The sequence below is a fragment of the Peromyscus leucopus genome, chromosome 8a (genome assembly GCF_004664715.2).
Source record: "Peromyscus leucopus breed LL Stock chromosome 8a, UCI_PerLeu_2.1, whole genome shotgun sequence".
Taxonomy (NCBI): Eukaryota; Metazoa; Chordata; class Mammalia; order Rodentia; family Cricetidae; genus Peromyscus; species Peromyscus leucopus.
This window is the reverse complement of record NC_051085.1, coordinates 4,588,195-4,876,552: the sequence shown is the minus strand read 5'-3', so window position 1 is coordinate 4,876,552 and position 288,358 is coordinate 4,588,195. Positions and strand designations below refer to the sequence as shown.

At 42.7% G+C, this 288,358-nt stretch overlaps 3 protein-coding genes, 1 long non-coding RNA gene and 1 pseudogene across 10 annotated transcripts; 4 read left to right on the top strand and 1 right to left on the bottom strand.

Annotated features, from left to right (window-relative positions):
* Window positions 1-25,871: 25,871 nt before the first annotated feature.
* On the top strand, window positions 25,872-26,163 carry LOC114684400 (annotated as a pseudogene).
* A 1,237-nt stretch (window positions 26,164-27,400) lies between these two features.
* Window positions 27,401-30,338, top strand: LOC114684398 (protein O-GlcNAcase-like; the record flags this gene model as incomplete). Its single annotated transcript, XM_037200519.1, has 2 exons — window positions 27,401-27,742; window positions 29,304-30,338. Coding segments are annotated over 2 exons (1,176 nt in total), but the record flags the coding sequence as incomplete, so codon positions are not given.
* Window positions 30,339-52,322: 21,984 nt separating this feature from the next.
* Window positions 52,323-161,145, top strand: Atg5 (autophagy related 5). 4 transcript variants are annotated; one of them, XM_028858967.2, is made up of 8 exons: window positions 52,323-52,494; window positions 66,242-66,407; window positions 69,662-69,789; window positions 73,429-73,507; window positions 82,264-82,426; window positions 117,757-117,851; window positions 143,784-143,901; window positions 159,789-161,145. In XM_028858967.2, exons 2-8 carry the CDS (start codon window positions 66,300-66,302, stop codon window positions 159,923-159,925), a joined length of 828 nt encoding a protein of 275 aa, XP_028714800.1. In that variant the 5' UTR covers window positions 52,323-52,494; window positions 66,242-66,299; the 3' UTR covers window positions 159,926-161,145. The 4 variants fall into 4 exon arrangements, with proteins under 4 accessions (XP_028714800.1, XP_028714799.1, XP_037056336.1 ...); XM_028858966.2 differs by having other exon boundaries at window positions 52,323-52,567; XM_028858968.2 differs by lacking the exon at window positions 52,323-52,494 and adding an exon at window positions 52,686-52,777.
* Window positions 161,146-171,030: 9,885 nt separating this feature from the next.
* Window positions 171,031-180,890, top strand: LOC119086851. 3 transcript variants are annotated; one of them, XR_005090218.1, is made up of 4 exons: window positions 171,031-176,916; window positions 177,018-177,108; window positions 177,188-177,426; window positions 179,519-180,890. It is a non-coding gene; the product is annotated as an uncharacterized LOC119086851 (long non-coding RNA). The 3 variants fall into 3 exon arrangements; XR_005090219.1 differs by having other exon boundaries at window positions 171,032-176,084; XR_005090217.1 differs by having other exon boundaries at window positions 171,033-177,108.
* Window positions 180,891-233,327: 52,437 nt separating this feature from the next.
* On the bottom strand, window positions 233,328-254,953 carry Prdm1 (PR/SET domain 1). 2 transcript variants are annotated; one of them, XM_028858965.2, is made up of 8 exons: window positions 254,643-254,704; window positions 253,154-253,232; window positions 252,793-253,041; window positions 246,241-246,360; window positions 242,876-243,128; window positions 237,131-238,209; window positions 236,770-236,898; window positions 233,328-236,391 (listed from the first exon to the last, which is right to left on the bottom strand). In XM_028858965.2, the coding sequence occupies exons 1-8, from the start codon at window positions 254,702-254,704 to the stop codon at window positions 235,816-235,818; spliced, it is 2,547 nt and encodes an 848-aa protein (XP_028714798.1). In that variant the 3' UTR covers window positions 233,328-235,815. The 2 variants fall into 2 exon arrangements, with proteins under 2 accessions (XP_028714798.1, XP_028714796.1); XM_028858963.2 differs by lacking the exon at window positions 253,154-253,232 and having other exon boundaries at window positions 254,643-254,953.
* Between the last annotated feature and the right edge of the window lie 33,405 nt (window positions 254,954-288,358).

Below are 288,358 nucleotides of genomic sequence, written 5' to 3'. Positions count from 1 at the left end.
TTTTTATAGCATTCTTTCCATTTTTTGTTTGTCTTTTCCTCAATTTTCTTTTTGATTTCTTCTAATATAAGGCGTTAGCATGAAGAATAACATCTTCATGATGTTATTCATAAGGTTGCTTTCTTCTGCTTCTTCCATTTTGTGATGTTCAAGCCTAGCTGTTGGAGGAGGGCTAGGTTCTGGTGATGCTGTATGGCTCCTCATTTTGTTGTATGTACTTTGCCTTGACATCTGCCCATCTGCTTGTGGATTTGTTCTTGGTCTTATCAGAGCTCTTGGTCCAGACAGAGCTGACAGATTCAGGAAGCCTCTCTTTCTTGTCCAGATCGGAGGTCCAGGGCAGGATGGGAGCTGGGGGCTGGTCTCTAAGTCTCAGGAAGTGGCTGGGGTCTTGGGCAGATGGGTGTAGAGGCAGGGCCAGAACCTGGGGCCAAGTTGGGCAGGTCTTCCCCAGAATGGCTGGTGCCCAGGGATGGGACCTAAGGGCAGTCCTCTCTGGGTATCCTAATTTCTAAACTCACACCCAGCAAACAAATCATTTAGCAGTAAATTTCTTTAGCTGAGTTTGTTTTGTACCATGTTTACACTTGGGATTTAGCAGTAGTCCATCCCATTTTCTGTGGTTAACTTGTCAGAAAAATCTTGTTCAGATATAAAAAAAATCTTGTGCATAATATAATATTATGAACAGTTTTAATTAATCCATGATGAAAAATATCAAAAGAATTGTATTTACTTTTAGCCCCTGAAGACTTAAAATAATGTGACAAATATGTAATGCCAGGGAAGTTATAATATGCTTGGTTTTCCCATATAAGAAGAAATATAATGTGTGCCAAGGGATTATTTGGATAAGTGAATTTCAGTGTATATTTTTATAAAAATTGGTAACTCATTTTTCATAAGTCACATGCTGTATTATATATTATCCATATGCAATTAGTAATAATCTCCCAGTAGGTCAGTATATATAACCAGATTTGGATTTTGAACTTAGTTTTTTTTTTTAATCTTGAAAATAAGCTTTTACATATAATACCAACTAATGAATGACTCCCCTTGGGTCCTTGAAAACATACCTAACATGGCTACAAATTTGATTTTAATATTGGCTAACTACTAACCTGCATTTCTTTATTATGCTAAATAGTTTGTAATAATAGCTTTTAAGGACTGGAAATTTGTATTACATTGTTAAATGAGTTGCACAGGTATAATACCTTAAACAAGAGTAGAAATGTATGCATGGTATGTTCCGCCATCATGACCTTGACTACACTGGCTAATACAATCACTGTTCCCTCTCTTCAACAGAACTCCTGGAGCTTGGCCCAGTGCTTGGCTGTATACCTATGTATCTGCTTCCATCAGTTACTGGATTAAGGCTTTCTGATGACAGGGTAGTCACCAATCTGATTATTGGAGATGGCCAGTTCAGGCGCCTTCTCCACTGTTGCTGTGAGGCTTAGCTGGGGTCCTGCTTGTGGATTCCTGGGAGTTTCCCTGGCACCAATATGTCTCCCCAATCTCAAAGTGCCCCCCAACATCTCTTTCATTACTCTTCTCCCTCTGGCCCAACCTCAACCTGCTCAACCCAACCCCTCTTGTTCCCATCCCCCTCTGCCCCATTTACCCAGGAGATCTCTGTTATTTCCCTTTCCCAGGGAAATCCATGTGTCCCTCTTTGGTACCTCCTTGTTATCTACCCTCTCTGAGGCTGTGGACTGTAGCCTGGTTATCCTTTACTTTTCAATAAATATCCAATTATACTTTGATTACATAAGCTGAAGAAGGATAACAACAATAGATGTGCAGTTGTGGACAGAGGAAAGACCACGAGACCTCAGCCCTAAGTAAAGAAACACTGGCAACTGAAGGGTGATGAGAGTGAGAGAAATACTTCCCCAGGGAAGGGAGAACACAAGAGTAGGTTATCCATTACCATCAGCCATGACAACATACATGTAAGGAACAGACTGATCAGGTTATATTAAGGAGTACACATGCATATACATACATTCATGTAATAACAATAAAAAGGTCATGAATTGATAGAGAACAAAGAGCACTATATTCAACATTTATCAGGGAGTAGTAAGAAAGCAGAAGTGATTAAATTTTATTGTAATCTCAAAAATAATAGAAAAATGAATTTAATTAATTAATATAATGAAGAAACAAAAAGAGCAAAGCATTTTGCCTTGAAATTGTATACACAAGCAACAGCAAATGGACTCAGCAGGTTATATTAATATATTTTCATGTTTATGTATGTATTTTACATATGTATATGTTACAATAATAATGAACTTCAAAGATGTGATCAATCCGAGAGGGAGTAGAGTGCCATGGCATGGGTTAGAGAGGCAGTAGACAAGCTCAGAGGTGTAAGAGAAATGATCTATTTATACCTTATTGAAGAAATAAAATGAAGGTCAAAAAGTCTATAACTTCAGAGTTAGAGAGAAGATTCAGTGCTTGAGTGTGCTTATTCCTCTTTCAGAGAACTCATTCACTTCCTAGAACACACATCAGGTGGCTTACAACTGCCTGTTAGTCCTGCTCCAGGGCAGCTGACAACTTGTTCTAATCACTTCACATACCTACATACATGTAACATATGGAAGCACACACACATATACATGAAAAATTAAATTTAGAATAATAAGTAAAAAGCTATTGCTTCCAAGAGGACATAAATAAACAGCAGGATGTAGAAGGACAATAGCACAGAATTTGAATGGGAAAGAATGTGAAAGTACTGAAGTCTTCTATATGACAAGAACTCCTTATACATTAGATGTAAAAATTCAGTAGAAGGCATCACCAATAAAGGAAACCAAGCAGAAAATTCACAGAGGTGGAAATCAAGGTAGGTGTTTTTTTTTTATTACATTTAGACAATCATAAATTAAAAGTGATGACCATATCCTACAAGATCTCTGGGATGCTGTTCAGAGGCTAATTGGATAATTTCCTGTTTCTGTGATAAAACACCATGGTCAGAAGCTCTTAAGGAAGGAAGAGTGCATTTGGCTCCCAGTTCCCAGGGTATATAGGCATGTCTTGGTGGGGAGGCAGAGCAGCAAGTGGCAAGCATGGTTGCAGGAAAAGGTGGCTCAGAGATCCCATCTCAAGCAGAGGTGGCAGAAAGCAAAAAAAATATAGGAAGAAGGCAGATTATATGCACTCAAATAAAGTCCTCATTTCCCACAGCTTCCAAAACCACCCTATCAACACCATCACCTAGTGAGCAAGTATTCAAATCCCTGTGCCTGTGGGTGACATTCTTGTTAAAAGCATCACAATGTGGAGAAACTTGGGGTATGAAAACCATATAATGTGAAAAGTAGTAGAAAATTTCCACAGATTATGGGGGCAAATATGAGCATGAGCAGCCTTTTTGCAGAAGCACCTAGTATCAATACAATCATGACTGGAAAAGAAATTCTTAACATCAACTAATGATCAAAGGAGTCTCACTTTTTCTTCTTGGGACAGGGTCTCACTAGAGATTTCCCTTTGGCCTTGAACTCACTATGCAGACCAGGCCAGCCTCAAACTCAAAGGTAAGCCTGCCTCTGCTTCCTGCCTAGTGTCAGGATTAAATACTTGTACCAGCAAACCTGACCACACAGTAAGTATAAGTTCAATGCCTTGAACTACAGTGAAAATGTCAGGAACACAGAACTAAAGCACCACAGACAGAAAGAAACTCCAAGAGAGAAGTACTATATTTCCATAAAGGCAAAGCCCATACAAATAAGATAACTTTCAGTGAAAACCTTAAATACAAAATTTTAGAAAGATGAATTTCATACTCCCAAACAAAACAAATGCCAATTAGAATTGCTGTAAAGTAAAGTTATTCTTCAAATTTGAAGAAGGCAAGGCCTTGGAAGGTAAGAGTAAACTAAAGCCAAGCAAGACCACCAGGCCAGCCCTGAACCTGTGTACTGACTTGGTTTGTACAGAGCTCTTGGTGATCTCAGGCGAATGGGCATGCCAGTGTTGCTTTGCAGCAATTATTACATAGCCATTTGGATGTGTGCTTGACTGGTGAAATGTAAGGTCACAACTATTAAACTGATAGATCAGTTATTAATTAGGTTCATATGGGCTAAAGAATTTCATTGAGAGTGAAAGTAGACCAGAGCAATGTTTTGTACGCTGAGAATACTCTTGTGTTTTAAGAAAAAGCAGAAAAGCCCCTGGGAGTTTTGTGATGTGTTTAGCAGTGGGAGAGGTAATTTATCATGTTTGGGTGGTAATAACAGGGATAGGCACAGCCGACCCTACAATCCTGGCAATAAATTCCACATTGAGATGTGTAAGGAAAGAATCAAATAAGTGTTGAGCTTGCACTGTATGAAAAAGTATTACATGACACAGATAAAAATGGTAATAGGGCTTGGAAGTTAATGATGGGGAGGGTCATGAGAAAAGTGGGTGAAGGGAGAAGCTGACCTTTCCCAGCTCCCTTGTGTTAACCGGTAGGGAGAGCCTAGCTATGTTTTCTACAAGGCTAGCTCTTCGACACCTGTGACCTTAGAGGGGCTGAGTGTCCAGGTCATAGTCTCGAGCAGCAGCATAATACCAAAGCTCCAGCAGGTTTCCTATCATCTTGTAACTCTCACTGAAGTATTTTATCAATAAAATAGTGTTATATAAAATAATTGGGACTTTATTTTAATGGACAGAATAGAAACATAATTGTGCACACTCTAGAAAGTGCACAATCTAAGAAATGCTCCCCATAATGTATCCATTTCTGATCTAAAAATTATCCAAATATAATTCAATATTATTTTTATATCAGCATGCCTCCACTTATACTACTTCTTTTAAAATTAATATTTTATTTTTATCATTGCTTAGCTGCATGTGTGCCTGTGAACATGGTGCCTGAGGAGACCAGCAGAGGCTGTGAGGTCCCTCTATGTGCTATCAGGGAGCTGGGGACCGATGCTGTGTCCTCAACTAAGCAATACAACAGAGACAATGCTGTGGGCAGAGGTGTGAATGAGACGGCCCTGAAGCTGTGATCATGGAAGAGCTATCCCTATAACTCATCTGTCCTGTGGTGGCATGGGGAGAGGTAAATTGTCCTCCTCCCCACACTCCTTCCATGAATGCCTGAGGCAGATGGGAGACCTGGCCATATGGTCATAAGAGTGGAAAGCTGTTCCTAACTCACCGCTGCAATACTTGGGAGAACAGGCCCTAAACAGCCTGGACAGCACGAGAGAGCCAGCCCTATAGGTGGAGAATGGGTGAGCCAGCCTTGGAGTTGTGAGCATGGGAGAACTGTCCTTATTACTCATCTGTCCTGTGGCAGCCTGGCAGGCAGAGATTTGCCCTCCACAAACCCCATGCCCATCAACACCTGAGACAGTTGGAGAACTGGCCGTGAGGTCACAAGAACAGGAAAGCGGTCTCTGACTCCCATCAGCCGCAACACTTGGCAGGGCAGGCCCTACACTTCATTTGGCCACAAATAGTCAATCCCGTTGGTGGAGGTGTGTGGTTAGCCATCCATGAAGGAGTGATCATGGAAGACCTAGCCCTGCCCCTTATCTGCCATATGGCAGCATTATCTGGGAAGAGATGCCCTTCCCTCCATACCTATCAATATGTGAAGCAGGTGGGAGTGCTAACCCTGTGGTCATAAGAGTGGCAAATTGTCCCTGTCCCCCACCAGCTGCAACATTTGGGAGAGCAGGCCCTGCTCCTCATTAGGGCAGCACAGAGCCAACCTTGTTGGGAGAGGTGTGGGTGAATCAGCCCCCAAGTTGTGTGCATGGGAGTGCTTCCCTTATTACCCATGGTGACATGGGCAGGGGAGAAATGACCTCCCACTCCTGCCCATCATTACCTTGTGGGAGAATTGGCCTTGTGGTCATAAGAACGAGAGAGCTGTCCCTGACTCCCACCAGCTACAACGCTTGGGAAAGAAGGCCCTAAACCTTGCCTGGGCAATACAATGGAGCCAATCGTGTTGTTAAAGGTGTGGATGAGCCAGCTCCAAAGTAGTGAGAAGGGGAGAGCTCTCCCCATCATGTGTCTGTATTGTGGTGCCATGGATGGGGAGAGTTGCCTTCCTCCTACCTCCAGCCCATCAATGCTTGAGGCAGGTGAGAGAGCTGACCATGTGGTCATAAGAGTGGGGGAGTTGTCCCTGACCCCCACCAGCTACAACATCTGCAAGAGCAGGGCCTGGACATAGCCTGGGCAGCACAATAGAGGTGACCCTGTTGGCAGAGGTATGGGTGAGCATGCCTCAAAGTCGTGAGCATGACAGAGCTGTCATCATTACTTCTATGTCTTGTGGTAACATGGGTAGGGGAAAATGACCTCCTCTTCCTGCCCATTTAACACCGGAGGCAGATAGGAGACTGTCCCTGTGGTCTTAAGTATGGGAGAGCTGTCCCTGATCCTCAACAAATGCAACACATGGGAAAGCATGCCCTGAACCTTGCCTGGACAATACAATGGCACCACCCTGTTGAAGGATGTGTGAGTGAGCCAGCCTCGAAGTAATGAGCAAGGAAAAGTTGTCCCCATCATCCATCTGTCTTGTGGAGGTAAGGGTGAAGGAGAGTTTTCCTCCTATCACCCCTGCCTATCAACACCTGAGGCAGGTGTAAGAACTGGCCCTGAGGTCACAAGAGTAGGAGTGACCTCCCGCCAGCTGCAACACTTAGAAGAGTGGCCTCTGTACCTCACCTGGGCAACAGAATAGATCTGGACCTGATGGTGTAGTTATCATGGGAGAGCCAACCCTGGGAGCACGAAAGCAGAAGAATTGGCCTCACCTCTCCCTCATAGCTGCAAGAGGCTGGGGCAATGCTGAAGAGCTCACCCTGGTGGTAAGCACATGGGAGAACTGGCTGGCAGATCAACCCTGCTGCTGCCCAAGCCCAGAACCAGGGTTATGACTTGATCCACCCCATCTATGATCTGCTGTAGCACATGAAGGGACCAGTCCTACAGACCCCAAAACTGCAGGATCTCCACAACACAAGGCAACAACAGAATATCCATAAAGAGTCCTAGTGAGGGCCCAGTGTCGATAGTGTAGAAGAAGCCAAAGGCCTCTTTGAAATGAACACTTGCAAGTACAGATATATAAACAAATGGGTTTACTGTGTGACTCACTGTGTCACAATGCAGCTTCCATGACAAGGCTTAATTTTTTTCCTTCTTGTTTTTCTTTTTCTCTTAAATTTTGTTTTATTTGGGGTGGGGTGCATGAGTGGAGGGCAGGTTCTAAGGGATGGGGAAATGAATGGGATTGAGACACATGAGGTAAAAGATACATATAATAAATAAAGAGAAGAAAGAATGTTCCTCGTTCTCATAGAACTGTACTAATTTTGGAGGTTTTTATGAACATCTGGATCTGGGTAATTTCTGTATATGTAATTGCCAGATAAATGCTCTTGATGATCAGAAGTTCACACCATTAATGAAAGCATTTAAAAGACTTCAATTTCAGTAATGAATTTGAACATGTCTCAAATACAAATCATATTGAACGTTGTGGAAAACCTATGTTGAATTCTTTGAATTGGCAATGTTTTACTTGTTGCAATATCAACAGGGTGTAGGAGCTGGGAGACAAAGATTATTTCTGTTTTCCTTGAGCATGGATCAGATCCCAACATTAAAGACTGCAATGGAGAAACAGCATGACATCATGCAGTATATGTTGACAACTCAGAGATCATTGTCACTCTTCTGGTCTTTGGGGGAGACACTGAAGAAACCACAAAGGTAAAGTTTTTCTAAACTGAATTCCAAAGTATTTGAAACAATGTGCTTTAAAAGCACCAAGTGAATGATATTGGATAACTCCATTTTCTATATGCAGCTTGACAAATATTTGTCAAAACATTTAATGTCTTCAAAGGTTTATTTGACTTATACTCAAAGTTAATGTCCACTATTGGGAAAGTCACTGAGGCAGCTGTTCACATCACATCAGCCTTCTAGAGCAGAGTGTAATAAATGAATCCAAGCTGCCTGTTTGCTTAGAGCTCAGCTACCCTCTCAATTCTTACACAGCCCAGTTTCCCACACCAGGCTATGGTGTCACCTACACAGGACTGGGTCCCCCTCACCAATTATCAATCAAGATAATGACACACAGACAGGCCCACAGGCTTATCTTGCTAGATAATTCATCAGCTGAAACTTTTCTTATGTGATTCTAGATGGAGTCAAGAATTATTTATATTTTGGGGTCCATCTCAGTTACTTTTCTCATTACTGTGACAAAATTGCTGGCAGAAACAACAGAAGGGAAGAAACATTTGCTCTGGCTCAGAGGATAGCGTCTGAGTTGAGAAAGCACAGCATCTGGTTCCATCTTGGTTCATGGTATCAGGAATTTATAACTTCTCATATTTCTTACTGTCTTGGAAGGATAGAAATCTGAAGAAAATGTAACCATGTATAACTCAACATTGCCAACATGGCAATAGTTCAGCTAGTTAAGGATCTATGTCAAAAAGATTCCACAACCTCCCCCAAACACATGACCTCCTAGATATTTTTGTCAGTCAATTGAGCCTGTGGGTAATATTCCATATTCAAATTATTACTAAGGACTGATTTATTGTGAATAAAACATAAATGATTGGGCTACCAAAACTTGCTTTGCTCATATCCATTAGTTTGGAGGCTAAGAGAAACTCTGTCCTAGAACAAGGAGGCTTAGGACTCTTTCTATTATCAGGGCACTTTCCATTTCAAAATCATCTAGATGGTTTGAACTGGACTGCATTTGGCTCAACACCATTTCACTTTATTATTTTCTTCTTTCATGAGAAATTCTGTAAATCATTTTTTTTTTTGCAGAATTCCTCTGTACTTGGCAGAAAGATTTTTTTAAAGGTCCCCTTCCCCATCCTCTCCTTCCAATCCCTCCCTCAATTTACCCCCCAATTCCCTAAAACTGTTATTTTTGAGTATGAGGCTGCTTTAATTGCAAGATGCTGGATCATGCTAGGAAAATCTTCTTGCACATTTGTGGTCCATCCTCTCCTTGAATAAGAATGGATGGAGAAAGTGTAAGTGTCACAGCTCTGAAGGGAAAAGTATCTTTGCAGTCAAGAGCCAAGGAATACCTGCAGCTCTGAAGGGAAAGTTTTCCTAGCAAAAGTGTTACAGCTGTGTTCCTGTTGAGGAGGTTTTCCTCAGAAAAGTGTTACAGCCCTTGCTCCATGAAAAGTTTTCCTAATGCAAGTGTAACAACTGTGCTCAGGCTGGGGAGACTTTGCCCAGCAAAAGTGTTACAGCCCTGCTCTCCTCTGCTCTGCTCTGGGGAAAAAGTCCTTACAGCTCTGCTCTGCTCTGGGAAAGTCGTTACAACTCATCTCTGATCTGGGGAACATGTTACAGCTCTGCTCTGCTCTGGAGACTTATTGGGAATGAAGAATCCAGGAGGGTGGCTACCTCAGGGGGAAAACAACAAAATGAACAGGGTACAGACCTTATATAGTATTTCTTGGGAGGGGGCGGAGCTTTCCAGGGTGGCATGGGGTTGGTGGATTTTGTGGTCTGATTCTGGGGCAAACTCAGGGATTGGTGGCATTTCAAGCCCAGGGACTGGTAGCATTTTGAGTTCAGGGATCTCAGGGATTGGTGGGATCCTGTAGCCTGGGGAAAGCTCAGGGATTGGTGCAATTTCAACCCCTGGTCCTGGGGTGAAGGAATAATGGTCAGGACGTTTTCTTTAGTCCAGGTCTCATGTCTAGTCAGGGGCAGGTTGTTTTTCCTTGGCGCTTTTCACCCTACAGTTACAACGCTGCTCTTCTCTAGTGAACTTACAGCTCTGCTCCCCTAAGAGAATGTTCCCCTGTCAGAAGTGTTATAGCTCTGCCTAGGAGTGGCGAAACTACTCAGAGTTGTGCTCTTGTGAAAGTGCTCATAACAAAACTTAAGAGATTTATTGGGAGGGGAAAATCCAGGAGGGTGGCTTGGCTGCCTCTGCTAGTGTGAGAAGCAGCAGCAACCTGAACAGGATACAGGGCTAATAAAGGGTTTCTTGGAGATGGAGCGTTCCACTGTGGAGATTTCCAGGGTGGGGATTGGTGGAATCTCAAATTCTGAGCTTGAGACAACCCCAGAAATTGGTGGGATTTCAAGTCCTGAGCTTGGTGGGATTCTGTGGACAGATTCTGAGCCAAACTCGGGGATTGGTTGAATTTTGTGCTCAGAAATTGGTTGAATTTCATGTTTAGGGATTGTGTCCTAATTGTGTGGTAAACTTAGGGATTGGTGGGATTTCAAGGCTTGGTTAGGGGCAGGATGTGTTTGGCCTACGCTCTGGTCTCAGGGCCCCAGTATTCTCTCACTGGCCCTTTTTACCCTACAGTGAGAACATGTGGATGTTCAAAGAGCAGTTTAAATGTTTTTATATAACCCATTATTAATTAAAATATAATTACATCACGTATCCTTTCCACTTTATTCTCTCCAGCCCTTCTCTGTCCCTCTACATTTCTAAAAACCATTGTCTGTTTTGCTCAGGATTATTCAAGAAATTAATTGTATTAAACAGTATTATGTAAAAGTTAATATGTTTGCACTAGAAAACATATTTTCAATTATAAAAGATGAATAAATTATCATGTTTGGGTAACAGGCTTCATTCAGTTCCTCTCCCTCCCACTATATCTTTTAATGTACTGAACACTATTTTCTTCCTAAAGAACTTTACACGTTGAATATTTCCTCAGTCGCAGTACTGAACATTGAACTGTTTAACTTTTTATATTTGTATGAGTAATTTTCCAGCCTGTATATTCATGACTGATGCTCATGTAAATGAGAAGGACACATTGTATCCCCTGAAACTGGAGTTATAGATGGTTGTGAATCAACATGTGGGTGGTAAGAACTGGACCCAGGTCCTCCGTGAAAGCAAAGCATTCTTAACTGCTAAGTCATCTCTACAGCCCCTGACATGTACTCTTTTAAAAAACACATTTTGATTTCACATTTACAATAATTGGATTGCAATAAGGGAATATAAATATTATTATGGATGTCACTGAAAACCTGATTTCTAGCAATATAAGATACACTATTCAACCATTTCATGGTATCCTTTTCTAAGTAATTTTCTTTTTGTATTTCAAAGTCTTCCTTTTGGACGTCCATACTACATAGGGTATCAGGATCTTTATTTCTCTGTTCTTCATGAACTGTCACATTAACAACCAGGAATTCCAAGGACTGCCTCTCTTGGTGCAAGTAGAGTCCCACTGAATACAGAAGTAACTCAGATCTAGTGGGATTGGCCCAGAACTAGGAGGGCCAGAACACATGAGTTGCCTAGGGTCACTGGGACTGCGGTGAGCTCCAGGCGCCGCGGGTCAGGATCGCGCTGGTTCCGAGGGCGGAAGTGCGCGCAGGGCTGGGCTCTGACCCTGGTGGCGGCGCTCTGTGCTGCTGTGCGGGCTCTGGGACTTGTGCTCCTTCGCCTCTGCAGAACAGTGTAAGTCAGGCAGGCAGAGCTCGACAGAGAGTCTTCCCCACTGTGGGAAGCCGGAGCAGGGCTGGCACTTCGGGTAGGGCTCCTGTGTGTCCCGGGCGCGGAAGTGAGGGGCGGGGGGTGGCCGGGCCAGGGCTGCTGGCAAGCGGCTGGCAGAAGGAGCGCACCCGGGGTGATGGCAGGCGGGGAGGTGCCAGTATGTGGAGGGGGTGTTGACTAGACACTGCCCCAGAGCCCTTGGACCAGCCTAGTCTTCCCGTTTGGAGTATGTCAGTTCCTTACTAAGGTAGGAAACGTACCACAGAGCCGGAAACTCAAGTTAATAACTTGTGTTTTTCATGAGAGGTGTTTAAATTGTAATTATTTCGGCATGTGTCGATCGTATCTATAATCTTTTCTCCAGGATAAATACCTTCGATGCCATTCTTTCAATCTCAATTTAATAATAGTACTTAATACTTACAAAGACATTTCCTGTTAGTAGAACACTTTCATTTATTTAGTTACTTTTTTTTGGCTTGCTCTCAAAGCATACTCATACTTGAGGAACCTAAGAAGTTGGGAGGCTTGTAGGTTTTTTTCCACAAGCATGTAGCATTTTTTTTCTGAGGAAGCATAGCCATGCCTTCACTAATCAGAACTCTGGAAAATTGTGAAACAGCAGTTAACTATGCAAAGCCGTATAGAATTTACCTGGTAAGTCTCTTGGGCCCTTGATACTGAATACTTGTGTCTGATGGAAATATTCTGATTTCATTAGACTTATTGTTTGAATTTGAGAACAAGGATGTTGACCTTATGGTAGTAGTTGTGAGAGGTGAAAATGTTACACTAAGTTTAAATGTACTTTGAGCCCAGTGTTGTGGCCCACAACTTTAATAACAGCATTGGGGTGGTGGAGGAAGGAGAATCAAGAGTTTACATCCTAATGTAGCGCTCAGCCCTCATCAAAGCAGCTTCTTTTTGCCCCAGATGGAGACTATTGCAGAGATCCACAACTGGTCAAAATGCAGAAAATAAATGACCATGGTTTGCCTAGATCTAATGAGTACATCTATAGTAAAACAAATCAGGGAACATTGTGGAAGAGGAGTCAGAAAGACTGTGAGGGCCAGAGGACCAGGATAACTGTTGCAAGAGTGTCACGTAGATATACCAGGGATGGTGTACACATGAAATCCCAGTAGGATATTATTGCCTAAACAAGACCTGAAAATGTCAAAATCAGTTTTGATTCTCCAACATTGATGGCAGAACTTCACAAGACCCTAAATGAAGAGCTGCAGGCAACCAATGATTGATAAGAAGAATATCAGTTTTCAGGCTGGAGAGATGGCTCAGAGGTTAAGAGCACTGCTTGTTCTTCCAAAGGTCCTGAGTTCAATTCCCAGCAACCACATGGTGGCTCACAACCATCTGTAATGAGATCTGGTGCCCTCTTCTGGCCTGCAGGGATATGTGCAGGTAGAACACTACATAATAAATAAATAAATCTTTAAAAAAAAAAAAAAGAATATCAGTTTTCTCTAGGGTCAACTCCCTGACAGGTTATCCACTGCAGGTGGCCAGCCATAAACCCATGCATAAATGAATAATACCAAGTGGAATTGACAGTTTGTACATATACACAATTTTGTTTGTGTGCATGCACATGAGTGTGTTTCTATGTGTAAAACAATATAAAAGAAAAGGTTGTGAATTTGAGAGGGATAAGGGTGTACAGAAGGTGTGTGAGGAGTGACTCAGGGACAGAAATTATTTAAATGCAGTACTTATATATAAAATTATCAAACACAAGCATACTTTAAAAAAATATCTATTGGTCTTTCTAAAGAAGATGACAGCTCTCATCTTATAATAGGAAATAATCCATTTCAACGTAAGCAATCAACATTGTTGGAGATATCTCCTGGAGTTGCCATCCTGCCCCTGAGAAACCCCACCACACAAGGTATTTAAGATCTGGCTCAAGACTTCGCCTCCTGGTTTTCCCTCATGGTTTCTCCTCTTCCCCTGGGACCACCCAGGAATGCTCTGCTCAGATTAAACCTGGACTTACTAATTTCACCTGATCTGACTTATTACATCGGTGGTGGTGTTACTACCAGGGCATTTAAACTTTTCAGCTGGTGTGTTGGCCAAGGTGAGTTGACTCTTCCTGTGACCACCTGGTGTGACTGTGGAAAGCCAATAACTCCCCCTTGGCCCCCTACTATGCTGGATTGTCTTGCCCGTTTGGACGCTGTTCCTTGGAATTCCCCTGTCCAGAAGATGTTCCTTTCAGGGACAATTCCCCACTGTTTTATAGTCGCTTCCTTGAAATTCTCATAGAATTCTGCACTGAAACCATCTGGCCTTGGGATTTTTTTTTGGGCGGGGGAGACTTTTAATGACTGCTTCTATTTCCTAAGGAGAAATAGGTCTATTTAAATTGTTTACCTCATCTTGATTTAATTCGGGTATGTGATATCTGTCCATTTCTAATAATGCTCAATTGAATCATCACTGAGTCAAGGAAGAAATAAAGAAATTAAAGACTCCCTAGAATTCAATGAAAATGAATGTACAATATACCCAAACTTACAGTACGCTATGAAAGCACTACTAAGAGGAAAATTCATAGCACTAAATGCCTACATAAAGAAGTTGGAGAAATCTCACATGAGTGAATTAACAGCACACCTGAAAGCTCTAGAACAAAAACAAGCAAACTCACCCAGGAGGAATAGATGCCAGGAAATAATCAAATTGAGGGCTGAAATCAATAAAATAGAAACAACAATACAAAGAATCAATGAAATAAAGAATTAGTTCTTTGAGAAATTCAACAAGATAGACAAACCCTTTCCAAATTTACCAAAAGGCAGAGTGATAATATCCAAGTTAACAAAATCAGTAACAAAAAGGGGGACATAAAAAAGACAATAAGGAAATCCAGAGAATCATCACATCATACTGCAAAAATATGTACTTCACAACATTGGAAAAATCTAAAAGAAATGGATATTTTTCTGAATAGGTACCACATACCCAAATTAAAATCAAGACCAGATAAACAATTTAAATAGACCTATATCTCCTAACAAAAAAAAAGCTGTCATTAAAAGTGTCTCAACCAAAAAGAGCCCAAGGCCAGATGGTTTCAGTGCAGAATTCTACTGGAATTTCAAAGAAGAACTAATATCAATACTCATCAAATTGTTCCACATAATAGAAACAGAAGGAACACTGCCAAATTCTTTTCATGAGGCTACAGTTACCCTGGTACCCAAACCACAAAAAGATGTGACAAAGAAAGACAATTACAGTCCAATCTCCCTCGTGAATATTGAAGTAAAAATACTCAATAAAATACTGGCAAACAGAATCCAAGAACACATCAAAAAAGTCATCCACCATGCTCAAGTAGACTTCATCCCAGAGATGCAAGGATGGTTCAACATATGAAAATCTGTCAATGTAATCCAGCATATAAAACTGAAAGAAAAAAATCCACATGATCACCTCATTAGATGCTGAAAAAACCTTTGACAAAATCCAACACCTTTCATGATAAAGGTCTTGGAGAGATCAGGAATACAGAGAACATACCCAAATATAATAAAGGCAATTTACAGCAAGCCAACAGCTAACATCAAAGTAAATGGAGAGAAATTCAAAGTAATTCCACTAAAATCAGGAACAAGACAAGGCTGTCCACTCTCCCCAGTCTATTCAATATAGATAGAGCAATAAGACAAGAAAAGGAGATCAAGGGGATACAAATTGGAAAGAAAGAAGTCAAACTTGTTCTCTTTGCAGATGATATGATAGTATGCATAAGTGACACAAAAATTCTACCAGGGAACTCCTATAGCTGATAAACACATTCAGTAAAGTGGCAGGATACAAGATTAACTAAAAAAAATCAGTAACCCTCCTATACACAAATGACAAATGGGCTGAGAAAGAAACCAGAGAAGCATCACCCTTTACAATAGCCAGAAATAATACTCTAACTAAGATGTAACTCTAAGCAAGTAAAAGACCTGTATGATAAGAACTGAAAGTCTCTGAAGAAAGAAATTGAAGAAGATATCAGAAAATGGAAAGATCTCCCATGCTCATGGATAGGTAAGATCAACATAGTAAAGATGGCAATCTTAGCAAAAGCAATCTACAGATTCAATGCAATTCCCATTAAAATCCCAACACAATTCTTCACAGACCTGGAAAGAACAATACTCAACTCCATATGGGGAAAAAAATTAGGATAGCTAAAACAATCCTGTACAATAAAGCAACCTCTGGAGGCATCACCACGCCTGACTTCAAGCTCTACTATAGAGCTATAGTAATTAAAAAAAAGCTTAGTATTTGCATAAAAACAGATGTGAACCAATAGAATCGAAGACCCTGACATTAATCTACACACCTATAAACACCTGACACAAAGAAGCCAAAACTGTACAATGGAGAAAACAAAGCATTTTCAACAAATGGTGCTAGCATAACTGGATGTCAACATGTAGATTATAAATAGACCCCTATCTATCACCATGCACAAAACACAAATTTAAGTGGATCAAAGACCTTAACATAAATCCAGTTACACTGAACCCGATAGAAGAGAAAGTAGGAAGTAGACTTGAACTCATTAGCACAGAATATGACTTCCTAAATATAACACCAGAGTAGCACAGACACTGAGAGCAACAATTAATAAAGAAACTGAGCCAGGCGTTGGTGGCGCACGCCTTTAATCCCAGCACTCAGGAGGCAGAGCCAGGCAAATCTCTGTGAGTTCGAGGCCAGCCTGGGCTACCAAGTGAGCTCTAGGAAAGGTGCAAAGCTACACAGAGAAACCCTGTCTCGAAAAAACAAAAAACAAAAAAACAAAACAAACAAACAAAAAAAAAAGAAACTGAGAAGCTTCTGTAAGGCAAAGGACATGGTAAATCAGACAAAATGACAGCCCATAGAATGGTAAAAGATTTTCACCAACCCCACATCTGACAGCCAGCTGATATCTAAAATATATAAAGAACTTAAGAAACTAGACATCAAAATATCAAATATCCAATTAAAAAAATGAATGGGCTTCAGATCTGAACAGAATTCTCAACAGAAGATTCTCAAATGGCTGAAAAACATTTAAGGAATTGTTCAATATCCTTTGTCATCAGGGAAATGAAAATCAAAACAAATTTGAGATACCATCTTACACCTCTCAGAATGGCTAAGATCAAAAATACTGATGACAGCTTATGTTGGAGAGGATGTGGAACAAAAGGAACACCCCTCCACTGTTGGTAGGAGTACAAACTTGTACAGGCAAGTTGAAAATCAGTATGGTGACTTCTCAGAAAATTGGGGATCAATCTACCTTAAGACCCAATGATACCACTCTTAGTCATATATCCAAGAGATGCTCAATCATACCACAAGGATACTTGCTCAACTATGTTCATAGCAGCATTATTCATAATAACCAGGACCTGGAAACAACCTAGATGTCCCTGAACCAAAGAATGGAAAAAGAAAATGTGGTGTATATACAAAATTGAGTATTATTCAGCTGCAAAAAAACAATGGCATCATGAAATTTGTAAGCAAATGGATGAAACTAGAAAATACCATCTTGAGTAAGGTAGCCCAGACTCCAAAAAACAAACATGGTACTTACTCATAAGTAGATACTAGATGTAAAACAAAGATAAGAAGACTACAATCCATAGCTCCAGAGAAGCTGGAACAAGGACCCTAAGAGGGATGCAGTGCAGTGCCTTGGGAAAGGAAAACTGATGAGATCTACATGAGTAAACTAGGGACAAGGGGGAGCAATAGAGGGGAGGGAATGGGAGATGAGAACATGAGGAAACAGGATGGTCTAGCTGGGTGAGGGACTGAGTGGGAGAGCAATGAAAGAGATGTATTGATAGAGGGGGACATTATGGGGTTAGGGAGAAACCTGGTACTAGGGAAACTCCCAGGGATCCACAAGGACAACCCCAGCTTAGATGACTAGCAACAGTGGAGAGGGTGCCTGAACTGGCCTACCCTGGTAATCAGACTGGTGAACACCCTGTCATCACAGAGCCTCATCCAGCAACTGGTGGAAGCAGATGCAGAGATCCACAGCCAGGTGCCAGGCTGAGCCCCAGGAGTCCAGCTGAAAAGAGGGAAGAGGGATTCTATGAGCAAGGGAGGCCAAGATAATGATGGGGAAATCTAGAGATTAGTGAAGCAAACTTGTGGGCTATCATGAACTTTAGACTGACAGTTGTGGAGCCAGCATGGGACTGAACTAGGCCTTCTGCATATGTGAGACAATTGTGTAGCTTGGTTGATTTGAGAGGCCCTGGCAGTGGGATCAGGATCTATCCCTGGTGCATGAGCTGGCTTTCTGGAGCCCATTACCTGTGGGAGGATGCCTTGCTCAGCCTTGATTCAGGGGGGGTGGGGGGCTTGGTCAGCCTCAACTGAATGTACCAGGCTTTCCTGACTCCCCATGGGTGACCTTAAACTTTCAGAGGAGGGGATGGGGAGTGGGTCTTGGAGGTAGGAAGGCTAGGGGGGAGAGGGATGCGAGAGGAGAGGGGGATCTGTGGTTGGTATGTAAAAGGAATTATAAAAAAGCTTTAGTTCTGTTCTAGAATACTAATAATGACTTAAAACATATGTGAATGTATTAGTAAATATCAGCAAAACCATTCTAAAAAAACACTTCTATGAAATGACTCATACAAAAATTTATATATTATCATGTGTATGTCCCCTTGGATTACAACTGGTTTTTCTTGTTTAGAGTATCATTTTGATAGTAATATGATCTTACATGAGTTAAGAGGCTTCATATCAATTTTTATAAATTATGGAGTATTCGTTCAATTACTGATTCTCAGTGGAAGTATAAATCACTAATGTTTTTTTATATTTTAGTACATTCAGCATGAATAGAAGTTAAAGTCATAAGCTGTTACATGAGTCTCTTTAAATTGCCTTCCTTGAAGAATACTGAATTCCTTAAGTGACTACTACTCTTACCAGATGCTGTTCAGGTGATTTTCTGGGTTTTTTTCCCAATAATTTTTTAAATTTTATTTCTCATAAAAAAGAAAAAATTTTGACTAAACTTTAGTGAAGATGAATGACAGGTGAGTGACAGAGAAGCTTTAGAGTGACACCGATGGTGTAAGTTCTGAAGTTCACACTTTCTAGGTGTGCAACCTTATAAATATTATATAATAACATATATGCTTTTTAATAGCAGAGAAGGATGGTGGTAAATTTACTATTTATATAACACACACTTCAGTGCTGAACAAATGCCTATTAGTGCCAATAATTGAAACTTCTGGATTTTTTTAAACCAACAATATTATTTTATAAAAATCATTATTATCAATGTAGTCATACAAATAGCTATTTCTTACTTGACAGGAAGGATATGGAATCTTCTTCATTTAAACCTTTTCATACATCTACTAAATGTTATAAGCACACTAAATTCCCCACTAAAAGGGCATTAAATTAGGAATATATGTGCATATTTATAGACACACACACACATATATATACACACACTTGCGCTCTCAAGATACTTAAGAAGTGTGTATATATTAAAAAATATTTATTAATGGTCAGTTCTACACAAACAGGCAAGATATTTAAGTGCTAAAATGTTTCAATTAACTGTTTACAACAGTCATGTATGGAGTGAAATGGGATTCTGAAGTCACTGTGGACCTTCTTTGAAAACAGGGAATTGGTTACTACCTAAGAGACACATTTGTATGGAATGCATTGTGCTATGCTAGAGCATGAAAACAGGAAGTGTAAGTGTACACATTAAAATGCTAATGAGCACAACATTTAGGTACAGAATAATTACAGCTGTTGTAATTTATATCAGGTAAGAAGTCATTGTTTAAATACTTTTGGAATAAAATTGTTTGCCAAGGAACAAGCAACGGGAAAGATTCATGAGAAGTAGCAATGGTTGTAGGATAAATATCTTAGGATTGATTCATGGTGATGCTGGGAATCAATGCCAAGGACCCAAAAGTTTTAGGCTAGTGTTTGACCACTGAGTCGCATCCCTAGCTTGTCTTACTGAAGCTTTATGATCTATATTGCATGAGAAAGCCAGCACATTCCATTTACTTCCAAGAAGATCCCTCCCACATGCATGGATCCATGCATGTGATAGAATTGTTATCATGTTCCCACTTTCCTAAATATCTTTTTGAGTCTCAAAATATACAGTTCATAGAAACGTCTATTGATTTCCTCTTGGAAATGTGTCATCCATCCCACTCCTTAAGTACCCAGGAACTTAAGAGGTCCTCTAAGTCCAAAGAAGTCAAATGTCTTGCATATGTCAGATGGATGTGGCAGACATGAGGAAAACTAGTCATTATTTGTTCATGGTGATGTGGTGTCAGTAAGCCTTTCAGTCCAATGTTGATTAATTTTGACTATCAAGCTATATTTACAGATTATGATCTCTGAATGATTATCATAATAGTCCAAGGGCCTTGAAAGCCAAGTAGTCCACATGGCCATGTGTTCATTAAATCAAAACTGTTTTCATTATAATAGTACTGTGCTCTGTCAGCCAAGCCTCTAAGATTTCTCTACAGCTATTGCTAGGCATCAGAACCTTATCAGGTATTCAAAGCAGTCAAGCATCCTAGAAGACCATCACAGTTGATTACTTTGGAGGAGTCTCTCTTTCCTGCCATCAAATGGATTTGTGAAAATACTAAATTATCACATGGATCCAAACACTTGCAGAAAGAGGCCAGGGATGCTTCCCCTCTTTTAAAATAACCAGGAGACAAGGGTTCCTGTACATAATCCTCTGTAGCACCATCTGTGGTTGGGACAGATCTCTATCACCTTACTCAGGGAAGGTGTCAGGAAGTGATTGGCCTACCAAGTACTGTTTCCATATTAAGGAACATTTCCCAAGACACTTGAGTCTGTGCCTCAGAGTTCATGGTATTTTCCAGCTCTGCCTCAGCAGAAAGACATTGAATTTAATTTACATTAACTATAGTTAATAGCTAAATCCCATCCCATCTCACCAGTGTGCCTATGCTTCTTTTCCATGTCACTTGGTGATAAGCTGGCAGATCTAGGATCATCATGAAAAAATTCAACTAGATCAATGTCTCATTGCTGGGCAAAGGAAGAACAGCAATAGACCAACACATGCCTTAGAATTTATTAGTGCTGTCAACTGGGCTGACTCTTTAGTTCAGTAGTAACAATTTCTGATATCTGCAGCATTATAAAATAGCCCCATTGATGAATTACACAGTGGTTTTCCTTTGGGATTCTAATCATTTCAAGACTGAGAAGCAAATTGTACACTGTTTTACTCTTTCTGTCCAAATGTTAATTTCATGAAGTTTTCATAGGAACCTGGTGAACTAAAGTAGTAAAATCTTGAGGTTTGGAGTTTGGAACCTAAGAAAAATTCTGCCCTAGAACACAGAGACTTGGGACTCCTAACATCAGGGCACTTTTCCATCCTAGCATGATCTAGTATCTTGCAATTAATGCAGCCTCACAATCCAAAATAACATGCTTTCTGTCAGGTACAGATGAGTTCTGCAAAAAAAATTTTACAAAATTTCTTGTTGAAAAAGAAAAGAATAAAGTGAAATGGTGTTTAGCCAACAGAAACACAATTCAAACCATCTAGATTATTTTGACAGGATGGAAAGTGCCTAAGCATAACAACTCTGCACAGGCAGGACAGGGTTCTACTAGCAAAAATGTTACAGTTCTGCTCTGGGGAAAGTCATTACAGCTCTGCTCTGCTCCAATCCACTCTGCTCTGCTCTAGAGAAAGTTTTTACAGCTCTTCTCTGCTCTGCTCCGCTCTGGAGAAAGCTGTTACAGCTCTGCTCTGCTCTGCTCCCCTAATGGAAAGTTTCCCTGTCAGAAGTGTAATAGCTCTGCTCTGTGTAATGCAAATACCAATTGGTCTTAATGATTAAAAACCCAGAGTCAAATATCAGGGTAAATGCTGAAAGATCAGAGAAGCAAAGGAGTAGCCACAGTCACCTCTTACCTCTATGACTCCCCTGACTGAAAAGGGGCCGAACTCCTATCTCTGACTGCCTTATATTCTTCTCTCTGCCCAGCCACATCACTTCCTGTCTCCTGTCTCTACAGACTTACAGATCTCTGTGGTTAACTAATGGTAGTTCTACCCTCTGATCTTCAGGCAAGCTTTATTTTTTATAGCACAAACAAAATATCACCACATTTCCACCTTTTGTCTAAAATTAGAAAAGAAGTTAATAACCAATATAAGAAAAACTATATACAGTAAGTACAATAACCATAATATATACAGGCAGAAATTACATCCACAATGTCTAGTCCATTAACAATTGACAAATTCAGAGAAAATACTCCATTTTCTATCCTATTTTGGTGAGTCCAAAAGGTTGTACCTAATTCACTTTCTATTGTAATTTGTATTACCAAAACTTTTAATGTCTCTCAGCCCTATATACTTTACACCTCTTTAGTGAATTTTTTTTCTGAATCTGGTAAACAAGGAAACTATAACTATCTAGTCTTCAATTCCCTCAGAGACCCAAAGGAAATAATATTACCTGAGTAAGCAGGAAGTAAGCAAGCAACTTCCAAAAAATGTGAGAAATGACAGAAACAACTGGCTGCCTGGACAGTCACCCAACTATGGTGATATTTTATTTGTACTGAAATGTGATTTTATTCGAATGTTAATAAATAAAGTTGTCTGGGGTCAGAGCTAATAGCAAGCCATAGCATAAGTCTGGCAGTGGTAGCACATGCCCTTAACCCCAATCACATAACAGGCAGATCTCTGTGTGTTCAAGGATACCACCAGCATAGAGACACACGCCTTGAATCTCAATACCAACCATAGAAGATCTGGAGGTCTGTATAGATGGGAAGTGATGAGAAGGTCATGTGTTTGGGTTTACAACCAATGAGATGGCAGAACAGAAAGTCTATAAGAAGACAGAGACACAGGAAGGAGGTCTCTTGTGGAGGGAAGGACAGGAGCAGCAGTGAAGGGTAAGGTTTTTAGCTCTTAGCTATTACTCTGACCTCTTGGGCTTTGATCTCTGCATTGGCTCTGTGTTTCTTATTTAACAAGATGGTTACATCTACATCTGGCACCCAACATAGCAAGAATTCATTAAAAACTGTTTGGCTTGGCTTGGCGGGTCCAGTTTCCTACCTGGGTGGCTCAGCTACCTAGCTCAGGCCCAGCTCCCTAGCTCAGGCCCAGCTTGGCTTAAGTCTGAGGCCTGACTGACCATAGTTACAAGTGGTTACCCACAGCTGGAGCTACATGCTTAAAGCCGGTACTACGAACAACTGAGGCCTGTCCTGCTGTCTGTAAAGCCAGTGCACATGATCGGAGCTTAAGGAAGCCAGAGCCAAGCCTTGACTCAGCTCAAGCAGGAACATGTGGCTGGATTTAAGCTTTTAGCCAGGACTCATGGCTATGCTTTCTTGCTTGTTTGTTCTCTCTCTCTCTCTCTCTCTCTCTCTCTCTCTCTCTCTCTCTCTCTCTCTCTCTCTGGATTCCCACCCCAGACATTAGGTAGCTGTTTTGACATTCCCTCCCTCGGATTTCTACTGTTCTACACAGACTTGGTAAGTCAATTAAGATATCAGATATTTTAAAAGAAAAAACTATTTAAAAGAGAAATTTTTTCCATATTAAAAAAATGGGTTTTATGTGTACATTGGAAGAAAATTGGGCTTTGTTTGAAATTTTAGGCAGTCTGACAATGGAACAACTAACTATATGAGAAGATTAATGTTGATTGAATTATGCACATTATTACTTTTCTTATCCTTATTTTACTATTTAAAAAGATAGTTTTTAGATAAACTTTAGATAGTTTTAGAAAAACCTGTTAAAATGAATTATAGAGAAATTCAGGTTCAGACAGAAGAAATTAACAGTGAAGCTGTTTCAGGATTGGATTATAAGGTTACAGAAAGAAAGCCTATTTTCACACAATCACCCTTAATTTATCCGGCAACCATACAGCAGCTACCTGATCAAGTGAATACACAAAATATTTGGACTCCAATTGAAATGTTAGATTTACAAAGGTTTAAGGAGGCAATATTATCTTATGGCATGCATTCCCCATATATAAAGCAAATGTTAAACACGTGGTCAACTTATAAAATGATTATACCACAGGACTGGCGAGAGCTGGCACATGCTGTTCTGGAACCCGGACAACAGCTCCAGTGGCAAATGTGGTTCAAAGAGGAAGCAAAATACATAGCAAAACAGTGTAGGGATAAAGGTACACAAGTCTTCCAGGATCAGCTTGTTGGAGAAGGCCAATATTCTGCAGTACAAACACAATGTTTATATGATATCCAAACCTTAATTCTATGTCAAATGGCAGCCTTGAATGCATGGGACAGAACTGAGGAACCAGGAAAGAAAACTGAGTCATTTACAAAGGTTATACAGGGCCCAAAAGAATCTTTCACAGATTTCTTACAAAGACTGACTTCAGCAGTAAAGAGAATGGTCCTGAATTCAGAAGCCAGTCAGATAATAATCGAATCTTTGGCTTTTGAGAACGCAAATGCAGCATGCAAGAGAATAATCAGGCCATTAAAGGCAAGATCTGTACCCTTGGAAGATTGGATTAGAGACACAGTTAATGTTAAGGCTCATGACCAAGATGATATGTGGATAGCAGAAGCAATTTCAAGAGGTTTGAGGAACGTCAGATGTTTTGGATGTGGAAAGCAAGGACATTTGAAAAGGGACTCTATTCAGGGCATTCCTAGAAACAATGTATCTTCAAGGAACATTGGCAACAGAATGTCCCTTCCTTCTGGAGTATGCAGAAGGTGTGGTAAGGGAAAACACTGGACCAATGATTGTAGATCAACAAGGGACAGGCAAGGTAAACCTTTGCCTCAGTCTTCGGGGACACTCCCAGAGGGACCTCAGGCAGGTCCCCACAGCAAATCCAGTTCAGACCTTTCCTGCAGTCATAGAGGAAACCCCTACTCAGAGCAATTAAATAACCAAATGCCTATTGGGATAAACCAGGCTGGCTACTCAGGATGATGAAACAGAACAGAAAATTCATGAGAAAACATAAAGAAAAAATTTTGGCAAACTTCTATAAATGAACAAAGACCAAAATTAACAATAAGAATAAAAGGTGTTTTGTTGTCTGGTCTGGTAGACACGGTTGCTGACATGACCATAATTGCACCAGAATTTTGGCATCCAACTTGGCCTCTTCAGGAGGTAAACATTTAACTGTTAAAAATTGGAACATTATCTCAAGTGAAACAGAGTGCAAGATGGCTTGAATGTATAGATCCAGAAGGACAGAGAGGAAAATTAAAACCATATGTGGCTAACATAGCTATGAACCTGTGGGGTCAAGACCTGTTGCAACAATGGAATACTCAGATTAACATCCCTCCAACCTCAGAAACAAATCATAAACTAGCACATGTTTCTGAGAGAAATATTAGAAGGTATTATTCTAGTTAGTGGTCACCAGCCATCCATATTATGCAGGAACAGGGCACAACAACTAATAATGTTCCAAAGACACCAACAGCTCTACCTTTAAATTTTTTAACAGACAAGCCTGTATGGGTCCAGCAATGGCCTTTAACAACAGAGAAACTACAGGCTTTAGAAGAGCTGGTAGAAGAACAGTTAAATGCTCAGCATATTGAAGAATCAACCAGACCTTGGAATTCTCCTGTATTTGTTATTAAAAAGAAATCTGGTAAATGGAGAATGGTAACAGACCTTAGAGTAATTAACAAAGTAATTCAGCCAATGGACTCTCTACAATCTGGGATGCCTTTGCCTACTCTGTTACAAAAAGGATGGCCTCTCACAGTTATCGATTTAATAGACTGTTTCTTTTCAATACCCTTACAAGAAAAAGACAGAGAAAGATTTGCTTCCACGGTGCGTGCTTACAATAATTCTCAACCGGTTAAAAGATTTCAATGGAGGGTCCTCCCACAGGGAATGTTGAATAGCCCAACCCTGTGCCAATATTTTGTACAACAGCCATTGGAAGTGATACGTAAAAAAATTCCTAAATCTATAATTTATCATTATATGGATGATATTTTACTAGCTGACTCAAATGAAGATACTTTAGAAAGAATGTTTGAAGAAGTAAAGAAAATTTTGCCTTGCTGGGGATTACAAATTGCTCCTGAAAAGATACAAAGAGGGTCTCCCACCGCCCCCGCGGCAGGTCGCAGCAGTTCGTGCAGTGGCGGCTGAGGCAGTGTAGCTCCATGATGGGTTCGGCCTCAAACGTGCCTCCCACCCAGAGCCACCACTATGCCCAAGAGGAAAGTTGGAGCGGCGAAGGCGGAGCCCAAGAGGTACTCAGCAAGGCTTTCGGCCACGCCCACCCCTGCCAAGGTGGATGTGAAGCTGAAGAAGGCCACTGGAAAGGATAAACCATCAAACAAAAAAAGTGCAAACAAAAGGGAAGAGGGGAGCAAAGGGCAAACAGGCTGAGGTGGCTGACCAGCAAACCACAGATGTGCCTGCAGAACATGGAGAGGCTGAGAACCAGAGTCCAGCCTCTGAAGTCGAAAAGAAAGAAGCCAAGTCCGACTAACCATCCATCGTGTCTATCAGAGTCTCCACCTCCCTTCTTGTACAATCCAGAGGAATATTTTTATCAACTATGTTGTAAATGCGAGTTTTTTAGTAGCTCTAGAAACATTTTTAAAAGGTGGGAGGAAGTCCCGCCTCATCCCATTTTTTAAGTGTAAATGATTTTTTAAAGAGGTTAAATCACTTGCTGGTTGTTTATTTTTTGGTACACCCAGAAAATAGCAGGATACTGAATCAGGAGAGGCTGTGACTGTCTCGGGGGTCACCATAACAATCCGTAGAGGGGGCTAGCTTTATATCCTACAACACAAAGCATACTTGGAGTCTTGGTTGTTCATTTGTGTCTGGAATAGTTTCAGTTATTTCTGGTCTTGTGTTTCTAGTAGAACTGTATCCTAAAAAACCACTCCTCGGTCCTTGCCCTGTCAGAACTATCTCTGTTCATGGTAGTCCATTTTCCTAACAATTGTGATAATGTGCTGTGAAAGATTGAAATTTTGAATATGTACTATATGTGGCATAAAATTGTGAGTCGGTGGAATTAAGGATTATGAGGATTAATTAAGGATTAATTAAGGAATTAAGGATTGTTATGTGAGGTCTTAGGGAAAACTTGCCAAGTTTAGGATGGAACATCACTGGAATAAGTTCAAAGAGAAAAAATACATGGCTCTTTTGGGTACGTGAACACAATGTATGACTCTTAGAGTTTGGGTCCATGTTTTAAGAATTGAAATGTCTGTGTACTCAACCAATAAAGTCTCAGTTGTGAAAGAGTAAAAAAAAGATACAAAGAGGAGATTCTATTAATTATTTAGGATATAAAATAGAGCAACAAAAAATTAGACCTCAAAAGGTGCAAATTAGGAGAGATAGACTACAGACTCTTAATGACTTTCAAAGATTATTTGGAGTCATTTCTCATCTACGAACTATTGTTGAGGTAAAAAATGATGAACTGAATAATTTGTTCAAAACGTTAGAAAGTGACAAGGACTTAAATAGTCCAAGAGAATCATCACCCGAAGCTGAGAAAGAATTGGCCTTGGTAGAAAAGAAAGTACATGAAGGACACGTGGATTGAATTGATCTGAAGCTGGATTGCATTTTGGTTATTTTACCTTTTAGGCATTCTCCCACAGGAATATTAATGCAGAGGGAAGATATTAAATTGGAATCAATATTTTTACCAAATAAACCAATGAAAAATTAAAAACTTATGTGGAAAAAAATCTCTTACTTCCCCTATGCAGACTGATGACCAGACAAACAAGGAGCAGTTTGTGCCAGGTCCAAATGAGAAGCCTCTGTACACCGCAGAGCCCGTGACTCTGGAGGACCTGCAGTTGCTTGCTGATCTCTTCTATCTTCCCTATGAGCACAGACCCAAAGGAGCACAGATGTTACAGGAATTTCAGTGGCTTCGTGCCAACAGTAGTGTGGTCAGTGTCAACTGCAAAGGCAAAGACTCTGAAAAAATTGAAGAGTGGCGGTCCCGAGCAGCCAAGTTTGAAGAGATGTGTGCGCTGGTGATGGGGATGTTCACTTGGCTCTCCAATTGTGCCAACAGGACAATCCTTTATGACATGTATCGAGGACTATGGGGGTCCAGCCCCTCAATAGTCCCCTCCCAGGGTCCGCGGAAGGCTCTATCAACCAGCAGAGAATCTTTAGGGTCGGTAAATCAGTCTACGCACTCAGAGTTCATTGATCCATTCGCTTTAATTCCTCTGGCATAACATCCTTTATACACAGCCTCAGTTCTGTTCTCATGTCTAGCTCCTTTCTTGCCCAATTTCTCTCTATATTTATCTACTGTCCCCTCTATGTTCTATCTTAATTCCTTCATCTAGTTCTGTCCCTTCTAGGTTCTCATCTATCTAGTTCTTTCCCCTATCAGCTCCTCTCCTGTCTCCTTCTCTCTCATCTGGCTCTTCCTCATCTTGTTCTTCCCCATCTGGCTCTTCCTCATCTTCCATTTCGTTCCTCTAGTCCTCTCTTTTAGCTCTTCAATCTAGTTCTTCCCCATCTCAGCTCGTTCCTCTCAAGTTCTTACCCATCTCGTTCTTCCATTCTCTTCTCTCTTCTCTCCCCGTGTCCCCTGCTTTACAGTTATATATCTCCCCAAAATCACAATCCTCCCCTCCACCCAGGACACTCAGCCTGAACTTCCTCAGGCAGTGATTGTCCACTATCAGGATCAAATGGAGGGTTGATAAGAATTACAAAGAAGGGCACTAGTTGTTAATTACCATTTGTGACCCAAAGGGGAAGTGACTAATGAATCAACTAAAGGCTAAATATGGGTAATATCTAAGAAGAGGGGTCTTACGTGCACAACTATAACCTTAAATGTGTTTGGTAAAGGATGTTAAAAATCTATAAGTTGCTAGGTCAATGGGAGAAAATAAAACTGTCTTCTTTTTTCCTGTGGCTCCTATCTGTCCAAGCTGTCTGCCGTTTTTCTGCAGGGTGGGGGAAAGTGTGCTCAGTATCTAGGCAACCTGTGTACAGCTAGATGCCTCTGGTGATACAGGGAGGCTTGAACTGGGAGTTCTGGCTGAGCATAGCTGTTAGCACAGAAGTTTATCTAAATATTCCTAGAAGTGGTTAGGTAAGTAGTTAGAGGTCTATAAAGTTAGTAAGGCTGTAAGAAAGGAGGGGTCTGAGCTAAATTGTGTAAAGCTATTACTTAATGTCTACCTGACCTAGGCGGTGTCCCCTTGTGGAATTTACCTTAAGTCAGGAGACTTGCATGTGGGCTGTTATCATTGTTAGTCCACCTGGGACTAACAATGGGCGCCCACCTGGGTGGTGTTTCCTGTAGTCCTTGAAAGTGGCCAAGGGAGATAATCTGATTCCAGAGAAAGCCTTTCCTGAGGCTGTTCTCCAAATACCTGGAATGTGTATGTCCAGAGAGTGCTCAGTCTACACTGTTAATCCTTCTTAGGGAAAAGTCAATTGGGAAAGCTATGAAGGCACACATGATTTTCATAACAGAATACAGCTGATATATAACAAGCCAAGTAACACCAAAAACTCCTTGGGATTTGGCTTCCTCTGGAGGAATTCCATGATCCCTCCAGGTAGTGACTTTGCCATAACCAGCTGAGTTCTTATGATATATTTCTGCGGCCCGCAGCAGACATGTACTCCTATGTGTGGGATATCAAGAGTATAATGTCTATGGTGAAGTCTTTTGTACAGTGGTTAGGGTGTCGTAGTCATTCTTCAGCACAGTTCTTAATTGGAGACCAAGAACCCTGGGCCTTTAGAGGTGGTCTAGCAGGAGAGTTCCAGCGTTTGTTGCCAATTGATGGGGCAAATGATCTCTTTTTTCAACCACCCCCGCTGACTCCTACCTCCAAAGTATATACTATCAGACCTTATTTTCCTAAAGATGAGGCTTCCGTGTACAAGATTTGCAGAGAAATGTATGATGATGGAGTGGGCTTACCTTTTCAGAGTCAGCCGGACCTTATTGGAGACAAGTTAGTAGGAGGGCTGCTTTCCCTCAGCCTGGATTACTGTTTCGTCTTAGAAGATGAAGATGGCATTTGTGGTTATGCCTTGGGCACTGTAGATGTGACCCCCTTCATTAAAAAATGTAAAATTTCCTGGATTCCCTTCATGCAGGAGAAGTACACCAAGCCAAATGGTGACAAGGAGCTCTCAGAGGCTGAGAAAATAATGTTGAGTTTCCATGAAGAGCAAGAGGTTTTGCCAGAAACTTTCCTTGCCAACTTCCCTTCTCTGATAAAAATGGATATTCACAAGAAAGTCACTGACCCGAATGTTGCTAAAAGCATGATGGCTTGTCTCCTGTCTTCACTGAAGGCTAATGGATCCCGGGGGGCTTTCTGTGAAGTAAGACCAGATGATAAAAGGATTCTGGAATTTTACAGCAAGTTAGGCTGTTTTGAAATCTCGAAGATGGAAGGCTTTCCAAAGGATGTGGTCATACTTGATCGAAGCCTGTGACATTGGTTGGCACTGTCAACTGTCCAAAGTCTTAGCCCTACCTTGTGGTTGGTGGTGGAGATCTTCACACAGTTCAGTCTCTGCACGGGCAACAGATCAGCCGGTTGAATTGGAAACAAGATGACTGTAGAACTCACATCACATTTTCAGACCGCTCACTGGTTGGAAGAAGATAGTACTGCTGCAAAGCCTGTGTGGAACAGATATGGGGGGCCCCTCCTTTGGGTTAGGTATCAGGACCTCTTACGGAGTTCTTAAATAAATGTAGTCAGCACTATTTTCTGCAAAAAAAAAAAAATCTCTTACTTGATTTGGAAAGGAAAATTGAGACTTCGTCAATTAGCAGGAATAGACCCAGCAGAAATTGTTGTACCTTTAACTAAGGAGGATATTGAAATATTATGGACAGAAAGTGAACCTTGGCAAAGAGCTTGCAGTAATTTTTTGGGAGAAATTAACAGCAAATATCCCAAAAGCACTAGAATTGATCTTATAAAGAGAGCTGATTGGATTTTGCCTCAAACTGTAAGGGGAAAACCTATATCTAGAGTTCATACATTTTAAACAGATGCAAACAAACAAGGAAAGGCAGGTTACAAATCAGAAAATTTAAGTAAAGTGGTTCAAAGTCCTTATAATTCAGTTCAAAAATCAGAATGGTATGCTATTCTGTTGGTATTAATGAATTTTTCAGAACCTCTTAACATAGTTACTGACTCTCAGTATGCTTTACTGAGTGGTATTACATATTGAGACTGCAGAATTTATCCCTGATGCGTCAGAATTAACTTCACTATTTATTCAGTTACAAGGTACAATCAGGAAAAAGAGTCATCGTTTATATATAACTCACATCCAATCCCATACGGGTCTACCAGGCCCTCTAGCACAAGGTAATGATGAGATTGATAAATTATTGATAGTAAATGTGCTGGAAGTCTCTGAATTTCATTTAAAAATCATGTCAATAGTAAAGGTTTAAAAAATGATTTTTCCGGGGCTGGAGAGATGGCTCAGCGGTTAAGAGCACTGACTGTTCTTCCAGAGGTCCTGAGTTCAATTCCCAGCAACCACATGGTGGCTCACAACCATCCGTAATGAGATCTGGTGCCCTCTTCTGGCCTGCAAGCATGCATGTAGGCAGAACACTGTAGACATAATAAATAAATAAATAAATAAATAAATAAATAAATAAATAAATAAGGATTTTTTCATAACCTGGCAACAAGCCAAAGAAATAGTAAAGAAATGTCCTACTTGTTCCTTTTACAATCAGACATGATTGCCAGCAGGATGTAACCCAAAGGGTACTCAGAGGAATGAAATCTGGCAGATGGATGTGTTTCACTTTGCAGAATTTGGAAAATTGAAATATGTACACAATACCATTAATACTTATTCAGGGCTTCAATGGGCAACTACTTTGAGTTCTGTAATCACTCATTTGCTAGAAGTTATGGCCATCATAGGTATACCTGCACAAATTAAAACTGACAATGCTCCAGAATATGTCTCTGTTAAAATGAAAGAGTTTTTTGCTTATTACAGTATAAAGCATATCACAGGTATACCACATAATTCTACAGGCCAAGCAGTTATAGAAAGATCAAACAGAACTCTAAAGGATATGCTAAATAAACAGAAAAGGGTAACAAACCCCCAGAAATAGACTGCATAATGCTCCATTAACTTTGAATTTTCTCAATGCCAATGAGAAAGAACAACAGCTGCAGAGAGACATTGGATAATAGAAAAAAACTACAGAATTGAATCAGCCTAAATACTTTAAGGATGTGCTGACCTCAGAATGGAAACCAGGATATGTGTTACATTGGGGACAAGGTTTTGCTTTTGTTTCTACAGGAGAAGATAAGCTGTGGGTCCCATCAAAATTGATAAAGGTTCGATTTGAACAAGAGAGACCTCTTAATTAGAGGAGGTGATAGTTTATCAACCAGCATAACCATCCAATTTAAACTTACTTAGACCATTACAACATGCCTTTTCATTTAATCAGATAATAACTTGCCAAAAGACAACATCCACAAAATTAGTCTTGGGGAAAGGTTTTTGTTTTTGTCTTTTAGGAGAATGAAGGCTAAGGAATCTGAAGAACACTGGACAAATGAGACAACTGAAGAAAAAGGACAAATCATCTATCCCAGGAAACAGATTAAAATGGCCTATTGGTATATCACCTACAAAATTTTATAAGTCTTCCTAAATGTTTGTTTCTGCTCTTCTCTAAAGAAATTTAACACTATTGGTCTTCTTGTAGTCCCAGTTCAATTAAAATTTAAAGCTGACTTTGGAGTTGGAGAATGGCTCTCTCCTTCTTTAAACTCAAGCATGTTGTTAAAAGGAAAATGAAAATGCCCTGTATCATGCCAGAAGAAAAGAACCATCTTCTGCTATGGGACAGGAGAAAAAACAAATTAATTAAGGTACTATTCTATTACTTATCTCAATTCTTTGATTCTATTCTGATTCTTTAAACTTAAAGTATGAATTTTATATCAAATTTACAAGATTTATATATATATATATATATATATATATATATATACACATTTTAAACTTTGTTAAGATATGAATGGTCATATAGAGTACTAACTAATTCTAGAAAAAAAGGCTTCAATTAGCTGCATATACATGTCTTTGTGTTCAAATCTCTTACTAGTTTTCTGCAGGAAATCACCGCCAGGCCTAACATCAACTGAAGAATCCAGGAAGAAGATAGGGCCCCACAATAACAATTCCACGTGGACAATAATAACATCACTAAGCTGACAAACATCATCTACAGATCAGCTTTGGACTACAAAGTGCTCAGAGCAATTTTGAGATGGCTAGCTGAGATGATCTAGTTTCAAAGACTAATTGAATAAGGACTTGAGATAAACTCTGAATTTCGGCATTATGCTCAAACTGGACAATGAAAGATATAGTTACCTTTCCTAGAATTTGACAATTAACCTAAAATTTTTCTTTTCAGAATAAAGATCAAGATGAGGCCTCACAACAACAACAATTCCACGTGGACAATAATAATATCACTAAGCTGACAAATATCATCTACAGATCAGCTTTGGACTACAAAGTGCTCAGAGCAATTTTGAGAGGGATAGCTGAGATGATCCAGTTTCAAAGACTACTTGAATAAGGACTTGATCTTCCTTCACCCATACCCAGCAGGAAGCAATTTTAAGAATACGACGCCCACATTCTCAAAGAGGTGGTGTGGGGCAGGTGGTTTTTTTGGTCTTTTAATGGGTTTTGGGTCTGGGATAATTTTCATTGTTTAGGAGGGTTGGTTACAAGTTGTTGTCAAGGGTTAGGAAAAGGGCTAAGCAAAGGAGATTAGATTTAAGGTTCTTGTTTAAAAAAAAAGAAAGAAAGAAAAAGAAAAAGACAATTACTAGTTTAAAATACTTTACATTGGATTGGATTTTTTGTATACAAATTATATATATTGAGATTGATATTGTTAGAAAATGCCATACGTATATTTCTAATCTTGTTCAAGATATTGTACTTATACTGTTCATTTAACAATGTAATGCAAATGCTGATCCTTGAATGTTACTATTACCAACTGTTAGGATATATAGAAATGAAAGTTAGTAGTTAGACATTACAATCGAAGTTGTAATGTGTTTGAACATATTAGGTATGTTTTCAAGATCGAGCAGATATATTTTAAATAGACAGGTCATCTTCAAACCCTTCAGAGATCTACAGAATATGGCATTTAAAATGTTTTAATAACTTAGAAAATTTTTTCTTTTTTGTTATGACTATGAGACATGTCGACTCCTGGCAGTACCAATCTACTTCAGAGAAAATATGGGCATTGAAGAAACTACATATGGAGTTAACTTTCATTGTGGCAAAAGTTAGCCACTGGACAACAAAGTATCTTCCAATCAACTGCTGACAAACAGGACAGACAGGACATGAAACAAAGGACTACCAATTCTTGCCAAAACAAGTGTGGTTGTGGCTTTATCAAAAGGCATCTTCTGAGACCCGGACAATATGGCACCATCCTTGAAGTGGCCTTTGCAATCTGGAAAAGGTACAGTGCCCTTTTCTTCAAGGGCAGCTGAACAGGCAATAGGCCGATGGCTTCTGATGTGCAGTGGAACAGCAGCTGAACCAGTTACTCTTGAAGAGTAACTAAGCTCACACCTCTCAATAGTAGACTGGCATTTAATAGAGGGAGAATAGTGGAGAAGAATGGGACGCCAAGATGAAAACACATACACATAGCCAAGAAGAATGGACAGATGAATTAAAACAACAACAATTTCCAGAATTTAAAATCCTGAATCATGACATGACACTAGTGGAATTCAGGTGTTTCTGGTACATGGACTGCTCTCACCAAATATGAGGTCGAACTGTTGACCTTGTGTACCTCCTAGTTCACAAATGAGCCTGTCAGATAAGCTAAGCCTATAGGCTGAAGATGCTGCCCCAACATTGCGAAGAAACCTCAGGTGACTGCCCAGACAGCTGGCTGTTTCTGTCAACTCACATTTTTTTTTGGAAGTTGCTTGCATGCACTTCCTGTTTTTATTTTTGTTAGGTAATATTATTTCCTTCTTGCGTCTCTGAGGGGGTTGAAGATTAGTTAGTTACAGTTGAAGATTAGTTATTTATAGTTGAAGATTAGTTATAGTTTTCCTTGTTAAGAATTTCAGAAAAAAATCTCACTAAAGAGGTGTAAGTGTATAAATTTGAAAGATGTTTTAAGATAGTTCTGTTAGTAATATAAGTTAAGATAGAAAGTGAATCAGGTACCTTTTGGACTTACCAAAATAGAATAGATAATGGAATTATTTCCTCTGAATTTGTCAAATACAAATGGACTAGACATTTTTTTTAGGTATTTTTTCCTTGTATATATGGTATATAGTTATTGTGGTTTTGTATATAGTTTTTCTTATATTAGTTATAACTTTTTTCCTTTTTTCCTTTTATTAAAATAGAAAAGGGGAAGTATGGTGATATTTTATTTGCACTGAAATGTGATTTTATTTGTATGTTAATAAATAAAGTTGCCTGGGGGTCAGAGCTAATAGCAAGCCATAGCATAAGTCTGGCAGTGGTAGCACATGCCCTTAACCCCAATCACGTAACAGGCAGATCTCTGTGTGTTCAAGGATACCACCAGCATGGAGACACACACCTTGAATCTCAATACCAACCATAGAAGATCTGGAGGTCTGTATAGATGGGCAGTGATGAGGAGGTCATGTGGTTGGCTTTACAACCAATGAGATGGCAGAACAGAAAGTCTATAAGAAGACAGAGACACAGGAAGGAGGTCTCTTGGGGAAGGAAGGACAGGATCGGCAGTGAAGGGTAAGATTTTTAGTGCTTAGCTATTACTCTGGCCTCTTGGGCTTTGATCTCTGCATTGGCTCTGTGTTTCTTATTTAACAAGACAGTTACATCTACACCCAACATTCCTCTGCAATGTTGGGGCATCCATCTTCTGCCTACAGGTCTAGCATATCTGACAAACTTTTCTATGAAGCAGGATAATTGGAAGAGCTGTCCTACCTCCTCTTGGCAAAGTTCTGTAGTCAGTTTCTTTTGTGTCCTACTTGTCCAATGTGGACAGTGTACTGTCAGCAGTAGAGGCAAGGTCGCTTTCTTGCCCAGTAGCTAACATTTGCCACAAAGAACGTAAACTCCATAAGGAGTTTCTTCAATGTCCATCATCTTCTCTGAAATAGACTGGTGCTGCCAGGAGACAACATGTCTCATTTACATTAAAAAAAAAAACCCACAAACCTATGTTATTAAAACATCTTTAATTGCCATATTCTGTAGATCTCTGAAGTGTTTGAAGATGACCTATCTATCTGAAATATTTGTTTGACTTTGAAAACATAGCTAAAATGACAACAATTTTGATTGTAATAACTAACAACTAACTTGCATTTCTTTATATCCTAATTAGTTGGGAATAATTTTAAAGGATTAGAAATTTGTATTACATTGTTAATGAGTTATATAGGTATAATATCTTGAATAAGAGTAGAAATGTATGTACCATATGTTCTAACAAAAATAATCTCAAATTATATCAATATACAAAGATCCATATCAATATAAAATATGTAAAACATGTAATTGTTTTTAAAAAGTAGATTCAATAATCTTACCTTTTATCCTATCATTTCTATATCCCCCTTTTCTTTTTTTTTCAAAAGAAGAACCCTGCATCTAATCTCTTTTGTTCAGCTTTTTTCCCCTAAACATTACCAATACAACTTGTAATCAACCACCCTAAACAATGACAAATATCCATAATCCACTGAAAGACTAAAAACCACCCACTGCACCTCTTAGATATGTGGACTTTGTGTTTTTAAAATTACTTCCTGCTGTCTGGAGGTGATGGCATCTTTTGGGAATCTTCAAAAGAAAATTTTGGGTTATCAAATTCTGGGAGAGTTAGCTGTATCATTTGTCCAGTCTCTGCATAATGCAGAAGTGTGGGGCTTGTGTCAAGTCCTGGCTAGAGTAGTCTGTGAAGCTGGATCATCTCAGGTAGCCACTTTGAAATTGTCCTGAGCAGTTTGTAGTCCAAAGCCAATCTTTGGGTGGTGTTTGTCAGGTTAGTGGCATTTTCATAGTGCAGGTGAAATCGTTATTGTGTGGTCCCATCATCCTTTTGGTGACTTCAAAGATTGCTGTTAGGTATGGTCTTGGTTCATTGCAGAAAACATTTTAAATGTCATATGCAGCAGATCTCAAAAAGGTTAAAGGCCCATAATTTGTTATGTACATCCAGAGTACAAAAACTTAATTCCTAGTTACCTGATAGAGACTTAAACCTGAAATCATGTACAGGTAGCTAGATGAAGCCTTTTTCTAGAATTAGTTAGTACTCTATATGACCATTAATGTCATGAGAAACAGTTTAATATATGTATTAATCTTACAACTTTTGAGATAATATTTACACATAAAGAAAAATGTTAAAGAGTCTAAAACCAAATGGGTATGAGATTAGTGGCAAGAGAATAGTTCCTACTTTTTTTCTGTCACATATCAGGTGGCTATTCTGACATGAGACAGAGATTTTAGATTTTACTTTTAACAAGGACGCTTGAGTTAAGAGGAGAGAGCCACATTCCAACTCCAAAGCCAGCATTGATTTTTAATTGGATTGGGACTATAAAAAGACCATTTGCATTATATGTCTGTAGAGAACAGCAGAAAAAACATTTGGGAAGATTTAAGAAATTTTATCCTGTTGGAGATGTGATATACTAATAGGTCAATATACTCCTTTTGGTGGAATATTTTCTATGGATGATTCATCCTTTTTCTTCATATGTCTCATTTTTCCAGTGATCTTCAGATTCATTAGCCTTTATTTTCCTGAAAAGACAAAAACAAAACCCTGTCCCAGCCCTAATTTTGAGGAGGCTCCCTTTGGCAAGTTATATCTGATTAAATAACAAGCATTTGCTAGTCATATAAGTTAGTTTAGATTGAATGGTCATGCTGGTAGATGAACTATCACCTCTTCTAATTAAGAGGTCTCTCTTGTTCAAATCGAACCTTTATCAATTTTGATGGTACCCACAGCTTATCTTCTCCTGTAGAAACAAAAGGAAAACCTCGTCCCCAATGTAATACATACCCTGGTTTCCATTCTGAGGTCAGCACATCCTTAAAGTATATAGGCTGATACAATTCTGTAGTTTTTTCTATTATCCAATGTCTCTCTGCAGCTGTTGTTCCTTTCTCATTAGCATTGAGGAAATTCAAATAGAGCATTATGTAGTCTATTTCTGGGGGGTTTTGTTACCCCTTTCTGTTTATTTAGCATATCCTTTAGAGTTCTGTTTGATCTTTCTATAACTGCTTGGCCTGTAGAATTATGTGGTATAGCTGTAATATGCTTTATACTGTAATAAGCAAAAAACTGTTTCATTTTAACAGAGACATATGCTGGAGCACTGTCAATATTAATTTGTATAGGTATACCCATGAAGGCCATAACTTCTAGCAAATGAGTGATTACAGAATCAGCCTTTTCAGAACTCAAAGCAGTTGCCCATTGAAATCCTGAATACGTATCTATGGTATGGTGTACATATTTTAGTTTTCCAAATTCTGAAAAATTAAACACATCCATAGGCCAGATTTCATTTCTTTGAGTACTCCTTGGGTTACTTACTGCAGGTAGTGGGGTTTGATTGTATAAAGAACAAGTAGGACATTTCCTTATAATTTCCTCTGCTTTTTAAAAATTTATTTATTTATATCTTTTAAAATATTTTTATTTTATAATTAATTTAATTTTACATATCAGCCACAGATTCCTCTGCCCTCCCTCCTTCCACTCCCCAATTTTCTCCCCTAACCCACCACCCCTTTCCACCTTCTCCAGGGCAAGGTCTCCCCTGGGGAGTCAGCCCAGCCTGGTATATTCAGTTGAGGCAGGTCCAATCCCCTCCTCCCTACACCAAGGCCGAACAAAGTGTCTCAGCATAGGCTCTGATTTCCAAAACCCAGCTCATGCACCAAGGACAGGTCCCAGTTCCACTGCCTGGGGGGCTCCTACACAGTTCAAGCTAATCAACTGTCTCACTTATCCAAAGGGCCTGGTCCAGTTCCACGGGGCTCCTCAGCTATTGGTTCACAGTTCATGTGTTTCCACTAGTTTGGCTAGTTGTCCCTGTTCTTTTTCCAATCATCACCTCAATATATCTTGCTCATAAAATCCCTCCTCTCTCTCTCGCTGATTGGACTCCTGGAGTTCCACCTAGGGCTTGGCCGTGGATTTCTGCATCTGCTCCATCAGTCACAGGATGAGAGTTCTATCATGACAGCCAGGGTGTTTGCCATCAGATCACCAGAGTAAGTCAGTTCAGGCACTCTCTCGACCATTGCCAGTAGTCTACAGTGGAGGTATCTTTGTGGATTTCTGGGAACCTCTCTAGCACTCTGCTTCTTCCTGTTCCCATGGGGCCTTCATTTATCATGGTATCTCTTTCCTGTAGCAGGAATCTTAAAGAGTCTTTACTAATACAATCAAACCTGAGCCAGGTATTGGGGTGTACTGGAAAATCAGAAAACCAGAACAAGCCACAGCTACCTCATCTTGACAGATCCTCAGCTGGACTTGTTTCCTCAGACTGGAGGCCTCTGAGTCCTCATCCAGAATGGGTCTCAGATGAACTGCTGCTCAAAACCCTGAATGCTTAACTAGGCCAAATGCTTAACCAGGCCAAATGCTTCTAATTTCTGGTCCTCACGCCTTATATATCTTTCTGCCTTCTACCATCACTCCCTGGGATTAAAGGCTCACTTTCTGGGATTAAAGGCATGAGTCATCATGCTTGGCTTTATCCTTGAACACATGGATTTCTGACTAGCTCTGCCTCCCAAGTGCTGAGATTAAAGGCGTGTGCTACCACTGCCTATCCTCTATGTTTAATATTGTGGCTTTTCTGTCTTTGACTCCAGATAAGTTTATTAGGGTGCACAATTTTTCGGGGAACACAATACTACCACACTTTTCTTGTCTCCCATTCTGTTCCTGATCCAGCTGGGACCCCCAGTCCCCTAGGTTCTCTTTCCCTGACATTTTCCCTCCATTACTACCCCTCCACTCCCAGTTTGCTCATGTAGATCTCATCCATTTCTCTGTCTTTGGGTGATCCCTGTGTCTTTCTTAGGATCCTCTTTACTAGGTAGCCTCCCTGGAGTGGTGAGTTGCAGTCTGGTTATCCTTTGCTTTACATCTAGTATCCACTTATGAGTGAGTACATACCATGTTTTTCTTTCTGAGTCTGAGTTACCTCAGTCAGGATGATATTTTCTAGTTCATCCATTTGCCTGCAAACCTCATGATGCCATTGTTTTTCTCTGCTCACTAGTACTCCATTGTGTATATGTACCACATTTTATTTATCCATTCTTCAGTTGAAGGGCATCTAGGTTGTTTCCAGGTTCTGGCTATTACAAATAATGCTGCTATGAACATAGTTGAGCATGTGTCCTTGTGGTATGATTGAGCATTCCTTGGGTATATGCCCATGAGTGGTATAGCTGGGTCTTGAGGGAGGTTGATTCCCAATTTTCTAAGAAAGCGCCATATTGATTTTCAAAGTAGCTGTACAAGTTTGCATTCCCATCAACAGTGCAGGAGTGTTCTACTTGCTCCACATCCTCTCCAACATAAACTGTCTTCAGTGTTTTTGATCATAGCCATTCTGACAGGTGTAAGATGGTATCTTAGAGTCATTTTGATTTGCATTTCCCTGATGACTAAGGATGTTGAGCAATTTCTTAAATGTCTTTCAGTCATTTCAGATTCTTCTGTTGAGAATTCTCTGTTTAGCTCTATAGCCTCTCTCTCTCTCTCTCTCTCTCTCTCTCTCTCTCTCTCTCTCTCTCTCTCTCTCTCTGTGTGTGTGTGTGTGTGTGTGTGTGTGTGTGTGTGTGTGTGTGTGTGTATCCCAAATACTGTTGGGTATTTTTATGTCTAATTTCTTAAGTTGTTTATATGTTCTGAATATCAGCCCTCTTTTAGATGTGGGGTTGGTGAAGATCTTTTCCCATTCTGTAGGCTGTCACTTTGCCTTGTTGACTGTATCCTTTGCTCTACAAAAGCTTCTCAGTTTCAAGAGGTCCCATTGATTGATTGTTTCTCTCAGTGTCTGTGCTACTGGTGTTATATTTAGGAAGTTATATCCAGTGCCAATCCGTTCAAGACTACCTCCTGTTTTCTTTTCTATTAGGTTCAGAGTAACTGGATTTAAGTTGAGGTCTTTGATCCACTTGGACTTAAGTTTTGTGTATGGTGACAGATATGAATCTATTTGCAGTCTTCTACATGTTGACACCCAGTTATGTCAGCACCATTTGTTGAAGATGCTTTCTTTTTCCATGGTACATTTTTGGTTTCTTTGTCGAAAATCATATGTTCATAGCTGTGCAGATTAAAATCAGGGTCTTCAGTTAGGTTCCATTGGTCCACATGTCAGTTTCTATGCCAGTACCAAGCTGTTTTTATTACTATAGCTCTATAGGAGAGCTTGAAGTCAGGGATCATGATGCCTCCAGAGGTTGTTATATTATATAGGATTCTTTTGGCTATCCTGGGTCTTTTTGGTTTTCCATATGAAGTTGAGTATTGTTCTTTCCATGTATGTGAAGAATTGTGTTGGGATTTTGATGGAGATTGCATTGAATCTGTAGATTGCTTTTGGTAAGACTGTCATTTTTACTATGTTAATCCTACCTATCCATTAGCATGGGAGATCTTTCCATTTTTTTACTTCTTCAATTTCTTTCTTCAGGGACTTAAAAGTTCTTCTCATACAGGTCCTTTGCTTGTTTAGTTAGAGTTACCCCAAGGTATTTTATATTATTTGTGGCTATTGTAAAGGATGATGTATCTCTGATTTCTTTCTCAGCCTGTTTGTCATTTGTATATAGGAGGGCTACTGATTTGTTTTTGATAATCTTGTATCCTGCTATATTGCTGAAGGTGTTTATCACCTGTAGGAGCTCCTTGGTCGATTTTTTGCAGTCACTTATGTATACTATCATGTCATCTGAAAATAGTGAAAGGTTGACTTCTTCCTTTTCAATTTGTATCCCCTTGATCTCCTTATGTTGTCTTCGTGTTCTGGCTAGAACTTCAAGTACTACATTGAATAAGTATGGAGAGAGCAGACAGCCTTGTCTTGTTCCTGATTTTAGTGAAATCACTTTGAATTTCTCTCCATTTACTTTGATGTTGGCTGTTGGCTTGCTGTAAATTGCCTTTATTATGTTTAGGTATGTTCCCTGTATTCCTGATCTCTCCAAGACCTTTATTATGAAGGGGTGTTGGATTTCGTCAAAGGCCTTTTCAGCATCTAGTGAGATGATCATGTGGTTTTATTCTTTCTGTTTGTTTATATGGTGTATTACATTGAGAGACTTTCATATGTTGAACCAAACTTGCATCTCTGTAATGAAGCCTACTTGGTCATGGTGGATAATTGTTTTGATGTGCTCTTGGAGTCTGTTTGCCAATATTTTATTGAGTATTTTGAATCAATGTTCATGAGGGAAATTGGTCTGAAATTCTCTTTCTTTGTTGCATCTTTGTTTGGCTTGGGAATCAGTGTAATTGTAGCTTTATAGAAGGAGTTTGGTAATGTTCCTTCTTTTTCTATTGTGTGGAACAATTTAAAGAGTACTGGTATTAACCCTTCTTTGAAGATCTGGTAGAATTCTGCATTGAAACCATCTGGTCCTGGACTTTTTTTGACTTTTAATGACTGTTTCTATTTCTTTAGGGGTTATTGGTCTACTTAAATAGTTTATCTGGTCTTGATTTAACTTAGGTATGTGATACCTATCCAAAAAAAAATATTCATTTCTTTTAGATTTTCCAGTTTTGTGGAGTATAGGTTTTTGAAGTATGACCTGATGGTTCTCTAGATTTCCTCATTGTCAGTTGTTATGTCTCCCTTTTCATTTCTGATTTTGGTAATTTGGATATACTCTCTCTCTCTGCCTTTTGTTTAGTTTGGATAAGGGCTTGTCTATCTTGTTGATTTTCTCAAAGAGCCAACTCTTTGTTTCATTGATTTTTTTGTATTGTTCTCTTTGTTTCTACTTTATTGATTTCAGCTCTCAATTTGATTATTTCCTGGGATCTATTCCTCCTGGGTGAATTTGCTTCTTCTTGTTCTAGAGCTTTCAGGTGTGCTATTAAGTCATTAATGTGAGATTTCTCCAACTTCTTTATATGGGCATTTAGTGCTATGAATTTTCCTCCTAGCACTGCTTTCATAGCATCCCATAAGTTTGGGTATGTGGTATATTCATTTTCATTGATCTCTAGGAAGTCTTTCTTTCTTAATTTCTTTGTTGACCCACTGGTGATTCAGTTGAGCATTGTTCAGTTTCCATGAGATTGTAGGTTTTCTGTAATTTTTGTTGTTGTTGAAATCTAACTTTAAACCTTGATGGTCTGATAGAACACAGGAGGTTATTCCAAATTTTTTGTATGTGTTGAGATTTGCTTTGTGGCCCAGTATGTGGTTGGTTTTAGAGAAGGCTCCATGGGGTGATGAGAAGAAGGTATATTCTTTTTTGTTAGAGTGGAATGTTCTGTAAATATTGATTAAGTCCATTTGAGTCATAACATCAGTTAAGGCCCTTATTTCTCTGTTAAGTTTCAATTTGACAGATCTGTCCAGAGGTGAGAGTAGAGTGTTGAATTCTCCCACTATTAATGTAGGGGGTTTTATGTATTATTTAAGATTTAGTAATGTTTCTTTTACATATGTGGGTGCCCTTGTGTTTGGGGCATAAATGTTCAGAATTGGAACTTCATCTTGGTGGAGCTTTCCTGTGATGAGTATGTAATGTCCTTCTTGATCTCCTTTGATTGATTTTAGTTTGAAGTCTTTTTTGCTGGATATTAGGATGGATACACCAGCTTGCTTCTTAAGACCATTTGATTGGAAAGACTTTTCACAGGCTTTTATTCTAAGGTAGTGTCTGTCTTTGAATTTGAGATGTGTTTCTTGTATATAGCAGAAAGATGGATCCTGCTTTCATATTCATTCTGTTAGCCTGTGTCTTTTTAAAGGTGAATTAAGTCCATTGATATTAAGGAATATTAATGACCAGTGATTGTTAGTTCCTGTTATCTTTTGGTGGTAGTGTGTACTTCTCTTCTTTGGGGTTTACTGCTCTGACATTATCTCCTGCCTATGTTTTCTTGGGTGTATCTGATTTTTTTAGGTTGGAATTTTCCTTCTAGTGCTTTCTTTCTTTTTTTTTTTTTTTTTTTTTTTTTGAGCTGAGGATCGAACTCAGGGCCTTGTGCTTGCTAGGCAAGCGCTCTACCACTGAGCTAAATCCCCAACCCCCCTTCTAGTGCTTTCTGTAGGGCTGGATTTGTGGATAAGTATTGTTTAAATCTTTTTTTTTCAGGGTCTAGTCTGTTTGGTGTCCTATAGGCTTCTTGTATCTTCATAGGTATTTCCTTCTTTAAGTTGGGAAAGTTTTCTTCTATGATCTTGTTGAATGTATTTTCTGTGCCTTTGAGTTGGTATTCTTCTCATTCTTCTATCCCTATTATTCTTAGGTTTGGTCTTATCATGGTGTCCCAGATTTCTTGAACATTTTGTGTTATGACTCTTTTGGCTTTGGTATTTTCTTTGACTAACGAATCTATTTCCTCTATTGTATCATCTACACCAGAGATCCTCTCTTCTGTCTCTTATATTCTGTTGTTTATGCTTGCATCTGTGTTTCCTGTTCATTTCCTCGGGTTTTCTATTTCCAGCATTCCCTCTGTTTGTGTCTTCTTCATCGTTTCTGTTTCCCCTTTAAGGTCTGGAACTGTTTTCCTCACCTGTTTAATTGCTTTTTCATGGTGTTTTTTTAAGGGATTTATTACTTTCTTTTAATTTTTTTATTTGTCTTTTTTCTCTATTTCTTTATAGATTTCTTCCAAGGTTTTGTCTTTTTCTCAATTTCTTTATTGATTTCTTCCAATTTGTTTGTCTTTTCCTCATTTTCATTTTCATTTTTTTCTTGAAAGGCCTCTAGCATCTTCATGATGCTATTCTTAAGTTTGCTTTCTTTTGCTTCTTCTACCTTGTGATGTTCAGGTCTTGCTGTTGGAGGAGGGTGAGGTTTATGTGATGCTGTATTGCTCTTTATGTTGTTGTATGTACTTCTGCCTTGACATCTGCCCATCTCCTCATCCAATAGGTATAAGAGGTGCCTATGTCTGAGCGAGTTGCTTTTGGTCCACTCTGCTTGTTGTGTCTGTGTTTCATGGGGCCCTTCTGGGTCTAATCTTAGCTCTTGGTCTAATTGGAGCAGGCTGCTTCTGTGTCTCAGGGAGCTGCTCTTGGGTCAACCCAAGCTAGTTGATTCTGTGAGAAACGGATCCGTTCTTGGTCTTATCAGTGCTCTTGGTCCAGTCAGATTTGATTGATTCTGTGTTTCAGGAAGCCTCTCTTGGTCCAATGAGAGGTGGTAGATTCTACTTCTCAGAAAGCCACTCTTAGCCTAATGAGGGCTGGCAGATTCCCTGTCTACTGAGGTTACTCTTGGTCCAATGACAGTTCCTTGTCCAATGAGAGCTCTCTGTCTAGGCCAGATGAGAGCTGAGGGTTGGTTTTCACGCCTCAGGAAGAGGCTGGGGTCTTGGGTGGATGGGTATGGGGGCAGGACATGTAGATTGCAGGGTCCACTGAGGGCTTTGGTGAATGGGGAGCCTTTCTGCAGGAGCCCTGCCTGCTGACTGGCAACTGGGGCCCAGTTGGTGGGTGTTCCCTGGGAATGGCTGGGACCCAAGGATGGGTCCTAAGGGCTGGCCTCCCTGAGTATGAACAGAGTCATTCACCTCTAGATCTGAGTAGAGCTGGGGGTTGGTTTCCAAGCCTCATGAAGAGGCTGGGGTCTTGGGTGGATGGGTATGGGGGCAGGGCGTGCAGATTGCAGGGTACCCTGAGGGATCTTGGTGTAAGGGGAGCCTTCCTGCAGGAGCCCTGCCTTCTGGCCAGCAACTGGAGCATTTCCTCTGCTTTTTGCCAAATGATGGAAAAAGTCTTTTTTCAAACCCTTGCTATCAACATTGTGTTTTTGTGAAACTCTGAGGCCTCCAGCACATTTCCCATCAATAGTTGATGACTTTCATCATTACCTTACGCTAGAGGGCCTGGCAGACCTGTATGTTATATATAAGGGATGGTTCCTATTCCTGATTATTTCTTGTCATTGTATAAACAAGTTAATTCTGACTCATCAGGAATAAATTCAGTAGTTTGAACATGTAAAACAACTCTTTCTGCATATTGAGAGTCAGTACCTATATTAAGAGGTTCTGTAAAATCCATTAATACAATGAGAATAGCACATAATCCTGACTTTTGGACAGAATCATAAAGGCTTTGAGCCACTTTACTTAAGTTTCCTGATTTATAACCTGTCTCTCCTGATTATTTTGCATTAGTATAAAATGTAGGGGCTCCAGAAATTGGTGTTCCTCATACACTATGAGGAAGAATCCAGTCAGTTCTCTTTATGAATTGAATTCTCTTACTTTGGGGACATTTGTTGTTAATTTTCCCCAAAAATTACTTCAAGCTCTTTGCCAATGTTGATTTTCTGCCCATAATGAGTCAATTTCAGCATTAGTAAAAGGTACTACAATATCTGCTGGGTCTATACTTGCTAATTGGTGAAGTCTCAATATGTTTTTAGAATTAACTCAGAGTCCTTTTCCACAGAACTTTTTCATTTTTTACTCTGTTTATGTGGTGAAAACGTCCATTCTAAGATAATATCTTCCCTCTACATTAATATTCCTGGAGAAGAATGCATAAAGGGTAAAAAAAAAAGCCAGAATGCAATCAAGCTCTGGATCCAAATGATCCACATGTGCATTCTGTAATTTCTTTTCCACCAAAGCCAATTCTCTCTGAGCTTCATCTGATAAGTCTCTTGGACTATTTAAGACTTTGTCACCTTTTAAGGTTTGGAACAAATTACTCTCTTCTGGATTTATTACTCCAATAGTGGGCTGCTAATGGATAATATCTCCTAGCAATTTTGAGAGTCATTAAGAGTGCACAATTGATCTCTCCTAATTTGCACCTTTTGGGGTCAAATTTTTTGTAGAACTATTTTATACCCTAAGTAACTAATAGAATCTCCTCTTTGCATTTTTTCAGGAGCAATTTGTAATCCCTGACAAGGAAAAATTCTGTTTACTTCTTCAAACATTCTTTCTAAAGTATCTACAGTTGAATCAGCTAGTAAAATCTAGTCCATATAATGGTAAACTATAGATTGATGTAACTTCTTATATATCATTTCCAACAGCTGTCCTATAAAATATTGGCACAGGGTGGGGCTATTTAACATCCCCTATGTGAGAACTTTCCATTGATATCTCATTACAGGCTGAGAATTATTATAAGTAGGCACCATGAAGGAAAAATTTTCTCTGTCCTTTTCTTGTAAATGTATAGCGAAGAAACAGTGTTCTAAATCAATCACTATAATAGACCATCCTTTAGATAATAGAGAAGGCAAGGGAATTCCAGGTTGTATAGAGCCCATTGGCTGAATCGCCTTATTAACAGCTCTTAGATCTGTTACCATTCTCCATTTTCCAGATTTCTTTTCAATAACAAATACATGAGAATTCCAAGGTTTGCTCTATTCTTCAATAGGTTGAGCATTTAGCTGCTCCTATATCAGTTGTTCTAAGGCCTGTAATTTTTCTGATGTCAAAGGTCATTCATTGTTCCACTCAGACAGTGTTGTCAGTTTAAAGGTAGGGCTGTTGGTGCCTTTGAAAGATCAATAGCTTTTGTGCCTTGTTCTTGTACAATCTGAATGGTGAGTGACTGTTCTTTATAATACTTTCTAATATTTTTCCCAGAAATGTATGTTAATTTATGGTTTGTTTCTGAGATTGGAAGAATCTTACAGAGTATTCCATTGCTGGAAGAAATCACAACTTCATAAATTCATTGCTATGTTAGCCACTTATGGCTTTACTTTTCATCTCTGTCATTCTGGCCCTATACATTTAATCCATCTCTTGCTCTGTTTTACCTGAGATAATGATCCAGTCCCTAAAAAAGCTGAACATTTACCTACTGAAGAGGCCAATTTGCATGCCAAGATTCTGGTGCAATTATTGTTACATCTGTCATTTATTCATATTTTTAATTTTGGTCTTTGTTCATTTCTAGAAGTTTGCCAAAATATTTGCTTTACAGTTTCTCCTGAATTTCTGTTCTCTTTTCTATAGTTGTTCTATCTTCCAGAGCAGTATGTTTTTTCACAATAGGCATTAGGTTCATTAATTGCTCTGGGAAGGAGTTTTCCTCATGGTGACAGGAAAGGACTGAACTTAGTTTGACATGGGGGCCTTCGAGAGCTCCCTCCCAAGGTGTTTCCTAGTGGCAAAGGATTACCTTGGCTGTTCCTTGTTGATCTACATTTATTAGTCCAATGTCTACCTTTCCCACAACTTCTGCATAGTCCAGAAGTGAGGGGTGTTCGGTTGTTGGACCCCAAAGTTTAGGGTCTCAAGTGGGTGCCCCAAGAACCCAGACTCCAGTCCAGCTGATGCAATAGCAGGAGGATTTATTAAGCTTCTATATAGAAGGGCAAACTCTGCTCCTAAGAACAAGAGCCGCATCTTACTGCAGCCCCATAAGGGCTTATAAAGGAAAAACCCACAAGATTACAATTCCCATACAATTTCGCTTCATAAGATCATGGTCTGGGTACAGAGTGATCACAGAGGGGGTACAGTTATGTCAACAGGTACATTCTTCCTGAAACCTCAATGGGGAGGTATCAAGGCAGGAGTGGAGTTTATACAAAGGTCACAGTGGTCCTTCCTGGAACACCTGCAACTATCCCAGTCACAGTTGAGCACATCTCTTAACAGAAATCTCTTTACATTGTTATATGGCTGCAGGGGAGATTGAACAATGGCTAAGTCAGGTTGCCCTTGGAACTAGATTTTTAGTTTCTCATTTCCTGGTGCTTGAAGTTTCTCTTTTCCTGAGACTTGGGGGTGTAAGCCTGAAGGGCTAGGGTCTTTCACTGTTTGGATAACTCTCAGAAAAAAAAATTGTTTCTCAGAATGCCCTGTTTACAATCCCTTTTTAGGTGATCTTGTTTACTATAATTAAAACACCTGACATTTCAGTTTTTCTTCAAACCTCTGGAAATTACCTCTCCTATCCAAGCATCATCATGGTCATGAGATTCAATATTGATTTTTATCATAGATCCATTCCTTTAAGAGTGCTGATCTTGCCTTTAACACCCTAATTATCCTTTTGCATTGTGCATTAGCGTTCTCAAAAGCCAGAGATTCAATTATTATTTGTCTAGCTTCTGAATTTGGTATCATTCTATTTGCTGATGAAGTCAATCTTTCTAAGAAATCAGTGAAGGTTTCTTTTGGGCCCTGTATAACTTTGGTAAATGTGTGGTGATATATTATGTGCCTTAATAAACTTGCCTGGGGATCAGAGGACAGAGCCAGCCATTAATTAGACATAAAGGCCAGGCAGTGGTGGCACACACCCTTAATCCTATCACTCGGAAGGCAGAGGTCTGGATCTCTGTGAGTTCAAGGCCACACTGGAAATAGAGCCAGGCAGTGGTGGCACACACCTTTAATCCCAGTACTGGGAAGTACACTTGTCTTTAATCCCAGGAAGTGACAGCAGGATGGAGAAAGGTAAATAAGGTGTGAGGAAACAGGGACTAAAGCAGTTCATTTGAGACACTTTCAGATGAGGACTCAGAGGATTTCAGTTAAAGGATTTGTGGAGTTGGTGAGTTAAGAGGTGGTGGCTGGGGCTTGCTCTGTTTCTTTGATCTTTCAGCTTTCACCCCAATATCTGGCTCTGGGTTATTTATATAAGACCATCTAAGATTTGAACAACATAAATGACTCAGTTTTCTCTCCTACTTCTTCAATTCTGTCCCAAACATTCAAGGTTGCTGTGAGTCATAAAGCCAGGGTGTGGTCATCATAAAGAGATTGCCTTTGTAAATCAGCATAATCTCCCTCTCCAAGAAGTTTGTCCTTGGAGATTTCCATTCCTCTAGCCCTACTTCCTTGTTCAATGGTCTTAGCCTCATCTTTCCATCAGGTCCTCTACTGTAAGTGAGGACCAGGCTCCAAGACTGCTGTAACCAAGTCTCTCCGGTCTTGAGCAATAATTCTCTTACAAGTTGACCACGAGTTTATCATCTGCTTCACAAAAGGTGAGTGCATGCCATATGAGAACCTTGAATCTCCTTAAATCGACTGAGTCTCCTTAAATCTAACATTCCACAGGAGTCCATTCAGTGTTTACACAACCTTGGGGATATCTATCATTTGGAAATTCCTATGAGGTTACTGGATAAATTAAAGTTGGTTATTTGAAAACCTTAGGTTGTTCCTCTCTAACCTTCTAATGCAATGCTGAGATTGGTTCTCCTTTATATTCTTCTGTCTGGGGCTGAATATCTCTATGATCTGTTTTAATAAGTTCTTTCTAAAACTTGTTTTAGTACTCATATTAAAAAAAATTTAGTGATAAAACAAAAATGATAAAACTGATGTTTATAATTGACATTACATAAATATCATCTAAATTAATTATCCTCTCATTTAATTGTTCCATTTTTAAACTGTCCATACAGAGACCTCCACTGTAAGAGTGTTTCCCATTTTTTAATATGGGGAAAAAACTCTCTTTTAACTAATTCCTTCCTTTAAGAATTCCCAGTTGTCTCACCAAATCTGCCGAAAATGATAACTCAGATGACAGTGAAATGTGAAGCTGACTGCTGCATGTAGAACAGCAGAAGCCCAAGCAGGTTTCAAGGCAACTACTTCCTTTGGCAGCAGCATAAGAAGGGGATCCAGGGAAAGCCCACAACCCACTTGAAGAGAGAACCTACTGTCTGAAAAAATGCACACAGGATATCTTGGGGAAGATACACATGCAGCGGAAGCTGCCTAAAGGCAGAGCTGGCCAGTGGGCTAACTCGTGCAGTGTATTGAGACCACAGGCCTGTGGAGCTGCAACAAAACCTAGCTAGCTTGGCAGTGGCTCTGGCCGTGTGCAGCTCCAGACTGTGCCGCTGGCTGCAAAGCCACAGGCAAGCAGCTTTTTTTTTTTTTTTTTTTTTTTGGTGAAATTCGTGCCCCACAAATTGGACACCAGATGTAGCACGAATTCTAGTTGGTCTTGATAATAAAAACCTGGAGCCAGATATCGGGGTAAATGTTGAAAGATCAGAGACGTAAGGAAGCTAGCCAAAGTCACCTCTTAACTCCACTACTTCTTAGACCATAAAGGGGCCGAGCTCCAGTCTTCACTCTGCCTTATCACTTCCTCTCTCTGCCCAGTCATGTCTATACAGACCTCCAGACCTCTGTGATTAGCTAATGGCTAGCTCCACCCTTTGATATTCAAGCAAGGCTTATTTGTTAGAGCACAAAATATCACCACAATAGAATGCCTTGGTCACAGGACATAGAGAAATTATGCCAGAACAGAGCTGGAGGTTTCCATTCTGCTGGCTAGCTTTTATAGTACTGGAAGATGCTATACAGAATTGTAAACAATCTCAATCAGCTGTGGACCCTACCTGCAACACTACTGGTTAACAGTGACAAGTCTGTTATGGAGGTAACCAGTTGCTTTCTGGTTGGTCTTGAGGTACACTACACAGAAGGGAACCCACACCTTGTAATGTAAAAACCTAGACAAAAGTCCATGATTGGGTAGGTCATAGGTAAGGAAGCTACTTGTTTTGCTAAATGGTCATCATCTTTTTTTTTTTTTCTGAATAACTATACTTATGTGCACAATCACTGCTGACGACAGCTTAGGCTCAAGAACCTTCTTTTGCAATGGACAGTGGTTATTGCAGAGACTAATTATCAGGTCAGAGCTGTGAGAATAAATGGCTGTTGTAAACTCAGCCATAAGGGGGACATCATCTCCTCCAGGGCTTAGGGAACATCACAAAAGAAAGGTGGTGGGGTGAGGGGAGAAAGAAAAGAAATCCTCCAAATTCTTGGTAAGACCTTTGTATAGACCCAGCTGAAGTGCTCTTTGGGGGTAAGTGTATTGTTTATTTTCTAAGCAGGAAGAGTAGGATGGGTACTCTTAGAGGTAAGGGAGGGTTCAGTGCTTTTACCATCTCGAGTTAAATACAGCCACTAATGCCTACTGTGGTTCTACAAGAGGGAAGAGGATCTGCTGAGCAAATGGATGTGATTTACCTTGAAAGCCAGGCGTGGTAGCTCAGGCCTGCAGTTCTAGCACTTAGGCTGAGGAGCCTAAAATACCTAATAAATTCAAGACTCGCTGAAGCCACAGTTTGAGACCCCTATCCTGTCTCTACCCCAACAAAACCGCCCCAATCACCCTTAAAAGTAACCTTTTTACGAGACTGTTTTGTGAGGAAGAGGAAAACGCTGCTACCGAGGGAGCCGACGTCTCAGGATCCTTTACTTCTCTGTTCTCTGAAGTCAGGGGCTTGCTGAGTTTGCGCATGCCCAGAAGCGTCTCAGGCCTAGCGGGGTTGGGCCAACCTCGGAGGGCAGAGAGCGGGCCACGTGGGCTTCGTGACGTCATCTCCGAGCGCCGAGGGTCACTGGGACTGCTGTGAGCTCCAGGCGCTGCGGGTCAGGATCGCGCTGGTTCCGAGGGCGGAAGTGCGCGCAGGGCTGGGCTCTGACCCTGGTGGCGGCGCTCTGTGCGGCTGCGCGGGCTCTGGGACCTGTGCTCCTTCGCCTCTGCAGAACAGTGTGAGTCAGGCAGGCAGAGCTCGACAGAGAGTCTTCCCCACTGTGGGAAGCCGGAGCAGGGCTGGCACTTCGGGTAGGGCTCCTGTGTGTCCCGGGCGCGGAAGTGAGGGGCGGGGGGTGGCCGGGCCAGGGCTGCGGGCAAGCGGCTGGCAGAAGGAGCGCACCCGGGGTGATGGCAGGCGGGGAGGTGCCAGTATGTGGAGGGGGTGTTGACTAGACACTGCCCCAGAGCCCTTGGACCAGCCTAGTCTTCCCGTTTGGAGTATGTCAGTTCCTTACTAAGGTAGGAAACGTACCACAGAGCCGGAAACTCAAGTTAATAACTTGCGTTTTTCATGAGAGGTGTTTAAATCGTAATTGTGTCGGTGCATATCGATTCTATTCGAACGTGGTATTTACTTCAGGCTATTTAAGTACTATTATCAATTTAATAATAGTACTTAATACTAACAAAGACATTTTCTGTTAGTAGAACACTTTCATTTATTTAGTTACTTTCTTTGGCTTATTCTCAAAGCATACTCAAACTCGAGGAACCTAAGAAGCTGGGAGGCTTGTAGGTTTTTTTTCCAGAATTATGTAGCATTTTTTGAGGAGCATAGCATATCTTCACTAATCAGAATCCCAGGAACAGTTAACTATCCAAAGCCGAATAGAATTCACCTGGTAAGTCTCTTGAGACCTTGATACTGAATACTTGTGTCTGATGGGAATATTCTGATTTCATTAGACTTATTGTTTGAATTGAATTTGAGAACAAGGATGTTGACCTTATGGTAGTAGTTGTGAGAGGTGAAAATGTTACACTAAGTTTAAATGTATTTTGGGCCCAGTGTTGTGGCCCATAACTTTAATAACAGCACTGGGGAGGTGGAGGCAGGAGAATCAGGAGTTTAAGGCCTGGGCTATCCAGTGAGTTTGCTGCCATCCTGGAGGGCATTCGACTTTCAGACACACAGACACCACCCCTCCATAGCCCAAAACAACCTACCATGCACAAGGCCCTGCATTCTATCCTGAGCAGTACAAAACCAAATTAACTGTAAACAACAAAACCAGCTGTGGTGGCCCAAGCTCATTATCCTTATCCTTGGCAAGCTGAGGTAGGAATGTTGCCTTGAGTTGGAGGCCAGCCTGGGCTACAGAGGGAGACCCTGTCTCCAAAAAGAAGACACGCACCCACACCACACGGAGTGCTCATCTTTAATCCCAGTACTCAGGATGCTAGTCTGGTCTACATAGTGAGTTCCAGATCAGCCAGGGTGGCACAGTGAGCTCCTGTCTCAGGGGAGAAAAAGTATATTCCAGGTGATGGAAAGTTCTAGGGAAAGGAAAATCCAATGAAATGGAATGGGTAGGGTTGTTGGTGTACATGGGAGGTCATAGTGGTGGCCACAGAAAAGATAATTGAGTGAAGCCGAAAGTGATGAAAGGGCCACATGGAAAGGCCCATGGGGCACAGTAGCTAGTTCCATTGGGAAAGAATGAGCAGGGGGAAGAAGAGTGCTCAGATAGAGATGAGGCAAGGTCCTGGTGGGACTATGTAAAAGCTCTATTTTTTTAAAAAAATGTGTTTGGGTGTTTTGCCTGCATAAATATGTATGTCCATCATATTTGTGCCTAGAACTGGAATTATTAGAGGCTGTCAGCCATTGTGTCGGACCAGGTCCTCTGCAAGAGCAGCCAGTGTTCCTAACCACTGAGCTGTCTCTCCAGATCCTGCTCTTTTCTTCTTCCTCTTCCTCTTCTTCTTTTTTTTTTTTTTTTTTTTTTTTTTTTTTTTAATGACAGGCTCTATCTGTAGCCCTGAATGGCATGGAACTCTCCAGTCCATGGGTTGGAGATTGGGCTTGACTTGAACTCACAGAGATGCCTCTGAGGGCTGGGATTAAAGGTTCTAATTTTCTTCCTTCCCTCCCTCCCTCCTTCCCTCCTTCTTTCATTCCTTCCTTCCTATACAGGGTTTTTTTGTGTAGCCCTAGCTGTTCTGGGACTTTCTCTGTAGAGCAAGCTGGCCTTGAACTCAGAAATCTACTTCTGCCTCCCAAGGTCTGGGATTAAATGTGTTTGCCAACATCACTTGGCTCTAATTTTTACTTTTAAGGAAGTAAGTTTGAGTCAGGGGCATATTGATCCAAGTTGAGTTTTGAAATGATCTGATTGCCATGTTGACTGCAGAAATAAAGGTCAGAGTGACTTGGGTCTGGTGTGATTGGGAATGATTAGATTATAGGTTTGCTTCTAAACTAGAGTAGTTAGAATGGTTAGGGATGATTGTAAGTTGTGTGGGCAGAGCAACGGAAGAATGGAGTACTGTGATGGAGGAGACTGTTGGGGAGAAGGAAGGTCTGAGGTCATTTTCAGTTGCACACATGTTAATGCCAGTGTGTGGTAGAACACTTATGAAACAAGTTCAGAAGTCTGAGCTGAAAATATAAATTGAAGTTGTAAGAAGTGCACATGGTATTTAAAGTCCTTTGAAAGATGCCCGGGGCAGGGCGGGTGGGCGGGGTGGGGGGGCACTTTTCCTTTAGGAGGGAAAGAGGCACAGACAAGAGATAGAAGAGCACCACCTCTCCACGTACCAGGGTTGGACAGTTAAATAAATCCCCTGCTTAAAATGACCAAACCCCAGAATTTAAAGAGGAAACTAGAAATCATGGTCATGAGCTGAAGAAGAGGAAGGAGATTGGGAAATTTGGTGGGGAAGATATGGTTGAGTGATACAGGAAAGTGGATTGGAGGAATTTAGGGGCACCACACATTACTTAAGACTCATGTTTGAAGCTATTTGTAAATTTCAGGAGAGACTAGCTACTGTCTGTTATTGTCATTCTTTTCAGCCTCGGTAATAGAACCCAAGGCCTTTTATATCCTCCCCAAGTAAGTGCTCTTGTGGCATACTCTCCAGAGAAGACTGCTTAAACATGGGTTTAAGCTAACAGAAAGTCTTCATTAGCCAGCTGATGACGACACTAGGTGTTCGGGATCCCTGAAAGCTCAGAGCCTTTTTTAGGGTGAATTTTTAAGCACAAAAACCATGACCTGGGTTGAAATACTTCAGTCAACAAGAACAGTTAGCTAGAAGGGGAACTACAGAAGCTTAAAAGCAAGGTTAATACGTTTAGAGACTTTCTCATAACTATGGACTCCAATGGATTGATTATTTTGGCAAGTGGTGCTGTCTACATGCTGAGTTTGACAGCCTGAATAGTACTTCCATCATGGAGTCAGTTGTGCTAAGTCTCGGAGCCTGCTAAGGTCTGAGGCCCTGTTATACTCTACCACTGAGATATATCCCTTGCCCTCTTCTTAATTTTTATTTTGAGATAGGTCCCAGCCAAGTTGCTTAGGCTGGCCTTATAGCCTAGGCAAGATTTGAACTTGTGCTCTTCCTGCAATGCTTGGGATTATGGGCCTGCATTGCCAGACCTCAACAGCATATATTATTTTTCATTGTTCATAAACTTATTCTAGTAAATATTTTATATTTTAAATAATTTCTAGATAATTGGGACTTTGTCAGCAAAAATAGCTCCAAGTAATAGTGGATTAGCCTTTCCTGGTAGGTTGTGTTAAACTATTGATTGTGTATCTTGCTGTGTATTTGCTAAGTGACTAATTGATTAACATGTTGATTGGGGACTGTGTCTCAAGCACTGGACTCTGTAGAAATAGAATAGTCAACAGCTTCTGTCCCCCACATTCTGTGTAGAGCTGGAGAGATGGCTCATAGGAACACTTGCTGCATAATCATAAAGGCCAGAGTTCTGATCCCAGCACCCATATAACAAATGCCTATAACCCAGATCTGAGGGATCTGATGACTTCTTCGGGCCTCCATTTGTTGTGTGTATGCATGTCTTTGTATATGTTTCTGTATAGGTGCACACATTCACATGACAGTAGTCTGGAGTAGGTTCTCTCCTCCCGCCATGTGGGTCTCAGGAATTGAGCTCAAATAATCAGGCTTGGCTGTGAATACCTCTACCTGATGAGCTGTCTTAACAGCCTATAAAATGAAGTATTTTTTTAAATCTAAAAACAACACAAAACAAAAAACCAAACAAACAAACAAAATAAAGGAAATGGATTACAATAATCAGGCTTGGCTGTGAATACTTCTACCTGATGAGCTGTCTTAACAGCCTATAAAATGAAGTATTTTTTTAAAATCTAAAAACAAAACAAAACAAAAAACCAACCAAACAAACAAAATGAAGGAAATGGATTACTTCTAGAAGTTTTCATCATACCTTGGGATTTTTGTATCTTCAAAATTGGATTGACAGTGACTTAGCATATGCACACCTTAATCCCAGCAAGTGCTGTTACACAGAGAAACCCTGTCTTCAAAACACAAAACAAAACAAAAAAACAAAAAAAAAATTTTTTTTTTTAAATTTAGAGAAGCACTTAAATGGAAGAGTTCCTTTTTTCTTGTTTTGGTTTTATTGAGACCGTCTGATTTTGTACCCCTGCCTGTCCTGGAACTCGGTATGTAGACCAGACTGGCCCCTAACACAGAGGTCTGGCTGCCTCTGTCTCCTCCCCCAACACTGGTATTAAAGGCTGCACCACCACAACCACCTACTGGAAGACCTTCTTAAGTAGCTAGGTCCATTTGTTTCCCTCCTCATTTAACAAAATTTGCCAAATTTCACATGTGTTCATTATGCTAATTGGGGATAAGAAGGTAGACAGGATTTAATTCTTGTCTTTTCTGCCAAGGAACTCACAGTTCAGTGTAGAAAGAGGCAAGACACATAACTGAAGATTGAAATGCGTCCTTGTATGAGGTACTGAAGTAATTAGGCTGGAGATGTTTTGGGGGAATGCTTCCCAAAGAGCAGATATTAAGCTAACCTTTAAAATTATTAGAAGTTGTTTTAGAGAGAATTCTTAGCCCAAGTAGGGTGTGTTCAGCAGAGTGGCCATAGGAACATGAAGAAAATACTTATTAGGTATGTAGACTGGTCACCAAGTTGCTGGACATGCTAAACACCTATACCAGCATCTATCCTGTGAATACTGCAGTTACTTTCACTGTACAGATGGAAGATTCAGAGAGCAGGGGGTTTGGGTGGAAGTCCAGGTTCAAAATCACTTCTGTGATCTGAATCCCTTATCTACCTGTATTGCCTGCTGTCAGCATTTAAATGTTCCCTGCCCTTATTTTTTATTCCTCAGTCATTTTTCCCCATGGTTATTCTTCCTTAGGAAGGTATATGTCTGTCTTCTTTCAGCCCACTACAAACATTCTAGGTCCAAGCACTCATGTCTTTATGCTTCAGTTGCTAAATTGCCGCCCAGTTAATCTCTTTACCTCCAGGCTTGCCCTCTGTGCACAGCTCTGAGATTCTTGTCCCATTTCACCTTTCTCAAACTTCACAGGTTCTCTAGGGCTGCTGGATGGAATTGATACCTCCCTGCTTTTCATGTGACATGCTTCATGAGCTTGCACAGGTTTGACAGTAAAGGAGATGCTTGCATTCCCTAGCATTTACCACAGGTCTGTCACTGTATCAGATACCTTCTAGGTTTTCCCTCTGGCACAACCTTGTCACTTAAGTATTAATTTCATTCCACAGGAAAAGAGGATTAGGGCTTTTGAAGTGCCTGACTGGAGACATATGTGATACTGAAGCCCTTCCAATGTTAACTATCTCAGATTATCCCAGGCAGAAGTTTACTACAATGTTTCACTTGTTTCTGCATCCTCAACTTTATTGATGTGTTGTCTTCTGTTTGGAATCTACACAGTCCCTAGTGTGGCTCATCAGAGGTGGTTTCAGCTTGTGATGATGAGTCTGTGATAAGCAGAAACAAGGCATAGTTAGCAACCACCTGAAATGTTTTTGTCTTTTTGAAATAGGGTCTTGCCATGTATCCCAGGCTGGTCTTTTTCTCTTGTTTGTAGGGCATCTTTAGCTTCATCCTATTGTTGTGATAAAACACTGTGACTAAAAGCAACTCAAGGAGGAAATGAGGTATTTCAGCCCTGTGTCCTGAAATCGTAGTCTATCTTGAAGGGAAGTCAAGGCAGGAACCTGGAGTCAGGAACTGAAGCCAGAGGCCTTGGAGGAATGGTGCTTCCTGGCTTACTCCTTTGCTTGCTCAGCCTGCTTTCTTATATCACTCAGACACATCTGCCCAGGTGTGGCACTGCCTGTCCTAAGTAAAATGGGTCCTTTCATGTCAATCATTAAATCAAGAAAATGCCCTATAGACTTGCCTATAGGCCAGTCTTATGGAGACATTCTCTAAATTAAGATTCCGTCTTTCCAGATAGGTCTAGTTGACAAAAACCAGCACAGTAGCCTGGGTTGACCTCAAACTTGGGATCTTTCTGACTCAGCCTCTGAAGAAGTGAGTTTATTATATCTCACTGTTCCTGGCAAATAAAGTGATTTCCTCTTCCCCCTCCCTCTTTTCTTCAGTGCTGGGTATTGAACCCAGGACCTCATCCATGCTGTACAAGCACTCTGCTGCTATGCTTTACCCCATACTTGCTGTTTGGAATGCTGACCTTCAAGCCAGCTAGTGATGTTTGTTAAGATGTTTTTTTCTTGTGTCTGGCAGCTACAGTAGGTTATGCAGGTCCACAATGATAAATAGCCTACTCTACCTTTTCTGTGTGTCTCAGCTGTGATATGAATCAGATATTAAATCCACTTTTAACTTATATTATTTACTTTTGGATTTTTGAGACAGGGTCTCACGTAGCTCAAACTGGCTTTGAACTTGGTAGATAGCCAAAGCCAGCTGTGAATCCCCAGATCTCCTGCCTTTATCTCCCAAGCACTGGGATCACAGGCATTCACCACCACACCCAGCTTCCTTTGTGATATTTTCAACTTCAATTCTTTCTGAGGGGACAGGACCCACTGTAGTTGTAAAGGATGAGCTTTTCTTCTCCCTGTCCATTCTTTGCCCATCCTTTAAGTCCCACGTATATTTATTTTTATATTTCCTTATTTCTTGTGTGAGTGTGTGTTTGCATGCACATGTGTGTGGGGGAACATGAGTGTGTAGAGGTTAGGAGTAGCTATAGGGAGTCTTAGCTGCTCTCTCCCTTGTCTTTTGAGGTAGTCTGGCTGATGTGCCCCCATCCCTGCAGCACTGGGGTTATAGGTGAACCACACCTGACTGGGCATCTGAACTTGGGTCCTTACCCTTTCCCAGCAAGCACTTTACCAACAGCCTTTTCTCAACTCCACAGTTCTTAATATTTTAGAATTCTTTGAATACTACAGATCCACTAGTATTTAACTCCTCTTCCTCCTTACAAAAGCTCCTATACAGCCAGAGGTAGTTGACTTCTGCAGCAAAACAGTCTTTGCTGGACCCAGCAGAACCTTTGCATGCGTGGCCTTCCAGCTGCTGTGACTATATGCACAAGACCTGCACAAGAGCCAGCCAACACCCCACCACCGGGTGGAAAAGGGGCTCATGACGTTCCTGCATCTGAGGAGCTGTGGCTGCTGGGAGAGTGACAGTCAGTTCTCCTCAGGAATAAAGCTGTCCGGAGAGGCTGCTCATGCCCACTGGATTGTCCTACATCTGTGTACACATAGGTGGACTCTGAAAAAGAGCTCTCCTTCAATCCCAGCACTCGGGAGGCAGAGACAGGCAGATCTCTGTGAGTTCAAGGCCAGCCTGGGCTACATAACGAGTTCCAAGACAGGCAGGACTGTTCTATAGATAAACCTTGTCTCGGGGAAGAAAAGGAGCACACAGTGGGGAAGTAATTGTGGGGAGGTGAAGGGGGGTGGGTTTCATCGAAAGGAACTATAAGCATGTATGAAATTCTCAAAGGTTAAGAAAAGCTCTTACAAGATGACATTTAATGGAATATATTTACCATGCACAGAGAGTGTTTGGGTTGGAGGGCATGTTGGCAAACTGCAATAAAATGGAAAGAATGAGATTAGGAAATCTTGAGTGTGGCTTCTAGGTATTGACTCAGTTCTTTTTTAGCCACAGTATTTTAGAAAATAATTCAACCTTTCCCTCCCAGATTGATCATTTATATTATAAAATGAGAACTGTAGGCTTACGTATATCCAGGGTGAGGTGATATAAAATCTGTAGTATTCAAACTGTTGTCTGAGGCTGAGTGATGCGTGTTTGTAATCCTCACACTTGGGAAAGATGCAGGAGGATCAGAGATTCAAGTCAAGCCTATGCTACATAGTGAGTTTAAGTGTTCCCCCACCCCACTGGGGCAGCAGAGACCCTGTTTCAGCCTATCCTGATTCTTTCAGGGGGCTTATGTACCCTTTCAAAAATAACTGAAAATATCCAGGCAATATCTATGTGTACCTACTATGTTCCAGACAATGTTCCAAATGACAGAAGTAAAATCGTGTTTGAAATTCAATCCTTTTCCCCAAGGAAATGTATTACTTTCTACTGAAGGTGACCTCTACAGATAAACACCTTTAATGCAAGCTTGTCCGATCTGTGGAGGAGAAGTAAAGGTGCATCCGTGGGAGAAAAGGGATGATTTGTCCCAGTCACACCGAGGAGAGAACTGGGTCCTGAATGACGTGCCAAGCTGGAAGGCAAAGTAGGAGTGCTGCTTTACAGTGAGGGCACACCAGCGTACGCAGAGGGCACACCAGGGTACGCAGAGGGCACACCAGGGTACGCAGAGGGCACACCAGGGTACACAAAGGTGTGGAAGTGACATTAGAGAGCCTGACACATTCAGTAGGACTGGAGACAGTGAGTAGTGTTTTTGTTTTGTTTTCCTTTTCCTTTTTATGAGACAGAGTTTCTCTATATAACCTTGTCTGTCCTAGAACACTCTCTGAAGACCAGGCTGGCCTGGAACTCAGAGATCTGCCTGCCTTTCCTTCCCAATTGCTGGGATTAAAGATGTGTGCCACTATACCCTGCTAATGACTAAGGGGTTTTGTTGTTGTTCTTTTTTTGGGGGGGGGTATTGTTGGGGGTTTTATTGTTATTGTTATCATTGATGTTTTGTTTTTTGAGCCAAGGTTTCTCTGTAGTCCTGGCTGTCCTGGAAATCATGCTGTAGAACAGGCTGTCTCTGGAGTGCTGGGATTAAAGGCTTGTGCCTCCCTGCCCTGCCAATGACTTAAGGTTTTAACAACTGTTTTTTGTATTCACCTAGTATACACCACATAGCTTGGCCTATCAAAGGATCGGGATTTATTGACTATGTTTAATGTTTTCATTAAAACATTTTATTATCTTTTGTTATATATATGTGGGTATGAGTACAGGTACCCAAGGCCAGAAGTGACAGATCCCTGGGCTGGAGTTACAGGCAGTTGTCAGACACTTGATGTTGGTTCTGGGACTTGAACTTAGGTCCTCTAGAAGAGCAGTATGTGCCCCTAACTGCTGAGCCATCTCCTTAGCTTGACAGTATTGAATATCATTTTAGCAGTGTGTTTGAGGCAGTTTTTAGAAGTTCCTCTTCTTTGTTGTAATTCCTGTTTGTTTCTATAATGATTTTGATTAGTCTTAGTTCTTCAATCAGTGTCCTCATGAATACTAATCAGGTGTCCCATCGCTCAGCCACATCCCTAGTCCCTTCTGCTCCGCCCCCCCTTGCTTTTGAGGAATAGTTTTTGATGTAGCCCAGACTGACTTGAAACGTGCCCTCCTCCTCATTCCCCACATGCTGAAATCACAGGTGTGTGCTGTATATATTAATTTGCTCATGGCTAATGTGGTCGTGCTGTTTTCTATTTTACGAGTGAGAAAACAGACATGTTAAATAACTTAAGGTCAGTAGAAAATGTCATCACCAATTTTGCTTATACCCTTTAAGTATATTTACTAGACCAGAGACATAAAATTCATTATAGGTGAACCTTTTCCCTTTTATTATTAGCATGTGTATGTTTGCATGTGGGTATGTGTACCTGTGTTCCAGTGTCTGTGGAGGTCAGAGGTGTCAGATCTCTTGGAGCTGGAATTGCAGATAATTATGATCTGCCTGATATGGATGCCAGAACTGAACCTGGGTCCTCTGGAAGAGGCAGTGGTTTCAACTACTGAACCTTCTCACAGCCCCTAGACGAACATTTATTGATGTTGAATGCAAATTTTGAAGTAGTAAGTAGCCTTGCTTACATTCCACTAATCTGTGTGGCAGTTTGGTTTACAAAATGTATGTTCACAATGCCGTGCTCTACTGACCCGAGCTGCCTTGTCTCAGTTGCCTTCTTCCCCTGAAGTTCAAATACATGTATATATTGAACAGTAGCCACAAGCTTCAGAGAGATGGAAAGTTGGAGTCCGTCTGGGCTGTAGTTTGAAACCCTATCTCCAAAACTAAAAACACAAAGGAAGAATTGCAAATAGGATATGAGCTTTTATTTATTTATTGGTTTGTGTACCTACTGTAGAATGTTTTTAAACATGGCTGGCAGGATTACAAGATGTTAAAGCCCATGCTTCTTTGGGCATGGTGGTGCCTGCCCTAAACACTCTGGAGGCAGAGCTAGGGGAATTGCTGAGTTTGCTGGGTAGGCCGTCTTTTTTCCCAATGCATGTCTTTGCCTCCTTTTTCAAAAACTAAGTGGGGGGGGCATAACTTTGCCATTTTATTTCTGGGTCCTCGGTTCTGTTCCGTTGGTCTTCCTGTCTGTCCTCCTGCCCGTACCTGGCTGTCTTTATATAGCCCTATAGTATAACGTGAGGTCCAGTATTGTGTTGTGACTCCTTAGGGTTGCCTTGGCTATTTGCAATCTTTTGTTACCATATGAATTCTTGTATTGTTTCTTGTGCACTATGAAAATGGAATTTTGACAGGTAAATCTGTGAACTAATTTTAGCAATATAATATTTTACAGTGTTAATTCTGCCACCCAGGAGCATGGATTGTCTTGCATCATCTAGTATCTTCTGTGATCTCCTTTTTCAGGATCTTAAATTTTTCATTGAAGTCTTTTACCTCTTCAGTTAGGTATATTCCTAAACGCTTAACTTTTGGGGAGTTATTTTGAATGGAATATGTTTCCTAATTTCTTTCTCTGAGAATACACTGTTGTGTCTAAATTCTTTAATATTCATTTACTTAGTGTGTGCATGTGTGTACATATGTGCCATGTATGCATGTGGAAGTCAGGACAGCCTGTAGAGTCAGTTCTCTACTTCCACCCAGTAATCTAAGTTACTAGGCTCTGCAGTGCCTCTACCCACCGAGCCAGCTAACCAGTTCATAACCGACTAAATTTATGTAATTTTATTTACTTAAATTTTTTTGCTTTTTAACATTTATTTTACTTAGGTTTTTAGCATTTATGTGTTTATGTTCCACTGTGTGCCTGTGTGAATTTATAACTCACTCAACACTTGTGGGTTCTGAAAGAGGCCAGGACAGGGGATTGGATCTCTGGAACTGGACTTACAGGTGCTTGTGAGGAACCCAGTCTGGATGCTGGAAAGTGAGCTCAGGTCTTCAGGAAGAGCAGTAGGCACTCTGAACTGCTGAGCCATCTCTACAGCCTGGACATTGATTCTGAAGATCAGGCTCTTGGTCTAGTCAGGAAGTGGTGAGGAGCTTCCTATTTTCAGCAAGTTTGTTTGAGTGATCTGTACATTCAGAAATTTTTCTTAGGAGTGTAGAATTCAAGCATGCTTGGATTTGAAGTCTCACTGTGGTACTGAGTGAAATTTGCATATGTATATTACTTGCTTAAAACACTGGTATCTATTTAATAAAAGTCAAGGCACTACTAAGTACCAGAGTCCTTATTCTGAGTTGACTAGTGCTGATAGTTTGATGTTAGACCGATCTTTTCCCACCTTTTGCAGTGTGCTTGCTATGTGAGGGTGACCTGCATCTGATTGACATTTAAGTTTTCAATAGTTGTTGACAGTCCCAATGTATTTGTATTTGGCACTAGTGGGGAACAGAAGGATGAAAACAGCCTTCTTGATGTACCTTAGTGTTAATAATTGATATTGTGGCTGGACAGACAGCTCAGTGATAGGAACACTTACTTTTGCAGAGGACCTGGGTTCAATTCTTAGCACTCACATTGTGGCTCACAACTATTTGTAACTACAATTTCAGGGGATCTGACATCTTCTTCTAGACTCTTAAGGGCACCGGGAATACAGGTGGTACATGTAGCTGGAGCTTTCCTGGACCTGCCTGGCCCACAGTCAAGACAAATCTCTCTTACCTGCCAGTCCCACAGCTGCTCAGACCCAACCAAGTAAACACACAGAGACTTATATTACTTACAAACTGTATGGCCGCAGCAGGCTTCTTGTTATCTAGTTCTTATATCTTAAATTAACCCATTTCTATTAATCTATAAGTTGCCACATGGCTCGTGGATTACCAGTATCTTAACGTCTTCTCATGGTAGTGGCTGGCAGCATCTCTCTGACTCAGTCTTCCTGTTCTCTCAGTTCTCCTCTCTGCTAGTCCCGCCTATACTTCCTGCCTGGCTACTGGCCAATCAGTGTTTTATTTATCAATCAATCATCCACAGCACCTACACACACATACTTGTAGACAAAATATTCATAAACATAAAATAGTAAATCTGAAAAGTATTTTAAATTGATATCTGCCTAGACTTATAATTTTTGGGGGTACCATACAATTATTTAGGATTTTTCATTATATATTATACTAAGTTATGAATTAACTGCCCATGAAGATGGGGCAAAGGTATAATATTATTTTGGTAATATATTGAACCTTATATCCAGGTAGCACTTCTTGGGTTACTCTAATAATTATCAGCAGTATGTATCTCAGCATTTACGAAGGTGGCATAGAATATGAGCACTGGAAGAGGCTGGGCTATCACAGAGATCATGGGAATTGTCCTTCCCTGATACTGAAACTTTCCTCATGTGCAGGGTTAGTGCAAGCTTATGGAGAAGTATTTCACTGGGACAGAGGACTGTTAGTTCACGTGACAGAGTGGGTAAGACTTGGAGAAAAACCAGCATGCTCGGCTGTGGGGGTGGAAGCCCAGCAGCTAGATGTTCCAGGTCATAAAAAGGAGTATAATAATTATGACTAGAGATATTGGTGGGGTCAAGTTATGGATCCGATGAAATTTAGAAAGGGAATAGCTTCCTGAAGGTTTTTTGTTTTCCAGACAGGGGCTAGTGTGGCCCAGACTGACCCCGTGAGGCTCACAGGCATGCATAACCACCCCCAGTGTCTGATTATTCATGCCACCAGCTGAGCTCTACACAAATGTTTAGGCTTTCTTTCCAGGAAGAATAATAATATGAGGGGTAGGAGAGGTCAATATATTGGATGGGGCAAGTGTAACTGTGTTAATGATCTTTTGAAATTGGATTAAGATTATAGGGCATAGGTACAAGGCTCTCTTTAAGGTGAGTGATAAGACTACTGGGCTTGAAAGGGTAACAGTATAGTTTCTATTTTGATGTGACTTTCATTACATATTGCTTGAATGTGTAATATTGCACACACACACACATACATTGAGATTGTGTCTTACTGAATAGCTCAAACTTGATTCAAACTCTTCTTCCTCAGCTTCTCTAGAAATTACAGGCATATACTGACACTCTTGGCATTTATCCTTTGTTTTTTCTTCTTTCTGTCCTGGAGACCAGGCTGGCCTCCTGAGTGCTGGGATTAAAGGTGTACCACCTCCACTCCACCTTTTCTTTAAGTGAAATGTTTTGGAGTTCATTTTCTGTCTATGAAATCTTTGACTAACTCTTGTAAGAATCTGACTAATGCTATTTGTTTTGTTTCCAGTTTGGCTTTGGTTGAAGAAAGAACTTAGCATATATGTACTGCTTTACCCACTGGAAGAATGACAGATGACAAAGATGTGCTTCGAGATGTGTGGTTTGGACGAATTCCAACTTGCTTTACGCTGTATCAGGATGAGATAACTGAGAGGGAGGCAGAACCATACTATGTGAGTGTACTGTGGTCGCAAACGAGGCCTTTAACTTCTCTATGGCATATAAGGTTGTTAGAACCTGAAAGCTGTCACTCAGTATTTTGTATGCAACTGTTCCATGCTGTGGGAAAAATTAAACGGGGGTGATCACGAGTGATCAAGTGCTTAGCAGGCAAGTGTGAAGCTTGAGTCTGGCTCTTTAGGACCCACATAGAAACTGGATCTAATGTTATATATGACCTAATGACCTAATAACATATATGATCAGAATATGTTATAACTTGGCATGTTTAATAAAATATTGGGGCTTAGAGTGTAGCAGAGTGGTAGGTTATCTTCTTAGCATTTAGTGGAGTGGCCCTAGATTTGATCCCCAGCTCCCAAATACCCAAGTGGGAAAAAAAAAAAGCATACACACACACACACACACACACATACATCATAGACACCCCTCCACAGACACAGACACACCACAAATACACACACTGCAGACAAAAGCGTATGCCCACACACATACCGCAGTTATACGTGCATGCCCACACACGTATCTCTCTCTCTCTCTCTCTCTCTCTCTCTCTCTCTCTCTCTCTCTCTCTCTCTCTCACACACACACACACACACACACACACACACACACACACACACACACACACACCAGTCAGTCAATGTGTCGGTAAGATGAGTCAGCAGTTAGGAGTGCTTGCTGCTCTTCCAGAGGACCTCACTTCCATTTCTAGCACACATGTAAGATCGGTCACAACCATCTATGACTCCATCTCCCAGGGATTCCACACCCTCTTCTACTAGATTCTGGACACCTGCATACAAATGACACACCACATACATGTAAATACAAATAAAAAGAGTTAGTGACTGTGTGAAGGATTGTATTACAGGTTTTGAATTTGTAATGTTTTGCTTTGGCCTCCCTAGTGCTGGGAATAAAATGTATATATTCTTCGCCACTATGCCCAGTGCTGGAGTTCTTTTTCTAAATTTTTATTTCATTTTATTTTGTGTGCCTGAGTGTATGTATGTGCACCACTTGTGTGCAGGAGGCCTTGGAGGTCAGAAAATGTTGTCTCTACTCTGAAACTGGAGTTAACAGGCAGTTGTCAGCCACCATGTGGGTGTTGGGAACCAAACCCATGTCCTCTACAAGGGCAATAAAGCACGCTTAAGCATTGAGCCATTCTCTGCTCCTTGAGTAAAAAATCCTTTAAAAAGACACAAGGTCTCATGTAACCTAGTTGGCCTAGAACATGCTGTGTAGCAGAGGGTGATGATTCATGTAGCTTCCTGGTCGCCTTTACTTCCCAAGTGGTAGGCCTGAGCCCCACACCAGATGCTTTTCTTCTTTCTCTTTCTTTCTCCTTATCTTCTCTTTTTCTCTTTATTTCCTTGGAGATAAGATTTAACTGTAAAGCCTCAAGCTGGCTTTGAACTCAAAGAGATTCTCCTGCCTCTGCCTCCTGAGTGCTGCCATGCCTGGCCCATTGGTGAGTGGTTGAGCCAGCGTGAGCCTTAGATGATAGTGTGTGCTCTCCAGAGTCAGGAGCGGAGGCCCTTGCGCTCCGACTGGCGTCTGTCTGCCTTCTGCCGTCTCTGTAGGTTAGTTACTGTCTTCTGCAGAATAAACTCTTACTGTGTAGTAGTGAACAGTCATCTTAAATTGAAATCCACCCCCTCTATTTTTGAGACAGGGTTTCTCTATGTATAGTCTTGACTATCCTTGATCTTGCTGTGTAGACCTGGCTGGCCTCAAACTCAGAGATCTGTAGATGAACAGTCTTATTAAATAAGAAACACAGAGCCAATTGCAGAGTTAAAAGCCCAAGAGGTCAGAGCAGTAGCTGAGAGCTGAGACTTAAAACCGCCTTTCTTACCCTTTGCTGCCGCTGTTGTTCTTCCCCTCCGAAAAGAGGCCTACTTCCTGTGTGTCTGTCCTTTTATTGACTTTCTATTCTGCCTTCTCATTGGTTGTAAACCCAACCACATGACCTCCTCATCACTGCCTGTCTATACAGACCTCAAGGTCTTCTGTGGTTGGTATTGAGATTAAAGGAGTTTGTCTCCATGCTGGCTGTATCCTCGAACTCACAGAGCTCGCTTAGCTCTGCCTCCCAAGTGCTGGGATTAAAGGCGTGTGCCACCACCGCCCAGTTTCTGCTATGGCTTGCTATTAGCTCTGACCCCCAGGCAACTTTATTTATTAACATACAAATAAAATCACATTTCAGTACAAATAAAATATCACCATAAAGATCCACCTGTCTCTGCCTACTGAATGCTGGGACTAAAGGTGTGCACCACCACCACCTGTCCAAAATTCTAATTTTCCTTTGGTGAAATAAAATACCCTGACAAAAGCAACTTAGAGAAGAAAGGGTTTAATTTTAAATAAATAATTCACAATTATCTCTTTAATTCCGGGTTACAGTTCACTGTTGGTGGGAAGTCAAGGTGTCAGGAAGCTGAAGTATCTAGGTACACCACATCCACAGTTAAGAACAGACCAATAAAGGCATGCATGCTTACTCTCACCTCACCTTCCCCTCTCTTAGACAGTCCAGAGCCTAACCCCAGGGAATGGTGTCTGCCACGGGGATCTGGGTTGTCCCACATTGATTCACACAGTCAGGGCAAGAATCACCCATACCCTTCCCCACAGGCCGACTCTATGTAGACAATTCCACATTGAGACTTTGCTGCCAAGTGAGTCTAGATTGTGTCGAGTTGACAGTTAAAGCCAACCCTCACACAAATGGTTAGTTTACTGTACCTTTTAGATTTTTTATGTCCTTCAGTGTACCATGTTTATTGGCTCTGTAATTTTTTAAAGTCTAGTGTATCTTTGTCTTTATTAAAGTATTATAAATATAATATTTTCATATTTTAAACATTAAGTTCTGTGTAAAGGGGTGATAATACTAATGTGAATCATTTAATATTTAAGACAAATTTGATAGACTTACTTAATATGACATGTAGTTATGTATTATGTAAAGTGGTAAAGAAAATTTGTAGATTTGTGTTAATTATAAGCATATATGCCCTAAGCTCTACTTAGAAGCTGTAACCCAGTTAGAAATATTTACTATTTTTAACTCTAGCCTTTAATTTTCTATACAAAGCAAGATGGCTTTGGATTGAGGTAGTCAAAATAATGCAGATAACAACTCTTTTCCTTAAAATTATCAGGCTTAATATATCTTAAGTTTGGAACAATAATGAGTGAGTAAATACGGCTTTACAAATTTTCATTTCAGTTGCTTTTGCCAAGAGTCAGTTATCTGACGTTGGTAACTGATAAAGTGAAAAAGCACTTTCAGAAGGCTATGAGACAAGAAGACGTCAGTGAAATATGGTTTGAATATGAAGGCACACCCCTGAAATGGTGAGTGACTTTTTCTTCGTGGTTAAACAGTAAGTAGATGCTAGCTTTAAGAAAGTGTAGTGCCCTGGAATGGTTGTCAAAAGTTCTACAAAGAAAGAAGTGAAGTCAAGCATGGTAGCCCACAGCACTGGCTGTTCTTCCAGAGGTCCTGAGTTCAATTCCCAGCACCCACATGGTGGCTCAAAATTATCTATAGTGGGATCTGATGCCCTCTGCTGGCATAAAGTTGTACATGCAGCTAGAGCACTCATACATCAGATAGATAGATAGATAGATAGATAGATAGATAGATAGATAGATAGATAGATAGGTAAAAAGTTTTGAGGAAGAAAAAAAGAAAGAGATTTCGGAAATAAAAGGGAACTACTTAGTTGTAAATAACCTAATTGTGCAGCTGACTTAAATCTGAGGACAACTTAACTTGGAAGGAACGAACTTCTGGGACTTAGCTTATATTCTTTAAGATTAGTATGTTAATAAGATGTACCTACTAGATACGACATCAATAATGTTTGGACCAGTTTCTTCTTTACTGCAGATGAGTGATTTGTCTTAAATACACCATCTTCCTACATTTGGTATTTATCCTTTAAGAAAGCTCCTCCCCCCACCCCACCCTCCCACACATATCATTGGGGGTTGAACATTCTCATCTTGGGCTTTCTAGGCAACTTCTCTTCCATTAAACTTCATTCTCAGCCCTCTGGAAGGTCCCCCACCCCGACCCCCACCCTTCCGGCAGGTCTTTCTCTGTAGTCCAGGCCAGTGGGAGACTCAATCTGTATTCTGGGCTGTGTCAAATCCTGACTGTTTTCTCCTGTGACCTTTCAGCTGTTATGATAACAGGTACGCTCCAGAAAGCTTGGCAGGGCGTGGGCATTGAGAGCTTCAGTTCATGGCCTTTTGTGCCGTAACTGCTGATATTCTACTTAATATTTACCCCTATTCTGTTCTCGAATTTCCTAGTTGCTTATTTTAATTTGCCCAGATTATAATAAAAAGTTATTTAAGGAAAGTGGTAGACACACAGAATGCCCAATGAGTTATCAATACAAGCCCAGCATGGTGTTGTACACCTTTAATCCCAGCATTCAGGAGGCAGAGGAAGGTGGATCCCTGTGAGTTTGGGGGCAGCCTGGTTTACATGGTGAGTTCCAGGATAGCTAGAGCTCAGTAGAGAAACCCTGTCTCAAAAAGGAAAAAATGTTATTGATGCTCAGATAGCTCCTAAGACACAGTCTCTTGTAGGCTACAAATGCTTTATCATGGGGTCCTGCCTTTAGTGCATTATATTGCTAACTCTTAAAAGTTATCTGAGAAACAGAAGTGTTGATCCAGCTGAAACTCTTAAGACATTGGAATGATTTGATTAGACAGCAGAGGGTGCTCTAACACTGCCTTTTAAGGAGTGACGTTATTACTCCAACTGAAGTAGTCATTTATGTTTGATACTTCCATACTGTAACACTTCTAGATTCTCTAAAGATTACTTTGGCAGTAAACCCTGTTCATGTTTAAAATCTGGCTGTGTTTGTTGCTCAGTAGGAGAATTCTTGCCTAGCCTATAAAAAATGGTCCTGGATTTGATTCCCTGCCACTACAGACAAAGATGGTAGAGAGAAGAAAGAAAGTAAATTAGATCGTTGATCTTTGAGTACAAAATTAAGAATGGTCTTTTGTTTTGGTAAGATGAGTATCTCTAATGCGATTTGTAAATGTTATGTAAACTATTTTCAGAATGGACTATGGAAGTAAGAAGTTAAAACTGACTTCTGAATTGAAGAAAAAAAAAGAAACACTGCTGATCTTAAACTTAGATGAAATACAGTGACTGAGCATCACATGCAATTTAAGAAAACATTCCATCAAGATGCTCAGTGCAGACTTGCATAGTTCTCTTTAGAACATGGGATGCTCTTCCTTTTGTAAATACTTGTAGATTATTCTCTTATCTCCAGTCGTTTTTGTGGTTTTTATCTTTTCTATTCAGTTTTTGTAAGGGTGTGGATTTTTGGAATTTAAAAAATTTTTTGTAAAATGCCTTTTCAGGGACAGGGGTAGTACTGTACATCAGACTCAGGCTTTTGTAACTAAGCAAATGTGTTAAATTACTTGGGTTTGCAGTTGGAGTTGCCCTTGTTTTACTCAGTGAAAAATAACTTGTCAATCTTCAGTTTGGTGATTATCTGGGTAAGAAGATTTATTTCTGTGAAGTGTCCTGGGCAATAGTATTCCACTCCTTTTTAAAATGTTTTATTATTTCGTGTGTGTGTGTGTGTGTGTGTGTGTGTGTGTGTGTGTGTGTGTGTGTGTATCTGTGTATGTCTGTGTCTGTGTGTAGGGAATGTGCAATGGAGTGCTTGTAGAGGTTAGAGGTTGACTTTGTGGGAGTCTGTTCTTCTCAGTTTAGGATCAGGAGGTTGAATTAAGTAGGCAGGCTTGTTTGAACCACCTCTACAACCTTTTCTTTCATTCTTCTTATTTATTATTATTATTATTATTATTATTATTATTATTATTATTATTTACAGGGTTTCACATACCCAAGCTGGTGTCAAACTTGCTGTGTTGCTGAGGTTGACAATTGAATTCTGGATTCTGCCTCCACTTCCTAAATGCTGGGATTATAGACATGTGCAACCATGCCTAGAGGGTTTGATGCTTTTTGTAAAGGGTATTCTGAATCTGTATTAATATGACTTCATAGTTACAACGCTAGATATTTACATACATATGTAATGTTAAAAGAAATAATCATAAACCAGGGGATTTGCATACTCTTTAGGTGAGCGTCTTTACACTTAGAAATTTCTAAATTTTGATAATAAAAACAGGGGCTGGAGAGATGGCTTATTGGTTAAGAGCACTGGCTGCTCTTAGAGGACTTGTGTTCAATTCCCTGCATCCACATGGTGGCTCACAACCGTCTATAATTCAGTCCTAGGAGATCTGACATCCTGTTCTGGCCTCTGAGGACACTACATGCCTATGATCCACAGATATACTTGAAGATACAAATCCATACAACATAAAAATAAATGTTTATTTATTTTTAGTTAAAAAGGAAAAAGATAAAACAAACTGGCTTTAGCAACACAGCACTTGAACCAGGAGTTCAAGGCCAGCCTGGGCTACAAGAGATACTATCTCAAAAACAGTACAAAACAGTTGCTATAAAAAGCCAGATGTGCATCTGTAATCCCAGCATTTAGGAAGTAGAGGTAGGAGGATTGATTTTGCTATGTGTATTCTGGTTAAGATAGGTCAGCCACAGGTACATAGTGGGGTCCTCTCTCAAAAATAAACAAGATATTTTAGTGTTTAAATCAACCAACAAAGAAGAGTTTCCTCTTATAAGTACCAGGATGACAATTAACACTACACTAGAGCAGCTAATGAGAATCCCCTTGGGTGTATTTAGGCTCCTGTGGGAAATGAAAAGTTTAGAAGGAAAATACCTGGCAACTGGATGGAGCGCATGTATTAACCCAGGCATGCAGCTGTGGAAAGTTAGTTTTCTGTGATTAAACAGTAAAGCCTAGGACAGTGGGTAATAAAATGTGCTGGAAATTTGTTTGGGGTTTTAGTTATAAATTTATGTATTTTTTTCTCTTTTTAAGATATACCTTTCATTTTTAGGCATTATCCAATTGGTTTACTATTTGATCTTCTTGCATCAAGTTCAGCTCTTCCTTGGAACATCACAGTACATTTCAAGGTATAGTTTAAAAGCATTTCTTATTTGTTTCATTTGTGGTTCTTAAAAGCATAGAAATTTTTTCAAATATGTTATTTATTGTTTCTCCTATTTTGTTTGTTTTTAAGACATGGTCTCTAGCCCGTCCTGTCAAGGACCTTACTGTGTAGTCCAGGTTAGCCTCAAACTCTCCTGTTTAGCCGGCTTAGTGTGGAGATTGCAGGTGTGTGCTTGCACATCCGACTCATCGCTCTCGCCAGGAGAGTCATTGACTCCCTAGCTTTTCACTGAGGTTCTTTTTGCCCTGAGATATTCTTCAATTTCTTTTAAATTTTTGGCCAAACAATTCAATATATAAACATTTTTCTTTTTTAGGGCTGAGTAAACTATGTTCTAGAATTACAACAGGTTATAAAGCTTGTTATATATAACCTATATATAATATAGAGTGTTATATTTCTAAACTAATATAAAATAAAAATAAAATGCCCAGGTATAAATGTAGGCATGAAAGTAGAAATTAGAACGACCTAGTACTGTTGAGAAGTTCCGTAACTACTTTGACAGAAGTCAAAAGATTTGATGAGCCTCTGTTTTGAGACACATTCATTTCTGTAGTTTTTGAAGCCAGGTAAATTTAATATTGCCTGATTCTGTCTTAATAAGTTGTAAAATACTGGTTACAGCTAAGCATAGTGATGGATTGAGTGGCCTTGGTGCTCAGGAGGTAGAGAAAGAAAGGTTTGGAGTTCAAGCTCAGCTAGGGCTTGGGCTACATGAGGACTTTGAGTCCAACCTTGACTACATCATGAAACCCATCTTAAGAAATAAAATAAAAACTAACATACTGGTCTCCTCCTTCTTTACTAATGTAGTACCCCTCCTACTTTCCAATTCCTGAGCAGCATTATAGGATTCTGAGGTACATCTTGAGTTATCACTAGCAAGAGGCTCTCCAATGGCAGTGGGCAGTGGAGAGGCATAAAGAGCATGCAAGAGTCATCATGTATGGGATGCTTATTTATTATTTCTCTGTGCATCTATAGTAAGGAGCTTTGCAAAATAGTGTGTTACTGTAGATTTTAGTTATCAGAACTGTACAGGTACCGCCATGGTCCTAATGTGCATTCGTGTATGCCATGGTGTATGTGGAATGTGCTTCATGTCTGTGTAACAATTGCAGTTTACCGTGGCATGAAATTGAAACTACTTCAAAGAGACATAGAGGACGAGTATTGCCTAGCAAGCCTTTCCTTTTAGTTTTAGAAATAAAGAATAATTCTAATAATTAGATTAAATGTAACAGTTGGCCATAATTTATTTTGTTTAGTAATCTGGAAAGCTCATAGCTGCCCCCGTTCCAGTGCACACTTTGACGTGCATCTGGGCCATTGTGGGTTCAGTGCCGTTGTTAGCACAGCCTTATAAATTGGCCTGTACTTTTATATATCGCACGTATGATGGGTCTCCCTAAAATGAACTCATTTATTTATTTTTTAATTTTTAAAACTTTGTGTTTGTGTGTGTGTGTGTGTGTGTGTGTGTGTGTGTGTGTGTGTGTGTGTAGGTGCAGGTCACAAGGGAGTGTGGGTTCCTTAGAGCTAGAGTTGTAGGAGTTTGTGAGCTGTCTGGTGTGGCTGCTGAGATCTGATCTCTGGTCCTCAGAGCAGTAAGTGCTCCTAGCCGCTGAGCCATCCCTCCAGCCTCCAAGTTGTTTTCCGTCTCAGCAAACTGACCTGGGCTGCTCAACATGATATAACAGTTTGGCGCGCGCGCGCGCGGCACCAGCTTTCACAGCCATAGGTTTTTGTTGTTGTTCTTGTTTGTTTGCTTTCCATCCATTACGTTCTGATAAGTTTTATGTTGGCTCCACAGCCACCTCAGTCCCTGCTGTGGGGCCTTTGCCTTATTCCTCCCCTCCCACCCATCTACCTGTTCCCATGGCCTGTTCAGCCACTGAAAGAAAAGCCTTGGTGTCACGTAGGGTGTGTGTGTGTGTGTGTGTGTGTGTGTGTGTGTGTGAAAGCATTTTGAATTCTAGGTTAAAATATAACTATTAATGCAGTAAATACTGAGATCCTGCTGTGTGGTAGCCCAATACTGTTCTAGGAGTTTGGGATATATGGTTGAAGGACACAAAGACACTCAAACACTGAAGACATTTCCCAGCCTGTTTTACAACTGAGTAACTGACCCCAATGCTATTAAAGAAACTGAAAGTAAATTGCAGGTGAATATCTTTTCTGAACATAGATATAAAAGTCTTCAATAAAAAATTAGCAAATTGGACCTACCAGTACCTGTAAGAAGCACAGTGTAGAGTATGCTGAGTTTATCTCATGAATACAAGATTGATTCAGTGGTCATCAGTCAGGTAATTCATTATGTTGGCAAAATACAATAGAAAAGCCACACAACAAGATCAGTAGACACAGAAAAAAGTATGGGCAGAGTTCAATAACCAGTGTCATCAAAAGCCTTAGCAAGCTTAGGAATAAAAGAGAATTTACTCAGTATGAGCAAGGGCATAGCAAAAATTATCCTAACTGATGTTTTTTAAATGGCTAGGTTTATTTTATGTGTATGATTATTCTGCCCGATGAATGTATGTGTACCATATGTGTGCTTATTACCTGTGGAGGCCAGAAGAATTGTCATATCTTTTGGAACTAGATATACAGGTGGTTATAAGCTGCCATTTGGGTGCTGGGAACCTAACCTGGGTCCTCTTCAAGAGCAGCAAGTGCTCTTAACCACTGAGCCATCTCTCCAGACCCCTATATGATGGATTTGAATCAGGAAGAAAATAAGATGTCTGATCCTTCCATTCGTATAAGCAGTTCTGCTGCAATCCAACTGTTTTCCTTAAAACAAAACAAAACAAAACAACAACAACAACAGTGAAAACGCAGCTTTTTTAAGATTATGTAGTTAAAAACGACAGGATTTGTAGGGACAAGTTCAAAACCTTTGATGATATAAGAAGATAAGAATGCAGTAATCCACAGCACAGTTTTATGTGGACAAGTGGCTAAGAGGTATATAAATACTGCAGTAAGGATGGCATTTCAAGTTAAAAAAGACAAAGTTTGCTTGTGGAGATAGGTGGCGCATGCCATCTGTGAAGCTGTGGGAAGGTTATTTGGAATCAGAAAATGTACTGGCTGGTATTAGTGAGTGTGGCTGCTAACATCAAGCATTTCTAATGTGGGGGTTTTAGACTTTCTGCATTTCTACTCAGATCTGTTTAGCTGGTACAGAATTTGGTGTGCACCTGCTGCTTCTCGGGGACAATATTTGTATAAGTACACACAGAATTCACATTATGCTTAGCCTCTTACCTCATATGTCAGTTGCTTTGGAACAAATGCAAAAGATTTGAACAGAAAGTTTGCAGAACATATGAAATTACCAATAAATACATGAAAATGTATCTACCATGTTTAGTCATCAGGGAAATGTAAATGAAAACTAGAGAGAGATATTACTTTACACTCACTAGAATGACTAGAATGAAAACGACTGATAACAAGTTTGACATTGAGTACCCAGAACTGTGAAATGTCGCTGATGAGAGTTTAAAATTATACCATCACTTGAAGAAAATAGTTCACCGGTTTTTAGATGGCATTTGTTGCTGTTTGTAGCTGTGTATTTAGAAAGTTGAAAAGATGTCTACTATGACACTTGCATATTACTGTTCACAGTGGCTTTATTAACCAGGTAAAGGTTGGAAAGAACCATACTAGCAACAGGTTTTCTTAAACACATTACAACACATTCATTCACTGACAACTGAGTAACAAAAAGGAGTCAGTTATTGATGTGTGCAGTCACATGAGTAAATCTCAAGAGTATGCTAAGTCAGTGGTACACTATTTCATATATGATTTTATTTGTGAGATCTCATTATGGGCAAAGCTTCTGCAACAGATCATATCAGTGATTGGTGGAGGTAGGAAAAAGAGCCTGCTGCTCAGACACAAAGTAACTTGTAGTCAACTTTTGGTGGAGAATGAGGGTGGTGGTAGTGCTTGTGGTTAACTTTTGGTGAGGAACAAGGGGATGTGGTTATTTATGTGTTGTAATGTTCTCTATCTTATTTGGTTGATAGTTATTCAAAGTCAAAATTCATCTAAAACTTCCTCTGTTTCATTGTGTGTGAACCACATCTCAGTAATTTGGCTTATTTAAGAAAGATTTACTGAGAGTTGAGGTCATTGCCTCTTCCTTATGGACTTTCAGAGTACTCTTACCTGTGGATATCTTAATAGCCATTGTAATACTGGCCAGTATTACTAACTGCTACAGAATCCAGTGTGAATTTAACCTTGGCTTGGGAGAAAGGGAGAGTTTCCTGGAAAGAGTGCCATAGAAGCTGAACCTGAAGCTGAGGATTCTTTGGCCAGATGTATAAGTGATTAGGCAAGGAGAAAAGAATGTTCTAGGTAGAGGAAAGGGGTGCTCTAACAGTTGATGTGAAGACAGAAATGAGTGTGTTGCTGGAAGAACTGAAAGAATGTAGAAGATTGGAGCGACTCAGGAACTTGAAGCAGGGAGTGTTGTGTGTGCAGGGAAAAGGGTGGGGGCTTTAGGTGGGTAGGTTAGCAGACCCTGAGGTCCTTTGGAATCTTGATGGCTTTGACTGTGTCCTAAAGTAAGAGAAAGTTGGGGGGGAAGGTTAGGGCTTAGTGTTTAGAGGGTCACTGTGACTCCAAGTGCAAAAATGTCAAGGGTGTAAAATTATAGGTATGCACCCTTGTAGGCTTAAACTATCAATTTGACACAGTCTAGAGTCATCTGTGAGGAATTCTCAATTGAAGGATTGCCCAGGTGAGAATGGACTGTGCAACAGTATGTTGGGGATTACCTGGATTGTTAACTAACATCGGAGGGTTCAGCCCCCTGTGGGTGGCACCATAACTTGGGCAGGTAGTCCTGGACTGTATAAGAAAGCTGGCTGAGGATAAGCCTTCCAGTTAGTGAGCTAGCAAGCATCATTCCACCACCACGGCTTCAGCTTTAAGTTGCTTGAATTTCTGCCCTGACTTCCCTAGTTGATGGGTTGTTACCTGGAAGTGTGAGCAGATAAGTCCTTTCCTCCCTTAAAAGTTTCTTTTGGTCAGAGTGTTTTATCACAGTAACAGAACACACTGCATGGGTGCTTTTGCAAGGTTTCTCAGAACTGTGAGTAGTTTGGAGCCTGGCATGTTGAAAGTGGGGAAATTGCAGATCTATTTAGGATATAAAGTAGCGGACTAGGTTTGTTATGCGAAATGTGGAGGGGGTGGTTAGTTTATCTTTGGATTTGTTGAATTGCTTGTACCTCTGGGACACTTGCTAAATTGTGTGAGTCTGAAGGTTCTAAGTAGGATCCTGGTAGGAAACAATATTGATAATCTTTAGTTTATATATGGTGTGGAAGTATGTAATCTTATTCAAGGTGAGGGTATGGAATGAAAAAGAAAAGGGGTCCTAGGTTACATGCATTAAACAGAAAACATACCAATATTTAAGAGTAGCTTTGGAAAAGCAAATGAGGCAGAGAAAGATGAAAATGGGAAGTGTTGATAGCAGAAACTGTGTGTGAATTGAGAATAGTCACATGTATTAGACTTTGGGTGAGTGCTTAAGCCAGCCAGTTGAAAGGTGTTTCTGTTTCTGTGAAAGGTGTTTAGCTGATGGCAGTGAATTGATAAGAACTGAAAGGCTTGGGTGTGAATGTGGTGATAGATCTGGAGAGTTGAAGCCAAAGAGAAGCTGAGGTTGAGGCTTGTGTTTGGCTTTGGATAGGTGTTTTCAGTGGGAAGAATGTAGGTGAAGCAGTACTTCGAGGGGAAATGGGCAAAGCTACTCTTACGGGAGAATCTGAAGAGTCAACAAATACGACCAAGGAGATATGATGAGAGATAAATCCCCTATAGAGTGTAACAAGAAGGAGTGATGATTGCTTATAGCTAAGCTTGTAGGTTATACTTTGGTAGAAATAGAATTTTAAGAAAATTGAGAGATGTTAACATTATTTGGTGTCTGGTGCTCTTATTTTATCATTGGGTTTTTTAGCCTTTCCTTTCTTTTCTGTTGTATTTTAAGACAGGGTTTTGTAGCTTTGGCTGGTCTCCAAACTGCACATGATTTTGAATTCATGTCTTCATACTCTGAAAATTTGGGCATGTGCCACTGTGTTTGACATCTAACTTGTGTCAGCTTTGGGATTGGGGGGGGCACAGAGGAGGTAGTGGTGGACTCTGAGTCTTCATAACCCATGCAGGCCTCAAATTTGTATCCCTTTTGCCTCTACCTCCTGAATCTGGGATTATAACAGGCTTGGGGTTACTGTTTTTTATGTTCTTTATTTTATTGAAAAATAGTACATTAGAAAAAAATATTTGGGGAGGAAATGCCCTCCCTTCCCAACCTTTTGTCTGTGTACACCAAAGTAATCTTGGGAAAACTTTTTTTTAAGGATTTTTATTAATCCTAATTTTTATTTTTATTATAAAGTATGACTTTATGTTTTTCATTCTAAAGCTGAATCTAGTACTAGAGGTGAGTCTGTAATAAAACAGTGAGAGTTCATGTTTAATCAGATAATGATTCCTTATATATGACATGGAATGTATTTTGGAAAATGTAATTTTTGGATTTGCTTAATTGTCCTAATAAAGTACCATCAGTTTTATAGTATTACTAATAGATTGTTTTTTTTCCCACTTACTTGTAAGTAGTGTTTTGATTCAATGCCATTAAGTTACTTCAAATACATCTAAATACATTACAGGCAGTTGATGAATATTCTAATTAAATAACACAATTATAACTCTGGTGGGAGGTCTGAAGATTTAGCTCAGTGGTAGGACACAGAAAGTCCTGGGTTTGGTCCATAGAATGCGGTGGGGAGTGTGTGTGCAAAATGATAAAAAAAAAAAAAAAAAAAAAAAAAAGATTCTCCTACCCCCCAAGTAAATGGATATATAAAAGGAATTTTTCAGCGTACTCCTGTAAAAGTGAAATTTAGTTATGCTTCTGATTTGGAAGATAAATGATAGAGTAAACATTGTATCACACTCTTTGTCTTTGAGAATTTGTTTAGACCAGAAAGGTAGGCATATCTGCACAGTGGTTGATGCATTTTAGGAAAGACTAGAAGTGTAATGAATCAAGGATATTTTGTAATTTCATTGTGAGGTTTGAAAAAAAATCTTTTTACTCTCACTTGGGTAGATGTGAAAGAGATGGGCTCACAGGTGGGAGCCAGGGGCTGTGACAGGCATTTGTCACCCCTTGTGGTACTTCACTCAGCTGCTTTGGCTACTCAAGCTGTCTGTTTTCCTTTACTGCCCTCCCCTCCTGTTTTTCCTGAGTTCCTATCATGGGGGATTTCAGAGCCTCCCTAGATTGAGGTGGGCCCTCCTTTTTCTTTCTTTCTTTCTTTCTTTCTTTCTTTCTTTCTTTCTTTCTTTCTTTCTTTCTTTCTCTCTTTCTCTCTTTCTCTCTTTCTCTCTTTCTCTCTTTCTCTCTTTCTCTCTTTCTTTTCTCTTCTCTTTTTTTAAATTTATAGATCTTTACTTGCAAGTGTTCATTGCAGAGAATCATTGGGCTGGTTCGAGGCCTCTGGTTTCTGCTACACTATCAATGCTGGGCCTTCACTGGAACTCCTCTTGGATATCTTGTCACCCTGTGTTGTGGAGATCCTGGAGCTTTGGGTCCACAGAACTGGTACCTTCATGTGCTCCAGCGGATCGCAGATGGGGTGGATGTTGGGGTGGATCAAGTCATAACCCTGGTTCTAGGTCTGGGCAGTTGTAGAGTTGGTCTGCCTGCCAGTTCTCCCCAGTCCTCACCACCAGGGGGAGCTCTCCAGCATTGCCCTGGCCAGTTCTCCCCTAGCAGCAATGAGCAAGAGGCGGAGCCAGTTCTCCCCTTTCACATCCCCAGGTTCAGTCTCCCACACCTCCACCTTCAGGGCCCCCTCTACTGTATTGCCCAGGCATGGCACAGGGGCCACCCTCCCAAGTGCTGCAGCTGATGAGGGGCAGGGAGGGCTCTCCAGCTCTTACACCTCAGAGCCATCTCTCACCTGCCTCAGGTGTTGATGGGAGGGGAAGGGGACAATCTCTCCCCCACCCATGCTGCCACAAAGCAGATGACTATAATAGGGCCATCTCTCGCATGCTCTCAGCTTTGGGGCTGGCTCACCCACATCAACCAATGGGGTTGGCTTAATTGTCCTGCCCAGGTGAGCCGCAGGGCCTGCTCTCCCAAGTGTTGCAACTGGTGGGGAGCAGGGGCAGCTCTCCCTCTCCATGACCTCAGGGCCAGCTCTCCCACCCACCTCAGATGTTTATGCAGGGAGGGCATCTTTCCCCAGCCCATGCCGCCATATGGTAGATGAGGGGTGGGGCCAGGTCTTCCATGCTTACATTGCCTGGGCTGGCTTAAGGTGGGCCTTCCCTTGAAGACAGGTGTAGAGGAATGTCAGTACCCTCTTGTAGATCCCTCTCTGGCTCTAATGGCCACTCACTTGTGATTGTTGGTGTCGTTTGTAGGTTTTATGCTTAGGAAGCTGCAAAAGAAAACCTCACAGATGAGGATTATTTGGAAAGAGTACAAATTGTGTCAAATTGGTAATGCTTTTTAAGTTAATTTTTTAAAAGTATTTTGTAGTTATTGTGATAATAAAATATGGTGTGCTGTGAATATTGGCAAATGGGGGAAGTTCTCTTTAGAAGCTAATTTGTATCTGCATACTTGTTCTGTGTGTTTTCCTTTGATAGAGTTTTCCAGAAAAGGACCTTCTACACTGTCCATCCAAGGATGCAGTCGAAGCTCATTTTATGTCATGTATGAAAGAAGCTGATGCTTTAAAGCATAAAAGTCAAGTCATCAATGAAATGCAGAAAAAAGACCACAAGCAGCTCTGGATGGGACTGCAGAATGGTAACTACACAGCCCAACTTCTAAGTGCTGCGTGAAATAGCACAGAACCATAACCTGTGAGCAGTTTATGCATTAGCCATGGAAACTAGCTCTGACCTCCAGGCCCAAGTCTACAGAGTAGCTACTGTTAGTCATCTCTTCCATTTCTGCTTGCCAATATTGCTGTGTTCCTGGATCCTCTTGCAGGCCAGTCACTTAGCAAATTATTTGAGACAGCATAAACCTTTTTGTTCTACTTCTGAAGGAAGAGTATGATCGTCATTCCTTAGGCATGGCTCTTTCTGATCATAGCAGGAAACTGCATGCATCCTGGAGGGTTTCTCCTCAGACCAGGGGTGCTGCTCCAGCCTCTTTCCGACAGAAGTAGGTTTTCTTCTGTGTGGGTGCTCTCTCGCCTTGCTGTGATAGAGAGACTCCTCCTAAGGATGCAGTGTCGCTGTTAGAGTGCTTGACTAGCATTCAGAAGCCTTGGTTTATCCTCAGCACAAGCAGGCATGGTGGTGCATGCTCATAGGAGGTGAAGACAAGGGGATCAGAAGTTGGAGGTCATCAGCTGCACAGCAAGTTCTAAGGCGGCCTGGGGTGCATAAAGGGAGGGGGCCAGTGAGGTGAGTGGGGAGAGGGAGCAAATACTCTTGTTGGAAAATGAGTTGATGTGCTTTCTCATGGAGATCTGTGGGTTCTTACTCTTGAGTGCATTGACTGCCTTCTAATACACACAGAAAGTTGATTTTAGAGTCCTGGCTTCTTGTGGTCCAGTGTGTATAGCCAAGTACTCTCCATTACTTAATTCAGTTGCTCAAATTGTAGCCACTTTGGCATATTAACCATAAATAATTGTGTAAAATATAATTTTGTTGCTAGTTTTTTAAAAAGTATGCAGCACATGCCATATATGTACGTGCCACGTGTGTGTTTGTGGAGGCCAAAGGAAGGTGTCAGATCCTGGAGCTGAAGTTATCAGCAGTTGTGAACTGCTGTGAACTGAGTTGTGGGTGTTGAGGATGAGCTTGGGTCCTTTGGAAGATCTTTTAATCACTGGACCATCTCTCCAGCCTCTATTGCTAGCATTTTTGTGTGGACAACATTACATCTTAGTGTCTATTGATTAATCACTGTGCATTTGCCATTCTTGACACAAACTGCAAGGCATGTGGTGCTGTAGCTTCCTTGTGTACTTTTAATTGCTTGAGTCCACTTACTATTCACGGATGGGGATAAAAGGGAAAGATCCAGGAACTAAAAGTGCAGCAGTGATGTTGCTCTGAACAGAAGACAGTGAGGACCATTGACGTGCAGCAGGAGGAACCGTGTGCAGGTGAACTCATTAACATAGTGGAGATAGCAGACAAGGTCACAGGTTAAGTGAGGATGTTGGTGTTCATAGTAAAGCAACATTCAGAGGGAATAGAGGAAATAACAATGCAAATACTGATGAAAACAAGTATTTTGGTCAGATAAGTATAGCAAAGGTGGTTTCTCATAACTTTTATGATTTACAAAGAAATTAAATTGTGTTGGGGTGTGTTACGTGGCAGGTGGCTTACGTGTACATGCTTCTGCAGAGGCCAAAGGTTGACTTTGCGTATGGTTGTCTATTGCTTTTCACCTCACTTGCTCAGATAGGGCCTCACTGAATTTAGAGCTCTCCATTTTAGACACACTGGCTGACTGACAAGCCCTGGGATCTGCCTGTTTTATGTCCTTAGCAATGGAGTTACAGGCACAGGCGGCCACTCCTGGCTTTCATGTGAGTGCTACAGTCAGAACTCAGGTCCTCAATCTTGCATAACACATATTGTACCAGAGAGCCGTCTCCTCAGTAATTTTTCTTTTGTGAGACAGATTCTCACTGTCCTAAAAGTTTGTATTTTGTGTTTTGTATTCCTCATATCAATCTTTTAGTTTTGCTATTATGGAATAGTAACAAATAGAATTTTCTAATATTTTGATGAGAAAGTTATACAAATCATAAGTCATACCATCATACCCCACCCCCATCCAAGATTCAATCTCATATTTATATATCTGGAATTTTTCAAAACCTGGTGAGCACCATACTTTTGTCCCTTCAAAAATTGTTACCAAATAATTAAAATGATTTAAACCTCAAGAAAGTGCATTGCCTACTCAGTTGTGGTAACACATTTGGGTAAACCCAGCACTTAGGGGTAGAGGCCAGCAACAAGAGACCCTGTCAAAAACAGAGAAGCTGGAGTTCATACAAAGAGAAGAGATTGAAGAATAGCATTGACTTCAACTAATCTCAGAACTTGAGGGTGGATACAGGAGAACCTGGAATTCAGGGTCCTAGCTATGTAGCCAAGTTTCTAGCTAGATTGAACTACGTGAGGTCTTGTTTCCATACCACCATCACTACCCACTCTTTTACACACACACACACACACACACACACACACACACACACACACGCACACACGCACACACACACACGCACACACACTCTTGAAATAAATTGGAGAGTAGAGCAGTAGAGCTGGCGAACTGGCTGGGTGGATGAAGGCACTTGCCAACAAGCCCGACAACTGGAGCTCCATCCCTAGCACCCATGTAGAGGAAGAGAACCAACCCCTGGAATCATCCTCTGCCCTTGGCTTGAATGTCATGGAACCCACAGATAGACAGGTGTGAATTGCGTGATAAAATGCTTTAGGTTAACTACCAAGTGTTTGTGAAGGTAGATGTTCATTGCCCTTTCAGTCTGGAATGCTGTTTCTCTCTTTTTCTGACTGTTTGGCTTCTCGTGTCTTTTTACTTCATCATCACCTTTTGTATGAAGCCTTTTATTATAGAGTTAGCAATGAGCATCTAACTTGTACTGACAATGTCAGGAGGTGTGATCCTCAAGCACCTGGGGACACAGACAGCCATATGACTTATGACACTGCATGTTCTGGGGCGCTGCCATCTAGATGCATTTTTGTTCTTTAGTGTTACTGCACTGGTATGCTTTCTGTATTGCGTTACATCATACCTGTGGTTGGTGTATATTTTATATTTTTAAATCACCAAAACATAGTGTGATCTTAGAGAGTAAAAATATTAAGTTTTGATTTACTCTTTTTCTCTCTTTCTCACATGATCAGGAAGTACTATTAAGGTGTTTCATGAAAGAGTATAATAGTCTTAATTTTATTTATGGAAATGGATTTTTATATTTAAGGGTTTTGTTGTTTTTGTTTGACCCAAAGACAGGGTCCTGATTATTTGTGAGGTAATAGAGTTGTCATCTTTTTGTCAGTGCGGTTGTAAATTCGTCCAAATGCAGACAAAGCAAATGGTCTGTTTGTCCCATTCAGAGCTGCACCTGGAGAGCACCAAAGCTAAGCACAAGTTTCAGCGAGTTTGAATACTTTCAAATGCTAATTTTAATTTTGAAGCTCTCTCAAGGAGAAATAAGAAAAGCTTATGAAACCAAGAAAACTCATTTAAGGCATAATGTGCCTTTCAGTTTTTTTATAGGCTTTCATTTTAGATACAAGAATGTGCCACCTCTCTGAAGCAGAGTTAATGGTCACAAACAGAAAAGAAAGTAGCATTTTTATTTATGAAGCAGTTGTCAATCCATGTGAAGGTCTTCTGTTCAATGTCACATTGTTTGGGAGATTTGAGTAAATTGCTAAAAGATAACAAGAATAATAAAAGGCCCAGTGAGTCTTCCCTGAGTCTGTCTACTTCTTTATCTATTTGAGATTTTGAGACAAGGTTTCATGTAGTTCAGGCTAGATAAGCTTTTAATGCCCCAGCTTCAGCTCCCAGATGCTGGGATTGAAGGGTGTGTATTACCACATTCAGACTGAGTCAACAGTTTTAAAAAAGAAAATGATATAAAGTTCCATATACTTGCATAAAAGATTTGACTGTTAAATATGATTAAACTTTCCGTTCCTTATAAAATGTTAGACTTCTTAATTAATTTATAGTGTGCAATTTAACACACATACACACACCTCTACTGTTTCCTTCCTCTTTTTTTTTTTTTTTTTGGTTTTAGTTTTTTGAGACAGGGTTTCTCTGTGTAGTTTTGCGCCTTTCCTGGAGCTCACTTGGTAGCCCAGGCTGGCCTCGAACTCACAGAGATCTGCCTGGCTCTGCCTCCCAAGTGCTGGGATTAAAGGCGTGCGCCACCACTGCCCGGCCCTGTTTTCTCTCTTTTTAAGACAGGGTTGCAGTGTGGTCTGGCTTCAATTTAGGATCCTCCTGCTTCAGTCTCATGAATGCTGGGATTACATCTATATACCAATACACTGAGCCCCAGTTTGCCACTTTTAACATAAAACTGATTTTAAGAGGAAATAGACAGGACTGGAGAGATGACTCAGCAGTTAAAAGAGTACTGACTGCTCTTCAGAGGAACCAGGTTCAATTCCCAGCACCCACATGGCAACTCACTGTCTGTAACTCCAGTTACAAAGGATCTAACACCCTCACAGACATACACGCAGGTAGAACACCAGTGCACATGAAATAAAAATGAACTGTGTGTGACATTAGAGGCTCATGATGTAGAGGTGATATATTAGAGGCTAACATGCTCAAAACAGATGTTTTATGTTTTCATCTTGCTGTTTTTATTGGTCTACGAACTGGACTGGGACTGTTCTATTCATTCCTTTTATGTACTTCTACCTTTTACCTGTGACTCAGATCACTTTCCTCTCTGGAATTCCCTTATAAATGCAAAGGCAGGGTTCTGGTGACTGATGGCTTTTTTCTTTCCTCCATTGATTTGAGGACTGCCTGGATGAGGCAGAGGAAGGGATTTTTAAATGAACAAGATGTTAAGTTATTAAGACCAAGATGGTTGTAATGGAATTAGAGTTATAAAGGTTGAGTTCCAGACATCAGAGGAACTATTGAGTACACATACCTGCACTTTGATCTGTCACACAAGTTCTAAGAGTCGTATCCTAGTGAAAAGGAGCATGAATTACTTTGGCTACATTGTTTTCTAGTAATTACTTTTACTTTCCAAATGGTGTTTGCTGGAGAGGGATGACAGGCCTGTCAGGGAATAAAGTGAGCTCAGTTTCAGACAGAATATTTGCTCATCCTACGAACTCAGTCATCTCTTCGTTGTTCATTGTTTCATAAAACTTCTGATATTGATTTTATAATCCTACATTTCAGTTCTTTAAGTGTTTTTTTATTTTGTGTGAGTATGTGTGTCTGCACATGTCACCAGTGCAGGTGCCCCTGGAGGCCAGCAATATCAGATCCTCTGGAGCTAGAATTATTATTGATGGTGGAGAGTGGCCTGATACGCTTGCTGGGAACCAAGGCACTCACATCCTCTGGAGGAGCACCTTCTACCTCTTAACCACTGAGCTGTCATTCCAGTCCATGTTTTGTTTTGTTTTTAAAGATTTATTTTCGTTTTGATTAGTGTATGGGTTAAGTGTTTATATAAGGGTATATGCACCTTAGTGGGGGTGCCTAGAGAGTCCAGAAGAGGGTATCAGATGGACTGGAGCTGGAATTACAAGCATCTGTGGGTACCAGAAATTGAACTCTGGTTCTCCATTTGAACTCTGGTCCTCCAAAAGAGCAGTGAACACCCTTAACTGCTGAGCCATCTCTCCATGTTCATCTCTTAATGGGTCTTTGTTGTCTTACAAAGTATGCTTTTTATTTGGATTAAGTGTCTGGGTTTGTCTGTATGAGAGTATGTACACATGTAGATGCTGTTACTCTTGGAGACCAGAGGTGCCGGATCCCTTGAGACCAGGGTTACAGCAATTGTGAAGCCACCCTTTGTGGGTGCTGGGAACCGAACTTGGATCCTCTGGAAGAGCAGTATGCACTCCTCATTACTGAGCCATTTCTCTAGCTCTTCTATCAGTGTTGATTTTTTTATTCATTATTACATTGTGTGTGCCCGTGAGTGTGTGTACGATGGGTGTTACAAGAGCACAGTGTGCATGTAGAGGTCAGAGGATGACTTTGGGGAGTTGGTTCTCTTCTTCTACCACGGGATACAGGAATTAAACTCAGGTTGCATAGCAAGTGACTTTATCCACAAGCTATCTCACTGGCGCTCATTTAGTGTTGTTTTCAATTCTTTTGGTTTTTTTCCTTCCTCTAATGAAATTTTTGCTTATCTGAAGATTGACATGAATTTAAAGCTGCGTAATGAATAATGTATACCAGTGTCTCTGCCCTCAGTGAAGCCTTGTTTTTGTTTGATCTTTTCCTTTTAGATAAAGAATTTTCTCCTTTTGTTTTCTTTTTGGTTTTTCAAGACAGGGTTTCTCTGTGTAGCCCTGGCTGTCCTGGATCTCACTCTGTAGACCAGGCTGACCTTGAACTCATAGAGACCCACCTGCCTCTGCCTCCTGAGTGCTGGGGTTAAAGGTGTGCCTGGTCTCCTTTCTTTTCTATGATTCTGTCTTCACAGTAGTGTTGCCTGTGGTTCTTTCTTTACTGCCAAGTGTAGTTTGTAGAGTTCATTTTGTTTGCCATGTTTCTTTTTTCAAGCTCTTCTTGGTTTTGACCTTCCTGCCACTCTGCTCAGACATGCTTCTCTATGATCTGCTTCATCTTTGATGGGCATTATTTAATGTTAATTACACCAAAAATAGTTATTTGATTGCATATTGTATGGTTTGTGCTTTAGAAGCTGGAAATACCCAAGGAGCAAAACAGGCAGAAATTGCCATCCTTATGACATTTCAATTCCAGTGGATGATGCAGACAGTCACTAGGCACCGATTCTCTACACTAGCACAAATATATAGGCCTGCAAATCTTCACTGAGGGCTTGACATTAAATGAAGACCTGTACAGTCTAGAAGATAGTGTTTATCTGGGCCTAAGGGTATCTTAGGCAGATGAGACATCAGGGGCAAAGGGACGGAGATTGGAGTATTCTAGGAACTTTTAGAGAGCATAATCCCAAGGGCAGGTAGAGATTAGTGTTTAATTTACAAGTCCTTCTCTTTTAATATGTCTGTATTTTCCTTGACACCTTCTTTTTAACTTATAAACAAATTTATTGCTCACAGTTACATTAGAATTGTCCAGATCAAAGACAGTCCAGGATCAAAGCACCAGCAGATTTGGTGTGTAATAAGTGCTTGTTCTGCTTCAAGGACTCAAGGACGGTACCTTGCTGGGAGGCAGGCTGTGATTCCCTCCCTCCTTCCCTCCCTCCCTCCTCTCTCTCTCTGTATTTATAGTCATCCCCACCCCCACCCCCCACACACTGGTTTGAAAGTGCTAAGTGAGGTGCTAAGAACAATGCCAATAGACTTGCACTCTTGCATTAGGGTGGTTAGGGAAGACCTCTGAAAAGACAAAACTAGTTGAACTCTAAAGGATGGGAAGAGCCAGCTGTATTGGAGAACCATGTTTCAAAACACAAGGCAAGAAAGCTTGATTTGGATCTTAGTTTCTTCAGATTCCTACAACAAAAGTACTATAGACTCAAAACAGTAAACATTGACTTTATTCATTTCTGGAGGGTAGAGTAATTTAAGATCAAGGCACCTGCAGATTCCATGTCAGGGGATATTCCTGTTCATGACTATCTTGTCAGGGTCCAGGTGAAAGCACTCTGGGGTCTCATATATAAGAGCACTAATCCCATTCACAAAGGCTCATCCTCAGACATAATCATCTCTAAAATTCCTAGCCCATATCATAAAGCTTTTGGAACATGACTGTAGGGGTATAGGGCGTGATCATTTAGTTCACAGCAGGTAGATTTCAAAAACCTGAAGGAAGACTGTCATGTCTTGGTTGTCAGTAGACCAGAGAGGAAAGGGTGAGTTGATCAGTTTGGAGGAATGAATGGGAAAGAAACGATTATACAGGTTCTTATATGCCAAGGTGAAAAATTCAGTTTAAGGGGAATGAGAAGAAGCCAGTATGGAGGGGTGTTGGCCAGCAAGTGCTGACATGGCGTGCAGTCTGCTCCTGACTGAATAAGGCAGACGAGAGTGATGGGCACCAAGTGGAGAATGTGGTAGCGGTGGTCATGGGAGGAGAGAACAGTGTAGTGGGGTTTATTTTGAAGGTAGAATTGACAAAAACCTATTAGTAGATTGAATGTAGTGAGGAAGTACTTATTTCTGGGATCTGAGTTGGATCCCAATGGTGGTGTTTCCACTGAACCGTGAAATAATAGATAGAGCATAGATATGGTATAGGAAGCAAAGCTGACTGGAGAGATCATTTTTATGGTTGCACATTTGAGCTGTCTGTGGTATCTATGTGGAAATAGATTAAGATGTTGCTAGAAATGTCTATTTTGTGTGTGTGACAGTGGCTAGAGATAGTGCAGTAGACGAAGATGTAATCACAAGAAGTACGTATTTTATGTTTGTCTTTTGCCTGTAATAGTTTCTGGTTGCCCGTGAATAAGTGTAGTCTAAAGCTGTGCATGCGGCATTAAAGAATCTATAGCATGGTGAGAAAGTTGTTTCAAGTGTTAGCCTCCTAGAATATCCAGTTATGTTTCGTTACAAAATAAATAAGCAGTTTACTCTCTCCATATTTTTACATTTTAAATTAATTTTTAAGTTGATTAAATTTTGAGACAGAGTCTCAAAAAATTTAGTTCTATCTGGCCTGGAACTCTATGTAAATCAGGCTGGCCTCAAACTCACAGAGACCCACCCACCTCTCTGCCTCCAAAGTGCTGTAATGAAGGGCATGCATGCATCACCATGTCCAGCCCTCTCTAGATAGGTTTTTATTCATTTATTTAAAATTAATTTTATTTCTGTGTAGATGTTTTGCCTGCATGCTTATGTGCACCACACGTGTACCTGGTGCTCACGGAGGCCAGAAAAGGGTGCTGAATCCCCCTGGGACTGGAGCTAAATATAGTTGTATGGGTACTTACTGGGAATTGAACCAGGGTCCTCTACAAGAGCAGCCAGTGCTCTTAACTGCTGAGCCATCGCTCTAACCGCTCTCTGTATGTTTTAAGACAGTCATTCCATGTTCTCTTCTGTCGTGGGGGGACACTGAGGATAAAGTGCATGCTAAACACACACAAGGACCAGAGTCCCTGCCCGCAGCTCCTTGGTGAAGCCTGAGGCGGGGCCTTGGTGAGCTGCCTGTAGTCCCGGCACCCAGACAGTGGGTCTCCTGGGCAAGCTGGCTACCTAGACTAACGAAATCAGTGGAGAGTCTGGGGTCTTTGAGAGACCCCATCTCAGTAAGTAAAATGGAGGGTCCTCTGCACAGATGTACATATGGGTGCACATGCATATGAACATGCATACATGCAGAAAGGGGTGATGTGAAATTTTAAAGTTAATGCATTTGTGTTTTAATGGAAAGATAGTTTGCTAGGCTTCTGAAGAAAGATTGCTCGCAAAATTTAAATGAATAAGTGCGATATTTGGATTATAGCCTCTTAGAAAATAAACATCATAGATAAAAATACCTTGGGAAAATATTGAGACAGTTACTTAAGAATACCCAACAGATTATACTAGTGTAAGTTTGCCAGAAAGCATCTGATGGCAGTGGAAGTCTGTACATCTTAGAGGTAATCTCTAGTTGATGTGTGAAAGTCTGTGTGTAGGTTCATATTCTGCTTACTACTTGAAGATATATTTCATGAAAATAAAAAGGGTTAAGTTTTATATAAAGGTTTAGTTTTTTATCATAATCCCTTTGAAATGTAATTTCATATACATTATACCTTTATCTTACTTTTGGTCTGCTTAAAAAAATCTTAACAAATTTGTAAGTTCTTTTTTTTAAAGATTTATTTGTTTGTTTGTTTTTCGAGACAGGGTTTCTCTGTGTAGCTTTGCGCCTTTCCAGGAACTCACTCTGTAGACCAGGCTGGCCTCGAACTCACAGAGATCCGCCTGCCTCTGCCTCCCAAGTGCTGGGATTAAAGGCGTGCGCCATCGCCACCGCCACCACCACCACCTGGCTCAATTTTGTAAGTTCTAAGATTGGTGTCTTTCATTTTAATGACTTTGGGAAGGTCCGTGAAGCATTTTCTTAGGAATATACACATTGACCCATTGTGTAGAAAGGAAATCAGAACACATCTTTTTGTTTTGTATTATGGTTTTATCCCTTCCCCTTTGCCTTCCTTCCCTCCCTCTCTTCCCCTCTCCTCCTTTCTTCTACCTGACCCAGGGTTTTGCTGTCTCCAAATATACCCTAGTCTGGCCTCTAACTCATTGTGTTAGCCCTGAACTTTTGGTAGCATTCCTGCCCCTTGAGTTCTGGGATATTAGGATTATCCATCATGCCTCGCTCAAGCAAGAAGATTTCCTCTCTCTGTCTCTGTCTCTGTCTCTGTCTCTATCTCTGTCTCTCTCCCTCCCTCCTTCCCTCCCTCCCTCTCTCCCTCCTTCCCTCCCTCCCTCTCTCTCTCCCTCTCTCTTTCTCTCTCAGTAGGGTCTCATTATTTAGCTCGGGATGATCTCAAACTCATGTTTCTGCTGAACCTCCTGAGTGGTTGGGTTACTGTCTTGCCCCACCACATAAAGCTGACAAACATCTATTCATTGATTCCTCATTCTTGTAGTCATTACTTACTGCTCTTTGAATTTATAGTATAATTCCTTTTTTCTCTTCAGAAAAGTATGCCATATATACTCAAATAGGCACATCTGAGTACATAGACATATATTGTTTAACATAATTTCAAGTGAATGTTTGCACTGAAATGTAAATTAATTCATGATTCTCTTTAAGAGAACAGAAATGGATAATACCACTCTTCTCTTGGAATAGCAGGGACCACTTCCGAAATGCCATGGTGCCATTCTGTGTCCTGTGCTTTGCATTTCTTTGAACTATCACTGCTGTCATATCAGCTATACGAAGCTTGGGCCATCACATTTATAAGGTTTCTTATCTATTTCAGTGTGTCTTTATTTTTATTGCATCTCAGCCTTTGAGAGTCTTGATCAGTTACTGTGGTGACAGTGAGTTCTGATTTCAGAATTCTACATATTAAAAATGTTTCTTGAACTGAAAAATGAATCCTAGTTTCTTCTTGTTGAATGACTTTTCTCCTTTATTTAGAAGCCACAGAAAATTCATGAATCTTTATGTATAAATCATATTGAAATATTACAAAACTGTCTCAAAGTTTTCTGAATACTAGAAATGACAAACATCCAGTTATAAAAGAATCAGTAAATTTGTGAATCTGAGATGCAGTAGTCCATTGTGTACTAGTTTTTTTTTTTTAAATTTTCTGCAGCTCCTCATACTAATAAAGTGCGTAATAACTTGAGAGATTGCACGCTCCACGCTCTCATCTCAGCCTCTCTCTCGTCTTCAATTCTTCCCGCAGTGGCTGTGTCAGTGAGACCTGGTGGCGCTCTCCCGCTGCGGTCCCCTGGGATCCAGACTCTCAGTGCATTCTAGGGCTCGTTCCCTGTAGCTCACTTTTTGCCATCTTTAGGATGTCAGAATATCCCACCCTGTGTTGAATTAAGTACATTTCTGCAGTTGTAATTCTAAGTTCCAATCACATTGTCATATTCGAACCTTGAAGATTTTGTGGTAATTCTCACTGTCTTGTTTTTACTGATAATTTCTTAGATCTTGCTCTGCAGACATCCTTACCTACATTTACTTTTCATGCATTTTAAAGTTAGTTTTTATGTAAAGTGTTAAGTACCTTATACTCTCATCTTTCACATACTTTGTGAAGCATAAATAATGCTTGTCTACCTTCAGTGAAGAACAGAACAAAAGAGATTGAAATGTAGGAAATGGGAAGAGAGACACTAAGAGGGCTGTGTTAGGGGAAAGATTTTATATGGTAATGAGTTCCGTCCCTGCCTATAGTTTTACTGTCTTATTGTCATGTGCTGTGCTCAAGAGAAATAGTATGAGCTTCCTATAGTTAAGTGTAAGTGAATAATATGAGAAATAGTAGATTTCATTGAGATCTTTATTAGCTTCATTTTTTTGTTTCTTAGAAGTTCTGATTAAATTTTTCTGCCTTTTGGGGTTTATTATGCCTATCACTTACTAAAATTTACTGGATTGGCCGGGCGGTGGTGGTGCACGCCTTTAATCCCAGCACTCGGGAGGCAGAGCCAGGCGGATCTCTGTGAGTTCAAGGCCAGCCTGGGCTACCAAGTGAGCTCCAGGAGAGGCGCAAAGCTATGCAGAGAAACCCTGTCTCGAAAAAACCAAAAAAAAAAAAAAAAAAATTTACTGGATAATAAGGGACTAGAGAGCTATCTCAGTGGTTTAGAGCACTTGTTGCCCTTGCAGAGGACCTGGGTTCAATTCCCAGCACCCACATGGTTGCACACAACCATCTGTAACTCCACGTCCAGGGGATTTGATGTCTTCTACTCACCCCCATGGACACCCCAGCATGTGTTTGCTGCACATAACCTCATGTAAAACAACACAGTTTACACATGAATTAAATACATGTTAAAAAAGAATTTACTGAATAAATTTTTAAGTGAGGGAGTGAGTGTGTGTGTACACTTGCCGGTTTGTATGTATGTCACATACATGCAGGTGCCTGTGGAGACCAGAGGACATTGGACCTTCTGGAGTTACAGGAAAGTAACTGTGAGCCATGCCAGCTGATGTGCCTGTCTCCAGCGCCCATCCATCTGATTTCTCACTCTGGCGCTACTTTGGTGTAGTATCTGATGCTGCTTTCCACCATCGAAACATCCAGTGTGCTCCTTTAGCTCAGGACCACTCGCCTGAGCCCTCTCTGCTGTTTGAGGAACGGGCTGGGTGGGCAGAGAAGGCTTGACCCACCACGCACTGCTAGTGCAGGTAGAAGGGCTGATGGGACGTTGTAGAAATCGTAACTTTATACCGGTTTGACTGCTCCAGCTGTGGAGGGAGTGGAGGAGAAAGCCTCTCGTGTACTTTTTTATGTTCTTTTGTTTTTCATTTTAAGTAGGTACATAATAGTTTAAGTGACTCCACTTTCCACACTGTACAGTTGAGAAGTTGTAGAGCCCTACTGTTCCTTTCGTCTACTGTTTTCATTCTTTCTTTAGTGTTTGTGAATGTAAGAGCATGAACTGTCTGTAAGTTAGGAACATCTTTTAAAAGGATGTTTTTTCATATGGCCACTGTAGACAAATAGAGTACCAATAGGAGAGAACTTTCCTAGAGGTTATTACAATAAATAAAATTATGTAATGTCTCAGTCCTGGATACTCTTACATGCATTATCTTGTGATTCCTTATAAGGATTATATAAATGTTATCAACTTTGCAAATGAGGAAATGAACTTAACTACTAAAGAGATGGGACCAGGAATTTCAGCCTCTGATTCCAAAGTGAAGGCATATTGCATCACATCTGGAGGTTGTTAACTCTGGCTACATATTGGAGTCGTCTGGAGAGCTTTGAAAAAGTACTGGTGCCAGTAAGTCAGGCACTGTAATTGATCTGGGGAAGGTCCCCACATTGGTGCTTTTAAAGACTTCCTAGGTAATCCAAATGAGGACATAGCCCGAGAAGTATTCCAGTTCATTCTGCATCTTCAGTGGCCACTAATATGTCTTTGCTTGGAAACATTTGTCAACAGACAATCATCGGTGTTTCCTAACTGAAACATAAGGAATCTATATTAGATAAAGAGAAGATATTTTATATAATAAACATTGCAAAGATTTTACTGACCAGGGCTACAGAGATGGCTCAGAGGTTAACAGCAGTGATTGTTCTTCCAGAGGATTGAAGTGTGAATCTATTTAGTCTTATTCTATAAATATCTGGAGTCAGATATTAAGGATGAAAGCCAAAAGATCAGAGAAGCAGAGAAGCCAGCCACTTAGAGACTTCTTATCTCTACAAAATCTCAGGGCGAATGGTGGTTCTGTCTCTATGAATCCTCAGACTGAATGGGCACCAAGATCCTGTCTCCACCTCCCTAGTGCTGGGTTTAAAGGCTTGAGCCTCCTAAGTGCTAGGATCAAAGGCATGCACCACTGCTGCCTGGCTCTGTTTCTCTTCTAGACTGGATCAATCTTGTGTAGTACAGGGTGGCCTTGAATTCTTGATCTTCCTGCTTCCTCCTCCCAAGTGCTGGGGTTAAAGGTTTATGCCACCACTGCCTGGCCTCTATGGTTAACTAGTGGCTAGCTCCGCCCTCTGATCTCCAGGTAAGCTTTATTTGTCAGAACACAAACAAAATATCATACAATAGAGGTCTAGGGTTTGATTCCCAGCACTACATGGTGGCTCACAACCATCAGTAAGTTCTGTTCTAGGGGACCTTTGCACTCTCTTCTGACCTCTGCAGACACTAGGAATGCACATGGTGTCCAGACATATATTCAGGCAAATGCCCATACACGTAAAATGAAATAAAAACACTTTTAAAAGTTACAATGAAAATAGCATGGGCTCTTTTTGCCTTTAGTCCTTATAAAACTTAGAGTAGATTTCTGTTTTTGTTGACCTAAGTTGCTTCCTGTGTGAAGTGAAATGAGTGTGATTCATTATTCAGTTTGTTTCTGGACCTCTGAATCTCAGACAGTGATGTACTGTCTAAAAGAAGAACATTTTCTCAACATATGGGGAATCAGGTTATGAGATGTAGTCTGTAGTTTGAACAGGAACACATTTAGATAGTCAGTCTTGGCATACACTGTGCTCTAGCTTTGTAAATCTTTTTAAGAACCTTTATGTTTTGTTTTGTTTTGTTTTTCTGGATATGATGGCCTGTGCCTTGAATTCCAGCACTTATACACATATCCATATCCACATACATATCCATAAACATACACTTAGAAAAATAAATCAGCCAGATATATTGGCACATGCCCTTAAACCAGCACTTGGGAGGCAGAGGCAAGTGGACCTCTGAGTTTGAGGAATCTACAGAGTAAATTCCATGGTAACCAGGAATACACAGAGAAAGCCTGCCTCAGAAAACCATCCATGCATGCATACACACACACACACACACACACACACACACACACACACACACACACACACACAGGCACACACACGCGCGCGCGCGTGGAAATAGATAAATAAGTTTTGAGATAGGGATCATGGTTTTAATGAGAACTGTCCTCCATATGCTTGTCTTTGAATACTTGGTTCCCAGTTGGTTGCACCGGTTTGGGGAGGTTTAGGTGGTGCAGCCTTGCTGGAGGAAGCCTGTTACTGGGGACAGACTTAGAGAGCATATAGCCTCACCCTACTTCCGGTTCCCTCTCTGCTTCATGCTTGCCTTTGAAGATTGGGCTCTTCCCACTGCCATGCTGCTACTGGCTGCCGTGCTCCCCATCTTACCCCCTGGAACCATAAGCCTAAAAACTCTTCTGTAAGTTGCTCCTGCTTGTAGTGTTTTATCACAGCAACAGAAATGTTATGAATACATAGGCTCTCACCATGCATCCCTGGGGCCTGGAGCTCTGTGTGGACCAGGCTGTCTTCAAACTCACAGACTGCTTGCTTCCACATCCCAAGTGCTGGGATTAAAGACATGCACCACCATGCTTGGCTGTTTATTTTTTAAATTATATTTATGCTTGTGAGTATGTATGTGGATATGTGCATGAGAGTGTCAGTGCCCACAGAGGGCAGAAAGAGGGGGTTGGATCCCCTGGGCCTAGGGCTCGGATGGTCAGTGCTAGGAGTAGAAGAACAGTGTACATGTACCACCACGCCAGCTTTCCAGCCCATTTAGAAAACTTAAAAGGTGTCTTTAGATTAAGGGAAGATGTGACTGGATAAAGATCATTCTTTCACATTTTTTAATATAAGCATTAAAACAAAGAACAACAAAGTATGCTAGCTTTTGATAAAAGTTTTGGAGTTTGAATCTTATGTTATTCAGTTTTTCAATAAATTTGAAATAAATACTTCTTAATAAGTATTCAGTGATTACCTTCTTAAAAATGCAATTATTTGAGTGGATTTGGGGAGTACTTTAAAGATGTAATATGCAGCTATAGTGTCTTACCAGTGATGTGAACATTAAAATTTAGACTAGGGGCTGAAGAGATAACTCAGTGTTTAAGAGCACTTGGTGTTCTTCCAGAGGAAGAACAGGGGCTGAGTTCCCGGCACCCACATCAGGTGGCTCATCACTGCCTGTAATTCCAGCTCCAAAGGATCCAGCACCATCTTTTGACCTCTGCAGGCAATGACGTGTGCACACACACATAGAGAGAAACTTATTCACAGAAATAAAAATAATTCTTAAGAAAAAAACCATAATTAAATTGAGTGGTGGTGGCACATTCCTTAAACCCCAGTATTGGGGTTGGGAGACAGAGTCAGGCAGATCTCTTGAGTTCAAGGCAAGCCTGCTCTAGACAGTGAGTTCCAGAGTAGCCAGGGCTACACAGAGAAACCCTGTCTCAAACAAAAAACAAAAGGAAGGAAGGGAGGGAGGAAGGAAGACCATAATTAAAATTTAGCCTGATTTTATTTCAATGCTTATAATAAGATTTTGTTTTAGCAGTAGTTTTAACTATTTATGAAGTTTTCATAGATAACTGTTACTGACTATATTTCTAGGTCTATGTTTTAATCAAGTATAATAATTGTAAAACCTCTCACTTTCCCAGATTAACTAGAAACCTTCCCTCCATCATACTAGTTTTTTCCATGTCTTCTTTTATTATTATTTTGCAGCGTTGGGCACTGAATCTAGGTCCTAGCACTTGCCAGGCAAGTCTTCTACCACTGAGTTACACCCCTAGCCCTATGCTACTCTTTCTATGAGTGGGGGGGGGGATCAAATCATAGACTTGCACATGGCAGGCCAGTGGTCTGTCATTGAGCTACATATAGTCCCCCTCCAATATTAGTATATGAAGAGAAGGAAGGGTTGAAAGGCAATGATTATCTGATGTTAGCCTTACAGTTCAGAGGTTTAGTCCATTGTCATCATGGCGGAAAACATGGCGATGTGCAGACAGACATGGTGCTGGAGAAGGGACTGAGAGTTCTACATTTTGATATGCTGGCAACAGGAAATGAACTATCTACCACACTAGGTATAGCTTGATCATATGAGACCTCAAAGCCTGCCCGCCACAGTGACATACTTCCTCCAACAAGGCCACGCCTCCTAATAGTGCCACTTCCTGTAGGCCAAGCATTCAAACATGTAAGTCCATGGAGGCCATACCTATTCAGACCACCACTGGTAAATTAGAACTCAGACCAGTTTTCCAAACTGGGAGCTCCTAAGATGTTGACACTTTTGCATCACTATTCCTGTTCCTACTACTGTTTCTTGTTTTAACTCAAGGTAAATGCAGTTGTAATGGATAAAAAGTTAATGGCAACTAAATTGTGCCCCTTGACTGAAAAAATAGAGCCTGTGATGGCTGAATAGGTTCAAGGAAATTGAATGGTACACAAAGGGCAATGTAAAATGTTGCAGCAGGTTGTGATGGCCCTTATTCTCCTTACTGTGGCCAGCTAGCAAAGGCTGCTGAATTGCAAAAACTTTAGCAAGCAGCATTCACAGTGCATTTGATAATACTCTGTCCCTAAGCATGATGAACTACATTTATATAAGGTTCCCTATACTTCCTTAACCTTGTTGCATAACCTGGAAGCCAACCTAAAAGATAATGATGATAGTAAACATGATGTAGCACTTGGTATCTATTCATTTTTTTTTCTTCAGTACTATCATGAATATGTGCTTCTACTTTCTCCACTTTATAATTGAAGAAATTGAAGCACAGTTTTAAAAACCACCATGCTCAGTAGGGGTCTGGAGAGATGGCTCAGCAGTTAAGAGCACTGGCTGTTCTTTCAGAGGTCCTGAGTTCAGTTCCCAACAACCACATGGTGGCTCACAACCATCTCTAGTGGAATCTTCTGGTGGCATAAAGTGAGCATTCATATACATAAAATAAATGAATCTTTAAAACAAACACACACACACACACACACACACACACACACACACACACACACGCACGCCATGCTCGGGCCTGGGGAGATGGGTATGAACACCTGCTGTGCAATCACCGGAACTTGAATTTAAATTCTAAGAGTCCAAATAAAACACTGGAATGTAGCCGGGCGTTGGTGGCGCACACCTTTAATCCCAGCACTCGGGAGGCAGAGGCAGGCGGATCTCTGTGAGTTCGAGGCCAGCCTGGGCTACCAAGTGAGCTCCAGGAAAGGCGCAAAAGCTACACAGTGAAACCCTGTCTCGAAAAACCAAAAAAAAAAAAAAAAAAACACTGGAATGTCTGTAGCCTCAGTGCTGGGCATGGAGGGAGGGAGATGCAGAGACAAGAGACTGCTAGGGCTTACTAGCTACTAGTGTAGTTCTGTGTTCAGTCTGAGACCCTGTCTTAAAGGAATAAGATGGAGAGTATTAGAGTAGTCACCCAGTGCCCTTCTTTGGCTTCAGCATTTGCACATGGGCGTGCATACCTGAACACATGTTCCATGTTTCACACAACACACGTGTATCACTTGCACACAGATATATGCATGATGTCTTGCTAGATAGATCTCACAGCTCTTAGTGCAAAAGTGAAAATGGAACATTGTATAGTGTCTGTCTTTTTTCACTAGCTACAGAACCCTTTTCAGGTTCTTTTTGATGTCCTTTTTGCCTGAATAACTCATTCATTTTTATTATTTTATTATTCATTGTTTAATCATTAGCAAATACTCATTGGCTGTGTACTATGTTCCTTTCTAGAGCTAAAGATATGAAAGACAAAGTCTTTGCCTCATGAAACTTTATTTTTCCTAAAGTAGAGAGACAATAAATATTCAGACCCAAATGATAAGTGGTTGGGGAAAAATAATAGTGGTATAGGGAATGATTGAGAATGGGGCTACTGTTACTTAGGAATATAGAGGAAGTCAGAAATGGCATTTTGCTGAGAGTTGAATAGTGAGAATGAAGCAGCTATGTGAAAATGAGAGATGAGATTTCTCTCTCTCTCTCTCTCTCTCTCTCTCTCTCTCTCTCTCTCTCTCTCTCTCTCTCTCTCTCTCTCTCCATTTTCCAGGGAAAGAAACAAAAAATACTGTGACTTGAGGTTTAGTAAAAAAGCAAGTTAGTGTGAATGAGTGAATGACTGACTAAATGCATGAGTATGTGAATGAGGTGGTAGGTGATCTCTGGGGAGTGCAGGAGCAACAGAGCATTTACTGGGGGAGGAGAGTGGTGGGACCTGAGGAATGTTGCTTCATTACTAACTGCCCTAGTTTTAGGCAAAACGGAGGTCTGATTTTTTTTTAAACAGTGATTCTTGGGGCTAGGTGGATAAGCTCACTCAGCAAAGTGCTTCTCATAGGAGCATGAGGTGTAGTGAGTCTTGCTCTGTCCTGCCAGCCAGCTCCCAAATAAACAACATGGAGATTTCTTACTATGAAAGCTCAGCCAACAACTTAGGCTTGTTTCTAACTAGCTCTTATAACTTAAATTAACCCATTTCTCTTAATTATGCACTCATGGCTTGTTACCTCATCTTCTACATGTCATGATTACTTGCGTGCAATTGGCAACTCCACCTTCTTTCCAGCATTTCTCTACCTGAAAATCCTGCCTACCTATTGGTCATTTAGCTTTTTATTAAACCAGTCACAGTGATATATCTTCACACAATGTAAAGGAATACTCCACAACATTTCTTTTTGTCTAAAAAGAAAAGGTTTTAACTCTAACATAATAAAACTATAAACAATTATCAGGTAAGAATTACATTTACATTGTCCAGTTCATTTGTATTTGGAAAATTTAGAGAAAATACTCCATTGTCTATCCTCTCTTAAAGAGTCCAAACTTTTGTGCCTAATTTATCTTCTATCATAACTAAGGAAAACTAGTAACTGTCTGGTCTTCATTTCTATCAAAGATTTCCCCCACCCCACCCCCAAGAAAGCTATTTTACCTGAGTAAACAGGAACTACAGTGCAAGCTACTTCCAAAACTAAGAAATGACAGAGACATTTGGCTGCCTGGACAGTCACCCCAAGGGCCCTCTGCAGTGTTGAGGCATCCATCTCCGGTCTTACAGGTCTAGAATATCTGACTGACTTCTGTGAAGCAGGAAATTTGAAGGACTGTTCCACCTTATCTTGGCAAAGTTCAACAGTCACTTTCTTGTGTGTCCTGCAGAATGGCAGGCTTTTCTATGAAGCAGGAACTTTGAAGCACTCTCCCACCTTATCTTGGCAAAGTTTGACAGTCTTTTTCCTTTTTGTCCTCCTTGTCCAGTTTGTACAGCATACTGTCAGGAGTCAAGACAAGAGCACGTTCTTGCCCAGATGGCTAGTTTTGCTACATCGAAAGCAAACTCCATATGGAGATTCTTCAGTGCTTATCATTTTCTCTGAAATAAATTGGTGCTGCCAGGAGCAGAGTGTGTCTCATTGTCATGAAAATTTCTATGTTAACAAAACATTTTAAATGCCATATTCTGTAGGTTTTTGAAGGTGTTTGAAGACTACCTATCTAAGATATATCTCTGACCTTGAAAATATATTTTACATGATGAGTTTGATTGTTATAGATGACTAACTACTAACCTGCATTTCTTTATTATCCTAAATAGTTTGTGATAATAATTTTCAAGGACTAGAAATTTACATTACATTGTTAAATGAGCTGCATAGGTATAATACCTTAAACAAGAGTAGAAACATATGTACAGTATGTTCTCACAAAAATAACCTTAAATTTGTATCAATATACAAAAATCCATACCAATGTAAAATATTTGAGGCCAGTAGTTACTTTTTTATTTTAAAAGTAGATACAATAATCTACCCATATATGTATATATGTAATATATATTATATATAATTTCTATATATCCCTTTTTCATTTCAGAATGAGATTCCCGAATCTACTTTCCTTTTCTTAATATCCTCCCTAATCATGACCAGTAACAACTTGTGACCAACCCCCCTAAACAATAACAACTGCCCATAACCAACCGAATGACCAAAAACCACCCATCCCATCTGTTGGGAATGTGGGCATTGTGTTCTCTAGACTACTTCCTGTTGTTTGGGGGCCCTGGTATCTTTGGAGGACCCTGAGAAAATTAGGATAATGGTCAAGTTCTGGCTACAATAGTCTGTGAGTTCAGACCATCTTAGCCAGCAGCCTTGAAGCTGTTCTAGATGCAGAACTCTGAGGAAACTACAACAGAGGCACTCTGAGAGGCTGGATCACCTGGGCCACCGGTTTTCACTGGTGTCTGGTACCCTTGCTCTGAAAACACATCAACTTTTAAAGGTAACATATACTTCTGCATTAACATAAGTATGGGATGTGCAGTGTGCATAAGCCAAAGATGATTTTTTGTTTTATGTTTCAGTAGGTAAAATATACATCACCTGTCTTGTAGTTTTTTTAGATTTTTTTTTTTTTGTCTGTATCCAGGATTTTCAGGATATCTCCCCTGATCAAATCTGATCTCTATCAATCTTGAAGGAATCACAGCCTTTAGTTTCCTCTTCACCAATGTAATACAATTTTTGAGTTCTTAAATTTTCTCAGTTGATTTATTTCAGCTGTCCCTTTCACAATCCCATGTCTCCTAGCAGCTGTTGTTTGCTTATCAGCAATCAAAATATTCAAAGACAACACAGTAACATACAGGATCCAGACTCCCTATGTATTTACTAACACTATATGGCTTATTCTTTTTTTTTTTTCCATTTTATTGTTTCTTTAAAGACTTTTCCTTATTATTTATAAACTATTTTCTATGAGTGTTTATACCCATTTTCTTTTCTTTCTGAAGCCTGTGCACATTTTTTAAACACACTGTTACCTGTTTAGAGGTTTTTTGTTTTTTTTTTTCCTGTCTGGATCTGCTTCACTGCCTATCTGTAATCTTTTCTGTCTGCATAAGTGAAAACTTAAACTGCCACCCAGCTTAGCTGATGTCACTCTAGTGGCTTAAGCACAGGCAGGAGACAGGTCTCATGTACTGCATGAGAGACTGCAGGATTAGGAAGCCACGTTTAGCTCCATTTTTGTGTGTTTGGAACTTCTTTTTAAGCCTTCTCAAGTCTTAAATGGAAATATGTGCCCAGACATTGGACATCATATGTAGTGAGTCTTTCTCTGTCCCACCTGCCAGCTCCCAAATAACCACACAGAGACTTCTTTTTTGTTTGTTTGTTTGTTTTGTTTTTGTTTTTTGAGATAGGGTTTCTTTGTAGCTCTGGAGTGTGTTCTGGAGCTCACTCTGTAGACTAGGCTGGCCTTGAACTCACAGAGATCTGCCTGTCTCTGCCTCCTTAGTGCTGGGATTAAAGGTGTGCACCACACTACCTGGCTGCACAGAGACTTCTTCAGTATGAAAGCTTAGCTGATAGCTTTGGCTTGTTTCTAACTAGTTCTTATAGCTTAAATTAACCAATTTCTATTAATTTACATGCTACCATGTGGCTCATGGCTTGTTACTTCATCTCCTACATGTCATGCTTCCTCCGGGTCCTGCTGGTGTCTCCCTCTCTTCTTTCCAGAGTTTCCTCTGCCCAGGAAATCCTGCCTAGCATATTGACCATTTAGCTTTTCATTAAACTAATCACAGTGACGTATATTCACACAATGTAAATGAATATTCCACAACAATGAGTACTTGAGCTTGATTTCCAGAACCCATGTCAACACCTAAGCATGGTGGTTTCTACTTAGAATTCCAGCACCGGGCAGGTCCTGACTCCAGCAGCAAGAGACCTTGTCTCAAACCAGAGTGGACAGTGACTGAGGAAGAATAATACTTGAAGTTGTCCTCTGGTTTCTACATGCATATGCATAGCTCCTCACACATCAAGCCTGCACACACATGTGCATACACAAAAAAAAATTGTTTTCTAAAAGGATTCTTATACTTAATCATGTTATTCAATTGTATCATTGCATTTTTATAGTCTGTTAGGAAAATATTTGAAAAATGGATTCCTGGTTCATGTTTACAAACAGCACTCTGAGTGGTGTGTGTTTAGGATAAACATGGGGAGGTAGTAACCAGTTAGGAGGCTGTTGAGTGGTGGTGAAGGGAGATGAAAGTGATCATAGTAAGCACAGATACAAAGTCTACTCTTAATATGTATTGATTACTGTTCTTGGTGCCCATTTTCCCCAGGACTATAGTTCTTATTTCCCTGAGGCAAAACAGAATATCTCTTGTCATTTGTCCAGTGATATAAATAGTCTTTGTTAAGCTTTCCTGTGACATAGGTTTTATTGCTCTTTTGATTCATTCAAGCCACAAATTTGGATATAGTCTTGTTACCAAGATGTGCGTATGGTGAGCTTCAGGACTAGCCTCCTGGTACCTTAGCCTTGATCCTTGATCCAGAGCCTGGCCATTGCTCCTGCCTGCTGTGCACTCACAGTAAATTTCTATAGCTCTTAAAATTGGTTGAAAGTTATTTTGTTAGAAACCCTATCAGATGTATTCTAGTCACTTTAAATATCATGCAATAGAGCCAAAATTCTGTTGTCATGTATAAATGTATGTGTGATTCTGCGGAGCAGGATGTGAGCAGTGGTAAATGGCCTGAGCAAAAAAAGAATGCTTCCTGCCTCTTGTTGAACCCAACTTCCCTGTTAGGTACGATTCTCTTAGTTAGGCTGGATTCAGAAGACATTAGTATAATGATAGAAATCACTTATTTGATAGTCCATTAGTAATTATTTGTGTGCCCCCCATTTTGCCTTACAAATATAGTTAACATATACAAGTGAAGAAATTATTCAGATTGGTTTGTAATTGGATATGCTTTTTGCTATACACCATGAAAGCCTTTAGTTAAGACACTATATAAATTACATCCATTTTCATAGTACTGATGTGAATGTGATGGTAGATGCACAATTTTCTGAACGGTAAGTCTCCATCAGGAATGATTTCAGCTGTTTGTGTTTCTCTCTAAGGAGCATTTAGAGTGATTTTTACATCCCATCACAGTGACATTCATTTGTCTTTGCAGTGTAGCTTTTAAATCCTAGGAAGTGCGTACAGTGTGCATGAGGGGGAGGCTCACTCCTATCTTGTTCTGAGTGTCTCTGTCAGCTAAAATGAGCCTCGTAACTTTTAGTCGCTCTGATTCATCCATGTTTTCTTTGGGAAATGATAGACTTTTTTTGGCATAAGAATATTGAAAATTTAAAAAAATATATGAAAATTATTTTGCCTGGTATTCCCTCTATCCATAAAGTGTAGATTGGAAGAATAGATCAATTCTCTAAGTCAACACTACTCTCTGTTGCCTTTCCATGTGAGGAACAAGGAATACACAGGTTAACAACCATGTCTGGTGTATCCTGGAGAGATCTGTAATTTGTTTATTACATATTTTCTGGTGGTACCACAGATAAGTCTAGCAGCTTGCACATGCTAGGGAACTCTAACACTGAGCTATGTCCATCTGAGATTTCCCACTACTAGTAAAAGCTTAAGTCAGCAGAGAATGTAGAAATATTGGTTGATTTTTTTTTTTTTTTTTAGGATATCAACTTTTTTTAAAAAATAAGTTTTTGCACCAGGTGGTGGTGGTGCACACCTTTAATTCCAGCACTCGGGAGGCAGAGTCAGGTGGATCTCTGTGAGTTCAAGGCCAGCCTGATCTACAGAACGAAATCCAGGACAGGCACCAAAACTACACAGAGAAACCCTGTCTCAAAAAAAAAAATTACATTTTTGCAATTTTTTAAAAACAATGTATTCTTTTTCTTACTATGTGTATGAGTATAAGGGACAGGGTGCATGTGCCAAGGGGCAGGCGCATGCCTTGAGCTCAGACTGTTCCATCTTACTCGGATTCTGGGGGCTCAAACTCAGCTTGTCAGGTGACAAACTCCTTCACCTACTGAACCATCTTGTCGGCCCAGGGATTCTACTTGTTAATATTTCTTGGGGTGGTGGGAAGGCCAGACATAATGGGACACACCTTTAATCCCAGCACTCAGAAGGCCGAGGCCGGTGGGTCTCTGTGAGTTCAAGCCCAGTTTGGTCTGCAGAGTGAGTTTCAGAACAGCCAGGGCTACGTAATAGAGAAACCCTGTCTCAAAACACACAGATATACAGACGGACACACACGCATTCATGCACACACTCACATTAGACTATGAAACAGTCCGTGGTAGTTTGAATAAGAATGACCCCTATAGGCTCACATATTTAAATGCTTAGTTACTAGAGAGTGGAACTCTGATAGAATTGGAAGGATAGGGATGTATGGATTTGATGGAGGAAGTGGAGCTTCCACGAGGGGTGGAGTTTGAGCTTTCACAAGCCCATGCTAGGACCAGTCTCTCTCTCTCTTCCTACTTTCAGTTCCTTCTTCAGCACCATGCTTGACCATGCTTGCTACAGTGCTCACCATGATGGTGTTAATGGACTAAGCCTCTGGATTGAAAGCCAGCCCTCAGTTAAATGCTTTCTTTGATAGAGTTGCCGTGGTCACGGTGTCTCTTCACAACAATAGAACAGTCACTAGGACATGATCTTTAAGTCTTATAGTTTGTTATTTCTCTCCTCCCAGTTAGTAGAGTTACAGCTAATTTTATATTTTTTCTTTTTCTTCCTACTTAGCTCTTTTTATGTGTTTTGGAGTGACAACTAGATAAGTATGAAAGCTGTTGAAATTGGTCAGTGGTAGTTGCACACACCAGTGACCCTTGCTTGAGGTCAGGCTGGGCTTCTAATCAAGATGCCTGCTCAAAAACATTAGTGAATTGCCTTATGAGCCATTAAAACAGTACTTATAAGTAACATAAGGAATTATATGTGATTCTGTGTCCACTAGACATCTACAACGCTCAAAGTAACCAGCATCAACAACACTGGGGATAATGTCAGGACCTGGCACTTCCATGGGAAGCTGCTTTATTATTATTATTATTATTATTATTATTATTATTATTGAACATTTTAAGTGCCATATTCAACCAAACTCTGAAGAATTTGAGGACCATCTAGCCATTAAATAGATCTAAACTAAATAAACTTTGCTTGTTTCTAGTTACTTGTTTTAGGCTTAACTTTGAAATCATATACAGGATTTTGTGGTTTTGTGGCAGCAAGAACGAGCAACAGCATACAACCAGTCCATGTTGGAAGTTTATTGGAAGGCTGTGAAGAGGGTTTGTGGACGCCTGCCTCTGAAAGGGAAGTAGTGGAGAGAGGAACCAGCAGAGCTCACTTTTAGAGGGGGCTTATCGCATGTGTACAGAGACTTACAAAGTGCTGACTGGCCTCGGCAACTGCCTGGGCTCCCTTGCCCCCGGGGGCTTGAGGACCACCAGGTCCCTGCTTCAAATGTAGTCAGGAGGGTCACTGGGCCTGGGTTTGCCCTAATCCCTGTAGGCCACCTGGGCTATGTCCAAAATGCCACCAAGAGAGACATTTGTCTGTTGACTGCCCCTGCACACCTGGTGGCATAGGAACATCAAAAACAGACCACCCTCCAGCCAGCCTCTTAGGACAGGCCAGGGACGACTGAGGGGACCCGGGCTCTCTTGACTCAACTGCTGCCATCTCTGACAGGGAACCCCGGTAGTCATCACGGTATCAGGGCAGCCAGTCAGATGGCCGTGACCAGCATTTGGTATTTTTGTTTACGGGCTTTCTCATCTCTCCCATGGTACACCTTAAAGGCCAGTGCTAAGACTTCTGCCTGTTAGGGTTCCTGTTAGGGTTACGGGCCCTCTCGCCAGACACTTAAACTTGGCCTTAATGTTGGGGAAGCTCTGGGAAAAGAAATAGGTCATAAGGAGTTGTCTGCCCTCTGGGTTTTCTGAATCTAGATTAGTATACTGTAGCCAGGCGGTGGTGGCACACGCCTTTAATCCCAGCACTCGGGAGGCAGAGGCAGGCAGATCTCTGTGAGTTCGAGGCCAGCCTGGTCTCCAAAGCGAGTTCCAGGAAAGGCACAAAGCTACACAGAGAAACCCTGTCTCAAAAACCAAAAGACAAAAAGCAAACAACAAAAAAAAAGATTAGTATACTACTGTAAGAGGGTCTTAGTGAGGTGTTCTAGGAACTGAGACAGATTTTTCTGTCCTCAAGTTTCCTCGAGTTTCTCATAGTTAACTGGTTTGAGGGCATCCTTACAGATACTGATCAGGAGGCAGGTTGTAAACTGGTCTCTAGCTAGAGCACCACCTGGGGTATTATAGTCTCATTTGGGTTCCCGGTCAGGGACCACCCTGGCCCAAGCTGGATGTGCTACATTAGTTTGAATTTCATCTGCATGTGCTCTGTCCTGTTCCCATACTCACCTTTGTTCCTCAGGAAGTAGGTTGTTAGATAGAATCATGTATGTATAATGAAAAGTGAGACTATAAGATTGGGTGATATATTGGAATTCTTTAATGAAAGAGGTAGACATGTAGGATCCCAATTTTTTATCTATTGAGAAAGTTCAGCTAATGAGAAGAGGACATGTACCTTATCAGTCCATCCATTTCAGCAACCTCTTGCACATCTTGAAGATGGTTGCCAGGTTACATTGGGTGGGTCGGGGATGGGTAGGGTCCCCTAGGTGCACAAGAACAGGTAACAGGAGGGTGAAAGTAGGTGTGAGAGTTGGGCAGTTGGACCGGCCCATTCCTGGGGAGGGAGAAGGGGCTGGAGGAGCGGAAGGAGCAATTGTATGTTGAGGTCGGACCCCTGGGGGGTTCTAATTCAGATGGCACAGCCAGGAGGATGTGAGTGGGTAAACAGGAAGCACAAAGAGGGAGTTTGGAGCTGAGGTAAAAGAAAGCTTGAACATAAGGCAACTCCTTCCATCTACCTGTCCACTGGCAGAAGTTGGCATGGTCCCATAAAATATTGGGGGTCTAAACTGCTGTTACATAGCCATTTTGACTGGTTATCTAAAGGGTATTTGGGCCATGTCTGAGTGCAAAGGCAGATGAGTTTAGAAGCCCCTTAAATTGGGCATTAAGTGTAGAGGTTTGAGATTCCCTAAAAGACATCCCAGAGGAGATGTTGGGTTTATATTGCTAGGTGCCCATGAGTAAGGCAGAAAAAAAAAACAAAAACAAGATCCAAGGCCTAGAAAACTTTCCAGCATCGCAAAAAATTCAGGGAGGGTCGATTGAGAAGGCACAGGCTGCTCAGTGATTTATCAAACACAGAGCAGGGGCCAGGGCTCTGAGTCCAAGAAACATGTGGGTTGTCACTGGTATCAGACAGAGCTGCAAGTAGGACCAAGAGGCGAGAAACCACAATTGAGAAACAAGGACTCACTTGTGGGGAATGGCCAGAGGTGCTTGTTGGCGAAGGGGGCTGGCTGTAACCTTGAAAATGGTAACTGGGGGTTCCCCTGCCTCCAAGGATCAACAGTCATTCCCATGGGTCCCGGAAAGCCTTTACACTAACCAGGAGAAGGGAGACTCACCAATCGTAGCCAGTGTTGTATGGAGGGGCTCAGTGGTCAAGTAGTTGGAAAGTGGGCTCTCCAGGGTCCCAGCACACCTCAGGGCTCTGGGAGAGCCTGCCCAGTCTCACAGCACCAAATGTTGTAGTTTAGTGGTGGCGAGAATGAACCACGAGTATAACAAACCATGTTGGAAGTTAATTGGAAGGGTGTGAAGAGGGAGTTTGTCAAGGCCTGCCTCTGAAAGGGAAGTGGTAGAGAGGAATAGGTGGAGCTCACTTTTAAAGTGGGCTTAGCACATACATAGCCATGCAATGCATGACATATGGCCATAGGACCCTGGGCTGACTAAGCCTCTGCCTGAATACTGATGCACAGGTGCAGCTGTAGGACCCTGGGCTGTCTGCGCATTTACATCCTGCCAGGTCCCCAAGCTGGGGGAGGTGGGAGGACACCACGGACAATGCGACAGGTATATCTGAATGCTAACACAGGAGGCTAGATAAGCTTGTTCCTACAGTTAATTACAGTAGTACTTAGCATCACTTCAAGTATAGTTTTGAACATATCTGATCATCTATAAGGTGACTGACTACTTGCATGTCTTAATTATGCTTAACACTTTACAAGTTAGTAATTTTCATAAGACTAGGACTTTATATTTCATCCCTGTTAGTTTTAGCCTTAAAAAGAACAATTTTTGAATTGAAGTTCTTGTAGTATCAAAATAAAACTTTTAATCATAGATACAGTCCATGCAGAGACTGGCAACTTTACTGATCCATTTGTGGTGCACCGTTATAGAACATTGCAGCTTTTTGTATGTCTTAGTTTATCCAAATGGCTAAAGCTTAAAGTGAGGAAAGACAAAGAAGCTAGATAAATATTACTGTGAACCTGAGTAGATCAGGAATTTATAAATCCTAATTATTGAATATATCTTATTTGTCAAACATGTTGTTACTTATCTAAACTTTCTAGCAGCTAACCTTAAAATTTTATCGTCATATATAGTATATTCTAAACCACAGTTGAATCACATGTATAGTATGTTGTAGCAAATATAACCTTAAATTTTTATTCATCATACAAAAATCCATACCGATCCACAATATTCTGGAGATTCATTGCTTCCTTGGTCTAAAGGATACAGCGATAAACAGAGAGCTCATTAGGACTAAGAAGTTTTACACTTATTGTTCAAAGCCATGTGGTCCTCTGAAGTTAAGTCACATGGCACGTATCCTTTAACCTTAGTAACAATGGCTGCCGGCCATGTGGCTGCTTACATTTTGATGAGACCATCAGCCAAGATGGAGGAAAGCCACATGTTTGCTATTTAAAAACATGTTTTCCTAGTAGATCTATTTTTTTAAATGAAAATTGAATCCAAACTACACACACACACACATCCTAAACAAGAGTTGAAGCACACACACACACACACATCCATGTATTGATTTTTTAATTATAAGCCTTTTGTTATAAGTTTAAAGCCAAATTTTTCTTAAAGATTTTATGAATTTTAGACCATACCCAACGAACATCTTACAAATCCCAGGATAATAGTTTACAGCATGATCTTAAGAGATATTTTTTGTTGTTGTTTTGAGAGCAGAGTGCAGAGAAATCACAGAGATAAAGGATTTTAGAGTTAGAAGTAGAACTTTAGAGATAAGAGGCTTTTGGAAGTGTAGAGCAGAGTGAGTTTAGATAGAAGAGATTTGGGCATCATTCGTTTGTGCAGTTGCTATAATCTGTGAGAATTTGGAAGTTAAGTGTGCTAATTTTTGGCCATTGGTCTGTGTTGAGGCCAGGCTGTTGTAATCAAATCTGAGTCCATGGAGGAAGAGAGAGGGTCACAAAGCAGAAGGTTGTGTGTGTGTGTGTGTGTTCCTATAAGCTCCAAAAAAGGAGCATAGAACTGAAACTGCAGACTACAGGCTGGAGCCAGAGATATCCAGGACAGTGAAGAGGAAAGGGGAAGAGTAAGTTCTTTAGTGGAGGGACCCATAAGTGTGCAGAAGAGCAGAGACAAGAGGAAAGGTTGCCTACATAGTGGGAGCCCCAGGGGCATAGCAGCTGGATCCAGGAGCCAGAGAGACATGGCGTATTACAAGGAGAGGACTGGTTAAGGGACAAAGAGAACAACCAGGAACTGAGAAGCAGGTAGGTGCCCAATGGAGAGCACAGCAGGCCAGAGGGAAGCAGCAGCTGAAGAATCAGCTGCTTGTAGTCAGATTTTTCTGTGCCTCCTGCCAGCTCCCAAATAACCACACAGAGATTTATGAATTATGAAAGTTCAGCCATAGCTTAGGCTTGTTACTAACTAGCTCTTACAACTTTAAATGAACCCATTTTTATCAATCTACTTTTTGTCTCCTGGCTTTATTACCTTTACTGCCCATGCTGCTTCCTCTCCAGCTGGCCGGCAACTCCACCCTTCTTCCAGGAGTTCTCTCTGTCTGCCTTTCCCACCTATACCTCCTGCCCAGCTAATGGCCGTTTAGCTTTTTATTAAATCAAACAGAAGGCACCTTGGCAAAGACACATCTTCACAGTGTACAAAAAGATTATTCCACAACAGCAGCTGAAGAATCAGATTCCAAAATTTGGAATCAAATTCACAAATAAATCATCTGTACAGACCTTAGAATTCATTCAGCAGCTTGATTTGAAGCTGACACTGCAGGGGAGAACAGGTGTGTGCCGGGTGTGTGCAGGCTCTAGCTGTCTTGCCCGTTGCTCCCCCTCCCTCCCAGACCCCTAATCCCGCTCCCACTTTGCAAAAAAACTTCCAGATACATCAACCATAACTTAAAGACAGGACATTTACCTAGTGTGGCCTGGAAGCCAGACAAAAACAAACAGTAGTTGGGAGTAGCTGGCAGCAGTTGTAGAGGGCCCTAACAAATGTCAGGACCTTGGGTACTGCTGGGTGGCCCTTTTGATTGATTATCTAAGGAGTATTGAAACCAGATTGGACTGCAAAGGCAGTTTAGAGGCCCTTGAGTCAGGTGGAGGGGTCAGAGGTTTTCCAACAGGCATCACAAAGGGAAGCCAGGAGATACAGATGACACAGTTCCCATGGGTAATGAAGAGGGGGAAGGTCAAAGGTCTGAAGTCCAAGGTGTTCCTAGGACTCGAGGACCGAACAAGGAAAACACAAGCTGTCCAGTGGATCATCACTGCACTGGACAGAGAGCTAAAAGCCCAAAGAGACTTGGCTCCTGGTACCAGGGCTTTCGAATGAAGCCAAAGGCAAAAACCGAACTAAAAAGAAGCCTCACCCAAGGGAAAGGGTCAGAGGTGGGGTTGGCAAAGAGGGTCAGCTGTAGCCTTGAAGACCATGGCTAGAGGTACCTCCACCTCCCAAGAATATCAGAGGGGTGCTGGACAATCAACGGTCCAGGAAAGCATTTATGATGTCCAAAGGGAAAACTTATCAATTGCGAATGTTGGGTGGGGTGCCAGCAGTTAGTTGTTGTCTGTTGCAGGCTGGACTGTAGATAAGGGATAGGGTCCCAGTGTGGCTTCAACACCCAAGGGGGAGCCCGCAGACACCAGGATAATATCATACCGAGTCACACACCACCAGTGTTCGTGTTCCGGGGTGGAAGGAAGAGTACTTGGTGGATCAGGGCCAAGGTACACCACTAAGTCACACCATGCAACAGGCCTCACAAAAGAGATTTATTGGGGGCTGGGGATGCAAAAGGTTGCCTTTGGGTGGGGACAAGAGAGAGAAAGAGAGAATGTGCCGGGCCAGGTGGTGGTGGGGGGACCTTTTAAAGGGGTATAGTGCATGCACATAGGGAGAATACTCAACCCCTGGTGACAGTGGAAATGTGTCCCATTTGGCAGCAGGTGATAGTGTAGCTGTTGGCGCTGAGTCGCTGAGGGCAGGCTGGAGGGAACACCTGGCTTCTAACACTTATAAAGAGTGACTATATATAAGTGTGTGTGTGTGTGTGTGGTCATGAGAAAATTATATATGCTACTTAGGGCTGGGAGCAGAAAGGATTGTGTGAGCCTTTTCCTGAGACTGCGGTTCAACCTCAGTTGGGAAGTCTAGTTTACACCCTGAATTAAAGAAGCTTGCTCCTTTGTACAGGCCAGAATGAATCTGTAATCCATGTATAGCCAGGATAATGTGGAGTTTAGCTGATTAACATTGGTGACAGGGCACGTGGGAGCCAGAAGCAACTAGCCCTGCTTTGGGCCTCCACTCTGTTTATAGGCAGGAGCTTTCTGTGTGCTGACGTCTATGTTCCTAAGAAGAATGTGCAGCTGGGCATATGGCAGGAGTGACATCTCCCTTGGTGCCCTTACTCCAGTGACACTGACCCTTCTTGCAGCCATTGGAAACTGCAAAAGAGCCTTTTGCTTTGGAAGCTCAGCACGCTTTGCTGAGAAATTTGTAAGTAGCTGGCATTGTAAAGACTTGGAAAGGATTTGAGCCTGTATTGTAGTGCATGTGCTGAAGGGTGAGTTGGAAGCAAGGGTGCATGGTGCTTTCTCTTTGTTTATGTACTTTATGCCTTGGAGGTCTTTTCCAGAAACTTCTTACTCATCCCCTTTCAGTACCTTGTGATTGTTTTCCTTCCATTGGCATTTTGGGACAGCATAGTTGTTTGGCAGAGCTGTCCTGTGTGTTGTAGTGTGTAGCAGTTTTCCTGGCTTCCATCCACTAATTGCTAGGCACACAGACAAGTTTTGACAACCAGTGATGTCTCCAGACAATTACCCAATCTCCCCTGTGATCTTAAATCTTCCCTAGTTGAGAATTAGCCTGTTTTCTAGTTGGGTTTTTACCCTTCACTCTCTAGTTGGAATCTGTGTAAATCTATTTTAATAAAGGTTTGCTTTGGAGATTTGTTTTGTATGTCTTGAGACAAGATCTTGGTATGTAGTGCTGGCTGGCATGGACCTTGCTATATAGATTAAGATGGCCACAAACCTTTGGTGATCCTCATGCCTTTGCCTCCCAAGTGTTGGGGGTCACAGATACGTGACACCACGCCCAGCTTTGCTGGATAGGATCTCAAGTAGCCTAGGATGCCCTCAAACACTATGTAGCCAAAGCTGGCCTTAAATTCTTGATCAGCCTGCCTCCACCTCCCGTCTGTGAAAGAGAGAATCTACCCCAAAAAGCTGTCCTCTGACCTCACATGTACAGTGTGTGCCTGTGCTCACACACACATAGCAACAAATAAGAACTTTGGACATTTCTCCAGCGAAATCTTCATGTACATAAATACCCAGCAAGTGCATGAAAAGATATTCAGTATTAGTCACTAGAGAAATGCAAATAAAACCACATTGAGTTACTGCCTCTTACCAACTAAGATGACTGTATCGATGGCCAGGTGTAGTGGCACATACCTCTTTAATCCTAGCACTTGGGAGGCAGAGACAGATGGATCTCTGTGAGTTTGAGGCCAGCCAAGGCTGCATAGTGGGTCTGTCTCAAAAAACAAAATTAACAGGGCAAAACTGATTAGTGCTGGCAGTGACAAACATGGATTAGAACTTCTTGACATTGCTAGTGGGATAGAAAATGGTTCAGTTACTTTGGAAAACAGTTTGGCAGTTCCTCAAAACATCTGCCATCTAACAGTTAAACAACTTTGCCATAGATGCAAGGATTTTATTCTCAGGTCCACCAAGAGAATTGAAAACATATTCATATAAAATGTGTACACTGATGTTCTTTGTAACGTGATTTATGGTAGCAAAAAGTAGAAATGACTCGAATATTTTTGTTAACAAAATCTTGTAACTCTATACCATTGAATGCTTATATGATCATAAAAATAAATGAAACTTTGGTACATGCTATAAGAATGAACTTTGAGCTGGGCAGCAGTGGCTCACACCTTTAATCCCAGAATTCGGGAGGCAGGGCCAGGTGGATCTCTGTGAGTTCAAGGCCAGCCTGATCTACAGAGTGAGTTCCAGGACAGGCACCAAAACTACACGGAGAAACCCTGTCTCGAAAAACCAAACAAACAAAAATAATGAACCTTGAAAACATCACATTGTGCACATGCACGCACGTTCACATACACAGAGCAAATGCAAAAGACCACATACTATATCATTGCATTGACAATAAATGTTCTGACCTCTGGATGTATTTTAAAAAGAGACTGTAGATTTTTATGATCTGTAAATTATAACTTAATTCAACCTGAAAAAATTTTAAAGCATAATCAATATGAAATTAAGCTGCAATTGATAGTTCACACATACACTTCTCTATGTTGTTTCCACCTGCCCTCTCCCATGTCCTGTGACTTGAGCCCAGGGCTTTGTATTTGTTAGGTAAGCCAACTCTAGTAGGGGATTATTTCTTTCTCTCTCTCTCTCTCTCTCTCTCTCTCTGTGTGTGTGTGTGTGCGCGCGCACATGGAGACCAAAGGTACTCTCAGTGACAAGAAAGCCTCTGCCTTACCTGCAGACAAAGTCTTTCATTGCCTGTAGCCTGCTAATTAGACTAGGTGCCTTGCCAAGTTTTATGACTCCTCCTCTTCAGTGCTGAAATTACAAGCCGCTGACATTTCTACGTAGGTTCTAGGAGATTGAACTCAGTTTTCATGCTTTAAGGCAAGTGCTATACAGACTTTTCCCCAGCACCAGGTTCCACATTTCGTTGAAAAGCTCTTTTCTACTGTTGTTTCTCTATATAAAAGCTGGCTAATATTTAAATTATGCAAATTTGTCCTAATACAGATTATCAGCAGAAGTTAAATGAAGAGTCATTCTGTCTCTACTGCTGGTCTTTGCCTTGATAACACAAGTAGTCACATACCTGTTCAGGTGTCTCTTGAAAGAAAAACTGTTGTAGATTATTTTCATATCTTGATTTTTGTTAACAATAAGAGAAATAATTTGTTAACCATGCCTAACTAATTGCTTTTCAGAAACTTCAGAGAGAATGTTTAGGACTTTCATGTCTTCTGATGAGCTAGTCTGTTAACGATGTTCACCCTTAATAACAGATTTTATATCATTTCAGACAGATTTGACCAGTTTTGGGCCATCAACCGGAAACTCATGGAATATCCTCCAGAAGAAAATGGATTTCGTTATATCCCTTTTAGAATATATCAGGTAGGAAGTAACATTATGACAATACCACTTTTTCAAAGCTTTGGGCATCGCCTTGAAGCACTGTGTCTAAAACTCTTCTGTCTATATGGGATCCTGTTAGCATCTGGGTTTGCATGCAGGTTTTTCAGAACCCTCTTTGGCTGCTAGTGGAGCTAGAGGTTGTGCTGCAGTGTCTGACTCATAGTTGCTCTGGTTACATCTCGTGGACTTGCTGACTCAGCCCTTTGCTTCAGTTTATTTGTAACCCCATGTTAATACCTGGAACACATTTGAAGTCTTGTTTGCTGATACAGAGTCTTAAGGAGCACAAACTGGCCTGGAACTTACCTAGTGGAGGCTGGCCTTGAACATCTGTCTCTACCTCCCAAGTACATGGGACATAGCCATCATGTTTAATTTTATATTGGGAAGCCAGAACTTTATGCATGTTAGGCACATAGTGTATCAGCTTAATTGCACCCAAAGCCCCAAAGTCTTTTTTTATTAGGTTTTTGAAACAGGGTCTACCACAGAGCCCAGATGGCCTTAAACTTGTAGGTCTCCTACCATAGCCTCCTCAATGCTGGGAATATATGGGAGTGAATAGTGGTAAAACTATTTGCCTGATGTATATGCCCCTACATAAAGTGAACAAAGCAACACCTACCACACTGTAAGCAAACATAGCATCCTTTTCTCAGTTAATCCAGTACTACTGCTTTTCTTTTTGTTTTCATTGATGTTTGCTGTAGGCACTGTGCTATCTCTGACAGAAGCATCCATAAAGCATGGCTTGTGTTGGCTGGTGGTTAGCCGATGGAGGCCCGTAGAGATCTGCCTCCCCGGGAGCAGTGGTCAGGTACTACTGCATCTGAGGAGAGTCAGCATAGATGGGAAGTCCTCAGACAGTCAGTCCCACAGCAAGCCTGCATGGAGTCAAGAGAAGGTTCTGTAGAGTACTTTGAGAATCCACTGTGCTTGGCATATGACAAATGTTAACTGTACCTTGGGGACCTGCAGGTACCCAGAACTAGTATACATGAGGCCTTGGGTTCAGTTCCTTTCACTGTAAAAGAAGTTGAGTCAATAGTACTTTAAAAAGCAGGGTACCTACTATAATGAAAAATCATTTAATAGCAGAAATTGAAAGCCTGAGTACTCAGAGTTAGCATTGCAAGTGTTATTTCCAAGATTCATATTTCTCACAAAGGCAGTGTTATGTCCATGCTTTCAGTCCAGTGTCCAGAAAAACGCCGAGTGTAAATTCTATTAACTCTTATTTTCCTTTTCCGCATGCCATGAGCTCTCTAGTAATCACTGTCAGGTATTGCACAGCTTCACTGTGCCTCATTGTGGATATGATTGGATAACTAACTGCTCCACAGTCTATGAAGGCATCACCATGAGAAGAGTTCACAGCGCTTTGAGCTTGGGGCCCCACAGTGCTGTTGTCAATTTTTGCTTCTAACCTGTCTTCTGAACAATACGATAGATTCTTTTTGTAAACACTTGACACTCCTGAAAGAAAAGTTTGTGCTTAATGTAAGGATTATAGCTGTCCCAGGAGTGCAGGTGTATGAGAAGAAGTCTTCCTTTTTTAACTCATTTCAGGGACAGTTGTGGGACTGATTTATTATCTCGTGCTTTGGTATCACAATAGAGAAGAATTCAGTATGGAGAGGTGTGTGGAGAGTGTCTGTGTCTGGAGAGAAGGGAAGAGGTTGTCTTAGAGACAGGGTTTGCTTTGCAGACGAGACTGACCCTGAGCTCACAGGCTTTCATGCAGTGGCATTTCAGGTGTGCATTAGTGCCCCAGCTTGAGAGAATGGTTTTTATAAATTCTGTCATCACATGGAAAGTGGGAACTTAGAGAGTTCTCAGAACTGACTCCACTAGACCTGGCTGCCAGATGGAGGCTGTGAGAACCCAGCTTCCTACAGGCCCTTTCCTGTGTGGGGCGGGGAGGGGCAGGAGACTTCACTGTTTCTGAGCTGCTTTATAAGCTTTTCCTCCTTTCCATTTTCGTTCTGGTTTGAGTCTAAATAAGCTTTCAGAAGTGTGGTGTGTAAGTAAATACCAGTATTTTAGATTTATAGTTTTTGCTAATTTATTCTTTGCTTTCCTCATTTCTCTGTTGTATTTTTAAGTCTCCCTTTTATGCCCTAACCAAAGGGAAATGGGGCCTCCATTTCTTTTTCCTAATTATATTCTCGTAGTAGCATGAGATTTTGGCATCCAATTTCTGATTATCTGTGTGACTGTAATAGTCTATTTATTAGGTGCAGCTGTTACATATGCAGCATTTTAGTTAACACTTAATCTAAGCATCACACACACACACATACACACACACACACACACTTGAGACCTTACATTAGTAAGAATATTTTAAGGAAAGCCCAGAAGCCTGCATTTAATAGACAAATGAAGAATAATTTTTTATTAAAATATTAGTTGACTCTGAAGAGATTCATGTCATTTCCTTGGGATAGTACAAATGAAATGTATAATTAGCACCCACACCTAGTTCTGATATATCAACAACTTATTTTTTTGTTTCCAAATTAAGTTTATCATATTTATATAACATAATTATCACAATGAATGAGATAACTTGAGTGCAGCTTGACCAGATGAGCCACTAGGAATCTAAAATTTTGTGACTGGTGATATTCTTCATATCCTTGACTTCTATAAAGATTGTTTAGATGCTATTTCTTTTTCATATGTGATGGTGTTCATCACGGACTCAGAATGAGTACAGTCAAGTGACAAAATTTTATGGTAAAAGTCAGATTCATCCAGAATTCTGCAGCATTGTTACAGACCATGCATCTGTCATTTACATAGTAGTCAGTGTGTGAGTTTCAGGTCTGTGTTCCTGAACTCCAGGTGCTTCAGTGTGAGCCAGTAGTCTAGAAATGAGGTTAATGGCCAGAGGTGTTTCCGACATGTAACCAAAATGTTATTTAGAATTACACACATAAACAGATGGTGACTAATGAGGTTACCCACCAAGAAGCTTTGTAAAATGGCCATGAAATCTCTGGGCATTGGAGCTGAAACCACTAGACATCGATTTTTATGCTTTGCAGTTAGGCATGTGGTGAGGATGCTGTGCCTTTTCAGGAAGCACGGGATATCTAACTGAATTCAGCCAGTAGCGCTCAGTAAGAAAACTCTAATTTGTCTTGTGTGGCATGTTCCATCCTGAGCTGTGCCCTGGGAACTCCAGTGGATAGTGTTATGTTGGGCTGATGTTACACTTCACTGCTTACAAAACTTGTAATAACAAGTTTAATGGAAGCGAACAAACTGAGTGTACAGAGAAGTATAAAACTGCAGGTGTGATCTCCACGAAGAGGGAAAGCTGCCTGTGCAGTAAGTCAGGTGCCAGTGCGTCTGTCTTCTGGGAGGCCAGAAAAGACCTCCTCAAGGAAACAATGCATCCCAGAATTGAGCAGGGCGGGTGGGCTTACGATAGGCAAAGGGACGTGAGGAGGACTTGTAGGCAAGGGAGACACTTATTTGGGGTGGGGGGTGGTTCTGTTTGTCGTAGACATCAAGGGTAAGAATTAGGCAGGGAGGAAGGCTGCAAAGGAAAGGCTACTGCATCGAGGATCTTGTTTTATCTGGTAGAGAGCAGGGCGTCTTAAGGGGTATCTAACAGTCTGAATAGCTGATAATCATGGTCCAGCATCATTTAGTCACTTTGTTCTGCAGGTTGCTTGAGACTCCTCTTAGGAATAATAAAACAGTGTTATTTTAAGTTTTAAACAGTAAAGGTTGATAAATAGTGCCTAGTTTCTAAGGAAATTCAAATGATTTCTGCTTGTCTTTATCAGCTATAAAAGTAAAACAGAGTTTGCATTTAGTTTGTCAGTGTTTCGTAATCATCAGAACTCTGCTCCCCTCCCATTTTTCCAGTATAAAGTCATTTTAATATAGCACTAAAGCCTCGTTAATGTTTTAATTTGATTGAGAGGTTTGCTTACCAATTTTACTTAAGCAAATCTACTTACCTTCCATTGTGATGCACTGAAGAATGTAATAGTTAAGGGATTTCAAAGAACATGATTGTAATGGGAAACTGGATTGGCTGGGACTAACTTGTTATTTCCTAAACTGAGGAGGGGCCAGATTTCAGACATCGCTGTATTTTCTGAATTTTCTAACAAAAATGTGTGACAAATGATGGCCGTGTCTTTTAGGCCTCTCTTCCTCCAGGGTTATATATCTGGTCTCTTACCGTCTTTATAGTTTAGTTGGCATTTGTCATTACTTCTAGCCAAAAAGCTGGCAACAAAGAAGGGAGACTTGCTGATTAGTCAACTAAACAGTTTTTTAAGTTTAGTTTTAACTCATTTCCAAAGAATATATGTTATAATTTGTAATACATTTTGACTGTGCTTGTGTGGTCTGTAGTTTGTTTTTCCTAGTACAAACTATCCTTTCCCCACAGGCTTCTTCTACTTTATATTAAAGTAATTGATGACTAGACTCTGTTTCTGGATGCCCCATACAGCTTTTTTAGTATCCTAGTTCATTTTTAATTTTTTTCATTTTTTCATTTTTTTTTTTTTTTTTTTTTTTTTTTTTTTTTTTTTTTTGGTTTTCCGAGACAGGGTTTCTCTGCGTAGCTTTGCGCCTTTCCTGGAGCTCACTTGGTAGCCCAGGCTGGCCTCGAACTCACAGAGATCCGCCTGCCTCTGCCTCCTGAGTGCTGGGATTAAAGGCGTGCACCACCACCGCCCGGCTTTTTCATTATTTTTTAAGGTTTGTTTTTATTTTATGTGTTTGTGTGTTTGCTTGCATGTGTGGTGTATGCACTGTGTGTATGCCTGGTAAGAATAGAGAGAGCTGAGTCTGGGGCTGTAGACGGTTATAAACCACCACGTGGATGCTGGGGAATGAACACAGGTCCTCTGGAAGAGCAGCCATGCTCTCAACTGCTGAGCCAGCACTCCAGCACCACCACCCACCCCCATTATTTTTACTTAATTTTAGCTTTCAATTTTCAATTAACTGTGACTCACCTTATGTTTTCATTTGCTTGGTGGGGTTGGGGTGGTCTTTTGTAGCCTAGGCTGGCTTTGAATTCACTATGTACTGTGTAGTTCAGGCCACCCTTGAACTCACCCTCATAAGTGCTGTAATTATAGGCATGAGCCAGTATGCTCAACTCTATGTCTTTAGCTTCATAATTTCTGCTGTTTAGTAGCATGCATTTTCCTCCTTTCCTTTAATTGTTTTCAGTGTTTTTCTTTATATACATTTGAATAGTTCTGTTTAAAGCCCTTATCTAGTTTCGGGTCTTCTCAAGTCAGCCTGTTTCCTTATTTTCTTGTATGTGTTATAATTTGTGTGGTCATCTAACAAAAGAACTTTAAATGCCTGTAATGAGCATACCTCCCTGCCTTGTGTGTGTGTGTGTGTGTGTGTGTGTGTGTGTGTGTGTGTGTGTTTGGATTCACTGCAGAGTTTTTGTGAGTGCAGTTCTATTCCGTGTCTTATTTGTTCTGGATTACCATTGGATGTGTTGGGGCTTTCAGACCCTTTCAATTTCTTGTTTCTAGATTTTCCTGTTCAATTTTTTGGTTAACTTATTTGCTATTACTGTTGTCTTCTAGTAGCTATGATGTTTTAAAATTGCCAGTGAGTTTTGTTTCTGGATATAAGGTTGTTTTCACTGAGTGAACTCTGTCTGACCAGATAAACCCTAGGACAGACAAGTCAGATGACAGTTTTCTGAGAAAGAACTCCAGCCACATTCTGACCCCTCCTTCAGCAACAAGGCTGCAGCAATCCCAGGCTGAGGATGTGGATAGTCTACTGTAGAGCTTTTGGCATGAGACAGAATCACAGAAAACTGAAAAGTGAAAAAATTTCTTCTTGGAACAGAAGTTTCCCAAGTTGTTGCAAGCCTTTGGTTCTTTTGTTTGTTTGCTTAGAACAAGTTAAAGAAATTTTGTCAGTGTTTTAGTTTCTTCTATTGTTGTATAAAGGACCCTGACAAGAGCATCCTCTGGGAAGGAGAAAGGGCTTACTCTCTCTTGCAGTTCAAATCTCTCTTACAGTCCTTCCTGTTGGGAAAGTAAAGGCAACTGATCAATCACATCCGGTCAGGAATATGCTGATGCTCCTGCCTCAATTAGTGTGAACAAAATAACCCCACAGGCTTGCCCAGAGGCCCTTCTTCCTGATGGCAGCTAAACTCAGCATCAGTGTTTCTTCTTGCTTGGTGGAGGAAAGCATATGAAAAGGCAGAGCACTACTGAAGAGAGCCTCTACTACCTTCAAAACTTGATAAATGGATTTTGTAGAAATTGGAAGAAAACAATGGACTGAAGTATTTCCTAGGGCTTTGTTGTTGTTTGATAGAGGGGAGGGTTGTTTTGTTTTGAGACAGTGTCTCACTGTGTAGTCCTGACTAGCCCATAACTTGCTGTGTACTGGCCTTGAGCCAGAGATCTAACTCCTCTGCCTCCAGAGTTTAAAGGCATGCATGTCTGGCTGCTGCTGTTGTTAATAACTATTTCTAAAATCTGTAGCTAGAGTGTTCCTGCGTTGCCCACAGTCAGGACAAAACTCTGTCACCTGCCAGTCCCACAGCCACTCAAACCCAACCAAGTAAACACAGAGACTTATATTGCTTACAAACTGTATGGCCGTGGCAGGCTTCTTGCTAACTGTTCTTATAGCTTAAATTAATCCATTTCCATAAATCTATACCTTGCCACATGGCTCGTGGCTTACAGGCATCTTCACGTGCTGCTTGTCATGGCTGTGGCTGGCAGTGACTCCTTCCCCTTTCTGTTCTTTCTTTTCTCCTCTCTGTTAGTCCCTCCTGTACTTCCTGCCTAGCCACTGCCTAGCCACTGGCCAATCAGTGTTTTATTTATTGACCAATCAGACATACAGACCATCCCACAGCAAAAATCCAAAAATGTTAACTGAGTATTCTACTTAAGAAAAAGAGTCTTGCTATATTAAATGATCAATGATTGCTTTCTCTAAAAACTTCCATCTTATAGCTAATGATCCCCCACGTAGAGAACTTTGGAAAATCTTAAAGAATTAACTCTCTAGCATGTAGCCATATAGTGGTTAAAATGGAGAGGTTTCAAGTCAGGTACAGTGATATATGACTGTAATTTCAGTCTTGGGACTGTGGCAAGAAAATGGCAAGTTCCAGGACAGTCTCAGCTACCTCAAATGTAAAAGGGGCTTTCAATTTGGGCACTTTCAACTGGCATCCAGCTAGGCATGTGACATGGGGCACTCATGTCATATTTCTGGATGTTCAGTGTCTGTAAAGTATCGATCAGTAATATTTTGTTCCTGTGAAGATTAAATGTGTCTAAGTCACAGTAAATGTTAAGAATGGTATGGCAGATGCAGAGATCCACAGCCAAGCTTCAGGCCAAGCTCTGGACGACCAGTCAAAGAGAGGGAAGAGGGATTATATGAGCAAGGTGGGGTCAAGACCATGATGGGGAAATCTACAGAGACAACTGAACTAAGCTCATAGGAGCTCACAAACCTTAGACCAACAGCTGTGAAACCTACATGGGATTGGACTGGGCCCTCTGTGTACAGGAATCAGTAGTGTAGCTGGGTCTGTTTGAGGGGCCCCTGGCAGTGTGATCAGAATCCTTCCCTGGTGCATGGGCTGGCTTTCTGGAGCCCATTACCTATGGTTGTACACCTTGCTCACCCTTGATGCAGGGGGAGGGGCTTGGTCCTACCTCAACTGAATGTACCAGGCTTTGCTGACTCCCCGTTGGAGGCCTCACCCTTTTGGAGGAGGGGATGAGGCTGAGGGGGAGCGGGAGGAGGGATGAGAAGGGGAACTGTGGTTGGTATGTAAAATGAATAAGAACAAAATTTTAGTTACAAAGGGAGAAGAACATCTGGTGTGGGAAAGGAGTGAGGTAAAGATAGAGGATCCAGGCTCCGGCCTGCTGCCTCCTCCCTTGTGCAGTAGGCAAGTGAGTTTGGTGTCGAATTCTCTTAAATCGTAATTTTGTTGCCGATTATTTTAATGTTTGCTCAGCTTCCTGTATTTTATTTTGTGGCCAGTGGAGTACACAGGATGATTTGTTCATTCCGCTAGTCTTCGTTACTCCCCTTTCTTTCTCCACAGGTTGCCAGACTCCACGCTTTGGAGTAAGTTTGACTCACTTTATTTGAGTCGCTCATTCTGACGCTCCAGGACAGCCTGCCTTTAGTCTCCATGTTCCCATCTGCATTCTTGTTCCTTCCTCTCCAGAGCTTGTGGTGGTTCTGGTAGAATTTTCTGCTGTGTTTCTTTCCCTCCAACCTAGAGTGGTTTTGTTGTTTTGTTTTGTTTTGTTTTTGAGACAGATTCTTGCTCTGTTGCCAGGGTTGTCTTTGAACCCCCAGCCTCGTTAGTTCTGGGACCAATGTGCCACCACACCCCGCCAACACATTGCTGTTAATTTGATACTACGTTTAGCTACCCAGTGTGCAGATAACATCACATGGTCTTGTTTCAAGTGGTGCTGTTTTATTTTCTTGCCCTGTTAACCTCTCAGAGAAATAGGCCTTCCTCTCACAGTGCCGGTGTAACCTCACCTCAGACGTCACTTCTGGCAAACATTCCTTCATCTTTTCACCTGGTGCTGTATAGAGATTCATTCCTTGTTCTCTGTTCTGTATCTTGGATATTGTACCTTGGCCATGGCAGAAGCTAGGGGAACCATCTGACATGTCAATACTGATTTTGGAGTAAGACAACTTGGAATAAAACCGACTGGCCCAGGGTGTAATTGATGACCTGATAGCAGGTCTGAACTTGGGCCTTCTGACCTTCAGTTTACCTTTTCCATATGCTATAGACAGAAGTGTATGGGATTTTCTGTACTCAATAACCTGCTGACCATCTTGGTTTGCATCGTGATAGCTGCTTCAGAAACTGTGTCTTACCATTAAGAGTGAATGAATTATGATTTTAGTGTCATTTTTAACATATCTGAATCCTATATTCTCTGTGATCCTTTTAAAATGAGTAGGTAAATTGAGGCCTGCAGGGGGCAGTCCAACACAGCAAATTTTTAATGTATTTAGTAATCTCAGATGGCTTAGAATTAAACTACTTCCTATGGGGAAAAAACTTTAAGGAAAGCAACTTATATAATTGCCAACGTTTATTTTGTATTTTTGAGGACCAGATTCTGTTTGACTATATGTGTTTATTCCCTTATGTGTTCATGTTTTGTATACAGATGAGATCACTGAGAGGTACTCTGGTCATTGATGTTCACTGGGTTCATCCATCTGGTGATTAGAAAACCTGGGGTTTGAATGGAGACAGTGGAGCCTCACTCCATAGCCTGTTCTCTTTCATAGGCTGTTGAGTTAACTTCCTTTGCTTTCTTAGCCTTATCATTCAAATTGCTTCTCATTTGAAATTGTATTCATTTCAGTCTGTATACATTTATATTACTCCCCCATTCTGTGGCTTCCAATTTTCAGTCCCTTTTCTTTTATAGAGAAAGGTCACAGAAAATTTGAAGAAATTAAAACATAGCTAAAATTGTGGGGCCTTTTCTTCATTACAGAAAGTTTTTTTGTTTACCAGTTAGGCAACTTTTATTGATCAGTTTAAGCAATTTTAGCAATAGAATGAATGTTATTGCTTGTACCTATGTGTGAGATAATCTGAAGTAACCTTAAAGCCTCAGTCATTAATGTCTCATCTGAAAAGACGTGACTGAAATGGTGTCGGCGGTTTGAATGAGACCGTCTTGGTTGTCAGAAGCAGGGTTTGGGAAGGGATGAGGTGACTCAGCTGGTAAAAGCACTTGCCATGTCAGCCAGCCAGCCAGAGTTTGGAAGGACAGAACAGACTCCTGAGAGTTGTCCTCCAACCCCCCCCACACACACACACACCCCAGAGCACACATGCACACCTGTATCCACACACATCATGCACACACAACTCACACAATAATAAAGTTTTTAAAGTTAGAGTATTTTTACTACTTTAGTAAAACACACAGCACACACACACATACACACCATCTGTCAGTTACTGATATGTTTTTCTTCCTTTTCCAACAATATGATAGCTTCACCTCTCCTTCCTGAGAATTTGAGTAGATACAGTAAGAAGAAGTGAGGCTGGAATTGGTCAGTTTTAAAATTTGACTGATGATACTTATGTTAAATGTAAGACAGTCTAAAATGTGAACAGTTGTTGAAAATAGAAGTGTGTGATGAGCTGGTCAGAAGTATTTAACATCACAAAACAGCAAGCTGTCTACATATCAAATCTGTGAGAATGAGTTTATTCCTGATGTTTCTGAGGTGGATTGTCAGCACTGGAAATAAGCGCCGGTCTTACCATTTCAGTGACTAAATTCAGTTCTCCCGCATTCACAGACATCTGATGGGCCAGGTTCCTGATTTTCCATACCCTAGTATGATCTTGGTCGTAGCAACTCTGTCTTAGTCACTGTAGAGAATTTTCATTCTTTAACCTTAATGTACCATCCCCACTGACCAGTGGCTTCTTGCTTTCTTTGTCACTGTTGGACTTCATCAGTCTCTTTTAAAACTGTACATAATGTCAACATCTGGAACGATGATTCTCAGGCAGTCATTCGACCTGCTGACAGCTCTGTGCTGTCAGAAATCTGCTTAATCACTTGTTTCAATAGGGAAAACTGCCTTCTAATTTTTTTCCTGTTCTTCTCATAAATGATTTTCATATAACATGCAGAGCACACACCTGTCCGTTGAGAACAGAATTACCGGGCTTTGATTCTTAGTAGTGGTTCCTTCTTTTGGGCAAATATGAGAGTTGCTTTTGGTAGAATTACTCAGACTTTAAAAATAACTACTTGCTAATACTTTCAAGTAGGTTAAATATAAGGTGATCATTTAGGAATATGAGAAGGAAAATCAATTTAAAAAGAACAAGGTAGGCTGGAAGTGTAGATCAGTGATAGAGCATGTGCCTAGCATATCCTAGGCCCAAGGTAAGTCCCCAGCACCACCTACACACACACATACACTCCCTCAAACACGCAAACAAAGCAGAACTAATTTCTATTCTTTTTTATTGGAGCCTGACCAACTTTCTTTCATGTTTTATATCAGTGTACCTTATAAAGTATATGACAGAGTTGTGAGTCACACTTGTTTAAAAATATTTTTATTCTTAGGACTGGAGAGATGGCTCAGTGGTTAAGAGCACTGACTGCTCTTCCAGAGGTCCTGAGTTCAATTCCCAGCACCCACATGGTGGCTCACAGCCATCTGTAATGAGATCTGGCACGTAGGCAGAACACTGTATACATAATATACAATAAATAAATCTTTTTTAAAAAGCAGGTTTATTCTTGAACAATGTCCTACATCTGTACAATGTACCTTGGTCATAACCACTGATCTTTCCTTCCATCCCACTCCCCTCACACACACACACACCTCTGGAGCCGCCTCCTGGTTCTACCTCACAGAATCCAGTTTGTGCCGCCAGTGTCAGTGCCTTGAGTTGAGGGTCAGGGAAAGCGCTATCATTGAAAGCAAGAGTGATTGTAATCCAGCAGGCTTGGATATGAATTTGAGTAGGCCATATGTGTACCTTGGGTGTACATGAAAGTCACTTGCTGCAGTCACATCTGACACAATTATATATAAAACAAATCAAATTGAACTAGTTGTGAAATGGTATTAAATTAGCATTTTGAATGCCTATTGAGTTCACTGATTAGTTACTTGTATACTAGATGTGGGTAAGTTAATGCTTGTGCATGTATGAGAAGAGAAGGCATATTATTTACTGACTTGATTTAACTATTCTTTATGCCATATAAGCATATCCTTATATCATTATAAATAGAAAATATATTCAAAATATGGAAAATTAATGTGTGTTAAGAAACGGCATGCTTTCAAAGTTCAAACATCTAGAAAACAAGGCATGGGTGGCACATGCTTGTATTCTGGAAGTAATGGCCGGATGACCAGACATTCAAGGTCATATTCAGCTATATAGTGAGATGGAGGCCAGCCTGGGCTATATTAGACCCTGTCGTGAAAGGGATAAAAAGCTAATGTTGATACCCAATGCAGTTCTTATTCTTAACATTTTACCTAGAATTTTCAAAATACAGATAAGAAAATTATTGGTTACTTCGCATATACAAAAGGAAATAATTTATTCTACTTGTTTAAATAGCACCTTTCTAATATGTTTTTCCCTTGGTCTTTGTGTCTTTCTCTCTTTTCTTCCTCCTTTTTTTCCAACTTTCCCATTCTCCCTCCCTTGTGGAATCCTCCTCTCCTCTGTTTCACGAATCTGAAGTGTTTTTACTACATAGTAAACCATTTCCTATTTTAATGAAAGTCATGAAGTTTACTTTTTAAAGGAGTGCAGTGTGTTGCTGAAGAAAACCGCCTCCCTTAGCTTACACCAAAACCTTTTCATCATGGTGAAGGTAATTGTTACTGTAAGCCGCAGCTAATTTCTGACTGTGCGTGTTTGAAGTAATGTCAAATGGGGTGCGATGCTCTTCACTGGGTGCTCATTGTAGCTGTAGATGCTTCATATAAAACAGGGTAGAGGAGCTCCCTGCACATCAAAGTATAATTTGAACTCTGGTTTTTATGTTGCTTGAGGAAGGCTTAATGGACGAGAGCTAACAAATTTATTTTCTTCCCAAATACGCTGTTACCTTAAATTTTAAAAAATTTTTACTTCATGCCTTCTGTGTGTTATATATGATGGATTAGTTTTGTTGTTTTGGAATGTTCTAACAACATTCATATTAAATACTGTAGTTGTAGTTCATGTTTTGTGTGATCAGGAGCATTTTTCCCTTAACTGCAGTTAGTTCTAGGGCAACCAAAATGTAAAAAAAAAAAAAAAAAACATTACATTTTAATGCTCTTTAACTCATTACATTCTAATGCTCTTTAACTCATCTCTAGTTTGGTAATTATTCATGAAGCCGTGTTTATCTTCTTAGCCACAGTGTATTCTCTTTTGCTAGTATTTGATAACATACAACTTCACTAAGTCTTTGATTACAGAATGCATTTTATTCAGCTCCCCACCACAATCTCCATTTCTTAATTTTGGCAGATTTTTATTTAAATTATATGAGTTATATCAATCTTTTTGTTTTGTTTTTAGAGACTGGGTTTCTCTACATTGGGCTGTCCTGGCACTATGTTGACCAGGCTGGGCCTCAGGCTCACAGAGAGATCTGCCTGCTAGGCTTCTCCAGTACTGGGAACAAAGGTGTGCGCCACGACACCTAGTTTATGTCCATCTTTGATGGACATGATTTTCCCGGAACCCTTTTTAAAGGTCGTGATGTCCTAGGCTGGTCCTGACAGTACTGCCTTACCTCACCTGCACTGCATATAAATGCTTCTCCAGTGTTGTTCTGAGTACTGCAAGAGTGCTTCTTTCTACATGTGGAAACCCATAGCACAGGAAAGGCAGGGGCAAGGAACTGACTAGTTCAAATGAGTCATTTACTGGGGAGGGGGTGTGTGTGGAATATCCCTGTAATCCTAGTACTCAGGAGGTTGAGGCAGGAGGATTTTAAGAAGCCAGCCAGAGCTACATAGCAAGAGCCTAATTTTTTTTCAGTTCCTTTCTGGTCCTGGTTTACTGTTTCCCAACAGAGTGCCCACCATAGAACATAATTATAGTTTTAGCAGTGCCACAGAGGAACTAGTGCTTCATCACAAACAGGAGCACATGGTTGTCTGCTTAGACACAGGGTTGGCCTCATGAGCGTCTGGGTTCTAAGTCTGCCTGCTGGCTTGTGGACCTGAGGCTATATGGTGAGACCTCCTGTGAACCAAGCTGGTTCAACATGATTTTAAGAATGAGCCTCTCTCCACCCCTTCCCATGGGTGATTACTCAGTCATTGGCAGTTACCAGGAGCATTTTAGGGACTCCCAGAGGCTTCTTGCAACATCACTTTGCGATGTGCAGTGGAGAGTTCGTTGCAGATAACCAGCAGGAAGCCCCTGCCTCTGCCACAGAGAACACTGGACCAGGCCCCCTTGAAGAAGGCCTTTCCACCTTTGTCCTTAAAGATCTTCCTACAGCAATACAGGCTACCTGTCCATGATGTCCCTCCAGACGGCAGCATTCCAGTGTGTCCCTGCACATAGTCAAAGGGGTAGGACACAACCTACCTGCATGACCAGCTCACCATGGTGTGGCGTGCGTGTTCTTAGGGTCTGGCAGCACGCTCTTAGTGCTGTCGCACACGCTGAGGAAGATGCCGCGGTAGGCGCTGATGCCCTAGATGGATACATTGAAGCCCTGCTCTAAGTGGGAAATGCTGTCTGACTTGTGGATCCAGAGGCAGTTTCCCATGTTGGCCTACAGGCATGTCCAGGTGAAGTCTGGCAGGTATACAGAGCAGCAAGAGGTGGCTCTGTACTCCAGATGTCCATGCAGCCCAGCAACACCTGCTTGTATCCATCCTTGAATGCTAAGCTGAGAGCTGCTGCATGGGGAAGCAGCTGATGAGATTGGCCCAGTTTCTGCACCAGAAGGACAACCTCGTCCTGCATTGGGCGCTGTGTGTTGTCAGCCTTGATCAGCGTGCTGGTGTGTTGAACTCAGCAATAGTGTCATTGTTGTGTGTTAGGACACCTGGAGGCAGAGGTAGACCCTACCCTATGCACCCACCTGCAAGTGACCCCAGAACTCTCAGGGGAACCAAGGATTCCTCACTCATTGTTCAAATTCAGAGACCATATCTTTTAAAAAAGAAAAAATAAATAAATAAAACCAAAACAATTCATAGTGACTGGATTTTATAAAAATACTGTTGTTGAGAAGAAAAGACATTCAAGATAATAAGGTGGATGGATTGCATGAGATGGGATAAGTGTGACTCTCAGACTCAGAAGTTAAGAGATCTTGCTGGAAGGACCTGAGTTAGGTTCCCAGCACTCATTGGGACAGCTTGCAGCCACCTCTAATTGTAGCTCCAAGGGATCTGTAGCCCTTTCCTGCCACCCGTGGGTATCTGTGCTCCTATTAACCCTTATTTACAGCATGTATTCTAGTAAATTTTCATCTTAAAGCTAACATCTTGGCCAGGCGGTGGTAATGCACACCTTTAATCCCAGAATTCGAGAGGCAGAGGCAGGTGGCTCTCTATGAGTTCAAGGCCAAGCCTGGTCAAGAGTGAGTTCCATGGCAGCTGGGGTTACACAGAGAAACCCTGTCTTGAAAAAAACGAAAATAAAAAACAAAAAACTAACATCTTGTACTTTAAAAACTTTTCAGCTGCATTTTAATTATCAGGTCATAAAACATTAAATGACTTGGCAAACAGGCAGTTTCTTCCATTCTCATTCAGAACGCTATGCTGTTCATTCTGTTGGGGGAAATGTGAAATATTCTGATTGATGATAATGATAAGAATAGTTCTCTAACCTTTGGGGTCTTTCGACCTCCTTTGATTTTTTTAAATATAATTATTTTGAAGTAACTCATTCTTAGTCATTTACAAAGCTTAAGACATTCCCCAAGAGGATTCACCGCTCTTATCAAGTCATATGCGTAAAAATTCGAAGTGGGGGAGCTTTTGTGTGTGTGTGGCAGGGAACAGTGTCTTGCTCTTTCTTGTAGGCCTTGTACTAACCATGCCTGAGTATTCAGCAGTTTTGTTGAGTTGTTATTTCTAGTAGCATACATGTCACTCATTTAGAATACTATTCAGTGAGTTTTTCAGAACATCACAAATTCATGCAGCTGTCAAAACTACAGGTGTCACATTTTCATCCCCCAAAGAGGAAATCCCATGCCCATTAGCAGGCACTCATCTTCCCACTTACTACAACTACTAATTTATTTTGTGTGTGTGTGACTTTTGCCCATTTTGAACATGTAAGAAATTAGAGGGCTATAATACACGGGCCTTTGTGTGTGGTGTCTTTTCACTTGCTTTATGTCCCAGGTTCACACTTGCTGTGAATCACAATTGCTCATCTAGAACAACGAGGTCTCTGTATGGTCCAGTATATGGCTGTTGCCCACTGGTAGACATTTGGATTGTTTTCATTTGGGGGCTATTAAAAATGTATTATGAATGTAATACTGAGTGATAATGCACAATTTTTTATGGTGATCATTTTTGTTCATTTCTCTTCTGTGGGTATTTAAAGAGTACAATTTGCAGGCTATATGCTGATTTTTTGTTTGGTGTTTTGAAGTATTGTTGGTTTCCAAAGCATCTTCAGTGTATTCCTACCCATAATAAGTGAGGGTGCCAGCAGCCTGGTCGGTGCTTCGTCTCTGTCATTTTCATCCCAACGCTGTTCCATGGCCACATTGTGGTTTTGATCTGTATTTCTCTGATGACTAGTGACATTGCTAAGAATTTTCCCATGTGCTTAAGTTGTTGTTTGTGGGAGCCTATGTGTCTTCTTATGAGAAATATCTTTATTGGCTTTTGTTTGTTTCTGGTGTTTGTTTGTTTGTTTGTTCTTTATTCACTTAGTTATTGAGGGGGGCATATTTTGAGACAGGCTTTCAGTTCAGTGGCCTAGACCCTAACCTTAACCCTGCTTTGTACTTGAGGATGACCTTGAACTCCATCTCTACTTCCCAAGTACTAAGATTATAGGTGTAAACCTTTATACCCAGCTACCTTTGTTCATTTTTATTTAGTTATTATTTTTACTTTGTATCTACATACAAGATTGTGTGTGTGTGTGTGTGTGTGTGTGTGTGTGTGTGTGTGTGTATGTTGTACTCACACGCACATGCCACAGTGCTCATATGAGGCTTAAAGGAAAACTTTGTGGAGTTAATTCTCGCCTTTAGCTTCTGTGGGTTCTGGGGATCAAACTCATGTCATTAGGATTGTGCAGCAAGCACTTTTTCCTGCTGAACCAACTTGCCAGCCCCTTTGATCTTTTTAAAATGGGATTGTTTCTCTATTGTTTTGAGAATTCTTTATATATTCTAAATACTAGTCTTATCAGATATATGACTTACAAATATTTCCTCTTATTCTGTGGATTTTCTTTTCTTTTCTTCCTTTATGGTGTCATTTGAAGCACAAACTTTTCAGTTTTGGGTGAACTTTTGTTGTTGTTTATGCTTTTAGGTTTTTCATAGCTAAGAAAATCTGACCTGGTCTTGTTGATCCAAGGTCACAGGCTTCTTCCTAGGTTTTTGTCCAAGAGTTTTGTGTTTTGACTTCATTACTTTTCTCTCATGTTTCATTATGTCAGGTGCTTTAATTTTAAACTTGCTGGTAGGAGATTATATCAGCAGTCAAGTCTCTGAAATAATCACTTTTATTTGCTGCTTCAAAAAATTGAACAAGAATTTTCATATAATCTCTTGATAGTTCATTGAGATACGTTGAAAAAATTATATACATCATCAAACAGTAATATCCCCATGTGGTAAGATTCAGCATTCAGTGTAAAACTATTGGAGCATGTATGGGGGTGGGCGTAGTTGTTCTGTTTCTGTGCAGAGTCACGGGTTCTTGGCCGGGTTTAGACTCGACTGTCTCCTGGGGAAGACAGTTGACTGGCCTTCAGAGTAGTCCCACTTCTGAGGTCACAGCTGCTTTTACTCAGGCGTTTCCTCTCACTACTTTATTTGTACAAATTGAAAGTGTTTCTAATTCACTTTATGTTAATATCTATAAAGATAAAAACTTCATGCAAAACTACCTTTTGACTTTCCAGAAGAAAATAAGTAAATTATTAATTAGTTACGTTATTCTTGTATTCACCTAACTTTTTTAGTGTGGCTTTCAATCAAATTAGCAAAAATGTTAAAGCTATTAAATAAAATTAAATTTCACCTATCATTTTCTTAGTATAACTGAATTATTTTGGAGAGAGATCTTTAGTGTATTAATATAACCATTTCTAGAATCATTAATAGTACCATCTTTTTATGAATCTTCTCTGGCCACTTTTCATATAAATTTTTTTATATAAAAAAATTAAAATGGGGTTGGGGAGCTAGCCCAGTTGGGAAAGTACTTAGAGCATAAATATAAGAACCTGAGTTCAGATCCCTAGCACCCGTATAAACCAGATGTGGCAGTGTGCTGCTATAAACCTACTGCAGAGTACCCGAGGTCACTAGCCACCTAGGCTAACCAAAACAGAGAGCTCTGAGTTCAGTGAGATATCCTGTGCTCTGGGTTCAGTGAGATATCCTGTCTCCACAAGTAAGGTGAGACTGGTGAGATGGCTCAGTGGCTATAGCCCTGGCTGCTCTTCCAAAGGACCTGAGTTTGTTTCCCAGCATCCCCGTGGTGGCTCACAACCATCTGTAACTCCTGTCTCAAGGGATCTAATGCCCTCTTCTGACTTCTGTGGGAACCAGACATGCACATGGTACACAGACATGCATGTAGGCAAAAGACTTACAAAAATAAATAAATAACATTTTTAAAAGTAAGGTGGAGAAGTGATTTAAAAAAATATCTAGATGTCAGCCTTTGGCCCATGTGTACACAGGAATACAGCATACATACACACACAATAAAGAAAATATTTTCAAGCAGCCCATCTTTTTTATCAGTGGGCTCAGCATCCAATTCAGTCTTCGGTAGTCAACATGCTACCCTGTACCATATAGAATTGAGTGAAAGGATGTGAAGAGGACACAAACTGTTACCTGTATTTGCTTAGCTATTATGTGACAAAATATATTTAACATGGTCTAGACAGAATTATAATAAATATAATAATTCCAGTGAGACAAAACAAACTTTAAACCAGATGTGAGGATGTATTTGAATGTATGCTTTTCATTTACTCATCGTCTCAATTAAGACTCTGCTGCTTTGGAGATTAAGTGTTCCTAACTGTAATAATGACAGCTTTGCAAATGCTAATTATTATTTCTTGGTGTTGTTAGGATTATTAAAAATAGACTTCAGACTCTTTTAGCAGGACCACTCAGCATGCTTATTTTCAAGTCTCCATTTCCCTCCATCACAGATAAAGGGATCCCACTGCTCCTCTTCCGGGTCCTCACCAGAGACTGTTTACTGTAAAATCCCAAACATTGATTTAAACTGCTCTGTTATTTTTATTTAATGGATCTTGTAATTGTGTGTATTCTTAAGCTAATTTAAATATGAACCTACTTCTGAAAAGCATGTGATGAAAATCTGACATGCATGAGTCTATCTTGAGCCACATGTGTCGTGACAGTTTCAAGCCTCTGTCACGTTGCTGTTGGTAAGTCTGGCAGGGCGTCCTGTGTAAAGCTTTGACTTTATGCCATGAGTGCTTATTTGAATTAATAAAGTATCAAAGGAAACTGAAGGTGGAATGTTAATTACTTTTGATTCTCTCTGTAATTGGTTCTGTAACAACTACTATTCCTTTCACTTAATAGTGGCTTAAAAGTCAGGAGTGAAAAGAATTAGCCTTTGTTACCACCAACTGCAGTATTTATTTTACATTTTAATTATTACCTATCTTATTATTTCAGCATAATAGTCATTCACAGATAGCATTCCCAAGCTATCAGATTGAGAAAACAGACTCCCAGTGTTGGCTGTCACTTAGAGTCAGTGCTTTGTGCTAGGAGTTGGGATTCCAATCACACTTGTTTATTCTGCTGCAGTCTGCACGTTGGCCCTTGGCTGGGTCTTGTTATCCACTAATTTCCAGCAGGTACTGTTATTGCAGGTCCCGGTGAATGCTGAAATGTCATTATCTCTTTCTTCATTAAAAAAATTAGTAAGGTTCTATTTTAAGTTGGAAGCCTGCTGGCCATCTATATTTCACCTTGGTTCTCATCATCTTTTGAAATGATGTGTTTTAAAGTTACATTCTGTGTTCTGTGCGGTGGCTGCTTACTTCATACCTACTGGGGCATCTTCCACTCCTGGAACTTAAACTTACATAACTTGTGGGTTTTGTTGTTGCTGTTGTTCTGTTTCTCTTCTTGTTGGTGAGAAGTCCAGGTCTGTTTTCTTTTAATCTGGTGGCCCTGAAGATCCAGCCTTGCTCATGGTAGGCAAGCGCTTTATCACTGATCTGTGCGTGACCGGAGCCCTCATAGTGAAATTCTGTGCTCTGGCTTCTCGGCGTTTCCTCATAGTACCTAGTTTGTGTTTCATTACTACTATGTTAGTTATTTACATGTATGCTATCCATCTGTACATGTATTAGCATAATGATGCCCTGTTAAGTACATTACAGATCTTTAATGAAAACTCCTAATATAATTTACTAGAGATCCTAGACTACAGCCACAGTCCTGCTTAGATAGTTCTCCCTGTTCTTCCAGCCATGCTTTTGTTACAAGCAATCTTAAGACTATTTTAAAAAGAGGAAACATCATTGTTCTGTGCAGTTCTGTTCATGCCAGTCATTGTGATGCCCTTACCATTATGAATGGAATAGCTGCTGGCCGGTGGTGGCGCACACCTTTAATCCCAGCACTCGGGAGGCAGAGGCAGGCGGATCTGTGAGTTCGAGGCCAGCTTGGTCTACCAAGTGAGTTCCAGGAAAGGTGCAAAGCTACACAGAGTAACCCTATCTCCAAAAACCAAAAGCAAAAAAAAAAAAAAAAAAAAACAAGTATGAATGGAATAGCATCAGCTATGTGGTTTACTATGGAGTCTTTCAATAGAGTAGGAGAAATTTCACTGCTGGCAAGGAAGTTTGGTGATCCTAATAATTGTTGAGGTTTTTAATTTTGGAAGGTATCTTTTGTGCAGAATTGAGCATGTTTACAGTTTTTTTTAATTAAGTTATTAAAGTTTTTTTATTTAAAGCATAGTTATTCTAATACCTTACAATTAAATTTATTTTGTTGGTAATATAAAAGTTTTTGTCTAAAAACTTAGAGCAATCTTGGTCACTTCTAAACACTTCTATAAATTGTAGATGCAGTTCTTACCTTATAGTACTTGTTACCTAATTAAGAAAATCTAATTATATTCTCAATCAGTAGACATTGCTAATTCCAATTCTTGTTCAATACAGCTTGATTTTTTTCTTAACCTTTTAAATACCTGCAATTCATAAAAAAAATCCCCTGCAATAATTGAACAACAAACCCCCATCTGGCCCATGTTGTTTGGGTTTTCCTTTCTATTTTCTTTACTTTTCTTTCCCATTTCCCATCCTTTCTCAATATCCAACCCAGTCTGGCCTCAAACTTTGATCCTCCTGCTTCAGCCTCCAGAGTGTTGAGATTATAGGTTTATGCCACCATACCCAAATAGTCTTAGTTACATTTTGTTTTTTAATAGTTAGAATAATTATACAAAGTATGGAATTTCCTTGTGACATTTTTGGGTGTACATAATTTGATAATATTCACTCCATCAAAGCAACCCTTCTAAATTATGTAAATATTACTGATAAATGTCCCTATTCAATCACTCTATTTAAAGGGACTTAAAACCAGTCATGTAAAACAGCTGGTGACATCAGCACTGGTTGCTGTAGCTGGGACAAAGCAACCTATGTCGGGTGTCAGTGTCTGTTTCTCTAGCCTGGCCAGGGCCCCAGAGTGTGCATCTAGGGGCTCTGGAGCAGAGGTGTCGAGTGTGGCCTTCATTTGTGTTTGTGGTGCTGGAGTTGAACTAAACACTTGAAGGCCAGGGGAGCGCTATACCACTGTGCTACACCCACAGCAACACAAGAGATTGTCTGTTTGGTTGTGATTTGTGTGATTCACTGGGAGATGTTAAACCTTCTAGGGATTGCTGTTAGGAAATCTGTGCAGACTTCAATAAACCAGGCCCCTCTCATCATTAGGTTCTGCCTGATGGAAGTCTCTCTAAGACACTGTTCTTTCTTACCTTTGAAGTAAAGCTGTTTCTAAGTTTTGCAGTCCTGAGCATTATTGTTGTGTGATGTCTTCCTGGAGAGACGCAACACACCTATCTCCTCACCCCAGATAGGGATCCAATGGCAGACCGAAATATGGACACCACCGAAGTCCAAGTTCCTGAACCAGTAGGTTTTATTGGGGTTATTTGCAGGAGAATAGGTGAGGGGTTACGTAGAGGAGCAGAAATGACTCAAAGACAGCTGCATCACCATTGCCTGCCCCAGCATGAATGACAGCTCATAAAAGCTGGGAAGCTGGAGCACACTGAACATCCTGCAGGCCAGTAGTAGAGTGTCCTGTCCAGGTGCCTTGGTTGATCTAAACTTCTTTCAGATAGCTGGTCTGCTCTGAGTCATCTTTGCAGTTCAGCTTGTCTGAGGGTCTCTGTAGCTCAGTTTTCCTTCAGCAGAGAGGTCCTCCCAGCTTTTATTGCTGGCTCTGACAGAGGGGCTAGTGAATCTGGTCAGTTTCAGGGAGTTCCTGAAGCTGTATTGAATTGTTTACCTTCTCCTGCTCCAGCTTCCCTGCAGGATGAAATGGAGCCTCATCTGTCCACAGCTCTGTGTGTCTGCATATGTAGTTACTTCCAGAACAGTTGGGCCGTTGTGTCCATGGCTCTGAAATGAATGACAGAACTGCCAGCTAACTCTATCACATCAGAGCCCGCGCTCTTCGACAATACCCGAAATTGTTTGTTACATGTGGTTTAATAAATGCTTGAAACTCAAACTTGATCTTAGTTTGTAAGAATGTGCCTCTTCCCCCAGTCTCTATGTTTCCTAATTTCTAATTTACTAGAGTAGGTCTAGTAAGTTGACCGGAGCCAGCAGAGTTGTCCTGTCAGCACTGATGCGGTATTGGTTGACATACTTGGCTGTATTTGGTAGGCTTTTTCTTTTGCATTTTATTTGTGATTGATGTAAACAGCACTTTCCTTTGGTTACCATCTATGGTATTGAGTTAAGGTGTTTTATTGTGAGAAGTTTTATCTTTATTGTAACTGGGGAAGGGAGAACAGGAGCTATTCTGAGAAATAACTGGGCATTTTTTTTTCCCAATGATGAAAATATTTTAACTTGTTAACATGACTGTTTGGCTTTTCCTGTTTAACCTGTTGTTTTTAAGTAGTTTTCTTGTCACTCAGCCACCTCACATTTCTGCTGCTCATTAAGTATGAGAGAACCAAGCCCTCTAGAGTTTACTGTGACGTTGCTGGCTTCAGTTCCTGCTAGTGCATTCTGCGTGCCTCCCTTAGGTAGGAATACACTGCTGCCTGTCCCCATTTCATCTCCTACCGAGGCTGTCCCCATGCTTTCCATTAGTCTGGAGAAAAAGCCTCTTTCATCAGAAGACAGACAGACAGACAGACAGCCGAAGTGGGTGGTGACAATTTAAGTGATTACCGTAGTCCTATTTCTTTTCTTTTCTTCTGGGCCTCCACTAACTTTATTATCTTTGTGTAGTTAATCCGTTACCTGGACATGATAGTTTTTATTTAATGTGTGTAGGAAACTATAGGCTTTATAAGTAAGGGAACCAAATTATTTCTGATATGTGTTACTGAGTTTTGTTTTGTACAGTTTATTTTTATAATGGCCGCAAATTCTCAGCTATGTTGTTCACATACCATTTTTAACATTTATTATATATCCACTGAATTGCTTACATTTGCATGTTTTTTTCTTTGTGTTTTAGTTTCTAAATGATAGATGTTTCAAAAAGACTGATTAAAAGCCAACATATATACATACATACGTGTTTCCCCTAAGATTTGTCTTTTGAAGTCATATTCTTAGATTATGCATATTTTTGTTCTTAGACATTTTGCAATTTTTTTTATACCAGGAGGCTTAAAATTAAAACTTAACATCGTAAAATGGACTAAGAATTGAGGTGGAGAGAAATATTCTTCATTCCCTCAATGTACCTCCTTGTGCTCATCACAGTCCTAAGGGCAGACAAAAGGGACAGGGCTGTTGAGCTGCTGTTCACACCGGCTGCAATCCCAGCACTCCTGCGGTGCAGTGGAGGGAGGCAGCATGGGAAGTTCCAGGCCAGCCTGAGCTACTTGATTGAGAGCTTCTCTACTCTGATCACTGAAGAAAAGAAAATGGGCTTTAAGAGTGGATAGACTATGCAACTATTAGAACCAGCTCTTTTTGTGGTGGTTATCCTGATAACTTTGTCACCTTTAGAAGTTTGCTAAGAATGCAATGTTACCGCATCCGGTTACACAGTGTGCACACCACTCTAGCAGGGACTCTTCTAAGGAGTCTTTCCTTCTTAGTGCCGTAGTCGGCTGGGCTTCTTCTGTTTTTGGTTTCGGAGAATATGTTTACTTATCATTGGGCAGTTGCATATAAATGCAAAGTTACCTTGATCATACCCCGTTTCCTTCGGTGTCTTCTTTTATTTTCTTCTATTTTTTTTTTAAGTAACTCAATCCCCCTAATGCTTCTGTGCACATAGGTGTGGGCATCACTGGGGCATAGGAGCCTTACCATCAGCCACACATCTGAAGAATAATGACTCCTTCAGCAGCCAGCCACTGCCAATAGCACCTCAGCTCTGGGAGGGACTCCTGAGCCCTTCCCCCACCCGCGCAGCACCATTAACTGGTTTGGTCTAGTGCAGGTGACAACAGCTGCTGTGAGTGCATGGGTGCAGCAGCCATGTCATGACCAGGGGACAGCAGTTCGCAGCCCTCCTCTGCTGTCCGACCTGGGATGTGCTCTGAGCCTGCCGGGAGGAGGGTTGGTACAGACTTCCTGTTTAGGGATGAGCACTCAGTGACTCACTCTCTGTATCACTGCCCCTGCAAGAAGCTTCTTTGACCCGTTTAGAGCAGCACTTAGCCGTGGGTACAAATGTAAACATGTAGAAACCAGTTCACCGGCATGGCCATCCTACAAAACAACAGCAGTGGGTTCCCACTGGAGCCAGTGGCTTCCCGGCCCAGGGGATTACAGTCAGGCACGAATTCCTCCCTATAGAGCAAGCGTTGGGTCTAATCAGAACGCACTGGGGTACCCCCACAAGAGTCACTCCTTTTTTTCAGCGTCTTGAGTATGTCTTGTCTGGCAGGTCAGTATTGTTGCAAGCAGGGACCACCACTGGGTAATACTGTTAATGGTTTTTCTCCCCCAGTGGCCTGTGTAGCACCTTCCAGCACTATGAAAGCTAGCCAGCAGGGAGGAATTTCCAGGTCAGTTCCAAATTGATTTCTCTATGTCCTGCAACCAAAGTGTGTGGTGTCTTTAGCAATATGGCCTACTGTCTAGTTATGGTGGGCAACCAAGAGCAATGGCAATAGCCTGTGTTGTTTTGGTGGTCTCCAGGACCTTCTGGACCTTTAACTCTCAGGAAAGTATCCCACATCTGGCACTGAAATTCTTATCTCTATCAAACCTTGGATGCTTAATCAGAATTCATTGTTATCAGATGTCTTGCTCCACTTAACCCGTAACTCTCTTACAATAGACTCATTATAAAGCTTCTTTTTAAAGATTTTTTTAAAAAACATGTGTGAGTATTTTGCCTGTCTGTATGTATATGCACCGTATGCATGCCTGGTACCCATGGATGCCAAAAAAGGTGTTGAATCCCCTGGAATTGGAGTGATATGGTTGTGAGCCATCCTGTGGGTGCTGTGAACCAAACCGTGGTCCTCTGCAAGAGCAGCCAGTGCTCTTAACCCCTGAGCCATATCTCTAGCCCCTTAAAAAATCTCCTTTTTAACGCAGTTAGCCAGGGTATGTTTCTGTATTTGGTGATTGTATGGTATCACTTCTAGAGTTCTCGACAGAGCCTTTTGTCCCTATTGGACAAGGGGGTTTGCTATTTGAAGTCTAGCTAGTCGATTTTTAAGAATGTCTGATATTCTTTATTTGCATGAATCAGATTTACATGAATTTATTATGTTAACCTTTCCCCCCCAGTGATATTGCATCAGTGATACCTATGATTATTATGTGTATTTATGATTAAGCCACATCAGAAGACACTAGTACCAGGACCATGTTTATGATCTGTGTGTGTGTAGTCAGCAGCAACAGCAACAAAGACTTATTTCCTTGGGTTGTTTTTCTTTCTCAAATAGACTACCACTGAACGGCCTTTCATTCAGAAGCTCTTCCGTCCTGTGGCCGCAGACGGACAGCTGCATACACTCGGAGATCTCCTCAAAGAAGTCTGTCCTTCCGCGGTCACCCCCGAAGGTAAGGTGCTTAGCAACTGCAAGACATTGCTATCATTTTCTCTTCTAAACCTTTGGTTGCTGAGGTTAAATGGATATTCTACATTGATACACGATATTTTTGTTACCCTTTAAGGGGAAATCTGTTGTTTTATAACACTTGTAACAAAACAAGAAATCAGTTCTCTTTGACAAAATAAAATACACTCTTTGCATACGTGTAATGAATGATTTGGGGGTCAAATGCAAGCTTGAACACCAAGTTCACTTGTGCGCTCACACGTGTACACCTACCTGTGTACACCTACCTGTATGCACAACCTAAAGGTGATTTTTCCATGGTGTTTTTAGTTTGCCTACATTTTTATGTGAGCTGTCACATGTGGTCAGCTGTGGAGGTTTCCAAGTGTGCTGTTACATCAGTGCTAAAACCTGAGGGCATTTCAGATTTCCACCCAAGATCTGCTCTGAATGTGGATGTGTGTGCAGGTGTCTTGCTGCTCTTCTCACCCAGTCACTGGGTAAGAAACTAATTCTATTGCAGTCTCAGCCCTATGATCTGTTACAGTGCTCATTGCTGACTGTTTTTTAAGAGGAATTTTCAGTGGTATATGACTGTGTTCGTTAACATTAATACCCTGAGCATCCTTACTCTTTCAGACCTAGTAGGAAGGAGGTAGGAATTACTAATCATGAAAGCAATACTTCAATAGTTTTTTATGAAATAATCCACAACACAAAATTACTGAAGTCGAGATTTACTGGTTTTAGAGGTTGTGTGTTTTATGAAGTCTTAGTGTGTGACTTGCCTTTGCTGAGCTCCCAGACTATGTCAGGGTGCCTCCTGTACCTCTGGAGTGGCATAAGTGTTCCCTGACCATTAAATTAATGAATTCTTGTATAAGGCTTACCCGAAATTGTAGTACTTATGATAACTCCATTTGAAGTAACATTAAGCTGTTGTATGGCCTTGGACATAGTCCCTCTTTACTGTTTTATCATTTTAGCTTTCCTTTAAGGCTTCCTTCCATCAATTATTTTTGATATCTCAATAGCTTTTTAAAAATAAATTCTGTATAACTGCTATCACGATTTGCAATTAGAACATCTTTGTCTCAGAATGTTTGCTGCTACACACTTAGAGCTGACCTCTTTCCTGACTAGCAGCCATAAGCAACCATTGGTCTGCTTTCTGTCTATGTGATTTGCCTTTTAAAAAATATTTCATATACATAGACTCATACGATAAGTAGAGTTGCAACCTGGCATAATGTCTTTTCCTTCCATCCTTTTTGGAGGAGTTGGGGGGGGGGGGGGGGGGGCAAGTATCGGTAGCTTCTTTTTATTGGTGAGCAATACTATTTAGGTGGATCAGATGTCAAATTGGTCTGTTTACTTGTTGATAAGCATTTAAATTATTTCCAGCTTTTTACTTTTATGATTAATTCTGCTGTGAGCATTGGTATGGATCTTGTCAGGAACATGGCCTCACATTTCTTAGGTAGATTCCCAGGGATGAAATGACTAGCTCCAGCGGTAAGCTTAATTTGCCGTCAGTGTGCTGGCCCGTTTACAGTCCCGCCTGTAACATAGGAAGGCTCCAGTTTCTTTACACCGTTGACATGTTTCATAGTGATCCTGCTGGTTGTGTGTTGGCGTCTCACAGTGACTTTACTTTGTGTTTCCCTGGTTTGAATCCCTGCCCATGACGGTGCTGTTTTTGTTTGTGTGAGGAGGATTTTGTGCTGTGTACCCCGAGGGGCTGCAGATGGTGTGCGCCACATGCAGCTAGTGTCTGGGCTCTTATTATCACTCACCAAATGCCTTAAGTGAAACATCCCCCGTTTTCATGACTTCTCCATTGCTGTGTGTTGAAAAACATTTATATATTTTGGAAGAATTCTGTAGACTTCCCCCGACCCAAAATCAATAGTTTGTCTTCTCATTTTAAATAGTTTTAATTCTGATGGAGTTCTACTTAGTTTTTAATGGGTTGTGTTTAGTGTGTGTTTTTAGTTGTTTTTTTTTTTAATGTCTCCTAGTAGGAGTATATATTTGATAAATACAAAATAATGAAAATTTATATGAAAGAACTCAGAGAGAAATCTGTCTCGGGTCCCATTTAGAGGTATAGCCTCATTTTTTCATCTGTCTAATCCTTATTGACTCAAGTTTTAGAAATTGGGAACCTTGTTGGTTCAAGGATAATCTTCCAGTGCTAGTTAGGATAGCAAACTAGAACAGTGTGGTTGTCTTCACTGTCTTCTTCAGAGTTTTAGAGTAGAAACTCATTTCTGCATTTTAAATGTGATGAGACCTGTAGTTCCCACACCTGTCCACAGTCGCTGACTTTCAGATGCTCATCTCTTTGCACTAAGTTTTCCTACTTTGGAGTATGGTGTTTTTTATATTGAGTGTGAGAACATCACGTTAAACTCAGTCTTGTCATAATTGCCTTGCCGCCAACCAGCAGCAAGCTTATCAGCGTCCCTGAGTGTCCTGTGCTTGCGGCAGGATGGACGGGTTCTCCCTGATACACTTGTGTGCTTTGCTTATTAAAAGTAACTTTAATAGTTCTTTTTAATCCAATAATAGGATTTGAAATTTTTATTTCCTTCACTAACTTGCTATCTGAGTTTATTTACTTCGTGTTTGCCAGTTTCTGGCTGTTAGGTGTGGTTGAGGAAGTTCACAAAGAGGTAGAGCTAAGTCTGAGTCACCTTTGCATTTGTGAAGAGGTATGTAAGCACAGTGCCTTTGGGTTCAGTTAGCCCAGTCTTTGCAGTTTTCAGACATTCCAGTATCTTGTAGTTATTCAGTCTTCAAAGTCTTTGCCTTCTGGTCTGCTTCTGGCCCTATTTGCATGTTCTTTGTTAGAGAAACCTTGAATTCACACAAGTGCCGTGTGCATGTCCTGTCAGATAACTTTCAGAAGAAAACACACACACACACACACACACACACACACACACACACACACACACACACACTGCTACAGGCTCCCAGGATCATCAGCTTGCGTACTGCCACCTGCTGAGCTATGCATTGGTTTCTCTACTTGGTGGCCATTTGTTTTCATTTTCCTTGTTGTTTGGTTTGGGTTGGTTTGGGTTTTTTTGTTTTTTGTTTTTTTCTGAGACAGGGTTTCTCTGTGTAGTTTTGGTGCCTGTCCTGGATCTTACTCTGTAGACCAGGCTGGCCTCAAACTCACAGAGATCCACCTGGCTCCACCTCCTGAGTGCTGGGATTAAAGGCATGCGTCACCACCACTGCCGAGCTTTGTTTTGTTTTGTTTTTAAAGAAAATCATAGTCTTGGGGCAGAGGTTAGGAGCACTTCCTGCTTTCCAGAGGACTGCCATTTGGTTCCCAGCACTCCAGCTTCTGTAACATTCCCAGGGGTTCCTGTGCCCTCTTCTGGCTTCTGCAGGCACCTACACTCATGGGAGCACATACCGATAGACACACACACAAAGTCCTTAAATAAAACCTTAGTCTAAAAGTGTTCTGAAATGTGTGCTTTTTCCTAACTTAGTTCTCTGAATTCTTCACTCTGTTCTCTTGACTTAATTCATGGTGTGACCTCAGGAATGTGTGCTGCTTCTGTGTTTATTTTGTTGTGTTGGCTTTCCTGCCCACTGTCAAGTGCACTAAAATGTTGAATACAGGAAAGTCTGACACCCTCTATCAGAGTATTTTTGTGTCCACTTTTGCCACCTTCCACCCAGGATATAATGATACATACAAGATTATCATGGCCTTGTCTGAGAATAGTGAGCGCATTTGTGAATGTTTTTTTGCAAAACTTCTTTGTTCTCTCCTGAATTCTGGCCCTATTTGCATGTTCTTTGCTAGAGAATATGCAGAGTGACTTTGTTGTTTGAAGAGAGGAGACATGAGACAGCCACTCAGACTTCAGCCCACAGGCTGCCTTGGACGGTGACCGATGCTGTGGGTGAATAGCAGGCTTTTCCCACTCAGACTTTAACACACACAGGGCTGCAGAGAGGACTTGGTGACTACAGCCCTGGCTGCTCTCTAGAAAATCTGGGTTTGATTCCTCGCACCCCCATGGTGGCTGTAACTGTAAGAATCACAACTGTCTGTAACTCGTTCCAGGGGAGCTGATGCCTTCTCATCTCCAAGGATAAGGCACACACATGGTGGACAGATATAACATGCAGACAGCCAAAACACCTGTATGCCTAAAATAAATAAAAAATAACAACAAAAAATCTGCTTCAGACTGTTCAGGGGCTGTGATTGAATAGCAGGCGTCTCCTCCTCAAATCGGCCGCTGGCTGATGGGAGGACTCGTGCTTCATTGATATGTCATAAACAGTAGTGCCAATACACAGTATTCAATCTCATACCAAGGAATTGGACACGTCCTTAATTCTGTGTCTTTCGTTTGGAAAACTTTTATCTTTGCCTCTTTTCATTTCATATTTATAGTCAGAAAATATTATCAATTAAAAATCTGTGGGTGTATTCAGAAGCTTCAAGTCCCTAAGTGAAAAACTGCACTGTGCAATTCGGGGTACCTGTCCGCTGTCAGAGTGGAGCTGCACTGTGCAATTCGGGGTACCTGTCCGCGGTCAAGGGGAAAGTGAAGACTTGAAATTTGGGTGTGTGTGGATAAGACCTAGCTGTCATCACATGATAAAAAGAGAAAGTACTTACAGAGCCCATGTGGCACCATTGCGTACTCCTCCCTGTGATTCAGACATGAAGGAATTCAGTCTTACTTCATCATGACAGCAGAATGTGCTATATTATGGCAGCGAGCTTGGGGTCACTGGAGCATCGCAATGAGCTGCCCTGTGTTCTTTTCCTTCTGATCGGTAAGTGGCTAGGGAAATTAGCCAAGACAGAAAGAACAGGAAACAAACCAAAGGTGAGCACAGGTACATGGTGTCTGTGGTTTCAGTGGAGTTCAAATGACTCAGAGATGAATACTTGTGTACTGGGCCCGAAGTCAGATATCTTCCTCTTTCAGTATACTACAGTGTCAGTGTCACAAACCAGGCCTGGCTAGGTGGCTAGGTGTGGCTGGGCACCTGCCACCAAACTTTCAACCTTAGTTCAGTCCCTAGGACCCACATGACAAGGAGACAACTGACTCCTAAAAGGTATCTTCTGACACACAAAATAAATAAACTAAATGTCAAAATTTAAAAATCAAAAGTCAAATGCTTAGTTTTTATCTAGGAAAATATTTTAAAGGCCTATAAACTTTATTTCCCAGTGTTCCAATATAATTATGAAAACCTGGTAAGCTGCGTAGCAAAACAAACCTCTATTTTTGTTTTATAAATTTCTTTTAAGATTTCATTGATTAGTTCTCCGTGTTGGGCTGTTTTCTCCTGGTTTGTATTTGGTGTGGCACAGACAGCACAGGTGTAAAGAGAGGCTTAGTCCGTACTGGAGCTCTCCTGAGGAGTGAGTGGTTCAGTTAGCCGTCTCGATTCCCTTCTAGTTCCTCCCGACATCCGTGCACGTATTTACTCCTTGATCTCCTCCTTCCTTGACAACTGTCTAACGTGTGGTTCCCTGTGAGGTCACAAATTTTATATCCCATCATTCACTTTCTTTGTGCTGTGTGTGTTGTCTTGTTACTCTGAGATACGAAAGATACAGAGTAGCATTCTCTGAAGAAAGCTTTGGTGTCAGTTGGAAGGGACAGGAAGATGCATAGCTCTGGGGTGATCGGACTGAGCCTGCAGTGAGCGGCGCCCTCGGCAGTTCCGAGGAGACTTAATGAAGATGGGCTTGGGCAGACATGAAGCGGTTAGGAAGGGAAAAACGGGTCAGATCCCACAGGGCATGCGCCTCAGCAGCTGCCTGTGCATGGTGTAAACGGTCCTGGCCATTCTGATGCCTGAGTGTGTCTGCTCTTCTTTATACATGCCTGAGACCGTCAGTAAGCTCGGAAATGTTGGAGAAGTACTAAGGAACTCAGTGAAATGGAGGCTGGGCACTTGGAATGTCCAATTAAACTGACTTCAAAATTACTTTGTGTGTGTGTGTGTGTGTGTGTGTGTGTGTGTGTGTGTGTGTGTGTGTGTGTCTAAGAGTCTTACTATTTACTGAACCTGGCTGGCCTGGAACTTTCTGTGTAGATCATGCTGGCCTGGAACTCAAGAATTCAGCTGCCTCTGCCTCCCAAATGCTGAGATTAAAGGTATGTGCCACCATGCCTGGCAGTTATCTTATTTTTAATATGCTTTATGAGAAACCACAGGAGTTACAAAAATAAAATGAGGTGCATTTGTATTTTTCCTTGTTCTGTATGGTAAATTCTTTGTGTAGTGTTTAGTGTGTTGTTTTCAGGCACAGCAGCTGGGGGTGGGTAACAAACATGGGGCAGATCCTTCAAGTGTTGGCGAGGATTAAAGTTGGCTGGCAAGATCGTAGGGTGTGTGGTGTTACTGTGGCCACTGCTCCCAGAGGAGTCCGCAAAACTCGCCGGCCTCCCTCTCTCTCCCTCACCCAGCAGCCGAAGATGAGTGTTGAAGAACGAGGTAATGGTTTTATAACTCTAGTCATATTCTGCACTCACATTAGAATGTGAACTAATGTCTCTCTCTGTGCCCTCCTGCCATTTGAATTGAGCAATCATTAAATTTTTTAATGGATCCAGTTTTCTTAGTTTATGCAATAAGTATGTTTCCTGTTATAGTCTGCTTATAGAATGTAAATGAGATCACTTTTTCCCATGTGAGACTTTATAGTCTTATATTATTATAAGGTTTTACAATTAGCCTAGTTTTTCTTTTGTTGATATAAATTTTTTAATTTATTTATTTGTACTTTGTGTACATTGATGTTTTGCCTGAATATATATCTGTATGAGGGTGTTGGATCCCCTGGAACGGGAGTTAAAAATAGTTATGAGCTGCCGTGTGGTGCTGGGAATTGAACCTGGGTCCTCTGGAAGAGCAGAGAATGCTCTTAACCACTGAGCCATCTCTCCACCCCCTGTTAATATATTTTTACAAACAAAAGTTCATAAGGAAGTTTATAAAGACCAGTTCTCCCTTCACTTATGGCAAGACTTCTGTGCCATTGATGCACGTTTTAGGAATTGCCTTCTGGACAGGGCAGAATGCCAGCAGTGTGGTTGTGGTGAAAGGCTGCAGCTTCTTCACAGTCGCTGCTTGTCACGTAGCAGGTGTGATTGCTTCGGAGCTGTTCAGACCTGGTAAAGAGGTCAGAAGTAGGCTGCCAGTGCCGTTGGTACCAATGGAATGTTTGTCGTTCAGGAAGACTACCACAGTGACCCATGGGAAGTGGGTTACCTCCTGTTATGGGAGCCTTGCCACAGTCTCTTCCAGCTCTGTTTGCTTTGAGTTCTCTCTATTCTTGATTGCGTTTATATCTTATGGAAGAAACACTGTACAGTGGGAAGTCACCATTTTAAATGTTGGCCCTTTGTGAGCAAAGATCTACTATAATCATTGATAAAGTTCAGCAGAACTGGTAATTATAGTTTATGAAATTTGTCATACACTGAAAATTGAAATTAGCCAGATTCTTTGCCTTGATTGCTTTCCCCTCCTTCCACCCCTGGGCTTTGTCCAGCACACACACTGCTGACTAATCTCTGTAGATCTAAGTCCATTGATAGGTGTCTTTTCTGAAATGAAAGAAATAAAAATGATTATTTTCTTCCTCTATTAATGGAGATGATGTAATGCTGGATCTAAGAAAAGATGCCTCTGAATTCCCCTCCTTAATTATTTTTGTCTTAGTCTCAAAAAGCTAAGTGAGTTAACCTGGCTTTTCCAAAAGTGGAAGGCCTAGGTTTGTGCAACGCTTACTCTGTTGCTGGCACTAGGAAACGAAGTGATATGTGCACACCAGTCAGTAAAGCAAACCAGTTCTGTGTCCCTGCCTTGTCACACGGTGCAGCTGCTTCACTGGTCCCCATGTACTGTCTAAACAAAAGCTCCGAGCCGCGTGGTCACTCAGCAGGTAAGGTGCCTGGTGATATGTGTTCAGAACCCATAGTAGTAAGACAAGTCACTCTCCTCATGCACACATAATGCACAAACAGTAATAACATTTTTTTTTTTTTTTTTTTTTTTTTTTTTTTTTAGTTTCAAGACAGGGTTTCTCTGTGTAGCTTTGCGCCTTTCCTGGAGCTCACTTGGTAGCCCAGGCTGGCCTCGAACTCACAGAGATCCGCCTGGCTCTGCCTCCCGAGTGCTGGGATTAAAGGCGTGCGCCACCACGCCCGGCTCAGTAATAACATTTTTAAAGACAATATTTTGAAACCTCCCTTTTTAAGATGAAGAAGGCTTATTATTTAACTTTTACCTTATTTTTTTCAATTTATGGTCAAAAGGCTCTTAATCAGTTTATTTAAATGGTCTAAATAATCACTATAGTTTCCATGACTATGGGTAAGTATATGATTTTAATTTTAAATTCAAAAGATATGTTCTTCTCACTAAGAAATCTAATGGTTCTAAGCAAAAGTCAAGAAAATGCACATGTTTAGAAACTGATGAAACTATCAAAAGAGCCAAGGCTTTCGAAATGTCCTAGAAAAACTTTATATATATATATATATATATATATATATATATATATAGTAGACAGCTTATGCATGGAAGAAAGATGCATGGACTTTGAGTGGTTCCTTGTGACTCGCACTCAGTAAGCCTAGACCCGGAAGATGTTGATGGAGTGCTGTAAAAGCCTTGTGGCTCTGATAAACAACGCCTGCCTTCTGTTTGTGATCATGGGATAAAAGCCTTATGCTCGTGCGTGTTCATTTTTACTGCTCCAGCATATAGTGTGCTCTTAAGATGGAGAGCTCATTCCCCAGGAAGCATTTCTGTAAGATTAATTGCCCTTTTAACATCAGTGTTTGATGTACCCTTTGCCCATATCCTGGCCTGCTTTAACCCCCTTTGACCTGACCTCACTGGCGTTCCCACCGCAGCCGATCAGAACCCTCTGCACTGTGTGTGCACTCAGACTTCAGTCTGGGCTGCTCCTGCCAGTGCATTCAGTCAGCCAACGTCTTGTTCATGAACATAACACAGCAGCGCTGGAGAATTTGTCAGATAGAGCCAACTGTTCAGGCTATTAGTGGTGATCAAAAAGCTTATCTTCTTGTTGGCTTTAAAATGTCTTCAGAATTATTAAATGTTTCTTAGAAAATTTGTTCTTGAATCACAAAATAACCCTGAAAAGCTGCAGTTGTTAAAATGGATGTCAGTTTATTTGATCTTAGCTTTCTGTTCCTCCATACTTAGAGATTTGAGCAGCAGAAGGGATTAATTCAATTGAAATTTTCTCATTATAGGCTGTGTTTCTTTGTCATCCCTTCCTTTAGCCTCCTTTTTATTTAGTTTTGTTTTGTTTTGTTTTTTTTTTGTTTTGTTTTGTTTTCAGAGACAGGGTTCCTTTGTGTAGCTTTGGAGCCTGTCCTGGAACTAGTTCTGTAGATCAGTCTGACCTCGAACTCACAGAGACCCACCCTGCCTCTAACGCCTGAGTGCTGGGATTAGAGGCGTGTGCCACCACCACCCCGCCCAGCTCTCCTTTGCATTTGTCAGTCAGAAAGAAACTGCAGGATATCCCTAGAAGCTGACACAGCTTGTTTCACAGAGCCTAGTGACACCATTTGTTACAGTTGGCTGGGACCTGAGGACTCAGTCTCCAGCAGGCTACCATTGTCTGGTGTGAGTGAGCCCTCAAGAACGAAGGGGGGTAGGGATAGCAAAGGCTTGAGTGGGATTGTTTTTGTTTTGTTCTAATTGAATGTTTTTAACCTTTTATTTGTCTTTTGTTTTTGTTTTTCAAGATGGGGTTTCTCTGTGTAGCTCTGGCTGTCTTGAACTCACTCTGTAGACCAGGCTGGCCTTGAACTCTGATCCACCTGCCCTGTGAGTACTAGGATTAAAGGCAGGCACCACCTCCTAGCTGTTTTTATCTTAAAAAGACTCTTCAAAACTTTTGAACAGTATAGTCATGATATGTTAGGGCTCCTTTGACTTTTAGGTGGGTGCTTCCCCGGATTTTTGTGTTGAATACATTTTATGACTTTTTTTAATGTCATTTAATTTATATAATACTGAGTCTGGGGTTTTGTTGCCTCACCTTTTTTAACACTGCCACTGATTAATTAGAGGCTGAGCTCTTACAAACTTTTGCTTGCCAATCACATAATTAAATCCATTTTTTATATATATCTTGGTGGATATCTAGTACCAGAATAACTAACTTATAACCATACTTGCAGCACATACCTCCCCTTCTCTTGATCTTTCTCCCCCTGCCCTCCCAGTGACTCTTCCCCACCCTTGTGGTCTTAGGTGGCCCTGCCTGGCTTGGGGTTTTCTGTGTGGGCTTGAACTTTCGTCTCTCCCCTGAGTTGCTGGGATCCACTCCCTCCAGTTTTTGTAGTGCTGGGGATAGAACCCACAGGCCTTGTGCACAGTAAGAAGCCTCTTCCTCGTGAGCATACACCAGACTCTATCTTTTTCTCTATCTTTTTCTTTTTCTTTCCTTTTTTTATTTTTTTTATTTGTGAGACAGAGTTTCGCTGTGTAACAGCCTTGGCTGTCCTGGAACTCTCTGTAGACCAGGCTGGCCTCGAACTACTAACATAGATCTTCCTACCTTGGCCTCCCGAGTGATGGGATTAAAGGTGTGCACCACCACTGCCCGGCTGGGCTCTCTTCTTAAATATTTCATTTAATTCTCCAAGGAACCCTAGAGATGAGAGTCTTTATTCACTCTATAAGATGAGGAACTGCAGACTCACAAATTTAACTAAGGCTTTAAAACTAGTAAGTGTTGATGGCTAAGTCTAAAGGGAAGATTTTGCTGTTCTGGCATAAAGAGTAAGAGACTGACTAGAACTGGAAGGTCTCTTAGGACTCTGTGGACAGAGGTTTGCAGTCTGTGACCTTGAGTTCTAAGCAGCAGGCAGGACTTGGGATAGGTCTTAGTCACACATAGGCTTCACAGCATCAGCAGCTGGGCCCCCTCAGGAAATGTGATGGTTGAATTGGTTCTAGAGAACACCTAAAAACAGACTTGACTGCAGAGGTTCATTGAGGAGAGGGCCCAGCTTATGTGTTTGTTTTCTGTTAACCTCTCTCCTGCTGCTGATGGTCTATCAGAGTGTGACCTATGATCTGTATGACACCTTTGCTTCCTTTATAAAGAAATCTCAAAGGAACAAGGTCATTCATTCCCAGGGATTCAAGTGTCTGAACTTCCAGTGTATCTGTTAGTGGCATTTGTCTGCATGATTGGCCTCTCTCCTTTATGTCTGATTTCTACTACTGTGTGCATTTATATTTATTGTACATATCTGTATGCTGGCAACATTTTTATATACGTATCATATGTTACCATTGTTTCAGGCCTTTGCTATTCATTAGCAACTGATCAACCAATACGATTTTTCCTGTTTTGTATTTTTGTTTGTTTCTGTGTACTGCTACCATTCTCATATAGCCAAAATGTGCATGTGTGTGTGTATGTGTGTGTGTGGGGGGGTGTTTGCATGCAATCATGGTGAGGTGATATGTACACCATGCTGGGAACCAAACCCAGGCCCTCTGCTACAAGAATAGAACCAGTCCTTAACCATGGGTGGTCTCTCCAAACTGTAAATATATTTTCCTTAAAAGACAACTGTTGTAGCACTATTCACTTTAAAGTAGACACTGATTCTTACTATGTGGACACCTTACAAAATAATAATGTATACTTTTCAATAATGTTGAATGTCTAAACCCTGTTGCAGATTGAAGTATCACCCACATCCCTGACCTGGAAGGTTCCTCATACAGCATTGTTGGGGTTTGAACCTTTGAAAGGGCTGTGGCTGAGGGCCTTCCCTCTTGCCAGTCCGCTGTCTGGGGACATCAAATGAAGGCCCACACCACTTGCTAGTACTTTGGTCTTTACCTTGGCCACAAAACTGTAGAAATGACTGTTCTTCATCAATGCTCCGCTTCATAAATGTCTGAGAGCAGCACAGCCTGAGACTGGACTGGACTAAGCACCAGGCTAGGGGACAAAAATGCTGGGACTGTTAAAGTTTGATGATAGACTGCCTAATAGTTGGATTTCATTTTAAATTTTGCTAACTATACAATAGTTCTATAAAATATATTTGCTAGAAAATTCACATCACAAATGGAAAGTTATGGCAGAATCATATTTACCCTACAAGCATAACATATGAATGACCACAACTGTTTCTCTTGATTATTGTCTTAAATGTTTGCCTAATTTAAAGCTTTGATTGTGTCAGCTTTTTCTGAGGAGACAGCGGTCTTCTCATCTCAGATAGGACCAGTGACAGACGCAAGAAAGGATTGCTCTCAAGTCTAGCTTGCTGAACCAGTAGGATGTGAGAGAGCATTGTCTATAAATGCTCAGGGTGGGGCGTGGCTTCATGGGCCCCTCCCCATCTCCACAGTGGAAAGCTAATGGGCCCAGTCTTGTGTGGATCTTTCAGTAATCTCAGGTGCTAACAGTTCCAGAGGGCCAGAGCCAGAGGCTAGCACTCCACAGACTTCCATGTACTGTTTAGAAACTCCAGTGGGGGCTGAGGTAAAGCTTGATGGTTGAAACCTTGCCTTGCAAGCCCAAGGTCCTGGGTTAGTCTTGTGTCACCATCACCCAACAGACAAAAGACAAAATCCCAAGTAAGAGGTGGACAGTGGAGTCCTGAGTCTTCCGTTTTGAATGATGTTTTCAATTTCAAATGTTAAGTCCAGAGTCTCATTTAGAAACACAGACATGTTTACCAAACATGTTTAGTTTAGCAATCCCAACAAGGGCTGCCTTTCTCTTGTTAGAGGAAAATATGAATTAATTCATTAGCATTCTTTTTGTTAGTGTAGGTAATTGCCAAATTACCCAGCCATGCTTTGTTGTTGTTTATGGAAGCATGCATTTAGATGAGAGCATACATACTTGTTATTTATCTGGTACTCTTGACTTTACCTCACTAGCTCCAGCAGTTCTGCAGTCACAGCTGCCCAGTGGCGGGGTGGCCCTCAGACCCAGTTCTGCAGTCACAGCTGCCCAGTGGCGGGGTGGCCCTCAGACCCAGTTCTGCATCCCATCTGCAGCTGTGAAACTCACTGCATAATCACATTGTGTCAGTACACGCTAGCTGCTGGGGACATCCATGAACAACAGGAGCTATGATTAGAATCCCAAGGGAAATCCTGCCCCATCTCAAGAATCCTGTTTACAGTTACTTTTGGAGGGAAGTCAGAAGGTAAACAAAAGAATAAATACCGATTAAGTGTTTGGATTGATGCATGCAATGGCAAAATGTTTAACGTCTTTGTCTTATTTCACTCTCTTTTTCTTTGTTTTGAGAGGGTCTTAGTCTGTAGAGTAGGCTGGCTTCTCAGAACTGTCGTCCTGACTCCGCTTCCCACGTGTTCAGGATACAAGTACAAGCCACCATATCTTCAGTTGTTACGATGATAAGGGATAGCAGAAATAGTACAACTCAGTTATCTAGTTCAAGCAAAGAATTAAGATGATCCCAACCTGAAAGCCAGAGAACCAATATTTGCCTACCCAGTGCCATGATGTGGCAGATTTGGTGCGAGTTGGAATGGTTCTGATCTTCTCTGGCTTGCCTGGTGTGGCCCAAACTCTATCTGTTGTAACAGGATTGGTCTTCTGCCTTCTCAAGCACACGTGCCTCAGTGGATGGGGCACTCGCGTGTATTGACTCTCGGTTAAACACTGCTGTAGGAACTGTGTTGAGAAGTGAGTAGTGACTTGTTAGTTTTACTGTCTTAGAAAAAGATGACTCTGGCTTGAGAACCTGTACACAAGAGGAACTTTTACTCTCACCACGCTTTCGTTTTTTGACTCAGTTCTAAGTAGGAGGAAATTCTGAGAATAATAAAATAGCTCAGAGAAATATATAATAAGAATATTAAGAGAACCATACTGGAAATGTTTTCAGATATTCTAAGAAAGATTTAATATGGTAAAACCTTGGCAATCTAGAACTTAGAAAGATGAATCATTCTAGAGAACTTGAGTGTTCATCCATCTTACACCAGTTCTTAAAGGTCTTCCCAAAGAGCGGATGTACAGTCCTCAGTGCTCTGTGTACAGCTTCGTCTTCTGTTTGTTGACGTTTCTGACCAGTGTCATGAAGCCAGTCATTGTATTAACTCTGATTACAGCTGTGTAAAGAAGTTATATAGACGCAGCAAAGGCAGCTGGAGGGGATGGAGGGATGGCCCAGCGGGTGAGAGTGCAGTCGTCCCTCAGAGGACCCCAGCTCGGACCCCAGCACCCATGTTTGCAGCTCACAATTGCCTGTAACTCTAGATCCAGAAAATCTAACACCCTCATCTGGCCGCTGTGGGCGCTACACTCCCCAGATTCACAAATTCACACGCAGACACACATACATTAGCTAAATAATAAAAACTTTTTAAAGAAAAAGATGGCTAGGGAAATGAAAGCAACAGAGGCAGTTTTTAGTTTCTGGGATCCCGAGTCGGTGGTCTTTCCCCCAGAGTTGTGCTGAACTGTGACAGAGATGTGGGGAAGCTTTGTTTGGTCTTGTTAAGAGTTGGTAGCATGCTTATTGGCTTTTTGAGCATTCTCTTTTGACTGTAGTGTTTCTGTGTCCTCTGTGATCACTCCCTGAAACCCCCCTCTTCCCTCCCTCCCTCCCACTCACCCTTCCCTTTCTTTCTCTCTCTGTCTCTGTTGGAAGGCTGAACATTCATTTCTTTAAAGGTTCTGATTTCAGGTGCCAGCCAGGCCCTCACCTGAAATCCAGCAGAAAGGAGAGCAGCAGCTGGGGCGCTCCTGTCCCTCAGAGAGTGTGGCCCCCAGCTGAGGCACTCCTGTCCCTCAGAGAGTTTAGCCAGGTTGTTGTCTTTTGTTTCCAGGATGTGAGGGGGTTGCCATTGTGCTATTAAGGAGTTGTACTTCAGGATAACAAATACTTCCTTCTTTTCCTTTTTGAGTAATTTTTGTTTGGTCTGGAATGGTTGTTTTTAGGGGAAGGTGCTCTTTACATTAGTTTTGTTTTGCTTGCTTTAATTGTTAACAAAATTTGAATTTTAAAGTGTTAGTTGCAGCATCCTTTAAATTTTTATTACATTTTAATTCATTTTAGTGAGGGTGGCTGGAGTGGTTGCCCACGTCTCATGTATGTGTATGGAGGTCAGAAGACAAGCTGGGGACTAGGTTCTCTCCTGCCATGTGGGTGTCAGGGATCAAACTCAGACCACAGGCTTGCTAGTAAGTGCTTGTATCTGCTGAGCCCTGCAGCAGCCCCTGTAGTACCGTTTTAATTATCAATGGAGAATTAGCAAAATTGCATCAGTTTGGTGACTCTTAAGACGGAAATCCTCCAGTCAGACGGCTGATTCTTTATGATCATAGCTTTAATTGCGCTTCTGTTACTTCCAACACTCAAGCACATCACTGATCATCAGCAAAGCTCCCAGCTGTTAACCATCCTCCTGGATTCCGAGGGTGTGTGTGGCCCCCTCCATGTGGTTGCCATTTGTAACAGCTTTCTATAGTGGTTTTAAAGATGCACTGGAGCACTTTTGGTCAGTGGGTTCACCTTGCTGTTTGCTCCAGGAGGTTTCACTAACGTCAATCTTGGGCAAGCACAGTAATTAAGAAAGAACAAATACTTTCATATAGCAACAGAATTTTTATCAGAATTCATTGCAACCTCAGGTTTCTGTTCAGGATGAGACATTTTGCAACATTTAAACTTTCTCCTTGTCTTCATTTCCTGTTGAGGGGGTAAAACAAGTTTGAAATCCATTTAATTCACTAAGGAATCTGAAAAGGCAACGAATTATCTTTTCTTTGTGGTTTTCATTTCTATTGATTACTATTGGATTTCTTTCTTGAAACAGATGGAGAAAAAAAGAACCAAGTGATGATTCACGGAATTGAGCCAATGCTGGAAACCCCTCTGCAGTGGCTGAGTGAGCATCTGAGCTACCCAGATAATTTTCTTCATATTAGCATTGTCCCCCAACCAACAGATTGAAGGAGCAGCTCGCACTGGATGGAATCACCTTGAGTCAGCATGTCACCCTCGCTTGAGTCAGGTTCAGTGGAGGCAACAGAAACCCGTGGCTGCCTGCAGGCCTAGGAGGAAGAGGAGTCCATGAGAGAGAGGGCAGCGGGCAGGCTGACTGGGCAGCACAACCTCTGCTTTGCTCCACTGCCGTCCTTAAACCTCAGCTGAGCCGCGGCAGGGCCGCTGGAGCCTCTGTCTTCTCGTGAAATACATGCAGCTGAAGCCCTTGCTCTAGGACAGAAAGGAAGCCTGTGCCAGTTTGTATTTCTGATGAACCAATAAGCGGGGTATTTCCTAAGGTGACCATGCTTGAACGTTAGTCAAGAAAGTGGAAACATTGATTGAATTTTCAAGAGAATTAGACTTAAGAAAGTAAAAGAGAAATTCTGTTATCAATAACTTGCAGTAATTTTTTGTAAAAGATCAAATTACAGTAAACCCATCTTTCCTTAATGAGAATTTCCTGTTTACAGTCAGTCTATTGGTATGCAAACAATCTTGTAACTTTGATAATGAACAGTGAGAGATTTTTAAATAAAGCCTCTAACTATGTTTTGTCATTTAATAACATACAGTTTGTCACTTTTCAAGGACAACCTGAATCCCATACAGTAAGTCACTGTTCCCCTTTCTCACAGGCATGGCAAGGGTGCAGGACGTAGGGTAACTTGTCTCAGGAGCTATCGCAGGATTTCTTACTACGACTTGAAAATCTGTCTTCTCTACACTAAAGGTTTAAATAATATTAACTGTCATTGCTGTTTTGTTGGTCACTGTAAACCTGTCAAATCATATTCTGCCAAGTACCCGTCTGAGGTCATTTTGCATATTTTGAAACTGCCATTCTTTTCCTTTGGTTTGGTTTGGGTTTTTGAACCCAGGACTACTGTGTCACTCTGGTCCCCTGGCAGCCAGTCTTTAAATCCTGAAGATGACCTGTCTCTAGACTGCAGTAGCTTTTCCTTCTCATTACCGAAAACACCCAGAGGCTGCTGGAGCGCCTCCCACTCTAAGGGAAGCTTGCTGCACTCTATGACTGACCAGCTGCTTGGAGATCCTACAGTTGATTTGTGAGCTAGCCTGCTGTCCACATTGAATGTCAACTCATCTGAGTATGCAAAACGACAGTATCATAAAATCATGGTTTTAGATTCTATAATAAAAATGAATGCTTTCGTATAAAATTATGTGATGACTCAAGTGAGATCCTGTTAGTGCTCATTGCCTCCTCCCCCCACACCCTTTGTGATTTTTCACTGATTAATGCAGATCTATTCACAGAATGAGATAAAGTTGGCCAAAGAGCAAATATCCCAGAATGGATATTATAAATATAATGGTAAAAGAAGTGACACTGGGCACCAGTCACAGAAAAGGAGAAGGAAGTAGAAGAAAATTGGCTGACAGAACAAAGTGCCCTTTAGGAAAGGCAGGAAAAACAGTGGCACTTGAGTTACGTAAGGAAAAATCTACTGACTTGTATTTCTGCACGACTTTGGTCTGAACATGACAGTTCCCATTACGAGTGTTTATTCGTCTGCTGAGTTTGGGGATTTTCCCCTTGGTGTTTTGACAGACTGACAAGAGCGTCACTGAGCAGAAGGGTCAGATGCCAGAGAGGGCTAAACTTCATGAGGTGTGGTCAGAAGGTAACCATGGTGATTTTACAGGTGACACTGGGAGAAGGATTCTTAGGGTAGTTTAGAGCGCCTGGCCTTCACTTCCACATCAACAAAGTAAATTCCACAGAAGCACCATAAAGAAACACCTGGAAAACCTGATGAGCCAAGGGCCCAGTGGCCAGAGGAATGTCTGTCTTTATTCCGGGAATTTGGGGTGAAATATTTATAGAGCAAGATCAGGACTTTCTTCATCTTCAGACTGTAAGTTTCTCAGAAAAAGAATGAAGACTAGCGGAGAACAGAGCCAGCCACACGTCTCAACACGTGGCTCACTCTGGGACATGCTGTCAGGGAAGGAGCCATCGCTTACCTTTTATCATGTGACTCATTGCTTAGGTGACCTCAGCTTTGAGCATAGATGGGGTTTAATTGATAATCACCATGATTTCTTCTGGTACCTAGATACCCCTAGTAACCTATTGGAATCCAGCACAAGTGGTGATGCACAGAGCAGGTTCCTGTCTAAGTGAGGGAGGAGTGTCCCTGGGCTGTGTTAAGGTTTGCCCATTCAGGAAAAGTGAGTGGGTTATGCTAAGAAAAGAATGCAGATCTAACATTGAGTGACTAGCTCTTCCTTTTTTCCTTTTTTTTAAGTGGAAGGGAAGCTCAAATGCATGCCCTAGTATGAGTGTGGAAGTCAGTCAGAGGACAGCTTGTGGCAGTTCTCTCATTCTACCTTCTGGGTCCCTGGGATTGAACTCAGGGTTGTCTGTAGCTAGAGTTTTCCTGCCTGGCCCACAGTCAGGACAAATCTCTCTCACCCGCCAGTCCCACAGCCGCTCAGACCCAACCAAGTAAACACACAGAGACTTATATTACTTATAAACTGTATGGCCGTGGCAGGCTTCTAGCTAGCTGTTTTTGTATCTTAAATTAACCCATTTCTATTAATCTATAAGTTGCCATGTGGCTCGTGGCTTACCAGTATCTTAACATCTTCTCATGGCGGCAGCTGGCAGCGTCTTTCTGCCTCAGCCTTCCACTTTCCAGAATTCTTCTCTCTCCTTGTCTCACCTATACTTCCTGCCTGGCTACTGGCCAATCAGTGTTTTATTTATTAACCAATCAGAGCAACACATTTAACATACAGACATCCCACAGCAGTTGTCAGTCTTGGCAGCAAGCGCCCTTAACCACTGAGCCATCTTGCTGGCCCATCAACAACTTTTTTTTTTTTTTTTGGTTTTTGGTTTTTCGAGACAGGGTTCTCTGTGTACTTTTGGATCTCACTTTGTAGACCAGGCTAGCCTCGAACTCACAGAGATCCACCTGCCTCTGCTTCCCGAGTGCTGGGATTAAAGGTGTACACCACCACCACCACCACCACCGTCCGGCCATCCTGTCTATTTTTCAAATGCATTTTTTTTTTTCTGTTGGATATTTTCAACTTGCCCTTCTTAATCAGGGAGCAGTTATAGAAAGCTCTTCACCATGCATCTTCATATGACGAAGGGATCCTTCAGACTTCCTCATATACAAATTATAAATGTTTTTCTCAAGTACTAGCAAACACACCAATTTCTAGTATTATAGGCCTAATTTTGTGATCACAGAGTTAAACATTCTGTGTTTAGATCCTAGAGATACTCACTGGATACTCGGATTTTTAATACTGAACCATTTTAATTTAAAATGTGTTAGAATGATACAGATAACAGTATCAAAGTCTGAGAATTTGGGAATAGTCAATGTGCTCTGACACATCATCTGACCACTAAGAGTGCTTGGTACATAGCTTTCTCCTACCTCTGGTCACAAGGCCAAAAACACTGTCTACAAAAAGACAAACTTAATGGTCAATAACATTTTTAAGTAGGTCTTGTATTCCTGTCAGAGTTACCAGCTATAAAAATAGGACAGACCTTGTCATTTAGAAATCAGTATACAAAGTTCAGTTGGTTGGGGTTGGCATCACCGGAGGAGACGTGCTTACTCAAATCTGCCCTCGGTAGGAACCACCATGGACCGGGTCCTTGCGTCAGCCCACATTCATTTTAGCTGTAGTGTCGACCACAGCACAGGCCTGTTTCAACCTCACCCCGAGCAGCCCCTTGGTTGCTATTCTGAGCCAGCATCTGGAGGTCTTCATTAGTTCTGACCTTTTCATAGACGAGTGGTTTGCGTCGGGCTTGTGCTTAAGGCTCTCCTAAAAAACGAGAGTCGTTGAATCCAGCATCTCCCCAACTCCTGAATAGAATCTTCCCTCCCAGGCTCTCAGCAGCCATTCAACTAGGGCCTAGCAAGTCACTGGGTGCAGCCGACTTAGGATTTGGAGCATGGCTGTTAACCCCCTCCCTGCTTTGAGGCCACTCTAGCTGCTTATAAAGAACTCCAGCTCACCCTTTCTCGTTGCGCATTCCTTCATTGGATGTGTCCCTTCTCGTCAGTGTCCCTTCCAAAATCATTTACTAGGTTTATGTTGAAATCTGATGTCTGCCAAGTGTTCAGTGATCTAGAGAAACCCCTCAGTCTGTGAACACGAAGCTGGGAATCAGATGTGAGCGTCGGCACTGGCATGGGCGGCAGGGGCCTTTGACCTCCAGCTGGCTCTGGACTTGCCTGAGGGAGCAGTGACTGTCCTGTGTGCTGTGTCCCTGGAGGCTTTTGTCTGTGTCGGCTCTGGTGGTCATGCTCTTATTCTGTTGATGGTCAACTCTTCTACAGAGATACCTGATTTGTAGACCCGTGTCTACTCCCTCTCATGTTGTGAAGAGTCAGGGAAACCATCCCGTAGGGACCATCCTTTTCCTGATTTCTCTTAACCACATATCCCTTTAAAATGTCATCCCGGTCCACATGTCTCTAACTCTGCCAGACACTCCTGAAATTCACTGTCGTCTCAAGTCTCTGACAGGCTTCAGTGATACTGGTTGTCAAGTCTGCAGGTGTCACCAAGGCCAGGAGCAAACTTTAAAAGGTTAGGGAGCCAGTGAGCTGGGGATAAACAAATGACTTGGGGGTGGAGCAGTGCATGAGACATTAAAAATGAGAAAAAGAAAATGCCAGGTGAATGTAATTAGCAGCAGGCCACCTCAGATACCTGTAAAACCCACAGATTAGTTGTGTTATTTTCTTTCTTAGCCAGGGTCTCATGAGATAGTACAAGTTAGCCTTGAAGTCATGACTCCTGCCCTGGCCTGAGGGGTGGCACATACCACCCTCAGCAGCCACATAGGAAATAAGACCATTGCTGCAGTGGTATGTTAATTGCTCTTAGGTGCTAGACATACTCTGGATTTTATAGAAGTCCATGTAACATACTGAGAGATACAGAAGACAGAAATGGTAGCAGATGTTCTGGGATGAACAAGACGAGTGCCTGAGAAGGCAGCAGGCAGAATTGACCTGCAGGGAAACACAGAGGTGATGAGGAAAATTCGATGAGGCGGTGGCAGAGACCGGCTTGGGGCTGTGGCAGATGCCATCGGCTTGGTGTGACTCCAGCACGGTTGACAATTGACCACACCTTGTTTCACTCTTCACTTTCTTCACTGGTCACCACACCCTGCTGCTTTTCTTATCTCAGCCCCTTTTCAGTTTCCTTCCCTTCTCACCTTGATTGTGGTGTCCCAGCATTCACCTTGGGGCCTCTTCCTCTATGGTACTTGAAATCATCCCAAGGCTTTTTTTTTTTTTTTATGTGTATCTGTGGGCATGGTGGCTTACACCTGTAATCCCAGCAGAGGCTGGTGGATCTCTGTGAGTTCAAGGCCAGCCTGGACTACATAGTGAGTTCTAGGAGGGCCAGGGATATGTAGAGAGATCCTGTCTCAAAAATAAACAAAACCAAAACAAAAAGTGCATTTGTGAAGGTGCCAGAGCCCACAGATACCAGATGGTGTCAGATCCCCCAGAACTGTCATTCGAGGTGGCTAGAAGCCACCCTGTGGGTGCTGGGAACTGAATCCAGGACCTCTGTAAGAGCAGCCAAGGCTCTTAACTGCTGAGCCTGCTGTCTTCCCAGACCTACCTCTCAGGATGTTGAACACCCCTGTTACCACCAACACTGACCTGAGCTGCAAACAACAGTCTCTGTGTCAGGCATAGATCAACTCAGCCTCGAGTCAAAGCAGAATTCTTGACTCCCCCTGCTTTATCCCACCACCTGCCCCATTCTTCCCAATCTTAATTGCTACTCAGCCCTCCTAAAATGTGCGAGTTAATCAACATTAGTACCGCGCTTGCCCTTTCTCACCCAGTCCATGTCCTTCAGTGAGTCTCAGAGAGTCTCTCTGCCTTAAAATATAACACAACTCTGACAATTTGCCATCCATACTGCGCTCGTGTAGGGCTCAGCAGCCAGCCGACATCTCACCCGGTCTACTACAGCAGCCTTCCACGTGGTCTCCCTACCCTTCTGACTGCCTTCATCACTCGGTGGAAGCTGGAGCGACTGCAGGTGAGCTGCAACTGTTTGTAGCCTGTGCTATCCTGTGTGGTGTTCAAGACGCGTTAATATGAAACAGCATATGCCGTTTATCCGAAATGACCTATGTGTCCTGCACTTGGTATGAAGCCTTCCTGAGCTAGAGTTGGCTCTATGCCCTCCCCTAGCCCATTCCCACTTGTGTTGATTGCTCCGTAGCTTTTCCTGGGTGGGTTATAAAGCTCCATGAGGGTCTGCTTTGGCCACCAGTGCCTGGCAGTGCTGTGAAAGATTCTTTAAGTGGCGCTTGGGAGGCAGAGGCAGACAGATCTCTTGAGTTCAAGGACAGTCAGGGTTACACAGAGGAACTCTATCTCAAAAAAAAAAAAAAGATTCATTAAGTGAATGAAGATAATGTTTGCTGGAGTCCTTGAGGCGGCCAGTACTGAAGGTAGTGAGTTTTCTGCATTGGTGGTGGTGGTGGTGGGTGGGGGAGACCTTGTAGTTGAGGTAGCAGTATAACAAAGGGGGAGGGGAAAGGAGAGATCAGATGCCAGAAAGATCGTGCCAAAGAAATACACAAACTTCACAGGCACCCAGGGTGGTAACGGACCAGACCTTGGGATTCAGCAAGTAAATACTTAGGACCCTCATAAGAACTGTTTTGAGTTGAAAACTGTCCAGCCACACAGATTTAGGAAATGAAATGAGATTTAGTAATGAAAAAAGGTTAGATTACAGCTGAGCCTCACATTGGGTCCCGGAGACCCAGCACAATGTGCACAGGTTTAGGAACCAGTGGGATGCAAGAATGATGACCGCCCCCACAGGGTAATGAATGGTCCAGGGAGCAGAAGGGATGGATGAATTTCACAGTGAGGATGTGAACAGTGATTCCTGCAGTCATTTCTAACTAAGGAGGCCAGCAGTCTGAAAAAGTCACATTGGCCTTTGTCACCGAAGATGACATCCAGTATTCACCAGGAACTATGAGCGTCTCGTCAGCAGGCAGAGGCATGACCATGTGGGGTTCTTGCTTGAATGCAGCTTTAGAGGGATTGGGTGGGGCGGGCCTGGGGTTCAGCACTTCCACCCACACCCCAATGATACTGGTGCTGCTGGCCTCAGATCTTCTTGATTCCACATGATATCCCCCTCTTTTTAAAATAGCATGGAGATAGGTTTCACATTTGGCTCATCTTACAATGAAATCTGTGTAATAAAAATTGAATACCCTTTGCTCTGAAGTGAGGTGGGATGTGATGGCAAGATCTCCTTGTTTTAAGTAATTCACAATTTCTGTGTGTTTCTCCAGCTTCACTCACAGCACGAAGCAAAAGCTGACTTTGGAACTTGAATCTATATTGCTCTGGAATATGAGAGACTAGGAAACTGCCCGAGAGCAGTACATGATCTTGATGAAATATTTACCTCAAGTGAAATACTTACTGACCAGTTATTTGTAGGAGTTCCTATTAATTGATCCGAAGAGACGAGACAGTCTCTTAAAGTACTTTGTATTATATGATGTGTTATTAAAAGTAGGAGATGCTTTAAATTGTGTACATCTGACAAGGAAATGCTTGTTTTGTTTCGTTGACAGGGTCTCACTATGTAGCTCTGGCTGGCTTGGATATGTAACGCAGAGTAATCTTGGGCCCATGGCAACTTTCTCATCTCGGTCTGAGTGCTGGTACAGGTATACACTACCATGCCTAGCAAGAAATACTTGTGAACAGTAAACGACAATGTGAGTTACTTACAAATCCAGGACTTACTTTAAAAATTATTTCCTAAAGTAGAACATAAGAACTACAATGAGTGTGTGGAGTCCATACCTCTCACCCACTGCCTCTCCTCGCATCACAAATTGCTGCCGTACATTTATCACAACTAACCAGTATTGATACATTATTGTTAACTAAAAGGCCATATTTTATTCTGATTTATTCGGGTCTATAGTACCAAGATACCACATTACATGGGAGTCTTTTTTTCCTTAATATTTTTTTATTTATTCTTTGGAAATTTTCTATTTTGAATGCAATATATTTTAATCATATCCACCCCCTAGCACCTCCTCCCAGGCCCCCCAGGATCTCTTAACTCACTTCCCTCCTGACTTAATGTCCTCTCGATTGTTGTTGTTAACTCCTGAGTCCAGCTGGTCATGTACACATGCGGCCATGCACTGGAGTGTGGGCAACCTAAGCAGTGGCCACGGCCTCAAGCAGTGATCCTGCTTCAGCAGCCCTCAACTGCCAGTGGCTCCCCAGCAAGGACCCCCTCCCCCATTGCATGGGTTTTCTTGTCGCCTTCATCCTCCTGTTGTGGGGCAGTTTCTAGTTTTTCATGTTTTCACTGACAGAAGGACCAGTAGGCTTGTGAACGGCCGCTCTGTTTGAGTGTGGCTGGTGCTACTTCTGGTCACAGTGAGGTTCTAGAAAGAAGGCCACCCTTCTCACCCTGTCATAGGCTGTCAGGACAGCATCCTGCAGTCAGCCTCCTGCGGGGCCTGGGGCCTGTCTGCCAGCGTCCTCTACTGGGTAGTTACTTTGGATTACCTGTGCCTCCCCCACTTCTGTTGCTCAGAGGCCCACAGGAGACCAGCATTTCCTCCCCTCAATAGGGTGGGATGGACAGAATTAACTCCACCTCCTTGAGGACGGTATCTAGATAAATCATTTGAAATTATTCATTTGTAAGGAAAATTTGACTTCTGCATTCATTTATTAAGAAGACCATTTATTTATATGAGTATAAATTCAGATATTGGGCCGGGCGGTGGTGGCGCACGCCTTTAATCCCAGCATTTGGGAGGCAGAGGTAGGCGGATCTCTGTGAGTTCGAGGCCAGCCTGGGCTACCGAGTGAGTTCCAGGAAAGGCGCAAAGCTACACAGAGAAACCCTGTCTCGAAAAACAAAAAAAAAAAAATTCAGATATTTAATGTTTTGTCTAACATTCTGATAAGTCTGTGTATCTTACTGCTCAGAATGTTCCAATGTTGGCAACTGGGATCTTTCCAAGTGGCCCCCGTAGTCCTATGACATGCTCTCATACTTCTGTTTGTGAGCAGTTTCTTACTTTCTGGTATTTAAATGTGTTTCTTGCCTCAGCCCTAAAATCCAGTATTTCTCCAAAGGACTCTGATTTCTTTTATTGAGGCTTGTTTTGTTTTTGTTTCGTTGGTTGTTTTTGTTTATTTGTTTAGTTTTGTTTTTGTTTTTCTGAGACAGGGTTTCTCTGTGTAACAGCCCTGGCTGTGCTGGAACTAGACCTGTAGGCTGCTTGTCTCTGATTCTGCCTCCTGAGTGCTGGGATTAAAGGTGTGTGCTATCACACCCAGCTGAGAAGCCTTGTTTATGTGTGTGTGTTTGTGTGTTGTTTGTTTGTGTTTTGAATCCAGGCCACCCACCCATCCACTCACTCATTTAGTAACTACTGTATTCCACTGTGATGCTGCATGGGCCCACAAGCTGGATGGATGGACAGTGGGAAAGAAAGCGGATATAATCCCAGCATTGGAAAGCTAACCTGGGGACTGTGAGAGAGACAAAGGACAGCTCCCAGCCAATAAATACATAAAGTTAACCTTGATACCTTCTCTGAAGGGAAGGGACAGCTGGCAGAGATTTGAAACAACCCATGTCTAGGGTCTGGTTTAGATCAAGTGATGGGAGAAAGTTATCTGTGAGTGGCTGACACTTAGGGATCAGCTAGAAGATGAGAAAAAACAATTCGTTTCAAAAGCAGGTTGAGGATTTCCAGACTCTAGGTTAGTGGGTCAGGATTTGCTTTTCAAAGAAAGGAATAGGGTTGGCAAGATAGCTCCATAGGTAAGGGCACTTGCTGCCAAGCCTGAGCTTGACTCCTGAGACCTCCATGTTGGAAAGAGAGAACTAACTAGTCCCCACAAGTTGTCTTCTGACATCCATGCACACCCGCACAGACACAATACAGTTCATTTTTAATTACTTTATTATAATGAACTCACAAATGAAAAACGTCACACAGCTGAATGAAGATAGCCAATCAAGCATTTGCCCAGTCCCAAACTCTGTGTCTCAGTGAATCCCTGTACTGTTAGAATGTCCATTCTGAAGCCATGGGATTTCACTGTGATTTTACACTTTCACGATGAATCATATTTTTAGGGACTTACACCACAAAGGAAAATCTACAACAGAGTTGAAGCTAGCAAAACAGCCTTCTCCCTGCGTTCACACCTCATTGTCCCACAGCCTGCATCCCAGCCTCCCTTGTCGCCCTGCATCGCCCTGTTTGGGGGCTCCTTTCTGAGTTTCCTACCGCACCCACACAGCTCTTTACATAGGTGCATGTATGCACTGTAGCCTGGTCGCATGTGAAGAGGAATGTGCTATGTTTTTCTTTTTCTAGGTCACCTCACTTAATGCTGCACATTCTAAGTCCATCCACTTTCCTTCAAGTTTCATTTTTCTTTACTTGTATTCCCTTTCGTATTTGTACCACTATTTAAATTTAAATAAACTTTCAAAAGGAAAATAGTACCCAAAGTATTATCTTATAAAAAGTCTGTTCTCTCTATGTACAGACCTATTATAGTTAAAGATGATAAGGTTCATTGTTGTTTTGTTTTTTGAATAGAGATTATGGTCAAAAAGAAGTTTGAAAGCTACTGTTCAGGCAGCAATCAGAGTAAATAAGATGTTCTGAAGAGAGAAAACATTTTAACATCTGAAAAAATGCTCATATGCTTCTAAGGAATGTGGATAAGAGAAGTCAGAGACAGAGGGAGGCAGTGGCCGCAAGGACACAGGAGGTCACTACAGTATTGAAGCTGAGAAATAGTAAAGTCATTGGACTGTCTTTGTCAGTGGTGGTTTGGTTTTTGTTGTTACTGCTGTCTCCAGACAGGGTCTTTCTGTTTTGTATTCAGCCCCAGCTGGCCTTGAACTCACAGAGATCCACCAGTCTCTGTGTCCTGAGGGCTGGGATTAAAGGAGTGCGCCATCACATCCAGCCCTTTTTAAAGGAAGGTTTTTATTTCTCTTCTAATTACATTTAATTGTGTGTGTTGGGGGGTGCTGGTTGATTCACCATGTAGGTCCGAGGGACTGAATTCTTCCCTGGACTTGATGGCCGCAGCCTTCACCCGCTGAGCCCTCCCACCAGCCCCAGTTAGCGGGTCTGGAATAGGGAAGTGTGGATGTCTTAGATCTTTTCAGGTATTGTTGAAAAGGGAGGGAGAGAGAAAGAGGCAGCAAAAGTGGCTTCTGGTCATGTGAGGAGTCATCAGGGCGTATTCATGTTCTCCAAGCGTCTGGAACATGCCTGGAGCATGACCAGCCTGTGTGCTACCCAGGCTCTGACTACTGAGCTAAATGTCTAGCCCCAATACTTGTCATGTGAACAGATTACACAGCTCTAGTAAAAAGGGAGAGAACTCCAGTCATACTGGAAAACAGCAAATCTACACAGGCGACTGTGGCGGGTTGAGGGAAGAAGCCTCCTTCACACATGTAACTCATCACACTCAGGCTTTCTCGCTGCAGAGCTGAGGATGGGTTCTTTTAACTGTGCTTAGTCAGTCATATTGCCCAGAAGTGGAAATAACAGAATTTTCAAGAGAAACTGAGGTTGAGTAAAATCTCAAAAACCAGTTCTCTTCACAGATTTTTCAAACCTATATGACTTATAAACTATGATGTCAAATGTCTGAACTTCCGGCAGAGTCCTCCACCCACAAATAAGAGTCCTAAGCTCCTTGGGGCTCTGTCTGGAACCTGAGAAGGAAATCACCTTTGCTCCACAGAACCTTCTGCCTGACTCCACGCTAATGAAGAAAGGACTGTGGCAGTCCAGATCCTTCCCTGACACTGGGCTTGTCGCTGTGTACCCAACACCTGCAGCTGGCCTCCACGGCCCTGCTGGTGTCCTTTGCAAAGGACAGTTACTTGTCAGAGCTGAGCTGAGATGGGACAGAGAACTGAAGAAGCCAGGTCTCAGGAATAGAAAGATAGGGCTCTCTGGGAGTCTGAAGTGGGTTGGGGGGGGTGCCCCCAAACTAATGATGGGTTTTGAAGGGCTGCTTTCAGGCTGACTGAGACGCCAGCAGTGGCAGATGTTACTGGGTTTCAGGCAGTGTTTTCATTAGTTGTCAGTTTTTGTGTGACAGAAACTCAAACTGCCTAAGCAAACTAAGGGATTGCTTTTATTTGTACTCTGAAAACTTGACATCCGTCTAGTGCGTGGGCCCCTAGACCCACCTGTTTCGTTCATGAGCACTGCCTCTTCTGTGTGCTAGCTTTTCTCACAGGCTGGCATTTTGGGGGCACAAATAGTTTAGGGAATGTGGACTTTGAGGTCTCTGCTAGGCCATCAGGAAAAGAGAGATTGCCTCCTCTAGTAATACAGCTGAGAACCTGAGGATGCTTTTTCTCAGAAGGACTAGCAAATGTTTTCTCAATCCTCATTGGCCAGGACTGAACCAATCACCTGTCCTGATGCATACATACTTTGAGGGGCATCACCAGCGAAGGTCTCCAAGAAAGAAAGTAAAGAGGAGCTTCCTTGGCAACTGAGGGAGAAGTAGGTGTTGAGGAGGCGACCTGTGAATGCTTACTGTACCTTCATTATCGTGGTACAGGCCAAGTTAGATCGGGGCAATATGGACATCGATGAGAAGTCTTTCCTTCTTTGGGGGAAGAGGGCAGGAAAGGTCTCCCTGTGCAGACCACACTGGCCTGGTCTTATGGTCTTCTTCTCCCTCCTACATGCTACTGCCTTCCACTCCTGGTTATAGATAAAATCTGTTCAGAACCCCAGCTCTGCCTGCTTCTAGCTGAGTTATCTCTTCAATCTCCAATTTCTTCATCTGAAAAAATGCAGCTCATGCCTATAACGCCTTGGGAGGGTGAGGCAAGAGGATTGCCATGAGTTCCAGGCCAGCCTGGGCTACAGAGTTTGAGTACTTATCCGAAAAACCAAACAAAAACAAAATGTAAATGGCAACCCCTCAGTGAAGATCAATTCATGTATCAAACTATATGTTTGTCCCAGCACTTGTGTGGCAGAAGCAGACAGATCTCTTCAGTTTCCAGGCCACCCTGGTGTATATAGGGAGTTCCAGGTCAGCCAGAGTTATAATGTGAAATCCTGTCTAGAAACAAATGAACAAAACTACATATGGAGGGTGAAGGTACGTAAGTTTATATGTTTGAAAATATAAATCCAATAGGAAGTGCTTTTGTTGCTTTTTAGAGTGTCCCTGCAGTTGTTGAAGCCAGCAGGGAGGCCCATTTCCACCCAGCAGGACAGCGAGCATAAGGAAGCTAGCCCTGGTAGTGTCAGGCAAGTCAGGGCCCACCTGGTGTCTTCGCTGCCAGAAAGAGGGCTCACTGGTTCAGAACCAACCTTAGGCAGCAGGTGTTCAGGGCTGGGGTGGTAGAGTTTCAGCTTTGATTTGTCTATGAAGCCGTCCGGGTTATTAAGATGGTGACCCTGTTCTCTTGTTCAAGAACCAGTTTCATTTCTAATGACACAGCACCATCATGCCATTCCTTGATTTAGTCACTAGAACCAAAACTGAAGTGTGGCTGGTTTCATGTTGTTTTTATAGCAGTTAGTACAGAGAACAACAGGCTTGTGTGAAAACAGATGTGTTTGCTATCTGTTTCTCCATCTGCTACCTCCCAGACTCAGCCATCTCTGCCATGGCTTGCTCCTCAGCCTCAGTTCTTGTCGGAGAGGCTCCCTTGAGAACAAGAACCTGGCTGCTCTTTCCAGGACTGCGGGCACATTTTTTTTTTAAAAGAGGAAAAGAGTCTTGCCATCCCCCAAGCCATTCACCGTTTGGGAGAATCAGAGAGAGATGGATAGTGCCCTTTCTGAGCACCCAGGAGGACTCGTGGTTTGATGGGCCTCAGAGTGCTGAACTACAACAAGAGAAGGTGTTGAATTCTCTAGGGAGAGCCTCATCTTAATAACAATGCGAAAGTTCTCACAATAAATCATAGTCTCCTCCCGCTGGCAGTGTTTCTATAATCAGGTTTAAAAGTGAATGTTTACAAAGAAAGAAATAGAAATGGGCTAAGACTGTAGCTAAATTAGCAAAGTGCTCACCCTGTACATACTAGGCCCAAAGTTAGTCCCAGCACTGCATAAGCCAGGCATGCTGACACAAGCCTGTCATCTTAGCACTCAGGAGGATCAGAAGTTCAAGGTCATCCTGAGTTTGAGGCCAGCCTTCGCTACAGAAGATCCTCTTTAAACACACCCAGACACCTCTTTAAACACACACACACACACACACACACACCCCTCCATAAACATCGATTCTTCCATGTCTTCAGATTTAAGAATTACAGAACGTAGAACCCTAAGCTATCTCCCATATAATGTAATCGCTCTATCTGTGCTCAGGTTCCCTTGTGTATAAAATGAACCTAATAGGAAATCCTAATAGGGCAAAGAACAGCTTATATGAATAAATGCGCACAGCATGCTTGAGAAAGCACCTGGCACAGAGTGTGCCCTCCCAAAATGTCAGTTGTCCTGGGCTAGCGATGTAACTCGGTTGTGCTTGCCTAGCATTCATAAAGCCCTAGGTTCCCTATCCAGCACCACATAATACAAGGTGCTGTGACCCATACCTAATCCCATTTTGGGAAATGGAAGGATCAGAAGTTCAGGGTCATCCTTGGCTACATAGGATGAGGCCAGCCTGGGATGAGCGGTACCCTGTCTTGAAAAACAAAACAAGCCAATAAATATTAGTTGTAATTGTCCTCACTTCATGTTTTTGTCCACTGCAAGTTGAATATCTTCATCTCACCCCCCCCCACACACACACAGCCAGCCTCTCTCAATACCTGCCTGCCCTCCATCAACATCACGCTCCTGTAACCTTGACTTTTGATCTCGTGACAGAGGAGGGTAAGCCTTGCTTCCATGGTAACAGCTGGTCTCTTCCAGAACTGTCTATTAACCAGTGTTTGTTGCGTTTTAATGATATCCTATCATATTTATACGTTGAGCCCGCTCACCAGGACATTGGCTTTGGTGGCCGAGCTTCTCCGTTTTGACTTTGCTATGCTGTTGCCAGGCTTTCATCCTGGACCTTCTCATCCAGTTGTCAATGTTTCTATTAGACTAAATTTTTTTACCTCAATCCCCTCATTTAAGAAAATTCCTTAATATTGTCAAGAAAGCCATTTTCCACTTAATTTTTTCCTCTTATTTCATCTTCCGTCAATATTTTCTTACTGTGTTCACCTTCTGGGGAGTCCAAATAACAGCATGGCTGTTCAGTGCTCTCTCTGTGTGGACCTTTATCCCCTCCACGATTGCAAATTTCTTGAGACCAAAAGCCAGAGCTTGGTGGCACTCCTGAGCTTCTGGGTAGAAGACAGTCTGTTGCTAGGGGACTCCTGAGAGAGCTCTTCCAAGCATGTGGCTCTCTACTCTTTCCCTCTGTTGCCTCTCTGAATTTACTTAGGCCTTCAGTAAGCAGGGACAGACAGAAGGTGAGGGACTTAGGACCCTGGAGTCAGAGTCTGAAGGCGATGTGTTGAGGAATGAACCTGGCCTCCACCCTCTGCTGGAGTAGGACATTTTCTCCAGCAGAAGATGCCTCTACGTCTACCTCATCGTGTTCCTTTTGGTCTGCTTTCTTCCTCCTACCTAGTCTCTCTTGCCCGCTCTCCCCTTTCCCTGATTCACTTCCAGGCTGCCCTCCCCCGCCCGGCTTCATGCCTTCCCTCTTACTCTTGCTTGGTCCTCTGTGTGCATCACGGCGGTTTCTGTTCCCTCTCGCTCTTTTTCTTTCACTTTCCCCCGCCCACCAGTCCTTTTTAACTGTGTCATCATGGCTTACAGTGTGGGAACATGGAACTCGTCGTCTCCCACATTACACAGCCATCTCTGGATTCCATGTGACCAGCATTCCTTCCCTGAGCTACTGGGGCAGAACTGATCCCCCACCACTACCAGCTGCTAAGGCCCAGCTTCTCTCTGAGTCCTGCTTCCTGCCCACTGCAGGGAGGGGGCGAGGCTCGAGCAGAAGATGGAGGCCACAGAAGTCACCCCCAGTGCCTGGTAGGACTGTTGGGCAGTGTGAAGTGGGCATGACCCCAGACATCCCGCAGGTCAGCTTCCTCTGAAAGCACAGGGTTGGAGCGGAGGATCTGAATGACACGGGCTGCGGGGAGATATGGGGCTGCTTGGACAACTGAGAGCAACCCCTGCCTGTGCTGACACACGGGCCTGTCTTTATAATCTACAAAACCCAGCTGAAATCCAAGTCAAATGAATAACAGGGTCCTGGTCACACGCAAGGAACAGTCTTCCCGTTTCCTCCTCCTCAACCCCACGCATGCGCAAGGACCACTCTTCCCATTTCCTCTTCAACCCCACGCATGCAGGCTTGTGCAATCTGTTCTTATATAAAGGTTTGCTAAACAGTCCAAGCTGAAGTTAGGTCTGGGATCTGTGCGACGCATGCTACCTCCCTTTCAAAGGTCAGCTGTCACCCACAGCAGCTACAGCAACCTGGATATTAGAGTGGGGGAGGGGAGGCGTGCCGAGGCTGCTGAGAACCGGACCTTCTTAGACTCGGTTTCACAATGTAAGGAATGTTTTGTGTATCTTACATGCAAACCAGATTTGGTGACTCGAGTGGCAGTGTCCCTCTGCGACTGTGGCCAAGGATGGAAATAAAGCCTCTCCCTGTCTTAGAGGATGGGTTTCTGCCAGGCACTTCGTTTCCTGCTGGTTTGCTCCCTTGACCCTTGGCAGCAGCCTGGCGCGCCTGCTAGCCAGCACCCAACCAGCACAGTGAAAGTGATTATTGCCCTGGCTGCCTACAGGCCTCTGCAGGCATCTTCTGTCCTGGCCTGCTTGCAGGATCCATCAGAGTCAGGATCAAGAGGTTAGCTGAGGGGAAAAAAAAGTGAGCCCGGTCTCCTGGCATCTTTCCAAGTCCCAGAAAGGAACTGCTCCTAATCCAGCATCCTCTTCCTTTTTGTTCAGGTCAAGTAATTAAAGCCCACCTGCCATGGTTCCATCATGTTGGGAAGCTTCGTTCTCTATGGACCAGTGCTGGGGTGGAGCCTGATTAAAGGTGACTGGACTGTGAGAGCCGAATGGAATCTCAGAAAAGGGAGTGTTCAGCCACCTTGACTCTCTTTGTTCTGCTGTAGGACGCTGGACACAAAGGCCTCAGCAGCTGCTACCCACTGTCTCGAACTTGCCAGGCCTGAGACCCATGAGCTGAGACATGGCATTCGTCGTCGTCAAGTACCCGGTCTGGTATTCTGTGACAGCAGCCTAAGGAAACAAAGACACCTGCTGTGAGTGTCCCCTCCCACGACACCAGAGACAGCAGGAGGCTGCAGGCCTGCAGATCTCTTGCAGTTGTCCTGGTCCTGATGCTGAGAAAGTAAGTGATGCTTATGGACTCTGTGCACATGTAAATAAGACCCAGAGAAAAAGAAAAAGATAGTGGGAATCTTGCTGTGTAGGCATACAGTTTTTTTAAAAACACAGTTCTTAAAGAACTGTCTCCATAAAACCATAGCTTTCATTGGTATTTACCAAACTACACCAGTGTACTACTTCAAGCTGTCTTATGTCAGAACGAAATGTGTAATGTTGCCTGGACCAAGTATTTATCTTAGGTTCCTTTTAACTGGTTTTGAAAGTTTTCAGAGCTGAATTTTTTTAAGGGCTTTGTCCTGGACCTATGGATACACACTGAAATGCAAGAAAAAAAAAATATTTTAACCTCCATTTATATCTATATCTTAATCTAAAAAAAAAATAAGAAATTGAGCTTTAGTAGTAGTAGTATAGTAGGAATAGAAAAAAATATGACTAATATTTACTGTACACAGCCACAATTATACATGTATACAGCTTCTAAGTAGCCATGTGATGCCAATGCAGGCTCAATTTTTTAAATTATATTGTATGACCAAAAGTGTTTGGTGGGACTTCTTCTTCTGACCAGTGTGGGGTAATAGACCAAATTTGTCTTCCTTCCTGCATCAGCCTCCACAAGAAAGGCCGACAGAACACACCAGACACTTGTTTTCACAACACTAGACCTCAGGCAGTAAAGAGCAGTGTTCCCCGAGAGCCAGGAAACAGACGAGGGGCCCTCTGCTTGCCCTCACTTGTTAGTTATGCAGTGGTCACATTGCCTAATAAGCGCTGTATGTGTTTCGTTGGTGGAGTTTGGTGTCTTTTTTTCTAATAGACTACAAAGTCTTTGAGAGCAGAGGCTGCCTCTCCTGGACGGCACGCCCCCGTCTGCAGCACAGTTACCAAACAGACATTCACTGGCGGCTACCTGAGGCTCCCCTGGGCTGCAGCATGGCAAGATCAGAGCTGAGGGGATGCTGGAGCCATGGGCCCGGTAGAATATGTACTCTGTTTCCTCAGTACATAGATGAGGCACTCAGCCGAGCAGTGCAGTGACTTGCCAGCTCCACGGGGCTCCTCGGTGGTAAGAATCAGTGGAAATTTCCTCCTCTCTAAACCAATACTCAACAAGTCAGCAAGACGGAGCCTCAAGCTGCACGGCGCCTTTGTTTTGGAGGCTGATTGAATATTCACGGAGCAGGGGTACGGTGGGGTGCTAGGGTTAAAGGTAGTGTGTTCAGGAGGAAGACAGGTGCTGAGAATTACTGTGGACAGGGCCACTGTGGGATGTTGAAGTGTGGGATGTTGAAGGATTGGTCCCCAGGTTGTGTGGGGGGGGGGGGTAGTGTCTGAGGTGGGCATCTGAGAAGTGGGGTCTTGTGGGAGGTCTTCAGATCACTGGGAGCATGCCTTGGAGAGGGATGCTGGGAGGTCCTGCTCCCTCTGCATTCCCTGCTGTGAGTGAAAGGCTGCCCTGTGTTCCCTGACATGGTATGCCTTCTTGCCACAAAAGCAGCAGGGCCAGTGAGTTATGGACTAACACTCGAAAACTGTGAGCCAAAAATAAACCTTTCTCTTCATAACTCAGTCACTTCCGGCATACGTTACTGTGATGGAAAGCTGACTGTCAAAGCCACCTAGGGTTGAAGGTACAGCCGGACACTGCTCAGTTCTAGAAAGATGTTGAAGGAACTTGTAGGCTGAGTGCAGAACAACAGAGAGCCATCTCTAAAATGAGCTAGGAGATTCCTGGGGACGTTGAAGGAGACTCTGGCCTCTAGATCATGGCAGGCGTCTCCTACAAACTTTAGAAGAACCAAGGCCTGCAGAGTGACCATAGGTTGAAAGACTTGTCTGTCTCAACTGCCTATTCCCAAATACCTGGCAGCTTCTTCCCAAATCACCACACAGAGGCTTATATTAATTATAAATTCTCAACCAGTAGCTCAGACTTGTGGCTAGCTAACTCTTACACTTAAATTAACCCATATTTCTATTTATGTTTTGCCGTGTGGCTCATGACTTGTTACTTCATTTTTTACACTGCTTGTTCAGTGGCAGGCTGGCATCTCACCTGACTCTGCCCTTCTCTTTCCCATCATCTTTAGTTTGGTCACCATGCCTATACTTCCTGCCCAGCTATTGGCCAATCAGCATTTTATTAAACCAATTTCAAGTGACAGACCTTTGCGATATACAAGAGGACTATTCCACAGCACCTGTCCTTGGCCAATTATTTCTCCCAGCACAGTCGTATGTGCGGTATTGTCATTCTGAAAGCTGGGAAGGGTAGGATCATACAGAGAAGTCCATGTGGCAGGCTCTACCTACTGTCTCAACACCTGGCTGGGCTGTCTTTGGAAGTCCACACAGAGAAGATGTAGTGCCCCAGGGCTGCTCACTTGTCAGACATGGAACACCTCAGACCATAAGATGTGCTATGGTACAGAAAGGCCTGCCTGCTCAGGATGGAAAGAACCCCGACAGTGTATTCCCACGAGGTTAAAGCAAAGTCTGCAGATCCGTCTGGACCGCTCTCAGACCTGGTTCACAGTCAGGCAATCCCGGCTCCATGACTCCTCGAAAGGGTTTATCCCAGTGTTTGCCGGAAGTGGAAGCTGTCAGCAAATCCTTCCCTTTGAGTTTTTTACTGGATCCACACCATTGCCAGCTCCTCCAAGTCGTTGAAAGGCAGCCTGGTTCTTTCTACTCATTTGTCAAGCACTCAGAACTTCTAAGACATGTGAGTCAGTCTTGATAGTTTTGAGACTCTATCCTGGCCCAGTGTAGGGAGCAGATTAATGCCATGGTGACTACCAGCAGAGGTGTATGGGACTGTGGGGTGAAGTTTCATGCTTTCCTGTTGTTGTTTTTGTTTGTTTGTTTGTTTTTCTTTTTCTTTTTTTTACAGTGGACATTTGGACTTTGCCTCACAAAAGAATCAACAAAGTCTGAAAGCAAATGGTGATTTACATGTGACTGTGACAGCGTCTTGACCCTGGAATCCTCACAAAATTTCTCTAGGAAGGAATCAAGCCAGAGACCCTATAGCTTGGGTAGTCCTCTGAGCTGGAATTGCTCTTTGAATCCCACCCAGTGTTGGCTGAATCTCCTCAGGCTCAGAGCCCAGCTTGGGAAGAGGTCTTTGGACCAACTTGACATCCAGGATCGGGCTTAACAGGCTGTGTTCAGTTGGACTTCGCTCCCCAGCACCAGCCCTCACCCACTGAGCAGAAGCCACAGTACAGAGGGAGAAAGGCGGGTTACTGCCCCCAAAGTGGGCTTTCTGTGCGCTGACTAGACAGAGCAGTCCAGGGCTGCTGGGGTCTCCGATGTATAAACCAGGAGAGGGTGGCATAGAGTCACCGTATGTTTGCTTGTTTTGTTGTTTTCTTTTGTTTTAATCTGAAGTACTCAGAACTGAACACTGGGTTTGATCCAAAGTACTGAAAAACAAATAAAATAATTATTAATAACAAAGGAGAGTAGCTTATGTACTCTATTCTCTCAGGTGCTGGCAGTCACATGGCCAGTTCTAAGTACTCTAGGCTCAAAATGCAAACTTGATGTCCCCTGGGTCAACATTGAGCTTTGTGCTGGACTCTGTGCTCTAGGGGTAAATAAACCTGCTTTATCCATGGCAACTCTTTGTAAGCTGCTGTTCCTGTGGGTCTTAACCCCATCTGCTCAACAGCCAAAACCTCAGCCTGCCTCAGTCTCCCTGCACAGCTGTCTCGACCTTCCTGAGGGCTGTACAGCCTTGTGTATTCCTCCCAGCAGTCTTTACATTCACCCCAGCATGTCCACATACAGGTGGGTCCCTCTGCCCTTAGGTATTGGCCTTGCCACATTTCCCCCACACACTGTGGTTCAGAAGCACAGCATAGCCAAGGGGTACAGGTACCTTCCTCACGAGTGAGTCTACTGCCCACACCCATCCTTGGTTCCTTAAGATTGCCCAGCTTCTCCACCCATTCCCCAAATCTTCTTCCTCATTTTCCTACCTCCCCTTACTGGCAAATCTCCTTCAGGAGTTCTAGGCCCCTCCCAATTGTACAAGAATCCCTAAGTGGACTGGCTTGTCTACTGCTTTCCCACAGTGCCTGCAGTGGATATGTAAATTGATACAGCTGGCAGAATTCAAAGAAGAACCCATATCTGCCCTGCAGACTGACCTGCAGGTGTGATGCTTTGTGTTTTACAGGACAGCTGACCAACTCTAACTATAAGAAAGAGTTCTGATGGGACTGACCTGACCTACTGGGGACCTCCGACTTGGGAAGGCAGGGACCTGGATCCTACCAACAAGAACTAAAACAGGGTTTCCTCCCCAATGCCTCCGGACAAATACTCTGGCCCATTTTATGGAAGAGAGGAGAGGGCCAAGCCAGTCTGTTTCAGATTTTGGGCTTCATAGGACGGAGAACTAACAAAAAGGGTTGTTTTAAGCCACCAGATTGTTGGTAATGTTGGTACATATTTAATCATGTGGAGTTATCAATTGTTTTCTTTTGGACAGTCTCACTGTATGGCCCAGGCTAACTTCCATTTTGGAATTCTCTCACCTCAGCCTTCTGAGGCCCTGAGCCTGCAGGCGTGTGTCACTACATCCACCTGACTTTTAAATGGTTTTCGTGGTCCCCGAGTCTTAGTTCATAGGCCACAGTCTTGGTAGGCTGCAGATTTCTAGCAAGTGGGAGGAAAGCTGGCCACCTGGTTCACTGTGGGTGTCACTCAGAAGTCCATGGTGGTGTCACTCTGAAGCTGAGGCCTCACAGAGAGGCACAAAGGAGGAGGAGGAGGAAGAGGAGGAGGAGGCAGCAACATTGAACACAATGTTGGTAAAGATCAAGAGAAAGGAGATACCAGTGATGGAACCAGATCCTTCAGGGGTGGCCCCCGGGCTCCTGGAAGGCTGGCTCCAGGGAAGTAGAAAATGAGAGGTGGCCAGAGGGGCTGTGCTTCAGAGTTACACAGGGTGTCGGCCACTTGACAGCATCAGGGCTAGCATGGGTTAGCACAGAAATGTATTCTGGGTCCATGGTGTGAAGGCTCTGGAATAAGAAGCAGCATGATTTGGTAGGAATGAGGGGCCATGCCAAGCCCGGGAGGATAGACTCGAAGTGGACTGAGTATACACGGTGAATTGAGTGTGGCATCAGGACAGGAGCCTGCTGTGGGATGTGTTGATCACATTCTGACAATAAAGCTTGCTTGGAGTCAGAGGGCAGAGCTAGCCACTCGCTGACCAAAATTAACCATAGAGGTTTTGGAGGACAGGACAGATAGGAGACAGGAAGTGGTAAGGTGGGGCAGAGAGAAGATCTCTGCCTTTTTGGGGGGTCACTGGTGGCTCCTCCACTTCTCTGGTCATTCAGGTTCTCAACCCAATAACTGACTCCCAATTTTTTAATTGAAAAAGTAATTAGAAAAACGCTTCAGGGGGCTTCCGTGCAGACAGAGGATAGAATGGGAACCATCACAGTAACTTTGCCATGGGGACAAAAGATAAAAAAAATAAAAACCACAGCTTCCAGCATGATTCCATCCCTCAGTCCAGCCTTCCTCCGCTTCTCCCTGTACCGCCATCACCACCACGTGCCCAAAAGACAAGAGTCACTGTGTTTAAGGAGCTGAGAATGACTAATGTCAGGTAATAAGCGTTAAGTCTTATGAGGACGACCTCAGCAGGACCATGGTGGCGCACACCTTTAATCCCAGCACTCAGGAGCCAGAGGCAGGCGGATCTCTGTGAATTCAAGGCCAACCTGGTCTACAGAGTGAGTTTCAGGCCAGCCAGGGCAACACAGAGAAACCCTGTCTCAAAAAACAAACCGAAAAAAACCCGCAGCCTCTGGTGGAGAGAAATGTCAACCAGGTGAAGCCACGGGGCACCTTCAGGAAAGAATGGTATGGAGTCACTGTCTTATCTCCTTCATTTTTTTGTTTTAATTAGAAGTGCTTGGGACTGAACGCTGGGTTTGATCTAGAGCAGTGAAAAATAAATAAATAGATAGATAGATAGATAGATAGATAGATAAATATTATTAATAATGAATGAGAGTTTAAGTATTTTATGTATTCTCTCATTCATACTTCCTAATCATAACTTCATAGGGTAAAAGACACACAATGTCGCCTTTGTTCACCACCAGACCAGTCAAGGCCAGACCAGGCCAGCAGGCTGCTCTTCCTCCCCACTCGCTCTGGGTAAGCACACGTCTTCCACCCGTACTTTAAAGGCAGATGATTCGTTTTTATCATTTGCCAACACAGCTGAGCATGATTATTAATTAATCAAAAACACTGACTTTTAACTTCCCACGCTCTCTCCAGAGATGCTCAGTGACAGCCTGCATCTGGACTTCAGAGCTGTTTAGATAGACGTGGGCACCATGCAGCAAAGACTTGTTTTTTCTGGTTTATTCTTCTTAAGACACAACTCTAGCTTAATCCCATTTAGGCAGTAAACTTGATCTTAAGGTGGTCCCGTGTTGTGGGGGTTCTCTTGGTCTCTTTATACAGCTTCCTTTGAAACCAGAATGCTGTGTCAGGATTTCATGGGAAGAAAAATGAGTTCAGAGCACATTTTCTGTTCATCAAAAGCTTGAACCGAAGCACACACACCAGCAGTGTGTCCCATGAATAATGAAACGCCATAGTCTTCTCTGCTTGCTGAGCGACTCTGGTGTTATCTGAGTTCAAGGTCTCAGACGTGACTACCTACAGGTTTCCAGGAGCGAATGTGCAATATTCTATGTGAAAGGATCGTGACAAGGATGGTCTGAGGCAGTGCTGAGGTTTGAGCCAGCGAGCACATGCCTGTTTCTAAGGTGGTGCTACACCATCTTTGTGACCATACTGTGGTTTTCAATGCAAAAAAGGAAAGAGGAGGCAGAAAACAGCTCACCTCAAACTACACCTCAAAGCAGAAGAGCTACTCTCTAAAATAGAGTATTTGTTGTTGGCTCCAGCAGAGGCTAGAAAAAAAAAATCCCACGCCTTTGGGAGCAACACAGATTGACAAAGGATTTTAAACAAAAGCACGGCCATGCTTCCTTTTTGAAGGCTTTGTCTGTGCTGTGGATGCAAGCTCTGAGCTCGCTGTGGATGCCTTCAGAGTGGCAGCTTACTGTAATGTCTAACCCTGATTCCAAGTGCTGGTGCTCTTCACCCTCCAGCCACCTGCCCTTTTTTTTTTTTTTTTTTAATGTTTTGTTTTTAGCTTATTCATTTGCATTTTTCCAGGAGGTGTGTGGGGGAAACAAAAGGAGATTAAAACAAAACAAAACAAAAACCACCCACTTGTCACAGGCCCTTTGCTACTACCTGTCACAGCTCTGGTAAAAGACAGAAGAGGAAGCTATTCGCCAAGATAAGAGCTGAGACAAGATCTGCAGATCACCTATGAGAGTCATTCATTCATGCTGTCCTCCCAGTCACCTGAGAACAATGGAGCAAAGTGCATTGTTTTTCAAGAAGAGGAAAAGCCTTATGTCATCTCTAGGAACTGGCCAAAATAACTCAGGAGATAAAACTAATAGAGCCACATCGTGTCTTGATGACATTAAACCAGTGCAGTTCCAGCTAGCGAAGCTCCGCCCACTGTTTCAGGCCTGGAGCTGGCTTCAGAACTGGTGGATCAGCCTATCCCTGGTTGGCCAGGTAAAGAAAAGTGAACTCATTCTTAGGCTACTCAGCCTCCCTGGGCATTTCTGCAGTTCTTCTGAATGGGTGGGAAGAAGAAACTGGAGTCGATGAGTTCAGGTCTTTGATTACAAGTGTGACTGAAACCAGAGAGCTCCGCAAAGTCAGCTTGCAGGTGGGACCAGTCAGAAGGCCTGGACTCTCCTTCCCCTTCATGCATACGCCAGCTATCTTGCCTGACCAGCTTTCTCCCTCTAGACTAGGGCAGAGGACACACCAGACTCAGGGTCCCAGACTCCCATCTTGGTAGGGTTGTCTCAGTTAGGGTTTCTATTGCTGCAATAAACACCGTGATCAAACTTAGGGGGGAAATGGTTCATTTCACTTTACAGCTTATAGTCTACCATGAAGGGAAGTCAGGATAGCACCTCAAGGCACGAACCTGAAGCCAGAACTGGTGCGGAGACCATGGAGGAGTGCTGCTTACTGGCTTGTTCTCCATGGCTTGCTCAGCCTGCTCTATTGTAGCGCCTAAGACCACGAGCCCAGGTTTGGCACCACTCACAGTGAGCTGGACCCTTCCATGTCAGTCATCAATCAGAGCACTGCACCACAGGCGTGCTAATCTCAACTGACGTTTCCTCTCTGAAAATTACAAGCACATCAAAAGGAGACAGCTCTTTTGGTAGGGTTTTAAATTTTCAGAGAAAGTATCTGATTGGCCTAGATTAGATGGGCTGCGATTCCGCCAGCTCTGCTCAGAGAGTGGAATTGTTGCTGGAGTATTAGAGTGAAAGTCCGGGCTCTGGCAGCCACAAGCCAGGTTTTTAGTCACCTGTCCTTCCTCAGCATGCCTGTTATAGAGACAAATTAGGGACAAGCAGGGACATTGGGAAGAAGGGCAAAATAAAGGGGTCCAGTGACCCTCAAATCTATCTTTGGGTACTGATAAGAGTCAGATATAGCCAACCTTTTGAAATTGAGACACAACATTGACATTTACCAAAAAACAAAACAGAATAAAACAACACACACACAGACACACACACAGACACACACACACACACACACACACACACACACACACCTCATTAACGTTTTAAATAAGCTTACCATTTTGTGTGTGCTCCTCTCATAGCTCTCCTTGGCTCCGCACTGCCTGTGAGGTTGCACATACTTGGGAGGGCTAAAGGTATGCATAGTTAAGCAGTCCTGGCCAAGGGGTGGTCCCACCCATCAATGACCCATCATTGTCCTGGCTCCATCCCTCCAGCAAGGTGGTCTGACAAGTTGGCAGAACTGTGTGAAATCTCCTCCTGGGAGGCAAGTTCCTCCTCTGACTGGCACCTCCTTCAGCCTTTCCTTCCCCCACTGTGGGATTCCTGTGGACATTTTAATCCTTTGGGGTCTATTGTTTAACAGTCTTTAACAAGAATATCTTGGCTCCTGCCAGGGTGGTATAGGATCAGGAGTCTAGACTTCGCTGCTAGGTAAGGAGTGAGTGCTCCGAGGAGTGTTTATTACCTCAAAAGAACAGGACACCTGCCCTCCTCTTGCTCACAACCTGAAATCTAAAGTTCCTGTGTTGGAAAAATGACCATTAAAATAGTTTAGACCAGTTGCTATGGTGAAGGGGGCAGATGCCCAATTAGAATGAACTCTTAGGAAATAACCAGAGTGTCCCAGTTTCAGAAGAATGGGAAACATATTAAAGGTGAATAAAGCAGGCACCCACCGCAGTGAAAATGAAGTACACTTATTCAGTTTGGAATGGATGTCACAAAATCACAGTGGTGTGAGAATAAAAGCAAGTCACAGAAAAAACAGATTCCAGACAATTTTACTTATATAAGTTTTTAAAACATGCAAAGGCAGAAAATATACTTAGGAACACATGTCTATTAAAACACAACTATGAAAAGAAATGATAGGCCAAATTCAGGAGAGTAGTCACACATATGGTAACATAATCAGAAATTGATTTTCAGAGGACTAACACACTGTCAAGGTTCTGTTCAGCTGCACAATGGCTTTGGTGATCATTTTATCATTATTTGGTCTGTATGCACTTTACTTCTTTGTATATTTTATATCAGACCCACAAATGAAGGCTGCTAGGCAAGCGTTCTGCCTCACGAGAGCAATTCCTTGCACCAGGCGCCAGCTGCCTGTGGTGTGCTCATGTGCTGAGGAGCTGCAGAAGGCAGTGAGCAGTGACTGCTATTTGTCCGGTGGTTTTCTGTTTTCTGTTCATGTGATAACCACCCAACAAGAAAGTGTTTGGGGTAACCTACCAGAGCTCGAGTAGAGTACCTGAGGCACAGCGTTTTCTATGTCCTTTGACCTAACATCAAGAAGCTATTTGTCTCTGCTCCCAGCTCCACCATCCCAACCATAGAGAGCCAGCTGATCAGCATTTCCATCAAAGTATGATTACAAACTGTCTGACGGTTTCTTCAAAAGAGAGGCATGTGATCCAGGTCCAGTCCTAGGTATATGTCCAGGAAAACTGAAGGCATGGATTTGAACAGAGAGGCTTTATTTGTATTCTACGGTTTATGGCAATAGCCAAAAAGATAGAAGCAGCTCACATGGCTACCAACAGATGAACAGATAAACAAAATGTGTGATAGCCATAACCCATGGACTGTCAGCCATATAAAAAGAAATGAAATTCTACTACTTATAACAACATGGACAGACCTTCTTGGAAACATTATGGTAAGTGAAATGAGTCATACACCAAAAGACAGATATTGTCTGATTTCATGTACAAAAGGTATGTAGAGTAGGCAAATTCATTTAGATGAAAAAATGAAATAGTGTAGGTGGAGGGGAAGGAAAGTTATTATTTAGGGAATAGGGAATCTGGCATAGTGTTATAGTTCTACAATAAAGTGAGTATATTTGATACCCTTGAATTATGCACTTGCAAATTGTTAAAATGATAACTATAATGTAATCTTTACCACAATTAGGAAGATTCACAATCACAGAGCACCATGAAGGCTCCACATCTGGGTGAAAGAAATGGTCCTGGGAAGGTAGACCACGGCACAGCATCCTATTCCTTTCGTGGTTTACCCTGTTAATTTCCCGAAGGTCATCAGCAGTTAATTCCCCAAAGGTCATCTCCACATCAGTTTATTCCCAGTGCAGGCCTGTAGACTAGACATATCATTTGTATGTTTTCGACATAATAGAATGAAAACTTCTCAGGCTCATGGGGTGTGATATTGTAACTCCTGACTATAGTGGCCGAAGTCCATGGAGCAGGGCTAACACCACTGATGTGGACCAGTCAGGGTCCACAGTGGGCTTCTGAGGGAGGTGATGCCTGGCAGGGGCTGACTGTGGTCACTTCAGAGGTGTGGCAGCTACTGCAGTCATACACTCCGTTGCCAGGGGTGCCAAGGAAATGGAGAGAATGTATCTGGTCAAATGTATCTTCTGATATTTTTTTCTTGTTCATTTTGTTTGCTGACACTACCTGGTTGCTCTAACAGGAAGAATGTGAGTATTATTTATTTGTTTGTTTGTTATTTTGTGGTTCTGGAAGTTAAACACCAAGCCTTGTTCATATTGTGCAAGTGTTGTACCCCTGAGTTGGGCCTCTAACCCATCTTGTAATGATTTATTCTGAGACAGGGCCTCATTAAGTTACTCAAGCTGGCCTTGATTCACTCCATCACCCATGCAGACTTGGAATTTGTGAGCCTCCTTCCTAACTGGGATTACAGCCCTGGCTTCTCCGGTGGAACAGGCAATGATCATCCCCATATCCACCGACTGGATGGGAGGAAAAGGCTGTGGACTGCTGTGCACAGTCGGGGCTTAGACTAGGCCAGAAAGGACTCTGGGTGCCAGGGCAAGAAGGCAGCTCAGGTCACAACCCCATCAAGAGCCCTGGGAAATATCGTCTCTATCACACACACACACACACACACACACACACACACACACACACAGAGAGAGAGAGAGAGAGAGAGAGAGAGAGAGAGAGAGAGAAGTATCAATAGAAAGATTAGTTTGACTTTCAACAAAAGTTTTTATCTCTTTAACCAAAGTTTAATTGACTTTTATAGACCCTAGTTTTTTTTTTTCTTTAATTTAAAACAATTCATGGGTACAAATGCTGTGCCTATACGAGCTATGTGGGTACATTGTTCCCAGGCTGTTGTGGGTGTCTCTGCTTTCCCTACAAGACACTAGGACATGCCCTTTCTCTCCCCCCCCCCTTCTCGTGGCTCATTCTCTTGTGGTAGGAATGGCTACCGCTCGTGCCGGTAGGTGTCTCACCAGGACATCCTTGACATCTTATCTTGTAGGATATGAACGGCTCCTGCCATTTGCAGTCACTCTGATTGTAAAAGTCAATTCATTAATTTGTTTGTTTGTTTTCTGAGAGCCTTGAGCTCATAGAGATTCACCTGCCTCTGCCTTCCAAGTGCTGAGATTAAAGGCGTGTGCACCACCAACACCAACACCAACACTCACTCAGCCAAGCTAGTTCTTAATATGGAGTCATGAACTAAGTCTACAAATTCATAAGTTCCAGCAAAGGGTGCAAAGCCTACTGAACTGGGACAACATAGAGCAGGTTTGAAGACCTTGGAATTTTTGAAGACGTCTATTACTGGTGCTTTGCTCCATATTGAACACAAGATCTTGTGATGACATTTGCATGCCCTTCAACCTGCTAGTGTTTCCCTGGATGTGTTTATTGAGACCAATCTTTTTTTTTTTTTTTTTTTTGAGACCAATCTTATTATTGTTGATGTTGTTTAATTCCCCCCCCGCCCCCCCCCGCCCCCCCCTGCCCCCCCCCCTCCTTGTCTTTTTTTCTAACAACTTTTTCTCAATTATCAGCATGTTTGGGCATCACCTGGGAGCTCTTAAAAACGTAAACTTCTGGGCTGCACATCACTTTTCTGATTCATTCTGTTGGAGCAAGGCCTGAAAACAACTGGCTGGGTGAGACAGAGATTGATCTCTTTTCCATCATTTATTTGTTTATTATGCAGTGTTCTATCTACATTCCTTATTTATTTATTTGTTTGTTTATTATACATACAGGGTTCTATCTGCATGCATGCCTATATACCAGAAGAAGGCATCAGATCTCATTACAGATGGTTGTGAGCCACCACGTGGTTGCTGGGGATTGAACTCAGGACCTCTGGAAGAGCAGTCAGTGCTCTTAACCTCTGAGCCATCTCTCCAGTCCTGCTGTTTCATATTTCTAAGGCAAGGTCTCGTGTAATCCAGACTGGCTTTGAATTTTCTATGGCCGAAGAAGACCTTGAACTCCTGATCATCCTGGTCTGGTCCCAAGCACTGGAATTACATGTGTGTGCCACTACCAAGCCTGACCACAGTTCTTATCTCCCTTTATGAGTACCACTTGTTAGCTGGCAGATCACTTAGTTCTCACCACTAACTGGTCAGTTAAACTTGCGAGCCCTTCTTCCCGTCCCAAACTGAAGCTAAGCCAGTCTCTCTCCAGGATCAGGTTGCTGGTGGTTTTAACTCTATTTTATTTTATTTCCGGCACAGACACAGTGTGTTCTCCATGAGCTGGTTCCTCAAGATCATGTTGAGGTCTTTATTCTGTCTTCTAGGACAGAGGTTTTCCTTCCCATGCTTGTCCACCTCTCACTCTGACAGGCATGCTGGTATTGTCTTCACCCTGGAGTGGCAGGGCAAAATTCCATTTTCAAGATTGCCAGCAGATTTTTTTTCTATTAGAAAAGTTGAATCTGGATCCTGATGTGATTGGGTTTCTGCTTTGGATTTCTGAATTTCTTGTGAAGAAACAAATTAGCCATGACAGTTAATTTATCCTTTTGTTCTTAAAGGAACCCCTTTGATAGAGATTTATTTCTTCCCTCCCTCCCTTTCTGCCTTTTTCTTGTCATCATGCATAAGGCCAGATTTCTGAGACAACTGTTCAGGAATGATGATCTATCCTGGCCACAGGGTGGTAAACCAGTGCTCTGGTAAGGGGAAGATGAAGAAGACCAGCAGCCTGTGAGGGAGGTGTCACTTGCTTGATGTGGCGACATTTGTAATCTAAGAAATAAAGCTTGCCTGAAGATCAGAGGACAGAGTCAGCCACAGAGTTAAACACAGAGGCCAGGCAGTGGTGGCACACACCTTTAATTCTAGCACTTAGGAGGCAGAGATCCATCTGGATCTCTGTGAGTTCAAGGCCACACTGGGCTACATGAGATTGATCCAGTCTAGGAGAGAAACAGAGCCAGGCAGTGGTGGCACACACCTTTAACCCCAGTATTTGGGAAGCACACACTCCATTAATCCCAGCCCTAGGAAGGCTGAGACAGGAAGTGAAATGTCTGGGTGGAGAAAGACATATAAGGCATGAGAAAACAGGAGCTAGAGAGCCCTTTAGGTTGAGGACTCAGAGGCATTCAGTCTGAGGATTTGTGGAGACTGGATCTTCTCTTTTTGTCTGAGGAGTTGGTGAGGTAAGAAGTAGCTGTGGCTTGTTTTCTCTGATCTTTTAGCTTTCACCCTGATATCTGGCTCCAGGTTGTTATTAAGACCATTTAGGATTCATGCAACAGCTTGAGCTTTCTCTTTCTGATCTGCACCTCCCTTGTGTTGTGCTGGAGCCTTCAGGAGGTTCCCAAACCAGTGTCCACTGTGCTGTAAGGGACCTTGAGACAGCAGTGTCAGACTGCTCATGGGACACTAACTGGGAGGGCTGGAGTGAGAACAGCAGGAATAAGCAGCATGGTTTTGGAAAACAAAGACTTCCTCCTGGGGAGTCCCTGGAAGGTAAAGAGGAGAAAGGGAGAGGTGGATGTTACCTCGTTGGCCTTTGAGGGTTGGGGAACAAATGTCCAGATGGCACAGAGCACCACTAACAGTGAACAAGTAGGGACAGAGAATCGGAGCTCCCAGAGGACTTTCTTCAGGTCAGTTAATTTACCACCTGACGTCCTTGAGTGAGGAGTCAAACCTGAGGTAATCAGTCAGCTCAACATCCCTCTAAGCTATACCGTTCACACCCTGATCACTCATCTACCTCTTTGTTGTCTGTGGACTTGAAGACTTTAATTTTAATTCAGAAAGGTCTCTGTCCTCCTTGTGAGCTTCCGAATGGAGTAGAAGTATATTGAAAGACATTTGACAAATGTGATGGTTAAGTCAAGCTGAGTCAGGTGTGTGTCATCTCTTTTTTTCTTTGACAATGAGGTCCTGCTGGCTTGGCATGCTCATAAACTTCTTGTCTGTCTGGGGCACATGAGCTCCTCAAGGTCATCGACATAAACATCCTGAAGAATCTGAGACACACAGGCTAGTGGGAGAGCCATATTTGCTTCTCCATTCCTAAAAGTGAAGTTAGTGATAATATTCAGAGCTGAACGAGAGTCTTACACGTGGGACAGAAAGAGCATTTGGCAGAATATTCTGCAGTGTGTATGATAAAATGATGACTTTCATATTCCTGTCTGAGGTGTAGACAGCCATTCCTTTCACCTGCCTTACATCCTTTCCCTCTTTTGCAAATAGCACCCCGATTTGGGAGACTTCTGTGGTCCATCAGGACCACACCCATGCCTTGCCTGCATGAACAAGCCCATGCCTAGACAACCTATGCCTAGAGAAGCATGGCAAGCTTCCCTATTGAGGTGATTTCAGAGGAGTGTGGGGTTCAGGGCCAAGCACAGCCACTTGTGGAACTTCATGACTATGCCTCTATGAAGAAAAGACTTCACACCTACATGGAGGTAGGGAAGGGTTGTGAATGAACCTAAGTAGCCACCATCCTCTCCCTTCCCAGGAGCCCTGAAGAGAACAATGCCAGGCCATGAGATGGAGAGACTCAGGTGCCAAAGGCATGCTGATGTGTCTGTTTCAAGGACTTGGTGATGCCTGGGCTGCCTTAGCATTTCCATTCAAACTATTTTGAATAGCTTTCTCACTGACAACCAAAAGATGTTTGAATGAGGCTAACTAACCTTTTTTATTTTTGTTTTTATTTTTTTGAGACAGAGCCTTACTATGGAACAATCCTTTTTTACACTATGAATATGTATTATTTTCATTGGTTAATAAAAGGCTGACAGGCCAGCAGCTGGGCAGGAAGTTAGGCAGGAAAGCCAAACTAAGAATGATGAGAAGAAGGAGGGCAGAGTCAGGGAGAGGCCAGCCAGCCACTGAACAAGCAGGACATGTAAAAACTGAGATAACAAGCCATGAGCCATGTGGCAAAGCATAAATAGAAATATGGGTTAATTTATGTGTAAGAGTTAGCTAGTAACAAGCCTGAGCTATTGTCTGAGCATTTATAATTCATATTTGGCCACTGAGTAGGTTATTTGGGACTGGGCCATTGGGACATGGAAACATCTGATTACAGAGCCTCACTGAGTAGCCTTGGCTGGCTTGAAACTCACTGTGTAGATCAGACTAGCCTCAAACTCAGAGATCAGCCTACCTCTGCCTCCTGAATGCTAAGGTTATCTTTTTTTTGTTTGTTTGTTTTTTAGCAGCAGTACCTAGGATTGTCTTCTTGAGGGGCAGGGATTGGCTTGGTAATCACATTTTGTCTATTCTATGCTGGAATTTATTAATTATCTCTAAGAGTAGGGGTGGAACAATTCAAGAGAAGCAGTTTTTGGAGTCTAAAGGGAAGGGAGTTTGACAGTGATCCAGCAACTGTCAGGCAGGGTGAACATGAGCCAGGCAGAGTCCATGCACTGGTTAAGATGGAGAACACAGTTTCATATTAGCACAGAGCAAATCAGGGCAATCAGTTAACCCCATCAACCCTTTCAACGAGCTACAGGAATTAAGGCAGCAAAGAAAAGCCAATTACCTTCACCTTGGAATTGACTATTGGTTATTCTGATTACCACAGCCTTCCCTTAAGTAGAAAGCACATGGCTAGGAGTGGTGGTGCACACCTTTAACCCCAGCACTTGGAAGGCAGAGGCAGGTGGATCTCTGTGAGTTCCAAGACAGCCTAATCTCCAGAGCAAGTTCCAGGACAGCCAAAGCTGTATGGTGAGACCCTGACTTGAAAAAAAAAAAAAACTAAAAAAAGAAAAAGAAAGTAGAAAGCACACTGCGAGCCTATGACTTGTGCCTGGGCTAGAGGCTGTTCAGTAGCAGTAAATGATGGGCTGGGTCCTGATTTTGTACTTCAGCTATCATCTTTTATCTTTTTTGGTGTATATATATATATATATATATATGTATATATATATATATATGTAACTTGGTTGTATTTAAGTCTTTGATATCAGGGAAGTTTAACTGAAGCCTCCAAGGAGGAGGAGACAAGGAAGCCTACCTACATTTTAACTTTAGGTGTGACAGTGAGTCCCTGTGTGGCCTGGGAAATGCCTCTTCACCTCTTGGCCTCAGTTTCCCTACATACAAAGTAAGGCTCATCATCCAAACTCAGGTGCCTCACTGGGCTGCTGCTGTACATTAATTACTGTTTATACTGCAAGTGGAAGTTGGGTTGTGTTAATTATTATTATCATTCCTGACTCTTCCAGCCAAACTCAAGCCAGCCTTCTTCACCTTGCTTTTAGTTCCTGAGATCTGACAAGAGACAGCCCAAGGCCACGGTGAGGGCGACAAATCAAAGGCTCATGGCAGGCGACGTCTGTCTCTCCTGGCGGAAAGCCTCGGCCAGTCACAGCTTTGGGCTCTGAGGTTCTGGAACGCAGGTATCTTAGAACCTCTTTCCCACAGAGCAAGATTCCTGAAGCTGCTGCCACACTTCTGTCCCTCGACTCTTTGTGTACCTGTCATTTAATCTACTAAGAAGTCTGCAGATCAATAAGAGGCGCTCACCCTGTCATTACACAAGCCCTAAATTGCAAGTTACTGCAGAGGAGCTCTTATCATGAAGAAAGATAATGCCTGCTTTCTTCTGGTCACTCTTGGGGCTTATGACTTTGCTTTCTACTCTCTAAGTATGACAGTTATCAGATTGCACAGTACCCAGGCAGTGACAGTCAGGATGTCCAGTTTCATCTAACGCACTGTGACTTCCTTCCTTCCCTGGGGATTGAACACAGAGCTTTGTGCACAGCAGGCAAGTCTCCCTCACTGAGTTAGCTCTACAACCCGTCTCTGGTACAGACTTCCTAGGTAAGATTTGATGCACTCAGTTCTAGGGAAGCCTCGGTTCCCCGTGAAGCATCCCTCACACCTTCTCAACAGATGGAAGCCTGCTGCCCAAGGGCATCACGTCCCTGCTTGTGTGTTTGGCATCCTCTCTGTGCCCATGCCCACTTCTGTAGGCATTACCCTGTAACTGTCTTGACAAGACAGTCCCTGATACAGTCCCTAGCCCTCACTTTCTCTAGCTTTGCAGTTCCCCAAAGCAAGCAGGTCCTGCCTGCCTCTTTTGTCTGCTCAGCACTGTAGGCAGAGTTGAGGTGGTGGTGAGTGCTAGTTAAGTAATTAATGATTGTAAAACACTTTGAAAACATAAAGAACTAGATAAATGCCAAGTATTATTGTTATTAATGATGAGGAGGCTGTTTAGTCATCCTTTGCCCTGAACTCAGCTCATTGCCCCCACTGTGGCCACAGGCTCATTTGTGAACTAGGATGAGAACTCCCCTCCTCCCTGCAGGCGCTGTTTCACACTGAGTCAGTGACCAAGGTGAAGGGCAGGGGCCAGGAAACCTCCCCTCCTCATCTCCCACCTGCTCTCACAGCATTGCCGGCTTTGTGGCTGTCAGGCCAACATTTACCGAAAGCGGGGTCTGAAACTGCCTCTGTTTCCCATTCACCTGGTTAGTGAGCTGGCTGGTGTTTACGTGAGCTCTTGATTTTGGTGATGATGCTGGTGGCCCATCTGAGGACGGGATGGAGCTTGAGGTGAAGCCCCACTTTCCATTCAGTGGCCTTTCTTACACTACTGACAATGATCTTTCAGGTGCTGTGGTGTTCTGTTTTCTTCTAGATTCTTCCATGGATGTTTGTCCCTCTGACACAGTAACTTGGATAAAGACAGCAGGTGTCATTTTCCCTGTTTTACAGACTGGAAATCTGAGGCTCAGGGACATTACGAGCCTGTGTAAGGCCCCAAGGCATTTACTATCTGGTGATGGGACCTGAGCTCTTCTGAAGCCAGGCTAAGTACTGTCCTCTAACACTTGTGGTGGCTGCAGCCAACCCCAGAGGATGTGTGAGGACACGTTAAACATCCTGCCTGGGTGGGAGCAGAGCAGACATTGCTAGGAGCACCCCATGTCTCTGAGGACCACCTGACCCACAGCCTGGGATACTGCAGGGCATGCAGAAGGGTGCTTTGTCTGTTTGGGGCTTGGGATCTCAGAATCTGACACTGCATAGTACATCAGAAACAGAGAAACTCTAGAGCTTATTCTTGAGACTCACCATCTGACAAACGATAGACTCAAAGTGCAGAGAGGCCACACTGCTCACCAGTATTGACAGACACAGCACAGGTGAGACTCCTCATGGGCTCCCCAGCCTTCCTCAGGGCATCTTGCTCACAGACTTCCCCAATCCACCCAGTTTGTTTTTAAAATTGGTAATTAGTAAGGGTTTGGGTGATTTTACATTCTTTGTCTTTTTTCCACTTTTTCAAAAATGCATTCTTTTTCAAGATCTCTTCTTAGATAAAGCATAGGAGTAATCAGAAAAATCAACTACTTGTGACTGCTCATTACTACATAGAGACCCACTGATGTGTGTGTGTGAGTTTTTGCTTGCTGTGGTCATGCTGCTGGCCCATATAAGGACAGAATGCTCCTCCAGGGGATGGATCAGCTCAGTGGGTGATGATTTCTTTCACACTAGTAGTGGTTATTTTTTCTTCTAAATGCAATGCATGCATGCAATCACTGAGTGTTGCATTCCTTTCTCTTTCCTTTTAAAATTAAGAATTTGAGGTTAGCATACAAAGTAATAGGTTTCATTAAGGAATTCCATACACATGTGTCCTGATACTTGGCCTTCAAGTATTGCATTTCTCTTCCCTAAACATATAACCTTCTTAGGTTGAAAGACAGTCTTCAAAGGGTCAGATGCTCTCCACTTAGTTTAGGTCCCAAAGGTGAATGGTAAGCCTGTGGGTAGCTGGCTTGAACATGCACTGGGATATGGAGGAGTGGGAAACTACCACTGCCGTGACAAGACTGCTCAGAACCACCCCAAGGTCTCCTCCATGACTGTGAGATCCAGTGCTGCTCCTGCCTCTAGCACATGCTGCATACTCCCTAGACCCAGGCTTGAGGCCTACTGCCGCAGCCTGAGATGCTGTGAGATTTCTTAGTTCAAGTCGTTAAGTTTATGATGTGGTCACATGTTTAAAAATGGCAACTTCAAAATACATCAGAGTTCAACACATGTCCATAATGCCTAGCTTGGGGGTGGAGCTCTGAGGCAGATGGGCTCAGGCATGGCCTTGGGTTCTGTCTCTGTCTCTCCCTCCCTGTTCTCTGCTCAGTTCACAGCAGTCCCATGAGCCACTTCTGCTGCTGCCCACTTGTGAGGACACCACCCTGCTCCAGGGAGATGTGGCTCTTTTTAATAAGCCTGACGGGTTCTTGAGTGTCTGTAGAAAGCAATGGAGAAAGTGCATTCAGGGAAGAGCGGCCTGACACAGCCAGAGGCATCAGTCACTGGTCACGTAGACAGAACTCCTGACTCTGACTGTAGAGATGTCAGCTTTCTGTGTGAGGGCTTCTGACATGAATTCTCCTGTTCACACGGACCAGTGACGGTGCAGAACCAGCTTCTCAGAGCTAGGATTCACTGCTTCCAACTTTCTCAGCACAACTAAAGTGGACCGAGAGCTTTGTGTGGCGGGCACTATTACAATAGTGACTGTAGCCTCTCCTTTAATTGTGTCAACATGGGAGCTGTTGGGAGCAGAGCCACCTCCTACCCAGAGAGAATAAGAGGCTTGCCTGACGACACCCAGCTGGGAGGTGGGAGAGCCAAGGTTCCGATGATGCCTTCTTGGCTGCAAAGATTATGTTCCCATCTCCCCCTAATCTAATTAGCCCTCTAAGTCTGAAAGCCACACTGAAGTGAAATGTCTTGGGAACTCTGGTAAGCCCACTAGAAAGGTGCAGATGTTGGGGTGCTCTCTCCCTCACGCTGTATTATGTCACCTGGCTGGAAATCTCTGTCTGGAGATTGTTCTGGATGCAAAGAAGAAAACTCAGCGTGTCACCAGAAGCTTGGGATCAGCACCTACACCTAGCCCCCTGCAGGATTGAAGGGTCAAAGAGTCCAGAGGGTCACCTTTTGAATCGCTCTTGTCACGTGAACACCACACCCTTTTCTTTACCGACGTCTAAGGTCACAGACACTCTCTGCTTTCATCGGTCCCACTTCACAAACACAAAGACATAGGTGCCAGGAGAAAAGGGCTTCCCACACACTCAGGAGTCTGGTGTAGGCTGTCACACCTTCGCATACCCTTGCCTGGCTTTGCCTCTGCCTACTGACCCCTCAGAACCATGCTAACCTGGCAAGTTCTGTGGGCTGAAAATGCGATGCTGGGTAGTCCACATCAGGCAGTCTGAGCTCAGCCTCAGAAGCTGGTCTTGTCTTGTGTCTTCCTCTCCCAGAAGGATGGTTTGGTGGAGGCTGGCAGGCAGGGAGACTGAGAGCAGAGGAGATGCCATTCACACTCAGCACTTCTCTAGAGAAAACCCTTCATCTGGCTGCCTCCAAGCACCTGTGAGGGGAAATTTACTCCTTGGGACACCTCCTCGGGAGGAAAGTGTGTTGCCTTGTTTTTTATGGATCAGAACAAGGAGACACAGAGTTAGTTGTTCAATGATCCCTTCAGCTAGCATATCCCTCTAAAAACTAGAAATGGTCTGCTTCTGGAGTGGGTTTAGAGAGCAGAGGCTAGGGGCAGTGGGCAGACGTCAGTCATGCTCTGCCCCACACCTTCCTGCCCCTAAACAGGGGGTCTCAAGGAGACTTCCATGAAGTCAAGAAGTCAGAGGAGGGAGAGAAAAGAAAAGAGTACAAAGCAATCAAGAGCCCAGAAGGAGGTTAGGGGTGCTCTCTGGCTTCCTGTAAATGCAATCCTAACCAGCCACAGGCGAGGGAAACCAAATGTCATGTGAAATAGTGAAATTGTCGCCCTTGGGAGGTTGGGCCCCAAGGCAAAAGGTCAGAATAACCCCCCTCTAGCAGAGCTGAGGGCCTTTACACTATTTTTAGCAACTCCTAGAATTTGCCAACTATTTTTAGAAACTCCTCGAATTTGTCACCTCGCCCAGATATGAGGAGAGCCAAAGAATGAGTTTGTCACTCAGACAGGCAATGTCAAGCTTTAGCTGATGAGCCTCTGAGCATTGTCCACAGGACAGATGTTCATGGTGAATCACACCGGGGTTCCTGACAGTCAAAGAACTTGGGTGGAGAATACAGCAGCCAGTCATCAACCCACCTGTGAGGTCAGTCTAGTGGTTAGCAGTGTGGACCTTGAAGTCTTACAGACTTGAGCCCCACCCCCGCCTCATTTTCCTCATCTGCTGATCAGAGCTTGCCATGCCCGACCTCTGGCTGTGGTTGTAATAGCAAATGTGTACTCACTCCTGGTAAGCATTCACAACCAGCAGCTGTTATTATGTTCTCAACATTTACATTTTTTAAAATTAAAGGTTAAACCTTGGAGTTCTCTCTTTAGAAGAATGAACACAGGCTGAGCAGTGGTGGCACACGCCTTTAATCCTAGCACTTGAGGCGCATAGGCAGGTGGATCTCTGTGAGTTCAAGGCCAGCCTGGTCTACAGAGTGAGTTCCAGGACAGCCAGGGCTACACAAAGAAACCCTGTCTCAAAAAACCAAATAATAATAATAATAATAATAATAATAATAATAATAATAATAATAATGAACGTGGGCACTATATTTAATTTATATTAATGCTTCACATTATCCACAGCACAGTAGTTCTGTAAAGAGTCAGCACCCATGAGTTAGTATATACTGAGACATTGCTACCAGGGAAAACACAGGTTTCTGTGTGAGCCTAGGGTCATAACAATTTTGTCAACTGGTCAACCCATTACCATGTTCCTGGATGCTTTGCCTAGAATTCCTTCTCTATACATATTGTTGATTTATTAATAAAGAACTAATGACTGGGCCTAAGTAGGCAGCTCAGTGGCTAAGAGCACTTGCTGCACAAACAAAATGACCTGGATCCCCAGAACCAATGTAAAACAGCTAAACATAGCTGCACATTCCTGTAATGCCCGTGTTGAGAGGTGGAGACACGCTGATCTTGACAGGCTACTGGCCTGCCAAATTAGTCAAAATGGCAAGATGACAAGTTTCCGGTTCAGTGAGAGACTCTATCTCCAGGGGATAACATGGAAGGTGAGAACATATTCTTCTGGCCTCCAAGTGTTTGAACAGGCACATTCCCCCCAACGCACACACGCACGCACGCACGCACGCACACGCTGGTCCTATAACTCATACCTGTATAAACTTTTTTCTCCCTAGGGCACATCCCAACCTTGTTGCACTGAGCAGCATTTGTGACACTTCAGCAGTTCTTGGAGTCACTCAAACAGTCACACCACTAATGAAAGGCACAAAGAGGCAGCCACTCACCACACAGGAAAAGTCGCAGTGTGAGTGCTAAGCCAGCAAGGCAGACACCGCCTCCTTCGTGTCAGTGCGATGAGGCACTTGCTGCGTTTGCTGCTCATAAACAACTACAAACACACCAGCATTGACTATAGGTCAGTTTAAATGAGGAGGTAAATTTTGACATGCAGAATCTCTAAATAAAGACAATAACTTTATGTATCTTGGGATTGAGAGCCCATGGAAGTTAATCCTGGGGGAACTGGGACAGAATGAGATGTTGTGAACCATGAAAATAAATCTAAAATAGAAATAAACAAAACATCTTTATGTAAGTAGTGACCATAATCTTTTTATTTATTTATGTTGAAACATGGTCTCACATCCCAGGCTGGCCTTGAACTCACTATCTAGCTGAAGATGGTCTTGAACTTCAGATCATCCTGTCTTAATCGCTCAAGTACTAGAATACAGGCATGTACAATCATGCCCTCCAAATGGGTGTCTTTTATCAAGAACTTCCATTTTTGCCTTGACATTTTATACCTTTGGATTTTGCTTAAGATCTAGCTATTACAGAGGCATTGAAAGAAATGAACATATTATAAAATGAATATCATCTTGTGTCGTTTATTTATTTATTTTTGGTTTTTCAAGACAGGGTTCCTTTATGTGGCACTGGCTGTCCTGGGGCTCGCTCTGTAGACCAGGCTGGCCTCGAACTCACAGAGATCCGCCTGGCTCTGCCTCCCGAGTGCTGGGATTAAAGGCGTGCACCACTGCCCAGCTATACTTATTATTTTTATCTTTAGCAGCAAACTTTACCTTTCTTGAACAAACATGATTATTGGAAAAATATTCAGGCGGCGCGGCGCGGGAGGCAGAGGATGCAGAGGCCCGCCACCACGAGGAGAAAGTACGTGGTGAAGAGATGGCAGAGAAAGGGAAGTGGAGCGTTTGTGAACTATAAGAGAGGCTGAACCGGAGACGCGAAGACGACGAGGAACAACCTGATGGGCCTGCACTGCCCCGAGGTCATGGCGATAGCTGGACCCATGCTACTGCCGAGCGCCACGTCTGGGTCCGTGGCCTTTCTACAGCAGGGGTCCGTGTCCATGTCTGTGACCCGTGTCACCACCAACGACCATGTGGTCTTCCTTGATCTGTTCTGAGGCCAGGTGGCTGTCTTGAGTGCTGCGCCGAGCTGGACCAGCCCCTCACAGGCCACCACGTGGTTGTCCTGGGGTGGGTGCAGGAGGGATGGCCCCCGACCCTTGCTGGCTGCAGCACTGGGGGATGCTGGCCAGCCCCTCACCTGGGCAGGGCGGGAGAGGTTGCGCTGGTGGCATGGGTACAACTGACGGGCTGACCAACACAGCCAACACCCAGGCCCACATCCAGGGCTTTGAGCTGGCCCACCCCAACACCTACCCCATCTCTGAGCTGCTGGAGCACATGAAGGGGCCGGTCCTGTGGAATGATAGCCAGAAGATCTCCATGACTCAGGGCAACAGCGGGGTACCTGAGACCTGAGGATCCAGTATTGATGGTGTAGCAGAAGCCGGAGGCCTCGAACCAATGACTCACTGCAGTGAACACTTGCAAGGAACGCTGGTTGGGCAAAGGGATGTACTGTGTGACACACTCCAGCTTCCACAAGACCTTTTTAAATTTTTTATTTTTTTATTTTCTTTTGTGGGGAGGTTACAAGGGTAGAGGGTGTATATGGAAGGACTGTGAAATGAGTGGGATTGGGGTACATGATGTGAAATTCACAAAGAATCAATAAAAAGTTATGGGAAAAATACTCATACACAGAAAAATTAGAAAGAAACACGACAGAATGAAAACATTTGTTGGGGTGGCAGAATCAAGAATTTATTTTTTATAGTCTGATCTCCAGTGTAGGTGTTATATGAGCTCATACATACATGAATTTTAAGAAAAAAAAAAAAAACCCACCAGGGCTGGTTATATATGTCACTGAGCAATTGCCTGACATGTATGAAGCTCTAAGTTCACTTCTAATGCCACAATAACGAAAACAAAGCCCTTCAATTAGAGCAACATGTCTGGGAATGGAAAACGGCCAGAGAAAATACATGAACACACCAGAGGTGGTAATCTTTAATTTTTTCTCCCTTGGAAATTCATTAACGTTGGTGAAAACGATTGAGATTCTCGCCATTGTTTCTGTTCTGCAGAATTCTGGGGACCATGCCGCTTTTCTCTGGCTCCTTGGAGACTTCCTTTCCGATGCTGAGCCCCGAGGTCGAAAGCTGTGATACCCAATATATAATTGCTGCAGACAGCTGGTGCATCATGAGGGTGGTTCTAGGAACCTGTGATTTTATAAAAAAACTACCAGGCAACATGTGATTTTATGAAAATGGCTGCAGGGCATGTCCAGAGGGAAATGGCCAGCAGGAACGGCAAGTAGCCTCTAATAAGGCTGGCTGGGTACAAGTGTGGCCTACAGCCTTTGAGCACTGAGTGTAGGGTGTTGTCCAGATCCAAATACTACCATGAAGGCCTCGGTAATTAGACAACTCAGATTTTATTGCTCATATTTTATATGTCAGACAGGGTCAGGCATGATGGGTACTAAGACAGATCAGACCAATCCCCAGATGTCAATTAATACCTACTTGAACTCTTTGTTTATTTGTTTGTTTGGTTGGCTTTTCAAAACAGGGTTTCACTGTGTGTAGCCCTAGCTGCCCCAAAACTTACTCTGTAGATCAGGCTCGCCTTGAAGTCACAGAGATTGGCCTGCCTCTACCTCCCCGGTGCTGGGATTAAAGGCGTGCACCACCACCACCCAGCCAATGCCTACTTGGAAAGTCAGGATTTAGTCACCAAAGAAGCACTCATTGTGTGAGAAGACTGCAGGAACAAGACAACTCTTAGGGACTTGTGTCATAGCTCCAGGGATACACTGGTGAACAAGAGAAAGCTCTCGTCTACAGATATTATCAGTGGGACAGACAGACAATTAACACTCACGATCATTCAGATGGGTCAGAAGGAAACCTGTGCAGAGGAGAGAAAGACATGTAAAGGAAGGAACTCTAAGGAGGCAGACAAGAGGAGTGATGCTGGGCCTGACCAGAGGTCAGCTAGGCTGCTACTTCACACCCTTCCTCAGGAGATGTGGCCGACCTGACGAGGGAGCTTCCTCCCCCACAGGGGCCAGCGGCATTTCGGAAGCAAGCACCACCAATCAAGTGTAATTCATCTGCGAACTGCAGACTTTGCCACCTACTGTCAAGTGGGGAGCTTTTTCAGAATTTGAGAGGGAGAGTATCAGAATAAAAGCCCTGTTTTAAGAAACAGCAAGCATGTCTTTAATCCTAGCACTCGGGAGGCGGAGGCAGGCAGATCTCTGTAAATTCGAGGCCAGCCTGGGCTACAGGGAGTTCCAGGACAGGCTCCAAAGCTACAGAGAGATCCTGACTCAAAAAAAACAACAAACAAGCAAACAAACTAAACAAAAAAAATCAAATCAAAACAAAACAAACAAAGACACGAGATAACACTACTGAATAAGTGTTCTTGAAGGCCATGTGGGGGAGACTATTCACGTGGGCAATGGTTAGGAGCCTTACTGTGTGCAAGCTCTTTGTTGATTTTCATTAACTTCAAAGGGTAGATGTTATTTCCTTTGAGCAGGTTCAGGAACTAAACCTCAAAGTTGGTGTTGCTTCCCAAGCAGTGGGGAAAAGATTGGAAACCTAAGACATTTGATTCCAAATCCCTGGCTCACTTCATTGTTTAATATTGCGACTCTAAGTGTAAGGCGGTAAGAATCTGAAGTGGGAATGGACAGATTGGACAGCCATATGAAGCATAAAGGAAATACTCATGGGAGTTGATGACTGATGGGGTATTAGAAGGAAGGCAAGGAAGGGTAGAGGCAAAATAAAATAACAGCTGAAACCAGTTGATCTTAGCTTACAGTAGAAAGCGATCTTGGATGATGCACGCCACGTTGTTAGCCGCAGGTATTTCTGAGGAGTGGGGAAAAGTAACTCTGTCCTTTATCAGATTCTGCCTCCCCCTCCCCCCAGGAAACTTACATCTTACAATTTAAAATTTTTATTTTTTTTATGGCTGAACAATTACCACTTGAGAATTCAGTTAGTGCCAAGTTTCAGCCGAGAGGTAAATTTAGTACATTTGATTTTAGATCTGCAGAGTAGGGCAATGGTGGGAGGCCCTGTGGACAGGGTTCATCGGGTTTTACTTCCAATCAGAACTCATCAGAGTTACCAGTTCTGACTCTTCATTTTGGGATATAGTTAATCAGTCTAGGCCATGCTGCCTATCATAAGTCAGTCCCCATGAGCCAGGACCCTAAAGCTAAGAGCAACAAGGTCCCGTGGTAACAATCAGCCTGGCATGTACGACCAGAGCTGGACCTGGAGCTAGCTGGGCTGGCACTGCTCTGGCCATATTGCTGTTTGTTCACAGTGCCCCAAGCTGATCCTAGCAAGTTAACATGGAGAACATTACCTCTGGTATCCCAGCCCTCCTCCCCAAGACCTCTTGTGTGTTCATGACCTCTTGGTGCCCCACATGGGCATCATCATCTCATGGTGTTTACTTCAGAGCAATGGCTAATAAAAAGAGCTGTTTGAAAACTAGCAGTTTCGATAATCACAACCATTACAAAGGCAATAATAACCATGGCATGTCCAGGAAAGACAACAGTTCTCTGAAAATTTGAGAGTAGTTCCTGGGGCGGGGGGATGCCCCCTCATCATCCTACTCAAGCTGTTTTCTTAATAGAAGACAACAACCAGAAATGAAACCATCACCATAAAGTACTTTATGTCATGGAAGATAATTGCCAGCTCAGCCAGGCTCTCCGGAGCAAGTCCTCCTTGGCCTTGTATCTTCTTTACTAGCTACAGACATCCTTCTCACTGTGACTGAGGAGCGCCTGGCTTGCAGATCCGAGCTGGGGGTGCAATAAGCGGATACACGTTGTCCCAGCTTCTAGCTTCCGGCTTCTGAGCTGTGGGGAAGCTTTGAACTTCAGGAATGGACCACTTCCTCTGTGGGAGAGAAGTGCGTAGGGAGACCCAGGACGAACACACGCCCCTCCTGTTTGTCTACCATATGTGTGGCTTCCAAGCAATGTGGCCCTGGATGAGAAGTCACTAACACTGCCTGGGTGGGCCTCTGAGCAGGACCCCCAGCAGTGCAAGATTTGAGAGCTTCTAGATGGCTCTCCAGCAGCCGTTCACCAGCATACGATACCCCAAAGCCCAGTGATGTGGGGTTTCCTTGGAATCCAGCCTGAGAACAGCTACCTGAACGTACCAGCTGTCTGAATGTGCTGGTAGCCCCACCGGCACTGGGGACACCAAACACGGCACACCCTGCTGGCCCTGACCGTGTGTCATCCTGGCAGTTTATGGCCTGACATTTGACCCACAGTTTCTGTGTCCCTTTGGTCACCACCTTACGACTCTGGGATTCCACTTTCGTTTAAGAGGCGTAATTCTAAAGCACTGTTTGACTCTCGTGGCCTTTGACGGGGAAATTCCTCCTGAGCAACGGCAGGCAAATCCTGTGGTTGCTGGGTGTGAAAGACAACTTTTACCTGTGTCAAGCTGCAGGGCTGACTGGTGAAATTTGGGAAGGATCCCAAGTTCTCTTCAGGAAACTGCTGCCCAAGTGTGTGGGCCCTGCCTGCATTACTCAGAGTCTCCCAAGTTGATTCATTTCAGTGATACAGGGAACCGGGGAACCGGGAGCCACCCCGTTACGCATCTTGTTGTCACATTTAATCACTTGGAATCAGTTGGCATCATTCGGATTGTCTTACAAGGTGCTATTCCAGATTTCATTTATGAAAGCTGGAGGGCAGTCTAGGCCCTCCCTGAGGCCTCGCTGCTGGGACAGGCCATGGGAAGCTTTGCCCATCCTCTGTTTGCTTTACACCGTGGCTTCGTGGTTCTGAAGTCCCCAGCCTGCTCTGCCCCTTGGGTGGTTTGGTGGCATTCCTTTTCTCCCCAGAGGGCTGGAGCAGTTGGTGGCTCTTCCTTCCTTGGCAAACCCTGTGAGGGGAAGGTAGACAGGATCATCTGGAAGGAAGCTGTGCAGTCAGTAATCCTGCCAGATCTGGGGTTGCAAATCCCCTCACACCTTCTTCCTCTCCTGGCTCTGCCTGGGCCTGTTGCTTTTCTTCCTTGACTGTCCACAGTCCCGACAGCATGTCCTAGGTTCACAGAACCTCTGGATAAAGGGCTCCCATCCTCTTCTTATTCCTCTACACCCAACACTTCATTCTTTATAAGAGAAGCACGTACAGCTCAGAGGCAAGCCTAATGAACTGAATTAGATTCCTGGAACCCATGGAAAGGGGCAAAGAGAGAATTGACTCCATAACATTTTCCTCTTACCTCCAAAACAATGCCATGGCTCACATAAATGCAACACACACACACACACACACACACACACACACACACACACACACACACAATTTAAAAGTAGTAACTTTTGTCGGACAGTGGTGGCACACGCCTTTATTCCCAGCACTCAGAAGGCAGAGCCAGGTGGATCTCTGTGAGTTTGAGGCCAGCCTGGTCTACAGAGTGAGATCCAGGATAGGCACCAAAACTACACAGAGAAACCCTGTCTCGGGGAAAAAAAAAAAAAAAAAAAAAACCAAGCAAACAAAAAAAGTCGTAACTTTTTAAAAAGAGGCACATCAGCGGAGCGTGGAGGCAGAAGCTAGCAGGTTTCCCAGTTTGAGGCCAGCCTGGTTTACATAGCAAAGTCCAGGCCAGCCAGGGCTACATAATAAAACCTTGCTTTAAAATAAAACAAAAACAAACAAACGAACAAACAAAATCTATTTGGCTGAGCTGGCTTAGAGGGACCCGGGAGAGGCGGTGACAAAATGGGCCCCTTACTTTGCTTCCAATTCTGGTAATTACTGGGAAGGGGTCTCCAGAGGTAGTCGGTCCACAAGTGATCCCAAGATGAGTACCTACTCTGTAAACTGTCCCATCCACTATGGAAGCCTCTCTCCACGGCAGCAATCTTTCAAAGTAAAACGTAACATGTCTACCATATTAAACTTAGAACAATAAAGATCTAAAAATGTTTATATTGATTACAACATGTTATTTTACACACATTGTGTTGAATGGAGTAGTTTTTACTGATTTATTCATTTATTTTTGGTTTTTCAAGACAGGGTTTCTCTGTGCAGTCCTGGCTATCCTGAAACTTGCTCTGTAGATGAGGCTGGCCTCAAACTCAGATATCTCCTGCCTCTACCTCCTTAGTGCTGGGGTTAAAGGCATGTGCCCACCATCACCCAGCTAAAATAGATTTTTTTTTTTTTTGAGACAGTGTTTCTTTGTGTAGCCCTTGCTGTCCTGGAACTAGCTCTATATATCAGGCTGGCCTTGAACTCTCAGAGATCTGCCTGCTTCTGCCTTCCAAATGCTGGGATTAAAGGTTAGAGCCACCATAACCCATCTAAAATAGATTTTTTTTAAAAGATCACCCCACCTATTTTACTTATTTATTCTGGTTGTTTGTTCATTTGCTTGTGACAGGGTAAATGTCCCAGACTGCCTCGAGCTCTGGGCCTTCTCACCTTAGCTCCCCGAGGGCTAGGATTATAGGTCGGTTTTGGTTTGTTTGGCTTTTTTTTTTAAATGTCTGCTAGAAACTTTGAAGCTATATCTGTGGCTTTCATATTTCCACTGGACAGGCTGTAGGGTGAGACACAAGCCTTTATTTTGTAGGCCCCTGGAACCACCCTCTAAGGTTTCTGATACAACTCCAAATATATGGCTTTAAAACTGAGTCCTTGTGTAGGATCCCCACAAACACAATGAAAATGGCATTAAGTGAAGTTTTTTTTTTCTTTTAAAAATTCTAACTCCGTGATTAACTTATATGCCAGATCACTGGAAACTATATTCACTGAAGTAGTAATTGACATCAATATGGTAGCCCCAGGAACCTGTCTGTGACAGTTGCTTTTTTCAGAAGCAGTTTTAGAAATAGCTATAATAATGAGGCCATGAGCCAGGGTGAGTTAGATGTGTACCCACTAACTGAGACTACTGAAGTATCATCAGGAGAATGGGTTCTTCTAGGAACTAAAGGATACCATGATTGCTGACAGGATTAAGAGGAAGGAAGTATGGTCAGGAAATGCTATCTTTAATTCCCACTGGATGTGCACGGATACACACAGGTATGCATAGAACTTGCTCTTTGGGTGAGGTGTGGTGGCGCTCACCTTTAGTCCTAGCACCTGGGAGGCAGAGACATGTGGATCTCTGTGTGGACCGAGCATGGTCTAACTAGTGAGTTTGGGACCAGCTGGGGCTACATTGTAAGTTCTGGGCAAGCCAGGGCTACACAGTGAGGCCCTGTCTAAAAAACAAAGGCAAAAACTTGTTCTAGGAGTGCACACATGCACACATATGGAAAGCACAACAGATTGGCCTGCTTAGACATGCTCAGTGTATCTCTATTGTTTGTAAGAGAAATTCCAGATTCCCTGGGACTTGAGGCTTGTATTAGTTTGGGCTCTGGTTCCTTCTCTTCGTTTCTTTGTTTCAAACCAACTCCACTGTGCCTTTTAACACAGATGTGATCAAGAGCCTCCCGTGTAGCTCGTAATTGCTGCAGGTCCTTGGGAGGGTCAGACAGAAGTTGAGGGGCCAGGCTGCTGCTGTGGAGATAGCTTTGGGCCTGCCTTGTGTTCAGATCCTCCTTCATTCAGCCTTACTTACCGCTCCTGAAACGTGGAAAGCTCAATGTATTCATGTATCCCTGTTGTTTGAAAGAGAAGTCTCAAATTTCCCAGGACTTGAGACTGGTATTAGTCTGGGCCCTGGTTCTTTCTCTTAGTTTATTTTTACCATTCCACAGATGTCAACCAGATGACAGTCAGGTGATCATTCTACAGATAGATTAACAGCCGAAGATGTGCCTTTCATTATATGTGGGTCTGGATAGGCAAGCAGACACCATTCCCACCTTCTGGTGTCTACCGTTCCGGGAGGCAGCGTCACTCAGTTGTTCTCATGGTAACTGACGAGAGCAGGGCGCAAGAGAAGCATTACAAAAATCGTAGCTACAGAAAGTGTATTCTTGAGCTCCACTTCAGCTGATGTGTATTGGTCATGGAATCTTGTAACCTCCCTAGGAGGATCATCATGTGGCCTAGCCACGGTGGGTGTTCAAGGAATTCTTGGCAAAGATGACTGATAACAAAATGTCAAAAGTGGATTGGGCCATGTGACCAGTGCTTTTTCAAAGTCACACTCACTAGTTCAGAACTCAGAAGTGATCAGCACGAAAGGGCAAAGGACAGTGCCAGAGTAGGGCCCTCCAACAAACCCCTGACAAGGCTCTGCAAGGCGTTTCAATGTGGAACCCAGTATATGAATGCTGCCCAATGCTGTGGAGAACCCAAGGACGACCATCGTCCTCGTCAGAGTTACTGTTGCTGTGTTAAAACACCATGACAAAAAGCAGCTTGGGAAGGAAAGGGTTTATTTGGCTTATACTTCCATATCACTGTTCATCATCAAAAGAAGTCAGGACAAGAATTCAAGCAGGACAAGAACCTGGAGGCAGGAGCTGATGCAGAGGCCATGGAGGGGTGCTGCTCACTGGCTTGCCCTACAAGGCTTACTCAGCCTGCTTTCCTATAGAATGTAGGACCACCAGCCTGGGGGGGGGTGTGTGTGACCCCTCCTACAATAGGCCAGGCCCTCCACCATCAATAACTAATTAAGAAGATGCCCCAAGCCAGATCCTATGGAGGCATTTCTCAATTGAGGCTTACCTCCTCACCTTTACACACTCTAGCCTGTGTAAAGTTGACATAAAACTAGCCAGCACAACCATGGATTCCCAGTCCTCTGCTTGTACCTCCCAAGTGCCAGGATTACAGGAGTAAGCCACCACAGGTCCAACTTTTTACAAAATAGTTTTAAAATCAAAATTGACATAACCTGGTAGGGTTCTTCATAGAGAACCACATTTTTTTCTATCTTTTCAAATATTTAGGCCCCTTGCAAGACTCTCCTCTGAATGTGAGAACACATTCTTTCCTGTGGCTCTAATGCCAGCCAGGAGGTGTCCAGGCAGTAGCATGTCACCAGGGTAAGTATGGCACGTGGACCTTCAAAGTCATGATGTCCCGCCCTGGGATTGTCAGCCACGGAGCCAGTGAGGCAGGCTCCTCGGTGGCAGCCTCCACCCATGGAGAGCCAGCCAGCCTTACCTCATATCCGTGGGGAGTTTCTGTGGAACCAGAATGGTTGAGTTTCTTGCAGCTGCTGCGTGGTGTTTCTCGATCCAAAGTGAGCACAGACCCTAAGGAAATTCTACCTGGCATTTCCTTATGTAAGCCAGGCCAGACTCACAGGGATGTGCAGCAGTTTTTAAAGAGATGCCTTAGACCAACCACCTGGAATTCCTGGGCCTCATCCAAGATCTTCCAAACCAGGTCTTCTGAGAGCAAGACCCAGAAGGAAACATGTGTTCAGCCTAAGCTCAAGCACAAACTCACTCATGTCTGAGAGCCATTATTGTGTGTGAGTGACTGACGCGTCCCTGAGGCCGCTTCTTTCCTCCCTTTCTGTCAAACCTACCTCCTGACCTATCACCACCATCCCCAAAGAACACTGCCTGCCACCAAGAATGCCTACCATGCCATCACCTCAAGTTCCCAAGAGTGTTGGTTGGGAGCTTGAGACGGGGGTGGGGGTGGGAGTAGAGGGATGTGGGGAGAGCGACGGCCACAGCCCAGGCCGGGGTAATGGTACAACAGCATGACTTCAAGTCAAACCTTCTATTTCCTGATTAAATATCCAGGCTCGATTGGTAAAGTACCTGCCTTGTAAGCATGAGGACTCAGAAGCCACATTTAAAAAAAAAAGTGGGTGTGATAGCATAGGCTTGCAATCCTTATGTCCTGATAGAGTAGGCTTGTAATCCCATATTTGGGAGATGAGCAGATTGCTGGGCTCCATAGTCAGCCAACCTACCTTACTTGGCAAGTTCCAGACCAGTGAAGACCCTGGTCAAAAAAAGAGCCTGTGCCTGGGGAACAACATTCAAAGTTATCCTCTGACCTCCATAAATACCTGTACCTGTACATATAAGTATAAACACACACACACACACACACACACACACACACACACACACACACATCGACACTTAGACACATAAATGCTATGTCTCCATAAGCTCTGACTGGCCTAAATTATGAGGTCTGATGCCATCCACAGGTTCCCATCTAGGGCCATTCTCCCCCAACAAGACCAACCACAGCCTGGATGACCAGTTTAGACTTCAGACTTCCCCCATCCATGGTGGGTGCCCATGGTTAGAGTTGGGCATGGAATAGAGTCCTGGGATGCCTTTTCACCAGCTGCCTTCAGTCAGGCTCACATCCATTCATCAGAGATATCCTCATACTGAGCTTCAGAGAATTAGAGGCAGGAGCTTAGTTCATCCGGCAGTTCTGATACTGTGGCCAATCCTTATTGTAGGGATTTCCCAAGACCCAGGCAGAAGGAACACCTTTGTTAGCCAAATATAGAGGCAGGGGCGAGAGAAGAGAAGGAGAAAAAGCCAAGCTATGCTTTTATTTTTACTGATTCTTCTTTTTTGAGACAGGATCTCACTGAGTAGCTCTGACTGGCTTGGAACTCACTCCAGGCTGACCTTGAACTCTGGGATATCTGCCTGCCTCTGCCCCCTGAGTGCTGGGATCAAGATGTGGTGCTTCTGGCTGCTACACTGCTCTTATTACAGGACAGAAGTGAAAAGTTCCACTCAGATAATTCTTCCTAAGGTGATAAGCCAGTTGCCATGGGTGCTCAAATTTGATGCCAACTTTTCCCAATGAAAGAGTGTAAAACAAAACAAAACTCATCCCTCCCAGCCACCTGCTTTCTATAGTTAAAAACCCAACTCCAGGATATCTTCTCATGCTAAAACCAACATGGATTTAAGCTATTCCTCCAAATGCTAAGTGGACTCTCTCCCTTATCCTTTTTACCAAATCCTAATCATCCAGCAGTAAAACCATTCCCAATACACATTATTTGTGGACTGCCTCTTAAAGCCAATGCTACCTGAGTTCACCCCATACCAGACAGTTTCCTGGGCTGTCTCGTGGCACCATATTCTGCCCCTTTCTCTCTCCTACGTCTTGTGCATCCCAGTGAGCAGAGATGCCTTGGCTGTTCCTCCCAACTCTTTTGTCCGGAACAAAATCATGCACTAAAGACTAAATTATTCTGATGAAGTGAACTCTGACCATGACTTAGAAATTTCAGTAATATTCCCAGAAGAAATATTTGGAGAGAGAGAGAGACAGACAGACAGACAGAGAAAGACATCGAGAGAAAGACATAGAGAGAAAGAAGGGGAGAGAGAGACAGAAAAAGGAAGAGAGAGAGACAGAGACAGAAAGACACAGAGCAGAGAGGGAGAGAAAGAGAAGCAGACAGAGGGACAGAGACACAGAGAGAACTAGTCACTGCTGCTGGCACTCATTTCCTGCCGAGTAGAGAGTTTTACACCTAGTCACATCTGATGGTGGAGTAGTACCTGTTCGTTCTGCTCCGCTGGAGGGCAGTCCCAGGTACTTCCAGCCTGCGGGCACACTAAGGCATATTCTATAAGACAGAATATAAAATTCAGTCAGCTCAAAATCAACAAGGCTTTTTGATTTTGCTTGTTTTTGAGACAGGCTCTCTCTCTATGTAGACCCAGATGCCCTGAAACTCACTATATAGAGCAGGCTGGCTTTGAACTCACAGATATCCTCCTGCTCTCCGCCATGGCTTTCCACCATGGCTGGTCTGGCCTGGCCAGGCCTGGCTGGTTCATTGTGAAGACAAAGAACAAATATAAATCATCCTGACGGGAATCCAGTTTCTTTCCCTTTAGTAAAAACATTTTTATAATCCAGGAAGTAAAGTGCTTTTATGCAGAAAGGGAGGGACCTTTGTACATACCCCAGACCCTACAAAGAAATTAAGAGATTTTTGGAGTATGCAATATAAGCATGGTCCCTGGCCGCTTCAGTTCTTGTCAGAACCAGTGATGAAGCCTCCCATCAGGAGAAATTCAGGGTCCTGAGATGTGAGAGCTTTGAAACGCCTGAAGATGGTGTTTACCACTATTTCATAACCTCAGAGCCTGTCACTTGGTGACGTAAAAGCATGGTCACAGAGCCTAGTTTAATAGGTGTCCATCTGTCTTATCTCTAGGATAACTTGCATGCAAATATAAAACCTGGCCATCCAGAAACCTCTGGAGCTGAGTCATTGTCACTCCTGCTGTTACTAATGTCTTTCAGAAAGAAAACTAACCATTGCATATAGGAATTTCTTAAGAAAGCTATGAACCTCCTCACCATGTTGTGGTTGGTCACGGTCTGTCTTTGTTTCAGTGACTTACAGATATGGTGATATTATTTCTCAGTGTTGGGGAGTTGCGGCTGGGGTCAGCCTCTCCCACACTGAACTGTCTCTATTCTGCTCCCTACAGAGTCCTACAGTTAGTGGCTGTCCACATCTTTCCTCTGGCTGCCGTTTCATCTGATTACAGTGTCTTGTGGACTGAGCAGATCCCTCATTCCTTTAGAATTATGTATAAGGATTGCGCAGACGCTAAGAGACTCTAAACCGGGGCTCAACCCACATGTTCTGTGCTGGGTTTTTAGCATTAGGTATCATGAGCCCTTCCTGGTGTCTCCGAGCCATCGAGCTGGAGGAATTTCTTATCAGTGACAGGATTCTCAGAGGATGACCTTTGTGCTAGGCTTCATCTCCATGTTGCTTTGTCACTTATTAATACTGTAGTGTTGCTCACCTCAGACTCCACCACAGCGAACGACGGCCAAACTCCAGGACAGCAAAGCATGGGAAGAAGTTTCCATCCGCAGAGGCAAAGCTCCCGGTGCAGGAGGTTGTGTGTGTGTGTCTCACTTGGGCCGAGGCAGTTAAAGAGGGTAGTACTACACAGCCAGGAGGCACCAGGGAAATGGGGACAAGAATATGGTTGTTGGAGATTGCATGGGTTAGCATCCCCAAAGCCCTTGGGAAGCATGAACTCCCGTTTGAAGACAGAGAAGAGTGAACCAGGACTGAAGATTGGTTTTGTACCAGGATAAGAGTGTTATATATATATATATATATATATATATATTATATATATATATATATATAGTGTATTTCCTTTCACCCTTCTTTTACTTAGGAGAAAAGAAAAAAATATGGTTAATATGAAGTTTTTTTTGCCATATAATAAATTTTCCCTGGTGCATGAGCTGGCTTTTTGGAATCCGTTGCCTATGGTGGGATGCCTTGCACAGCCTTGATGCAGGGGGAGGGGCTTGGACCTGCCTCAGCTGAGTGTGCAGGCTTTGCTGACTCCCCATGGGAGGCTTTACCTTTTTGGTGGAGGGAATGGGGGGATGGGATGGGGGGAGCGTGAGGAGGGATGAGGGAGGGTTCTTCTGAGGTTGGTATGCGGAATGAATAAAAAATTTGTTAATGAAAAAAAGAAAGAAAGAAAATTTAATTCATATATTTTGTTTGTGTTTGTGTATGCTTGCATACATGCATGAACACCATGTGAGTGCGGAAGTCCTCTGAGGTCAGAAGAAGGCTCAGATGCCGTGGACTGGAGTTACAGGGAGAGGTGAGCCACCATGTAGGTCCCGGGAACTGAACCTGGGTCTTCTGCAAGAGCAGAAAGTGCTTTCAACTGCCTTCTTCAGCACCTATGTGATAATTTTTACTTATCAAAAAAATCTAGCTGGGTAGTGATGGTGCACTCCTTTAATCCCAGCACTCTGGAGCAGAGGCAGACAGATTTCAGTGAGTTTGAGGCCAGCCTGGTCAACAAAGTAAGTTCTAGGACAGGCAGAGCTGCTACACAGAGAAACCCTGTCTTGAAAACCAAAAAAAGAAAAGAAAGAAAGAAAGAGAGAGAGAGAGAGAGAGAGAGAAAGGAAGGAAGGAAGGAAGGAAGAAAGAAAGATAAAAAGAAGATGGAGAAAGAAAGAAACAAACAAGCCACCATGTCTTTTTTTTATAAAAGAAATAAAAGAACCATTGCCTAAAGCAAGACCTAATAATCTGCCAACAGCTAACAAATAAAAATACAAAGAAAGGAAGTAAATAGTGAAGAGAGTCATGGGAACTGAGCCAACCAAGGAGTACTTCCAGGTTGACATGTAGGAAGGAAAGCCTTCTGAGATGACTCCCGTGTGTGTGTGTGTGTGTGTGTGTGTGTGTGTGTGTGTGTGTGTGTGTGTGTATGTGCATGTGTAGGTGTGTGTGCCTGATTGTGCACATGCCTGAGGGGTAGAGGTCAGCTGTGGGTGTCTTTCTCAAAATTGCTTTCTGTAGGGTGCCAGTGAAGTACTGACTAAGTCTGCGATGTTGACATGGACGCAGTCATGTCAAGAGACCCATCGTTTCAGCCCCGTCAGGGTGGCAATGCCTTCCCTGGTGAGGCTCAGCGTGGAAGTTAACAGCGTGTGCAGAAAATACCCACCAGAGCTTCCCCTCCCGGATGTTTGCAACCTGCAGACTGCTCCTACAGGGATTAGCTGAACTTGCCTCGTTTCTCAGCTGTATGCAATAGCGCTGCCTTCCTATTCAAGCGTGTGTAATAAACACGCTGAGGTTCTTAGGTGCTGCTTCCCCACGCGAGAGCCCAGGCCACGCAATCCCAGCTTTCCTGTGTGTCTGTTCTTTCTTCATTCCCCAGTTAGGTCAGGCCCTGGAGCTGGGCAAGGATGTGCCAGTGTGATACCTTATTTATCGAGACAGGATTTCCTTTCACTGAACCTCACAGATTCAGTTAGCCTGACTGTCTAGCAAGCCCCAAGGATCTCTGCCTTGCCAGAACCGAGGCTTCAGGAGCATGCTAATGCTACCACACTCAGCTAATGCTACCACACTTGGCTAATGCTACCACACTCAGCTCTTACGCAGTGCTGGGGTTCTAAATTCAAGTCCATATGCTTGGAAGATGAGCACTTGACCAGCTGAGCTACCTCCCCAGCCCACAAGACACTTTTTAATGTGTTCAAGAAGCCCTTCGGGGAAGCAGAAAGAAATGAGGGTAGGCTGGGGCAGGCTAGGGCTAGGGACTCCTTGAGGGAGCAGCCAGCCCATAGACTTTTCTTCAGTTTTATGATCTCATGAAATGCAGGCTCACCCACAAGGAAGTGTGGTCTTGAGTTGTTAAACTCCAGGTTTGGTAAATGAAAGGACAAGACTTGAAGGTGTGTCGTTATTAATTTAGAGGCACAGTTTTTCTCCCCAACTGTTTGTTGACTCATTTCCAAAGACAAACTGCAGAACCCTTGAACTGTGGCTAGAGACAATGAACAGGGATTAGCTTTTTAGGTGCCCACACCTTATTATTCACCAAGACCTGGGCCACTGGACATAGGCTAGGTCTTTCAAAGCAGTCAGTAAAAAGCAAACAAAAGGCAAGAAAAAGGAAGGTCCTTTGCTTCTACCAGGATGGAGAGTCCCTCTGCCTCCTGCTGAGCTTCCAGGCTGTCAAAACACAAGAAAACAAGATGGTTGGTGGTTTTTATTGTAAACACCAGGCTCCAAACAATCAGCTCAATTCGTTAAGCAGTTGGATGACCCATTTTGACTCATGCTGTCCGGGTTATGGAAATTCCACTGCAAACAGCCGGAGGAATTAGATGAGGCTAAGTCAAGTCAGGTGTTTGTGGACGTGGTGAGGGGCAGTGAATCACAGCGGGACTAAGATAAGTCTTGTCCTGCTGAACTCGAAGTCGTCCAGAGTCCATTTGCTGAAGTCATTATGAAAAAGGAAATTCATCTGAGTAAATAGAAAGTAAACCTCGTCAGAGCTGCCCAGGTGACATTTCCCACAAGAAGCTGAAGGTCAGAGCCCGGGAGGGAAGAGGCTTTTGTCATCCCAACCAGTGGGCCACACGTCTCCATCCTTCATCACATAGAGCAGGTTCACAGGAAGAGTAAAATGAGGAGCACAGCGGACTTATTAAAAAAAATAGTTAAAAACTGGCCTGGTGGTGCATGTCTGGACACTCAGCCCTTGGAAAGAGGGGACAGGAATAACAGGAGTTCAAGGCTAGCTTCACCTAAGTAGAAAGTTCAAGGCTAGCTTGGGCTAAATGAAATTCTGTCTCTCCAAACAAAAACAAACAAACAAAAGACCCCCAAAACTCAATTTGAAAAGAACAAAACAAAGCAAAAACTAAAAATTATTGCAATTATTGAGTTTTTTTTTCTGTAGTAAAAAGAAACAGATATTGTCAGTTGTCCTTAATGAGTTTTTTTTAAATATATATAGTTTTCACATGTGAGACTGTATGTATATATATATATATATATATATATATATATATATATATATACGTATATACATATATATCCTATCATGGGTAAAGATTAATACAGCTCTGGGGTAGATACAATGTTGCAGCTTCTATGATGAACTTGACCTATGATGGGAGGGTTGTGTAGCTTGAAGGGTACCAGTCTATCTGCAGGCTGGGAGGCTTAGGCCATTGCTTTCCTCCTCTCAGGCAGGAGAGGAGACTCCCCAAAAACCTGTTTCAGCCACCTGTCCTTCTAAGGAGTCCTAAGCCTGACCTGTTGGGCTGTCCTACGGAGTTCAGTCGATTCTGGCCACTTACCTACTGTGAGTGTTCTTGCCAACAGTCCCAGGGAGTCATGATGGAGTGGGCATTCTGTAAACAGTGTACCAGGCCCAGGGTTAGGTGACCAGGGCGGAGTCCAGCTCTACTTCTGAACTCGATGTGTGTGTCAAGGTACAGTTGCCAGGGCTTGACAGCTAGCTGAAGGAGGTGGGGAAAATCCCCACCTCAGAGACTCTGTAAGTCCAGAAGTGCAGTCATCAGTGGGAGCAAGAGTCTGCCGGCCGGTCAGGTGGAGAATGTCTGTAGTCCATGCAGAAATAGAAGAATCACTGAAAGTTTCAGACCAAACTAGTCCACATAAGTGAGCTGCAGGCCAGCCAGGACTTCCCAGTGAGACCTTGTCTCAAAAATAAACAGAAACAACCATCCATCCATCCATCCATCCATCCAACCAACCAACCAATCAACAATAACAACAAAAATTTTCCAAAGTAAACAGTCTGACAAGCTGCCAGACCCTCCGAGAATACGCCAGCAGGAAGATCAAAGGCATGGAGCAGCTTCTCAGGACAGGAGCCAGGGCTGTCCACTGCCTGCTGGGCCACCAGTGCGCAGTGCATTGGACCCCACAGTTCACCGGGAAGGAAGACTTTGTAAGACTTCGTTCCAGTGCCCCCAGATCTTCTCTCCTTGCACAGTGGACTTGAAGTGGTAACCTACCCTCTGTGCCATGCAGTATAACATTACAACCCCGCCCCCCCCCCCCCCATCCTGCTTTTCATTCCATAAGCTTCAGATTGGAGCTGACTCTAAGGAGAGAGAGCAGGAGGCACTCTCCCCCTCCTGCCCCCTTCTGCCAGCACAGCTGTTTCAAGGTTTCTTGAAGGGAATCCATTCCATTCCTTAGACCTCTATGAAAAACCATTTTGTCTTTCACTGGCTCCCAGTGTTGAGAGCTGGCCAGAGATTGGGGTCCATTTTAGATAGTATTTAATTTTTTAATATATGTAGCTGCGTCAAAATTCAAAAGATTCAAAATAATTCTCAAGGTAAAGTAAGTCTGCCATTGCTCACCCTCCACTTCTCTCTTTTCCAGGGGCTCCCACATTCTCCTGATTCTTGCGTATCCGCTCAAAGATCATCACCAGAGGTGCAGGGTAGAACTCGGAGTCAGAGCCCCTGCTTAGGCTGTGCAAGACCCGGGGTTTGATCTCCAGTGCTGCAGAAGAACATATTTAATGCATATATAACACTTCACAAATACACCGCTATCTTTTCCTCCCACCAGCAGAAGCAGGGGCACACGTCAATACACACTTGCTTTCCTTCCATCTCGGGTCATGTTTGGAAATCTTCCATTTTAACACATGTAGAACATGTTAAAATCCTCTCCCCGCCCCTCCTTGGCTGTCCTAGAACTTAATCTGTAGACCAGGCTGGCCTCGAATCCACAGAGATTCGCCTGCCTTGGCCTCCTGAGTACTGGGTTCAAAAGTGTGAGCCACCGCCATCTGGCATTAAAATTCTTTTTAGAGCAGTGTAATATTCCACCATGTAACCAATCACTACTTACTTAACCAGTCTTCTATTTAGCAGACATTTGAATGGTTTCCACAATGCAGTCATAAAAAAAAAGCACTGAAACAAATGTCCCTCATATCCATGCTAGTGTCTTGTCATGCTCTACCTTGTGCTGTTAGTTTTATTCTCGTGTGTAAATATCTTTTTGATGAGGTTGTAAATGCTTGGAGACCTGGAAGAGACACTATTGCACCATGATTGCCAAAGCAAGAAGCACCGGGTGCACATAGTTTGTGTCTTATAATGCTGGGTGAATGGACCCGAACTCCCCAGTCATGCCGGTGACCCTTTAGACAGAAGCAGAGAGCGTTTGGAAGGTTAAATGGCCGGCCTGATTTCACAGAGACCCAGCCAGTCAAAGCGAACACCAATAAAATAAAAAAAAAAGTGGATGCATATAAAGTTGAGATTTAGAATTTGTTCCTAAATGAGAATGTTTTTCCCAACATTGACTTGTGCACCAGAAAGTCATCATCTCATTGGCTAGCCCAGCAAGAAGAGTAAACAACTGCTCTGGAAAAATTTGTCATCTTGGGAGGTAGGCAGATGTCTCCAGCTTTTGGAATGGCACTTGGCATTGACTCCAATTCTCCCAAAGGTGTCCCAGTGACCTGGAAACGCTCGGGTTCAGCATCATGCCAAGAGCCTGGCTGGCGAGTAGATCATTGCTCTCAGTAAGGAACCTGATATAGCCCAGAAGAGGACAAAAAAGAGGTTAGGATGAAGGAGCGGGAACCAGGAGAAGCACCCTGTGAGCACGTGCCAGCTCTGGAATAAATCAGGAAAAGAGGGAAGGAGTGCGTGACTCCAGGGCTGCCGCCTCGGCTGCTGTGGGTGATCCCTGGATGGAATGCGCCTTTGTTAACAGACAAGCAGGGTGTTGTTATCACAACACCTAATGAGCACTCATTAGAACCGGGTAGGGCAAATGTGTGGTCTGATTGGTGGCCCTCAAAACAATTATGTCGACATCTCATAGCTTAAAGATAGGGCTCTGTGGTTTCGCAACCCCGCACCCCTAAAAAACAGAAAGAGATTTTCATACACATGAGTGTTGCATGAATCTCTATGACTCCTTTCATGGATTTCCAAGATCCCCACCTAGAGTGACTCCATACTGACACACCCTTCCCTTTTTGTTTTGAGGTAGTAAGTTTCCTTTGCCCTCAAGGGGAAGGGAAGGGGAAGAGGGTTCCATAGCTGCTGCTGCTTTTTTTTATTCTTTTTCCTCTTTCATTCCTCTCTTTGGTGACATGGATGAGCAGGCCCACCGAGATTTGGAAGTCTCCCAATTCACTCAACTCATCATGGCCTGGAAAACAACACTCCAGGGAAGAGGAAGTGTGGATGCCACGCAGCTCTGCAATGCAAGAGTCAGTGGAGAAGTGTAATTATCCAAGGCTGCAGTCTGATGGGGGATGAAGGCTGGCACTCCTCAGCTTGAGTGCAGTGCCCTGGAATCTGAGTGGCTATTGAAATAGTCCACATTGCAAGTCTCTGGGTCACCTCGAAGTGCTGGCCGCAACCCCATACCAAGGCCCACCTGGGTGCTCATGACTCTGACCCATAGGGCAGAGAGCCCATGCTGAGTCACCAATCCCTGCTAAGCTGAGCCAAGAGCTACAGAGCAAGGCCACCCTGCTTTTCTTTGTTACCTTGACCAAAACACCACATTGAAGAGAGTGGCTGGACCAGAGCGCCACAGGCCGATGTTTCAATGATACATTTTAACTTTAACACATCTCTATTAAGGTGAGTAATAAGCTTTTAACTTGCTGGTTTGTAGTAATGGACTCAGCGGTCACCTGGTTTACTTGAGGCATTTTACAGATGTGGAGAGGTGACATGTTTTGCTAAAGTCATCCAGCTGGCCAAACCTGTAGCAAACTGAGTGTCTTGGTCACCTGACCTCTAACATCCCCTGGTACAGTGCCTGTCCATCTCCTGACACCAACACTCCCCAGGACACCAGCTTTTCATCATTCCTTTTTCAAAGAACATTAAAAAAAATAAAATAATGACTAGTTATCACGACTTTAGACATCCTTATGAAACAGGGGGCTGGTTTGAAATTAAAACCTCACACCATCTCAGCAAGAGATGTTCTATATGATGCTGGAAAAACAAATCAAGTCAGTGTTTTGTTTGTGAATGAACATCTCTAGAGACTCATGTCTATGAAGAGCTACATAGAGACAGCACTGGCCAGCCACACCCGGTCACCACTGTCATAACTCACATTTGCACTGGAAGACACAGGCAGATTTGCCAGTGGTTGGGCCTACTCTAGCCTTGTCCCATTGGGCCGGTACCACAAATGGAATATGGAATTTTTCTACTAGGCATCTCAACCTAAATACTGTCAGAATATTGTTTGTATTCACAAAACCCTTTTGAGTCCTAGATGAACATATGTAATAATACTTTTTAAAATCTGTAAAATTAAAAGCTATATAATCAAAGCTGGGCATTAGTCTCTTAAAATAAATTTGATCCCCCTTTAGCAGATACTAATATAACTACTTTATTTAAAAAAAATACCAGTGACATGAATCAAATTATACATTGCACTTTCCCTGCTGAAGCAGGTAATTCTCTGAGGTCAAGGTCCTGGCCTTGTTCCTACCTGACCCTCGATCTGGCCATCCCAATACCTGGAGTGTAACAGGCAGGCGATAAAGGTTCGTGGGTGAAGAGACAGCTTGGAAAGCTGGAGTCCCCTTTTGTTATCAGGACGACAAACCTGTAACTTGAGACAGAAATAAAAGAATCCGAAGGTTCACATCTTTATGTATCTGATGAGAGGATTTACAATTATGAGGGGCAGTAAGAAAGATTTCCTAAATGACCCCCAAACACTTCACACTGTGTCATCAATTATATGTTGGGGATCCTTCCTAAACTCTCTCACCTGGTAATACACAGTAAAATGTAGGTTTCAGTATATATTGTAAACTTTATCTTACTTCAAAGATCTAGGTTGTTTTTTGTTTGTTTGTTTGTTTTGCTTTGTTTTGTTTTTTACTAAGGTTGAGCTGCTGAGATGGAGAAAGTGTTGGCCATAATTTAGAAAGGCTTTGGTCACAGTAAGTGTGATATTAAGTTACTCAAGAATAATTTTAGAGGAGCGGGGAAGTGGCTCAGTGGTTAAGAACGCTTGCTGTTCTTGCAAAGGACCCATGTTGGGTTCCCATTACCCACATGGAAGTCATAACCTTCTGTAACTCCAGTTCTAGGGAATCTGTGGCCTTCTTCTGACCTCCATGGACACTAGGCACATGTGTGGTGCACATACGAACATACAGGCAAAACACTAATACACATAAAATTAAAATACATATATATTTCTTAAAAATATTTTTTTACACAGGGCAGTGGTTGTGCACACCTTTAATCCCAGCACTTGGGAGGCAGAGGCAGGTGAATGTCTGTGAGTTTGAGACCAGCCTAGTCTACAGAGAGCTAGTTGAGGACAGCCAGAGCTATACAAAAAAAAAAAAAAAAAAAAAAAACCCTGTTTCAAAAAACCAAAATAATAACAATAATAATAGTAATAACAAAATAAAAATTTTTTAGAGCCAGGCCTAGTGACACACCCAGCCACTGAGGCAGATGTATTACAAATTCAAGGCCTACCTAGGCCAGTTAGGAAGACCCTGTCTCAAAATACATACATACATACATACATACATACATACATACATACATACACACACACACACACACACACACACACACACACATACATAAAAAGAGAGCTGGGGGTTGTGGTTCAGTGTTATAGCACCTGTCTAGCATGTAGGAGACTCTACGTTCAACCCTCAATCATATAAAGGAGAAAATTCCTACAGCACTGTTACTGTCTTCTCTCTACATCATCCAATGTTTACCCTTTCTGGGCTCCTTTTTCTGTAACCATGAAATGGACCCAATAAAGTAACTTTAAGGGGCATTTGTGAGGATAAGTTAATCACCAGGACCAACTTCGTGTCTTCTAGTCTTCTACCGGAGAAGTGGAACTCGAGGCACCGTGCTCAAACTGCTGCCGATCACAGAGGCTGTATTTGGGTTCATTTTTACTTTCTGTTTCTTCTACTGGAACCATGCCATTTTAAATGAATACTATGGAGGAAAAACAGACATGACTCATGAATCAGATGTTCTTTGGAACCCTAATCTCTTGCTTTCTTCATTTATCTCATGAAGGAAATCAACTGAAGAAGAAAAAGGCCAGGCAAGAGTGGACATAAAGTCACTGTAAGGAGTGCTAGACTAATTTCTAGAAAGCTCTTTGGCAAGCAGTGTGGGCAACTCGTTTCAAGGTACTTTATAGGGCTGTGAGATGATTGGAGTGTGATTTGTAATCTGTCCATGTAGCTTATTTCCCCAGCATTTCTGCTTAAGTGTCTCGGAGTAAGAAGCATATTGTAAAAGCCTCTGAGCTTTGTTCTGTCCTGGGCAGGACTATCATCTACTGAAAAACAAGCCAGCTTCATTCTGAGCCTTGAAGCTTGACAGTGTCATTTACAGCGTGACCAGAAACATTCCAGAGTTCATGACTGTTGTGTAACAACAACACTTCAAGGGTGGCTGCAGGCACGAGGTACAGCACGCCCAGTGTGCAGTGAATGCGGAGTAACCACTCCCCTGGAATGTGGCCTTGCTCAAAGGCAGTCAGGCCTTCTCGCCATCCCTACCAGCCGAGCGAGGGCGCTGGGGGTGGACAGGCCAGACTGGAGGGACAGCTCTATTTTCAGGGAATGACAAATTGATTGTGCTGATTGGGTGAGAGTACTTACCTGCCCCCTGCTCTGGTTCCAGGGACAACCCGCAGGGAGGATTTGCTTAGTATATGAGGAAATGCCACCACACAACCAGCTACTGAAGAGGGAAGAGGACTGCAACCAAGGGTTGACTAGAAAATTCTCCTCCCGACAACCCTACAGCCACCAGGTTGAAGAAGAGGACATTCCATTCCACTGAGAAGGAGAAGGAGACAAGATGGCAACGCTAAATTACATGTGCAATAGCCCAAGAGGCTTATAAACATTTAAGGAGCTGATTGTTATTTTCATTCCTGACTGGTGTGCTGGTGCAAATAACAACTCCATAAACTGCTGCAGCCCAACTGGAGTGCTGAGCACATGGATTTGTGATTGTGATCTGCAGTGAACGATGAAGGTTCACCATGAGTGAATCTGGAATGCTCCTCCAGCATGGCAGTTGGTGTGTGAACTCAAAACAGGCCATGGTATGGAAATCAAGCTTATAGACATAACCGAAGAAAAGCACTCACGATCAGTGGCATGATCAAGAAATGTCAGTACCCAATAGCTGAGGGGGAGGGGAAGGAGGATGAGAGTTTCAGTTTTGCAAGATGAAAAAGGTCTATTGCACAACGAAGTGCATACAGTTGACACTACTCTACTGAACACTTAAAAGTGCTTAAGACGATCCATTTTATATGTTTTTATAACAGTGAAGAGAGGTACAGATGGCGCTCAGTTGGTGGAAGGCTTGTCTCACATGCTCTAAGTCCTGGCGTTGATTCTCAGCGCCACATACACTGGGTGTGGTCATAGACACCTGGAATTCCAGCACTTAGAAGTACCAGTTCAAGATCACTCTTGGCTACTTGATGACAGGTTTGAGGACAAGCCAAGATACATGAGACTTTATCTCAAAAGAAGGAAGGAAAAATAGGAGAAAAGACAGACAGACAGACAAACATGGCACTACAGAGTTTATTCTTAACGGCTAAAACCAAACAGGTACCTGTTCTCTTACCTATCTTTACATATCTGAGCCCTCATCCATACCTGTGCCAAAGAGGCAAGCATAAACTATTCTTAGGCTACCCAGAAGTCATTGTGGCCACTCTATGGGCTTCTCAGAACCACAGAGCTCTTGAAGTTATGTTCTTTGCTTTGTCTAATGATATGTTTCTCCTCATCCCACGATGATGAAAGGTGAAGTGGACTCCCCAAAAGACACGCTTGGCTGATTGGAGGACTAAAGTCTATGTAGGCCAGAGAGACAAGCTTCAGGTCTGCTCTGCTCCCCTCACCCCTGACAACCCTTCCCAGTCCTCAACACCCTCTCCCCCCACAGGCACCATCAAAGGGACTTTCCCTCTCTAACCACCAGGGTCTCCAGCGGTGAGCAAAGACATGACAGAAGAGGTGATGTGGTTTCTGCACAGTTAGAAGCCCAGAAACAACTTTCAAACAGCCCTTAGAAGGGAGCAAAACCCAGTGCGGAAGGAAGTCTGAGCACCTTCAGCACAGACTTTTTCTCTTTTTCTTCTCAATCTTCCACAGGGACCTGCTGTTCTGGAGAAGGCCCTCGGCAGAGCTCAGGGTAGAATCTGTACTAGTGAGACTCACTTCCACCCCAGCAATTTCACACTCCTTTCTCCGATGTAAATCAGGATTCAGCCTTTTAAAGGATTCAGCTTTAGAAGGGTCCTTCCTTCTTTCCCTCCCTCCCTCCCTCTTTCCTTCTTTCCTTTCTTCCCAGCCAGCTTTTTAAAGAGCACACAATTCTTCAGGCTACAGATGAGCAATGATGTGTTTTGTTACTGGCTTCAAGTTGGAGGAAGGGTTGAAACAGCTGAAGCCTAGCTGAGATGGGCCGGTTTACCTCGGATAACAGAAGTTTTAGTCTGGGACCCACATGTAGGTCAAAGCCAGAGGAGACAAAAGCTGCCAATTTGAAGCACTACAAGTATAAATCTTCTAGAGTTTCTGTTGATTGTAAAAGCTCTGTGACGGGTGGCCATGTGAAAAGTCTTCACATAGCCCCAAAAGGAGTTGTGCCTATTGGGATCCCACTGCCTAAGAACAAAAGATTGACCATACGTTCCTTCTTAACTTTCATCTCTGCCTTGTTTAAGGCAGGGAACGAACCATCTTAAGTTCAGAAGCAGCACAGGCCTTTTCTGTGTACTCGGAATGGAAATGTGTGCATTCACGTGTCCTCCTTCCTTTGTGGAGAGGATCCAGGTTCTATGCTCTAAAGTGGAAGGAGTGTTTAAAACCAGTTTTTCTAAACAGCAAATGCCTACTCAATGCCTGCTACCCAGGACTTGAGGCATGCTCTGAGGCATGGGTTAACTTGGTACCTCAGTTTCCTCTCTGAAAAACAGTTATCTGATGCTGGCGTAGAAGCCTGACACCTACCATCTGCAAAAGCAACAGAAATACAAACTTCCTGGGGCACCTCACAGAAGTCCTGCCATCCCCAGAAGGACTGAAGAGGAGAGTTCAGAATAATAGCAGACCATGGCAGGCTGTGATTCTCCAAGACTCTCTATCTCTTCCTTTCTAATGTGACTTACAAAGAGTTAAGAGTCCAAGCCATGTGGCTGCAGGTCTAGCTCAGTGGTAAAGCACTCACCTAGTACCCACAGGGCCTGAGCTCAATACCCAGTATGGAAGAAGAGCTAAGCGTCTGACAAGGCAACAGGCCGTAATCTAGTGCCGTACAGCCCTCACGCTTGGTACCTGCCCAAAGTACAAGCAACAGCAGCAGCTCCTTTGTTTGCCCAGCTGCGTTAGAAGCAACGTCTAACCTGCTGACATATCGCCCACAGTCACTTTCCAGTACCAGCATGAAGTTGTCAGATGTCTTGGGCATCTTCCTTGACCGTTTTCCCACCACTGGGGTGGAGATACTCCAAGCCCAATCCCATCTATGTCCTTCATGGAAAACTCCTGGGAGGAAAGCACACTGGCTTTAAGCTTCCCACTAGCAAAGGCAAGGGACCTCCTACAGTCTAACAGCTATCAATGGCCCTGTGGGGCTTCCAGGGAAACCTCAGCCTCATTGGCCCGTGGACAGAACTACATTCACATGATGGTTATTAAAAATGAAACAGGTGCATTAGGAGCAGACTCACCCTCTGGTTGTCCACCCAGCTGCATGCCTGGGTTAGTAGTTCGTTGGGTCATCTGGGTCAAATGTCCCCTGGGCCTAGTTTCCCTCGTGCTTAGGTCACTCGAGAGGCACCTGCCTCCTTAAGCCTGTCACTTCGGTGAGGGTGAGCTTACAGAGGGAGGATGCTCACCAATGGAGCTGACAGAAAACACAGCCACACAAAGTTTGGGATGTGTGGCCACCTGCTTCCCACCACCTAGCTGCGTGCAGCCCCACAGCAGGGAACGAGCTATGGCATCTGGTACTGGCCATTTTCCAAAACACCACATCTGGCTGGTGGGTACTTAAGCACTTCCTCTCGTCTCCCTAGTCATGCAGGCTCACAGGAGGGCAGACTCAGACTGGCAGAACCGGTCCACTTCCTGGTGCTCCCTGTACTTACTTCCCCAACTATGCAAAGGGGTGGAGGACGGAAGCCTGCTATGATTGGCATCTTTCTTGCTACACCCCGGCCCAGATGTGCTCAGGGAAGGGTCATCTGTTGGTATCATCGGAGAAGGAACCTGAGGCAGGCCCACCATGGCTTTGTGGGGAACATACCCCCGGGAATGACAAGAAGCAATGGACAGCAAAATGCAGCAGCAGGTCATGGCCGGGTCTCACGAACCCCTGTGCTGCTTCTTCCCACGCTGCCCTCACCCCTTGGCTATCACCTGCCTGTCATGTCAGCAGGTTGGAGAGGTGACCAGTCATGTTTTTGGTGATCAGGGTGGTAAAGTGGCCCATGCCGTCTGTGCTGGAGGCAATCACAATGAAACTGAACAGTCAAGTAGAAAACAGTGGCCGCCCACAGGCACGTCGAGCCAAGTGCAGCCGTGGAGGTAGGGCTCGGGCTGCTCAGGCCAGGCTCCCTGCCACAGCTTGTGATTCAGTAATAACTGGAAGCGCGATTGCTTTTTCACTCACTATTTTTCAACGGTTTATTCATAAAGCAATTTTTCACTTTTCACTTATTTTCAGCCCCTTTCACATCTGTCTACTCACAGTTTCTGTCTTGGCTTAACCTTTTCCTACTCCTCCCTCTCTCAGCTCAAATTTTCTTTATTCCCCTTTTTAAACTTTGAGCCGTTAAAGTGGGGTCAAGGCCTGGACGGCCTCGCTAACTGAAGTGTTTCCTTTCAACGTCTTCCCGGGGTCTGCCTACTGTGTTCTCACGGTCTTCCTCGTGGTCAGTGTTCCTGCCTCCTCACCCCCTCTGTGGCTCGACACATTTAAATCTTTCTCAGTTGTCCGGTAAACATGACTTTGCTTTAAAGAAATTAAAAGAAGGGAAAAGGTACAAAGAAGGAGAAGCAAAAACAGATTAAATTAGACACTCTAGAACTCTGGTATGGCGTCTAGCATGGGTCTGACCTAAGCATAGCCCATTATTTCCATTAAGAGAATGTAGGTTTCCTTCAGATGAGCAGAGGAAAGCGCACAGTTCTCACCAGTTAGCAGGACCTGCAAGCTTACTCTCTTTGCCAGAAGAAGCCACAGTAGTTGGCTCCACACCAGTTCGTGTCCCTCGTATCTGGGTCTCTGTCATCTACTCTTGGCCTACCCCAGCAGCCACACTTCAAAGGACAACAAAATAATTAGCACAACAAAGGTGGAGTACTTCAGAGAGAGCTGGAAACAACCAGGAATGTCTCCCGTTCTAAGGATCAGGAGACAGAGGCCCAGGAAGGTTCTAGGATTTTCTTGGGAGGATGCTTCTGATGACAGGCAGACCTAAGGGTAGAGCTATACTCCTTATTCTGGATACACAGTGTGTCCCAGGAGAGGAAGGATTCGAACTCAGTTTGTACTTTGAGGATATTCCTAGACTATGGGCCTAAGACATGTGGAAGAAAGCATTAGGTGACCCCTTTATTTGATCTTTGGCTAGTGGGTGTTCTAGGGCATCTACTTAATACATTTACTTGTATTAAAACTGGGTAAGAAAGGTTTAAAAAGAAGATGATGACGCCCCATACTTCCTTTGCCTGTAGGGGTGGGAATTTATAGTCAGTTCCATTGTGCTAATACTAATGGGAGAGGGGAGGCCAGAGGACCCCTTCTTCCCAAGTAATTACTGCTCCTGAATCTTCTTGGTTGGGGGTTTCTCTAACGGCGCCAGATAAACACATCATTTTATTGCCCTTTTCAATACCTGAAAATTGCCACGAGGAACATTTTTTTTTTCCCTGCATAGTATCATGGACTCTTGCTTAGAGTTTAGGCAGCCTTTCCTAGTTTGTTTAATTATATACATCGCAGCTGGGCGGTAGTGGCGCAAGCCTTTAATCCCAGCACTCGGGAAGTAGGGGCAGGCAGATCTCTGTGAGTTCGAAGCCAACCTGGTCTATGAAGTGAGTTCCAGAACAGCCAGGACTGTTACACAGAGACAAAGAGACCTCAGGCACGTTAAGGAAACTAAAGTTCTCCACCAAAGCCTTGTATGTGCCTTGATTTAGGTCTACAGCTGCACACAGAATTGACAAATGCTTGGGCTTAGAAGGGCTTGCCATGATATCTTGGGCTGAGCTTGTGTTTTCAAGCCAGGTGGCTCTTCCTTAAGTCCTGCAAGCAGGGAGGCTCTGTCCCTGCCCTGGGAGAAGTCCAGTGTGTTGCCAACCTCAGAATGGTTACTTAGTTAGGTTAATCGGGTAGTTAGTCTCCTCAGTTTAAACCAATAATTCTCAACCTTCCTGATTCTGTGACCCTTTAATACAGTTCCTCATGTGGTGGTGACCCCCAACCATGAAATTATTTCATTGCTACTTCATAACTGTAATTTTGCTACTGTTATGAATCATAACGTAAATATCTGCTGTGCGACCCCCAGGTTGAGAGCCGCTGGTTTAAACTCTTCTGCTGTGGGCTAACTTCCTTTCCTGTCACTGGCCTCGCTCACAGCGCGGAGAACAGCTGGTTGCCATCATCCACAGGTGAGTCCTTCCGAAGCCTAAAGATGGGGCGTTTTCCTACCATTTCACGAAAACACATTTTGTGAGCACGTTGGAGAATTTCTTACCAAAATTGCCCATGGTGCTTATCTGCCACTTCCTCTTTCTTTCTCGATAGGGTAGAGGAAAACGAAGAGATGACTATGCCACACTTGTGCTGAATAACACCTTCTATCTTAAACACACAGCGAGGGAAATGTGCACATGGCCGCCTCTGACTCAGCACTTGGCCAGCCTGGAAGAGCAAACAAGGAGAGGACTCGTTAGTTTACAGTATTCTGAGAAGCTGGGCTGTGCAGAGAATATTTGCATACATCTGGTTAAAAATAACCTTCTGGAATCTTGCTGCAGTTCTCTGAATCACACTGATTAGGGCTGTATTGAGATTAAAATCATTTCTCACTCCTTGAAGATGCTCTTAGCAGGACTTTGAACACCCGGACGTAGGGGGCTCTGAGGTCTTGAAAGGGGTGTGATGGGAGGTTCAGAAACTTTACAATCATCAAACAGCGGGAAGTGGATATGAAGAAGTGGCCAGCGCCTGAAATGGTCTGGCTTAAGGTAAGGAAAGGACACTTTGTGGGAAAAGTGCTCCCTGGTGCTCCACTGAAAAGAAGCGCCCTGTGGGCTGGTTCAGTGAGCGTGCTGTGACTTTCCTCCTGTTCGTTGCTTCTTTCAGCTGCCCCTCTCTGCTCCAGGCCTCCCTTCTACAGAGATCTCCCTGGAGAGCTGCTTTTAGTTAGAAATCCTCTTCCACGTCCCTCTAATTATTGTCATATCTCCCTCTGTCCCAGCCCTTTCTCATTATCTATGTGTGTGTTTAGACAGGGTCTCAATAGATAGCCTTGATTGGCCTGGAACTCCCTATGTAGACCAGGCTGGGCTTGAACTCAGAGATATGTCTGCCCCCCCTTTCAAAATACTGGCATTAAAAGTGTGTGCTACCACACTTGGCACCACTATCTTGTAGAGAACACTCCCTCCCCCAACCCCCGCCCCCCCAGAGAGAGAGGGGGGGGGAGAATAACTTCACTTATACCACTTTATGGGAAATGAATTGATTTCATTTCCCCCCAAAGAAAATCCATCAAGAAATGTGCTCATAAACTCCTATGGTGGAACTTATACAGTCTATATATTGTCATATGGTAGAAACTATGTCTACATAGCTTTTATGTAATTAAGGAAATTTTCAAAAAGTGGTGACTTCTGCCAACTTGCTTTGCCCCACAGAGGGCAGTGATGCCTAAATCTTACAATATGGACTCTGGCAGATGGTCTTGGACTCCTGTGGGTATTAATGTTCCATCCAAGTCCACCCACAAGTGTTCCTGAGATAGGCAACACTCAAGAAAACAAGACATGATCTACCAACTAAAGAATTATGATTTATGTTAGGAATTGTTACACCCTAGATCTTGTAGGACTTTTAAAAAGAATTATTCCCACTATGGTTCTGCAGAATTTAGGCATCTAACCAGCACCACTTGGCACATTGTGACTACAAGGCTCTGTTTTTCTTCACTACACAGTTGTATGTTGGCAGCATTTCAAATTCTTGGCACAGATATTTAAGAGAATTTAAAGATACACCAAAAGCAAAAGAAAACGTAAGGAAGTCTTGAGCATCTAAATGTATGAAGACTCACTTTCTCAACATGCACTTAGCATGGACTCATGAACTTGTAATGGTGAAATGGGAGCCATGAAAAACTTTGTAAAGGGCTTTAGGTCGTTCCCCAGAGAGCATTAGCACTCTTTAGACTTGTTTCCTATTTTTATCACCAAAAGGGAATCAAATGTACTTGTGCCTTCTCTCTGGGAAGAGGTTTGGTTCTGGAACATCCATGAACAAGAAAGGAAACTTATTCCCACCGTATGATCCATGAGGCCCAGAGCCATGCCATCATGAACCCTGGGTTTCTCACTAAGAATGCCTAGATTTGGATTAAATCATCCTTTTGGAAATTCACATTAAACACCCGAGTTGCAAATGTGCTTTCCAAGTTGATGAGGGGTGGAGTTTAGGGCTTTCCTTGTGACATGCTTTGTGTTAGCTTGAAGCTGCAGAAAGAATGCTAATGTCACCAGTGGGAAATGTTCCTGAACTCAGCTTCCCAGGACCGCTCACCCACCCAAGAGCTGAGTACAAGCACACCATTTCTGAAATAGGTCCTAGTGTTGTTCCTTGGCTCCTCACTGTGACCTCAAGATTATCAATAAACATCCATAACTCATAATGAAAGCAAAACTGTACACCATTGAGAGTTATGACATTCCCATCCTGAACACAGTCTGGGAAGCTAAGCAGGGTCGGGCATGCTTAGTACTTGAATGGGAGCCTTATGAGGTACTATATACATGTCAGGAGAGTGGGAAATCCGGCATTATAGCTGGTACTGCCGGGAAAAGAGGGAGCTGACGGAGCAGGGGGAGACAAATTGAAAAATCTTCATTCAAAATGTGATCCAGTGACACCCTGGAAATCGGGACAAAAGGATAGGGCATCTTATTCAAGACACTAGACAAGCATTGATAAAGCATGAACATTTATATTTAATTTACATTTTAACAATTTGCACATAAATAACAATGTAAACCAGTACGTAAACATAAGATAGTTTGTTGTTCTAGCAAAGTAAAAAGCCAATAACTTTGGTCAGTTTTAACTCTGAGGGGGAAAAAAAAATAAAACCACTGTTCATTGTGGGCTCAACACTCACATGTAAGAGGCCTAGGAGGAAGACAGATGGCAAGAAAAGCAATTAGCACTGGTAAAACTCCTCCCAAGAGAGAAAAACATGGGAGGAAACCATTGGGAGTTCACTAGAAAGAAATCGGATTTGGTGTCAATGTCACGTCATGCTTTGGTTTACCTACACTTAAGGACTGTTTTCCTCAAACACAGATGCATCCAGAAATGTCAGTCTGGAGTCGGGCTGCAGCTCAGTGATAGCTTGCCTCTCGAGCATGTGTGGAATCTCTAGTTCTGATCCTTGTAGGTGAAGAGAAGCCCATCTTGCTGTTCACAGCAGCAGATAAGTAAGGCTCTGGGGCTTCCCTGGATGAGCTGAAGTTTTTCTCTTTGTAAGTTGATAGATATATACAAAATGCTAAACTTAGTATCACACTGAAGAGTGAGGAGGTGTCAGGGTTCCAAAGGAGGGGGATGAAGAAGAGTATAGTGGAGATGAAATGATTTTTATTTCTGTGACCCAACTGACACAAATGGAGCAGAACAATCAAATAGGACAGATGATGTTAGGAAGCAAAATGACATTTCTATTCCTCCCTAGTTGCTACATGGCAACTACCTTACCTCAGCACCGAGGTGCTATGGTCTCTGGTCATAGGCAAAGTGGTGCACAAGCACCAGTGTGATCGTGAGGTCATGGAGTTTCAAGCAAAACTTCAGAAAAAGGTTCTTTTTGCTCCTTAGGAAAAGTAGGTTCTTTTACATGGCTTGGCTCACAATTTAAGTGGTTATAAATATATTATATATACACATGGTATAGTGGTATAAATAGACTCATAAATATACATCATTCTTTGCTACACCTTGAACACCAACAGGTAACCTTTGGGCTTAGACGAGTACAAGACAGAACCACCCAGCCTACCATTCTGGAGCGCACGTGCTCAGCTGAGCAGCAAGTCATGAGATGAGACATCACTTCCTGCGCTCCTACTGGATACACTCAATGAGGTAATTGTTGTTGAACAACTTTGCAATGCCCTTTCATCTTGAATTAAATTATAAAATGCAAAAACAGAAACACTGAGAAAAGCTAGGTTTTACAGAAATTACAATTGATGTTTTGGGGATAGGAATGTTCATCACCCGCTTAACCTAAGAGGACAGGCATACCCGTTTCTTTGATTTGTTTTGTTTAGTTTTCTGTTAGTTTTTTTGTTTGTATTTTAAATGTGGCCCGAGCCTATCTACATCAAATCCTTCTTGGTAGGGCACCACCTTTGTGCAAATTTGACACTAAAAAACAAAAACACGTCAACAACAAAATGACACCCAGACTCAAGCCCCTAACCCTCACACACACAATCATCTGTGCTAAAAGACAGATTCTCGGTGGTTTGAATATGGCATTTTATCTTCTTCACATTTTCAGATAACACACTAGGATGCCAAAGTCATATGGCCACTCAGAATGGTCCTATGACATTGGAGATAGGGAGACCCTATGTTTTTGGAGGGACAGGCTGACAAAGCCTGTCACCATTTTGTTAAAATTGTGGCTAGGAGGGGAAAAATAAACTATCATCAGAAACATAAAATATTCCTTTTCTGTTTCCTTCCCCTCAAATTATTGCTAAGTAATTCTGCACACATACCCTCAACTTATACAATGTTGTTCAAATGATACTATCCTCTGAGTTAATACACCAACCATATGACTTTGGCAACATCAAAACCTCATTTTAAAGCATTATTATAGAGAAAGGTTGACTGAAATCACACAGTTGTTTACTAAGTCTCAGGGATCTCAACAGATGTGCAGAAATTATCTACAAAGAGTGGCCACAAAGACAATAACACATTTATATTTAAATTACAAAGAATCTTTCCAGTCATTGTAAACTTTTTAATTATTGCTTTTTGAAAGATAAACTGTATAATAAATTATGAACTATTATCATTGAAAAAATAATTATGGCTAGGCAATAGTTTTAGTAATAGGAAGGCTATGCAAACATATCCACACAAATATTCAAAATACACAGGTTCAAATATATAGACATGGCTGTAAATAAGTGTATATATATATATATATATATATAATATGTATATATGTATATAGAGTGAGTCTTTGCCTCATTTATGCCCTGAGATTTTGGTTACTTTGGAGTCCTTCTTTAATTCCAGAGAGGTTTGGGGAACCACCTACTGCCAGGAGTTTTGCAGATCTGGAATTGTTTATAAGCAACTCGATACAGGCACCCTGACTCACCAAGTCATAACCTAAGAAGCAAAGCAAAACAAAACACTTGTTTTCTGAAAATCTTAAGGATCCATTGGTTCAACTGTTTCTTGTTTGACCTTTACAGGTACCAGAGGTAGTGGGTTGCTGTGAGGCAACTTCATGAGAGACAGGTCTGATGACTCATAGAGGCTGCACCCCGAGGAGAGAAGTCCGTTCCCCATGTTTCTTTGCAAAGACACTTTCAGGCCAGTTTCTTCTTTCTCTTTTCTGACCACAGAGAGAATCTCCTTCTCCACCATAGAGGTAACATCAATGTTGTCCTCCATGTCCTCAAGACGGTCAGCATTGTCGCTAATGTCAAACTTTTCAATTTCTTCATTGATTCGGGTCAGATCCTCCAGAGGCAGCCCGGCAGCTGGGGCCACAGGACAGTTGCCCTTCAGGTGGACCTTGAGGCTGCAGAGATGGATGTAGCTCTTGTGGCACTGGGCACACTTGTGGGGCCGCTCCCGGGTATGTAGTCGCTTGTGCAGCTTCAGGTGCACGAACTGAGTAAACTTGGCGGGGCACACCTTACACTGGTAAGGTTTTTCTCCAGAGTGCAGTCGAAGGTGGGTCTTGAGATTGCTTGTGCTGCTGAATCGCTTGTGGCAGACCTAAAGCCCAGAGATGAAAGAATACAGAGAAAGGACAGAGGGAAAAAATCGTAAGATTAAATAAACATTGCCAATGGGAGGGGCAAGACAACAGGTCAATACCCAGCTACCTTGGGAGACCAGAAGCCTCTTAAGGGCACTTGCGGTGTGGCAAGCAATAAGGGGAAGGCGCTGTTTATCTGTGGCCATTTCTCCACCCACTGTTTGCTAGCTGTGTTATCCGCCCATCACTGGAGCCTGCAAGTAGCCAGAGCCTCCAGGAGCATCACAGCGTCAACAGCTTGTGGCAAGGCAGGAATCTTGTGTTGGCTAAACAACACCGGAAGGCAACGCTACCGATATTTTTCACAGAAGTTCTACCCAGAAAACACTGCCCACCTGGCATTCATGTGGCTTTTCTCCTGTGTGTACCAGGTAGTGTTTCTGCAGGTGGGCGAGCTGAGTAAAACCCTTGTTGCAGGTCTGGCATTTGAAAGGCCGTTCTCCACTGTGCACTCTCAAGTGGACCTGGGAAGAAGCCACAGGGGTTAGCTCTAGAGTTGAGATGAGGCCTACCACTTAAGCTTCTGCTCAAAGAGCCAAGTGTGTGCCATGCAAGGAACTTAAGAAAGGCATCAAGATAAACCCCACATTTTCATTATTCAGCAGGCAGCACCCACAGAGCCCAGGCCCAAGCTGGGTCTCCTATGGCTCAAGTGCAATTAGCAGCCCTCAGCCTGGCAGATGTCTGGAGGCCTACCTTCAAGTTGGAGAGCTGACCAAATGTCTTGGCACAGACATTACACTCATACTTGATCTTGCCGTTCTGTTTCTTCAGCGGGTAGGGAAGAGTCTTGTAACCAGTCATGTTTCTTTTGTTTTTTATGAGATTCATGGCTCCGTCAGTGCTGGGGGCTGCCATCACTGCTGAGGTAGCTTTGGGTTGTACCACGTGTTCCGATGTGGCTGCGGTTCCCGCCGTTGGAGACCCGCTGGGGGGGCTACTCTCGTCCTTCATGCTGGCGGCAGCCCCGGTAAGGGAAAAGGCACTGTGGGGCGCTGGGATGGGGTGCTCCGGTGGAAGCAACCTCCGGGCTCCATCTGAGGGCAGGGAACTCGGTAGAGAAGCTGGATTGAGCATGGGGTGGGGCAGGTTGCTCCCACCAAGGAGGTTACTATAGACAGGATACAACCTGGGGAAGAGGCTGAAGTTGTTGATGCCATTGATGTTGCTCATGGTGCTCAAGCCGTTGGAACTTAGGCCATAGGGTGGCAATAGGAACTTGGGGTAGTGAGCGTTGTAAGAGGGAATGAAAGCCGGTGGGAGGTGGGGGGCAGGTGCATAGCCAGGGTAGGAGCCCAGGCCCTCGGAGCCATAGGAGACATTCAAGTAGGGGTAGGAGTCCCGGGGTTCTGGGGGTGACACGGTGTTCCCCGGGCTGCTGTGGGGGCTGGAGCTCTTGAGGCTCTGCTCAGGGCTACTGCTTGCCGGGGGGCTTGGAGTTGTGGAAGACGGAAGGGGGCTGTGAGTAATGTAAGTGGGTCTCTCTATCCCATAGGCCAGGGACGCTTTCAAATAGTCTTCTGGCAGAGGTGCCCGGATAGGGTAAACAACCCGGGGGTAGAAGGGCATGTCGGGGCTCCCATTTTTCCTAAAGCCATCCATGTCCTTTTCTGAAGTGAGGGGTGAAATGTCGGAACGGTAGAAGTCCTTCCTTTTGGAGGGATTGGAGTCCAGTTTTAGGATTTCTTTCACGCTGTACTCTCTCTTGGGAACATTCTTTGGGTACAGTTCATTTTTCCCACCACTGTATTGCTTTGGGTTGCTTTCCGTTTGCGCTAAAATGAAGAAGAAAGGGCAGTTACTCAGACTGTGGAGAGCCGAATTGAAATCAGAAAGCATCCTCTCTTCTTGAGAAACCCTGAGCAGCAGCTGGCAGTACAGAGGCTAGACACCTGGCCCCTACCGCCTCTCACTCCAGAGGGCTCTGGGCCACCCACACAGAAGCACTGCTCCACTTCCTCCGAGGGGGAAAAAGTGGGAACAACATCAACAACGAAAACGGGACCACTGGCAGCCTCCACACGGGCCCAGCACCATTCGGATGAGCTCGTTTCCATTAGTGCAAACTAGGACCGAAAAGTGCTGTTCAAACCGGAACGGTAGAGCGCTCACTAAGACGGGGTGGAAAAATACAGGGGTGGGGGGTTGTCACGGGTTAATAAGTCATTCTGATGTTTGCAGTTTACCTAAAGGAAATCGGCACACTCTGCAAACTTAGATGGAAGATTAAAACTAGTTTTAAGTAATGAACTGTCATCAATTTTCAGCTTGATTATTTAAATAGGAATCCCATAAGGCCCTGTTCAAACTGCCTGTGCCAAATAGATTAAGGACATGGATGCTACCCTGTATGGCCGTTGTTGGACAGTACAGAATTTCACCATGGTTCTAGTCTAACTAAGCTACCATCTGGGATGTGTCCTGGAATTTCGAGGTGTGACAGCCCACCTCTGCCAAACCACAACAGGTACTTCCCAAGCCAGTTCAATTACTTACAGCACCAAAGAAAACAGAAGCAGCCAAGAGGAAAACATTTACTCCTAGAGACAGCATATATTCCCTGGTAACAATGAGGACCTTCCTAGACTACGGCCCTCTGGCCCTATTACCCAGGGAAGATGAAGCCTGCAGGAAAAGCCTCAGCTCAACTTCCCTGGCCAAAGACAACACATAGGATGCACAGGCTGAGCTCTGGTTCCTACCCAGGAGTAAGCCGAGAGCAATGAGGAGGGGGCACATGGGCACATGGGTGCTGCAGAGCAACATTCTTGTAATTCTCTGCTATTGAAGATGTAGCAGGTTCTGGATGATGTTTAAGACACTGTAAAAAAGTATCCTTTGTACTCACATAAAACAGCCCTGTTGGGCTTAACTGAGAAGGAACTCCAAGCTTGTTACCTGATAGGTCTGAAGATGAACACTTTGGAAGCCCAGAACTAAACCTTTCAAATCCATTCTCCAGGCTGACAAGCTGGAGGGATTCAATTCCAGTTGGAAAGCCCTTTAGAGGCTGTTATCTCCTGCGGGCTGTTATCAGTTACCCCTGGGCAGCCAGAGCCCCAGAATAAACACAGTGGACACCACTATCAGGGAAGACACTGGGGGGGGGGGTCAGTGACGGAAAGCTTTCTGAGGGAGAGCAATTTCTCAAGCCTCTAAACCAAAATAAATATCCCCTTATCAGGCCAATATCAGTCTTTCGGTGAGGCCCAGCAGGCAGGAAGTTCAAATTGTCACTTTTGTTTTTTAAAGCTAAACTGGTAAAGGAAGAGAGACAAGGAAACTGGAAAGCTGATAGGCAAGGCATCCCACAGTCACAGGAAGGGATTTACTGGAGGTTAAAAAAAAAAAGGTAATGATTTGGAAGCATCCTCAGGTCAAAAGAAAAGAAAAGAAAAGAAAAGAAAAGGAGGCTGTGTGTACATAACCCTCCTAACTCTGCCCTTTTTTTGGGGATGGGTCTTACTATACAGCCTTAGTTGGTCTGGAACTTGCTCTGTAGACCAGATTGGCCAAGAAATCAAGAGATCCACCTGCTTCTGCCTCTCAACTGCTGGGATTAAAGGTGTGGGCCACCACACCCAACTCTGTGCCATTTTTATGTGGCAAATCACATCAAAGCCTCATAATGTTTTTGTAGTAGCTCCACAAGTGGAAATGTGACAAATGAAAGCTCAAAGTATAAGGAATTAGCCTCTCTCCCAGTGCCCGTGTTTAATCATGTGTTCTTGCTAAGCACTTCAGTTACTGAACTGATCTGAAGCGAATGGTTCAGTCAACAAAGAAGTCAAAACTTCATTTTCTCTGCGACACACATAGCATCGTGTTTGGTGTCTCTGTCTTCAGAAAAACAGGCCAACAGCTTACTTGGAAGGAATATCTGCAGCAAAATGTCAGTGTCTCTAAAATACTTTACAGCTGGAAATTATAGACTGTGTATGAAGGTACATTTTTAAAAACTCATCCTTCAGCAGCTGAGTAATCAGAGGAGCTGGTATCATTTCTAACTCTCCCACTTAGCAGCTTGAGTTAACATGAAAAAGAAAATCAAGATCTGTTTTTGTTCTTAAATCTCAAATGGCTGTAGGCGGACAGAGTCATTTCAAGAGTGAGCTGCCTCTGAGGTTCTGAATGGCTTAATTATGCCGACTCACATTTTCGATCTATAATAAGCACCCCCAAGACGCCAAGAAAGAACCTAGAAGTTCTGCAGTAGGCAAAACAAAGTCTGTTTTCAACTGAAACCGAGAAAGCAGGTTAACATTCAGAAGTCTATAATTTGGTCAACTGATTTCTAGATGGGTTAGTTAGATAGATAGAAAAAAGTTACCAAAAAGATAGGGAGGGTTAGGAGCTAAATTGAATAGTCCTCTTTACCTGCTTCCCTCCCTTTCCTTTCTTACCAGTTTATGATTTCTGGCCGCCTAGCCTCCTTCATCCCATCCCTAGTCTTTCTCCGCATGTCAGTCCCTAGGGACGTTCTGAACAGACCTCCATTACGCTTTAAGCATGGAAATCCAGAACAACTCATCGTGGACACACACTCTACCTATTAGGCCTGCCTGATGAAATGGTGGAAATTTTCCTGATCACTGTCTCAATCATCAGTTGCCACACCTGAGCCAACAGGTTTCACAATCAGTGGCAGGAGCCTTGTAGTGCGACTGCATTGTTAACTCTTCCTTTAGCAGGAATATCAGACAAAGGGTGTGCCATTTCACAGTATACATCACAATTACCTCTGAACACACACACACACACACACACACACACACACACACACACACACACAATCAATGCTTGAGCCAGCCATGGTGGGCACATGCTTGTAACCCTTGCGTTTCAGGAATGTGGGTGAGGTCAGAAGTTGAAGGACATCCTTGGCTGCCTATCAAGTTTAAGTGAGCCTAAGCTGAATGAGGCCCTGTCAAAACAAAAACAAAACAACAGTAATAAAAAACAAAATTCAAACATAGGAGGAGAGGGACCACTCCCTTTGGCTAAGATGGATGGTACCTACCATGTTCAGCTCAAGGGCACACTATGCTGTGTTAACGGCCCTGGGCACAGAACCTATAATGTGATCCTACAGGAAAGCTGCTGAAGCTGTGATTTTTCAGAAAACTGAAAATTCCTGACAGCCTGAACATTGTAGAACAAACATGGACAGCTAGACAGAGTATGCTAGCATTAAGTCATTGGTCTTAAAGTTAAACTACTAAAATTAATATTTATTCCCAATGTCTCAATGGTAAAATGTGGACTATATTTAGTCTCCAGGGAAAGCAAAGGAGACAGCATAGTAAAAACTGGGTAAACAACACATTGGAATTCTCTGTAGTTTTCTGGAAACGCTTCCTCAAGGTTGAGATAGTATCAAAATGAAAACTTTTGCTGGGAGGTGGTGGTGCCTGCCTTTAATCTCAGCACTTGGAGGCAGAGGCAGGCAGATCTCTGAGTTTGAAGCCAGCCTGGTCTACACAGTTAGTTCTAGAACAGCCAGAGTTACACAAAGAAATTCTGTCTCAGAAAACCAAAAATTAAATCCAAAACAAAACCCCCCAAACAAACAAAACCGAAATTTTTAAACCTTCAACATTCATTTTAATCAAAAGGTGGTCATTTAAAAAGTGCTATAACCCAGAACATATAACCAGAGTTATAATAGAAGTTAGAATTTTTTATTCTTAAATTCTTCTTTAAGGTACTTGAGAATGACTGAAATAGAGGAATGCTTTGTAGAGGTCATGACAGCAATTTTAGCCAAACTTAAAAAAAAAAAAAAAAGAAAAAAGTAAAAGCTTGTAAACCTAAGGAACCAAGAATTTGTCAAGATAAAGCGATAGGTGGTTACCGTAAGACTGATTAAAAGATGAGATTAATTCACTTTACCATAAGGAAGGAAGCTAAGATATGAAATCTTTTAGGGTTATTCACTTAGACTACTTGAACAATTATGACAGGTTTTCTAGAAACAGCCTTCCACATTAGCTCATGGCTTTATCCACAGGTGTCTTTCCAAGATTTCAATGAACACACTAAGCCCTGACACATTACGGCAATAAGGGACTGCAGCCCGCATGCTCAACATGTCCATACCAGTCTGCATTATGCCTCCAATTGCCCCCTTTGCATAAATTAGAATTGGAAATGTATTTCTTCCTGTAACTTACTGAAATCAACATTCAGAGTAGATCATTATATATATAATATATATATATATGTATATATCTCACATATAATAAATATTTGATGAATAAGTTTCATAATAAGGAATAGGGATATTAAAAATGTTTTCCTCTTCCTAGTCTTAGCTAAAGCCACCTACTTAGTCCAACAGGTGATGAAGCCCTATAATTAAACAACATGTTATTAGCTCATAGGGGCAGAACTGACATGACTGGCATTTTTGATTTATTTTTTGTTCTGTAATCCACTTACTGAGATTCATCACTGTGAGCTCTCCAGGATAAGGATAGTGAAGGCGCTCTGCAAAGTCCCGACAATACCACACAAGAAGTTCCTGGTTGGCAGGGATGGGTTTAATGGTGTAGAAGTAGATGTTCATCCCGTTCTGACAGGCAGCCAGGTTTTGCTCCCGGGCAGAGTGAGCTGGATTCACGTAGCGCATCCAGTTACTTTTCTCCTCATTAAAGCCATCGATGAAGTGGTGGAATTCCTCTCTGGAATAGATCTGTCCAAAAGAGAGGAAAGATGTAGTGTTGAAAAGCAGCTAGCCCAAAGCCAGGGAAAGCTTCCCCAAATCTCTCAGAATAAACACAGGCAAGCAAGGCAGCACATGGGATTCCAGCCCTCACTGCCTAGTTAGAGAAAGAGTCGGATCTCTGGTCTGGTGGGAATCATCTTGAATTAGCAGAAATGAGGTAAGGTACATTTTCTCAGTTACCTTTTCCATTTCAATTGTATAGTCTTTTCATGTGTGTGGTGGTGGGGTGGATAGCAAAGGAATAAAACACAAAACCTCATCTAAAGAGCAGCCTGGAGTGGATGAAACTGCCCCCGGGAACTCTGGCTACAGTAGCGAACAGCGAGCAGCGACTGCTCAGCACACTTCCAACTATGCTGACTTTTAGTGCTTTGAGTCACTGGGCAGAGCAGCAAGCTGAGTGAGGACTGCGTCAAACCGAGTCTCGGCTTTTTTCTATGGCCTCTGTACGTGTGTTTCCTACACCTCCGCCCGGGGCTCAGACTCTGCAAACATCCTCCACCCCCAACCCTGAGTCCCACAGTAACACTTGTTCAGATGAATACTTGGAACCCTGCCTTTTTGTGGAAACACTGGGTGGGGCAAAGGTGAACTTCACCTGCCATAACAAAGTGAGCCACTGGCACAGAGGCCAGTTTGGCAGTCTACCGAGAAGTCACTTTTCCTCTTGGTAAACGTGTGCAGCCTTGTGCCTCTCTCTCATGCCAAAGGAGTAGACATTCCCCGGTGTCTGTGAGGATGGCTGCAACAGCACACACAGAATCACGCTTTGGGAATTTTTGAAAAAGAAGAGGAAGAAAAATGTACGGTTCCTGTAAAGAACAGAGTTTGTCCTCTAGCAACGCTACCTCTGGCTAAGTAAAAAGGCATAGTTAAGAACAGGGAGAGAAAAAAAAAAAAACACTCTTACTGAAACCAAGGGGTAATAAACTCACTCCTTATCTTCTCCAGAAAGTTCCTTTCCTTGAAGAGGCACCACCTTCCTTCAGACCCCAGAGCTTTCTTTACACACAGGACAGTCAATACCTGGTCATCTGCAAACCGAGTCTCCAAGAGGTGCCGTGCTGTGCTGGCTCACCCCAGAGAGCTCTATCGGGCAGAAGGCTATTGCTTTATTCTTAGTCACACACTGGCTGTGTGAGCGTTTCTGTATTTCTCTCCAGCGTTATCAGAAATAAAAAGGAACTCTGTCCCTTTAATACAGGCAGCAAACAGCAGAATCAGTTTCTTTTAAGAGTGACTTCCTGTGAGGGGGATGTATGTGGCTTCATCAAAGCAGCCTGTGAGAGCTTCCGCGGTGTGTCTTGTTAAGAGAAAATGTAACAAGACTGGGTGAATTCAGCTATCAAGAGGGGTTTTCAAGTTTGTTTACTCTGACGCGCAAACTTCCAGGAACATGGGGTTCCAGCGCTCTTGCACTGGGGCGGAAACTGTCGCAGATGTGTTGATCCCAGCTGGCTTTCCACGACTACAACTTACTGTATCCTCGTTTAAAAACAGACCCGTGGATGCCATGAAGTCACACACCCCAAGAAAATAAAACCATGCATTTGTAAAACGCACACGGATGCCTGCTTTTCCATCTATTATCAAGAAGATTAAACACGTGCTGACTCATAGTACAGTTACAAGAAATGTCACTGGTTTCTCAACTTGAGCATCTCTTTGACTGTAATTTGCATGAAACCCTTTCATTCCTCACAACAGATGTTCATATTCCTGCCTTACAAATCAGGCTTTTCCAACATGGGAGAAGTTTTCTTCCCTACAGTCTTTGTTGCATGTGAAAGGAAAACCTTTCTGTTCATTATTATTAATTATTATTATTTTGTAAATCTTTTAATGAAACAGGACTGGGATAGAAATGGGAGATTCTTAGGTGTTTCTTGACTATTTTCAAAATGACAATGTATTAATGAACATGTCAGATTGTCTTAGTTCAGACCATTTGAGGCCAAGATTAATCTATGGCTCCCATCTGAGAAGAGCAATAAAGGTAAAAATGCACTCTTATTTTCACATTGTAGGTCATATAGTAATATATTTTAACACTAAATAATTATTAAATAAGCAAAAAATTGAGAACAAATAATTCTTAACAAATCCACAACTACAGTTGTCGAAGTTAGCAAGTAAGTGTCTGGAAATAAAATGTCCTAGATGTAGAGGAATCTCTCAGGAATAACTTCACAAGTAATTTCCTAACCAAAGTCATGATAAATTACTTATGCAAAAATATCAGCCAGGTTACACATGATCCAGTCTTGGTTATTACCATATCTTCAGGTGATGTGTACTTTATGTCTGTATGAGGAAAAGTGCCCACTAAATTTATATAAATAGTTCTTCATTTGTAACCTGAGCACACCGGAGACATCTTGGGGAAAGGGAGGCTGACTTTTCCTTTATCCACTCCCAATTTAGATTTTACCCATGAATCCCTTCTCTTAGGTCACCTCAGAGTCCTTGCAAACCCTGACATCCCAAGAGACTGCATCAGTCAGACCTTTGAAATAGCTGTACTAGCCAAGTCTCTCATGTCACATGCATGTCCGGATTTTCCTTATGCTTAGCGACTGAGGGTGCTGTCAAGTGTTTTACAGTGCTGAGAGATTTAAATAAAATGACTTCTGTGGTCATCCTCTGCCCCACTAACCCACCTTTTACCTATCCTTTTTTAGTGACATTTCTCTTCAAGATAATTCATTTATGATAACTCTTCCATTCAACTGAAGTGAACTCAGCAAGAAATCAAGAGAGGGTGAAATCGAAGGCTTGGTGACTCATTACTACTTCCTCGAAGGGAATGCAAATGAACCTGCCCTTGAAGCAAGCAGCACACTGTTTCCTTTCATCACAAAGCTGGATGCAATGAGTTGCAAAAATCAAGATTCACATGGAGTCCCTATCTCACCACCTACAGCAGTATTTCCAGAACGTTTAACCAGTTTTATCGAACTTGCTTGGAATTCCAATGCTTCCTCGGCATTGTTTCCCATCACAGGCTGAAAAGGAAGTGGCCCTGTTCCTTAAGCTCCATCTACCCCAAATATTGAAAAGTCTTAAAAATGTTACTTACCCGCCAAAAATATTTCCTGTTGGCGTTCTTGGGAACTGTGTCATTGGTATAGATTTCACCTATCAGGGGTCCAAACCTCGTTCCCTGTGGTATGTACTCCTTACTCACCACACCAATGACCTACAGAGTAAAACATGAACTCATTACACAGACTTCAAGATGTCAATCTTGTTACTTTAGTGAATTGAATTGTCCATTAATAACCTATCAAGATATTAATGATGATGTTAACAGTAAGCTTCATTACGGAGGCTGCCCGGCTCTTGACTTTATTGTTTTTCATGCTAGAACACCAGATCAGCATTCTGTTCTAAGAGAATGAGCGGCGTAGGGAGACGTCCAGATTCGACCCTTCATTTCCTAGCTCCCTCCTTCTCCCTCAAACCATAAACATAGTGTGCTTGAGGGGAATAAAAGAGTTTTAACCTCAGAAACCAAAATAATGCTCTTTAGTTGTTCCACAGAGGCCGAAGGAACCAGAAACCAAACACATTAAGTTTTTTTTTTTTTTTTCATTCCAGATGAGGTTTTTCCTCCCCCCTTGTCTTTCCCTCATAGCTTGTAAGGGTTCTTTACTAGAAGAAAGATCTTTCAAGTAACTTTGTTCTTCTCAACATCTACTCAATGGTGGTCAGAAGTCCCTCTTTGAAATGGAATGTGTAATGAGGAGACTGTGGGTTCTAAAAGATGTGGCTTCTAAGATCTGAGGAAATGACCTTTTCAGACTGAAGCCCTGGTGCATCACGACTCTGTGGGGTTTACTAAAGAGACATGGTAACTATGGCGGTTCTTCCTTGATCATAACTTTCTTTTTAGGGTACTAAAAAAATCAGACACAACCAGGAAGCAATTCAAACGAACTCTGAGAACTACTCAGAGTTCACCTTTCACAGTAGAGATTTGCTTTCTCATTTTAATATTTGTTCTGGTTCAAAACAGTAAGGAATGTCTTCCTGAAGTGACCAAGGGCAGTGTAAAACATAATATTAATTTCTACTTTTATTTTTCTTGGTGGCTCTTGTATAATTATATACCTGAAATGGCAGGTGCAAGTAAGTGAATTAATGACTGTTCAGACGGCTTGCAGTGGAATCCAGGACTTTGGTTATAATACACATTAGTAACCTCATTCAATCCATCAAAACTTTAACCTCTGTCTAATATGAAATAAGCAAACTTGCATAGCTTGCACAGGCCACTCTTTCTCATGTTAGTTTTTTTAAATCATCAAATGCCCTTTATTCTTAAACAATTTAATATTTAATATATAGTTAATGGTGCATTCTTAAGACAGGAAAGGGGTGGAGGAGAAAATTTGCTCTACTCAATCCAACTCGAAACAAAGTCAGTGAGTTAAAGGTGTTATTTTTGGTCCTATATGAATTTGTGGCAAAGGTCTGAAAAAGGCAGATGTTCATGTCCTCTCCCCTCATTACATCTGTCTATGCTTCCAAGAACGCTTCATCACTGCTGCTGTCGGTTACAGCCCAGCTTTGGGGAGGTGGGAGCATCTCAGAGCAGAGGCTCTGGAGATAAAAATATACCCAGAAAGCCTGGCTAGCCTTCCCTGGTCACGGGCTCATTTAGGACAAATTATTGAACCTACTTTGTAAAACTCATGGAATTGTCTTCTATAATACACACGTTATTAGGCATTTACATTTGAATGCTTATTCCATAATATTAAAATGCCAAACAGGAAAAACAAATAATGCCATTTGTCAGTGAGCCAATAATTAGCAGCTGATAATTTCAACATATCCACTTTAAAGCAGTAATTTTAAGAAAGGCACTAGACTGGTTCATCAACTTTGCTTTAAATTATAGCCTCCTGCAGACAGTGTCTTCAGAGTCAGAGCTTGCTTACCAACAAGGAGCATTACATTGAGGTCACAGTTTCCCTTCCAAATTGCTATTCTTCTTTCTACAGAATGGCCTCTTGGTTTTCACCTATCAATCTTACCCTAAGAAAATACATTTTCCTGTGGCCAAAAGGAAGTTAATTAGAATCTTGTTCCTACAACAAAAGAATGTGGGGAAGGCATAATCTGTCTAGTATCTTTCAAGCACAGGTATGGACTCAGCACTGTAGAAGTTTAAATCAGTATTGGAAGCACCTAACATCTGTAACCTCACACATGCAAATGGACAGACAAGACACAGAACAAGGGAAAACCAAGCAGCCTTTTTAAGAAATAAAGTATCCGTGTGGCTTCATATCCCAACTACTCTGGAGGCTGAGGTTCAAGGTCTGTCTGGGAAATACAGACAGACTGAACTTCAATATTAGATGATTTTTATGAATAAAATAGAGCCTTAATAATCAGAATTCCTACTATACGCAGAGCTGAGGAATACAGATGAGCACTGACAGATGAAGAAACACAGTTCAGCATTCTGAGATTAGAGGAATCCTGTTGCTTCTAAGTCACCTATCTATCACTAGTGGGGGTGTATGCTTAATCATAGTACACAGGAGTCAGAAAGATCACCAGCTTGTGGCCTGCATTCAGACTACAGACATCTCAAGATTCGATCTCAGAAAACAACATCAGCTAAACCATCTGCATCCACTCCAAGTTCAGCTTACTAATCATAATACACAATAAACACCTCTGTGTCAAATCCATGTCTGCTTTATTAGTCAAAGAAGACACAAAAACTGCAACTCTAACACGGGGATGGGAGCCAGAGTTGCTCTTAATGGAAAGTAGAAAACCAAGGTAGAGGTCTCTGGTCCCCAAAAACCCAGATGAGTATCGTAGCCCAACCCCACCTCCCTAACCCATTATTTACAGTGTTCTATCCTAGGAACAAGCAAATGGTACAGAGAGACCTGGCCTGTGCTTTGAGTTGCACGGTGCTAAAAACACTAATTAAGAATGTGCTCACCTAACTGAGGAAGGAAACGTCACTGGAACTGACCAGGGTCCTAAAGAATTACTGCTGGGGACTGGCAGCTGTGTACTTTCTATAAACCCATCAGTAAGAGGAGAAAGAGGCTTCCAAAGGCTGCCCATGCTTCCTCTGCCCCACGGAAGCCCTTCCAGCTTGCTTCATGTGCTGAGGTGACCCCTCTGCCACCTGGGCACATCTGTCTCTGTCAGTGCTTTGGCTGCAGAGTGTAAACTGTCGAGCTTTAAGACAAAAGCCAGGCCTTCTTTTCAACTTTACAAAATAAAGATTATTTTAAAAACAGTTCAGGATGGAATGAATGAGAATATGGAATGAAAGTCTGATAATAAGGATAATGTAGGCCACCCTTTAGAGAGCGTGCAATATACACACACAAGAAAGCACAGGGATTTGAAAGAGACTCTTCAGTTCTGAATGTGGTCTGAGCTTCCACACTTCAAATTAAGAGTACTTTAATTACTTGTTATCTGTCTCCTCTCCGAACTTCATCAAATTAGGGATTTTCCCCCTATATTTTTAACTGTAAGGGTGTAGACCAAGATGTCAGTCTGTATTTCACTCCATTGTTCAAAGGAATGAACAGGTGTTTTGAAAGTTTTCCAACTTCGTTATCTTTATATTAAAGGAAATGTGGTAATGCCTTGCCATACACTACAAAATAAAAGTTTGTAGGTGGAATTGCATGTTATGGTGAGATCCTTTACAGATGGCTCAACTTAACAATGTACCTCAACTGGAATGGACACCAAGTCCCTACGCTCTGCCTGACGTTTGTCATCACTCTACTGCAGATCAGAGTCTCAGAGGAGCCAAGTGCCTCTTGAGGACAAGCCCCCTCAAACGACAGCAGAAATCTGTCCTGGACACTGCTCCTAAACCTTCAATGATTTTTCTGTAGTCAAATAATCACAGATTATCTCAGGAGGCCAAGGGGAAACTCCCTACAAAAGAATAACCCACCAGGTTAAACGTTCTAAAAGTTTTAAATAGGATGTCTGTATTTAGTTTTAGATCTGGAAATAGGAAGTAAGAACAGCCTCAATAAAAGTGCAGAATGATTCTGAGCCAGATCTAAAAATTAATGTTGAGACCAGAAATACAGTTTGTATGTTTTGTTTTTAAACCAAGGGGGTGGGGGTGGGTGAGAAGGTGCTGACACATAGCACAAATTCATAATGAAAAATGATCTTGTTAAAAAAAAAATTCCCCAGGATGTCAGCACACAGTACATAAAGTAACAGCTTTTGCTATTTTAATGAAAACATTTAAAGATGAGTGAGATAAATCAGTCAGATAAAAACCTACATGTAGAAAGGCCTTTTCCCTGTTTCCACGACTCATGGGACTCAGAGAATTAACTGAACAATGAAACAACGATAATGTATGTAAACATTTCAGCGATTCTAGACACTTCTGTCCTGGAACTGGTTTGCATCTATCACACTCTCAATGGCTCAATTCTGCCATTCTCTTTCACCACCCTTAAGGAGCTGTCCCAAAGTTCAAAATGGGGTGGGGAGAGACAGAGACAGAGAGATGAGACAGAGACAGAGAGAGACAGACAGAGAAAGAGAGATGAGACAGAGACAGAGGGACAGAGACAGAGAGAGAGAGAGAGAGAGAGAGAGAGAGAGAGAGAGAGAAACAGGCATACATTTTGGTGTAAGCTTAGGACAGGATGATATTTAAGTTGTTTCCTGGATGCTTTTGTGACTGAGGACTGAAGAGGTACTACCCCCTATTCAACTGTTTCATTTAAGTAAAATACCGGGAAGAAGGATAACAGAATCCCAGCTTCCTACGTGCTATGAAGGACTCCCCTTCAGGAAACAAGTACTGTCTCTTTCTGGTTGCTTTACTTTGCAGAGAGAGGGAGGGATTCAGCAGAAAAAAAGGGAACAGGCTTAGTAAAAAGACGGCTCTGAACTAAGTCAAGATGATAAATAAAACCACAGTGACACCAAGAGGGACCAGGGTAGCATGGTCTAGAAACACCTGGAGCAATCAGAGAACTTTGCTCCCGGTCTGAGCCTGGCTGTCGTTACATAGCCTTTGGGGAAGTTGACTATCTCTCTCTGAACCTTGAACTAAATGATCTAATAGCATAACTCCACTCAGCCGTGATTTCCAGTAGAATGACAAAAATTGAAAAACTTAAAAGAGCTGAACTGAGAAGGACATTGTAGGCTAACAAAGCAGAGGATCCACAAAATAGGGGTCTTCATTTCTATCCCAACAGGCTGCAGAGTCAGCAGGACATGAATGACCCTTTTGAGGGGACAAATATTTAGTCAAATTTGATGTGGAAAAAAACACACTACACCTTTTAAAGCCTCAGCCAGGCCTCAAACGCCCAAACAAATGCTACATTGACTCCAAGAGCTACAGCTCAGAGGCTTTCTACTGAGAACATTGCTTTCAGGAAGAGGTATAATTAAGGCTGACCTCTGGGGTTACATTTTTTTTTGTAATATTTATACACAAATTACAATTTAAATTTTGCTTTTAATAAAATCTAGCGCTAGTCTCCCATCAGAAACAAAAGACAGGAGCGGGGCTTTAGTGAAACTCAAAGCAGAATTCCTCTCTTTAAGTTTGGATCTCTCTCTCCCCCTTCCTCCTTCCCAAAAACATTGAACTCAGACACACAAACAGGAAAGAGACAAAGTGTTTCCCGACTCCCGGATTCTTTCACATGCTGAAGGAGGAAAGTGACTTAACACGGCCATCATGAATACTTCCAGGAGCAAATCTGGGATTTTTACAACTCAGGATGATCTCCTTTTCACTGCTCCCCAAGACAGTAAGTACCAGACCCTCAGCACTGGGGGTGAGGGCTGTGACGGTGGGAAGTCTGCTGGAGGCTGTCCTCGGCCACTTAGCCCATCAGAGGACAGCAAGCGCAGTAGCTGACTCTCAGAACAAGAGGTAGCTCTCAAATCACTTCCAAGCCACACATCGGGCCGGCTTTAATTGTTATATAAACTGGTAAACACAACTCAGGTGCTCCTCAGTTGCCTGTCCCTTTGAAACAACAAAGAGCGTACCCACTTCAGAAGCCCTAAGGAGTGGGCCTGCCAGCCTGGCCAAGGTGAAGAAGCTGCCGCAGGTAAACAGTGGTTAGTGAAGTCATCCTGACAGAGGACACTTTTACATGACCCTCGTTCTCCCGGTTAATGCCATCCCTTCAGTTAATAAACATGTCAAGGTTTTGAGAATAATTTTAGAAACCCAGCTAATAAAGCTGGCTCGTTAAAAAGAATAAAGCCATCTCACGAGCAAAAGGAGACAAAAGAAAACATTTTTTCCCCCCAGAAAACTTCCTTCTTTAAAGCTTTGTACAACAGGGCCAGTGTGGAGAGCAGAGCTGCAGCTGCCTCAGAGTGCTGCCCACCCGAGCTGCGAGTCAGCTCTTCCAAGACATGTCAGTTTGCCAAAAGATTTAACTGTTTACTAATTAGTATAGAACAGCTGACGGTAGGAGGAAATGAATAGGAATTGGCTTGGAGAGAAAGCAATGAAAACCGTGACTAGAGCGATCAATTATTTGTCAATGCGTGTAAATCCTCATGGTTCTCAGAGATAGTGGGAGAGCTGCCCAAGGGCCAGTCAGTCTTCACTGAGGCAGAGGCTTACCTCTTTGCTGTTGGTGGTGGCATACTTGAAAAGCAGGTTCCTTGGTAAGGATGCCTCTGCTTGAAGAGAAGTACCCCCGTCGGCGCCGGAATCCCAGGGGTGGTCGTTCACTATGTAGGTACACTTCTCTTCAAACTCAGCCTCTGTCCATAGAGTCATGTCAGCGTCCTCCATGTCCATTTTCATGATCTCAGTCCTCTCCGCCAACCCTTGAAACTTCACGGAGCTGGAGCTACACTTAGGGGCAGCCTGGAAGAGAAGGGAAAGGCCTGTAATCCCCATGGTCCGACGTTCCTGTGGCTCCCTCTGAGAGGCTATGACTAACACAGTAGTCTGAAGACTTTAAGAGCTGATGGAGTACTTGTACAGTTGAGTAAGAGTCCAAAGTCGTATAAAGCAGACTGCCTTGAAGAAGCACGATTTTAAAATGCAACCCTTGGCTGAAAACAAAACAAAAACATATATATATGGCAACATATATATGGCAACTTATCAGGAGAAAAAGAACAGCTACCTTTGAACAATCCTTGGCTTTACCTCTGAAGGCAGAAATAGGTTGTGGGCGCTGCTGCGTCCTGTGTCCCGGGACGCCTGGGGTCATGGCCGCCGGACCCTCAGCGCTGTGGAAAAGCTGCCTCAGAGAAGTGTCACAAACAAGGAGAGGAAGAGGAAGGAGCGCTGTCTGCCTCTGAATGAAGCTAAAAATGGAAAGCGCGTGTGGTGCAGGAGCGGAACCTAGCCTGCCTTTTCCAAATGGGGAAGACTGAACTTTCCCACCAGCTCCCTACGCGGAACAACTTTCAAAACAACTGGGTTGTCACCCTCCCTCTGGCGGCTCGCCTCTTTCATCCTCTAGCAGGGAAGCCCAAAAGTGCATCCTGCCAGCATCCCTGAGCACCAGCCTTCCCGAGCTCCCATGGACCACAGGAAAAGAGAAATGGGTGAAGGGGGAAACACCCTGCAGCCTTTTTGGATCGGAGGACATCTCGAGCCAGATAGGAAAAATAAAAAGCAAAACATAAAAATATTCAATAGAATTCCCTGAAGAGAATTCCTTTAGGAGCTCTCAGCCACAAATAGCACTTTCCATTTAAATGTGAAAGTGCATGAATTCCCAGAAGTCACCCAAGTGGCACAGCTTTACTGTAACTAAGTTCTACAAAAGACTCCGGGATCCTCCTGGAATCGGTGCTCCCTCGGAAAAAGTGCTTCCCAAAGAGGAAAAAAACAAACAAAAAAACAAAACCAAAAGGATGAACAGCCCCTCCAACGCATTCCCACGTAGATGCGACAGATTAAAATTAGGAGTAAGGATATCCATGTAAGAACATGCGCTAGGAAAATGTAAACACTGCGAGAGAGTCGCTCGAGGTGTTTTTCACGTTTCCACACATCTTCCCTAAATATCATGCTCCTGGGGTGGGGGTGAGGGGGTGATGTTTGGATGTCTTTGCCCCAGTTACAACTTAAACTCTTCATTTAGTTCCAACACGTAAGGTCATGTTGGACAAACGATGTTAAAGTTAATAAAATTGAAAACGTAAGCCAACCCGGGATAGTGGCTTTTGCTGGCAGCGGGTGGGGAAGCGGGGAAGCCGACTAGAACCACTACTGAAATTTCAGTGAATTGACAATTATATCTAGAACTGAAAGGGTTAATGATTCATACGGAAAAAGTCTTTTTAAATGTTTGACAGTGCTCCGCGGACTAAAGCAGAAGCGTTGGTTTCTACTGCAGCTGCATTCTTAAAATAAATAAATAAACAAATAAATAAAAAAGAAAGAAAAAAAGAGAGAGAGAGAAGAATAAAGTTTCCCGATCAGATTAAAAAGAGAATCTAGTTCCTTACCAAGGTCGTACCCACACGTTTTTCCAAGAGAAGATCCCACATCTGAGATAAGGCTCGCTCATGTCCACCCAGTCCACATCCTCCCGCGTCCCGGCCGGCCGGGCTGAGCAGCACTGACGCGCACCTCGGCGGTCCCTCCTTTTCTACGGCCGCGCGCCGGGCTAGCTCCGGGCGGACAGGTGCTGCGCGCTGCTCTTGCGTCTCGGCGACACTGGAGGGCCGAGTGTCACGGCAGCACTGTCTGTGCTCGCGAGCGACGGCTCTTCCCCCTCCCTGCCTGCCTGCCTGCCGCAGACTTCTCTACCCACTGACGGGTCTGATTCACTCCTACCAGCCGCCGGGATGGGGGCGTGGCCGCACCTGGACGGCCCAGCCGTGCGGCGCGGGGTTCAGGGCTCCCCTCCACCCCCCCCCACCCCCACCCCGACTGCGAGCCACGGCAGCTTCCTCTCTTTGCAAGTGAATTTCAACACGGACTGGGAATCTTCTGACTTCCCTTTGCGGGCGCTCGCCCTCCACGTTTACTCACGCCGCGATTGCGATTGTATTCTAAGTACTCCAGGACTGGGAATCTTCCTAATTCCCTGTGCTGGCGCTAGCCCTCCGCGCTTACTCACTCTGCGATTGTATTCTAAGGACTCCAGATCGCCTGCTTCCTGTCGCGGCAGACTGGGGCGGGCTGGGGGGACTACTCCGAGGAAGAAAACCCAAGTCACCTACACTTGGTGTCTCAGTTACAGGATCCGACTTACTCGGAAGGAGAGAGTTCAAGTATTTCGGCATCACACGCAACACGAGGACGCTGTGTAGTCCTGGAGTCACTGCCAGTGAAATAAGTATTCTGAGGCGTTTCTCCTCTACTATCTAAACACCCAGGATTTCATTTTTCCTGCTAACTGAATACATACAGCTTGGGTAGACTTAACTTCCTTCTTTCAACCATTTGGAAATAGGGAAACAGGAAAAAGTTATGATCATATATACTAGTTTTGTTGTTCCCACCCCTCAGGCCCAAACCCGCAGCCAGGCTTCTGATCACGTACAATGGAGAGTAAGAATGGTCTCAGTTAAAAGGGGGGTATTGAACTGATCACCGTGAGTGGAAAGCTGTTGGAGGCAGTAATTAGTGGGGCTTGCTCTGAGCCTGGGTGGCTTTTCCTTCAGCCCCAGCCAGTCCTCCAGAAGGAAGGACATCCTGCGATGATGGCATACAATGTCCTGTTTGTTTATTATTAAGAGCGTGGACCTTGCATTCCTGCTTCTCATTACAAAACAAACCAGATGCTTTACTTCCTTCAATGGTCTTGTGCCTTCAGCAAGGAATCCTCTAATTCAGAGAAACAATGATGCAAAGGCCCATTTATAGCCAGCGCCCCATCACCATGACTGTTTAGATCACAGAAATTCAAGTCCTCCACTTTTCCTGCTTGCCTCATCACAGGTTTTTGTTTTGTTTTTAAAAATCAGCTCTCCTTCAACCTTAGGCTGTGGTGTCTTTTCTAGTATTTTAAACACACGAGACATCCACACCCACCCACTTCCACATCCACACCCACATTCACACACCCAGACCCAACCTAATGATACCAACTTAGTCATACAATGAAGTGGACATTTGAGTATTTGTTTACAGGAAGAAATGAAACACAGCAAAACAAAAACCCAGCTCAATCATAAAGACAGGCCTGTTTATCTTTAAGTTTTCTTTCAAGAAACTTTCCCAGAATTTTTTTTTGGGGGGGAGGAGAAATGGGGTGGGGTGAGAGGTAGAAGATTATCTCACTGAAAATGGTATGTGCATCTAAAAATCCTTCTACAATCTGTGTACTTCAGAACAATCAAATTCCTACTAGGGGACAAGGGTAGCAACACTCCCTGAGGCTATAGGTCCACCTGTCATTGCATGTTATGCCAGAGGGGGCGCTAGCACCAAGAGGAAACAAGCTGTTAGATACTGTTGTGCCAGGGGATAAAACTGAATGAACAATTCTTAAGAGTTCTCAGAAAGGTCCAAGTGATAATTAAACAAAAGAAATCCAGCCTTCTGCAGAGGGTTTATTAACTGATGCTGAGTCAGCACCACGATGGACAGAAAAACAATGTAGTCATCCCGAGGGCTGGCCTGCTGCTGGCTGTCTCCACTGCAGATCAGGTAACACGTTTTTTCCACTTCCCTTTCAGGATAGACTCTGCTCCTGGGCCACAGACACCGTGCAAGTGTCCGTGACTCCAATTTACATTGTGGTGTAAAGGAACAGGCAAAGGGTGGCAGTCAGGGTGGGAAGGGGCTATTTTAGGCCAAATACCTGCTTTAATGGCGAGAAGATGCCAGTGAATCAGCTCACGGTTAATTAATATCAGCCTGCACTCACCTTCTGAGGTGGTGAAACGGGCTTGAGTCTGGGGAGGACGCAAACATCAAATACCAGTGTGAGGCTTAGCCAGGCAACCCTAAAATTAGTTCCAGGTGTTTCAGCTGAGCTGGACAAAGCCATAGGTGGAACTATCAGGAAAGTAGATTTTGGGATACCGTATTGGAATATAATGTCCGTGAAGTGTTTTCTTCTTGTTTCAAAGAGATGAGGACAAACCAAAAACAAAACCAACAGTTCCAGGCCAGTTTTTGATGATGATTCCGGGGTTAAGGGCAGATAATGCTAGAACTTAAAATGAAGGGCGCAAAAAAGGAGAGTGGATACAGGGAAGAAGGCAAGACCCCTCTTCAGAAGAGTCACGTTCGCATTACAGTCTTAGGTGTTGTCCAGGGCAGAACGGCTAGGCAGGTGAGGAAGGGGCTGATGGCGGGCGTCACTCAGCCCTCCCGGATGCGGGAGCAGTGATGTCCAGATTGCGGAGTCAGGCTGGGCAACGCCAGCAGGCACACTACAGAGAGAGCGGAGGCTGCCACGCTCCGCAGTCTCAAGTGGCAAGATGTTCGCTCTAAACAATCCCTGGGTACATCTTCAGGCGCTCGCTGTATCATCTTCTCCGGCGTTAGAACACCCAAACGCCTCAGCAGCTGTCTTTATTAATCAGCTTTATTTCAGGCCGAGTTTACTCATTAAGAGTGTGTGAAAATGGTAGCTCATCGAAGACAATGCCAAAGCTCCGTTCTCAGAAATCCCGGTCCTTTTCTTTTGACGCATCATCACAAGCCAACATTCATTCAGTTTCAGCTCCTGGGCCAGGTTCCCCCACCCCCTCTAGTCCTTGGGTGGGTTGGGAGTCACTATGTAGGCGGCCAGATGACTGTATGGGGAAAAGGACTATTGTAGCTATGGCAGCATGAAGGGGAATTGAGCACCAAATCTGGAGACCGGACTCCATTTGGGTTTAAAAAAAATTTTTTTTTCCCTAAGGAAAGTTAAAAAAAAAAAAAAGGATGAAATATGCTCAAGATGAAACAAGTTTTCATTTTCTAATTCAACTCCTGCTGTACCCAAACAAGGTCAATGACAGGCTAACCACATCAATAGAGCACCCCCCACCCTCTTCCCCACTCCCTGCTCACCCACCCACCCTCAACCCCCACACCCATTTCCCACTTCCTGTAAGTTAGGCATCTTCATGCTGGTAAACATTTGGGGACCAACTGTAAGCCTGAGCCTAAGAGAGGGGCACTGTGGCTTTGAAGCCCTCCCACATGTCTCAAAGCCAGGATGAGAACTGGAGGGGCATTTGGCTTTTAAACTTTAACAGCCTTTTCAACTCAAGTCACTGGGCTTGGCTTCTCTGGCTGCCTTTCTTCTTCTTTCTTTCTTTCTTTCTTTCTTTCTTTCTTTCTTTTTTTTTTTTTAGAAGGCCGGACAAGAAGAGCAAGTATGTGTGTGAGTGAGCGAGAATGTATGTATGACACATGCTGTATTATAATACAGCGTGTGTGTCATGGGTGTGACATGTGTATGATACGTTTCAGTGATGTGTTAAATCAATTTAAAAATAGCACCAGCTCCCTTTGCATGACACAGCTTACCTCCCCAAAACTGGGACAAACATTGTCAGGGCCTAGACTTTGGAATGGTGATCCTAGGGGCCTGTGGGATGTTTTAGAATGATGTCAGTGTTTTGACTTCCTAAAGAAGGGAAACAAGGATTAAGTAAATTGGAGTAGCGCTCTCTTCTCTCTCTAGGAATGTAGCAAAGATAAGTGCTCTTCTAAGGCCTGTAAAAACCTTCAAGATGGCTGCCGTGTCCGGGCTTCCCGGAGCCGTCCACATCGTCTGCGTCATGACTCCCCAGTACATCTTGGTCTCTCATCAGAGTCACAGTTTTGTTTTTATCTAATTATTCACATATTTTAATGTTATTCATTCAGTTCAACATCTACCAACTTAACAAATAATGCCAACAGCACTCATCATCTCTGTGGCATCTGGGGGGGAAACCACTGTGGGTTTCCAAGATCTGATTGCCTTCCTAATCATGCTTTTAATATGGTGATTCAAACATGAGAGGGATCTTAATTCCTGAAAAGGCTGTGGGAAAAGCAGTCATTTTTGAACCCAGAAGATGTCTTCTAGGCCTGAATTTGGTGGGAAAGGAATAAGCCTGATCTAACAGGAGGCAGAGCAGAGACCCTGAGGGAGCGAGTGGGGGGCATCAGGGCAGGTGCACACTCAAATGCAGTTTCCTTATAGCTTCCACCTCAGTGAGACCCTGGGGCAAATGCTTCCTCTCTCTTTCAGTGGGAGGAGAAGCCTTACAGCAAGACCAAAGGCCCACAGAAAGGGGAAAAAAAGGTGGCTGTACAAACCCCTAGGTTCAGTTCCTAGCACTGCATAAAGGCAGATAAAGTGACATGTGCCTGTAATCCCCATATGGGGGTGTTGAGGCAGGAGGATCAGAAAAAAGGTCATCTTCAGCTACATAGCAAGTTAGCTGATCAGGGAGTAAAAAAAGATTGATGAAAACTTCTCATGCTTTCTAAGAGAAGATTAAAGACAATAGAGGCTTGGTGTGTGTGTGTGTGTGTGTGTGTGTGTGTGTGTGTGTGTGTGTGTGTCTGCCTGCCTGCCTGCCTATGCCTGTGCATGTGTGTGCATGCATCCCGGGGGAGTTAGAAGCAGAGAAAGAGAATTATAAGAGTAATAATGAAGTCTTTGAATCGCTGATTCCTGTCATATGCGTAGACTCTGCTCCATGGGGTTTATTACTTTACCTAAGCTGAAGACCAGGTTAGTAACAAAACCCCACTTTCCTGCCAGGAAAACTGAGGACAGATTTTCAGAAGCTTAGAAAGCACATGCCTCCTGACTTTGCTTACAATAACTAGATCTCACCTTCAACTACAACCCTGGGAGATGCCAGCGCACAGACATGGCTGCTGCCTAGGAAAATAAACCCATAACTTGCAGAATCCCAAACCCAGAGTTCTGAATATTATATCAGTTCCATATCAGGCTCAGAAAGGGGGAAGAAAGCCTGTGGCAGAACCTTTTAAGTTGGACCTGGAGTTCGGAGGCCAGTTCCTTTCCACCACAGAGACTGGGAGGTGGCAGAGGGAAGAGAAAACAATGGTATTACAATAACAGGCCTCATCTAATAGACACTTTATCTTACGAAAAACCTCTCTACGGTTGACTATGAATAAGCCTGACAACTCTTAACCAGAAGATAGCGAGGCAGTTCTGGCCTGACAAAGATAGTGGGAGATTCTGAAGCCATCAGCCAGGACTTATCTGGTCTCCATCTGCAGCCTATTGTTTCCTGAAAGTGCCTACCAGGGAAGCAAGCCGCCTATTAATGTTCAATAGGCAACTTCCCTTAGCGCACCTGTGGGGACCCAGGGCCAACACTGCATTACCTTAGAATGGGATCCTCCACAGAGAAAGTAACAGCTTGGTGTTTTAAGGGAGGCTTCCCAACAGCTCCTTTTAAAAAGAGCAGACACTGTTTTTAGGAGAGCTAAGCCCACAATGGAGGGCCATTAAAAGTATTAGAGTGTAGACAGGCCACCAGGATCCTCTGGAGGGGAGCTGGGTCCTGACAATAGACAATTAAAGCTGATAAATCCAAGCTACTTGTCCCAGGTCTAATTCCTTCTAATTGTATTCAACTTGTATTCAGGGATGAAGCAAGCTCGTCTAATCTCCCGAGTACCTGACCTATTTCCTAAAGGATCTTTCCAGCATCCTTTTCTTCCCATCTGGACCCCTTTCCCTCTTCTACTGTGTCCCTCTTCCCAGTGGCTGGACATGTGGACAGGAATGGTCAAGGGTGACAGGAAGAGAAGAGAGATGGCACTCGGACTCGACACTAATAGGTAACAGCTAATCATGCTAATGGGCCGGTCCGTGATTAAACTACACTTTGGATTAGGCTCAACAAGTGGTACAAAGCATGCTCAGGGCCCGCCCGCTGCCAGTTCACTGCTAGATGCCAAGTGTGCGTGGCTTCAGTGAGTCTGTATGTAGCTGATATCTCACCGCCTGTGCTAATGCCAGGCGGTCAGAGTGAAGGTCTGTTTCATGCGGCATCCCAAATCACAGACTTCACAAATCCAAATCATAGACCTAACAACAGCATTTGGAATAGCAGAGACCCCGACAGACCCACTCAAGACTTGGCCCAGGTGTCAGCTTTGTATTAGCATGCAGGGAAGTTAAGTTAAAATACGGTCAGTGTGTGTTAAATGTGTATGTAAGGCTATCACAGTAAAACTCATTTTCCTGTGCAGTTGGTATATGCTGATAAAAACAAATGGAAGAAGTGAGAGCTCTCTGGAAGCCTCATCGGGATGGGGAGAAGGTGCTTCTTTTCCTTGTCCCCACCCCCATGTCAGCCAGTAACAAAAGAGCAAGTCTCAGGGCGGTAATGTTTCAGAGAAAGTACGTTTTCACTGCTTGCAAAATAAGGAAGGCACTTGCAACGCCCTTCAAATGTGCATCAATCACCAAACAGCTTTAATTCTGTCCTTTCCTCATAATTAAAAAGTGTGTCTCATTTGGTGCATTTCTACAGTGACCCTGCTAGGAAATCATCCAGAGCCCGTCTCAGGCTGAAAACTTAAGCACTATGGGAGGTGAAACCCACAGCCACCTGAATCTGTCTCTGTTCCTTTTAGACCAAGGAGTAAGAGCAAAATATTTCAGACAACTCACTTTGGCTCTGCAGTAGTCTGAGCAAGCTGAGCAAGGGACAGGCAGCAGGAGCTCACCTGATAAACTGTGTCAAACTCCAACCATTTGTCAGCTCCAGAGAGGGGAGAACGAGCTGAAGGATGGACTCAGGAAACAGATTTATCTGGCGTAACACATTAACTAGTCTAAATACCAGTAGATAAATGTAAACGCATTTGCGGCCGAGGGAAAGAACTCATCTCAGGGCCATGCTGAACTGGATGTTCTCCAAGCTTTCACCTCCTCAGGTGAGTGACACTCTCTTGATGATCTTTCCAGAATACAGTTAAACAAACTAAAGGTTGGTTTCCTTATTGGCCACGATTTCATTAGTTTGCACGGATATAAAAAGTTTCTGCCAGCCATGAAGAAAGAGGTCTCCGTTCTCTAGAATAGAGGTTTTCCAAAGTGCCACTGTAAGAATTAATGTGGTGAAAACATGAACTCATACCTTAAGCTGCTATGCACAGTAAATGTACACATTGCTTCATGTAATTCTGAACACTCTTGGAAGCATTTTTAACTTCAGAAGTTCCCATAAAAAGGCAAGGCAGAGGCCACTGAAGCATCCGCTTTACTACAAGCCTACAAAGCTGCTAACACACCCAAGCAGACACATGCTTCCAGGACAGGCTGTGCCTCTGTAGGACACAGAGTGCCTGCTTCCCTTCCCCATGCTGACCACTTCTGTTCCAGCTTTACCAGTGAAGCCCTTCTAGTCGATGAACTCTTCTGTGGTCTTTTACCTCCTAGGATCAGTCATAGTTATCCTGAAAAGTCAAGGCTCAGCTCAGTACCTGGTCTGTGTTAACGTCAGCCGAAGAGACTGAAAGTGTTTCTGGGATGCTAGCTGGAAATGAGGCACTGAAACTTGCTCTGAAGACAATTTTGCTAGAGACAGTATAAGGCGCTCAGCCCACAGTCATAGAACTTAGGAAGTATTCCAGGGCAGAAGCCATCGACATGAAAATGGACCTCTGACCTTAGCATATGAAAAGAAATTCTTTCATTAAAAACCAATGAAACAGGGCCTCACCATGTATCTCTGGCTAGTATGGATCTCAATGTGCAGACCAGGCCTTGAACTCACAGAGATCTGCCTGCCGCTGTCTCCCAAGTGCTAGGATTAAGGCGTCCACCACCAGGCTAGGCCTAAATATAGTAGACTTTTCAGGCACAAATGCTCATCTAGTTCTTGTTGGGTCTGCTTACATCCACTCTCATCTGTATAAACATCTCCTCACTGGAATTCTGGAAGTTTCTTCTGCCAGTCTTGGGCCCTCTCTCCACTCCATAGCCACTCTAGCCCATAGCAATCAGGCTAAACTAGAGAAATCAGCAACTGTCTTGCATACCATTTGAAGTAGACTAAAATTATACTTTGCTAAGGGTTAAGACTTCCTCACATAATCCTAGTTTATATCTAGTTGGGATTAGAGCTCAGAGTATTAAACTCTTCAGAGACAATGGCCTCCTTTTTTCTGCTAATAAGTAAATAACAGCTCCTTAGGTGTTTGTAAAAGAAAGAATGAGGAAACATAATCAATACGCCCACTTTCCTGTACAGCTTCTACACAAAATATTGTGCTTAAAGTTTCACAGCCACCATTACTGTAAATTTTGTGTCATGCTGGACACAAGATAGCATCATTTCCATATTCACTTATCATTCAACATCAGTGCAGCATATGATTCCAATGTCAATCTGGAGTTTCATATACTCTAACTTTTTTGTATTTGTAGTGGATTTTATGATAGTCTTATGTCAGCCAGCTTCCTTAAATTTTGGAAGGAGAGTGTGGTGCTGAAAGGAAGAAGTTCTATGCATTTCAACCCAAAAAGGAGCCATCTACATTCAATTAAGAGCAAGGCTCCTTCCTTTGTACGTCCTGATGAATATCCCATCAATAAAAGTCAGTGTGTTAAAGCCATGGAAACAAACACAATAGCATCCGAGGGCCAGGGACAGAACTTATCAGAGCCAGAGACATGCTGTAATTATTGTAAGGCTGTGTTTATTTTTTTGATTTCCCAAGAAGCCATTGTTGCTAAATATTATGTCCTTATTTTATCCAGAATACTGAATATAAAAAGGCAATTCTTTTTAAAATGTACACAACTGCTGATGTCAGAGCCAAAACCATGGCAAAAATATTATTTCTCCTCCTAGAAATCTAATATAGTATAGGAAAATGAGTTTTGAAAATTATTTGCTTTGGAAATGAAGCCACCGAGAATTAATAACAAACTGTTTTCCTTTCAAATGTAGTCAGTCCACTATTTACTTATTTGTTATTTATTTTACTTTGTCTAGGGTTGTAAGCATGCTTGGCAAGAGCATTACCACTGAGCTGTGTCTGTGGTTCTCAACGTTCAATTTATGACAATTGGTCTTCAGCAAAATTTCTTTAGCCCTTCCTTCTTCCCTTCCTTCCTTTCTTCCTCTGTAGCATTCCCTGGAGTGTGAATTTGTGTTCATATGTGGGGATGCAAATTGTGTGTGTACCTAGGTGTGTGTGTGAGAGAGAGAGAGAGAGAGAGAGAGAGAGAGACAGACAGAAAGACAGACAGAGACAGAGAGTCACACAGAGAGAGGCAGAGACAGAGAGGCAAAGAGAAACAGAAAGAGCATATGTGTGGAGGCCAGAAGTTGATTGTCAGGTGTTTTCTTAGCTTGTTGCCTAGCTTACATGTTGAGCAGGGTCTCACTGTTCCCTGGCTTACATGTTGAGCAGGGTCTCACTGTTCCCTGGCTTACATGCTGGACAGGGTCTCACTCTTCACTGGCTTACATGCTGGACAGGGTCTCACTGTTCACTGGCTTACATGTTGAGCAGGGTCTCACTGTTCACTGGCTTACATGCTGGACAGGGTCTCACTGTTCCCTGGCTTACATGCTGGACAGGGTCTCACTGTTCCCTGGCTTACATGTTGAGCAGGGTCTCTCACTTGAAACCCAAGCTTGTGGATTTCTTCCAGGATCTCCTGTCTCTGCTCCTCATGTGACGGGATTACAGCCAGCTGTCAAGACCACCCAGGGTTTACATGGGTGCTGGGATCCAAATTCCTGTGGTCCTCACACTTTCGTGGGAAGCACTTTTACTGCTTTTTCCATTTCCCTAGGCCCAGCGGAATTTCTAATTAAGATGTGTTGATATATTACATTGATTACAATAGTCAAAATTAGCTTTGTTTCCAAATTGATTGATTATCCACATGGTTGATGCCTTCTTATCCAGTGCAAATGGGACCAATCATTTTAAAATTATGGAGGGGGCAGGAGAGATGGCTCAGCAGTTAAGAGCACTGGTTCCTTTTCCAGAGGTCCTGAGTTCAATTCCCAGCAACCACATGGTGGCTCACAACCATCCATAATGAGATCTGATGCCCTCTTCTGACCTGCAAGCATATATGTAGACAGAACACTGTATACATAATAAATAAATAAATCTTTAAAAAAAGTTTAAAAAAATTAAAATTATGGAAACAGTCAACCCAAAGACAGTTAAAAATAAAAATTACTGATCTTCAACACTGAAATTCAAACAACCCATCAATGCATGTGGATTTTCCCATCTTTGATTCAGGGCCAAGACCTGATGGTTGAGAGTGTACTTCTCCCTGGCCAGCACACAAAATGCCATCCATCCCTATGTAAACCCTCACACAGAGCACTGCTGCTCCCTACAAGTAACCTAAGCACCTGTGGTGATTTAAATGAGCTGTGTGTCCCACAGGCTTGTGTATTTAAGTAACCAGTCCCCAGCTGGTGGCATTTTTTAGGGAGGTTATAGAACTTGTAAGTGGTGCCATTTTGCTGGAGGAAGCACATCATGGGGGCAGGCTTTTAGAGTTCATATCTTAACCCCATTCTCAGTCTGCTCTCTGTGCTTCATGTTAGCAGTTGAAGATGTGATTGCTGAGGTCGCTGCCAGGGCCACCTGCTGCTAAGCCTCCCCTGCCTCTTACCTCTCTGGAACCACAAACCAAAATAAACTCTCTTAAGTTGCCTCTCCTCATGGTATTTTATCATAGCAACACCAAAACCCTAAATAATAAAGCACCATATCCTACTACATTACACCTTTCCACAATTTTATACAAAGTACTTTGTATTACAAGATTTTTCAACCAGTATTATTTCTTTGAAAAAGTCTACTTTTCTTTTTTAATGGAAACAACTCTTAACAATTTTTATTGGTTTATGTAATAGTCATGTCATATAAACACAACAAAAACTAAATATTCTTATTAAGCACATAAGTCGAGAAACAGGGCCTCTGAGACAACTCAAGAGGTACAGGTACAGGTACTTGCTAAGCACTTGACACCCCAAGTTTGATACCCAGAACCTATAAGGCAGAAGGAGGGAATCAATTCCCATGCGTGGTCACATGCTTGCCATGGCATATGTGCACTCACTTCCTACACAATAAATAAATAAATGTATAAATCAAGAAATACAAAGTAGACAACGTTCTCAGAGTTGCCCAGACAGGATGTGAGATATAAAAACTAGCCCAGCTTGGTCAACACTTCCAGGTAATCAGTTTGTAACTGAAGTCTAAGCTCATCAAGGGAATAATAAATTGCTTTTGAAGAGGTAATAAACCAAGAAGGATTTATGATTTTAAATTTTTAAAAATGCTTTTCTCATTGTTCACAATTCTGAATTATGCAAACCAATCTTTAATGAGGGAATCTGAAAGATGGGCCCTATAAAATAAATGTTCTGACCTAAATGATAACACCTATGCTAACAGACTATCCCATAAATACATCCTTTTCACACTTAAAATTGCCTAAGATGTGTCCACTGATGTTTTGTTTGTTTACTTGCTAGTTTGTTTGAGGCAAAGTGTTACTATGTAGCTCAGGCTCGCCATAAACTCACTATGAGCCCAGACTGGCCTCCAGCTCTCAGGGATCCTTCTGTCCTGGCGTCCTGAGTGCAGGAGTTGCAGGTATATACCACCATACTTGGTAGATTCACTGAATGTGTCTACGAACAGTTACTGGCAGAACTCAGATCACAGGCAAGCTGCTTCTAGGATTAAGTGCTGGGAATTTAATAAGCAGGGGTGCTTAAATATACAACAGGCAGGTGGAATTTTGGAAACATTTATACAAAAAAGTAACTTACTTTTATTCCTAACACAAAAGTAATTAGTATTTATGGAAATTTTTCTATAAATATGGAGGACACTGACATTTCTTAAAATACTACAACCCAGGTAAACTCTGGCAGGGCCATGCTGGTGAGGCTGGAGGGAGCATCCTGAGAGCCCTGTGCCAGCCACATCCTTAAGAATGCAGAATGTAGCTCGACAGTGGTGCTGCACACCTTTAAACCCAGCACTCAGAGGCAGAGGCAGGTAGAACTCTGTGAGTTCAAGGCCAGTCTGGTCTGCAAAGTGAGTTCCAGAACAACCAGGGCTACACCAGAATCCCTGTCTCAAAAAACAAAAAGAAAAGAGGAAAAACAAGAGAGAGAGAGAGAGAGAGAGAGAGAGAGAGAGAGAGAGAGAGAGAGAGAGGAGGGAGGGAGGAGGGAGGGAGGGAGGGAGGGAGGAGGGAGGGAGGGAGGAGGAGGAAGGAAGGAAGGAAGGAAGGAAGGCAGAATGTGAAGGAGAGACTGTCAGAGTGAATCCGGAGGGGGTCTTGGAACTCAGAGGTTCTAAACATAAAAACTGCAGGTCTGGTGGAAGTGAAAATGAGCAGAGTAGGAAACTGATTGAGAGAACTAAAGGAAAGTCAAACACTGTCCTTGAGGGAGGGAGAGAACTATTGTGGATGTCGGCTGTCAGGCTCCTGAGAACCCCAGGAGGCAGCTTTCCTGCCTTTGCCTGTAGGCATCCAGGAGATTACCCTGTGTGTCCTGTCCATAAATCCCTCGGAGGGCCTCACACAGCCCCTGGAGTAAACAGGGTGGTTTATTATCCCTTGCTGCCCTGTTGGTCTTTTTAAAAAGCCAGTCATTGTTAGCAGTTTGATGGAGATTCTGGTACTTAAGTGTCACTTCTAAATGGACTTGTATCACAAACAATGGTTCTGTTTCTTTCTGGTGTTTTGAGACTGTCTCACCTTGAACTCCCGGCCCTAGTCCCCACTGTGAGCCCTGCAGCTCTGCAGGTTCCACTCCAGCACGCTGCAGTGTTTTATGACCGCCATTTCCCCTTACTGCTGCTGACACTTCCCCAAGGCCGCCTCACTCCTAATGGCCGCAGAGTATTCCAATGTGCAAGGATGTTGCTTTTTTCTTCTCTAATAATTAATAATCGGCGCGTATTAACTGTCCGCAGTGCTGAAGATTAACCCAGGGCCTTCCTAAATTCATATTCTACCACAGAGCTACACCCTAGCCCTAAGGCATTTTTAAACTATACAGAATACTTTGAAAAACTGGGAATCTGAGCCTGAAGTTCAGGATTTGAAAAATTCTGAATTCAAAGTCACATCTAAATTTCCAAGTGTCTTATAGATAATGGTGTGGGACCTGCAGCAGGGCCACGAGAGTCAGGGGACTTCTCTCCCTGCCTGGCCATGGGGCCCAAGGTTTCTTGGATAGTAACTGATTCTAGTCCCAACTAACATAAGTGTTTAAATTAATTATTAAGCACAAGGCTGTCTATTTTCATACAACTTTAAAAATATCAAGTATTAGAGTATTTTGTTGTTTAATTTTGTTTCTGAGATAGGGTCTCTCTAAGTGGCAAAGGTTGAACTGGTGGGCATCCTCTTGTCTCAGAGGCCTCCTGAGTACTGAGATTACATGTGTGAGCCATCAGACTCAGCAAAAAAACACTTTTAAATCATAAAATATTTGTCAGATATTTTCCAGGCAAGACATTAAGTGAAAATAATAAACAGTAAGTACCATGTACAATGAATATACAGACAAAAATTAAAAATAATTTCAATTTCCCACCCCAGACAGGGTTTCTCTGTGTAGCCCTGGCTGTCCCAGAACTTGTTATGTAGACCAGGCTGTCCTCAAATGTAGAAAGATTCTCCTGCCTCGGTCTCCCAAGTGCTACTTCCCAAGGAATGGGACACCACCACCTGGCTAATAATTTCAATTTTTGAAAAAGTAGTTTCTCAATATCATTTGGCTGACCAGAGGGTACAGACTGTAAAATGGCTTGATCACTTTTGAGAGAATTTTTAAATTGAAGAAACAATAAAAACCTGGGGCTGGAGAGATGGCTCAGTGGTTGAGATCACTGTGGGCTCTGAGAGCTCTGGGCTCTGAGACCTCCTGTACCAGAGCTGGGCTCCCACCTACATTGTGGCTCATGAGCTCTGTAACTCCAGTTCTGGGACACTCACTGTCCTCTTCTGTCCTCTCTGGCACGAGGCATGTATGTGGTACACAGACATATGTGCAGGCAAAATTCCATACACATTAAATAAATAAATGTATCTTTAAAATAACTTAAAATTAATAAATAAGACAGTTTCCTTAACACTACGGTAATGCTGAGAAACAGCTTAATCCTCTCACCTTTGGGTTCAGACCATCTATGCATACAGCCACACATTCCTTCATCTCTTGGAGTTGGGCTCTATACCAAGCCCAGGGCTCAGCTGCCTGGTGTTAAAGGGAACAGCCAGCAGCCAGTTCTCATCCCTCCCCTCTTCCTGTAACATCATTACTTCCCCTTCTTGAGAGTCAGCTCTGTAACAGCCCAGGCCCTGGCTTCTCGTGAAGCTCTAAGGCCTGATGGCATAAGGTTCCCTTCAAGGCACCCCTGGAAGTCTGTGTGGGATGAGGAGGATTGAAACCATTCTTTCCAGAGAAGAGCGAAATGTGCCCCACCACGTTTCTGTTCTCTTTTACCAGGAGCTCAGGACAGAAACCGTTGCTGCTCACCTCCCACTACAGGCATCCAAAGCTGCACCCCCATCAGCGAGGACCCTCCCAAAAGGCACACTGACTCCACTTGCCTACTCTTGAGTTTTATTAACAGATGGTTCATAGAAGAGAAAGCTAACTGTACTATTAATGGTGCAATGGGATATAAAGTCTGTCTGTCTGTCTGTCTGTCTACCTATCCATCTATCTCTATTTCTCTTTGTTAAAACAAACAATAGATGAGCTGTGTCTTCAGTCTCAGGCGAGGTGACTCCTAGCTGTATGCTGTATTCTTGTGTAGCTGGGACAAGAAGACTACAATTCTCAGAGATATCTCATTCACGATCTAAATTCGTGCAGAATAACTGAATAATACTCCCCACTACATTCCCAGGGAATAATTTTCAGGTGATTTCATTGTTGCTATCTCTTAGAAAATGAATTTGCTCTTTGCTTTTCTTTCCCAATAACAAAGGAATGAATGAATGGCTAAGATTTATGAAGAGTATCTTTTTTCTCATACTAGATAAAAAAAGAGAAATTTTAAAAAAAATGGGACGTGAATACAAAATCCTAGACAAAGGCCAACAGAATGCAACACATTGACAGTTAAACATTAAAATATGCTCCACAAATGCTTTTGTTAGTAGCCTTCAAACTTTGGTGCACACCAGAACTGTCTGAAAAAAAATCTTAAAATATTATCATTCAGATTGAATCTCATGCCAATGAAATCAAACGATGAAGCAGGAGCCAGCTACCACCATCTTTGAAGTTCCTTGGGGCCTTTGCTTTATTTAACTAGATTTCCACCTTTTAAATATTATATACACATAAAATTTTGTCTCTCCTAATGCTTCCTGCAAAGACAATGTCATTTTGTTGTGTATTGTGGCTGTTAAATCTTTTTAATCTAGATTTTAGTTAATATTCAAGATAATGAATTTTATTATGACATCTTCCTACATAAATATCATTGTATTTTCTCATATTTACTTCCTTGTTACCCCTTACCCCTTCTCCACTCCACTGGTTTCTCTTCTGCTTTTGCATCAGTTATATGCATATGTGGTTAAATCTAGATTCTGTGTGAGAGAAAATGTGTAATATTTGTCTTCTCTGCTTTACTCTTTCTTGTCCCCCGCATCCCCTCCTTTTAGTTCCTACTTTCCTTATGCACAGTCTCCTTCTACTTTTTTTTTTTTGGTTTTTTGAGACAGGGTTTCTCTGCATAGCTTTGCACCTTTCCTGAAACTCATTCTGTAGCCCAGTCTGGCCTCGAACTCACAGAGATCCGCCTGCCTCTGCCTCCCGAGTGCTGGGATTAAAGAAGTGCACCACCACCGCCCGGCCTCCGTCTACTTTTATGTAATTGAAACCTAGGTACACAAACAGCTTCTAAGTATCTGGTTCGGACTGATCACACTCAGCCTGCCTCTGGGGTTGACAAAGGATGTGGGGCAATGATGCCAAGCATACAATTCCTGCACTAAATACTTGAGTTGGTGCCCTCACGTTATGTGCCTATTCCATTAATGGATGCATTTGTGACTCAGAACAGAAACTGCCACCAAGAATGTGGAAGAATAAACACTACATACTCGATGCTGGAACATCAACTAAAAATTATACATGCTGTGGTTTGTAGCACAGTTGAAAGAGTGCTTGTCTCCAACGTATGAGACCTTGGACTGGATGCCCTACACTGCCAAAATAATACAGATTCTACATTCTATTGAAAGCGGGTAGGTATCATCATCTTCATGTATTGATTCTTTACATATATATATATATATATATATATATATATATATATGCACATATACATATATTCATAGCACACCCACACCCACACGAGGTCTCTCTCAAACTCACAGATACTCAAGTGCTGAGACCAAAGGTGTGAGCCATCACACCTAGCTTACAAAATATATTCTTAAAACCTATGGTTCAAATATAACATTACAAATTGCAATTGTTCAAAGAAACAATGGAAGATGATCATAAGAATAAACATTGAAAGGGACTAAAAGCTACTCTTTGGGTATGGCATCGTACCTCAAACACAGTCAGATATCACTATGTTTCTCAAATGAATAAAAGATAGAAAATCAGTCGTCCATTAATAATGTCATCAATACTTACACAAAAATACATATCAAATGATACTAGTACTTAAAATTTTAGGGTTAATCTCAGTTTCTGGGTAATTACACAACATACTTTGTTCATATAACTTTTCTCTAAAAATTTTTAAAGACATTTATTATGTGTATGCATGTTTGGACTGCGAGTATGTCTGTACACCATGTGTGTGCCTGGTACCTGGGGAGGTCAAGGAAGTGTAGTGGGTTCTTGTTGTGACCTTGAAGCATCACCCCTAGTGAGGTAACAGCTAACTGTTACACGCCTATAACCTTGAAGTACATGCTCCTGAGGTGTGACCGCTCTGGGATGCACTTATGCGGCTCTCTCTCTTCGCCTCCTTTTGGTATTGGATGCTGAGATCTTGGACCAGGCAAATCAGTGTGGGATATAGCTCACCTTTCCTGGACCCTATGATAAATCTCCCATGGTTGTGAGTTAACCCCCAAATAAATTCCTTTGCTCATTAAATAGACTCCATGAATTTCTCGCATTAAAAGAGTGCATCCGGTCCCCTGGAACCGGAGATGGACTACCATGAGCCACCATATTAGGCGCTGGGAACTGAACGTGGTCCTCTTCAAGAACAGCCAGAGGTCTTCACTACAAAGCCATCTCTCCAGCCCCCACGTAACTTTTCTAGAAATAAATTTAGCTACATATACCAAGAACCTTGAAGATCTATAACCTTTGGTCAAATAATTCATATAGAATATATATATAGAATAGATCCATGGGAAAATAATTGGGGCAGTCATAGTGATATAAGTATATTTAATTAGAATGTCATATATAGATATACTAAATTAGAAATGGTCTGATTACTAAAATTTATGGAAATGTGCTACTTAGATTATGAGGTTGGTTATGCCATTGCCATTATTCAGTCATTGGAAAGGTGTTTTGGTTAAGGTAGTAGAGAGAATGCTCTCAACAAACCACAAGAAAGAAGGTCTAGGCGAAAAGTCCTGTAATTCCATTTGCTTCTTCGGACAGCTACTAGAAAGCCCTTTGATGTAAAGAAGAAACATCTAAAGCCATTAGAAGGGGTATTCTAATGTCACTTCTCCCTTTCCTCTCTAATTAGTCCTAATGAAGACAGCAGTCATAAATTTCAATTAACTGTAATCTTCATCTGGCACAAACCCACTGGTCCATATGTTAGGTCTTTCAGTTGACCAAATGTAACAGCCTTGAAAACCGATTTAGCTAAAAACAAAAACATGCAATAGATTAAAAAAAATAACAGACACCTGGGAAATCTGAAAAGATAATAATAAAAAAAATCAAGGAATAAGTCGTGGCTAGGAAGAAAGAATTTCACATTCAATGTATTTTCAAAATCTTGGCCTTCATTCTTACATAAGCTCATCTAATCCCGCTGATAAAGAAAGTTCTGTGGTGAAGAAAATATACCTGGGTACTGGAAGCCAGCTCTCTAGCTCCTCACTTCCCTGAGGAAAAGCCCATCACTAGAGTCAGGCCACCAGTGGAAGTGTAGCACGGTGCATTTTTTATCGAGCAGAAATATTTAGCTTGGCTGTCTGCCAGAGAATGCTGGAAGAGTGAACTAAATTAGGGGATTTACCATCCACGTGCTCGGCACGTGTCTTTCAGAGTCTCCTAGACTATCCCCCACTCTTAGGTGTCTGCACAGAGCAGAGTACTGTCGGACTCTAGGTAAAGGAAAGCAGCTTCCTGTCCTAACAAGGCACAGCGTCATCTGAATGGACAAACTGGTGGCTTTTCTCATTCCAGCTTCCTTGCTAGGATTGCTCTAACTGTAAAATTGGGATATTAGAGGCTGGAGAGATGGCCGTACTTACTGTGCAAGTAAGAGGACCTTGGCTTGATCACTGAGAACTGAAACAAACAAACAAAAACAGATTATAATCCCAGCTCTGGGGAGGTGGAGACAGGAAGATCTCTGAGTCTTGCTGGCCATCCAGGTTAGCCCAAAGAGCTCCTGGTCAGTGAGATACCCGTACCTGATGTCAATGTCTGGCCTCTGGGTACACAAGTGCGTGTGTACACACACACACACACACACACACACACACACACACACACACACACACATCACAAAACTAACAAAACCTGGGCATCTTCTGGGTTTTGATGATGGAAGGAAAAAGCCTATACTATTTTGACAGAATTTCAAAGATGCTTCCCTTTAATTGATTTCACGCCGTTTATTTATTTGAATGTGTGCCACAGTGTGAATGTGGAGACTGATCCTGTGGAAGTCAGGAAGTCAATCCTCTTCCTCCACAGTGGGGGTCCCAGGGTCATTAGCCTTGGCCATGTGATTTCATCTACCGAATCATCTCACTATCTCTGAATGTAACTTTTATACAAGCCAATACTATGTGGCTGTTTTGGGGATAATGGCTAAAAGATGTGAATATGAGTGACAGACATGCATGCAGGCAAAACACCCATACAAATAAAATTAAATAAATAAAAAAATACAGTTTTGCAGAGGACATATAATGGGGAAAACATTTGGACTCATAGTTGACATCACTATAATATTTTTTTTTGTTGGAAAAGACATATGTGCATTTCCATAGAAACTAGATGGCAAATATACACATACATATTAATTAAATAGGTGGTAAAATGTTATTATTTTTTTCTTTCTGTATTTTCTAAAAGACTGAAGAGTAAGGTCTGGGGAGAGAGCGCTGTGGGTTAAAGCATCAGGCTTGAGTTTAATTCCTAGAGCCCACATGGTGGAGAGAGCTGGCTCCAGCAAGGTGTCCTAACTTCCACATTCCTGCTGTTACATGAGTGCCAGTGCACACACATATGCACAAACACATGAAATAAAATGTACCAAAAGGTTGGTTTCCTGTTTGTTTGGTTCGGTTCGGTTTGGCTTTCTGAGACAAGGTTTCTTTATATAACAGTCCTGGCTGTCCTGGAACTCGCCCTGTAGACCAGGCTGGCTTTGAACTCACAGAGACCCCTCTGCCTCTGCCACCCAAGTGCCACCACCACCTGGCACTAAAAAACTTTAAAAAAGAAGATCTTTATAAAAAGGAGGAGCCGAGGAGCTATCTTCCGGTTCTCATTACCATTTCAGTTGGTACCCTTGAAGCAAACACATTTTGTTGTGCTGTCTTTTGAAATGCTAGCTTTCATGTTCCATGAAGCAAAAGATTCTCTCTCACACAACTGCCTACTTGATTAAAATCTCAGTTAGAATCTTCATTACAATCTGCTCATCAACCTCCCCAGTGATGCTCTGAGGTGAACACAGCCCAGCCTCTTCTCTGCACCCTCCCATCTTGGGACATGAGCAGTGCGGCTCTGTGCACCCGAATGATGAATTAAATGTATGATAGTCATGACAGGTGAGGAGTACATGGCTTAACTAGCAGGGATAAGATAAAGCCCCCACCAAAGCTGGCCACTAATGACCACACTGGGAAGCTCTTCCTTTGTCCCGTTTGGAAGGAGCAGGCAATAGACAATGGGTAGCCAGGCAGGGCACTGTCTCCAAGGGCCTGCAACCAGCTAATTGAAAATCCTTTATATTTTGCTAAACATGTCTGAAAGGCAGGCTCAGCGTCCATGGAAGAGCAAGGCTTCCTTTCAATGTTGCATTAATACAATAGACTTAAATTTACAGCTGGACTGAGTGGAATTACTGTGTATAAACCATAATATCTATCTGCAGGGATCCAGCTAAGCCCCCGAGAGACTAGACTAGTCCAGCAGGACAAATCCAAGGAATTTCGGAAATCAATCCATTAGGATTACAGGGCAGCCCCCTGGTTTGGGAAGTCATAGGCTCAATCTACAGAAGCAGTGAAGCTCCAATCTTCTTTTATCCTAACCTCTTATCTGCAGACTTGTTGACCCAGTTTTTAAAGTACAGATGAGATAACGACCATTTTCTGCAATGTTTACACAACATTCTTAGACAGTCTGGTCAGGTATTAACTTTGGTGCAGTAATTTCAAACATACTTTTGAAAATTGTTTGTATGCCAAAGGTGTAGCCCTTTTACTATATAATTACAATAAGTAGCCTTACCATCACGAAGGATATACACTGTACAACCCACATAAGAAAGTATGAACTGTTGGTTATGGTTCCCCGTGAAAGGCTTTTAGCTGCTGTTTATTTCAGCTGATTAATAACAGGCATTCTAAAAGAGTACAGTTATAGAAGGCCCTCCCAAAATATACAATAATCTAAGGCCTAGATCCTGTGTATTGGTCTGTGTGGGAGCAGGTGTACACAGTTATCCAACAAACACGTATGAATCAGTAAGAGCACTGAGAGAAAAACGTCAAAGCCTCAGACCATCCCCCAGCCCTCAAGGTAACCTCCAATTCCTATAGCGACCAGAGTGAATGTGTGGCTTGGAGGCCCTGAGTACTTCCAGACTCTGAAAGGCTGGTCTCCTGGCCATAGCTGTGGCCAGTGGAAGCCCATGTGAGAGCCAAGTGGATTAAGAGCAGAGAGCCTCGTTCCTCTTCTACATGAGGAAACAATGGCTCAGGCAACCAACTGCTCCATGTAGAAAATGTGGTTCAACAGCTGAGATGAGGACCCTACAGCATAAGCGAGGCCCCAAAGACTAACGAAGGCGTCTCCTGTTTTCCTGGTCCTGCCCCAGTGCAAACTTTAATTCAGCGTCCTCAAGGACTCTGGCTCAATGCATTCTCTCCATCTCTCTATGGAGAGCCCAGCTCAGGGACCATCTGAAAGGGAAGGTCCCAGCTCACATCCACGCTGTCAGGAAAACCAAACTCCCTTTTGACCAGTGGCCAAGGCAATGCATACTGACCTTGTCCTCACCACCTACCCTCCCTTGATCCAGGCAGGAGAATCATTCCCTGGCAAATGCTCTTCCAGGCTGTGTATCGGGACCTATGGCAGAAACATCCATAGGAGTTTTAACAGCCCAACGACTTCCCTGTTGGCTCAGCAGCTGCCCAGCAGCCTGAGCAGTTGCCCTCTCGACTTCTGAACAGGCCTGGATTTTGTCTGTCCACAGCTCAACACCACAAGGGGCTATTTTGCAGAAGAGCCGATGGACACCAAAGTGGACTGCTTCAGGGTCTTATCTGAATGGTGGTACTCGACTCTCACCACCGGGGCCGTGCTGGGAAAGCAGATACACTCAATCACTGCCTCTTTTCCTAGACAACGGCCATTTAATCCTCCTCCAGCTGATAGGAACTGGTGGAAACACAATGCTATTTTTAGATAGGGGTGTGAGTTCTTTCATCTATGAGAAACTTCCTGCTACAGTGGGTCAAGCCCAGGTGCTGGGTTGGAGGTAAAAACGTAAAACTATGTCACTGTTACCCTTTTCAGAATGAATGAATTTTGATCCTTCTAAAACAGTTTTCAATTCAAACTTATTCTTCACGTTGCAAAAGACCGTAGGAAACAGAACTTCCGGCTAGCACACAGGTCAGACATTAGTAATTATCCCTATAAGAGCTTCTCGGCAGGTTTCTGCCTTCTACCTTCTCAGCTGTTGTCCTTACCCATCTTTCCAGTCTCAACTGAACAAATGATTTGAACAAGAGCTTGCTTCTTGTAACTTGCTATAGTAACTTAAAATGGAGTTTTCAGAATTGACTGATAGCTTGGGAACTGATTATAACGTATTTCTTTCCTCCAGTGTCTGAAACACTAGGGTTGATGCTTTCAATTTAACTTGTGACTCCTCGTTCCTTCACTGGGGTGGGGGCAGAGTAGGTGAAATTTATAGGCAACATACAAATTAAGACCAAGAAAGCTCTTCATGTAAAACCGACTTTACATCCCACTAGTTGGTACCCAGATGGTCTGCTCTGCAGCTAAGTCATGAAAGGCTGGGAATGGGAATGCTTGCTGTACAGGGCAGCCTTTGAAAGTCCAGGCACATTATTTCCCCTGGTGTTTTCTTGCCATTTGAAGAACGATCTGGAAAGGAGGTGTTGAGTTAGTTTACATTGACCTCCTCCTGACCTGGCAGGAGAGGTTTTAAGAGCTGAGAAGCAGTTGCCGCCAGGAAGGCCCAGGAAAACAGGACTCGGAAAGGGCTTCATTTGTGGGGACCCAGAGTCACCCCACCATTCTTGTTGTAGACGAAGGGCATCCCCTTCGCCCTTTGTGGGAAGGGAGCCCATCCATCTTCATTTAGACTGTTTTGAGGGGGGCAGGATGAGGGGGATTGGAGGGAGACGGGACTGCCATTTCCTTTGGCTCTTAAAAACAAAACCCTGCAATGATTATTCATTTCTACTCCGATGCCACCCCTCCCCTGTCCTGGAACCTTCTGGCAGGAACCAGAGAGGAATCAACATTTTCTGAGTACAATCCTGCTTAGCCACAGCAAGCAAAAACTTACCATTCCAAAGGGAGTGTGTGTGTGTGTGTGTGTGTGTGTGTGTGTGTGTGTGTGTATGCGCGCGCGCGTACATGGGAGGGTGATGGTGTCCAGGTTTTGAAAGCCACTCAGTACCTTTTCTATACTGTAACGACTCCAATTGGGACACTTCCTCAGAAGACATTTTACTCCCAGAAACAGCTGAGAGGCTCCTGTGATTATATATTCATCCCATTACTATAACCTTCCGGCCGTCTAGGAATAAACCTGTACTCATAGTATACACATCAGTGGAAAGATTAGTTGTAGATATGAATAGTCACATCAGGATTAGCCTCAAAAAGGAGTTATATGCTTTCTATCCCCCAAAGAAAAAAAATGAAGGTGTTCAGTTTTCTATAGGACACAGAAATAGAAACTTTACCTTTAATACCTAAACCTTAAGGAACACAAGGAATAGTATACATAAAACACACACAGTTGAATCTATGGGCAATTCCATTTTTTGAAATGACCAAAGACTACTTTTTAGATATCATAAAAGTTATATAAACAACATATATAAATATCATGGTAAGAATTAAAAAAAAATCAAAACAGACACCTGTTTTTCTCAACACCAGTGAAGGTATTGAATTCACAGTGAGTTGCCTTTTCATTTGTTTTCAGCTATTTTCATTCTTGCAAATCTGATGAAACATGTTAGAATTGCTGAGGTCAGAACCCACTATTTCTTGAGCATATCTCCTGACTGCTTTGAAGCCTGTTTGCTTCCCTCTATGGCCTCCTGCATAGGTCTAAATTCCAAGTCCATTCTCTATTGCCGAGCCGGATCATGGGTGGGTCAGAGCTCAGTTTGCCTGGTGGATATCATTAACAACTCCAAAAGCCTCTGAAATGCATGAAGACCTCTGCCCCTAATTAGCTGAAAGCTTTAAGCCCATCACTCAATGTCTCTGAGCCTTGATTTCCTTATTAAGACATTCAACTCAAACAAGACATAGCATGTCTGATATTACATTACACATTGCTGGGACACTAGGTCCAGGTTTCTTATAGGAAATGGCTAAAATGAAGTAGAGGAGCTCAGAATCTCTCCTAGAAATCCTATTTGCAAAAGCATTAAGTGATGGAATGTAATTGTAATGCCGCAATGCAGGTAAATTCAACCAGAAGCAAAGACAGGGAGATGCTGGTGAGGCTGGTAAACTGGTCACTCCTGAGTCAGGAGGTTCAAGTCTGGAGTTGAAGCTGCTGGAAGACACACAATTCCACTTCCATGGCCTGGATAAATCGATGGACATTTAGCTGAAAGCCAAAGAAGCTTGGGGATCCAGGGTTCCCCTCATTTCTATGACTTCTATTAGACCACATTTCTCAGCTTCAACATGACATCAGAGAACCATGCCTTGCTGCTACTCCCCTTAAAGTCTGAAGACCTCTATGCCCAGCTCGCTCTTGTCTTCTCTACCTGCATTTCTTGTTACCTGTGACATCATTGGTCCCCTTCTGAGCCCTCTGCTGACAGTCTACTCAATCAACTTGAATCATTACACCAAGTGGTGTCACAAAGCTTCCTACACCAGCTCCCTCCAAGAATACTTCTTGCTTTAAATGCTAAACGTCCTTGAAATCATATTGTTCTTCTAACCCAATGACGAACTGCCTTTCTCCTCAGTTCACAGATTAAAATCTTGATCCCTAATATGACTTTATTAGGAGGGAACGATAATACAGAGCCCCCCCAAAGGTATTAGTTGACTCCTAAGTGGGACAACAGAGTTTCCTTACTCTCTTTCTACCATATAAGAACCCTGCAAGAGCACAGCAGTGTACAGCCCTGAAGAGAGCGCTCATCAGAACCCAAAAGATACTGCCAAGGACCTTGGACCTGTAGATTCCAGCCCTGGGAGGCATGCAGTTCTATTATTTGTTGTTGTTAGAGCAGTTCCAACAGACTTAAAGGCTGTTGAGGGAACCACATGCGGGTTGAAAAATCTTGTGCCAAGTCTTGCCGTAGGGTGGTATGTACTGTTAAGAGGTTGCCATGGAGAGGAAGAGTCTCCAAGAGCTCCAAACCTAAACCTATACAAATAAGCAGTACCCACGCTCAGGTGGGAGCTTGAGAGGGCAACTATAACGCATTTACAGGAAGCGCTCCTCCCTGGAACACAGCACATAGAAAATCACTTTCAAAATGTATCTATCCTAATTTCGTTTTCCCTACAGTTGTATAACAAAAACCAGGATGAATTCCCTTACTCCTTAAGCCTTAATGTCTCTTTTCTTAAAGTAAGGATATAAGAATAAAAATGAAAATTTTCTGGATTCAATGCCAGCTCCAAAATCTGCAGCCAAAGAACAGTTTTATAGAAGAAGGACTGAGAGATTACTCTACCCACTTTAATTTCAACGGATGACTTATAGCTTGGCTAGAAGAACTTTCTGTCATTGCAAATAATTTCAAGTGACTTTTTCTCATGTTTTCCTTTGAAATAGGGAACTTGGCATTCTCTGTGATGCTATCTGAAAAGTAATTTATTAAAAAGAAAAAGCCATGTTGTGCAAGTAGCCAGTATATTTCCTTTCAAATTCAGGTGCTTGAACACACAGATTACAGACACAGCCAGAAAGATAGGCAGACAGACAGACAGACAGACAGACAGACACACACACACACACACACACACACACACACACACACACACACACACACGCCTAGTGATTTATACTTTATTTACTGTGTATTCCAAATCAACAACTGCAGTGAAAAATTTATCCCTCTGCTTCCTGTCAGGGTCTACAAGAAAAAACAGCGCTCACATGAACATATTTGGCAGGTGTATGAGATGAAAAGCTTCTTCACCATTTTGTACCAGTACAACATGAGCATCAGGGTTTGGGCATGCTTTTCTCTAAACTCACTCATAAAAATTCTTGAGGTTCTTAACCTTACTGGAAAAGAAAACCTCAGATGACTATAAAGTAAATACACAGCATATTCTCAATATCATGGCCATCTTCAAGCAATTTCTCACACTTATAATGCATTTATTTTTATATAAAGCAGATGCATGTCTTTGGGGCAAACCATGCCTTTTATTCTTATGTTGTGAAAGTCCCTTCTAATTAAAACAGGAAATACAAATTTCCTTGTCTAGTTCTAAGGATAAATCCTACTTAGCACAAGCAGCTGTCTGCAATTTCGGATGAACACTTTGGCTATTCTGAATGTGCACTGAATTCCTCCTTTGGAGGAGCACTTTTGTATCCACTTCCATTGTGGATACCCAGCCCCTGCATACCTCCACTCCTTCTCAAACAGAAGCCATGCCACAGCTTTAAAAACTGAACACGCAGAGCAGAGGAGGTGGGCTAGGTTTTGGAGGAGGCTATGGTAAGTAAAAAAACGCTAAACTGTAAAATGAGAAGTCACTTAAAGAAGGCTTGGGGTAGAATGTGGGAGAGAATGGCCATGCACTTCTTTTTAAAAGCCGTTCTTCTGTAAATGCTTTGTGTTACAGCTCAAATTGCAATTAGGAAGAATCTGGTCCCACCCTTCTAATTAAAAAGCACAAGTAGTTCCTTTACTGACCACAACAAAGGGCAGGCAGACACACACCCACTTCCTCTACAGGAGCTTCTCTGCTTGTAGTTTCCAGACTGGCTGTGTATGGCCGATAAACAGGCTACAAGGTCTATAGAAACTAAAGCCCAAGAGAGTGGACACCCACTGTGGTGGAGCAGAGGAGTGGGGTGGGTTTTACACAATGATGAAATCTAGATTAATATCCTTACTAACTGCAGAGGGAACCAGTTAGGAGCTGGGGATAGGACTTGCTGCTAGTGTGCTTGCTTGGCATGTATGAGGCCCTGAGCTCCATCCTCATCGGCCCCCTTCCCCAAAAGAAAAAAGCCACTTCATTCTCTTGCACGGAAGGGACAAGAGGTGTCCAGAAGCAGGGGGCCAGAAACCGCAGTCCTTTTAGAGATGGATTTGCATGCTCAGGTTCACCATGCGCCCGTGTCATCTTTGTGCCCTTTTAATTCACAGCCGTGGGCTCACACACTGGGCATGGAGAAGGAGGCTGCGACCCACGTTCTATGTGGTGTTGGAGGCTTGGGTTTCAGTAGTGGAGTAAGGCTACTTTTGTAGATCCGTCTGTAAAGAATTACGAGATGAGAATTTCTAACTTGAAAGTGTTCTCTTTTAACCTTAAATACCTCCCTTTCTGCTCTCTGAAGCAATGTGTCTTGCCTTGAGTGAAATGTTCCCATGAGCTCGCTCCAGTGACTTCCCATGCACAGCTTTTACTTGTACTTTCCAGCAAGGGTCTCATTACTTACACTCAGATTTACAAACCCAGCAAACCAAAGGAGATACACTGAAATAATAACAGCCACATTGGCAAGTCTTCCTGCTGACTCTAGCCTCTTTAAAACTGCAGGTAAGGGCCAGCAGTTGTAACCACACTTCTCCACAAACATGACAAGAAAGTTAATAAACACTAACTTTTTTCAACTGCAGCAATAAATCGTTCAATTGGTGAAATGTCTCCAAGTTCTTCTCAAAACACCTTGTGAACTGTTTAATTAGCAAACTCTTGCAACACTCAACAAATAGAAATTGGCAAGTTAGGGAGACACAAGGTCCCTTAAGCATTAACTGTGCTGATAATCTAATCCAAAGGCTTTTCAAAGGGACACATAATCCATTCTTCTTTCCCCTGCTAGGGTTTGAGATACTCAAAGGACAAACATTTCCCCTTAAAATATTCCAACAGTAAATAAAATACAAGAGAAGTTTAGACAATAGTTATAATCATATACCAGGCTTCGTCAAGATTAATAACAAATAACCTGTCTCCTGTGTAAAATAAAGCAGGACGTGAATAGATCCTCCCAAAGAAATGATTGTATTTGCTTTGAAGAAATATTTTTTTTTTTAAAAAAAAATTCCTTTAAAAACCAACTCTTCTTTTTTTCTTCACCATGCCATAAAATAGGTCAAAGTATCTGTTATTTCAGATATCCATTCAAGGACATCTACCCAGTCTCCTACCTGACACTGGGAAGATTCAGGTAGTGATGTTTTAACTATTGAACAATCTTAGGTCAAAGCTCTATGGCATGTTTTGAACCAGGACATTGTGGATGGGAGGGGGTCATCCTTCACAGTAACCTTTGTATTCTCAGCGATGACAATACTTAGGGAGGGTGAGCAGTTTGGGTATGACAAGCCAATCTGAACCCATCAATTCTAGGGGACCCTGAAGTAGGATGTACTCTGTAAGAATAATTTCCTTCCTCCGCTCAGATGGACTGGGCCAGGCATGTGGATGAGGGCTAGTCAAGTGATGGGAGCCATATCACAGACCCAAGAGCAGTGTATGTCATTTCAAAATACAGTATCCCAAGAGGGCCAAGGGATTGCCGGTGCTTATGACAGCTTTGTACAGGGTCAAAGCTCCACTCACTATATGGACAGAAACAAAACCCACTTGCTCTATTGAAGATCTATCTGTACAATGAATGCTCTTGCTGAAAGAATATTCATGAAGGAATACATATAATCTACTCTCATAAAGACAAAGGAAACCAGGCCTTTTCTTGGCATAGCAAAGTTTTAAGCTCTTTTTCCTTCTTGGAAAGCCCAGTTGCAGTTCATTACGGTCACTATAAAATAACTGGGTAAGCTGAAAGAAGCTGTTCTTAGTTCTACCCAAAACAAGTAGAGTGCCACGGTTCTTATCTTCTCAAGGCTTGCACATTAATCTGACAGTGATCTTCTTACATTGGGATATCCCAGTGTAAGTTTGTAAAGCACAAGAGGACACATTGCTGGGGAGTGGAGAAGCACGGGCTGCTTTGTTGTTTGTTTGTTTGTTTTTGGAGACACGGACTCCAGCCACGGCTGCTCTGGGATTCTCAGTCCTTCTGCCTTAGCCTCCAAGTACCACCACACCTGGCCTTGGGATTGGTTTAAATGAGAGACAGACAGACAGACATAAGGGGTCAAGTAGCAGAAAGTGGTATACAAAGCACACATGAAAGGGGTTTACAGTCCTTTCAGGAAGAGTTGAAAAGTTTCCCTCAAAGCCTGAATGCACCTGGTAACCCTTCTGGAGAATATCTGGGTTTGTACCTTCCTTTGCTTTTCTTTAGACAAAGCTGTAAACACTTTTGGAATGATTTTTTTCCTCCCTGGTATCTGGTACCATGAAATAATTGCAGTTACTGCATGATACCATCAGTCTTTGGTCAGCCACTTAACCTAGCAGTAGGCAGACGCTGCTGCAAACAGATGACCCGTGAGCCAGTTAGTGTCCATGACTAGAAGGAGACCAAGCCAGTGACCACGCTCTGCCATGAAAGCCGAATGGGGCTTTTATTCTGAACTTTTTACAAGTAGTTCATAACCTTTGTCCTCTAGACACCCATCCAGACTATCTCACCACTCTGTAAATCAGGGGCTGAGGATGCTATAACATGAACTTTCTACCCAAACAGAGTGTTGTAAACATCTGGGGGAGGCACGGTGCTACTGCTAAAATAAACCATAAAAAAGGATGTTAACACGACACTGTTATTCAGGGGGCCTCTCTACTTAGTGAACTTCATTTTTGCTTCTTCAAGAACTGCGTTTGACAGTGCTGAGAGGGAAGTGAACATAAGCCCCCATCCCTAACCAGAAGCTACATCCAACAGATAACCACTCACAAAGGAAGAATTCATTTTCTCCAAGGGAGTCTCATCGGGTGTGCAAAACACCTTCAAGAACAGACCCCCATGCCCAACAGTAGATGGCCAACATAAAACAAACTCATTGGCAGTTTTGGAGGTTCCTTGTCCCATAATGCTTTGTTTGGTCATCATTTCTTTTTCCTTACAGCTCTTTTGCATATATGTATATGCATATATATAATGGTTTCTGGTGTGTTTTTATGGGACTTCTATGTGTGTGTCTCCGTATCTATATGTGTTTTCTGTGTTTTTTCTTTGTCTCCTTTTCTCCTGGTAGTCTGCTTGCTTTTTCCTATTCTGGTTTGTTTGTTTTTATTTTTATATTATTTTATTATTTCTTTAGATGCCTATTTGTAGTCCAATAAGAGAGAGAAAGAAAAAGGGTATGGATTTGGATGGATGAGAAGTTGGGGAGAATCTGGGAGGAGTTGGGGGGAGGAGAACTGTAATCAGAATATATTGTCTAAAAAGTATTTTCAATAAAAATATATGCTAAAAATTGGGTTTGAGTATTAATATTTTGTAGGCATCCTTAGGTAATAAAAGATAAATTTAGAAGAACTTAAACAACTAGGATATTATGCAATAAGATATGACCATATACACACACACATATGATACACACAAACATAAGTATACACTACTTTCTCTTTTTTAAACTGTAGAGGAAACAGGCAAAAACACAGAAAAGGAAGAATGCTACTTTCAAAAGATTGTTGCTTAATATTTCCACTCTCTTGTTTTGTTATTTCCATTTTAGCTTTAAAACTAAGAGGTCTTGCTTCACACAAGAATGTTTGAGGTAGAAATTAAAAAATGAGGCAGATGAGAAGGCTCAATGTGTAAAGGCCCCTGTAGCCAGGCCTGAGGACCCAGGATGTGCGTGGGGGAAGGAGAGGACTAATTCCGGGAAGCTGTTCTCTGACTTAGCATGCACGCATACATCTGTATGTCAATGTGATCAAAATGTAATAACTTTTTCAAAAGAAATTAAAATCAAATTACTTACATTATTTTTCCCTTATTTGGAAGAAGGGTCACCAATGGTTTAAAATTGTATAAAATTAAATAAATAAAGTCACCAATGAAGCAGGAGTGGAACTTTGTTCATTTTACCTACATTGCATAAAACAAAAGAATAAACTTAAATTCAGACTTAAAATTTAATTAAACTAAAGTTTTGTTTTGAAAGTTCGGGAGTACATTTGTGAAAAACAATAGTTCAGCAATTTTTATGTTTGAGTGGCATCTCTGTGGTGACTGTGGACATTTATGTTATGTATTCTTGCATCTCGAAGTGTTTAAGGATAAACTTGCCTTCTTGCCAAATCCTAACAATTAGGAGACTCCCCCAAAGGACCCCAAATAATTGCTGAAGTTAATCGGTGACTGTTTTGCTACGCTGGTGTCTGATGAACTAAGATATAAATCATTAACATCAAGCTGATAATTATTTTTAGAGTTGTTAATTAAATGTGAAGCACATGAAACATAAAAGACATAAAAGACGTAATTAACTAGACATTCAAAAAGTTCATGCGTTTTACCACACACAGCAGAGAAAGTCTTCCATAGAACAGAAGGGGGGCGGGGGAAAGATTGTTCTTAATCGTGTTAATCACTTGGTCACTGGATCAAGTTTTTGCAAGTTGACTTTGCTTTTATAATTGGTATAGCTTTGCACAATAATTAAGATGGATTTTCTTACTGTGGTAAGATGTACATAACATAAAGTTTACTGTTTTTACCACTTTCGAATGTTCGGTTCGGTGACATTAAGTATAGTCACACTGTTGTGCAACATCCATCCTTATCCATCCCCAGAACTTTCCATTGCCTCAGACTACTTAATAGTCACCTCCTCTTTATCCTCCTCAGCTCCAGTCTCCGCTGACTTCATTCTACTTCCTGCCTGAGAACTTGACTATCCCAGAGATTTCGTACGGAATGGAAGGATGCAATATTTATCTGTTTTGTGACTGACTTATCAGCATAGTGTTAATGTTTTTAAATGAGAATCCTAATCATCCTCCTTACACATAGAATAAGAAAAAAAATAAATTTATTACCCAGAAAATATCTATGTAGCACCTTTCCCCAAATACAATACAACCCATCTAGGCTACCCACTCACCTTTTCAGAAATAATTTCATCTTCTCTTAGGAAACTCAGGGCTCAGCATCATTTCCCCCTTTAGGGCTCAGACTACAGCATCTTTAGCCAAGTCACACTGTGTTTTCTTTTTGGCCCTTTCTTCTAGGAGGAAAGGACGCTCTGCCTACTGTCCTAAGCAACCCATGCTGCTCCTCACACCTGTTTGGACCACAGGGCAGGAAAAAAGGGAAATAACAGCTGAGAAAGGAAGGTCACGCACCCTGTGATCTTCAAGACATTTACAGAACCAGTGCCCCTCTTTGCCTTCTTTATTTGAAAATAGCAATTTAAGTAACATGATTCCTTCCCTTCCTGTTTGGAGAGACAGTGGAAGGCCGCCTGCTGGGAGTCCACCCTGGGTCTGGGGAAGCGGCTGCCCCAATCGGCTGCCCCAGTCGGCAGGCTCAGCCCCTAAGCCTGAGTCTATGGGGGAAAGAGCACCCTCCTTTCTGCAGTTGTGTTTGCTCAAGGAGCCAGGGGCAACTTCCAGAGTTAACCGTTAACCAGGTCCGCATTTTATCTCGCATATTCTCGTTGCCACAACTTTACTCCCAGGTCTAGTTAAAGACATTTCTTAATTTTCTGATCTCCTCTTAACTTTCTCTTCATAAATTTTGGACCCCAATGTTCCAAATTCAAAATGACAGACACACGCGCGCGCGCGCACACGTACACACACACACACACACACACACACACACACACACACACACACGCAGACTCACACACACACCAAGGATGGGGTACTGCTCAGTGGTAGAGTGTTTGCTTAGCATGTTTGAGGCCCTAGGGTTTGATCCTTAGCACAGGGTGGGGCATTAAAAAAAGAAATAGTCAATGCTTTGTATTCAGAAGCACACACACACACACACACACACACACACACACACACACACACACTTTGGTTCTCTTTCACGCTTCCATTCCAATCTTAGTGATGCTCTTCTTACGTTCTCTTGAATCACCCATTTGGATCTTGTTTATTTTGGTTGCTGGTGCTTGAGTTTGAACCCAGGGACTTGTGCTTACTGGAGGGGTGTTCTGCTACTGAGCTCTCTTCTCAGCCCAAGTCACGGTGGCGTTAGAATTCTGTAGGAGCACTGGAGACAGTGCTGCACAGTGGAGCACTATCAGGACACTCCATCTCAATAGTGGAGCACCTCCGGTTAGCTTTTGTCCTATCACAGTTTCTGAAATCTTAGACTAACTCTGAAACAGTGCCGTGCACAGAGGCAGAAATCCAACCGTGGAAGCAACCCAAAGGCGCGTTCAACCCCCTCATCTGAGACAGTGGAAACAGAAGCCCCACAGGATTCACGTGGTCACAGCACCCAGGAAGCAGGGACAGAAGGATCAGGA

Coding starts and splice junctions, on each gene's coding strand:
- Atg5 (XM_028858967.2), top strand. CDS start 66,300: ATGACAGATGACAAAGATGTGCTTCGAGATGTGTGGTTTGGACGAATT. Junction 73,508..82,263: donor ACATCACAGTACATTTCAAG/GTATAGTTTAAA, acceptor TTCCTTTGATAG/AGTTTTCCAGAAAAGGACCT. Junction 117,852..143,783: donor TCCCTTTTAGAATATATCAG/GTAGGAAGTAAC, acceptor TTTCTCAAATAG/ACTACCACTGAACGGCCTTT.
- Prdm1 (XM_028858965.2), bottom strand. CDS start 254,704: ATGAGCGAGCCTTATCTCAGATGTGGGATCTTCTCTTGGAAAAACGTG. Junction 253,042..253,153: donor ACTCTTACTCAACTGTACAA/GTACTCCATCAG, acceptor CTTCTCTTCCAG/GCTGCCCCTAAGTGTAGCTC. Junction 243,129..246,240: donor ACAGGAAATATTTTTGGCGG/GTAAGTAACATT, acceptor TCTTTTGGACAG/ATCTATTCCAGAGAGGAATT.